The 278,762-nt window shown below is 46.4% G+C and overlaps 2 protein-coding genes across 10 annotated transcripts; both read right to left on the bottom strand.

The window, feature by feature from the left end:
• Positions 1-11,638: 11,638 nt before the first annotated feature.
• Positions 11,639-44,412, bottom strand: LOC119969981 (trypsin inhibitor ClTI-1-like). 3 transcript variants are annotated; one of them, XR_005461499.1, is made up of 4 exons: positions 44,163-44,412; positions 29,979-30,010; positions 29,773-29,884; positions 11,639-11,934 (listed from the first exon to the last, which is right to left on the bottom strand). XR_005461499.1 is itself a non-coding variant. In XM_038803950.1 (4 exons), the coding sequence occupies exons 1-4, from the start codon at positions 44,215-44,217 to the stop codon at positions 11,889-11,891; spliced, it is 246 nt and encodes an 81-aa protein (XP_038659878.1). In that variant the 5' UTR covers positions 44,218-44,407; the 3' UTR covers positions 11,639-11,888. The 3 variants fall into 3 exon arrangements, 2 of the variants coding, with proteins under 2 accessions (XP_038659878.1, XP_038659877.1); XM_038803950.1 differs by having other exon boundaries at positions 29,773-29,888; positions 29,979-30,007; positions 44,163-44,407; XM_038803949.1 differs by having other exon boundaries at positions 29,773-29,888; positions 44,163-44,397.
• A 17,341-nt stretch (positions 44,413-61,753) lies between these two features.
• cenpe (centromere protein E) lies at positions 61,754-249,046 on the bottom strand. Of its 7 annotated transcripts, none has more exons than XM_038804475.1 (51): positions 248,794-249,046; positions 237,768-237,871; positions 237,147-237,236; positions 236,215-236,333; positions 227,502-227,618; positions 227,056-227,137; positions 217,595-217,662; positions 212,544-212,594; positions 205,498-205,549; positions 202,918-203,005; positions 202,619-202,748; positions 196,712-196,831; positions 192,140-192,280; positions 183,381-183,489; positions 182,620-182,785; positions 180,245-180,356; positions 173,323-173,394; positions 173,001-173,237; positions 171,213-171,287; positions 162,367-162,495; positions 162,006-162,113; positions 160,403-160,580; positions 157,170-157,324; positions 153,438-153,641; positions 150,594-150,771; positions 143,785-143,918; positions 135,602-135,712; positions 131,334-131,459; positions 117,188-117,421; positions 116,752-117,006; positions 116,083-116,376; positions 105,897-106,142; positions 105,430-105,690; positions 104,254-104,511; positions 103,786-104,046; positions 102,647-102,907; positions 102,157-102,450; positions 100,865-101,125; positions 100,315-100,575; positions 92,999-93,232; positions 92,024-92,209; positions 88,920-89,141; positions 87,216-87,446; positions 79,018-79,233; positions 75,423-75,644; positions 74,308-74,475; positions 68,205-68,317; positions 68,027-68,124; positions 66,453-66,618; positions 65,537-65,913; positions 61,754-61,916 (listed from the first exon to the last, which is right to left on the bottom strand). In XM_038804475.1, exons 1-51 carry the CDS (start codon positions 248,847-248,849, stop codon positions 61,822-61,824), a joined length of 8,526 nt encoding a protein of 2,841 aa, XP_038660403.1. In that variant the 5' UTR covers positions 248,850-249,046; the 3' UTR covers positions 61,754-61,821. The 7 variants fall into 7 exon arrangements, with proteins under 7 accessions (XP_038660403.1, XP_038660404.1, XP_038660405.1 ...); XM_038804476.1 differs by having other exon boundaries at positions 61,781-61,916; positions 92,024-92,206; XM_038804477.1 differs by having other exon boundaries at positions 61,781-61,916; positions 143,785-143,915.
• Positions 249,047-278,762: the final 29,716 nt, after the last annotated feature.

The following is a 278,762-nucleotide window of genomic DNA, read 5'->3' as shown; positions in this document are numbered from 1 at the left end:
GAAATGGGCTATATTTTGGAGGTGGAACTAGACAGACTTATTGATGGAGAGGACATGAGATGAGAAATTCAAGCTCAATCACAAACTAATTGTATAATTAAAAGTCCTGAAACCAGAACACATGGTGTCATGCCTCATCTTTCATAGAATCGATAATGACTAGAAAATCAAAAGCATGTTGGGATAGCCAGAGCACATGAGAAGTCCCGCTAGGTTGGAAAGAAGCTAAAACTGGAATGATCTCTCAATCAAAAGAAATGGATGCAGAGCTAAAGATATTAGATGGGGTGACTAAAAGCCTGTCCATACAGATGGGTATTAGAGGGGAAGGGGGAGGTGAGGTGGGGTGTGTGGTGAGGGTATTTCAAATCATGGGACCTGGATGACTGAAGGCGCAGCTGCCAAAGGTGAAAGGAAGGAGGATGCAAAGTCAGAGAATTCAGGAATTGTAAGATCTCAAGGAGATGCCAGGATGAAGCTGATGGGTGAGTGGATTTGATGTGGATTGTGGCAGCACAGGTTTGGATGAGTTGAAGTTTATGAGGGATGGTGGATGGAGGATATGTGCAAACTGTGCAAATCTTCTCCCCATACATTGGTTCAATTCAGTATCCTACAATAACTGGCATCTATATAGCACCTTTAACTCAGAAAAACATCCCATGATGTTTTGAAGTAGCATTATCAAGCTATGCTTGGCACAACGCCACATAATTGGTCACACATTAGGACAGGTCACAAAAGGTTTGGTCATGGAGGTAGATGTGATTTGATGAATGGGCAGCTTTCTGAATAATCCGAGTGTGCTGAGAATTACACTAACATCCAATTTAAGATTATCAGATGGGCTTGCAATGTAATTTACTTATGCTTGCTACAAGGTAACTTTATTCATATGATCTCCGCAGGAACAAAGAACACGTCCAGCCATTGCGCCTTTTTTCAATAAACAAAATCATGGGGGGGGGAATAGCTTCCTGGTGCATATACCATGACAATGCGTTCAGCAATCAGAGCCAACTTGCCAACCAGTCAGCACACCTTTTCTCATGTGGCATAAATTGTTCTCTTTGAAATAAGAGCATACGAAATAGGAGCAGGAGTGCACCTCGGCTCAGGGCCCATTGAGCCTGCTCCACCATTCACTCTGATCATGGCGGATCTTGGGCTTCAACTCCGCTTTCCCACCCTTTCCCCATATCCCTCATGATCAAAAATCAGCCTCTCCCAGCCTGAAATGAATTCAATAATAGAGCAGTACAACCCTTTGGGGTAGAGAATTCTGAAGGTTCACACCCCTTTGAGTAAAGGGGACTGGATTCTCAGCCCCCCCCCCCCCCCAAGCCGCGTGTTCCTCGACGGCGCGCCGTTCGCTGGCGGTGGGATTCTATCCTCCTGCCACTTGTCAGTGGGATTTCCCATGGAAGCCGCCACACGCTGCCGGGAAACCCACAGGCAGGGGGTGGGCTGCTGACAGGAACAGAGCATCCCGACGACTGGAGAAGTCGGCCAAGAAATTTCTCCTCAACTCAGTCCTAAATATTTGGCCTCTTATCCAGACACTGTGTCCCGTGTTTTAAATTCTCCGGCCAATAGGAACAATCCTTTAACATCCACCCTATTAAGCCCCTTCAGAATTTTGTAGCTTTAAATGAGATCACCTGTCATTGCTCCAAACCCCAGAGAATATAAGCCCAGTTTACTCAGCCTCTCATCATCGGACAACCCCCTCATGCCAGGCACCTATTTGGTGACATTTCATAGAATTATAGAATTTACATAGAATTTACAGTGCAGAAGGAGGCCATTCGGCCCATAGAGTCTGCACCGGCTCTTGGAAAGAGCACCCTACCCAAGGTCAATGCCGCCGCCCTATCCCAGTAACCCCACCCAACACTAAGGGCAATTTTGGACACTAAGGGCACTTTATCATGGCCAATCCACCTAACCTGCACATCTTTGGACTGTGGGAGGAAACCGGAGAACCCGGAGGAAACCCACGCACACACGGGGAGGATGTGCAGACTCCGCAGAGACAGTGACCCAAGCCGGAATCGAACCTGGGACCCTGGCGCTGTGAAGCAATTGTGCTATCCACAATGCTACCATGCTACCCCCTAATTTGCTGCACTGCCTGCAATGCAAATATATCCTTTCTTAACTGTGCTGACCAAAGCTGCACACAGCTTCACAAAAATCCTTTACAATTCTACCAAAACTTTTTTATTTTAGTACTCCAATTTCCTTACAATAAATTCCAACATACCGGGTGGGATTCAACAGAATATTTCTGTGTCATTTTGAGCGGGTTTCATGCCATGTTTCCCAACGGCTTTTTGAATAAGATCCACGTTGGTATTCCCCCCACATTTCTTGGGGCCTTGAGAGTTTCTCTCTGGTCTAGCGCACACTTAGAAATGTTTTCAGCAGTGGGGAGCTGAACGTGCCGGCAAGACCAGCTCCTCAGAGATCGGGGCGTCATTTTGAAAGGTTGCCCCAATCTCTAAGTGAGCTTCAGGGCACCCCACACCTCTCACCCACAGACAATGTCACCCCCAGGCACACATGGGCATTACAAGTGAGGATACCTTGTTGTGGGGCCACTGAAGGCCTCCACTTTTCAGGCATCCCCACCCATCCTTTCGGGACCCCCTCCTTCAACCTCCCCAATCTTTATGAGGCCCCTTCATACCCACCCTTAACAGCATCACACCCTTCATATCCCCCTTACCCCCCCCTTTAATAGACAGGGCCCCCCTCAGACCCTGACCTTTGGCAGCGCCACACAGGCCCCCGGCAGTGCCAGCGTGGCAGTGTCAAGGTGCCAGACTGGTGGTGCCCAGGTGCCAGGAGTACCAGGGCACCATACTGCCCTGTCCCCAACCACCCAGGGGTCTCCAGAGTGCTGGGAGAGAGCACTACAGAGCGCTGTAGTTTACTGCTTTCTCGCTCCCTCTTTTCTTGAAAAGCAATGTAACATTTGACAACTGTCAATCTAGTGGGACCATTCCTGAATCGAAGGAATTTTGGAAAATTATTGTTCGCACATCCACCATCTATGCAGCAATCTCTTTGAAAATCCAGGGTGTAGGCCATCAGGTCATGGGATTTGTTAGATTTTAGTTCCTTAAGTGTCTCCAATACTTTATCTCTGCCAATACTAATTTGCATAATTTCTTCACTCATTTTAACCCTTAGGTTATCATTTGTTTCTTCTAGTATGGAAATTTGGCATTCTTGCATCTGGTCTGATGAGTGCAAAATGAAAAGCTTTCACAGCATGTCTCTTTTTTCAGCAATACTCAAGTTACTACCAAACGACTGCATTGGAATTGCGAAATCTAGAAGTAACAAAACTGCGAATGGGTTTAAATAGGGTGACGGTGAGAAATGTTACAGACGTGGAAACAGGTGGTCTTGGTGATGGTGCGATTAGACGATCAGAAACCCATCTCAGGTCCAATATGGCGCCAAGACTGGGAATAGACTGGACTGTCGAAAGGGAGAGGGATGAAACCGTGAAGTCAGTAGCTAGGGACCAAAAACAATCACTTCAGTCAGCCTGAGGTCATCTGACTCTAACATTCACTTATATACTAGTGAGACTCCTAGTGGTCAGTTGGTGAATTACAACACAACCATGTTATCACTACAGACAGAAGGTTGAAGTTCATATAAGGTCAATGTCTCATGATTTGTCAGCACCCATCCACCCCCAATCGTCTGAACGCCCGCAATCTGTCTGACCCTCCCCTCTCCCAATAAGCTTGCCAACCCTAGTTGCACACATTCCTGGAAGTACCACCGAATGCACTGTAATCGCCCAGACAGTCAAACAGCCCTTTTCTTTCCTCTCTCCAATATTGCTATTAATAAAGCTTCAAAGCATATGAGGAAAAAACATTGGGTGGGATTCTCCGGCGGTGGGATCCTCCGCTTTGTCGGCAGCGCGCCCATGCCCGTGGATTTCCCGAGGGCGTGGGGGTGGCCACAGTGGGAAACCCCATTGGCCAGCTGCCGAGACGGAAGGTCCCACTACCAGAGGAGGAACGCCCCACCAGAAAATGGGCCTGGTGGGACAGAGAACCCCGCCCAATATTTTAACCTCCACAGCTTTTCTCCAGCGTTTGCTTGCAGTAGTGATTAGGAGGCTAAAGTTTAATTCTTAGACACTCCAGGGTATTCCTGGGTGATTGGCAATCCTACAGTCTGTCTAAATTAATCTGCAGCAAATCTACTAATGGAGGCCGAGTTCTCCTTCTGGTCATCACCTTCCAAACGTAAAGCTTTCTCTTTTTGCTCATTCTTGGGAACGATATGGCTTAGTCACCAGAGCTGGACTGTCTCATATACTCGAGCATATACACAGCAGGGCCTTCTCCTTGTTTCTGCCAACATAATGGTGATGGAGCAGGAATGTGCGATCTGCTTAACGTTCATGACTTTGTGTAAACCCCAGGAGAGATAGTCCATCCATATTGGAGATGTATATATGGGTTTCAGCAATATTAACAATGGGAGGCGGTCTAGAAGCCGAGCAATAGTATTGGAGGAGCTGGGATTTGGTGCCATTGCAGGTTGTTCTGAGGTCTTGCATCCCAGGGGTGGGATTCTCTGAAAATGGGGCTATGTCCCCACGCCGGCGGGAAAACCGGCGGCAACCAGTCCGGCGTCAACGGCCCCCAAGGTGAGGAATTCTCACCTTTCTCACCTTTGTGGAATGCCCTGCCTGCAACAGTAGTGGACTCGCCAACACTAAGGGTGTTCAAATGGTCGTTGGATAGACACATGGATGATAAGGGAATATGGATGGGCTTTAGAGGGGTTTCACAGGTCGACGCAACATCGAGGGCCGAAGGGCCTGTGCTGCGCTGTAATGTTCTATGTTCTATGAGGGGGCTAGGTTGCTGCCGGAGTCGTCCCCGCTGCTCCACCCGGCGCAAAAGGGCCAGCACGAATTCGCACATGCGCAGACCGGCTGGTGTATTTCCGCGCATGCGCGGAGGTTCCCTTCTCCGTGCCGGCCTCCGGGCAATATGGCGGAGCCTTACAGGGGCCCGGCGCGGAGGAAAGAAGTCCCCCACAGGAACAGCCCGCCCGCAGGATCGGCAGACCCCGATCGCGGGCCAGGCTACCGTGGGGGCCTTGCCCCAGGGGTTGGATCCCCCCGTGCCCCCCCCCCCCCCAGGACCGTCCCCGCACACTTACCTGCCAGATCCCGCTGTGCGTGAGGTGAGTAATTCACGCTGGCGGGGCTAGCTAAAACTGGACAGCCACTGGGCCCATTGGGCCCCTGAGAATCGCCGGGGGAGTCACTGTCAACTGACCCCGACCGGCGTGGCAGCAATCCCATCAGCCTCCAAAAAACGGCACCGGACAATAGGGAAGCCGGCGGCGGGGCAGGATGCGGCCGGAGAATCGTGGCCCTGATGTTTGGCAGAATGGGTGTTGGCGGGTGGTGCCAGGATGGGGGAGAGGTTATATTTGTCAGCCTGAACTTGAGGTGAATCACTTCGGGGTTAGTGGATGGGAATGATAACTTGGTGGGAGCCCTGTAAAGGTGTTAATGCTTCAACATATTACCCATCATGCCTGTGAATAACTGTGGGCAGTGCCGAGAAAAGAAGTTCTGTCTTCAGCCTTTTTTAAATTAAAATTGCTGATTGTGGTAAAACAGATAGGAAGGAACAAAGAAAATTCCAATTAAAGGAGATTTCTGCCCAAAATAATGAGGGAATAGACCTTGACGTTCTGGTGGAGAGAGATAACACAGAACACAACGGCCTGTTCAGCTTTACTATCTCAGTAAGTTCTGTTATAACAATACAACCAGATGGGAAAATTGCAACAAAATGCAAAAGGGGAATTATTGAATCATAGAATCTACAGTGCAGAAGGAGGCCACTCAGCCCATCGAGTAAGCACCAGCCCTTTGAAAGAGCACTGTGCCTAAGCCCACCCCTCACCCTATCCCTGTAACTCCATCTAACCTTTTTGGACACCATGGGCAATTTAGCATGCCCAATCCGCCTAACCTGCACATCTTTGGACTGTGGGAAGAAACCGGAGCACCCGGAGGAAACCCACGCACACATGAGGAGAACATGCAGACTCCACGGGAAGCCACGTTAGCAAAGTGGTTAGCACAGTTGCCTCACAGCACCAGGGTCCCAGGTTCAATCCCTGGCTTGGGTCACTGTCTGTGTGGAGTCTGCACGTTCTCCTCATCTGTGCGTTCAGGACGCCCTCTCCATCCGTTTCCATGCTGCCCCCTCCCCCTCCATCACCCACTTACCCACCATCGACACGTTGGCTGCCCAGTAGTACCCCGAGAGGTTGGGCAACGCCAGCCCCCCCCCCCCCCCCCCCCCCCCCATCTCTACTCCGCTCCAAGAAGAGCCTCTTCACCCTCGGGGTGCCATGCGCCCAAACAAATCCCATGATGCTGCTGGTCACCCTTTTAAAAAAGGCCCTAGGGATAAAGATGGGCAAGCAATGGAAGCTGTCGGTGTGCCTTCTCCCCAGGCTGTCTCCCTGGTGTTGTGTGGGGTTTTAATACTCTGAACTATTTAGAACACTGCTGGGATGCTCTGCTCTTCCATAAATTGCATCAGAGAAACCAACCATCCCCTTGTCCCAAGGCCGGATGCAAAGGATTCGCTCTGTGTGGTGAATGTGATTCACACTATATATAGTTGCCAATATCACTCCATGTATATATGTTCGTTATCTACCCGTTGTAAGATCAATGCTGTATATAGTTGCCAATATAACTCCGTGTATATATGTTCACTATCCACCATTGTAAGTGCAGTTGCTCTATCCGACCACCAGGGGGAGTCGCTCTGGGAGTACGCGAGAGTTTGTACTGGGCTCCTCCCTTGGCTCTGCCCAGGACTCCTCCCCCCGGGACCGAGGTATAAAGATCAGTGCCTTAGAGCCAGCCTGCAGTTCATCTGAAGTTCAACGACGAATAGGCTGGCTCTGTTGTAAGTGTATTAAAGCCTCTGTTCAGATCCAACTACACGTGTTCGCTGAATTGATGGTTCTATCAATTTAATACACTTAATACACCCCCTCCCACCACGTGCAATCCATGGGGGCCGCCATCTTGGCAAACCACCACCATGCGGCTGGCCACGTGCGATTCATGGGGGCCGCCATCTTGGATGCCATCTTCATCACCACCCTCCACGTGCAATCCACGGGCCCTAGCTGCATCCCCAGACTCAAACAGCTCATCGGAGGAGTACGACCTCCTCGGGCAATCACCACATGGCCAGCAACTCAGCGTAGTGTTCCTGCATCAAGCTCGCCAGAACGCAGCGGCATCTACTTGACAGGACGCCCGATCGGAAGAATTTGACTCCCCCGGGCACCCACCACGCGGCCCGCAACTCAACGCGGTCACCCTCGACCAATCTCGCCCCAAGCATTTGAGAAATTCGATGACGGAGGTCCAGATCAACGGGTACAACATGTCGTGCCTCTTCGACTCAGAGAACACAGAGAGCTTCATACACCCAGAGCTGGTAAGACGCTGTTCCCTCCCTATTTATCCCGTCAACCAAACTATCGCCCTCGCTTCGGGCTCCCATTCCATCCAAATCCAAGGCTGCACTACAGCAACGCTAACGATTCGAGGCACTAGCTATTCCAAATTTAAACTGTATGTCTTGCCCGACCTCTGCGCGCCACTCCTCTTAGGCTTGGATTTCCAATGTAATCTCCAGAGTCTCACCCTCAGCTTCGGCGGACCCTTGCCCCCACTCACTATCTGCAGCCTCGCCACGCTGTGCATCGCCCCCCCCCCCTCCTCTCTTCGCCAACCTCACCCCGGATTGCAAACCGGTAGCCACCCGCAGCAGGCAGTACAGCCTGCAGGATAGGGTATTTATCAGAACGGAGGTCCGAAGGCTGCTCAGTGAGGGGATCATAGAGGCCAGTAACAGTCACTGGAGACCTCAGGTGGTGGTCGTCAAGACCGGGGAAAAATTCCGCATTGTCGTCGATTATAGCCAGACCATCAATCGCTTTACGCTCCTAGACGCGTATCCCCTCCCCAGAATTGCAGACATGGTAAACCAAATCGCCCAATATCGGGTATTTTCCACGGTGGATCTGAAGTCTGCATACCACCAGCTCCCAATCCGCCCGGAAGACCGCCACTACACGGCGTGCGAGGCCGATGGCCGCCTCTTCCATTTCTTCCGGGTTCCCTTCGGCGTCACTAACGGGGTTTCGGTGTTCCAACGAACAATGGACCGAATGGTAGACCAGTACGGGCTGCGGGCCACGTTCCCGTACTTGGATAATGTTACCATCTGTGGCTATGACCAGCAGGACCACGGCGCCAACCTCCACCGTTTTCTCCAGACGGCCCAAAAATTAAACCTTACATATAACAAGGAGAAATGCGTGTTCTGCACAACCAGACTAGCCATCCTCGGCTACGTCGTGGAGAACGGAGTCCTGGGCCCAGACCCGGACCTCATGCCCGGACCTCTTAGAACTCCCCCTTCCCCATGGCCCCAAGGCCCTCAAACGGTGCTTGGGGCTCTTTTCGTACTACGCCTAGTGGGTCCCCCAATATGCGGACAAAGCCTGCCCACTCTTCAAGGCCACACTATTTCCCCTGTGTGCTGAGGCGCGCCAAGCCGTCAGCTGCATCAGGGACGACATCGCCAAAGCAGCCATGCGGGCGGTGGATGAATCCACTCCCTTTCAGGTTGAGAGCAATGCCTCAGAGGTAGCTCTAGCAGCCACTTTAAACCAAGCAGGGCGGCCCGTTGCATTTTTCTCCCGTACCCTATCCGCTTCAGAACTCCGACACTCCTCAGTCGAGAAGGAAGCACAAGCCATCGTGGAGGCTATCCGACACTGGAGGCACTACCTCGCAGGTAGGAGGTTCACCCTCATTACCGACCAACGGTCAGTCGCCTTCATGTTCGACAACTCGCAAAGAGGCAAAATTAAAAATGACAAAATTCTTCGGTGGAGGATTGAACTCTCCACCTACAATTACGATATCAAATATCGACCGGGGAAGCTCAACGAGCCCTCGGATGCCCTATCCCGCGGGACATGCGCCAGCGCGCAAATCAGCCACCTAAAAGCCATCCACGATGACCTCTGCCACCCGGGGGTCACCCGGCTCGTCCACTACATCAGAGCCCGAAACCTGCCTTTCTCCAACGAGGAGGTAAAAGCGGTCACCAGGGACTGCCCGATCTGTGCGGACTGCAAACCGCACTTCTATAGACCAGACAGGGCCCACCTGGTCAAGGCTTCTAGGCCCTTTGAACGCCTTGCGATCGATTTCAAAGGGCCACTCCCCTCCTCTAACAAAAACATTTACTTCCTTAACATTATTGTCGAGTTCTCCCGATTCCCCTTCGCCATCCCATGCCCCGCTCTGACCTCTCACACAGTCATTAGGGCCCTGCATAGTGTCTTCACTCTGTTCGGTTTCCCCAGCTACGTGCACAGCGACCGGGGTGCGTCCTTTATGAGTGACGAGCTGCGTCAGTACCTGCTCGACAAGGGCATCTCCTCGAGCAGGACTACCAGCTACAACCCCAGGGGGAACGGACAGGTGGAGAGCGAGAACACGACGGTCTGGAAGACCGTCCTACTGACCCTCAGGTCCAGAAAGCTCCAAATCTCCCAATGGCAGGAAGTCCTCCCTGACGCGCTCCACGCAATTAGATCCCTCCTGTGTACAGCTACCAACCAAACCCCCCACGAGCGGCTCTTCATTTTTTCCAGGGGCACTACCACAGGGGTCTCACTTCCGACGTGGCTGAGGACGCCAGGCCCGGTTCTCCTAAGGAAGCACGTCAGGGCGCACAAGACCGACCCCATTGTTGAAAAGGTGCGCCTGCTTCATTCCAACCCACAGTACGTATTTGTTGAGTTCCCGGACGGTCGCCAGGACACAGTATCCCTCCAGGACCTAGCACCCGCTGGATCCACCCCCCATCTACCCCCACCGAGGAACTCCTTTCCCCGTTCCCTATGCGGTCGCCCCCTTGCGCCCCCAATTCTGCGAGCTCACTCCACCAGTCCCGAGCACCAGCACCAGCCCGCCCCCCGTGCCCCCAGTCTCCATTCGACCAGGTGTATGAGGCTCGGCGAAGACTCGCCCCGGAGCCGGCAACTGTACCCCAGACCTCGATGCCCGCCCAGGCACCGCAAGAGGCTGCAACCCCGGTGCTCCGCAAATCAAAATGGTCAATTCGTCCACCGGACAGACTGACACTTTGAGCCATCACCCCCGCCGGACTTGATTTTTTTAACAGGGGGTGAATGTGGTGAATGTGATTCACACTAAATAAAGTTGCCAATATCACTCCATGTATAAATGTTCGTTATCTACCGTTGTAAGATCAATGCTGTATATAGTTGCCAATATAACTCCGTGTATATATGTTCATTATCCACCATTGTAAGTGCAGTTGCACTATCCGGCCACCAGGGGGAGTCGCTCTGGGAGTACGCGAGAGTTTGTACTGGGCTCCTCCCTTGGCTCCGCCTAGGACTCCTCCCCCTGGGACCGATGTATAAAGATCAGTGCCTTAGAGCCAGCCTGCAGTTCATCTGAAGTTCAACGACGAATAGGCTGGCTCTGTTGTAAGTGTATTAAAGCCTCTGTTCAGATCCAACTACACGTGTTCGCTGAATTGATGGTTCCATCACTCTGTACAGGTCATCTTACTTAAGGAAAGTCATACTTGCATTGGTAGTAGTTCAGAGAAAGTTCACTGCGCTTTTTTCCTGGGATGATGGGTTTGTTTTATGAGGAAAGGTTGGGCCCATATGCATGGGACTTTAGGAGAATGAGAGGTGATCTCATTGAAACATATAAGATTCTGAGGGAACTTGACAGGAAACTGAGACGATGCTTCACCTAGTGGGGGAATCCAGAACTGCAGGGGCACAGTTTTAACAGCACCTCCCCCATTGGGTTATTCACGGCTGTGAGACAGATTTTGATTGACAAAGGGGCGAAGGGTTATGGAAGCGGACAGAAAAGTAGAGTTAAGGCCACAGTCAGATCATCCATACTGGTGGAGCAGGCTCGAGGATCCGAATGGCCGAGTCCTTCCCCTATTTGTTATGCACTTATGTAAGTGTGAAAGGATAGGGATGGACGTCGAAGGCTCATCTGCTAAAGCTCCACTGTGGGCGGCACAGTTGCACAGTAGTTAGCACAGTCGCTTCACAGCGCCAGGGACCCAGATTTAATTCCTGCTTGGGTCACTATCTATGCGGAGTCTGCACGTTCTCCCCGTGTCTGAATGGGTTTCCTCCGGGTGCTCCGGTTTCCTCTCACAAGTCCCGAAAGACGTGCTGTTTGGTAATTTGGACATTCCTCTGTGTACTAGGACAGGTGGCAGATTGTGGTGACTAGGGGCTTTATCACAGTAACTTCATTGCAGTGTTAATGTATGCTTATTTGTGACATTAATAAAGATTATTATCTATTATTATTATCCATTGTGGCTTTCCTTGTTAGAACAGGGGAAATTATGGGTTTATTTGATAGATAGGCCGCAATTTGTACACGTGTGGACCAATCAAAGCCAGTTTCCACACTGTAATTTATTGAGGCAGGCAGAAAATGAGCCACATGATCTGAAAGGTCACTCAGCAACTTTATTAGGTCTTTATCTCCATAAAGATAATTGCACATAATCAAACTTGATAAAAACAAACTTTTGGTGATTTTGGATCACAACAAAATTAGCCAAATTATTTTATTTAACAGTTCAAACTTTCAAAAGGTGAACCAGCTTTACATTGAAGACTAGATGGTTTTCCAAATGACCGACTGGGACGTTTAGTCAGTTTGCTTGACTGTAATGCCAACTCTCGTGATGTTCAATTCAACATTCGCCATTGTAACGAATCCTGACGTTTATCATGGACTTCCTGAAGGGCAAAAGAAATCAGTTACACTGGACACACAGTCACAAATCAAGAGCAGTGACCTTTGCAGAGGTTTGAGAAGCTGAATCAAATTAAAACACGCAATGGCCAGAGGAGATCTAAAATAAAATGGCCACCATGACCTCAGACATTGTTCGGCTTTTCAACCAATTTGCTGTCTGCTATCCAAAGGCAATAATAATCATTTCATTTATAACACTAAATAAAAGGAATAAGGAATAGCCAACTAGCTTATGTATGATATTGAGTAGAAGGCAACAATAGCTAAGGGATGGGGGTAGTGAAGTCTCTTAAGTATCAGGTTAGCGCAGTCACAGTGCATTTGAGCATAGAAGATTGTGAATCAAATCCAACTCTGCAAGGGAGCCATTCGGAGACAGCATCCTCCTCACACCTGATTATTTGCTGTTTGAGAGACATTGATGTTTCTGTTTACCTACCAATAAAGGCTTGATTAATAAGGGGACGGGGTTATGGGGAGAAGGCAGGAGAATGGGGATGAAAAAAATATCAGCCATGATTGAATGGGGAGCAGACTCGATGGGCCGAGTGGCCTAATTCTGCTTCTATGTCTTATGGTCTTGTGGTCTGTAAAACTCTTTGGGAGGTCCTGCAGCTGTGAAGGGTTCTATATAAATGCTCGTCTTCATTTGTATGAGTTTCAACTCAAGAACATTACTAGGGCCGAGTCCCATTGAGGACCCACATCGTTGGAGAGACTGTTGGCCATACCTACAATTACCTTTAAAGCAATTACCTTTAACTATCTATTAGAGTTAAACTTTGTGACAATATGTGATTAGTTATAATAGTACATTTCTTTATCTCTTTATTATTCAAGACTATGTACAAACTAAATGTATAAGGAGACTGGATTAGAATGTCACATTTAAAAAAAAAATTTATTCAGGATTTTCAACAAATTTTAACCGACAAGACAAAAGAAAAGAGAAAAACAGTACCCCCCTCAAATACAAAAGCAATAAATTAACAAAAATAATAATGAAACCATGAAACCAAATACCCATCCCCTATAGCGAACAAGTAGCACCCCCACCCCCCCACCCCCCCCACCCCCCCCCCACCCACCCCCCCACCCATCCCCCCCCAACCCCCCCCCCCCCGCCTGCCGCCTTACAAACGCCCTAAACTGCATAGACCTGAAGGTATTTCCTGGGGGGAAACCCCGCCTCCCCTCCAACTCCTCTAAGGTCGCAAACACCCCATCCGCCTGATACCTGCCCTGTGCCAGCTCAAAAACGCTCCGTCCGTCCTCCCTGGTACAAACCGGTGGTTCCCCCGTATCGGGGACCAAACTGAAGCCTTCACCTCCCCCCTCTGCCGCCTCCACTGCCCCCAAATTCTGAGGGCAGCCACCACCACCGGACTCGTAGAATACCTTGCTGGGGGGAGCGGCAACAGCGCTGTCACCAGCGCCTCTAGGCTCGTGCCCACACAGGACGCCGCCTCCATCCTCTTCCATGCAGCCCCCTCCCTCTCCATCACCCACCTACGTATCATTGCCACGTTCACAGCCCAGTAGTACCCACACAGGTTGGGCAGCGCCAACCCCCCACTTCCCTCCCCCGCTCCAGGAACACCCTCCTCACCCTCAGGCTCTTCTGCGCCCACACAGGCCCCGTAATACTCCTACTGACCCTCCTGAAAAAAGCCTTCGGGATCATGATGGGTAGACACTGGAAGAGGAACAGAAACCTCGGGAGCCACCGTCATTTTGACCGACTGGACCCTGCCCGCTAGGGAGAGTGGCAACACATCCCACCCCCTAAACTCCTCCTCCATCTGCTCCACCAGCTTTGTAAAGTTGAGCCTATGCAGGGCCCCCCAGCTCCTGGCTATCTGGACCCCCAGGTATCTGAAGCTCCTCTCCGCCCTTTTCAGCGGGAGCTCCCCTATCCCTCTCTCCTGATCCCCCGGATGCACCACGAACAGCTCACTCTCAGAATGTCACATTTTAAACAGTGACCATACAGTTATGTAATATACTCACACTGTGTAACATTAAGTACAACTTGCATTATAGCTTTCTGTATGTTTTTCAATTCATTTTTACAGGATTTGGGTTTCGTTGGCTAAGCCTACAGTTGTTGCCCATCTCTAATTGCCCTTGAGAAGGTGGCGATGAGCTCCCTTCTTGAACCGCTGCAGTCCACGTGGTATGGGTACACCTACTGCTATTAAGGAGGGAGTTCCAGGATTTTGACCCAGCAACAGGAAGGGGCAGCGATATATTTTCCATGTCAGGATGCTGAGTGAGCTGGAGGGGAACCTCTATGTGGTGGGGTTCTCATGTATCTACTGCCCTTGTCCTTCTAGATGCTAGTGCTCATGGGTTTGGAAGGTGCTGCCTAAGGGGCATTGGAGAATTCCTGCAGTGCATCTTGTAGATGGTACACACGGCTGCCACTGTGCGTCGGTGATGGAGGGAGTAAATGTTTATAGAAGGGGTGCCAACCAAGCACGTTGCTTCGTCCTGGATGATGTCGAGCTTCTTGAAGTGTTGTTGGAACTGCACTCATCCAGGCAAGTGGGGAGTATTCCATTACACTCCTGACTTGTGCCTTGTAGATGGTGGACAGGCTTTGGGGAGTCAGGAGGTGAGTTACTCACTGCAGGATTACTAGTCTCTGGCCTGTTCTAGTAGCCACAGTATTTATATGGCTAGTCCAGTTCACATTGTGGTCAATGGTAATCCCCAGGGTGTTGATAGTAGGGGATTCAGTGATGGTAATGCCATTGAAAGTCAAGGGGCAGCGCAGCCTGGTATGGCAACTGCTCAGCCCAAGATGGCAAGAAACTGCAGAGTGTGGTGAACTCGCCCAACGCATAACACAAGCTTGCCACCCCTCATTGATTCTGTCTACACCTCCCACTGCCTCAGGAAGGCAGACAGCATTGTCAGAGACCACTCCCACCAAGGCATTGCCTTCTTCCAGACCCTTCCAGCAGGCAGAAGGTACAGAAGTCTGAAGACCCGCACATCCAGACATAGGAACAGCTTCTTCCCCATAGCTACAAGACTCCTCAACGACTCTCCCTCGGACTGATCTGTTCCCTGTAAGAACATTATTCACGACGCCCTATGCTGCTCTTGCTCATGTATTTGCTTTGTTTGGCCCTTGTTCTGCACTGTAACCAATCACTATTTGTTGATGTACTTTGTCAATTATTATTTTTGTCTACTGTGTATATTCCCTTGACTACAGAAAAATACTTTTCACTGTACTTCAGGACATGTGACAATAAATCAATCAATCAAATTAATCAATCAATCTTATTGGAGATGGTCATTGCCTGGCACATGTGTTGCATGAATATAAGATGCCACTTGTCAGCCCAAACCTGGATATTGCTGCATTTGTATGTGCACTGTTTCAGTGTCTGAGGAACAAAGAACAAAGAACAAAGAAAAGTACAGCACAGGAACAGGCCCTTCAGCCCTCCAAGCCTGCGCCGACCATGCTGCCCGTCTAAATTAATATCTTCTACACTTCCAGGATCCGCACCCCTCTATTCCCATCCTATTCATGTCTTTGTCAAGATGCCCTTTAAATGTCACTATCGTCCCTGCTTCCACTACCTCCTCCGGCAGCGAGTTCCAGGCACCCACTACCCTCTGTGTAAAAAACATGGCTCGTGCATCTCCTCTAAACCTTGCCCCTCGCACCTTAAACCTATGCCCCCTTGTAATTTACCCCTCTACCCTGGGAAAAAGCCTCTGACTATCCACTCTGTCAATGCCCCTCATAATTTTGCAGACCTCTATCAGGTCGCCCCTCAACTTCCGTTGTTCCAGTGAGAACAAACCAAGTTTATTCAACCTCTCCTCATAGCTAATGCCCTCCATACCAGGCAACATCCAGGTAAATCTCTTCTGCATCCTCTCCAAAGCCTCCACATCCTTCTGGCAGTGTGGCGACCAGAATTGAACACTATGCTCCAAGTGTGGCCTAACTAAGGTTCTATAAAGCTGTAACATGACTTGCCAATTCTTATACTCAATGCTCTGGCCAATGAAGGCAAGCATGCCGTATGCCTTCTTGACTATCTTTTCCACCTGTGTTGCCCCTTTCAGTGGCCTGTGGACCTGCACACCTAGATCTCTCTGACTGTCAATACTCTTGAGGGTTCTACCATTCACTGTATATTCCCTACCTGCATTAGACCTTCCAAAATGCATTACCCCACATTTGTCCGGATTAAACTCCATCTGCCATCTCTCCGCCCAAGTCTCCAAACAATCTAAATCCTGCAGTATCCTCTGACAGTCCTCATCGCTATCCGCAATTCCACCAACCTTTGTGTCGTCTGCAAACTTACCAATCAGACCTGTTACATTTTCCTCCAAATCATTTATATATACTACAAACAGCAAAGGTCCCAGCACTGATCCCTGCGGAACACCACTAGTCACAGCCCTCCAATCAGAAAAGCACCCTTCAATTGCTACTCTCTGCCTTCTATGACCTAGCCAGTTCTGTATCCACCTTGCCAGCTCACCCCTGATTCTGTGTGACTTCACCTTTTGTACCAGTCTGCCATGAGGGACCTTGTCAAAGGCCTTACTGAAGTCCATATAGACAACATCCACTGCCCTACCTGCATCAATTATCTTTGTGACCTCCTCGAAAAACTCTATCAAGTTAGTGAGACACGACCTCCCCTTCATAAAACCATGCTGCCTCTCACTAATACGTCCATTTGCTTCCAAATGGAAGCAGATCCTGTCTCGAAGAATTCGCTCCAGTAATTTGCCTATCACTGACGTAAGGCTCACCGGCCCGTAGTTGTAGTGAATGATGCTGAACATTTTGCAATCATCAGCGAACTTCCCCGCATCTGACTTTATGTTGGAAGGAAGGTCATTGATGAAGCATCTGAAGATGAATAGGCCTAGGACATTACCCTAAGGAACTCCTGCAGTGATGTACTGGAGTTGAGATGATTGACCTCCAACCACCACAACCATCTTCCTTTGTGCCAGGTATGAAGCCAAAAAGTGTAGAGCTTTCCTCCTGATTCCTATTCACTCCAGTTTTGCCAGGGCTTCTTGACGCAATACTTGATCAAATACTTCCTTGAGTCAAGGGCAGTCCCTCTCACCTCACCTTTGGACTCCCAGTGCAGGAAGAGATTGGGGCACTATTTAAAAACTTACCAATGAGGGCATCCTCGAGTCCCTCGCACCCCACCTCATAAGGCAATTGACAGACTTTAACTGGACCAACCACATAAAAACTATGAGCACAAGGTCAGAGACTGGGTTTCTGCGGCGAGTCACTCACTTCCTGACTCCCCAAGCTTTCCCGGGTCTCTCAGCCTCCGTCCTGTCAAGCCCACTCAGACTCAGTAGGTTTCAATTAGACCTGCTTGCCCGATAACATGCACCCTCCACCAACCCGAGTGCCATTGGACTTGCATTAGTGAGATTGGGCAGCACGGTAGCACAGTGGTTAGCACAGTAGCTTCACAGCTCCAAGGTCCCAGGTTCGATTCCCGGCTTGGGTCACTGTCTGTGCGGAGTCTGTGCGGAGTCTGCATGTCCTCCCTGTGTGTGCGTGGGTTTCCTCCGGGTGCTCCGGTTTCCTCCCACAGTCCAAAGATGGGCAGGTTAGGTGGATTGGCCATGCTAAATTACCCTTAGTGACCAAAAAAGGTTAGGTGGGGTTATGGGGATAGGGTGGAGGTGTGGGTATAGGGTGGAGGTGTGGGCTTATGTGGGGTGCTCTTTCCAAGGGCCGGTGCACACTCAATGGGCCAAATGCCCTCCTTTTGCACTGTAAATTCTATGGCGCTTCCCATCATATAATTAGCTCTAAATTTGAACAGACTGATTGATTTCCATTCAATGAAATGATGGAAGGTTTTGACTACAAGAATTCTCATCTGAGTATAAATAGACAAAGGAATCAGTAATGCTTATTAACATAGGAACAGGGAGTTGGCCATTCAGCCCATCGAGTCTGCTCTACCATTTTTTATGATCATGGTTAGTTGGACAGTTCAATACGTTTTACACCCGCTATTTCCATAAATCCGTAGGTTATTGTTAATCAGAAATCTATCAATCCCTTCCGGTTTTGCGGTGATGCAGAGCTAAGCCGCACGTTCAGTAGCTCCCGCTTTTTTCGTTCTTTTGGGCTCTTTTAAGGGCCCGTAGCAGTGCTGGTTGGACTTTTCCCCGTGTGGGAACACTCTCTCTAAGATTCTCCGCCAGTGGATGGCCTGGACTAGGAGTGGAGCGGTCAAAAAATCAGCTTTGGAGCAGAGAAAGGTGCGAGGCAGAAGAAGCAAGATGGCGGCGGGCGGGGTGGCAGCAGCAGGAGCTGCTACACCGCTCCTTTAAGGAGCTGAAGGCAGTGATTCTAGAGCCGTTTAAGGCCTCCCTGGACAAGCTCATGGCGACTCAGACGGCTCAGGGTGCGGAGATCCGAGAGCTTCGGCAAAAGGCCTCGGAGAGCGAGGACAAACTCCTGGGCCTGGCAGTGAAGGTGGAGTCGCACGAGGAGCTCCATCAGAAGTGGTCAGGCTGGAGGAGATGGAGAACTGGGCCCGTCGGAAGAACCTGCGGATTCTGAGCCTCCCGGAGGGGCTGGAAGGTTCGGATTTGGGGGCCTATGTGGCTATGATGCTGAACACGCTAATGGGTGCGAGGTCGTTTCAGGGACCCTTAGAGCTGGAGGGTGCCCATCGGGTGCTGCTGGGGAAACCCAGGCCAAATGAGCCGCCTTGGGTGGTGCTGGTCTGTTTTCACCGCTTCGTCAACCGCGAGTGTGTGCTGCGTTGGGCGAAGAAGGAGAGGAGTACCAAGTGGGAGACTGCGGAGGTCAGGATATACCAGGACTGCAGTGCGGAGGTGGCGAAGAGAAGGGCTGGCTTTAACCGGGCGAAGGCAGTGCTCCACAAGAAGGGGGTCAAGTTTGGCTTGTTACAGCCGGCACGTCTGTGGGTCACTTATAAAGACCGCCAGCTATATTTCGAATCCCCGGAGGAGGCCTGGACTTTTGTTCAGGCAGAGAAGCTGGATTTGAACTGAGGACTGAGGGCTGGGGAATGCTGTATACAGGCCGGAGGCTTTGTCCTCCTTGGTATCCTTTCGCTTTATTCTATTGGATGACCTGTTTCTGCTGTTCTGCCTTTTATTTTGCTTGTTTGGGACTGTTATCTGTTTATTTGGGTGTTTTGTCATGTTTGGGGTCTGTATTTTGTTCACTGGTTGAGAGTTTGGGTGGGGTTCGTGGTCCTGTTGGGTCATGTGCCCGTCTTTTCCCACGTTTTGGGTCGGGGGGGCAGGGCTTGGGATGCTTTTCTCCTGCACTAGAGGAGCGGTGGGTGGGGCCGGCACTGGGGAGGTGGTTGTGTTGCACGGGGGGGGGGGGGGGGGGGGGGGGGGGGGGGTTGTCATTGGGGTGGCGGGAGCAGCCGGGGTCAGCAGGAGTCGGTTGACTTACGGAAGTACAATGGAAAGGGTTACGCAGCTCGGGGGAGGGGGGAAGGAGGGGGGGGGTACCGGGTTGCTGCTGGAATAGCCAAGACAGAGCTGGAGCATGTAGAGGGGGTCAGGATGGGGGTTTGCCGCTGTGGGGAATGGGCTGAGCGGGGGGCAGGGGGCGCAGGCACATGGCGGATTACGGAAGGGTGATGGCTGGTCGACGGGGAAGGGGGGTAGGCGGTCCCCTGATCCGGCTGATCACCTGGAATGTGAGGGGACTGAATGGGCCGGTCAAACGGGCCCGAGTGTTTGCGCACCTGAAGGGACTGAAGGGGGATGTGGCCATGCTTCAGGAGACGCACCTGAAGGTGGCGGATCAGGTTCGATTGAGGAAGGGGTGGGTGAGCCAAGTGTTTCATTCGGGGCTGGATGCAAAAATTCGGGGGGGTGGCGATCCTGGTGGGGAAGAGGGTGTTTGAGGCGTCGAATGTGGTGGCAGACAGTGGCAGGAGGTATGTGATAGTGAGCGGCAGGCTGCAAGGGGAGCGGGTGGTGCTGGTCAATGTATACGCCCCGAATTGGGACGATGCGGGTTTCATGCGGCGCATGTTGGGCCGGATTCCAGATTTGGAGGTGGGGGGTCTGATAATGGTGGGGAATTTCAACACGGTGCTGGATCCGCCACTGGATCAATCCAGTTCCAGGACGGGTAGGAGGCCTGCGGCAGCTAAGGTGTTGAGGGAGTTTATGGACCAGATGGGCGGGGTGGATCCATGGAGGTTTGCGAGGCCGAGGGCCAGGGAATTTTCATACTTCTCCCATGTGCATAAGGCCTATTCCCGGATCGACTTCTTCGTTATGAGTAGGGCACTGATTGCGAGGGTGGAGGATGCCGAGTATTCGGCGATAGCCATTTCTGACCATGCCCCGCACTGGGTGGACCTCGAGGTGGGGGAGGGGAGGGACCAGCGCCCGCTTTGGCGCTTGGAGGTGGGGCTGCTGGCGGACGAGGAGGTGGGGGGACGGGTTCGAGGATGTATCGAGGGGTACCTGGAGGCCAATGACAATGGGGAGGTCCGAGTGGGGATGGTCTGGGAGACGCTGAAGGTGGTGGTTGGGGGCAGTTGATCTCCATTCGAACCCACAGGGAGAGAAGGGAGCAGAGAGAGAGGGAGAGATTGGTAGGGTGTGGTGAATGTAACATGGTAATTCACACTGTATCTTTGTAAGCGCAGTAGCGTTATCCGACCACTAGGGGGAGTAGCTCTGGGAATGCGCAGGAGCTTGTACAGGGCACCACCCTTGGCTCCGCCCACGACTCATCCCCCTTGTGCTGCTGTATAAATACAATGGCCGCCTCTTCCATTTTCTCCGGGTCCCTTTCGGCGTCACTAATGGGGTCTCGGTGTTCCAACGAGCAATGGACCGAATGATGGACCAGTACGGGCTGCGGGCCACGTTTCCGTACTTGGACAATGTCACTATCTGCGGCTATAACCAGCAGGACCACGACGCCAACCTCCACCGTTTTCTCCAGACGGCACAGAAACTGAATCTCACGTATAACAAGGAGAAATGCATTTTCCGCACAAACAGACTGGCCATCCTCGGTTATGTCGTGGAAAACGGAGTCCTGGGCCCAGACCCAGACCGTATGCGCCCCCCTTTAGAACTCCCCCTCCCCCATTGCCCCAAGGCCCTCAAACGGTGCTTGGGCTTCTTCTCCTACTACGCCCAGTGGGTCCCTCAATATGCGGACAAAGCCCGCCCACTCTTTAAGGCCACACGATTTCCCCTGTCAGCTGAGGCATGTCAGGCCTTCAACTGCATCAAGGAGGACATCGCCAAAGCGGCCATGCGGGCGGTGGATGAATCCACTCCCTTTCAGGTTGAGAGCGACGCCTCAGGAGGTAGCTCTAGCAGCCACACTAAATCAGGCAGGGAGACCAGTCGCATTCTTCTCCCGAACCCTCTCCGCTTCGGAACTCCGACACTCCTCAGTCGAGAATGAAGCACAAGCCATTGTGGAGGCTATTCGTTACTGGAGGCACTACCTCGCAGGTAGGAGGTTCACCCTCATCACCGACCAAAGATCGGTTGCCTTCATGTTTGACAACTCGCAAAGGGGCAAAATTAAAAACGACAAAATTCTGAGGTGGAGGATCGAACTCTCCACCTTCAATTACGATATTAAGTATCGACCCGGGAAGGCCCAGCAGCACCCGATGAGCACCCAGTCCCCGGTCGAACCAGGGGAGTATGAAGCTCGGACACAACCCTCCCTGGAGTTCGCCATCGTACTCCAGCACACAACACCCATCCAGCCACCGCAAGAGGCTGCAACCCCGGTGCTCCGCAGATCACAGCGGACAGTTCGACCACCGGACAGACTTACTTTGTAGACCACCACCCCCGCCGGACTTGATTTTTTTTTGCAGGGGGTGAATGTGGTGAATGTAACTTAGTAATTCACACTGTATCTTTGTAAGCGCAGCAGCGTTATCCGACCACTGGGGGGACTAGCTCTGGGAATGCGCAGGAGCTTGTACAGGGCACCACCCTTGGCTCTGCCCACGACTCCTCCCCCTTGTGCTGCTGTATAAATACCCTTGTCGAGAGTCAGCCTGCAGTTCACCGAGAGTTCATCAACGGGTAACAGGCTGGCTCTGTAGTAAGTAGATTAAAGCCTATATTTATATCGGAAAACACGTGTCTGGTGAATTGATGGTTCCATCATAGGGGAGATGGTGAGGGTGGACAGGAGATACGCGGAGGCCCCAGAGGAGGGATTGCTGAGGGAGCGGCGCAGCCTCCAGGCTGAGTTCGACTTGCTGACCACCAGAAAGGCGGAAGCTCAGTGGAGGAAGGCACAGGGGGCGGTGTATGAATATGGGGAGAAGGCGAGCAGGATGCTGGCACACCAGCTCTGTAAGCGGGATGCGGCTAGGGAGATCGGTTGAGTTAAGGATCGGGGAGGAAATGTGGTGCGAAGAGGGGTAGACATCAATGGGGTCTTCAGGGAGTTTTATGAGAAACTGTATCGGTCCGAACCCCTGGCGGAGGAGAGGGGGATGGGCGCTTTTTGGACAGGTTGAGATTCCCGAGGGTGGAGGAGGGACAGGTGGAGGGACTGAGGGCGCCGGTTGAGCTGGAGGAGCTGGTCAAAGGGATAGGGAACATGCAGTCGGGGAAGGCGCCGGGGCCGGATGGGTTCCCGGCTGAATTTTACAAGAAATATGCAGACCTGCTGGGTCCCCTGTTGGTTAGGACCTTTAACGAGGCAAGGGAAGGGGGGTTTTGCCCCCGACGATGTCTCGGGCGCTGATCTCCTTGATTCTTAAGCGGGACAAGGACCCCTGCAGTGTGGGTCATACAGGCCGATCTCACTTTTAAATGTGGACGCCAAGCTGTTGGCAAAGATCTTAGCCGTGAGGATAGAGGACTGTGCGCCGCAGGTTATCCACGAGGATCAAACGGGATTTGTGAAGGGGAGGCAGCTGAACACCAACATAAGGAGGCTCTTGAATGTTATAATGATGCCGGCGGTAGAGGGAAGGCGGAGATTGTAGTGGCGCTAGACGGGGAGAAGGCCTTTGATAGGGTTGAGTGGGGGTACTTGTGGGAGGTGTTGTAAAGTTTCGGATTTGGGGAGGGGTTTGTTAGTTGGGTGAGGCTGTTATATGAGGCCCCGATAGCGAGCGTGGCCACAAATAGGAGGAGGTCGGAGTATTTTCGGCTATTCCGAGGGACGAGGCAGGAGTGTCCCTTGTCCCCTCTGCTCTTTGCGCTGGCAATTGAACCCCTGGCTATGGCGCTGAGGGAGTCGGGGAATTGGAGGGGGCTGGTCCGGGGTGGGGAGGAGCACCGAGTGTCGCTCTATGCGGATGACCTATTGTATGTGGCGGACCTGGTGGGGGGAATTCCGGAGGTGATGGGGATTCTCCGGGAAATTTGGGGATTTCTCAGGATACAAGCTCAACTTTGGGAAAAGCGAGCTGTTTGTGGTACACCCGGGGGACCAGGAGGGGGGGATTGGTAGGCTCCCACTGAAAAGGGCGGAGAGGAGCTTCAGGTACTTGGGGTTCAGGTGGCTAGGAGCTGGGGGGCCTTGCATAAGCTTAACCTTACAAGGCTGGTGGAGCAAATGGAGGAGGAGTTTAAGAGATGGGACATGTTGCCAATGTCTCTGGCGGGTAGGGTGCAGTCAGTCAAGATGACGGTGCTCCCGAGATTTCTGTTCCTGTTCCAGTGCCTCCCCATCCTTATCCCGAAGACCTTTTTCAGACGGGTTAACAAGAGCATTACGGGGTTTGTGTGGGCACATGGGACCCCGAGGGTGAGGAGGGTGTTCTTGGAGCGGGGCAGGGATGGGGGGGGGGGGGGGGGCTGGCGCTGCCCAACCTCTGTGGGTACAGTTGGGCTGCCAATGCAGCGATGGTGCGTAATTGGGTGATGGAGGGGGAGGGGGCAGCATGGAAGCGGATGGAGATGGCGTCCTGTGTGAGCACGAGCCTGGAGGCGCTGGTGACAGCGCCGCTGCCGTTCCCTCCAACAAGGTATACCACGAGCCCGGTGGTGGCGGCTACCCTCAAAATTTGGGGGCAATGGAGGCGGCACAGGGGGGAGGTGGGGGCCTCGATGGGATCCCCGATACGATCCCCGATACGGGGGAACCACCGGTTTGTTCCAGGGAGAATTGATGGTGGGTTCCTGAGTTGGCACGGGGCAGGTATCAGGAGGTTAAGGGACCTGTTTGTAGACGGGAAGTTTGCGAGCCTGGGTGAGCTGGAGTGGAAGTTCGGGCTCCCCCCGGGGAACGCCTTTCGGTACATGCAGGTGAGGGCGTTTGTCAGGTGGTGGGGTTCCCTCTGCTGCCGCCGCGTGGGCAGTGTACCAGGTGATGCAGGAGATGGATGAGGCCTCGGTCGAGGAGTTGAAGGGTAAATGGGAGGAGGAGCTGGGTGAGGAGATTGAGGAGGGGACGTGGGCGGATGCCCTAGGGAGGGTGAACTCCTCCTCTTCTTGTGCGAGGCTTAGCCTCATACAGTTCAAGGTGCTGCATAGGGCTCACATGACGGGACAAGGATGAGTCGGTTCTTCGGGAGTGAGGACAGGTATATCAGGTGCTCAGGGAGCCCAGCGAATTATGCCCATATGTTCTGGGCATGCCCAGCGCTGAGGGAATTTTGGAAGGGCATAGCGAGGACAGTGTCGAGGGTGGTAGGATCCAGGGTCAATCCGGGCTGGGGGCTCGCAATATTTGGGGTTGCAGAGGAGCCGGGAGTGCAGGAGGCGAAAGAGGCCGGTGTTCTGGCCTTTGCGTCCCTAGTAGCCCGGCGGAGAATCTTGCACCAATGGAAGGATGCGAGGCCCCCAAGCGTGGAGGCCTGGGTCAACGATATGGCGGGGTTCATTAAATTGGAGAGGCTGAAATTTGCCCTAAGGGGGTCAGTGCACGGGTTTTTCAGGAGGTGGCAACCATTCATGGATTTCCTGGCAGAGCGGTAGAAATAAGGCCAACAGCAGCAGCAGCCCGGGGAGGGAGGGGGGGGGGGGTTGGTTTGTTGTTTTGGACTTTGGACCGGAGGGACGGGCATAGTTGTTCTATGCTAATGGCGGACGTTGATTTCTTTCTTTCTCTATGTATACATGGGGGGGGGGGGGTTTGTCGAAGGGGCGGGCGTGTGTTTTGTGCGAATGGCGGGTGTTAATTTATCCTCTTCCTTTGTGTATGCGCGGGGGGGGGGGTGAGGGGGGGGGTTTCTTTTCTGTTCTGTGTAAAAAATTTTGTTACTTTTTGTTGTTGATATTTTATGAAAATGTTGAATGAAAATTATTTTTTTTTAAAAGAAATCTATCAATCTCTGCTTTAAACATGCACAATGGCTGAACTTCCACAGCCCTCTAACGTAGAGAATTCCAAAGATTCTTGAACATGGTACATTCTGGACACCATAGAATTCCTACAGGGCAGAAGGAAGCCACTCGACCCATCGTGTCTGCACCGACCCTCCGAACAAACACCCTACCTGGGCCCACTCCCCCCCCCCCCCCCGCCCTATCTCCGTAACCCCGCAACCGTCCCCCCCGCCCCCGCCCTATCCCCGTAACCCCGCAACCCCCCCCTCGCCCTATCCCCATAACCCCGCAGCCCCACCTAACCCGCACATCTTTGGACCGTGGGAGGAAATGGAGCACCCGGAGGAAACCCACGCACACGAGGAGAACGTGCAAACTGCAGACAGTGAACCTGAGTCCCTGGCGCTGTGAAGCAGAGTGCTACCTACTGTGCCACCATGCCGCCCTGGTTGAAATTAACTCACGTATGCATGCAGAATTACAGTGGACAGAAATTAATGTCATATATATTGGGCGCGATTCTCCAGAAAAGCTTCCAAGTGCCGTAGCGAGTGGGAATTGCCGCGAGTTTCCCGGCGCTTGGCCCTGCGAGTTCAGTAATGCTATTCAACGTCAATTGGTCCACTTATTGAGACTGCACGGGCTTACCGCTCCGAATGCCAGCTCGCCAGCTGTTTCGTCGGAACCGCGCTGGCCTGCCCCCCGCGAACACTTAAGCTGCGCTTGCTCAACAAACCCAACCAGCTCGCAACAATAGTGCTTAGGAGATCGGCCCCTAGTTTCAGGGATGCTAGATGCAGTGAAGGCCAGGAGGGATGCCCTGTTACCCTGAAGGTCCTGGAGGGTGAGCCACAAGGCAGCCAGTGTTGGGACGAGGTGGCGGCAACAATCAGCTCGGGCAATGTGACCAGGAGGACTGGCCTCCAGTCTCAGAAGAAGGTCAACGACCAGTCCTCCTGGTCACACTGCCCGAGCTGACTGCTGCTACCACCTCATCAACGACCTACAACGGGCAGCACGAGTGAGTAGGTACCAACATCTCATCCCTAACCCCCCAGGGAGCATCCCCCCAGGTGACCCCAATCCCCAACCCTCCCTCCATCCCCCCACCCCCTTCAGTACTCCCTCCACCCGCCCTTCAATCCTTTCTTCACACATACCCCCACCACCACTGTGAACTATGCGTGTGGCTAACGATGCCCTCTCTGTGTCCCCTCAGGAAAAACTCTCCCATACTCGGCGGGAAACTGGCGGTGGGATGCCAGTCTTGGCAAACTTCACCTCCTTCGAGGAACGGGCCCTGGAGGTGACCGGTGTGGCCGAGAACAGGGCAGTCACCCATTCAGAGGCTGGCGGACGACGCAGAGGTGAGGAACCACCGGGCTCCACCCAGGGACCTATCAAACATGAATTGTTATCGCCTTACTGACTGACCCATCCCTCCCACTGACCACATCTCCATTCTCTCACAGGTCCAGCAGCCAATGGCGCCAGCCCATCCCGGGCGACCCCCTCTCCTGACTCCAAGCAGAACACCTCGGAGGAGAGCTCCGAGGATGCAACTGTTATAATCACGGCACAGCTGTCATCCCCACCCTCCACCAGCGCAGATACACACCTCAGTGGGAAATGTTAGTGGTCAGGCTTCTGGGGCACAATCGGGTGAGCACCACATTGCGGCTGATGCACATCAGGTGGAGGCAGGAACCCCCAGGCGAGACGGCAGTCGGAGGGCTGCTGGATCCCAGGACCCAGCTGGGTCCCAGCCTGATGCTGAGCCTCTGGTACAGGGAGCGGCCGGGATGTTCAGAGGGAGATGTCGGCATCACTCCAGCAGATCCATAGCCAATTGGAGGAGTCCCAGAGGCTACAGACACAGGAGGTGGCGCCGGCAATGAGTGATACTGAGGCCAACGCTGCTAGGGTGGCGACTGATGTCTTCGCCATTAGGGGCAGCAGGGTAGCATGGTGGTTAGCATAAATGCTTCACAGCTCCAGGGTCCCAGGTTCGGTTCCCGGCTGGGTCACTGTCTGTGTGGAGTCTGCACGTCCTCCCCGTGTGTGCGTGGGTTTCCCCCGGGTGCTCCGGTTTCCTCCCACAGTCCAAAGATGTGCGGGTTAGGTGGATTGGCCATGCTAAATTGCCCATAGTGTCCTTAAAAGTAAGGTTAAGGGTGTGGGGGGTTGTTGGGTTACGGGTATAGGGTGGATACGTGGGTTTGAGTAGGGTGATCATTGCTCGGCACAACATCGAGCCTGTTCTGTGCTGTACTGTTCTATGTTCTATGTTCTATGATGTGTTATCTGTGTTGGATTAACACGGACTGCAACTCGATGCAGTATCAATTGAAAACAGGCTTCCAACGCTGTAGATGGTTCAACACTGTTTTATTGAACTTGCCGAGTAATGTACATAGTTCGCTGTGAATCGACACTCTATCAATCTAAGCTTGCTGACCTTGGTCTGGCTTGCCCAGACTTGCCCTGTGCCATGTGTAGTAGGTGCTGATTGTACATTGCACCCTGACTGCTGCTACAGCTATCACCAGCAAGAAGAGGCCGAGCCTTCCTGCCTCGTGTGTTTTATGTTGGTAATGTACCCTGTAGTGTCCTGCCTGGTGATTGGTTGTTCTGTATTCTGTGTGGTGATTAGTTCTGTGTGTGTCCCTCACTGCCTGTCTGTATCTCATTATGAACATGAGTGTATATTATGACAGCGACCACTGTGGAGAGCCTGGTGCACGACATCGGCACCATGAATGAAGGTGTCCTAGGCGTCGTGCAGTCTCACATACACCATGACTCTCACATAAAGCATAAAAAAGACAGCTTTTCGAGTATAAATGACCAGGGCCCAATGTTCTATCCTAATAATAATTATAATCTTTATTCGTGCCACAAGTCAGCTTACATTTAACACTGCAATGAAGTTACTGTGAAAATCCCCTAGTCTTCACACTCCAGCGCCTGTTCGGGTACACTGAGGGAGAATTCAGAATGTCCAATTCACCTTTTGGGACTTGTGGGAGGAAACTGGAGCACCCGGAGGAAACCCACGCAGACACGGGGAGAACGTACAGACTCCGCACAGACAGTGACCCAGCAGGGAATCGAGCCCGGGTCCCTGGCGCTGTGAAGCAACAGTGCTAACCACTGTGTTACCATGCCAGCATCTCTGACAGTGCAGCAATTGCCCTCAATACTGCACCAAAGTGTCAACCTGAATTAAATGCTGAAGTCTTTGGAGTGGGACTTGCACCTGGGATGATATGCATAAGCAACCATGTAAATAGTAATGTAAACGACCTCCAGCCAGTAGGTGGCAGTGTTAAACTACCATGTGACTGTACCTCGAGGAGTTTGGAGATAGTCGTGTTAGTGGATATTCATACTAGGATCGTTTATCATAATTAGTAGTTTGTAATACATTTCTCATAGTTATCTGAACCACGCATTTATTTTATAATAAATATTAACTGGTCAAGCACTAGATGTTCCATTGTGCATAATTCCTATGGGCCAAACACCTAGAAGTGAGAGTGCTACCAACTGAACCACAGTTAACACTTTCTTACTCCTTTAGAGTAATTTCTTTCAGCGTAAATATTAACTCCTTTCAGCATCATGAATGCTCATCAAACACAGCACATTTAACAACTTATTGACGAAGCTTTTCAAATTATAATGTGACTTATACCGATGCCATAAAAATACATTCAAAGGAAGAGAAAACGCAGTGTGCATAAGGTAGGTTTTCTTTATGCCCTGAGAGGATCAATACAAGGGTTCTATAAACGGTGGCAGCCTTTTCTGGACTTCCTGGCTCAAAGATAGGTATCTTGGTCAATAGCAGCAGCAAGGGGGGGGGGGGGGGGGGGGGGGGGAGAGGGAGAGAGGGGGGGGGGGCAGAGGGGGTGTTCCTTATTATAGTTTCTATTTTTTTCTCTACGGTTATGTAACTTAACATTGTGTTAATTTAAGTTGTTATTGTGTTGTTCATTGAGGAGGGGCGAAGGTTTATGATTGTTGTCATTATTGTTATTGTTGGTATTTTAGTATGGTTTGATGTTGTTGTATAAATTCAAAATTTTTCAATAAAAATTATTTTTTTTTTAAAAAGGTAGGTTTTCTTTAAAATATCACAATAAAACCCAGAAAAGGGGTCTTTGTTTTCCGTTGTGCCTGAAACTATGGTCGTAATTCGAAGAGACACTCTGAGCAAGCACAACGGCAGGAAACTCCTATATAACGTTCCTCAAATTGGGAGCCATTGTTATGAGCAGAGAGTGGTTCAGGATCAACAAGCAATCAAAAATCAAGGAGATATGGGCATTTGTATTTACTCTTAAAACTCTACCGCCTTTGAAGAGGCATATTTGCTTGGGGGACTGACTATAGGGACATTGACTGGTGATTCCAGACCATTGGCTACACTGTTATTAGTGAAAGTATTTCTTTTCCCACTATCATCATTCTGTGGAATGAGCGAAAGAGCATTTGATTCGTACCAGTTGGTGACGCAGAGCTGGCACTCATTCTTGTACGTTATCCCGTTTGTTCCACATACTGGCTTGCTTGGAAGTATACATTCAGGAAACATGGAAATGTATCTCATGCAGTCTGGCTGGAACAGAGAAGAGAATCACTGATGTCTGTTTAAAGTCAATGTACTCACACATGGCATGAAGTGGAAATTGAAACGCATGCCTCTTACCTTCCTCTCTTCTTGGTAAGAATAGCCTCCTGCTGATGAATGAATACAAAAGTCATTCCCAGTGCCAGTAATTTACATGATTTCCAGTCAAAGATTTTCAAAACTTTTAGTTGCACAATTTAAAGATCAACAACACGTCCAAGACACTTCAAAGCAGTATCCACTTCGAGAGGGCTCACTGCTAAAGGTTTGAAATAATTTGTATTCATTAAGCACATTTCAGGATCTCAGGTTGCCTAAAGCACTCGATACCAGCAAGATATTTTTAAAGTGTAGTCACTGTTGTGATGTCGGCAAAGTTGCAACCAAATTTGCACGCAGACGGGTCTCAAGAATAACATTGTGATAATGATGAGGTTTCTATCAGTGGCGGAGTGCCGCTGCTCTTAAAGTGGGGAGTCCAGACATATGGGGGGGGAGAGGGGGGAGGGGGTGGGGGGTCTGGGCATGTGGGTGGGGGTCAGGTCAGGTGGGAGGATGGGGAGTCCTGTGTGGATGGGGGTGTGGAATCCCGACACTGTCTACAGCATTTCCCAGCGGTGAATATCAGCCGATAAGTATAAAACTGGCGGGACATCAAACTTTAACGACTGAGATTGCTTTGTACATGGTTCCCGGCCCAGCGCACCTCTGGACAATTGCCCAGTAAACTCTTATGTGGAACGTCCAGGAGGGATTCCCCAGCATATCTACTCCCCCCCCCCCCCCCCCCCCGGGATTCCCCAGCATATCTACCCCCCCCCCCAACAAATCCTCCACTGTGAAGCCAGGAATTTATGGCCCAAGCTTTTTTAAAGTGACGTTTGGCTGATTGCCAAATATTGCCCTGAGGATAACTTCCCTCCTCATCGTAGAGGCATGGGATCTTACTATGTCCAACTGAGAGGGGAATTGGGAACTGATTTTCATATCAGCCCATCACCCAGACACGGTTACAAGCTGCCCAGAGTTACGCTATAGAGCATGCAGAACCCAATGGATGTTTCAGGCAACTTTCTACAATGACAGAAAGAAAAAACACATTTCCATGACGTGTATCAAGGTAGAAATCTCGTATAGTGATACAGCTTGGGGCCAAAATTTGATCTTCTAAGTTTTTTTCCCATTTAAACTACATGGGAAAGTTCAGTAAGTTGGAGAACTCTTGCTGCTGTCCTAATCTAGCATCAAGCCAGCATTTTGAGAAGCGTTTATAGGATGTTTCCAGGGTGCCCTGTAAATTCCAGCAAGATTCTAAATTGGCACTGCAGACTCAATGGGCCGAATGGCCTCCTTGAACACTGTAATTTCTATGATCTATGAACATTCTGAAAAGTCTGTGACTCCTGGGGGGAGGGGGGGGGGGGGGGGTTCGCCGAGCCGAAAATGAAATCGGCGCGTAGGCGGAGAATGGGCGTCAAACCCGAGATCAGGTCCGACGCCACTCCTGCGATTCTCTCATCCCCGGAGAATCGCCGTCAATCGCGCGCGCACGCGGTCTATGGCCCCCGCAGCGATACTCCGATGTCAATTGGCCGAGTTCCTGCCGGTGTGGTTCTCCCATGGTTCCACCCGGCAGGCACTCGGCATGGTGGCTGTGGACTCAGTCCGCGGCTGCCCTGGTGGGGGGGGGGCAGTGGGGAATCATCCGCGGGGGGTGGGGGCCTCCAGGACAGCCAGGCTACTGATCGGGGGGCCACCGAAGCACGGGCGGGCGCAATCTTGGGGTAGTCAATGGGCGCAATTCTCCGCACTCACGACGGTGCGGAGAATAGCGGGCGGCGTAAATTTTTACGGCCACACTGGTCCGACGCCCTCCCGCTATTCTCCCCCGCCCCCCACGCCCGCCTCCCGACACGAATCGCTGCCCGCCGTTTTTTTATGGCGAGCAGCGATTCTCAGCTGGCCGATGGGCCGGTTTCCAAGGCCTTTACGACCGTTTTTATGAACGTCAAACACACCTGGTCTGACCGTTCATAAAAACGGCCGTAAAGTCGCGATCTGGGGAACCATGGCACCGATTGGCACGGCAGTACCACGGCCGTGCCAAGGGTGCCATGGGCCCGCGATCGGTGGGCACCGATCACGGGCAGCGGGTACTTACCCCACGCACTCTTTATCCTTCCGCCGCCCCGCTGTATCCATTTGCGGGGCGGCTGAGGGACATACCGGCCCGCGCATGCGCGGGTTTCACGCAAATGCGTGATGACGTCATCCGCGCATACGCGGGTTGGAGTCGTCCATGTGCGGCTGACGTCATCTGACGCGTCAGCCGTCGCAAACTCTGGCTAGCGGGCTTAACGAAATTTGTTAAGCCCGCGATGCCGGAGTTCACGGCCGCAGGATGCTAGCCCCGACCGGGGAGCAGAATCGGTTCCCGGTCGGGGGGGCGGAGGCTGGCGTCAAACCCGCCCGTTTTTGACGCCAGCCTCACGATTTCTCCCGGGTGCGGAGAATCCCACCCTATGTTTTCGGTGGCGGCCCACAGTGTGGGTCGGCCATGTCGCGCAGGGCGGGCAACGCAGGCCGCGCCATGTACATGCGCGGACCCCCGACCGGAAGTGCAGGGCCCCGTTTCGGCAGCCGGAGCTGCGAGGATTACTCTGGGGCCCTGCTAACCCCCTGCAAATCGGAGAATCACCCTGGACTGTGAAAGCAGGTACAGGTTTTATAAAGTGACCAATAAAACGCATCAGTAAACAGAAATTGAATCTAGTCGGATTTATGATGGCAGCAGCTTGGCTGAGTTAGTCATGGGCCAGTAGTAGCAGGCACGCCTCCAGCTGAGAAAGTTAGGTGCTCTGGTTCCACCCCAAAGACTTGAATACAAAATACAGACTGACTGTCTCAATGACATCTTTCAGATGACATGATAAACCAAGGCCCCTTGTGCTCTCTCACAAAGTGGTAAAAGATCTTACATTATCGTTTTACTCAATGTGCCAGTCAATGTTTGCACTTCAACTAGCAGCATTAAAACAGTGTATCTGGTCACTAACTCATTACGGTTTGTGATCCTCTGTGTGCACAGATAGGCTGCTGCAATTCCAGATTGCTACAGTGGCTACTCACCGGGCACAATTAACGGAAATTAAACAGAGTCCCATGTCGGGGCCATTTAGCCGGGTGTTTCCCAGCGCTGGAAACTGGGACTCTACTTAATTTCTGGGCCTCAGCAAGGAAGGCCCAGCTGAGGCTACACTTCATCCCATATCCTGCACTAACAAACTATCGTCAGACCCCCCCCACCCCCCGCCCTCAACGCAGCCTCCAGACCCCCACAATGCACCAATTCAGCTGTCCTCCCGCATCACACCTTATAGGGCAAGGTCTGATCCCAGGTACAGGAAAGATGTCCAACCTGGGCACCTTGGTGATGCTGCCACAGTGCCCAGGTGGCATCACCTGGGTGGCAGGGTACTACCCTACATACAGCCCAACCACCCAAGGGCCCCCAATTGTCTGGAAGACCCCCAAGTGCCGATACGCCCGGTCCTCACTTGTGGAAACCAGAGCTAAATGGCTCTCAATCAGGGTCCCTAAGGCAAGGCTGGTTGATCCTAGGTGCTGGGTAGATTTGTCGTAGAGATATTTATGTGAGATTAACTAATCACTTGAATATGCTAATCTAGATCCCGACTTCAATAGGATCAAGCTCGCTGCGCCTTGCAAGTCGGGTGCGGCCAGACCAATAGATGACTCTAAGCAAAAATATTTTCCTGGATATAAAGCATGTAAACCAAGGCCATGAATGGTGCTGTATATAAATGCAAATTCTCTCTTTCATTCTTTGCTCATCAGGGGAAGTAAAGTAAAACAGTTAGCAGTTTCTTCATCTCAACCCAGCCGCTGCTCCTTCTGTCAGAGTGAGAGATGGACATTCTGAATTCCTGTCACCTTGAAGGTTGAGGATGCACTGTTATTTAGATAATGCCATCACTGAGATTTGGAGTAGAATCACCTGTCCAGCAGCAAACAGACGTTTCACTCTGCCTCAAAGTGTTGAATATTGAATGGTATTATTTTTAATAACCGTTATTATGTTTATGTAGGCAGAAGATGCCCATTTGTCCACAGCATGGTCCCACAAACAGCAAACGTATGAAAGCAGTGCTTAAACTCTGCCTGCAATGGACAACCTTGCCTCAATGCTTCATTTGAAATATAGCTCCTCCATCAATGCGGCACTCTTATCGTACTGCACTAGAATTTCAGCCCAAGTTATGAAATAGCTGATTGGCTAGATGTAAAATGAAGTGTCAGAAACTGTACTAACTGCTCTGATGAGCCATCAATTGCACGAGAGACAAGTTGCTTTACAAAAGTTAGGCTTTAATAAGCTAGAACTTAGCCCTGCGGTTGTCTACAATAAAATGAACGACCGCCGGGCGCTCCGACTATTTATACCTCGGTAAGGAGGCGTGGTTAACTCAGCCTCTCGACCAATCGGAGAGCCGTCACATGACTGGTCTCAACCAATCGGTCGAGAGGCACATGACCGACCAGGACCAATGGTAAGCCGGTGTTCTGCACCAATGGCAGACAGCTATGCAAATCATATCACCACATGCTCCAAAACAGAAATTTGTCTACAGCGGTAGCACAAATGGGCAATAGCAAATCAGTAGAAAATAAATTCAGGTAGGATTTAAAATCCCATTTCACTTCTGGCTTTCTGTATGGGAGTGGGGGTTGACTTTTGGAGGAACAAGGTGCCAATGTCGCAATTAGGAATCCGATTCAATATTTGCTATCCTTCCTCAGTCTACCCTCCACATGACTCCTATCCCAGGTTACTGTGGTTGACGCTTATCTGCTCAATGAAATAGCCTAGTAAGCCATTGAGTTCTACTCCACTTTATGGCGGTGGCTACATTTTGGAGATAAATGCCATCTTCACCCACAGCAGCCACATCCCAAGAAAGAATAATAAGAAAAACAGTCCGAGACACATAATTTGAAATGAGAACTAGTATCACAGTCTTCAACAAGACAACTGATTCAATTACACCAGCCCTAATGGCAGTGTACTCGCTGTGCCCCAGAGGACGTTTCTGCTCCTGCTGTGACAGCTGATCTCACTAGATCCATACATGTGATTAGAATATGATTCCTGCTGCACCTTTTCCATGACATGTTGACTGCTATAATTATTGGAAGCAGAGAGAGAGTGGTGCTGGTGGTGGTGATGGGGGGGGGGGGGGGGGGGGCAGATGCTTGGGAGGGGATGAGGGGATATCTGGTGTGAGCGGTTGTTTTTTTTAAAAATATTTTATTAGGGTATTTGCAAGTTTTTATAATAATAACAATAACAATGACAAAAACATGGCACAATAAACATTTCCACCCCCTTCCCAATCTTCACACATCCCAACCATAAAACAACAATCCAGCCCTCCCCACCCTTTGGAATACTGCATCTGCTGACATTTTAATTATCCCCGAGAAAGCCGATGAACGGCTGCCACTTCCGAGAGAACCCTACCATCGACCCTCTTAAGGCAAACTTTATTATCTCGAGACTGAGACACCCAGCTATGCCACTCACCCAGGTCTCTACACTCGGGGGGCTTCGATGGGGGGGCTCCATCTCCGGGCTACCAGGGAGGCAAAGGCCAAGACGTCGGCCTCTTTCGCCCCTTGAACTCCCGGCTCTTCCGACACTCCAAAGATTGCCACCTCCGGACTCGGCACCACCCGTGTTTTGAGTACCGTGGACATTGCCTTAAACTTTGGGCATGCCCAAAACATGGGGACATGATTTGCTGGGCTTCCCGCGCACCTTGCACACCTGTCCTCTACCCCGAAAAACTTGCTCATCCAAGTGAACAGTTGTTTTTTAATGAGTTTCATTTACTTGCAAAATGAAATTGGTAGTTCATCAGTGGAAGCTGAGCATTGAATCTGGCCACAGCTAACCCCTCTTGATGAAGACAACTTGGATTTTTTTTCTGGAAGAGATGGAGAAGGGGAGGCAAAAATTTTATATGAGGCTGAAAAGAAATAAAGATGGTGGGAGGTTGTTCATCGAGCCACCAGCAACTCCCTGCCTGTAAGCTGTGGGGGTCAACGTGGGAAAGATGCACCCTGGTCCAAGGAAGAGTATCAATTAAAATGAAGCCTCTGGCAATATCACACATTCTACAAAACATTGTGATCAATATTATATTACTACTTCTGATAGTAATGTTATATTGCTTTGTGCAATTTATGTTGCTTATTTGCTTCTTGCCAGGATGATCTTTAACTCGATGCTGATTGACACTCGTAGTCTTCCAAACAGAGCAAATACTTTAGTGAGTAACGCTGACAAACTAACTGTGAGTTTGTTCTCTCTCCAATGTTTAAACTAGATGTTACATGAACATGATTAAATAAGAAATAGTTATGATTGACTATACCTGCGCTGAGCTGTCTTTGTCCACCTGTGGTCACTATTCGCTGTACTTGCGAAGAGGCTGATCTTGGCTTCAGTCTGTCTCTTATACCCATCTCTAGTGCTGCCTTTTGTGATTACTTAGCTGTTATGTCTGTACATTAACACCTTGTGTACATGCAGATATGCAAATCACTACAATCCAGACATTATGTATCGATGAAGGAAGCATGAATGGTCTTTATCTTGGGCCTCTCATGAAGATTCCACAATCACAGACGCTAATTCAAGTTTTTTTTATTATTCATTTACGGAATGTGGGTGTCACTGGCTATGCCAGCATTTATCCCCATCCCTACTTGCCCTTCAGAAGGCAGTTGTAAGTTGCCTTCTTGAACCGCTGCAGTCCTTGAGCTGTAGGTACACCTGTTGTGCTGTTACGGAGGGAGATCCAGAATATTGCACCAGCGACAGTGAAGGAAGGCGATATATTTCCAAGTCAGGTTGGTGAGTGGCTTGGAGGAGAACCTCAAGGTGGTGGGATTCCCAGGTATCTGCTGCTCTTGTCCTTCTAGATGGTAACGGCCGTGCGTTTGGAAGGTGCTGCCTAAGGAACCTTGGTGAGTTCCTGCAGTGCATCTTGTAGATGGTACACACGGCTGCCACTGTTCGCCAGAGGGTTTGAATGATTGTAGAAGGTGGAGGGGGCAATCAAGCTGGCTGCTTTGCCCTGGATGGTGTTGAGCTTCTTGAGTGTTGTTGGAGCTGTACTCATCCAGGCAAGTGGAGAGTATTCCATTACACTCCTGACTTGTGCCTTGTCGATGGTGGACAGGCTTTGGGGGGTCAAGAGGTGAGTACTTGCCGTAGGATTCCTAGCCTTTGACCTGACCTGGTCAAATCACAGTATTAATCTGGCTAGTCCAGTTCAGTTTCTGATCAATGGTAACCCCAAAATGTAACTCCACAAGACATCAAGAACAGCTGAGTGCACTGACCATCGCAACGGTTATGGATCCTGATGATATTCTGGCTGCTGTACTAAAGACAAGTGTTTCAGAACTAACCACGCCTCCAGTTAAGATGTTCCAATACACCCAGTGGTGGAGAAGATTATCCTGATTTGTCCTGTCTAAGAAAAAAGCAGGTCAAATCAAATTTGGAGAATTACTGCCCTATCGGCCTACCATCAATCATCAGCACAGAGTTGGAAGGAATCTTAACAGTGCTATTAAACACGACTTATTCACCAATAACCTGCTCACAGATACTCAAAGTGGGTTCCACTAGATCAATTTGACTTCAAAATGGTTACAACCTTGGGTCAAACATGGGTCCAAGAATGGAATTCCCGAGTTGAGGGAAGAGTGAATTGCCCTCGGCTTCAAGGCAGCATTTGATCAATTATGGCACCATCAGTAAAACTGAAATTGGTTTGACTTCAGAAGGAAAACATTCTGGTTTCTGGAGCTGCAACCAACGTGAGGGAAGGTGTTTATGGTGACTGGGGACGATAGTCTCAAAACATTGCTGCAGAGATTCCTCAGGATAACATCTTAGACGCTAAAATGCTCCGCTACTTCATGCGTCCCTCCATCATAAGGTTCAGAGTGTTTGCTGATGATTGCGCAGAGTTCAGTTCCATTCATGATTCCCCAGATAATAAAGCAGTTCATGTCCATGTGCAGCAAGAATCTGGACAACAGCCCCGCTCAGGCTGGTAAGTGACAATTTTCACCAGAAAATGATCATTTCTAATAAGAGAGTGTCTAACCACCTCCTGTTGACTTTCAATGGCATTACCATTAATCAATCCCCCAGCAAGTCAAGTCATTTGGCAAGTCAACTGTTTAAGGGAATCTGGATGGACATGTGACGGAGAAAGGAATATGAGGTGAGAGAGCAGGGCAGCAGGTGCATGAGAATACCATCACATCCAAGTCATGCACCATCTTCACTTATATATTACCTTCTTTTGACTGAGCTAAAATCCTGGACATCCCGATCTGATAGCACCGTGAAAGCACCTTCACCATGTAGACTATTGCTGTTCATGAAGGCCCACCACTGCTTTCTCAGCTGGACTTGCCCAGATATGCAAACATCCCAAGAATGAATCATTGAACAGCAGGCTGAAAACAGGCTTATGACTGCTACAGTTACAGTTGTAAAGAGCATCGCCTGTTCCTTTTGCAGCTTCAACAACCTTGTAGATGAGCTGATATGTGGTAACATGATGGCCACAAGTGCAAATGAGTGAAGGTTATGGAACTCGCCCATTCATACCTGTGAGACAGCGAGTACGTGGGATGCTGAGCTGACCTAAGTTTACATAAACTGGCAGTAAAGGCAATGGAATGCTGGACAGTAGTGGCTGCGGAGGGTTAAAAACCCAGATTTGTAACATGAAGTTAGGGAAGACCAGGGCTCTGTGGTATTATCATACATGAATGCAATGCAAGGGTCAATGAAATGTATACAGACAGCCACTAGAGGGAGCCAGTCCTATCATTTGTTTATTTATTTAAGTATATAAGGAATGATGCTAAGCCTGGTGGGTCAGATGATAGAGAAGATGGTGACAGAAGCTTAGAGAAGATGATGAGGCATGAGAGAGAGAGCAGTTGTGTATTTGAGAGTTCTGCAGTTAGAGATAGCATAGTTTAATGTAGAAACCTTCTCCTTTAGGAATGTGGACAAATCTTAGTGAGTAGTGTAATAAATTTATAGTTTTGTTCATTAACAAAGCTTATTGTTCTTTATTCAACACTACGCATCCAAACCATCCAGGTAATGCAAAGCAGAGAACAACACAGGCTCATCACTGGAGCCTCTGCTGAGCTGAGCAACTGTAATGTGAGGTTTCCCACAATCCAGGTGTCTGTAATAATCATTTTCTGTAACAAATACGTGAGATAAAGACGCTGCATCCAAAATCCTCTTTCCTGGCAGTATAGAGGGCAGCAATTCCAAACTTATCACTTCAGCAGCATATCCAACAGAACATCTCACCGCATCTAATAAAGTCCCATAGAACAATGGGCGATCTGCTACGTTTGAAACAGCAGCGGGAGATAGAATGTGCCAGAGTCTTGAGTTCTGTTGCATAGGCAACATCCAGACCCATTCAAATTATTGGCAACGCAAGATTCACTATTGCTTTGAAAACGGATAAACAAATAAAACAGCCCAAGGTGTTTTCCACGAGCATTATTAAACAAAACGTTACGCTGAGCTACTTAGGGAGGTGTTCGGCTGAAAGTGTGAGGAAAGAGGTCCATTTTAAGAAGTATCTAAAAGGACGACATGTGTGAAGGCGGAGCTGAAGTTTAGTGAAGGAATTCCAGAGCTTAGGTCTTTGTGACCAGAAGGCATGGCTGCCCATGGGTGCAATGCTGACAATTCGGCCAAATGGCAGAATTGGAGCAGGGCAGAGATTTTAAGGGGTGCAATGATTGAATGAGATTGGAGATAAAGAAGAGTGATGCAATCAGCTTCCATTCAAATGTAAATTAATTCCAGGTCAGAGGGTATAATGTTAGGAATGGGTTAACAGACCTTGCAATTAAATACTAATTTTATGTCAAGTATCCAATCAAAGTCACCTGATATATAAAGGGCTAACAGGTGGCACTGTTTATTGGTGGAGATTTGTGTGTGAAGTTGGATCAAAGAAAGAAAAGTGTTTTGTGGAGAAGCAGAACTCTTGTCTCCTTTACTCTGCAGCAACCCAGAAAGTTAAATATATAAGATCATCAGAATCATAGAATCATATAAATCATAAATCATAGAATCATATAAGATCATCAGAATCATAGAATTTACAGTGCTGAAGGAGGCCATTTGGCCCATCGAGTCTGCACCGGCCATTGGAAAGAGAACCGTACTCAAACCCACGCCTCCACCTTGTCTTGTTATGCTCTTGGCGTAGCATAAGCGGCTTCCTTGATGGTCACTCTGACAAAGGAAGGTTCAGACGTGGAGATAACTTCAACACGTTTATTAAACTATTTACAATTCTCCTACTCGGGTTCGCCTCTGCTGTTAATCCTTTTATAGCTACTCAGACTGACAAACCAGTCTGCTACAATCCACGTGGTGGGTGTGATGTTGAATCAACCATGTCTGTACTCACTGAGTGTCTCCACTGGAAAGAGGAAGATCATATGTGCTGTGTCCTTTATATATGGGTTGGTGTAATGTCCTCCTGTGGTAGTGTCACCTCTGTGTGTATCGCGAATGCCCATTGGCCGTGTCCTATCTTACTGACCTATTGGTTGAGTGTCTGTGTGTCATGTCTCTGGTGCTCCCTCTAGTGTCTAGCTAGTTTACGTGTACTTACATTAACCCCTTGTGTATCTACAGTGATGCATATCACCACACACCCTATCCCTGAAACCCAGTAATCCCACTTAACCTTTTTGGACACTAAGGGCAATTTAGCATGGCCAATCCACCTTGAGTGGCTGTAGCTGCTCTCTCTATTGCTCTGTTTGCTGCTGTGTCCAGAGCTGCTGGTTGCTGAATTGCCTGGATGAAGGAGAGCGGGAGGATGACATTTGCTGCCTGGTTTATCTGAAGCTCACCGCATGTAACAGGGAGCTGCAAGAGCGGCAAAGCAGTCTTCACAGGTGAAGGTTTGGCCTGGCCTGGAGTGGATAGAGTTCCAGCCTGGGACTGGATTGGATATCCGTGGACTGTTTTGCTGGGCCCTTGCTGGGCTGAAGACCCTGTCCCCCACCCACCCGCTGCTGGATCATAGACCTTTGGGGGATCAGCCCGCAAGACTTTCCTTGGCACCAGCCTGTCCTTTTGTGCCTTAACTTCCTGCTTCATCCTCCCTTCCCTCCCTTGTACATGGGCACACCGCGGTCCGTCACCCTGTGCCCCATCCTCCTGTGCCTTCCCACCCCCCTCCAGTTACTCTCTCCCTCCCATTTCTCCCCTATCGTTCACCACTGACCGGGATGGCAACAACACCGCATACGCCGGTGATGGGGTCCTCTACAGCCACCTATGCGGGAGTGGTGGCCTCCACCCTCCCCACTGTTCCTGGGGTTAGGTCACCGTTTTGCCTCATGATCCAAAAACTACCACCATGTCAATCGAGGCCTGCGTCTGTGCTGTAGCCGAGGTTACATAGAACAGTACAGCACAGAACAGGCCCTTCGGCCCTCGATGTTGTGCCGAGCAATGATCACCCTACTCAAACCCACGTATCCACCCTATACCCGTAACCCAACACCCACCTTACTTTTTAGGACTCTACGGGCAATTTATCATGGCCAATCCACCTAACCCGCACATCTTTGGACTGTGGGAGGAAACCGGAGCACCCGGAGGAAACCCACGCACACACGGGGAGGACGTGCAGACTCCACACAGACAGTGACCCAGCCGGGAATCGAACCTGGGACCCTGGAGCTGTGAAGCATTTATGCTAACCACCATGCTACCGGGTTGTTGGCCCTTCGGTCATAGTTACAGCCTCGAAGGTGTATGGCAAAGCTCTTTTTGAGAGCTGAGCGGGCGGTCCACCTGGAAAAAGGGCTCACGGTGGGTGGGATCTACCTGGCGGTGGACCCGTTGGAGCCACTGCCGAGAGAGCTATCCTCTCTAATGTCCCGCCTTTTATTCCCACGGAGTTCCTCCTCGCCCACCTCCATCAACTGGGGGAGGTACAGTCAGGGGTGATGCCGCTCCCGCTCGGCCTCAAAGACCCCCACCCTCAAGCATATTTTCTCATTCCGGCGTCAGGTCTTTGTTTGTCTGGCCCGGGAGGACTTCTGAGATCCCTTTTGGGGACAAAACCTACCCCATCTTCTGGCCCGCGGGTGGCGTGCGTTGCCACGCCTGCAAGAAGGTGGGGAATATTAGAAAAAATTGCCCCATCTCTAACACTGCCGCTGATGGTGCCGCCGTCCCCTCTACTTCCACTGGTGTGGAGGTGATGGGACAGCCGCTTGGCCGGAAGGCTGAGAGGAAGACTAACAGGGCGATTCGCCAGCGGTCAGGTTTGGATCCTTCTGACCCTGACTGACCCAGTACCCTTGGCTACTGACCCGGGTGCAGCCGTTGCACCTCACCCCACCATCACCCAGCAACACCCTGAGCCCGGTGACATTTCACCACCGGATGCCGGGCCCCTCTGGGTGGCAGTAATGAGGTCCGTGACCTCGAGCCAGAGGGTGCTCTGTCCCAGCCACAAATTCGGGAGAGAAGCATTGAGGGACAAGGAGTCAGCCTGGAGGGGTCTTCAGAGATAGAGGTCTCCCCAGTGCGTGACCCTCTCCCCAGCAAAAAAAAAAGAGCTGGTTTAGCTCACTGGGCTAAATCGCTGGCTTTTAAAGCAGACCAAGCAGGCCAGCAGCACGGTTTGATTCCCATACCAGCCTCCCCGGACAGGCTCCGGAATGTGGCGACTAGGGGCTTTTCACAGTAACTACATTGAATCCTACTCGTGACAATAAGCAATTTTCATTTTTCATTTTTCAAATGGCGTCACTCCAGGTTCTTTTCCATCAATGTCACGCCCAGTCCCTGAAAGAAACGTGGCGGGGGGATAATGAGGAAATGCCAGCAGCTGCCGTTGCCCCCGAGCAGGGTGCTTCAGAGTCAGACGGGACCCGAGAGGGTCCGTTCCACCCAGCACAATTTAGCACCCCGGATTGTTCAATTTCTCCGGGGAGGGGGTCAGCGATAACCCCCCTGCTTCTTAGGTTCTCAGCGGGTTATGGTTTGGAAGACCCTCTGTCCCAACCGCTGTCTTCGGGCACCTCTGCCACCATCCTGGACCTGTTCACGGAGTTATTTTCGGGGCCTTCCAGTGACCAGGTAGCGGGGGTGGAGCAGGCATCTGCACCACCACCTCCCACTGGCCCGGGGCCCCGGGGGGGAGCCTGAGGAGATCCCAGCTGTCGATGATCCCGGTGGCAGGATCAAGGCAGCCCCTGGGTTGGTTGGTGGGTCCGTGTCGCCCGCCACACTCAGTGTGGTGGAGGATTCGGGCCCGGAGGGCGACTGTCCAAAGTCTATCAGCCGCCCAGTGTCAGGAAAGGTGCACGAGACGCTCTGTAGCAGGGTGCGGGGCTCACTCGTGCCTGATACGGTGTCGCCCCTCACCCCCTCTGGGGGACTCCCAGAATCTGGCACATCATAATTGAAGGTTCTTTTGTTATTCTGCCACTGTAGATAGTTCAGGCAGTGCCCTATTGGGCCCCCTCTTCACCAACACTCCGACTCCCTCCTCCCCACCACCCTCCCCCTCTCTCCCCTCCACCCCCCTTCCTTTAACTTCCGTTGGTACAGAAGCGAGGGTATCTGGTCTCCAGCTCAAAGTTTAGTGCTTGCTCCATTTGTTTTTTTGTAGAAAAGTGTTGTGAACTGTTTTAAAAATCAGAGTATCCAATGCACCCCTCCCCATACATTGGTACTGAGGGGAGGGTACCCTGTTTATCCAACACAAAATGTGTGTTTGTACCATTTGGCCTTGTACATATTTTTTACTGTTTTAATAAAAAGATATGGCCAATCCACCTAACCCACACATCTTTGGACTGTGGGCAGAAACCGGAGCACTCGGAGGAAACCCAGGCGCACACGGGGGAGGACGTGCAGACTCCACACAGACAATAACCGAAGCCAGGAATCGAATCTGGGACACTGAAGCTGTGAAGCAACTGTGCTATGCATTGTGCTACCGTGCTGCCCACTTTGACTCCAGCTTAATAATAGTGCAGCTATTCTTTAATCCAGAAAATAAAATGGTAACATATAGAAGGGATGAGTGAAATTGAAATCTATAACCAGCTCAATGAAAAAGAACTTACCCATGATGCAGAGTAAGAACAGGGAGAGCAGAGTTAAAGTGGACAATGGTTTCATTCCCCTGCAGCGGACGCGCTGGGTCAGTTGCAGGCAATCGTCTTCTTGTATCGACACTTGTCTCTCAGTGTTACACTGCACATGGTGGAGTTGCTTTATATAAAGGGGAGGTTGGTCACTGACTCATTCAGCAATGTGGGAAACATGGACTAAGTATATGTGTGAGGCAGACTAAGGCCAAGTGTATGTGTGAGGCAACGAAAAAGGTACTGGCACTAAACTGGGACAAGTGCTACAATGTTGAACAATGGACAAGTCCAGGACAGTGAGAACCTACAAGGATACAATCACTTGAAGGCCACCCAGAGTTGCCATCCTTTTACTGACGTACACAACAAGCCCTTTATCTCACTTCCCTCCTCCCTGAGGCTGAATGTAACAAATACTGGCAACTAGTCACATCCTTTTGTATAAAGGTTTGATGAAGTTCTCCTGCCTCCCCACAGCACACTGTGTACTGGGGGGAGAATGGCAACAACAGTCATGACACTCGAGCTGAAACTATCTTGGAGTTCATATGTACAAATGTGTATCTTTGTTTAACAGAATTGTAAGGGTAGATTCAGCAACTACAGACCGACCAGTTAACCTTGGTGGTGGGTAAGCTTAAAGAAACAATAATCTGTGTCAAAATTTAAACATTTGACAGTGTGGCTCAGTTGAGGAAAGTCAGCACAAATTTGTTCAGGCAAATTTTGTTTAACTAACTTGATTGAGTTTTTTTTTAATGAGGTTTACAGAGAGCTGATGAGGGTAATATGGTTTAAATGGAGCACATGGATGTGTGTTTAATGAAGTGCCACGGAACAGGCTTGCCAGCAAAGTTGAAGGCCCTGGAATAAACCGGGCAGTAGCAGCATGAATACAATGTTGACTAAGTGACAGCAAATAGTGATGGTTAACATGTTTTTTGGACTGGGGGGGAAATACAGAGGGGTTCCTTAGCGGTCAGTACCAGGACCACTTATATTCACGTCTTGGACTTGGATGAAAAGGACATAATTTCAAAATTTGCAGATGACAAAACTTAGAAATATTTTGAATTGTGAGGAAGTCGGTGATAGACCATACGGCCGTTAACCCTTCGTTCACCCAGCGCTCGGGATGGGTGGCCAAAAGGATGGCCGTCGTAATAGGGCTCCCCGACTGCACGGCCTGTCCCCCCCCCCCCCTTCCACCCCCCTCCGCCGACCCTGGCAGACCCGCACTACCCCCACCTCCGCACTCGACTGGCGACACCCATGGGGGGGGGGGGCACCCAGGACCACACCGACAGCAGTACCATCAAACGGCGGCCCTGGCAGCAGGGACGGGCGCCAGGAGCGGGGGCATCGACGGGGCGGGGTGGGGGGGGCATCCGTGGCTAGGGTGCGCGATGCCAACCGGGGCAACCATGTAGCCCATGGCAACTGGTTGTGCACAGGGGCATGGCCATGATAACTTTTTCTCCCCTCACCCCCTGCAGATTATCATGTTTGGGAACCAACCAGTAATGTTGGCTGCCGTGACGGGGACCGCTGCCCTGCATGCAGCCCTGTGGCAGCGGAGGCAGCGCAGAGAGGAGGCGGAGGCTGCAGCAGAGGCCCTGTCGAATCGCTGGGGACGGGGTGATGGGGACGGTTGGGGGGAGGGGGTGGGGCTGCATGGGAGAGGGAGTCCAGGTGCGGCGCTGTTCCGGAATCTCAACTGCAGGTGTCACCGGCAAGGGTGCCAGCTCCTCCTCCTCCTCCCTCGGGATGCCTGATGGCCCCCGGGCTACTCCATGGGGTGGGGGTGCGAGTGGAGCCAAACCCTGAGGCCCCCCAACACCTGGCACTTCCAATCCTGGAAGCCTGCTCTGGTATCGACCAGGGTCTGTATGTTTGCGGCCACGGAGCACAGGAAGTGGCCCATCCCTGTCTGGGACTGGCCACCTCCTTCTGGGTCTGTGCGACGACGTCCAGCACCTTGGCAATGGTGCCGATGCTCTCAGCCATGGCCTGCTGTGACTGGGCCACACTGAGGAACGCTGCTGCAATCTGCGGCTGGCTCTGGCACATGGTTGCCTGTGAGAGGGCAGCCCTGTCCTGGGCCATGGCCCCCGCCTGCACAGAATGCCCCAGGCTTTGCAAAACTTGACCCATGTCTGACACCGTTGCCCCCATTGCCTCCACCGCGAACTCCACCCGTGCGGTTTCGGCCTGGGTGGCACCCATGACCGGTAGCACTCCCTGCTCCTGGTTGGACCCCTCCACCTGCGTCTGCAGGTGCTGGTAGCCGGCCATCATCCCCTTCTCTGTTCCTGGGTCTGTGACTGTACCTGAACTATGGGTGGGAATGGATATTCCAGGAACCCGGGACCCATCTGGGCGGCAACTGGTTGCTGGGGCAGGGCTGCCCTCCGACCGTTCGGCCCCTCGGCTGCTCCTACCTCCACCTGCTGTACCGGAACGGCTGTGTTGTGCTCACCAGTGAGTGTCCTAGAAGCCTCATCACTACAGTGCCCAACCGAGGTGATAGTCTCTGAGATGGTGGATGGTGTTTGAGACAGCTGAGATGGAAAGTCCGTGTCCTCATCGGACCTGACATCCGAGGTCTCCTGTGTCGTGCTGTGCTGTGTGTCTGTCCCTATGTCGTGGTGTCCTGTGTGTCTGTCGCCTGTGTGAGGGGGGGGAGGGGTTGGGGTGAGGGGGGTACACATGTGTCGTGCAGAGCCCCAAACAAGCAAAGGGGTCTCAGTTTGTGGCGTGCCCCCAACCTCCGCTTCGGCAACCTCCCGCTCCTCCGGCCCGCCAACAATGTCCAGTGCTCTCTGCTCGGGCACGGTGAGGGGACGCAGTTCTGGTGGCCCCCTTTGGTCTTCTCCCACTCCTGGCAGTTATGTACTGACTATTCTTTGGGGGGGGGCAAACACAAACAGCAACAGTGTTAGACGGTCTGCCGCATGCAGCCCAGGGGGTTTGGTCTTTGGTCTCTGATGGCATTGGTGCACAGGGCACACGGCCATTGTGGCTGGCATGGGTGGGTGCGTCCCCTGGGGGGGGGGGGGAACTGCGGGTCACATGTGTATGGGGGATAGGGTGGTTTGTGCCAGGGGCACAGTGCTGGGTACTCACGCTGGCCGCCCTGAGGAGGTTGTGCAGCTTCTTTCAGCACTGGTCTGCGGTCCTAGCCACCGCCGCTGACAGCGTCTGCCACCTCCGCTCAGGCACGCCGACCTCCGTCCAGCGTGGGGTACAGTATCTGCCTCCTCCCCTCCACGGCATCCAGGAGGGTGTCCAACTCACTGTACCTAAATCGTGGGGCCACTCTTCTGGCGGCCATCTTGCCTGTGACGCTGAGTGTGTGTGTGTGTGTGTGGGGGGGGGGTTGGGGGGGGATGGTTATAAGCAGCCCTTGGCGTCGCATCAATGACGGACCCGGCAGATTGGCTGCTGCTCCCTCGGGCGCTTCACATCACCCCAGTGCTAGGCCCTTGTGGGCCGCTGAATAGCTCCACCTGGGGGCCCAATGATGCCGTCGTGAAACTCCGCAGTTTTCACGATGGTGTCAACACCTAGCCTCATTTTCGGAGAATCCAGCCCCAGATTTAACTTCAAATTGTGACTCCTTACAATGCCAGGATGCACTCAAGCTGTATCATTTATGTATCAACACATGCCTTTTTGTGTGTGACAATGTGTGGAAACAGATGGACATAGATAAGGAAGTGATACTACAGTGCACAGGAAAGGGGACCCTCGGAGTCGTGAAGATTCTTGCCCTGTTAGCAGTTTTCTGAGTGCACTACAATTATGGCCAAGCATCCCATCATGCCTCGGTTATAGTTAGCCAGAAATCTACATTTCTACACTAGTAAGTCACATATCCAAACTTGCCAATGGCACAGATACACAGCATTTCAAACAGTGTAAAGAGAAGAAAAGACTGACAGCCAAAATAAAGGGGAATCCCAAAGTCTTCTATAGGCATATAAATAATAAAAGGCGGTAAAAGGAAGATTAGGGCCGATTGTTAAGAAGCCAGCCTCTGTTTGGACAAGACAAACCCCCTGGATTCCACGGATCCCAGTTTAAGAACCCCTGGCTTATGGAATAAAAGGGGCAGTAGCAATGTGGATACAAAATTGGCTGGAAAATAGGAAACAGAGAGTAATGGTCAATGCATATTTTTCACGCTTAGGGGAAGTTTGTTGTGGTGTTCCCCAGGAGATGCAAAAGCCAACAGGTTTAGGACACAACCAGAACATACGGGTATAATTCGTCGGTTCCCTGAGGGCACTGTTCGCGCCCGTCTTCCATCCAAATAAAAAAAACACACATTCTAGTAAGGAAGGAAAACGGCAACAGCACCACCATTTGCAAGTTTCGCCCTAAGCCACATATAGTTCTGATTTAGAACTGTTTCTTTATTGTCGCTGGATCAACATCCTGGAACTCACTTCCTAACAGCACTGTGGGTGTACCTACACACGGGCTGCAGAAGTTCAAGAAGGTGGAAGGACAATAGATGTTGCCGTAGCCAGTGATGCCCACATCCTATGAATGAATAAGAAAGAAGATTGATATTATTGTTAAGATTACCCCCTCAATCTTCTATATTGAACAGTATAAATTCTCGGAACCATCCGCTGAACTGTGTTGCCATTGTTTGAGGGATTAAAAGGAAGATTTGTATTTTCTCATCAATTAAAATGTTGCAAACTTTTTTTCAAATCACTTGTGGCCAAATTTTCAGTCAATTTGTGTACAGAAAAGTCTCTCAAAGAGAATTATTTTTTGCAGTTGTTGATTGGAAAATGAGTAACTCTTGCTGACCTTCAAGTAGTTGTGTCCTTTTCAGTTCATTCTGTTCCTGGATCTACACTTAGTTCCAGTGATCTGTTCCTTCACATACCCTTGGCCAGTGTGTGATTCACATTGTCTATTGAGTCACCAGGCAGCCATCCCCTTGAATCCCAAGATGGCGCCGGAGTGTGGCAGCTTTCTCACACAGATCCTCTTCCTACATCTTTTCTAACTGTACCATCCTTTTAAAATTTTATTCTAATCTAATATTATGAAGTGCTTCGAGAGGTTGGTCATGAGGCACATCAACTCCATACTCCCAGACTGCCTCGATCCACTGCAATTCGCACACCGCCACAACTGGCCCACAGTAGATGCCATCCACACTCACCCCTGGAGCATCTCGACAACAAGCACTCCCACATCAGACTCCTACTCTTTGACTAAGCTCTGCCTTCAACACCATAATCCCAGCCAAGCTCATATCAGAACTCAGAAACCTACGACTTGGTTCCTCCCTCTGCAACTAGATCCTCGACTTTCTGACCCTAAGACCATAATCAGTAAGGATAAACAACAGCTCCTCCATGATAGCCCTCAATACCAGGGCCCCGCAAGGCTGTGTACTTACCCCCCCCCCCCCCCCCCCCCCGCTACTATACTCCCTACAGAAACACAACTGTGTGGCAAATCTTGGCTCCAACTCCATCTAAAAGTTTGCTGACGACACGACTGTAGTGGGTCGGACCTCGAACAATGATAAGTCAGAATGCAGGAAGGAGATAGAGAATCGAGTGGAGTGATGTAATGACAACAATCTCTCCCTCAATGTCAGCAAAACGAGGAGCTGGTCAGGAAGCAAACGGTCTTACACACCCCTGTTTGCATCAACAGGGACGAGGTGGAGATGGTTGACAGCTCCAAATTCCTAAGTGGGCACATCACCAACAATCTGTCCTGGTCCACCCATATGGACACTACGATCACGAAAGCACAACAGCGCCTACACTTCCTCAGGAAATTCGGCATGTCCACATTGACTCTTACCTATTTTTACAGATGCACCATAGAAAGCATCCTTTCTGGTGCATCACGAGCTGGTATGGCAAGACCGTAAGAGCCTACAAAGAGTTGTGAACACAGCCCAGTCCATCACGCAAACCCACCTCTCATCCATTGCGAGCAGTATAATCAAAGACCCCTCCCACCCAGGTTATTCTTTCTTCCAACCTCTTCCAGTTTGAATATACAAGCACTTTGCAAGCTGCTTGCTTTTTACAACATGTCCATTTTCCCTGCATTCCTTGCGATCTTCCATTTTGTGTTGGGCAGTGGTCACCCCAGGTGGCTACAGTGTGGAGTTTGTACGTTCTCCCTGTGTCTGCGTGTGTTTCCTCCGGGTTCCTCCCACAGTCCAAAGAAGTGTGGGTAAGGTAGATTGACTATGCTAAATCGCCCCTTAGTTCCAGAGATGTGCAGGGTTACAGGGATAGGGCAGGGTGGATAGAGGAGTGTAAATGGATAGCTCATTCAAAGGTCAGTGCAGACTTGATGGGCCTAATGGCCTACTTCTGCACTGTAGAAATTCTCTTCTATGATTACATGGTGACTATTACCTGATGCTTTATCATAGCGCAAGAGAGAATTGGGTGCAATTGTTCATTGTTCAGAATGCAGTTGCCCTAAATTTGTCAAGAAGTTGAAGCACTTGATCATGATGATGGCATAAAACCTGCATGGCAGAGCTCATTTAGGAGGCTATGTTTAGAATGCTTCCAAAGGTTTTCCTGCTGTTGCTGCTCCCATCTTGCAACTTATTTTTAATCACCCCATTTCACCTATTTATTATCCTATTGTCTCCCACATGCGGATTACAGTCCCTCTTGAAATAGTCACTGCCCCTGAAGCAACTTCAAACTGCAGGAAAGAGTTATATTTTTGGCCAAGTTCCTGACTCCCTAAATCTTTTCTTTATGTACAAGGCGCAAGTCAGGGCGGTAATGGGATATTTTTCACTTGCTTGAATAAGTGCAGCTCCCACAGCACAAAAATCTCAACAGCGTCCAGGATAAAGCAGCCTGCTGGACTTGCACCAAATTTCACCTTCAACATCCAGTCCTTCCATCACTGATGCACGTTGGCAGCAGAGTGTACCATCTACAAAATGCACTGCAGCAACTCATCAAGGCTGCTTCAAAGGAACATAGAAATTAGGAGCAGAAGTAGGCAATTCAGCCCTTCGAGCCTGCTCCGCCATTCAATCAGATCATGGATGATCTCTTCCTGGTCTCAAAGCCTCCCTACCTGTTCCACATATTCCTTTCACCTGTTTTTTAAAAAACAATCAAGATATATCTATATCCCTCTTGAAACCATTTAATGTTTCGAACTACACCACCCTCTGCGAGAGGTATTCCTCATCGTCTCAGTTTTAAATCCACAGCATCTCAACCAGGGGCTGGTTTAGCTCACTGAGCTAAATCACTGGCTTTTAAAGCAGACCAAGCAGGCCAGCAGCACGGTTCAATTCCCGTACCAGCCTCCCCGGACAGGCGCCGGAATGTGGCGACTAGGGCCTTTTCACAGTAACTTCATTGAAGCCTACTCGTGACAATAAGCGATTTTCATTTCATTTTCACATTTGGTGTATGTTTACGTTATTGTTATGTTATGCTTCTTCACATAGCATAAGCTGCTTCCTTGATGTGCACTCTGACAAAGGAAGGTTCAGACTTGGGGATAGATTTAAGACATTTATTTTTATTTAAAAATAATTTTTATTCAAATTTTCACAATATATCAATAACAAAATACAAAAAGAGGAGAACAACCCCCCCCCTCATATGTACAGAGATAAATAAATTAATACCCGCCACTGACATTGACCAAATATTCACGCCCCTTCAAAGCAAAACAAAAAGACGAACCCCCCGCTCTGGGTTGCTGCTGCTGTTGGCCTTTTTCTACCGTTCTGCCAGGAAATCTAGGAATCTTTGCCACCACCTGAAAAACCCCTACACCGATCCCTTTAGGGCAAACTTCACCCTCTCCAATTTAATAAACCCCGCCATGTCATTGATCCAGGCCTCCAAGCTTGGGGGTCTCGCATCCTTCCACTGAAGAAGAATCCTCTGCCAGGCTACCAGGGACGCAAAGGCCAGAATACCGGCCTCTTTCGCCTCCTGCACTCCCGGCTCCTCTGCAACCCCAAATATTGCAAGCCCCCAGCCCGGTCTGACTCTGGATTCCACCACCCTCGACATCGTCCTCACTACGCCCTTCCAAAAGTCCTCCAATGCTGGACATGCCTAAAACATATGGGTGTGATTCGCTGGGCTCCCTGAGCATCTAACACACCTGTCCTCACTCCCAAAGAACCGGCTCATCCCAGTCCCGGTCATGTGAGCCCTATGCAGCACCTTAAATTGTATGAGGCTGAGCCTCGCGCAAGAAGAGGAGTTCACCCTCCCTAGGACATCCACCCACGTCCCCTCCTCGATCTCCTCACCCAGCTCCTCCTCCCACTTACCCTTCAGCTCCTCCACCGAGGCCTCGTCCTCCTCCTGCATCACCTGATACGTTGCCGAGATCCTCCCCTCTCCAACCCACACCTCCGAGAGCACCCTGTCCTGGACCCCACACGGCGGCAATAGTGGAAACTCCACCACTTGCCGCCTGACAAATGCCCTTACCTGCCTATACCTGAAGGTGTTCCCGGGGGGAGCGTGAACTTCTCCTCCAGCTCACCCAGGCTCATGAACTTCCCATCCACAAACAGGTCCCCCATCCTCCAAATACCTGCCCTGTGCCAACTCAGGAACCCGCTATCAATTCTCCCTGGGACAAACCGGTGGTTCCCCCGAGGCCCCCACCTCCCCCCCCCGCCCCCACCTCCCTCCCCCCCCGCCCCCACCTCCCTCCCCTCCCTCCCCCCCCTCCCCCCCCCCACCTCCCACCCCGCCCCCACCTCCCCCCCCTCCCCCCCCCGCCCCCCACCTCCCCCCCCTCCCCCCCCCCGCCCCCACCTCCCCCCCCCCCCCCCCCGCCCCCACCTCCCCCCCCCCCCGCCCCCACCTCCCCCCCCCCCCCACCTCCCCCCCCCCCGCCCCCACCTCCCCCCCCCCGCCCCCACCTCCCCCCCCGCCCCCACCTCCCCCCCCCCGCCCCACCTCCACCTCCCCCCCCCCGCCCCCACCTCCACCTCCCCCCCCGCCCCACCTCCCCCCCCCCCCCCACCTCCACCTCCACCTCCCCCCCCCCTCCCCACCTCCACCTCCCCCCCCCCACCCCCACCTCCACCTCCACCTCCCCCCCCGCCCCCACCTCCACCTCCCCCCCGCCCCCACCTCCCCCCCCCCCCCCCCCACCTCCCCCCCCCGCCCCCACCTCCACCTCCCCCCCCCCCGTGCCATCTCCATTGCCCCAAAATTTTGAGGGTAGCCGCCACCACCGGACTCGTGGTATACCTCGTTGGAGGGAGTGGCAGTGGTGCCGTCACCTGCGTCTCCAGGCTCGTGCCTACACAGGACGCCACAGGCTGCCCCCTCCCCCTCCATCACCGACTTGCGCACCATCACCGCATTGGCAGCCCAGTAATAGCCACAGAGGTTGGGCAACGCTAGCCCAGTGTGCTAAACAGCTAAACATATTTTCTGTACAGTGTTAAAGAAAATTGAACAAAATAGGTAGATCAGTGATGACATGTACAAATCATGATGGGTGATTCCAAAGTTCATAAATTAATATGGTCGAGGGGCTTTCTGGTATTGTTGGTGAGGTTGTGATGTTAATGGTGCTCTTGTGAATGCCATCAATGACCCTGTGCTTAAGCGGCCAAGAAGTGGTCAAATCACTTTGTTGTCTGATTTGGACTCTTTTTTTCTTTCAATGCTTGCGGTAGCGATGTATGTAATCTGTGTCGTCCTGCCATGGTATGTCATTGTACTGAGCTGAGCAGTAACAGTGTCCCGCATTTGCAGGGTTATACCATGTCGTACCAGTCGTAGTTCCATTGTTGTTTTTTTTGTCATGCTTGTTGTCGACATTGCTGCCTCTGGTATGCTCCTTGATGTTGTCTTCGTTATTGGATATGTAGGTTTTGTTGTTCTGTTTGTTGCGCTCAACGACCACCCTCTGTGGATAATACAAGTCCTTCACACGGTTACTCGTGTCAGTGTCCTTTGTGGCATCTGCTGTTTCATTGCGCGTGCCGTCATCGAGTCTGCGGCGCTCCCCATCTGGAGTCATGTCCGGCTTACTTGCATCAGCTTTGGCTTGTCGACGCTCCCCGTCTGGAGCCCTTTCTGGCTCACCTGTGTCAGCTGAGGGTTTGTGATGCTCCCCGTCCAGAGTCATTTCAGGTTCACTTGAGTCAGCTCAGGTTTCGTGATGCCCCCCGTCTGGTTTCAAAACGTTCAGGAATGCATTTGCTTGTCGAGAGGCTCGAGCGGATGAGGTTTGTATTAACGTGGTGTCACCGGAGTCACCAGTAGTCTCACTGTGATTTTCGAGTGCCTCTGTACACACTAGCTGAGGTCTGTCACGTTGCACATCTGGTATGGGAAGTGGGATGCCGTCGTAACTTGTCGCACATACAGTGGGTAGAGCCTCAGTGACTTCTTGTCGTTCACTTGAGTTGGGTAGACTGTCAGAGTCTTCTTGCTGTGCACTTAAGCGTGGCAGACTTGCAACGTCTGCTGCTGGTTGCTCAGCCAAAGTTGCTAGATCTTCATGGTCTTGTTCATGCAAGGATTGCGCTCTGGAGTCTTGCGTTGCTTTCATCGTGGAGTCTGTCCACGAGCTCACTGTGGAAGCTTGTGTCACTCTGTGGAATCTTGCAGCGTTCTCTGTGTGAGATCGTGCATTGGTCTCGCTGTGAAGACTGTCATCACTTTCTGTGTGGAGGCTGGGACCCTTCGTGGTGCGTGGACCACACTCTGTGCGGCAGCAGGCCGCTCTCTATGGGCTTGTACCGCTCTCTGTCTCTTGGCGTCAGGCCGCAGCATAACCCTGCACTCACGAGTCGGGATGTCATATATATGCTGGGCTGAAGATCCTCAAACCCAAAGAACTCGTCCATATCTGTGTTGGGTTCTTCACAGTACAACACAGCGCGTTGCGGTTCGGATTTGGTACTGGGGTCGCCATTTCCAAAGATAAAATCTTTGTCTGAGTTGTAGTCTTCAAGGACCATATCATCATTTTTTGTGTCGGAGCTGTCATTGTGCTCGCGATGTCCAAAGAAGTAATCAACGTCTGAGTCGTTGTCGTCAACGACTAAATCATTACCTAGGGCGGTGCTAACTGCTTGTTGCAGGGTTCTGCGGAGGTTACTTTCAGCTACTGGTCGAACGTCAGGCATTGTGCTGTCATTCCAGGTGAAAGAATTGTGTTTTACAGCTTTAAAATGTTTTTTTTTCTTGTTTTGGGGCATATCCCCTTTAAGTGGGCGTGGTCCTGACATCATGATGCTTGTGATGTAGAGCGTAGGGATGGACTGGGCATGCGCAGATTGCTGTTCCTTTACTTGACGCCATTTTCGCAACTGTGCATGTGCAGTTCCTTTCCCAAGATGACTGCAAATCTAAACTGTCATTTTCTGCATTTGCATGCCTACAGTCGCCTCGTGGTGAGTGTTGGCGTCTCTTTTATTGTTTTTTCTTGTGTTTTCCTCACAGAATTCTTGAAACTTGTCCAGGACTGCCTGGAAGTCGCTCTTTCCTTGCCCTCTGGAGTACTTGAAGGACTTGAAGATTTCTGCTGCTCTTGCACCCACGCTGGTGAGTAGCAGCTTTACTTTCTCTGCATCCGCCACGCCATCTTGGTCGGACACTACTAGGTAGATCTCGAATCTCTGCCTTAACGCACGCCAGTTTGCACTGAGATTGCCGTGGTACCCGAGCTGCTGTGGAACCGGATTCTCAAACATCTTGCCTGGTTGCTGTTGCGGGTTGTCACAGATTTGTTGAGTTGAACTATAGGGATTCAACAGGTCACTCACTGGTACCATGTTGTGTTATGCTTCTTCAGATAGCATAAGCTGCTTCCTTGATGTATACTCTGACAAAGGATGGTTCAGACTTGGAGATAGATTTAACACATTTATTGAACAGTTAACAATTCTCCTACTTGGGTTTGACTCTCCTGCTAATCTATCTATAGTAACTCAATCTAACTAATCAGTCTGCTCTAATCCATGCGGTGGGTGTGATGCTTTCCCGATCTGCCCGTCTCAGTGTTGCATATGGAAAGAGAAAGAGCATGTGTGCCCTGTCCTTTTATATGGGTGGCCTCCTTGTGGTAGTGTCACCTCTGGGTGTGTCTTGACTGCCCATTGGTCGTGTCCTATCTTACTGACCTATTAGTTGAATGTCTGTGTGTCATGATGTCTCTGGTGCTCCCTCTAGTGTTTATTTAGTTTGTGTATTTACATTAACCCCTTGTGTATTTACAGTGCCCTATTGTATCTATATTAACCCCTTGTGTATTTACAGTGACGCATGCAACCAGTTATCAATCCCTTTTAGCATTTTGTATACCTCGATCAGATTCCCTCTCATCCTTCTCAACTCCAGCGAGTATAAGCCCAAACTGTTTAATCTCTCCTCACACGCCAACCCCTTCATTCCGGAATCAATCTGGTAACCATCCTCCGGCCTGCTCCTGTGCCACCACATGCTTCCTCAAATAAGGGGAAACAAAAACTGGACACGATACCCAAGATATGGTCTCACCAACACCCGATACAATTGTAACAACATTTCTCTTTTATGCTCTAGTCCTTTTGCAATAAATGCTAACATTTCATTTGCCTTTCTTAGTACAATTTGTGCCTACATACAGACGTTCTGCAAGACACCCAGATCCCTCTGCCCAGAATCTGCTTTCCATTTAGATAATAATTAGCCTATTTCTTTCAGCCAAAATGGATAACCTCACTCGCATCCACATTAAACTCCATCTGCCAAATTTTGGCCCAATCTCCTTGCCTATCCATGTCCACCTGTAAAATTTGTATCTCTTCTTCACTGCTTTCCCACTTATTTTAGTATCATCTGCTATATTACACTGTCCCTGCTTGCAGATTATTTATATAAATTGTAAACATTGAAGTCCGAGGACTGACCCCTGTGGCACCCTGCTAGCTACAGTTCGCCAGCCAGAGAAGGACCCATTTATCTCGACCCTCTGCTTTCGCTCAGTCAGCCACTCCTCAATCCAATCTCGTACTCTACCCCCAATCCCCTGCGATCCCATCTTCTGGATCAGTCTTTTATGCAGCACCTTATCAAAAGCCCTCTGGAAGTCTGGATATACCACATCCACAGATTCCCTATCATCCACCTTGCTTGCTACATCCTCAAAGAACTCAAGTTTGTCAAGCATGACTTGCCCTTCAAAAAACTGTGCTGACAATGGTGGATTGAGCTTCGTCTTTCCAAATGTTCAGTCAACTACTCCTTGATTCCAACAACTTCCAGAGGTCAAGCTAACCAGTCTAGTTTCCTACTTTTTGCCTCTCTCCTTTTTTGAATAGGGGGGTTACATTAAGTGATGGTTATTTGCACGAAGTTCTTCTGCGTTAACTGTAGTTCTTCGAAAACTTATTATCTTCTACTGTGAAAACAGAAGCAGAATATTGGTTCAGTACCTCCGCCATCTGTGTTCTCCATTACCTCACCAATATTGTCCTCTGAAGGCCAACATTTACTTTAGCTATTCTCTTCATCTTTATATACTTATAGAAGCTCTTGGGATCACTAGCTTTTGCAGTATGGTATGTCCAAGTTTTTGCCTTTATGCCCTCCTCGGCTTCCATGTTTAGCCATGTTTTTCTCCCTTTTACAATTCAGATTCCTCTCGAGAATAGACTTTGAGAGGTGTTTAATATCTCCCTGAACATCCACCAATGTTCATCAATTGTCCTCCCGTCAATTATTTGTGCCCAGTCTTTCTTCAGGTCTGTATAATTATCTCTGCTCAATGCTACAACTGGTTATGGCACTCTGTCCCCTCACTCAATCTGAATTTGAAATTCTAGCATGCTGTGATCACTTCTTCTGAGAGGATCCTCAATAACAAGACTATTTACCAATCTTTATTGAATGGCGGAGCAGGCTCGAGGGGCCAGATGGCCTACTCCTGCTCCTAATTCTTATGTTATTAAAATAGCCTACTCCCTGGTTGGCTCCATAACATATTGTTCTACAAAACAATCCCTCATGCACTCTATGAAATCTCCCTTTAGGCTCCCCATGCCAATTTGATTAATCTAGTCAATATGCATCACCCATGATGACAGTTGTGTGCCTTTCTCACCAGCCCTCATTATTTATTGGTTTATACTGTGCCTCACTTTGGAAGTATTGCTCGGGGGCCTGTAAATTACTCCCACCAAGGATTTTTTTTTTCCCTTGTTTTTTTATTTCCAGCCAGATCAATTCAACATCTTGGCCCTTCCTGCCAATATCATTTCTTAATACTGCCTTGATGCCATCTTTAACCAATAAAGCAACTCCACCTTCTGTCACATCCTTTCGGAATACTGAGTACCCTTGGACATTTAAGCCCCAGTGCAACCATGTTTCAATGTTCCCCACCAAATCATACCCAGTTGTCTCTATTTGTGCTGTCAGCTCATTGACCTTATTCCGAACACTGCATGCATTTTGGTACAAGGTTTTTAAATACGTCAGACTGATTGTTTCTTTCCCTTGCAGGATTTTCTTGTGCACTACACTTTTCACACATTCTGACCTCCTTCATTAATCTCTGATAAAACTCAGTCTCATCCCCAACTTGATGCTCCACCAGTAATTTTACGTTAACATTTTTTTGTTTTTTCTTACCTCTCTGTAATCATTAGACTGGCCCTGTCTGTTCATCTCATTAATCTCTACCTTCTCTTCACATGCTGACCTGCTGCACTGGTTCCCATTAACCATTATACTTCTTGTTGTTTTATCCTTCCCTCTTCCCCCCCCCCCCCCCCCCCCCTAATTTGCTAGTTTAAAGTATTTGTGACCACCCTATTTATCCTTTCCACTAGTTCAGCTGGAGACCATCCCAACGGTACAGATCTCTCCTGTGCCAATACTGGTGACCGTACCCCATGAAATGGAACCCCTCTTTCCTGCACCATTCCATTAGCCACACACTTACTTCCCTAATTTTCTCAATCCTATGCCAATTTGTGTGTGAATCAGGTAGTAATCCAGAGATGAAAACCCTTGAGGACATGTTCTTTAATTTTGTTCCTATTTCTTGATAATCCCCAAACAAATCCTCTTGCCTAGTTATTCGTCCCAACATGGACCCTCCCTCTCCCACTCCAATATCCTTTCAAGCCGGTTAGAGATGTCCCTCACCTTGGCACCGGGCAGGCAACATGCCAAGAGGGACTCTTGGTCCTGTTTACAAAGGATGCTATCTTACGAAGGGAGCTATCTGTCCCCCTAATTATAAAAACCCCTACAACTACCAATTGTCTTTTGCTCCCCCTGCTTGAGTGGCCTCCTGTACCACAGTGCAGTGGTCAGCCATCTCATCCTCCCTACAGTCCTTTTCCTCATCCACACAGGGAGCAAGTACTTCATACCTGTTGGATAAGGTCAAGAGCTGAGGCTCCTGCATGCTTGAATTTAGGATTAGTTTTTAAATTTGTTTTTTAAAAAACTTTCTACAACTTTTTTGATATGCCTCCATATTACCTCAATATAAACAGAATTTCTAACCAGTAATTTTAAATGGATTTTCAAATTTGTAGATTCCTTATTAGCCAATCAAATCACAACCTTCCTGTGATACCACTTTTCAGTACCCCCCCCCCCCCCCCCCCCCCCCCCGGCAAGTAAGTGAAACCAGTTCCCTTTCCAGGCTGCTGTTCACAATCTCCGGCTCAACTCTGCTCCCATCTTCACCTAACTCCTTGTTTCTCATGCAACTCTAAAGCACTCTCATTCAGCCAGGTAGCACTCAGTACCTTCAAAGCCCACAACCTCTACCACTCAGAAAGGCAAGGGTTGGAGTTGCATGGGAACGCCATCCCTTGCAAGTTCCCTTCCAAGCCACACTCCATCCTGACTTGAAACCACATCACTGTTCCTTTGCCATCTTTAGATGTCCAAAGATGTGCCGGTTAGGTGGATTGGCCATGATAAAATTGCCCTTAGTGTCCAAAAAGTTGGGGTTGCTGGGTTACAGGGATAGAGTGGAGGTGTGAGCTTAAGTGGGGTGCTCTTTCCAAGGGCTGCTGCAGACTCTATTGGCTGAATGGTCTTCTTCTGCCCTGTAAATTCGATACAAGGTAAAAATCCTGGAACTCCCTCTCCAACAGCATTGTGGATGTACCTACACCACATGGACTGCAGCAGTTCAAGGTGGCAGCTTACCATCACCTTATGGGCAATTAGGAATGGACAATAAATGCTGGCTTAGCCAGCATTGCCCGCATCACATGAAACAAAAAGATAACGTGCCACGGCTTCTTTTACAGCTTTTCCAAATCAGAAGCCTCTGCCACACAGAAGGACAGGGCAGCAGGTAAAGGGAACACTATCATCTCCAAGTTTCCTACCACCTTTCTTGGAAATATGTTGCCGTTCCTTCATCACTGGGTCAAAATCGTTGGATTGTCTCCCTAACAGCACTGTGGGTGCACCTTCAGCAGGGATTCATGAACATGGCTCACTAGCTCATTCTCAAGGACAATCAGGATGGGCAATAAATGCTACTCTTGCACATAGCACGCAATGAATAATAAACAGGGCAATTTACTTTCTCTTTAAATGACCATGTGCACTTGTAATCTATAACTTTAAATAATTATTTAATAGGCTGTGACTGATTGGTAGCAGCAATTTACTTGTGTATTAACAAATCAACAATGTTTTTATTGAATAGAAAAATGTCTTTATTTATTAAGAAAACTTCAATAGGAGAAATTTTTTAGTATACATTTTTAGTATAAAACAAGTGTACTCATTCATAACATAGAAATTTAATAAAGGTTGATGAAAAAGATGTTGAAACATTGCTGGACAGCATTTTCCAAGGCAACTTTTCATACAATTAAATACCAAAACGATTGCCTTAGTCCATTTGGCATGTATGTTGCTGCTACTTATTTATTTGCAGCCAATGATAGACAGATATGTTTTTCAGAAATGCAACATTTCCCAAATGTGGGCACGCAGCATTTCTTAGTCATATTTACCACAGTTGGATTCAGATCAAACTTTTTATACTCATTTGACAACACCCAGTGCATCATTATGACAATTTGAATCAGAGCCAGCTGTCCTGTGACCTCTGCAAGTGAGATTAGAGGAAAAGATTAACCAATAGAGCAGCCTGGTTTCAGCAAAAAAAAAAAGTGTACAGTTCATTTAATTATTCAATGGATCCGCACAATAATAATTCCAACGGTGCCTCAGCGAATACATTTAGTGGATTTTTTTTTTTTAATAAATGTTTTTTATTGAGTTTTCATGTTTTATATTGAACAAATTACAAATTATTAGAGAGAGAAAAAAAAACACAAAATTAACATATATATTTACAGGTAAGCACCTTCGTAATAACAACTGTGGCCGCCCCCTTTAACCAGCATACATATTTTACATTCCCCAATATGGCCGAGGCACATGTTTATAGGCATTTATTTACAGTTTGGTTTTGTGCCTTAGCTAGCCATCAAACCCCCATAACGAACCCGTGCCCGTGCCCCATGACCCCCCCCCCCCCCCCCCCCCCACCACCCACCTTCCCCCAATTCCCATACATTTTCCCCTGATTCATTTAGTGGATTTTAACTATTCCGTTTCCCAAAAATTAACTTTCATTGCATTTTACATTCAGAGTCAGCAGCATGTTTGGACCACCAACCATTGTGTTCATTCTCATCAGATTTAGGTTTCTTTTGAGGACTTTCGGCTAAAGATTTAAAAGAAAATTAAAATTAATGCAGATCTAAAGCATACCTACATTTTTCTTAATGTCTATCTCAACACTTCTATTTCCGAGTTGGTGACCTGAGCAAATTTACCAGGATGAGAAATATCAAAAGGTTTACTACTTTCTGTAACATTGAGATTAGAGCTCATTGCTTCCTTAATTTAAGCCTGACTTCTGATCTAATGTCATAAAATAGGAAAATTAAAAACAAAAGGTTGTTCTAAAGTAAGCTTGTCTGTATACGTACTTCATATCGCAAATAAGGGTACCTGGGTAAAACATTTGAATAATAAACTGGTCGAAGTGTCTGAATTTTACAGACACCATGGGCTTGAAAATATATCGCTGATCCTTCACTATCAGTGGGTCAAAATCCTGGAACTGCTTCCATAACAGCACAGTGGGTGTACCTACATCACATGGACTGCAGGCAGCTCACCGCCACCTTCTCAAGGGCAATTAGGAATGAGCTATATATGAGAGGCTAGACAGCAAAACCCACATCCCTTAAATTATTAAAAAATGAAGAATGAATAGATCTGGGCTAGATAAATTGTAATAAAAACGTTGGCAGGCAAAATGGTAATTGAACAACTAGCTGCCTTTCAAAGGGGAGATTTTTCAGGCAACAAGATATATTCTGACAAATGGGAAAAGATACAGGAAACAAATCCAGAACTCCCTATATATCAAAAGAGATGCAGACCAAGTTGAAGAAAAGCAGTTTAGGTGGCTGTCTTAGGTACCAGGAAAAGATGAAATGTAGCAAGGGACACGGATGGAATTGAAAGTGGAAATTGCAGAGGCATTGGTCATATTTTTCTCTTCTTTCTTAGACTCGGGGTTGCTGCCAGAGAACTGGAGAATTGCAAATGTTACAGCCTTGTTCAAGATGAGCCCAGGAATTTAAATTCAATGGTGGGCCAGCTTCTAGAGACAATAATTCAGGACAAAATGAATAGTCATTGGGGGAATGTGGGCTAATTAAGGAAAGCCAACATGGATTTATATAGGGCAAATAATGTTGAACTAACTGGCTGCAGTCTTTTGATGATACAACAGAGGGTCACTGAGGATAATGTTGTTGATGTGGTGGACATGGACTTCCAAAAAGGCATTTAATAAGGTGCTGCACAACAGACTTGTTTGCAAAGCTGTAGCTCATGGAATAAAAGGGACAGTAGTGACAGAGACAAAATTGGCTGAGTGACAGGAATGAACAGATTAATGGATGGATGGATTGCAGACTGGAGGACAGCTTGAAGTGGTGTTCCCCAGGTGGCATTGTTAGGACTTTTGCTCTTCCTGATGTATATTAATGACAAACTTTGGTGCACAGGGCAAGAGCTTTAGAATTTTCAGAAAAAACAAAACCTGGAAGCATTGTAACCAGTGAGAATAGTGTAGAAGTTGATGGAATAGACGACAGGTAGCAGATGAAATGTAATGTAGGGAAGTATGATTCATTTTGTTAGGAAGATTGCAGAGAGACAATATAACGGGTACAATTCTAAAGGGGGTATAGGAGCAGTGGGACCTGGGTGTATATGTGCGTAAGTCATTGAAGGCAGTAGAACACGTTGAGAGAGCAGTTATGAAGCATACAACATCCCAGATTTTAAACAATAGGAGCATATAGCACAAAACTAAGGAGGCAAAGTCAAACCTGTATAGAGCACTGGTTCAGCCTCAAGAGGAATACTGTGTCCAGTTCTGGGTGTCACACTTTCAGAAGGAGGTGAAGTATTAGAGTACAGAAAAGATCAATCAGAATGGTTTCAGGGAACAAGATCCTCCATTCTGTAAATAGGTTGGAGAAGTTGGGATTGTTTTCCTTGAATAGAAGGTTGGGAGGAGGCTGGATAGAAGTATAAAAAATCATGAGGGGTCTGGACACAGTAGATGGAGAAAAACTGTTCCTATTGGTGGAAGGATTGAGAACAGGAGGGCACAGAACTGAGTTAATTGGCAAAGGAAAGAATGGAGACTTGAAGGAAAACACTTTCACGCAGTGAGTGGTTGGAATCTGGGATGCACTATTGAGAATGTGGTGGAGAATCTACAGAACGACACAGAGAAGGTCGGGGATTGGCACTAGGTAAATTGCTCCTTCGGAGGGCCAGCACAAACATGACCTGCACAGGAGGCAATTGAGATTTTTAAATCTCAAATTTATTTTGAAAATAGTCATTCAGCAAGCACAGGCTTTCTTTCCTGCTCAGAAATGGTATTGAGGTGTTGTACAGTAAGGACACCTGTGTAGTTAATTCTTTTACAGACAATCTATTAATAGCCACAGAATCTCTACAAGCAGAAGGCGGCTATTCAGCCCATTCAGTCTGTACCGACCCTCCGGAAGAGCACTCTACCCAGGCCCATTTCTACCCGAGACCCGCAACACCACCTAACATACACATCTTTGGTCACATAGGGAATTTTTTAGCATGGCCAATACACTTAACTTGCACATCTTTGGACTATGGGAGGAAACCGGAGCAACCGGAGGAAACCTATGCAGAAAAGGAGCGGAACATGCAAACTCCACACCAAAGGAATTGAACACTGCTGCCTCACAGCTCCAGGTACACAGGTCCAATTCCAGCCTTGGGTGACTGTGTGGAGTTTTCATGTTTTCCCAAGGTCTACATGGGTTTTCTCTGGGTGCTCCAGTTTCCTTCCACAGTCTAAAGATGTTCAGGTTAGGTGCAGTTATGGGGCTAGGACTGGGGAGTGGGCATGGGTAGAGTGCTCTTTAAAGGATTGGTGCAGACTCAATGGGCCGAATGGCCACCTTCTGCACTGTAGGGATTCTATGGTTCTAAATTCCAATCTTCATAATCTCCTCCATTCCCACGTGCTTCGCTAATTCTAACCTCTCAGCCAGACCAAATTTAAATCACTCCACCTTTGTTGGCCAAGACTTCAGCTTCCCAGGCAATATACTCTGGAGTTCCCTCTCATTTTCCCCTTTAAAGACGTAACTTAAAATCAACCCCTTTAATCAAATGATTGCTCATCTACACAAATATCTCCTTATGTGGCTCAGTCTCATTTGTTTTATAACGCCTCTGTAAAGCACCTAGACATTTTATAACATTAGAGGCGTATCATAAATACAAATTGTTGTCAATTTCTTCCCCCACATTGGGAACAAGATTAATTTTATGCTACAACTTCAGGGATATAACCAATTCATCACAGTTAAGGTTACAAAATGTACACTTCAGACCACACCTTTGCTCATGTTATGAAGAAACCAACCACTGAATTTAAAGGAAAGCACTCAGAATTTTATATCCTTAAATCCTTGAGGAAAATCTGTTTACAATTCCATGTCGCTTGCAGCATGTTTTGCGTTCTATTCAAATTTAATCGACAGATCATGCTAAAGCTCGCCTTCTACCATTCAAATCGCAAAGCTTGTCTATTAATTTTGTTCGAGAAATAAGAATTTTCTGGTTTCTTATTTGCTCCCGTATATTGCATATTATTAATCACCTGCTGCAAAAATGGAAGCGGTCAGAATATTTTTCATAAATGTTTTAATTTAAACACCGAGAAGATCTACTTTAACCACACAAATGCAAATTGATTTTTACCTGCTAGGAAACCGAGTTGAGAGTTATCAAAAATCTTGGACTGAGGAAGTGGCCACGTTTGTGATTCCAAACCAAACAATGACATTTTAGAAGAATCAATGGGAAGCATTGCCTCCGAAGCCAGTGCAGTTTCATCTCGAGTGTCGGTAGCTTTACTTGCAGATGGAAATAATTCTGTCGATATCTCAACTTTTTGTGGCATTAGTGCACATTCTTTCTGTGACAGGGAAGTCAGACTTTCATCGGGACACAGAGTAAAAGTATTTTGAACATTTTCATGCTTCATTCGATGCTTTAATGGTGTTCGGTCCTTTTCTTGGTGTTCTTCAGCTCTTTCTTTCCATTTATTAATTTCATATTTTAGCTCAGACACCATTCTAAAATCAATTGAGATAACATTGCCCATCAGCAAATACAGCAGAATTTCCAGCTAATTTTCTCAGGATCTCAAAACACAACATTGATGTGCATATTTAAATAGCAAGGTGAAAAACAAAAGCATGCAATGTAGCACATCCAAGAGCAAAACTTCTAAAGCCCACCCACCTTTTACCGTAAATGAAAAATAGACAGCTGCATATGTTCAATTTATTTGATACTTGTGATGGAATAGCTTAATATCTTATTTTGATTTGTTCCAAAGTGACTAACATCCTTGACTGGGGATGTTGGGACAGCAAAACAAGTGTACTTGGGAGATGTGGGTGTGAAAGGACCACGAGATGCAATTGATGCTCCTGTGAGTATAGCTGCCCCGAGAAACATATTGTAGGATTTTTAAAACTTGGGCTTTGTACTTGCATTTGGCCTTTTTATGCCAAATACAACCAACCAAATGGTGTGCACTAACACTGTGAAACCAGTGTTTTATTTTAAATAAAGTGAATAAAGTCATATTTGAATATGTAAAAATAACCTTGCAAGATATGCATTTTCCTTCTTCAACTTATTTAGATCTTGAGTAAGTTTTGATTTCTCAGATTTTAAAATAGGTACTATTGCATTCTGAACAATACCGCTTCCAGCACTGTAAGTGAGGCATGTATCAGTAGAACGTCTCTCATCTTTACTTTCAATTGTAACTGAAATAAATTAGAAATTAAACATCAGTTGGATATTTTAAACTCAATTCTACTTAACTTTCACAAAATATCACATTGTCTTTTGAAGGCATGATGGAAATACATTAGAAAGCCACCAATACAAGCATGCAGAAGTTCAGCAAATGCACAGCTCATCAGTTCGTGACAACTTGAAATTCATGACATATGGCAGAGAACCTGGTCAATATACAGATAGTAAACTCCGGTATCCTTGGGGAACGGAAAGGGAGATTGGGTGAAAAAAGACTATGGAGAGAAGATCCTGCCCTCCAAAAGGCAACACATGGCACCAACCCATTCCATTTTTAACATTTATGTTGATATGTTGCCCAACAAGGTTTTGTATTCAAAGGAAGCAACCCGTTGTCTTGACATATCTAAAAGGTTAAGGCCTTAATTAACATAATTGCTGAAAAGCAAAGAATCCGATTAGCCAAGTTTCCTTGACGACTTTGAGAATGTTATTAAATATAAAGGAATTTTCAATGATGGATGCATATGTGAATCTCCTAAAAGCCTTCAAGGCTCTGCGTGAAACAAGGCCTTTAATAATCAACTTGTAAAACTGATCTCTACTGTTAAATTATCAAATTCTAAAAATATATTCATGAATTTGAGGAAGCTATAATGTATTCTGCCTAACAATGATCTGTACCTACCTTTGTTCTTCACTACTGATCTTAAATTTATGCCCTGGTGTCACCGACTCACTGGTATCTAACTCTCTCACCCATTCCCCCCACCCCCATCATGCATCATGCATCTCAAAATTCCTCCATTTTGAGCATCTTGATTAGCTTTTCCCTTAATCTTTATCTCAGTGAATAAAAGTAAACAATTTCCCTAGTTTTTCTTGCTAACCAAAGCCGAATAATAACATTAATAAGCCGCTTCTATATTCTTGTTTTGGCCTCATCATTCCATAGTAAGACAGCTAAACAGGCCAATATTTGAATTGTGGTGCAATGCTGTGTATAGTTTTAGCATGTAGACCCTATCTACAAAACATTCAAATCTATATACTTTTAAATCAAACATCATCAGCTTATTCTCCAAATTTTTTTACTTTTTTACTATACAAATAAAGTGCGATAATATCTATCACACATTAGATAGTCATTTACTCTTCCCTCCCGAATACTTCATATTTCTTAAAAGTTTGCTCGACATCAACTTCATTCGGGGCAGGGAAGACAAATCCTCTTAATGCTCACTTTTTTTTGTTATTTTCAAATTCAAACAATTCCAAACTTTAATGAAGTCAAATAAATTGGGATATATTTTCAAAACTAATTTCTGAATTTTGGTCAACGTTATCAAAGGCTCAAACTGTTTGATTGCACAATTGTGTGTTTAATTTCTTGCCAATGATATTAAAAATACTAACTTGTGGTATTCTGCTCTTGCTGGCTTCTTCGAAGTGTTTCCTTCATTTGTCTTAGTAGCTTTTCTTTATGTTCTAAGCTGCCTTTGAGAGAACTAATTCTGAAAATAAATGGTTTGCATTACTTCCAATACAATCTAAATAAAAACAGTTAATACTTTTAAAAAATAGCCATCCTTACTCATTTTCAAAATGTTTACTCTCTTTGAATTTTTGCATCTGTAGTGCAAGCAATTGATTCTTCAGCTCAATCAACTCCTCTTTGAAAGGTTGAGCTCCCATGTCCAACTTAGCCTGTGTACAACAAAAATAATATTTTAAAAAATCATGTTTAATAATTCAAACATTACATACTTACACAAAATTTTCATGCATCTGAACAAAATAGGAGATGGAGGCCATTCAGCCCCTCAAGCCTGCTCAGTCATTCAATAAGATGGTTGATCTGTTTGTGTTTTGAATTCCACATTCCAATCCAAGTCCAAAAACTTTTAATTCCCTTGCCTAATAAGGATTTATCTACCTTCACCTTAAAAGTATTCAATGACCCCAAGTCATTTGGAACCTTCGAAGGCAGAACATTCCAAATTCGCACAACCCTCAAGAAGAATTTTTCCTTATTTCGGTCCCAAAAAGGGTGATCCTTAAATTTAAAAGGTTGCCCTCTAGTTCTAGACTTGCCCACAAGAGGAAACATAATTTCCAGGTCCACCTTGTCAAGACTGTTCAGTATCTTATTATACATTCAATAACGTCACCCCTCACTCTTCTAAACTCCAGTGGAAACAAGCTGTCTGTCCAATCTTTCCTCACAGGATAAGCCGTTCATTCTAGGTCAATCTAATAATAGTTCCTCTAAACAGCCTCCAACGTAGTTGTTTTTAAAATCCTTTTTTCCCCTGATCAAACTATTTGCCTTTAGATTTCAGTGCAATGTGATTTTTGCATGAGAAGTGCTGCTAACATAATTCTTAAATTCAGGAGTACACAATTTGAAATTGCCACCAGTTGGGAACTGATTGGAAAGAACCTTCTAGCTGACTTTGCTGAGCTTAGAGGGAGCCTCGTGTATAAAACTAAAAATAACTGCCTTAAAAAAAAAATCCAGGTCCCTTAGAAGGTTTTGACTAACATCGAACTTTCTTATGCCATATCTGGTGATATAATTTTCCATGTCCCGTGAATCAGCATCAACTCTAAAGTGATACAATCAGATTTACCTCAGCAAACCAGTTACTCAACTGGGTAAAATTAACCATATCAAAGATAGGAACACAGGAAACGGGAATTTAAAGTGCACCATTGGAGTTAAATTGTGGACTTTTAGAACTTCCAAACCAAGCAAATGATAATCAGAGGTTAATTTAAAATACATTGGATAACCTTAATTGTGTTTGTGAAATATGTACATTTTGCACTTTTGCTTGAAACCCTTATTTTTTATTTTGGAAAGGAGTTATTTTAGAAAAAATTAAGAGAAAGAAAAATAATACAGCACCATCTCATGATCATGTTGTGTAACTGAAAGATGGCAAATTTCCATAGACGGAAGCCGTCATGGAAAGCGTTGGCAAACTTGTTAACCAAAACAAAATTCACGGTAAGGTTTTAAAAAAAAAAGATTTAAGATACAAATTTACTGGACACCAGAAAATACTCTTTAAATAGAGGAAAAATTATGCATTACATTTCTAAACTCCTAATTTTATACTCAATTCTACCTTTTAAAAATTTTTTGTTAAAAACTTTTCATCATCAACAAAATAATAAAACAATTAATTCAAGTTACAATGATAAAGAACACGACAAATCAAAAACACAAATCAATATTAATCCCCCCCCAACACTAAACTAAACTCCTTAACAACAGACAGTGACTAACTCTTTAAAAAAGGAAATGAATGGCTGCCATCTCAGTAAGAACTCTTGTACCGAACCCCTAATGGTGTACTTGACCTTCTCTAAATGCAAGGACAACATGAGGTCACCCAACCAAGCTGATGCACTGGGCGGAGTAGGAGATCTCCACCCAAGCAGAACTTGTTTCTGGGCTTTTAATGAGGCAAACGCGAGGACATCCACCTTCACCCCTGCCTGCAGCACCGGCGATTCGGATACCCCGGTGGCCACCAGCGGACATGGCTCCAGATTGACATTAAGTATCTCTTACATGGTGTCAAAGAAAGACACCCAAAAGCTTACTAACTTGGGACAGACCAGAACATACGAGTGTGGTTAGCCGATCCCCAAGAACACCACTCCTCCATCCCAGAGAAAATATCGCTCATCTTCACCTTCGTCGGATGAGCATTGTGCACCTTGAATTCGACCAGACAAAGCAGAGCACAAGAGGATGTGGAGTTGACCCTGTGAACAGTCTCGCTCCATATCACCCAGAATAGGACCCAATTCACCCTCCCATTTCAGCTTTGCCTCATTCAAAGGAGCCAACTACACGGATAGGATCTGGCTGTATATGCACAAAATAATCCTCCACCAGGCACGGCCAAAGACAAAATCCTCTTCAACAGGGCGAAGTGGGGTGCCAAGGGGAGAGAGGGAAAGGCCTTGTACAAAAAATCATGAATCTGAAAGTATCTGAACAGATTGGAACCAAGAGTTGAAATTTCTCTGCCAGCTCCTTAAAGCTGGCAAACCTTCCCTCCAGGAACCAAGTCCCCAAACCTCTCCAAACCTTCCCCTCCCATGACCCTGAACATCAAGTCCAAACCCGCTGGCAAAAAGAGATGATTATAAAAGATAGTTCCTGGAACTAAGTTTAAAATGCTGTCTGAACTGCTTCTAGATTCTCAGGGTGGACACCACTATCGGATTAGACAAAATCCTGCCTGAGAGAATGGCAGTGATGTGGTTACTAATACACCAAGGCTAGAACCTCAACAGGAACTCGCTGCCATTTGCCAGCATATGGACTCTGGATCACTAACCCACCCAAGTACCTTCTCCATATTGGCTGCCCAATAATAAAATGGGTAAAGCCAAACCTCCTGATAGCTCATCTCTCCAGAGGAACGCCCTACAGATTCTTGGGGTCTTACCCGCACAAAAAGAGGAGCAGCGTTAATAAAACCAGTATCATCTCAGTTTGGAGGCGAGATATTAAGCAGGACAACAGATGGCCGCCAAATACCCACAGACATAGGTCTACCATTGGGGTCAGCCAAGATCTTAACGGCAGAAAATGGAACCATTTTATTGATTAAAATTGCCACACCTAGGGCCCTACTGTCAAAGCCCGAATGGAAAACCTCTCCACCACACCTTCCTCAACCTTGTCTGGTCTCTGACCTGCAATGAGTCTCTTGTACAAACACCACATCGGCTTTTAAGGCGAGCAAATACTCTCTACCTTTTCACTAGGCCATTTAAGGCGACCAAAAGAAATGGGGGCCTCCCACCCACCCCTTGATCCGGAGTCAGCCATTTCCACCAAGTGAGATTATCTAACATTTACATAGAAATTACAACAACCAGGCCCACCCAAGATGCAGTCACCGTCAGCAAACTACCCCCGACTCCAGCCCCTTTCCCCTGTCTTCAGACACTGCTTCACCCAAGTAGTGGGCAGCACGGTAGCATAGTTGTTAGCACAATTGCTTCACAGCTCCAGGGTCCCAAGTTCGATTCCCGGCTTGGATCACTGTCTGTGCGGAGTCTGCACATTCTCCTGATGTGTGCGTGGGTTTCCTCCGGGAGCTCCGGTTTCCTCCCACAGTCCAAAGATGTGCAGGCTAGGTGGATTGACCATGCTAAATTGCCCTTAGTGTCCAAAATTGCCCTTACTGTTGGGTGGGGTTACTGGGTTATGGGGATAGGGTGGAGGTGTGGTCTTGGATAGGGTGCTCTTTCCAAGAGCCGATGCAGACTCGATGGACCGAATGGCCTCCTTCTGCACTGTAAATTCTATGAAATATGCATACAGAAAACAGTAATGCAAACATAAACCACTAAAACTTACTTCTAATAAACCTAACTCCAAACAGAACAAAAACACTAAGCTCATTATCTAAAATAGAAATAACATAATGAACTGCAGTCAACTCTTCAGCACCACTCCTGTTAGCTAACTTCGGCTAGCAGGGCAGCTCCCACCAAGAGTGAAGAAAAAATATTTACAGAAAAAAGACATTCCAAAAAGTTCGAATAGAGCAAAAACCTACATAAAAATTAAACACCCTGCCCAAGTCGAACTTGCAAAACATTCAACCAAACAAAAACATGAATCCAAACATGAACAAGGAACCCCAACAATTCCACACATCAACATGATCCTCTCCAATATCCAAAAGACTTCAATCAACCCACACCCAGCTCGTACTTCTTTACAAAGGAATATGGTTCCTCCGGTGCATCAAAAAAAAGTATTTCCCCTCAAAAGTCACTCTTAGCTGCTTCGGATACACCACCCCAATATGGACACCGCTTTTATACAGAGCAACTTTGGCCTTGTTGAACACCACCCGCTTCTTTGCCAGTCCCGCTCCCACATCCTGATCAAAGCTGATGGCATGGCCTTCCCATTTGTTGTTGCGATGCTCCTTTGCATCTCAGGACCCACTCTGTTACTGGAAGCTGTGGAACTTCACGATTACTGCTCGCGGTGATTCGTTGGGATGGGGCTTCTATCAGGGTGTTCAATGGGCACGGTTCAGTTTGGGAGAGGGGTGCAAGTCCACCCTCCCCCATCTTCCCAAAAACATTTGTAAAATACCAAGTTGGGCCTTCTACCCCCTCTGACAACCTCACGATTCAGATATCATGCCTCGTGGAACGATTCTCAAAGTCATTAACTTTGGCACTAAGTGCTTTATTCGCATCAGCCAGAGACATCTCTCCTCTCAGAGAAGCAAATGGCCACTATGACTCGAAAGAGCCACATCCATGTCTTGTATCATGTTGCCATGCACTTTTACGGTTTTGTTGGTTGTCTTCAACACCAAACAAATGGGAGCCAAGATACCGATTTGCAGAGGTCCCCCGACACACACCAGTGCTGGTCAATGGTAAGCATCTCGGCCGTTAGCAGAGTGGACAGAGTCACAGAGGCCACCTCCACCATTTTCTCCACCAACTCACCCCAAGAAGCCTTCGATTCAGTTGACGAGCCTCTACTCTCAAGCCTTTTCCCCCTGGGTTTTCTGGGCATTTCACCCAATGTAGGCACCTTATTCCATTAAGAAAGTGGGTTTTTAAAAAACTAAAATAGCCCCTGAAACTAAGCAAAAAAGACTAAAAAGAACAGCACCCTATTGGGAGCCACCTCGCACACGACTTCCCCCTACATAACACCACCGGAAGTTTATATTTAACTCCTACATATGCAAAGTTGATTTCCTACTACCCTACCAACTACAGGCACTAACTAAGCAGATACTGTGTTGCTGATTCTGGGCAGCACGGTGGCGCAGTGGGTTAGCCCTGCTCCCTCATGGGTGCCGAGGTCCCAGGTTCGATCCCGGCTCTGGGTCACTGTCCATGTGGAGTTTGCACATTCTCCCCGTGTTTGCGTGGGTTTCACCCCCACAACCCAAAGATGTGCAGGGTAGGTGGATTGGCCACTCTAAATTGCCCCTTAAATTGGAAAAAATGAATTGGGTACTCTAAATTTATATTTTTTAAAAATGTTGCTGATTCTGGAACAACTCCAGACAAATAAATGCCCTCAACACTTGTGGGCGTGGTAAATTTAAGTAACTGTCAGTTAAGTATGAACAATGCTGTCAAGTCAAACAGCACACTGGTTCTACTGCACCTTTGGCTCCTTACCCAAGAAAACTTTCCTGAAAGTGGAACAAAGGGGCTGTTTTAGCACATTGGGCTAAACAGCTGGCTTGTAATGCAGAACAAGGCAGCAGCGCAGGTTCAATTCTTGTACCGGCCTCCCTGAACAGGCGCCGGAATTTGGCGACTAGGGGTTTGTTTTTACAGTAACTTAATTGAAGCCTACTTGTGACAATGAGATTATTAAATATTTCAACAATATTAATTCAGACTGACTATGCAGCTGGTTTTAAAAATGTATTTTCTTAGTGACTAAATTAACCAATGCCAAAACCTCTCTTTTGATCTTGCAAAAATTATTCAAATGTTTAGTTTGCAGATTAGAAAAATGTTAACCTTTGTTGTCCTGAATCAACTGCCTACAAAATAAGGTTAAGGAAATACAATTCCTTTTATTTTCTCAAAATATTTAACCTACATATTTTCACTAGTACATGCATTTTTGAAATTCACATTCAGCAACTTTATTTCAAGCACCACACCTGTAGTTGTTTCAAACTTTCTTCAACGGTTTTTATCTGGCTGTCCTTTTTCAACAATTCTGTCTGAAGGTCTTGTTTTTTATCCCGGAGTTTATCTTCCTGCTGTTTGTAAGCTTCTTGACTTGCTGTCAGTGTCATTTGCAGATCATGTATTTTTATTCTCCTTTGCTGAAATTGTAAAATTAGGATTTAAATATACCGTACCCAGTCACTTAACAACTTTTCAAGATCAGTGTGCTTCTGTTCATGTCATGGGGGGGGTGGGTGGGAGGAGGAGGAGAAAGAGAGAAGAGAAGGTAAGGGGGGGGGGGGGGTAGAGAGAGAGAGAGAGAGAGAGAGAGAGAGAGAGAGAGAGAGAGAGAGAGAGAGAGAGAGAGAGAGAGAGAGAGAGAGAGAGAGAGAGAGAGAGAGAGAGAGAGAGGGGGGGGGGGGGGGGGGGGGGAAATGTTCATCCAAATTTTAAATGATGCCGAGTAAGCTTTAAGGGTCCCATTGCACGAGTGAAGAGGTAGCCCAATAACATTTAAAATGTGCTCTGATCTCATTAATGCTCAGCGGTCAGATCAGGATTGTGTATGGATAATCACGGTAGCACAGTGGTTAGTACCGTTGCTTCATATCACCAGAGTCCCAGGTTCAATTCCTGGCTTGGGTCACTGTATGTCTGGAATCTGCACGTTCGCCTCGTGTCTGTGTGGATTTCCTCAGTGCTCCAGTTTCCTCCCATAAGTCCCAAAAGAAGTGCTGGTTAGGTGAAGTGGACATTGAATTCCCCCTCAGTGTATCTGAACAGGCGCCGCAGTGTGGCGACTAGGGGATTTTCACAGTAACGTCATTGCAGTGTTATATGTATGTCTACCTGTGACACTAATAAAGATTATTATTGTTAAGTAACAATGCAACACTCAATATTTGTTGCGCATGCGTGTGCACTTTGCCTTCTCAAATTTACAAAATAGGAATTGGACAGAAGTGGTTAATTGTTTACATTTTAATTAGCAAATCATAACAGTATAGCAAATTGGGTTAATTTTTTCCCCCATTGCAATTTAATTTTGCGCCAGAGGATATTTCCTCTAACCTAGAAAGTTATTTTGAATAAGCATTTTAGTTACCTGCAGCAACTGTTCAGCTGCCTTCAACTTTTTGGACAGCTTCTGGTTCTCCATAGTTAACAATGGATCATAACTATTTTTGTTGAATGAATCCTGTTGGAGCGCTTTAATCTCTAACAGCAGTTCCTCATTCTTTCTCTTCTCGTTAATCATTTCATCACAAGAATTCCGGAGGTACGTTGAATATTCAGTTAGGATTGAATTACAGAGGTCACCTTCACTCTAAGGACACAGGAGGATGAAATGAACAATTTCTAGCACTGCAGTGTACTGCTCAGCAACACAATAGGAATTATTTCTCATGAACAAACTTAATATAGATCTATGGTTGAAATACTTAGACGGAGTGTAAGAGAAATTTGGTCTCTACAAAACTGACGAATATTCTGTGAACTCGAGAGCTGAGAAATTTGAGCTGCCCCACTGGCTTTTCAAAAGGTAACACAAATGAATAGAATTCTTCATCTGCTTTGCTTTATAGAATGGATATATTTTTCAGTATACCTCACCGGAGTAGAGGCAAATAAAATGGAACAAGGAGTATACTTGATGACTATGCACCTATGACATCAGGTAATGTTGTCAAGGTAGATCATGGCTGAACCATGATCACTGAAATATACTGGCTGATGCAGTGCAATAGTTGTTTAGGATGGAATCATGCAATTACCGGCATTAAACAAGAACAAGCTATTTATACTAAATCAGACGGAAGATTGGAGATGTGCAGTCGTATTTGGACATGCAACCTTCCAGATCCATGCCCTTCTCTCTTTTGTAGTCAGTTTTCTAGCACTAAAATAGACCTCACCAAAAGTCTCAGATCACATTCTCAGTGACTGCAATGCAAAATTACTGTCATCCTCAACAATGTTTCAGCATTTAACACCCTTCAAGTTCCAGCTCAGTGGTATTTCCAACACTGGGTTTCACTCTTATAAATCCAATGATGGAACACTTTCTCTTCCTGCCCTATACCATTACTTAGGACATCTCCCGAAGATTAATCTCAGACTTCCCCCTCCTCAATATGTTGCCATTTGATAACAATGGCCACAGATGTGGGTCAGCTTTCATCTATTAGCTGATGGCATCCTGTTCCATCTCTCTCTCCCCTTCGCAGGCTCAAAGTCGTCAGAAATTCAGTTTTGGGCGAGCTACACTTTTTTTATAATTAAATATTGGGAAGATTGAAGCTGGTCCACGTCACAAACTCTGCACCCACGCCAACAGCCATCCCCACTGTATCCTCGCCAATGGACTCCACCCCCAGTCCAACCAGACTGTATACAGTTTCAGTATTCTATTCAGCCTCGAGTTGTGCTCTTGGTATCACAAACTTTGTATCACAAGATCACCAACTTCCACCCCTCCCTCATTATATTTGCCATTGAAACCATCTTCCATACAGGTCTTAGTGCTTTCCTAGCTTCTCCCTTCTTCAATCTCTGCAACATTCAGCTCATTTAAAATTCTGTTGCCATATCCTATCCTACATTAAGCCCCGCATATTCATCCTCAGCCTCCAATTCTTCACCAACCTACGATACATTCATTCTCACAATGTTTTATTTAAAATATTCATCTCCTGTTTAAATCCCTTCATGGTGTCATGTCTTTCAATCACTAACCTGTAGCAATACAGCCCCCCCCCCCCCCCCTGAATTCCCTGCAACTCTGACTCAGGCATTCTAATGCACCACTCCCCATTATCAATGGCACTGGCCCTTCAGCTGTCTCAGCTCCACACTTTTGGAAGTCCATCCTTAAAACCTCCTGTCCTTAAAACCTTCCTCCAAGACTAAGCTTTTGGTCACCTCCAGTACTAAATGCTTTAGATTAGTCCTCATTATTCCCTATTTACCCGAGTGTCATGAGAAGTCACTTCAAAGTCATTTTTAGCTGTAACTTGTATTTGGTAATACAAGTGGAGTGTTGTTTGGAACAGGGCTCCAAAAGCAAGAAAAAACATTTCTGCACTAAAACATTTGAATATGAAGAAAGCATAACACGGTTCTCAACAGACCTATTGTCTTTTGTGACGTGAAATGGAGTAATGATTTCATGTTGGTGAAAAGTTGCTATTCCAATATATGTGGCATTTTATACATCAACTGTTGCCACAAATATCACCATAACAAAACTCTTTTGATTGGAAGTAATTCCATCAAGTCATACCTATTTGACTTGGAAGGAATTATTTCAATTATGATCATGCTCTGAAGTTAGATTCAATTTATCCAAATTAACTTCCAGACTTAAATAAGTGATCTAAAGAACGTTGATGAGAACGATGAAGTTGAATTCTAGGTTAAACAAATTTCAAAATTTGCCAATTACACAAGTTTAAGACAATGGAAAAGTCATGTCCCAGAGCAGCTAGTACCCTGAATACTCAAATAGTTTCAATTCACCTGGAGGAGTTGGGGTTGGGTAGGTCTGGGGTGTGGCAGAGTGTGCAATTTTCATTAGCACCCCCCTCCCTCAAAAGATGGTGGGCGTTCCTCATTCAAAGGCACAACTGGAACCGACAGCTCAACAGAGCAACTCTTGACAGAGCACAGGAAGTAGTCAAAAATGGTGATGCTTGCATGTTCCTTTTACAGTGAGTGAGCATACCATTTTGAAAAATATTAATTATTAAATAAAAGATGATCACAGTCTAACCAGTTCATTACCACCATTCTGTTAAACATGGTGCAAAGACAATTAAGTTACTGTCTAAACATGGCAATAAATCACTTCACTGACAATATATCCCTACACAATTTTTTTTTATTCGTTAATGAGATGTTGCAAAGCCAGCATTCATTGCCCATCCCTACTGGCCTGTGGTGGTGGTGAGCCTCATTCGCAAACCACGGCAAGCTGTTTTGTGGAGGTACACCCACTGCTGTTACAAAGGCAGTTCCAGGATTTGGAGCCAGAGATGGTGAAGAAATGGTGATATCGTTCCAAATAAGATGGTGATGGGGAACTTGCAGATGGTGATGTTCCCATGGATAACGGTTTGTGTTTACAAATTGGCTTGGCCTCAAATGCCTTTTATTCACCATTCCGGAAGCACAAGGCTGGATATTTCATTTATCTAGCTGTGGGACAGCAAAGGTACTCGCCACTGTATAGAAGCCCGCGGTTAAACCCAAGAGCATATTCACTGTAGATAGCAAATGAAGAATTGAAACTAGTTGCACATTTCTGTTAAGTGTTGCTGTGGTGCTTTTTCCTTCCAATTTTGACATAAATTCAGCACTGAACTCGCAACATGTGTGCATGTAAACTTTGATGCAAGATGAAGATCAAATATCTATACAAGTGTACATTTTAGACAGCATTCACAACTAATATTTTGGGGCATGGAAATTGGAACGTAATTACAATTCTCTTTTATCCACATGTCATTGTAGTATCTACCTGATACACATGCCGTCTTCTCGAAGGAATGTTGAACTTGAATCAAGGCAATAATAAGAGTTTGTCGCATTTTAAATTAGGGTCAGAAATGACTGGAATGAATCATTGGAAACATTACGGCTGATTCCAACATGGAAATTTCAAGTACATTAACGTACATTTCAAGTAGCAATAAACATACCTGAACTGCTTTCCTTTGAAGCTGACATTGTCGATCTAGCGTTTGATTTTCATTTTTAATTTCTTCAATTATCTTCAAAATATTTGTGCCAGACAGATTGGAAATTCTTTCCATAAGACACCTTCGGGCTTTTGCCCTGGAAAGTAATCCATTCTGTGAGCTGGTCAAGAAGTTTGGATATTTTGACTTCAATTTCAACAAATTCTGCTGGACATTCTAAATGAGAAAAATAACATTCAATAAGGATGAAAAATTCAATGAACTTTAGACTATCAAAATAGTTAGATTAGCTTCTGTTGGCGCTGAACTACTAGCGTCCGGGGGGGGGGGGGGGGGGGGGGGGGGGGGAAGATCGTCAGTTAGCTCAAATAGCTGGACAGCTGGCTTTTAATGGTGTAACACCGTGGGTTCAATTCCTGTAACTGGTTGAGGCTATCTATGACAGCACCACCTTCTCACCCTTGCCCCTTACACGAGGTGTGGTGAACCTCAAGTTTAACCACCAGGCAGCTCTCTCTATCTCTCCTTCAAAGAGAAGAGCAGCCCATGGTCCTCTGGAACTATTGCAACTTTCACTAGTGTCTGAATTGATTAGCTTTAATCCTAGTATCAACTTGCAGAGTCCTTTAAAATGGTTCAATTTTCAAAATTTCAGGATGGTGAATTTGTTTTAAAAACCTTCTCAAAACAAGGGAAAAAATACTTCTCATTATTAAATAAAAGTTGCAGATAAAAGTGAATGTCCTCTGTAGTTTAAAGATGCACACTGAAGTTACTTGATTGTTACTGTGATGTGATTAACAAAACTGAAACGCTGCATATAATAGCCCAAATCTTCTGGTATCAGATCATTGGAGACTCATTGGAGCACTTCTTTCAGGCGAAGCAACATTTTACTTCCGCCACCTTCAATTTGGTCAACTGTATCCACTACTCCCAATGCATTATATTGGGAAGAATAGGTGATCGTTTTTGTTCTTGTTGTGCGCCATTTCAACTCAGCATTTTGCTCTCATGTCTGTCCTTGGCCTGCTGCAATGCTCCAGTAAAATCCAACACAAACTGGAGGCGCAGCACCTCATTTTCCAATTAGGCATGTTACAACCTTGAAGTTCAATGCTGAGTTCAACATTAGACTGTGACTTTCCTCCTCCATATTTACTTTTAATATTCTAAACATTTTGTTTTGTTCCAATACAAAAATCCTCCTCCACGTTGCCACCTGTCACTTGTTTGTTGCAATCACCCACAGCTCCCACTAATCACTGTTCCAGCCCCTCTAATAATAATAATAATCTTTATTAGTGTCACAAGTAGGCTGACATTAACACTGCAATGAAGTTGTTGTGAAAATTCTCTCGTCGCCATACAGTGCCTGTTCGGGTACACAGAGGGAGAATTCAGAATGTTCAATTCACCTAACAAGCACGTCTTTCGTGACTTGTGGGAGAACGTGCAGACTTTGCACAGTCACTCAAGAGAGAATTGAACCCGGGTTCCCAGTGCTGTGAAACAAGCATTAACCACTTTGCTAAAGTGCCACCCTTATATATCACATTTTTAAATCTGTAGTTCTGAAAAAGGTTCATGCAGACTTGAAATGTTAAATCTTAAGTTAAAGGTCCTTCCCTTCACAGGTTAGGCAGATGTTAGGTGTCTAAGATGTTAGGTGTCTAAGGCCAGTGGCTAGGATTTGAGTGTGTGTGTTTGGTGGGGGGGGTCACACCTTGGTGGCTTTACAATATAGAATCACAGAATTTACAGTGCAGGTGGTCATTCGGCTCATCGAATGCGCACTGGCCCTTACAAAGAGCTACTAGAGCTCCATCTCTGTAACTCCCACTTAACATTTTTGTATACAAAGGGCAATTTAGCATGGCCAATCCACCCAACCCGCACATCCGTGCACCGTGGCAGGAAACCGGAGCACCCAGGAGGAAACCCACGCACACACCGGGAGAACGCACAGACAGCGACCCAGCCGGGAATCGATAGTTACCTAGAAGTTATAGGAGGTTTTAATTCTAACTTTTTCTAAGTAACTATTGGTGTAACCCTGTCAGAACCATTAAATCAGTTTATGATTTAAAATCGCATTTTTGGGGGTTCCCAGTAGCGCGCTCTGGGCAATACCTGCATAAACCCTTACTTGTGAAATTCCGAGGAGGATTCCTCAGCACATCTTTGGGATACTCCTACAATCTGGCACTGGGTCCTGTATATCCAAGGATAGTAATCAATTTTCCTGCCACAGGTGAGCCATTCAACCGTTCCATAGCCTTTCTTGTGACAAGTAGCATGCCAGTCATATTGAACTAAACCCGTGCTCTGAACCTTCATTAACCTGGGAAAGACCTGGGTTTCCACCAGCGTCATCCCTCTAAGGAAACAAATTCTGTTCCATATAGGCCACTATAGCCTTTTCCATGGCAAATTCTGCACTAGCCTGGCCCACTCTCTAACTTCATTCTTTTGCTGTAGACCTCTAGCACCAATTTTAAGTGTTGAATATAGCAATTTTGCTTCCTTGTAATCACGAATGCTCTGTTGAAAGATACAAGTACACCCACAAAGCCTTCCCCACCATAACGCTTTGTAAGAGCATAGCCACTGTTTTTTTTCAGCTGATTTAGATGTGACAATTTTCTCATAGGACATAAAGTGCATCTCCACTCTTTCTAGGTACGAAGTGAACATTCTTCACCAAATCAAAATAAAGAGCAGTTCTTTAGCCTACTTTGCCAGACCAACTTAAGTTCGCTCTCGTTTCATTGAGGTTTTTATTTCTTTCTCATTCCTCTGTTGAGAATTTCTTTTCAAGTTAATCTTGCATGATTCTATTTATTTGTCAATTCTGACCAGTTGTATTTGATCACTAGCGGAGCCAGCTGTGCCTTCCTGGAACCCAGGTGCCAAGCCAATTCTTAAAGGATTCCGTTCTCCTAGCTCCTGATCAAGCATTAACCTCCAAGTACCCTGTTCTGCTGTAGTCTGTAAATCGACTTTTCTCAACTCTTAAGTCAGAGTCCTCTCTTTCAACAAAGGCTGATTCCCCAATACAATATACAAAAAGCAAATATGACATTATGTTTATTTAAATGCTGGAAAGCTCCAGGATCCAGCCTCTGGGACCAATCCCAAAATGGAGCTCCCATTGTTATGATCCCGGTGGGGGAAATGGAAACCAAAAATAACCAAACCATGTAACCCCCAAATAAAGCAATTATGAACAGGATTTCATTTTTTGTCAGTTTTGCTACGAATCAGAGCTAGCTCAAATTTAAACATGAATAGGCAAATTATACAACACATGAAAGGTAAATTCCAGTTTAAATGGTTGATGCAATAAAGATGCATCTTACACAGCCAATTGCACAAATGTGATGCCACATGTCCTTCAATTCCATTGTTTCAGCCCTCAGGCTGCTTTCACCAGCAGGCATATTCAATCAGTGGTCCCTGGATATGGTTAGCACCACTGGGTGCAAACCAACACAAATTCTGCGTTCCTTCTTCTTTCTCGGCATGTGTGTACCGATTGCCTTCACTGTCCAACTCTCCAGCTCCTAGTTCTCCTTTCGTCTGGCCACAGAGCTGCTGTCCTAACTTCCTTCCTGCTGGCACTGATTTCAGGTCACTCGGTCATGACCAGTGTATATTATTCAAGAACATTTAAATCCATTCCTTTACAGTTGTTGCAAACTCAAAAGTTATTTTCAAACATTTTTTAAAAAAATCTGAAATGGGCATTTTATTTTTCAATTTGCACAAATATGGACATAAGCACGAAAAGATAGCTTCTTGCAGATATCAAATTAGGGAGATGAAAACCGAAGGATCAAATTTCAGAAATCAGACTCACATTTGACCCAGATAGGTGGTTGACAGTTCAATGCAGGGTAGTATTACTTTAGAAAATCTTGAATGGAAATATAGCAGGGATATTAAGTCAGACATTCAGGAGTGGAGAAGCAAAGAGATCTAGGGGATACGAAGATTAAACACAGAAGTGTTGCTGGAAAGGGCCAAAATTAAAATGACAAATTAGAAGTCAGGAAACGATGTGGAATACGTAGATGACATTGCTGAGGTCAGTTAGAATACCACATGCAAAGCCAGGCATTCCTTCGAGTACTGCAAGCATGGAAAGAGTATAGCAAGGATGTATTGCTATGTTCCCAGGAATTAGATGAAAGCTGGTTTGAAATATGCTGACACTTTTGTATTGGAACAAAGGAGGAACAAAAATTTTTAATTTTGAAAAGATTCTAAAAACAAATCAGTGAAAACATGCTTCCACTAGCTGACAAATCATAAGAGGACTTCAAGTCAATTATTAAAATGAATGCGGAAAGTTGGAAGAATTTGTTTCACAAAGCATAATTAAAGAATGGAATGAATTAGCAGAAGTACCCACTGAGACAGCTAATTATCTGCAAGGTAAATGATTAAGTGGCGGTGGCACAGTGGTAATCTCTGCTGCCTCACAGCGCCAGGGACATGAGTTTAATTCAAACCTGGGTGACTGTGGAGTTTGTACGTTCTCCCAGTGTCTGTGTGGGTTTTCTCTGGGTGCTCCGGTTTCCTCCACACAGTCCAAAGATGTGCCGGTTAGGTGGATTGGCTTTGCTAAATTGTCCCTTAGCGTCGAAAAGGTTAGGTGGAGTTCCAGGGATAGGGTGGGTGTGGGGGTATTGGTGGGGTATTCCTTTGGCTAGACAGCTGGTTTGTGATGCAGAACAAGGCCAGCAGCTTGCGTTCAATTCCCGTACCAGTTGAGGTTATTCATGAAGGTCCACCTTCTCAACCTTGCCGGAAGTGTGGTGATGCTCAGGTTAAACCACCACCAGTTAGTTTTCCCCCTCAAAGGGGAAAGCAGCCTATGGCCATTTGGGACTATGGCAACTTTAGCTTTCACACTGTTTAAGTAGCTAAATGGTGTTTTATGCTGTTTGAGCACAACGTCTGCAATTTTATTTTCTATGCCTCGGCCAATAACCAAAAGTATCCCAATATTCCGTCTTTGCTGCGTGATCCACTCCTTCAGGGATCTGTAGACGTGCCCATTGGAAATAGTCTTCCTATTATCAAAATTCTATTATCCGTTGCTTCTGCCAGAGCCAATTTTGGCTCAAACTTGCCAGTTTCCCTTGGATCCCATGGCTTTTTCTCTTGACCATTCTTGTCAAAAGCTTGCTCTTTCCATAGTTAACCTCTTGTTCTATATGTATTCATTTCAAAATTACATTTCTCAGCTTAATAAAATTTGCCTTCCCCAGCTTTTACTCTTGATCCACCTTTGTCCTCATGGAGGTAATGAATGCTGAATCTAAAGGAATTACTGTCACTACCACTAATTTTTCTGCCCCCCTCACCCATTCCAACCTCTCTCCTTCCGAACTTTCTGCTCTTCACTCAGTCAGGTCGATCCCGACTGTCATCAAACCTGCCAACAAAGTGGGTGCTGCTGCCGTCTGGCACACTGACCTTGACCTCGCAGAGGCCGAGCGCCAACTCTCAGATACTTCATCTTACCTCCCCCTGGACCATGACCAGACCATTGGCCGGATGTAATTAATAAATCAATGAATTTATTCTCCTGTAGTAACCAGACCACTGAACATCAAGCCATTATCTTCAACACCGTTAGCGACCTAATTTCCTCCGGATGCCTTCCAACCTCAGTCTCCCATCCCCAGACAGCCTGCTTTTACCCACTTCCCAAAATCCACAAAAAGGACTGTCCCGGCAGGCCCATTGTGTCAGCATGCTCTTGCCCCACCAAACTTATTTCCTCTTATCTCGACTCCATCCTCACTCCTCTGGTCCATTCCCACCTCACCTACATACGGGATTTCTCTGATGCACTGCGTCATATTGACAGCTTTCAGTTCGCAGGCCCTAACCGCATTCTATTCACCATGGATGCACAATCTTTCTGCACCTCCATCCCATACCAGGATGGTCTGAGAGCTCTGCATTTCTTTCCTGAAAAAAGGCCCAGACAATTCCCATCCACCCCCACTCTCCTCCACCTAGCTGAACTTGTTCCATCTCTCAACAACTTCCCCTTTAACTCATCCCATTTTCTCCAAATCAAAGGTGTAGCCATGGGTCCTAGCTCCGCTTGCCTTTTTATGAGGTATGTGGAACATTCCTTGTTCCAGGTCCCCTCCCACAACTCATTGACCAATACATTGATGAATATTTTGGCGCTTCATGCTCTCGTCTAGACCTGGAAAGATTAATCAACTTCACTTCCAGTTTCCACCCCTCCATCACTCATCTGGTCCATCTCAGACACTTCCTTTCCCGTCCTTGATCTTTCTGTCTCCATCTCCGGCAATAGACTATCTACTAATATCCACGACAATCGCATCAACTCCCACAGCTATCTGGACTACAGCTCTTCGCACCCTGTAAGGAGTCCATGCCTTTCTCTCAACTCCTTCGCTTCCGTTGCATTTGTTCCGATGGTGCCACTTTCTAAAATGGTGCTTAGAAAATGTGTTCCTTCTTCCTCAACCGTGATTTCCCAGCTACAGTTGTTGACAGGGCCCTCAACAATGTGTGGTTCTTTTCCCGCGCCATTACCCTCGCCCCCTCCCCTCCCCTCCCTCCCAGAACAAGGATAGAGTCCCCCTCATTCTCACATTTCATCCCACCAGCCTCCATATGCAAAGCATAAATCCTCTGCCATTTTCACCAACTCCAGCGTGATGCCACCACCAAACACATCTTCCCTTCACTCCCTCTGTCAGCATTCCGCAGACCATTCCCTCCGAGATAATCTAGTCCACTCCTCCAACATATCCAGTACCTCTCCCATCACCCATGGCACCTTCCCATGCAATCGCAGAAGGTGTAACACCTGCCCCTTTGCCTCTTCCATGCTTAACATCCCAGGTACAAAACATTCAATTCCAGGCGTTTCATTTGCAGCTCTGCCAATTTGGTCTACTGCATTCGCTCCTAATGTGGACTCCTCTATATTGGAGAGACCAAACGCAGACTGGGTGATCGCTTTGCTGAGCATCTCCGGTCTGTGCACATTCTGACCTTCCCGTTGCTTGCCATTTTAACAAAACACCCTGCTCCCATGTCCACTCCACATGTCAGTCCTTGGCCTGCTGCAATGTTCCAGTGAAGCTCAACGGAAACTAGAGGAACATCTCATGTTCCGGTTAGGCACGCTACAGCCTTCCAGTCTCAACATCAAATTCAACAACTTCAGATGATTAGCTCCACGCCACCTCGACCCATTTGTTTTCATCCTATTTCATTTTAACTGTCTTTTACCATTTTTTTTCTTAATATAGATGAACCCCCCCCCCCCATCTTATCCTTACCCTTTCTCCACTTTGCTTCCCCCTTCCTCTCCCCCGACATCTACATTTGTCAGAGTTTACCCCCCTGATGTCAGTTTCGCTGCTGTTTGGCGTTTCACATCTTTTGTTCTCGCTGGGGACTGCCATTACCTCTCTTTCCCCTTGGTTTCTGTGGCCATTAGCACCCGGTTTCCCTGGGTTTCTGTGGCTATGACTCATCTTTCATTCTCACTCCACAGTATAAATATTTCCCACTTTCTCTGTCAGCTTTGACAAAGGGTCATCTGGACTTGAAACGTTGGCTTTCTCTCTCCCTACAGATGCTGCCAGACCTGTTGAGATTTTCCAACATTTTCTTTTTAGGTCTCAATTGATAATGCTTCTGGGCTATCTTACCTCATCAAAGCGGTGATTATTTCCCCAACCAATACTGCCACCCTAACTTTTTATTCCCCCTTCTATCCGGTCTGCAAACCATTTCTTCAGCCATGGATTCATCTGCACTCCCCTCCTATTTCTATACTGACCAATAAGTAACAGTAATCTGGAAATGACCACCGTTGAGATCCTACTTTCCTAGCTTTTCTTATCCACCTCCCGAAGTCTCCCTGCAGAACCTCAACTGCTTTCCACCTAGATCTTTATTATGAACCATTCTTCCATATGATTCACATTCGTTCTCTCTCCCCCCCCACTTCCCACCTCAAGAATATTCTGGGAAGCAACATACCATTATAGGGTCAGGTTTGCAGCCACATGAATCATTTTTGAGTAAAATTCAGTTAAATAGTCAAAGCTGGAATTGGGATCTTGGGATTACAATGTTCTTGCCCCCTGATCATTAACTATTCGGAAGGAAACAATACAAACCTGCAAGTGGTGTTCTTTATTTGCAATTAAAGTTGAAATTCTTCTTATTTCAGCCTTCTTCGCTTCTGATATCAATTCCAGTTCAGCTGGATCTGATACTTGCTTCTTCAGAATCTGCAACTGCAAGCGCAATTCTTCGCTCCTCTTTTTCTCTTCGGCTAGTTTTTCGTCACATGCACGATTACGCTCTTGAAACTGCGCCTCACGACGAGGTACAGCGTTCAGCGTTCTCTGTCGCATAAACATGAAAAAAGGCATACCCGTGAAAATCAACAGGATGGAGCCAAAACCTAGCATTCAACTACTGAAATACTTTTGCGCCTTAGAATAAGTCAGATTAGACCCTTTTATTTCTTGCTTTTTTCAAGCTTTCCATTTTGATTAAGCTTTTGATTAAGCTACAATACAACTTTAAAAATCTGCTAACACCAATGAATACATTTCATACCACAGAATTGTTTTCTACGGCAATTATATATGGATTGAAGGTAGGATAATAAACTTCACCTTGCTGCAAATAGACAAGTGGTCAGGTCACCCAAACAAGCAACCAACTGCTAGGTTGCCAACTGCCCAAGCCATTGTGACTTTAGAGCAACGGTACTGTGCAAATCTTAATTCAAATGCAGTTTTTTTGTTGCAGGTGATCTCTGAAACCACTCTGCAATATTAATGATAAGAAGTTGGATTAAAGCAAAGGGCAGAGACAGCAGGATAACTGTATGCAAGGGATATTTTAAACAATAGAAGGAACATAATACCAGCCCCTCATTATATTTGATAGGATCTCCATTATTATTGAAGTAAATTCTACATGGAACATTGTTGTAAAATATGAAGACTTTGCAAAATTCTTTCTAACAAATTAACTACTCTGCTGTTCAACTTGAATGTCACAAATGATACTTTATCAGCTATGCAGAGTCCAAACATTTACCCAACTTAATACAGACGGATCAATTTAAAAATTCTTCACAATATATTTTAATCTATGGGATTACCCTTTACCAGTTCATCTTTATTTGAACAACCACTGCGGCAGCAAATGCCAATGAAGTTTCACCACATTTAAATTCAGAAACAACTAAAGTTAAAAATGTATAAAAGGAAATCACTTTCAACTAGATTACAAAAAAAATAAAATTTAGATCGCAATAGAAATTTACCGGAAACACTCAGCATCTGTGGGAGAGGAAGGTAGCGTTCACATTACAGATCCAGAAACACAAACTCTGACAAAAGTTGATAAAACTTGAAATATAAACCCGCCCTACCTCTCTCGACATTATGCTACATAATCTGCTGAGTGCTTCAGTCTTCCATCCGCAGTGTTATTTTCAAATTTAGACCATAATGCAGACAGTAGATCACAGAATTCCTACAGTGCAGAAGGAGCCATTCAGCTCATCAGGTCTGCACCGACCCTCTGAAAGAGCATCCTATCCAGGCCCACTCCCCCCACTATCCCTGTAATCTAACCTGTACATCCCTGGACACTAAGGGGCGATGTACCTGCAATCTTTGGACTGTGGGAGGAAACTGGAGGAAACCCACACAGACAAGGGGAGAAAGTATAAACTCCAGTCACCCAAGGCTGGAATTGAACCCGGATCCCTGGCGTTGATGTAGCAGTGCTAACCACTATGCCATTTATAAATTTACTAAGAAAAGTATTGTCATTACAAATTCTAATGCATGTTGTACCTTATAGTCACTTCTCCACAAAACAAGATTTTCATATAGTTGCTGATTCTCTTTCTGTAGCTTCCCAATGCCTGTTGATTCAGCTGATCCTTCAGGCACTTCAGAACAAAATCTGATCAGTAGTTCTTTCCATGCTTCCGCCTCTATTAACAACTCTTGGTCAGTTTTAGAAAGGTTGATCAGGTATTCATCTTTCAATTGAAATAAACTCTGAATTGCGTTCTGAATAATAAATACATGCAGTCAAAATGAGGGGTAATGAATCAAAAATTAGCCAGGTAAATAAGTAATTTCCCTAATTGGCACAAAATATAAATTACGCACCAACTCCAATACTGCTAGTAGTCAGCAGTCATCGCATAGCAAGGACAAACTTCAGCTGCAGCACATAGAATGTTGATATGTGACACTGCAATTCTGGAGCATTACTTTACTTAACTATTTACTAGGTTTGTGTAATTTTGTTTAGTCACTGTTGAGACAAGTTTAAATTTATGTAAGAGTCTGCAATTCAATTCTGGAAGCGACAATTCAAAACAGGACATATTTTCAAAGCTTGTGCTGGCCTTAAAGAGGCAGTAAATTTCCAAGCAAAGGCTATCTACTTCTGAAAGATTAACAATCTAATCCAACATTAATACAAGAAAAAAATATTTGCCCTCTGGTTTTTTTCCTCTATTCTGATGCTAATTTGGCTACCAAAGTCGATGGAGGACTTTGTCCAAATGGCCATGCTTCATATATAATCTCAGACTGGGTGTACTCAAGCTATTCACCGATGGACAGGAATGTGGCAGCTGAGTCGGACCCATCATAATGACTGCCTTTGCTCCCTATACATCAAGGATCACTAAATAGCAATCAGAGGCAGTAAACATATTCAGCCAATTGTTCATTTTAGCACCCTAATGGAAATTGCCCATCTTAACATGTTGGATTAAAATTGGTACGCTCCAGGTTTAGTTCTTTATTGACTATTTTTTTTAAAACTGGGAACCATCAAACTGCCATTTTCCATGATGCTCAAAAAATTTTAATATGCCAAATAAAGAGAGGTTTTGCTGCAATTTAATACCACTGTCTTAGTTCTGCAGTATCCCAGTACAAGAAAACAAATTTGCTGACTTGGCCTGTCCTATTAGTGATAACAAGGGGAGATCTTTAGCAAAACAAGCATATTGAAAATCTTACACAGGACAACACTGCATTTGCAAGTGCATTGTGGGCTAATGGGAAAAGAAACACATGGAGAAAGGTTTTATAGAAATTAGGATATATAAACATGCATTTGCAAGCTTTATTTTTCCGCTGATATTTAAACGGTGTTAATAGATCATATTTTGAAAGGTTGAGAATGTTGTAATTGGAACATACTGTACCGTAACTGAAATCATGGAGTACACTAGATGCTGTAACAAAGTACTACTGCTTTGAACTTTATTCTTTCATGGGATAGAACAAAGAAAAATTACAGCACAGGAACAGGCCCTTCGGCCCTCCAAGTCTGCGCCGATCCAGATCCTCTATCTAAAACTGTCGCCTATTTTCTAAGAATCTGTATCCCTCTGCTCCCTGCCCATTCATGTATCTGTCTAGATACATCTTAAATGACACTATCGTGCCCACCTCTACCACCTCCGCTGGCAATGCATTCCAACCTCTGTGCAAAGAACTTTCCACGCATATCTCCCTTAAACTTTTCCCCTCTCACCTTGAACTCGTGACCCCTAGTAATCGAGTCCCCCACTGGGAAAAAGCTTTGTGCTATCCACCCAGTCTATACCCCCCATGATTTTGTAGACCTCAATCAGGTCCCCCCTCAACCTCCGTCTTTCAAATGAAAATAATCCTAATCTACTCAACCTCTCTTCATAGCTAGCGCCCTCCATACCAGGCAACATCTTGGTGAACCTCCTCTGCACCTTCTCCAAAGCATCCACATCCTTTTGGTAATGTGGCGACCAGAACTGTACGCAGTATTCCAAATGTGGCTGAACCAAAGTCTTATACAACTTTAACATGACCTGCCAACTCTTGCACTCAATACCCCTTCCGATGAATGAAAGCATGCCGTATGCCTTCTTAACCATTCTATCGACCTGCGCAGCCACCTTCAGGGTACAATGGACCTGAACACCCAGATCTCTCTGTACATCAATTTTCCCCAGGGCTTTTTCATTTACTGTATAGTTCGCTCTTAAATTGGATCTTCCAAAATGCATCACCTCGCATTTGCCCGGATTTAACTCCATCTGCCATTTCTCTGCCCAGCTCTCCAATCTATCTACATTCTGCTGTATTCTCTGACAGTCCCCTTCACCATCTGCTACTCCACCGATCTTAGTGTCATCTGCAAACTTGCTAATCAGACCACCTATACCCTCCTCCAGATCATTTCACAAACAACAGTGGTCCCATCACGGATCCCTGTGGAACATTACTGGTCACAGTTCTCCATTTTGAGAAACTCCCTTCCATTACTACTCTGTTTCCTGTTGCCCAGCCAGTTCTTTATCCAGCTAGCTAGTACACCCTGGACCCCATGAGACTTCACTTTCTCCATCAGCCTACCATGGGGAACCTTATCTGGTTTTGTGGACATTGTGATGTGAACATTGCTGGCAATGCCAGCATTAGTTGCCCATCTTAAATCTTCCTGGATTTGAATGGCTTGGTCGGCCATTTCATGACTATATAATACCCTTCTATGGCATGTAACACATAGCACCTTCAGCCTCCACATTTGGAAGAGATCTCGAAGAGACTGTTGTGAAGGGAGACACTTAGTTAACATGCTGGATATTGATTTGAACTCAATGGGGAACGCTTCTTGCTTTTTATATGAACCAATTTGGTGATGTTGATGGATGACAAAGAGGAAATCTATTTCTTCAAGATTTGCAATAACAAGACAGTCTCTAGGATAAATTGCATCAAATCTTCCAGAAAGTGTCTAAACAAAAGAAAAGCTGGCAATTATCTTGATTCCACCAGATAGGATTCTAAATAATCTAACTTCCTTCCTCACTTCGTTAATCTTCAACACATCAATAACATGAGTTACAATTGAAATTGCTGGTAGAATAATACTGTATAAAACATACCTGCAACAGTAGATCTTTCTCCTGCAGCTGATTACAAAGCTTATTAATTTCAGCTTCAATAGGATCAGTTTCTGAATTAGTGGATACAATTTGAGCTCTCTCTTCATTCAAAGTAATAATTTGTTCCTCTAAGGCTGTGACAGATTCTTTAAGTTCTTTGTTCTTTCTTTCCTCCATCTTAAGCTGCTGATAATTATTCAAGAATAAAAACCTGATTAAAGAAAATCTTTTGCATATATACCTTGATTAATAAGGGGATCAGGGGAGAAGGCAGGAGAATGGGGATGAGAAACATATCAGTCATGATTGAATGGTGGAGCAGACTCAATGGGCCGAATGGCCTAATTCTGCTCCAATACTTATGGTCTTACACCTAAGGATTTCAGAAATAGTTTTAATAATATTCTTTATTAGTGTCAAAGTAAGCAATGAAGTTACGGTGAAAATCCCCTAGTCTCACAATATGGCACCAGTTAGGGTACACTGAGGGAGAATTCAGAATGTCCAATTCACCCAACAAGCACGTCTTTCGGGACTCGTGGGAGGAAACACACACAAACACGGAGAATGTATAGACTCCGCATAGACAGTGGCTCAAGCCTGGAATCAAACCCAGGTCCCTGGCGCTATGAAGCAACAGTGCTAACCACTGTGCTGCCGATTGTATTTGGTGCATCTGCTGTAAATTCCCAAATGGTGATTAAGAGCGATCAGACCACTTGCAGTAATACAATGACGAGTACATATTGTCCGAATATAGAGGGGGAAAACAATAAATAGAAGAATTGGGTAAGCAAAGAAGCAAATTAATATTTTTGTAAAAGTAATAATGGTTTCATTTCCAGCACTACAGTAATCACCCTCATCTCAAAACAAACTGTTTGTGGGTTACAGCAAATTAAATTTAAGAACATTTTCAAATTTAAACTTCTACAGAATTTAAAGTACCCAAGAGTTCAAAACGCCAATACTCACCATGTCAGCCTTTTCACAGAGAACTTTCTGGGTTTTTTCCATTTGCAATTTCAGCTGATCTTTCTCCATCAATAAAGATATTTTCTCTTTCTCCAGTTGATCACTAGATACTCTCTGCAAGAGTTCCATTTCCTGCATCTTGGACACATGAGTTTTCAGTTCCTCCCTCAATTGTTCGATCTCAGATAGCAACTGGTCACGGTGATTTCTAACGCTGTTAAACTCATCTGTCCACTTAAGCAACAATTGGAAAGGTTCCATGAGGTTACACACAAAATTTTGCAACATTATAAATGAGACTGAAATATTATTCCAATTTCTATGAGATTTGATTAACCTTCTCACTGTATGAAGTATGGCCCTATTTCAGGTTCCCACATGCTCCATTCTGAACTAGGACCAGGAAAAAGCTGCTAAACTTGACACCTAATGTTTTCAATATTCTAGTGAAATTAGTAAAGTTGTGACTGCATTCCTGACAATCGTGACTAAGTCAATCATAGGTTCCCACAGGAATCACTTCTAAAGCCAGTCAGGTTTCTTCAAAAATTTGCTGCCCGTAAAAAAACAATGTACAAGTTTGTACTTTGTAGCAGAGAACATGAAAAAAAAAGACATGTAAAAGCTTTTCCACTTGTACTCATGAGGACATCGCAAGAATACCAAATGTAAAGGGAACAACAATGAGCCAGAGAACGGCTGTCTCCTATTTTGTTTGCATACATGCTCTGTCTGCAAATAGAACTCTGTATTAATATATATTGCTCCTAGCACATGCAAGTGCTCATGGCCACAACTGATAATCTTAACATTGGGGTTGATCACTCGGCCCTTCAAGTCTGTTCTGCTATTCAAAGAGATTATGGTTGATCTGATTGCAACCTCAACTCACATTCTCACCCATCTCTGATAACCTTTCACCCTCTTGCTCATCAAGAATCTATTTACTGCTGCCTTACAAATATTCCAAGTCTATGCTTCCATTGCCTTTTGAGGAAGAGTTCCAAAGATTCACAACCCTTTAAAAAAAAAGATTTCTCTTCATCTGTCTTAAATGGGCAACCCCTTACTTTTTAAACAGCAACTCCTAGTTCTAGATTCTCCTACAAGAGGAAACATCTTGCCACATCCACCCGGTCAAGACCCCGCAGGACCTTGTATGTAGCAATCAAATAGCTTCTTACTTTTCTAAACTCCAGCGGATACAGGCCTAACCTGTCCCAACATTTTCTGAAAAGACCACTCCCTCATTCCAGATATCAGCGTGACTCTTAGAACATTCAGGATTGTTTGTTCAGAAAATATTGTCCAATTATAGAATCACATCTAATTTGGACATCACACTTTGAATTTTGCAAACATAAGCTGGTTAGTTCATTCCCCAGGGCAATGCTTTGACCAGTGAATCTGCTTGGTTTGAATTTAAACAAACAGTCATTAGTTAACTGGTGAATTTTCCATGCCAATATATGTACCAGAGTCCACTTGCCAAACAATCAACACTCTCTTCTCACGAGTATAAATTGTTGTTCCCTTTATATCTGGTATTCTTGCAAATGTCCTGATGAGCGCAAGATGAAAAGCGTCAACATGTCGCTTTCTCAGCGATATTTAAATATGCACCATACATGTACAGTACCACAGTTCGAGCTGAGAATAAAAGAAATACAGTCGATGACATTTAAAATTACAGCCACCTCTGTACAGTAATTTACAATTGAAGCGTACAAAATATCACTGAGCAGCACATCATGCTGAGACATCACAAGGTTCTTTTGTTTTCCTCAAAGTTTACACGACTTTACCATGAAATACAAATTAATTTGTTGGTGGGGATCAGCATCATTAGAACGATAGCAGAGAAGTAGTGTTACTTGATTAGTAATGCAGGAGCCTAGATTAATACTCCAGAGATACCAGTTCAAACTCCGTCATTGCAGCTGTTGAATTTAAATTCAATGCATTAATAAATCTGGAATAAAGTGCTAGTCTCAGTAGGAAAATTATCAAAGTACTGGCGTGTTGTTGAAAAAAAAAAACAATCTGGTTCATCATGTCCTTCAGGGAATGGAATCTGCTGTCCTCAGCAAGCCTGGTCTTCAAGTGACTCCAAACCCGATTACCGCATCGTGTTTGTGGAGATGAAGTCCTATCTTCACACTCAATGTCCTCCATTGTATTGTGCGGCACTACCACGGTATTAACTGGAACAGATTCAGAACATGTCTGGCAGCTTGAAACTAGGCATTCCTGAGCCACTGTGATCCATCAGCAGCAGCAAAATGATACTGAATCACAATCTGTAATCTTATGGCCCAGAAAATTCTCACTATCATTATGGTTGAGCCAAGGGACCAACTAGGACAGTACGCAGGGGCAGCACCAAGCATGCTAAAATTGAGGTGCAAACCCGGTGAAGCTACAATACTGGACTTCATGCACAACAGCATGCAATAAACAGAGCTAAGCAATCCCATAACCAATGGATCAGATCAAAGCTCTGTAGTTCTCTAAATCCAGTCATGAGTAGTTGTGGTCAATTAAACACCTAAGAGGAGACAGCAGTTCCAAGAACATAGTTATCCTTATCAATGGGAGAGCACAGCACGCCAGTTTTAAAAGACAAAGTTGAACATCTTCAACCATCTCCAGCCAGAATTGAAAGTGGATGATCCATCTTGGCCTCTTCCTGATGTCCCCATCATGATGGATACCAGTCTTCAGACAAGTTAATTCATTCCACAGTGTAGCCACCTGGGTTGGCCACTTCCCGAGTTAAAATGGAGATTCGCAAAGAACGCAGGGAAAAACGGACAGTATCAGAAAACAAGCAGTTTGCAGAGTTCTTAAGACCATAAGACATAGGAGCGGAAGTAAGGCCATTCGGCCCATCGAGTCCACTCCACCATTCAATCATGGTTGATTTCAACTCCATTTACCCGCTCTCTCCCCATAGCCCTTAATTCCTCGAGAAATCAAGAATTTATCAATTTCTGTCTTAAAGACACTCAACGTCCCGGCCTCCACCGCTCTCTGTGGCAATGAATTCCACAGACCTACCACTCTCTGGCTGAAGAAATTTCTCCTCATCTCTGTTCTAAAGTGACTCCCTTTTATTCTAAGGCTGTGCCCCCGCGTCCTAGTCTCCCCTGCTAATGGAAACAACTTCCCTACGTCCATCCTATCCAAGCCATTCATTATCTTGCAAGTTTCTATTAGATCTCCCCTCAACCTCCTAAACTCCAATGACTATAATCCCACGATCCTCAGACGTTCATCGTATGTTAGGCCTACCATTCCTGGGATCATCCGTGTGAATCTCCGCTGGACCCGCTCCAGTGCCAGTATGTCCTTCCTGAGGTGTGGGGCCCAAAATTGCTCACAGTATTCTAAATGGGGCCTAACTAGTGCTTTATAAAGCCTCAGAAGTACATCCCTGCTTTTATATTCCAAGCCTCTTGAGATAAATGACAACATTACATTTGCTTTCTTAATTACGGACTCAACCTACAAGTTTACCTTTAGAGAATCCTGGACTAGGACTCCCAAGTCCCTTTGCACTTTAGCATTATGAATTTTGTCACCGTTTAGAAAATAGTCCATGTCTCTATTCTTTTTTCCAAAGTGCAAGACCTCGCACTTGCCCACGTTGAATTTCATCAGCCACTTCTTGGACCATTCTCCTAAACTGTCTAAATCTTTCTGCAGCCTCCCCACCTCCTCAATACTACCTGCCCCTCCACCTATCTTTGTATCATCGGCAAACTTGGCCAGAATGCCCCCAGTCCCGTCATCTAGATCGTTAATATATAAAGAGAACAGCTGTGGCCCCAACACTGAACCCTGCGGGACACCACTTGTCACTGGTTGCCATTCCGAAAAAGAACCTTTGATCCCAACTCTCTGCCTTCTGTCTGACAGCCAATCGTCAATCCATGTTAGTACCTTGCCTCGAATACCATGGGCCCTTATTTTACTCAGCAGTCTCCCGTGAGGCACCTTGTCAAAGGCCTTTTGGAAGTCAAGATAGATAGCATCCATTGGCTCTCCTTGGTCTAACCTATTTGTTATCTCTTCAAAGAACTCTAACAGGTTTGTCAGGCACGACCTCCCCTTACTAAATCCATGCTGACTTGTCGTAATCCGACCCTGCACTTCCAAGAATTTAGAAATCTCATCCTTAACGATGGATTCTAGAATTTTGCCAACAACCGAGGTTAGGCTAATTGGCCTATAATTTTCCATCTTTTTTCTTGTTCCCTTCTTGAACAGGGGGGTTACAACAGCGATTTTCCAATCCTCTGGGACTTTCCCTGATTCCAGTGACTTTTGAAAGATCATAACTAACGCCTCCACTATTTCTTCAGCTATCTCCTTTAGAACTCTAGGATGTAGCCCATCTGGGCCCGGAGATTTATCAATTTTCAGACCTTTTAGTTTCTCTAGCACTTTCTCCTTTGTGATGGCAACTTGTGTGTATTCGGTCTGCAGAAAGCAGACAGCACTGAAACCAGCAGCCATACATATTAATGAGCAATTCCAGGGCACAATAGATACAATTAAGGAGACCAAGGTAAAGCCAGACTCTTCGGCACAGCAGGAGTCCAAGACAAAAGAAGCTAACGAGCACCCAAAGACCGCCCAGAGATCAGGAAACAGCCCCAGTATTGGGGAATTCAAACCGATCGATTGGTACGTGATCCAATCGATTGGAGTCAGGTACGGGGTCCACCCAAAAGGGCGCAAAGCCCCTGGGGCCTATAAATTAGAGGCCCCAAGTTCAACTCATCCTTCTTGGCAGGGTCTCTCAACAGCTCAAAACAACCCTTGACAGAGACCTGCCTAGCAGCTGAACCAACAAGCAAGTGCCCAGTCAACGCACACAACGAGATATGCGCTCCTAAACCTTAGTCCAGGGGTGGGCAAACTACGGCCCGTGGGCCACATGCGGCCCGCCAAAGGTCTTTATGCGGCCCACCAAGTCATTATAAAAAAAAAAATTTTTTTAATTTTTTAATTTGTTTTTTTAAATTTTTAATTATTTTTTTTTAAGGTTAATGGGGAGGGCTGTTGGGTTACTTACTGGTATATGGTGGATACGTTGACTTAAGTAGGGTGATCATTGCTCGGCACAACGTCGAGGGCCAAAGGGCCTGTTCTGTGCTGTTCTATGTTCTATATGAGGCGCCCAGAATCATAACCGGGTGAAGTAATTATTTTACTTAATATACCATGCGGCCCTTTAAAATTGTGAATTTCTGAATGTGGCCCTTGCACGGAAAAGTTTGCCCACCCCTGCCTTAGTCCATACCAGCTGGAAGCCTGCAGACTCAGGATCGAAAGAGAGGCCATTGTTCCCTGACCCAGTGGGTTCCTTTTCCAGAAGATACGTATTGGCCTTTAGTGGTAGAAGTAGTCTAGTTCTGTAGTATTTATGCATGAGTAGCGATTGACTGTGTATATAATAAATGTGTTTTGATTTGAACCTTACTAACTGGTGTATTGAGTTATTGATCAGCACTTGAACTTGAACCTCGTGGTGGTATCAGAAAGATACCTGGCGACCCTAGAGCAAGGTAATAAAACAGAGCCAATTGAGTGTAAAGCACACTCACCAAAATGAGCAACAACGCGAACAGCTGAACGCATTGGAAACAGCAAAAGCTATAGACCCTGACAAAATCCTGGCAACAAGATTTGTGCTTCAAAATGATCAACACACAGCCAAGTTGTTTCAGTGCAACTACAACACTGGTATCTCCAATACAATCAGCTGTGTTTGGACTGATGTGGCGAATAACTTTCGCAAAACACAAGCCTCAGGCAACGATTATCTCCGTAATAAGAAAGAAATTCTAAAAATGTCTTCATGACATTCACAGGATATTATCATCACAAAATCTCGATTAATACCACCCTGGAAGTTTCCATTGAGCAGAAACTTAAATGGTTAGTCATATAAGCACTGTGAATATAAGAAGCTATGAATTATGAGGCAAGTAACTCTCATTGTGTTGCCAGAATTTGTCCTCTTCAGTTCCAAAGTTCAAGTGATACTGCCCTAGATATCAAGCGTGTTGCATCAAAAAGCACTAGCAAAATTGAAGTCAATAAGAATCAGGAGGAAAACTCTGCACGGCTGGGAATAAACCTTAGCACAAAGAAAGATGGCTGTGCTGTTGGGAGGCCAAACATCTCAGCCCCAGCGCATTGTTGCAAGAGTCCTCAAGGGTAGTGCCCTCGGCCCAACCATCTTCAGCTGCTTCATCTGCGACATTCCCTGCATCACGAGGTTACAGCCGGAATGTATGCTGATAACTGCAGAGTTCAGTACTATTTGTGACTCCTCCGATAACCGAAGCAGTCCATGTCCCGTCTACATGCAGCAAAACCTGGACAACATTTAGGCTTGGGCAGAGTAAGTGACAAGTAATAATCATGCCACATAATTGTCAGGCAAAACCATCTCCAACCAGAGAGAATCTAACCATCACCCCATAACATTCAATGGCATTCCCATCACCAAATTCCCTGCCATCAATATCCTGTTTTTTTACCATTGACCAGAAATCCAACTGGACCAGCCATATAAATATTGTTGCTACAAGAGCAAGTCAGTGACAGGGAATTCTGTGGCAAGTTACTTACTTCCCGACTCCCCAACTACAAGGCGCCAGAAGTGTAATGGAATAGTCACCGCTTGCCTGGATGAGTGTGATTCGAATATTCAAAGCCGAGATTCCAACCAGGACAAAACATTTTAATTGATTGACACCACATTCACAATGTGCATCATATAAAAGATGCACTTTGGCAACACACCACTCCCTCCTTCAACAGTATCTTCAAAGCGTGCAACATATACCACCTAGATCTATACCACACAGAAGGACGAGGGCAGCAAACGCATGGAAATAGCTGGAAGTTCCTCTCCAAGCCAAACAACCTTGAAACTAAATCATCACCGGTTCCTTCACTGTCGCTGGGCCATAATCCTGTAACTCCCGAATAGCACTGTGGGTGTTCTCACACCTGATGGAATGTGGCCATTCAAAGTGGCACAGTAAGAAGTCTTACAACACCAGGTTAAAGTCCAACAGGTTTGTTTCAAACACGAGCTTTCGGAGCACGGCTCCTTCTTCAGGTGAATGGACTTTAAAATGGAATTCAAAGTGGCAGCTCAGCACCTCACAAGGGCAATTAGGAATGGACATCAAATGTTGGCCTAGCGAACAATGTTCTCATCCCATGAAAAGAATGTTCCAATTTTGTGCCTCTAACAAAAAAGTACAACAGTTATATGATCTGTTTCTCACCATTTTAGTATTTTCTTGCAGGGTGCTCTTCATTTTATCCCTCTGATCTTGAGCACTCTCCAGGATTGCCTGAAGATTTTCATTCTCCTTTAGTATGGTTGACTTGTCATCCTCCAGTTCCTGCAGCCTTTGGTTGCATTTGTTTGCCTGAATTTCTGCTTTCTGTTCATTGGAAACACGAACTCTCAACACTTCAATCTCATTGAGCAGCACATCACGCTGAGTCATCACAAGGTGTATTTCCTTAGCTTGCTCTTGCATCTAATAGAAACAGTAAAATTTACAAATGAAACCATACTGCTAATGTTTGCCACAGTAATAATGATAATAGTAATCACTTATAGTCACAAGTAGGCTTCAATAAAGTTATTGTGAAAAGCCCTTAGTCACCACATTCCTCCGCCTGTTCGGGAGGTAAGGTTTACCTCCATATTTTCAGATCATGTTCATAACATACAGCTGCAAAATTGGCTAATAGGTTTATTGAATGAACAAGGTCCCTTTATGATTAAAATTATTTTTCATTCATAGATCTAACTTTAGAACTCACTGCCTCAGTGTTTTCTTGTCGGGTATTCATCATTTCATTATTCTGAGATTTGACATTCTCCAGTTGCTTTTTTAGATTCTCCTTCTCCTTCACTATGGTTAATTTTTCATCCTCTAGTTGCTGGACTCTTTGGTGGAATTCCTCTTTTAGGAGCTCTGTGTTCAGCTTTTTGGAAGCACGACTCTTCAAGTCATCAACCTCACCGAGCAGCACATCACGCTGAGATACCACATGGTAGAGTTTCTCACTTCGTTCTTGCATCTAATAAAGACAAAAAAAAATCATAAACATAACCATTTTGTCGGATGCATGCCTTCATGACTTCCTCCACATTTTCGTGAAGCTACCCTGCACATGGAAGATACCGAGTGCAGCGAGCCTGGCTAATAAATTGAAGTGACAACATAGTAAATTTGCCAGAGTCCCAGATGAACCTTTGAGTGGGGGGGGACCCTAAATGGTGGTGATTTAACCTGAGGATCGCCACATCTCAGGCGAGGGCAAGGTTGAGAAGGTGGACCTTCATGATTAACCTCAGCCGGTATGGGAATTGAACCCACACCGTTGGCCTCACCCATGAACCAGCCACCCAGCCAACTGAGCTAAACTTGTCTTTGTGACAATATAAGGACTGTAACATGAAAAACTATTCGACCAGAGGTGCTCGTCAGTGAGACTTGCTTGTCCACATTTAGGATCGAAAATGCTTTTCCAACAAAGGGATCTAAAATGCTTTTCCAACAAAGAGGTTGGATTGTGCGCCAATAATGGCACAGCAAGGTCAATGGGGTTCTGACACATTAATGACAGGCCAAAGTCGTTATCTCCTTCCATCAACAGGATTCAGTGTTGAAAATCAGACATAGGACTGAAAAGGAGGGCGACTTGGGGCGGATTAATTTGCGTCAAATTAGGTGTGGTAGATGAACAAAAATCAATTAAAGCAAAAATAAGATTAAACAAACTTGGTCAACAACTATTATCAAGTCATGAAAAAGGATTTTGCACATCTAATTATTGAAAATCTGTTTGGCGCTTAACAAGGAACTAATACGCAAAAGCAGCAACTTCATTAAAGTCCTGACAAGGTTAAGTGCAAAATGCCATTTTTGCAAAGCTAAAGGTAAAACAGTATAAATGAGACAACATTGCAATTCATGGGATATCTCATCCTCACCAATAAAGCGTATTTCTGCATAACAGGCCACATACAACATTCAGATGACATCGTAATTCCAGCAAAAATTGGCCCACCATATTTATCCTTCCAGTTAACAGAAACATTTTCTCACCATCGCTGTGTTTTCTTGCAGGGTGCTCTTCATTTCAGCCCTCTGCACTTGAGCACTCTCCAGCATCGCCTGAAGATTTTCATTCTCCTTTATTATGGTTGACTTTTCCTCCTCCAGTTGCTGGAGCCGCTGGTTGAATTCCTCCTCCAGTTGCTGGAGCCTCTGGTTGAATTCCTTCACCTGAATTTCTGCTTTCTGCTCGTTGGAAACACGAGCTCTCAATTCTTCAATCTCACTGAGCAGCACATCACGCTGAGACCTCACAAGGTGCATTTCCTTAACTTGTTCTTCCTTCTAATAGAAACATTGACAATTACAAGTTAAACCCTATTGCTAGATTATAAAGTTATCCTGTATATTTTCTGTAGATTATCTTACACTTAACAGGAGACATACTGCTATGAACATTGCTAATACATTTATTGGAATCTACAAGGTCCCCTTCAGGGCAAAATTACATTTCCTTGATAGTTCTAAATCTACAACTCACTGCTTCAGTGTTTTCTTGTCGGACATTCATCAGTTCATTGTTCTGAGATTTGACATTCTCCAGTTGCTCTATTAGATTCTCCTTCTCCTTCACTATGGCTAATTTTTCATCCTCTAGTTGCTGGAGTCTTTGGTTGAATTTCTCTTCTGGAAGCTCTGTGTTCAGCTCTTCGGTAACACGAGTCTTCAGCTCATCAACCTCACCAAGCAGCACATCACGCTGAGATACCACATGTTGGAGTTTCTCACTTTGCTCTTGCATCTAATAAAACATTAAAAATTATAGATGTAACCACGTTGCCAGATGCAACCCTGGTTTGTTTTCCTCCACATTTTCGAGGCTAACCAGCATGCAAGATACACACAACAAATCTGGTTTATATAACCGCTCACAATACAAGAACTATAACATGACAAACTGTTGCACCAGATTTACTCGAAAGCTGGACTTGCTAGTACATATTTAGGTTTTAAAATGCTTTCCCACAGAAGTTGGATTATGAGCCAATAATGGCACAGCAAGGGCAACTGGGGTTCTTACACCTTGATGAACAACAGGTCAAACTCCTAATCTCTTTAACCAACAGTTTCCAAAGATGAGAAACAGACATAGGACTGAAAAAGAGGATGATGTAAGCGGTTAAATTCATGTCAAATCAGAGGCAGTGTGTGAACAAAAATCAGTTTTTAACAAGAGCAAAAAGACAAAAGAAAAATTTCAAAAGGTCAATAACAATTATCAAATCACAAAAAAGGATTATTTCTTGCACTGCTAATGACTGGAATAATCTGAAAACCCGCCATACAGGTTCAAAACGTTAACCAGGTTTCACTTTCCACAGTACTTGGAATAATCTGTTTGATTAGTTTAACAGGCAACTAAAATGCAAAAGCAGCAACTTCATTAAAGTCATGGCAAAGTTAAGTGCAAAATGCCATCTTTGCAAAGCTAAAGTTTAAACAGTATAAATGAGCCAACATCTGGTGATTTGCAATTCACAGGGATCTCATCCTCACCAAAATGATTGCCGAACAATTTCTGCATAACAGGCCACATACAACGTTCAGATGACATCACCATTCCAGCAAAAATTGGCCCACCATATTATTCCTTCTAGTTAATAGAAAACATTTTCTCACCACCAGAGTGTGTTCTTCCAAGGTGCTCTTCATTCCATCCCTCTGCACTTGAGCACTCTCTAGCATTGTCTGAAGATTTTCATTCTCCTTTATTATGGTTGACTTTTCATCCTCCAGTTGCTGGAGCCTTTGGTTGAATTCCTTCATCTGAATTTCTGCTTTCTGCTCATTGGAAACACGAGCTCTCAATTCTTCAATCTCACTGAACAGCACATCACGCTCAGACATCACAAGCTGCATTTCCTTAATTCGTTCTTCCTCCTAATAGAAACATTAAAATCTACAATTTACACCCTCTTTGCTAGATACATACCATTGTAAAGTTATCATGTATATTTTCTGTAGATTATCTTATACGTAACAGGAGACATACTGCTATGAAAGCTTGCTAATACATTTATTGGAATCTACAAGGTCCCCATCAGGGCAAAATTACATTTCCTCCCTAGTTCTAAATCTATAACTCACTGCCTCAGTGTTTTCTTGTCGGGTATTCATCAGTTCATTGTTCTGAGATTTAACATTCTCCAGTTGCTCTTTTAGATTCTCCTTCTCCTTCACTATGGTTAATTTTTCATCTTCTAGTTGCTGGAGTTGGTTGAATTTCTCTTCTAGAAGCTCTGTGTTCAGTTCTTTTGAAACACAAGTCTTCAAGTCATCAACCTCAATGGGTAGCACATCACGCTGAGATACCACATGGTGGAGTTTTGCATTTGACTCTTGCATCTAATAAAACATAAAAAATTATAGATGCACCCACGTTACCAGATGCAATTCTCATTTATATTTTCCTCCACATTTTCTCGAGGCTATTCTGCAGGCAAGATTCGTACAACAAATCTGGTTAATATAACCGCTGACAATACAAGTATTGTACAGTGACATACTGTTGCACCAGATTTGCTCGATAGCTAGACTTGGTCCTACATATTTAGGTTTTAAAATGCTTTGCACGCAAAAATGTTGGATTATGAGCCAATAATAGCACAGCAAGGGCAACTGGGGTTCTTACAGCTTGATGAACAACAGGTCAAACTCCTAATCTCTTTAACTAACAGTTTCCAAAGTTGAGGAATAGACATAGGAATGAAAAAGAGGATTATGTAGAGGGTTAAATTCATGTCAAATCACAGATGCACAGTATGAACAAAAAAAAAAAAAAAATTTTTTTTTTTAACAAAACAAAAAGAAAGAATTCAAAAAGTCAGTAACAATTAAATTACAAAAAAGGATTATTTCTTGCACTGCTAATGACTGGAATAATCTGAAGAAACTCCATACAGGCTCAAAACGTTAACCTCGTTTCTCTCTCCACAAATCTGCCAGACCTTTCTAGCTATTTTATGTTTGTATTTCAGCATCCAGTGTTTGGAATAATCTGTTTGGTTAGTTTAACAAGCAACTAATATGCAAATGCAGTAACTTCATTGAAGTCACGGCAAGGTTAAGTGTAAAGTGCCATTTTTGCAAAGCTAATGGTAAAACAGTATAAATAACCCAACATCTGGACATTCCAATTCACAGATTGCAGATCAATTTCTGCATTAAAAAGCATATTCAACATTCAGATGATTTTATTTTTCCATTCCAGCAAAAATTGCCCTGCCATATTTATCCTTCCAGTTAACAGAAACATTTTCTCACCACCACAGTATTTTCTTGCAGGGTGCTCGTCATTTCATCCCTCTGCTCTTGAGCCCTCGCCAGCATCGCCTGAAGGTTTTCATTCTCCTTTATTATGGTTGACTTTTCATCCTCCAGTTGCTGGAGCCTCTGGTTGAATTCCTTCACCTGAATCTCTGCTTTCTGCTCATTGGAAACACGAGCTCTCAATTCTTCAATCTCACTGAGCAGCACATCACGCTGAGACATCACAAGCTGCATTTCCTTAGTTTGTTCTTCCTTCTAATAGCAGCATCAAAAATTACAGGTTAAACCCCATTGCTAGATACATATCATTGTCAAGTTATCCTGCATATTTTCTGTGGATTATCTTATACATAATGGGAGACATTCTACTATGAAAGCTTGCTAATACATTTATTGTAATCTACAAGGTCCCCTTCAGGACAAAATTACATTTCCTCCATAGTTCTAAATTTATAACTCACTGCCTCGGTGTTTTCTTGTAGGGTATTCGTCAGCCCATGTTGCTGAGATTTGACATTCTCCAGTTGCTCTTTTAGATTCTCCTTCACTATTGTTAATTTTTCATTCTGAAGTCGTTGGTTGAATTTTTCTTCGAGGAGCTCTATGCTCAGCTCTTTGGAAACATGGGTCTTCAGCACATTAACCTCACCGAGTAGTACATCACGCTGGGATACCATATGGTGGAGTTTCTCACTTTGCTCTAACATCTAATAAAAACAAAAAATTATAGATGTAACAATGTTGCCAGATGCAACCCTCAGGTCTGTTTTCCTCCACATTGCCTTGAGGTTACCCTGTACGAATTTGGTTAATAAATCCAGTGACAATATAAGAACTGTAACATGACAAATGGTAGCACAGTGGTTTACACTGTTGCTTCAGAGACAGGGACCCCGGATTAGATTCCAGTTGGGTCACTGTCTGTACGGGAGTCTGCTCGTTCTCCCAGTGTCGGCGTGGGTTTCCTCCGATGCTCCAGTTTCCTCCCACAAGTACCAAAAGACATGCTTGTTAGGCGACTTGGACATTCTGAATTCTCCCTCAGTGTACCCGAACAAGCGCGGCGACCAGGGGGTTTTCACAGTAACTTCATTGCAGTGTTAATGCAAGCCTACTTGCGACACTAATAAAAATTATTATTGTTGCATCAGATTTGTTTGTTAGCTGGACTTGCTCGTACATGTGGGTTTTAAAATGCTTTGTCCACAAAAACGTATGATTATGAGCCAATAATGGCACAGCAAGGCCAACTGGGGTTCTTGCACCTAGATGATTGGATTGGTGTACTGTCACGTGCATGTTCTGCGAGCAACTCAAACAGATCATTTAGTACATGAAAATAAAATACATAATAGGGCAACACAAGATACACAATGTAAATACCTAGACACCGGCATCGGGTGAAGCATACAGGAGTATAGTATTAATCAGGTCAGTCCTTAAGAGGGTCGTTTAGGAGTCTGGTAACAGCGGGGATGAAGCTGATTTTGAATCTGTTCGTGCATGGAACAACAGGTCAAACTCCTAATCTCTAACTAATGATTTCCAGAGTTGCGAGACAGACATAGGACTGAAAAAGAGGATGACATAAGGAGTTAAATTTATGTCAAACCACTTACAGTGCCTGCCATGAGCTGAGCGGTCGCACAATAGGTGGCTTTCTCCTCAGAATGTCTGATTAGACCATCTCAACCTGCCAAACTGTCACCAAAAGTGTAAAGGGTCACCCGCTTAACCACCACCCCCATCCACCGCTTAAATCAACCAGGCTGCTGACGAGCCAGCAACCAGGCCGCATAAACAGTAAAAGCAGGGAGAGGAAAACCTTCACCCCTGAAAAAGGAGACTCGTGTGGCGGCCCGAAACGGAATATGGCAGACCCAATAGGATCGCCAACGCGATCCAGGCGATGATAGAGAAACTAATGAGTTCAGCACAACGGAACTCCAGAAACACTGAGGCAATGAAAGAAGACCTCATGGCAGCTGTGGGCTCAGCAACAAAGGTCACGTTGGAGGAGACAATGGACAGAGTGGAGACTGGGGCCCCTCAAGAGGCACTGGTGCAGGACCTAGAAAAGGCAGGCTGGGCCAGGAAGAGCGGATCCCATCGCTCAAAGCCGAGATGGCAAAGTTGGTTATGTCCCAGAAGGCACTGAAGGGGAAGGTCGATGACCAAGAAAATAGATCCTGGTGGCAGAACCTGCAGATCGTCGGGCTACCAGAGGGCACCAAGCAGAGGAACCTGACATAGCTTGTGGCATCGATGCTCGGGAAGCTGGTCGGGGAGGAGGGATTCACCAAGCCCCCGAGTTAGACCAGGCACCACAGCTCACTCCAGCAAAGACCCAAGTCGGGGAACCACCATGGGCAATGTTGGTGAGGCGCCACAGATTCCAGTATAAAGAGAACATGCTGAGGTGGGTGAAGGACAAGCGGTTGTGCAAGTGGGAGAGACACACCACCCGCTTGTACCAAGACATTGGAGCAGACTTGGCCAAGCGCCGGGCAGAATATAACGTAGCTTAAACCGTGCTGCACCGTTCAAGAGTAAGGAGTGGGACTTCCGGTGGCGGCTATGGTCTGACCGGGTGCACACAAGGTAGCTTCTGCTTGGAGGTTTGGGTTTTGGCCCTTTCTATCCACTTAGTGGTGACCTTTGTGGATAAAGTTTGAAGTGAGATGAGGGTGGTGGTTTCTTCCCCAGAGTGGAATGTCGGTGGTGTATCAGGCCAGCAAAAGTCGGTGAGAGCCCTAGCTTAGGAGTTGGAAAACGCTCCCGGCACTGCACCATTGGAAAAAAAAAAAATAGCCTGTGGAACAGTTGACTTCATTAAGGGGGAATTTTGGCAACAACGAAAGGAGATGCAAGGAGGTTGGTCTGGAGCGATTGAGGGAGCAGTAGCCCTGCTTCGTGGGACTTTTGGATTGTGTGCCGAAGCGCTTTGAATTGAAAGATGCGGCTAGCAAGAGGTGGAAAGGGCAGAGTTGGACCACAGTAACTGGATCGTTTGGTTGGAAGCGGAGATGGCGATGCTGGGGGAGGGCCGCAATGCAAGGATGGATGACCAGGAGAATCAGTTCAGGCGACGGAACGTGCAAATTGTGGGTTGGCCAGAGGGAGTAGAGGTAACGAGTGCCATGGGCTACGTCTCTAGGATATTTGAGAAGTTGGTGGGGAGAGGATCTTTGATAAGGCCCCAGAGGTGTATCGTGCCAATCGGTCCTTGAGACAAGCAGAGGGCTGGAGAGCCGCCTTGGGCTGTGATCTTCCACATACACAAATTCCAGGAAAAGGAAAAAAATTGAGGTGGGGTACGATAACGCGAGACTGTAGCTGGGAGGGGAATCGGAACCGGATCTCTCAAGACATTGGGGGCTGACCTGCTCAAGCGACGGGCAGGATTCAACAAGGCCAGGGCGGTGTTCTTTCGGAGCAAGGTTCAGTTGGGGTGAATTTTAAGGGTAGGAAACATTACTTTTTGACGCCAGGGCAAAAGAATGGCTTCATCAAGGGGCACGTGTTGGAGGAGAGCTATATGTCGGGACTGGTGTTCATGCCAGTTTTATTGTTTGTAATCGTTATGTGGTGTTTTCTTGTGGTCGGTTGTTTTTTTTGTACAGGGTGGTTGGGTATTGGGGTGGGTCAATTAGGTGAAGTGTGGAGTAAGCGGAATGGGGTCCTTTGTTTGCGAAGATAGTAAATTTATGAATGCTATGGACAGGATTCTCCAATACTCCACGCCGGAATTGTGCAGAGAATAGCCGTTCACGACGGAAATCTGGCGTGATGGCGCTTCTGCACGGACCCATCAGTCGCACGATCGCCAGCCGCTGAAAGAGGCCCCCGCGGCGATTCTCCGCGGTCGACCAGCCGAACTCCCGCCAGCATGGTTCCAACCTGGTATCACCCGGCGGGAGCTTGGGCTCGTAGCCGCAGTGGACGTTCGGGTGGGGGTGGGGGTGGAAATAATAAAATAAAAAAAATTTTAAAAATCGGACTCCAGGGGAAAGGGGGCTCCACAGCGTCCAGGCACCCAATCGGGCGGGCCCGCTGTAGGTCTCCGCCATGTTGCACGATGCCGGCGTGGACATGGAAACCATGCGCATGCGCCTGCACGGAGACGGCCGGTGCGCACATGCACGGACCCGCGCTGGCCCCCTGAAGATCGCTGAATTGCTGTGCCAGGAGGCCTGTTTACACCGGCGTCAACACTAGACCGGGATTTCGGAGAATCCCAGCTTCTGTTTAGATCATGTTTGCAGATGAATCCATCCATCGACCATTTCATCACGGATTTAAAATTAAAAGCTAAAATCTATAATTTTTCTGCGGTGGAATCTTCCATGATTTGGGACCAAATTGTGTTTGGTGTGAATGAAAACGAGCTGAGAGAACGGTTGCTGAGGGAATCGGAGCTGCCTTCGGAACAAACAGTAAGATTTGTCAGGCTCATGACTTAGCAGCACAGCATTCTAAAACGTGTCTCAGTAATGGCGGCGTCCTCTTGGAAGAAAGCACTTCGGTTGCCGCCCTTTTTCCAAAAAGACGGGAAACTTCCAAAAATCAAGGCAAGAAAGTTCCTGCAGCACGGTAGCAGTGGTTAGCATAGTTGCTTCACAGCTCCAAGATTCGATTCTCATTTGGGTCACTGTCTGTGCAGAGTCTGCACGTTCTCCCGGTGTGTGTGTGGGTTTCCTCCGGGTGCTCCGGCTTCCTCCTGCAGTCCAAAGATGTGCAGGCTAGGTGGATTGGCCATGATAAATTACCCCTTGGTGTCCAAAAAAAGATTAGGTGGAGTGTCTGGGTTACAGGGATGGGTTGGAGGTGTGGGCTTGGGTGGGGTGCTCTTTTCAAGAGTCTGTGCAGACTTGATGGGCCGAATGGCCTCCTTGTGCACTGCAAATTCTAAGAGCTCCTCCCACACCAAGAAACAGGTTAAAGATCAGGTGTAAAAGATGCGGTCAAAAGCACAAATTAAGGCAGTTTCCAGCATTTGGCAAGTTTTGTTCCAGATGCAAAGGGAAAAAAATCACTTTGCTTAGAACTGTTACTCTATGCTCAACCCAGATCAGTCAGCACAGTGGACGAGTCTCCAGTGATGAAACATCATTGTTGGTTGGAGCAATTATAGAGAAGAGTAATTTTTTTGGAGACACTTGTATGTGAACTGATACTCCATTTAAAATAAATGCAGTTGATGAGGACAAACGGCTGCTACCACTTGAAGTGAATGGTACAGTGGTCCAATTGATGTTAAAGACTGGTGCCAAAGCCAATTTGATTTGCATGACTGATTTTAAAAATCTAAAATTCAGCCGATTAGAAGAAATCACAAAATATCTCAGAGATTATAATGGTTCAAGCATTAACTGTTATGGTGCTTGTGACCCGAGTGTGGTGGTGAAGAACAGAGTTTATTTCGCCCTATTCTGTACTGTTTCCCAGGGCTTGGATTAATTATTAGGTGATCAGTCTTGTGAAGAATTAGGTCTAGTGCAGTTGACATATAGCATCCACAAAGGATTGGATCATTGATTCTGAGAACATTATCAGCAAAGTGTTCACTAATTTTAGTGCACTATTATTCACCAATGAGAAGAATTTGAAGACGATGCATTATTTAAAGCACCAATACAAAATATTAGTAGTGAAATTGCTGAAGATGTCGATCTGCATATTAATCTCATTTCTACCCTCTCACCTGTTATCAGATACGAAACCACAAGTTACCAAGAAGATAGAAGAACCTACTAATGGGGTAAATTCCATGGTATGAGTGAAACAAAAAAATGATGATGCTCATACAGGCATGGATCCCAAAAAGCATGAAGAAAAAGTGTACATATTGTAAAACAATTACAGAAAGCAACGGACAGCCGATCTGATCCCTTTCTCCCAAAATCACGTTACAAAGCATTACCATTGTCACATGGTCGATCAACAGCAGAGTTACTCATTAATAGAAGGCTGCACATCGCACTCCCATAATTGGAAAAGGAGAATGCAATGGTACTGCGGGAAATGGAAAACATTAAAGCAAAACAAAAGCAGTTCTATGATGGAGTGTCTAGAACTTTACCACCTCTGAGTAGTGATGACATTGAGAGATAGAAGATTCAGGCAAGTGGTCGAGAAAAGCCATTGTACTTGAAGCAGCAGCACCTCGTTCCTACAATATCCAGAGGAAGGGTTGTTTTTAGAATAATTCGTCGCGCACACTTGAAAACCAGAGAAGACTTTCACAGCAACGTGATGGATGAGAATCTACGTCAGAATCAACATCAGCTGTAGTTTTAGACAATTCAGCAGTTCCTGAGCATGAGATGTCATGGTGAACATTGAATCTACAGGTTCTGAGAAAGTCAAACTTTGAGAAGATCAACCAGTCAGAAAAAAACCTAATCCACTCAATTTATAGATTTGAACTATTTATACATACTATGCTTGCTTTTGTTAAGCCAGTTTTAAAAATTTTAAATAAAAAATACTGTTAGATTCACAGGCTAATGATATCACATGTAAATATATTGATGATAATGTATTAATTTATTCCTTCAAAGGAAAGGGAATGGAATGATAGCATGGCTGCGTTGTAATTCACTGACTGACCACTGGGAGTCTCATTAGTATATAAACCAGGGGTGGGCAAACTACGGCCCGCGGGCCGCATGCGGCCCGCCAAAGGTATTTCTGCGGCCCACCAAGTCATTAAAAAAAAAAAAATTTTTTTTTTTTAAAAAATTTTAAAAAAAAAATTTTTTTTTTAAAGGTTAATGGGTGGGGGGGCTGTTGGGTTACTTACTGGTATAGGGTGGATACGTTGACTTGAGTAGGGTGATCATTGCTTGGCACAACGTCGAGGGCCGAAGGGCCTGTTCTGTGCTGTACTGTTCTATGTTCTATATGAGGCGCCCACAATCATAACCGGGTGAAGTAATTATTTTACTTAATATACTATGCGGCCCTTTGTGAATTGTGAATTTCTGTATGCGGCCCTTGCACGGAAAAGTTTGCCCACCCCTGATATAAACGAATGTTAGTCAGGACCTCAGACTAACTAGGGAGAGAGGGGTTGTTTGTGCATGTTCATTCTGTTATTCATCTGTTGTTATATTTGACCCACAGTGTTGGCAAATTGTTTATAGCTTTAACTATAAGTGTTCTTGTAAAGGGATTAAGGGTTATGGTGTTCGGGCCAGAAAGTGGAGCTGTGTCCAAAAAAAATCAGCCATGATCTCATTGAATGGTGGAGCAGGCTTGAGGGGCCAGATGGCCTACTCCTGCTCCTAGTTCTTATGTTTTAATATAAAATCAGGCTATCCAACAAGAACATTACAGAGATCAGATCAGTCCATAAGAGGGTCATTCAGGAGCCTGGTAAAAGCAGGGAAGAAGCTGTTTTTTGAACCTGTTTATAATAATCTTTATTATTGTCACAAGTAGGCTTACATTAACACTGCAATGAAGTTACTATGAAAGTCCCCCAGTCGCCATATTCCGGCGCCTGTTCAGGTACACTGAGGGAGAATTCAGAATGTCCAAATTACCTAACAAGCAGGTCTTTCGGGACTTGTGGGAGGAAACCACAGCACCCGGAGGAAACCCACACAGACACGGGGAGCACGTGTAGACTCCACACAGACAGTGACCCATGCCGGGAATCGAACCCTGGTACTGTGAAGCAACAGTGCAAACCCTATGCTCAGTGCCGCATGTTAATGTGTGTTCTCAGACTTTTGCATCTCCTGACCGAAGGAAGAAGTTGGAAGAGAGAATAACCAGGGTGGGAGAGGTCTTTGATTATGCTGCCCACTTTCCCTTTCCCAAGTCAACAGGAGGTATAGACAGAGCCAATGGTCGGGAGGCAGGTTTGTGCAATGGGCTGGGCTGTGTTCACAACTACGCCGTTTTTTGCAGTCTTGGGACTAACAGTTGCCATACCAGGCTGCGATGCAGCCAGATAGGATGCTTTCTATACTGGATGCTTTCTACGGTGCATCGATAAAAATTGGTAAGAGTCAATATGGACATGCCGTAAACAAACACCCCATCAGAATGGTCACCGGGTGACGTGAGGGGACTCAACAGACCAGTGAAAAGATGCAGTCTTCGCCCATCTTGAAAGCCTATGGGGTTCATTTACTCTTCCTACAAGAGTCACATTTAAGTGAGAGGGCCAATTGAGGGTAAGGAAAAGCTGGGTGGGCCAGCCATATCAGGTGTGCTTCAACACAAGGGTGGCCATACTATTTAACAAAAAAAACATTTGCAGGGATGAACACTGTGACGGACCCCAGGGCAATGATACGTAACGATTAGCAGACTCCTGGAAGGGGCCCCAGTTGCACTCGTAACTACGTACACCCCAAACAGACACCATATAGACTGCCATCATTGAGGGGTCTTCAACTGTGCACAGGAAACAAAAAACGGACAGGTCCAACTCTAAAACAGGACCCAAATCAGGAACGGCACGAGAATTAAACACCTTTATGGAGCAGTTGGGGGTGTAGCCATCTGGGGTGGCCACTTCCAACTAGGTACAGAGAAACTCGCAAAGCCTGGCGGGTAAAATGGACAAACCAAGACTCAGGCAGGCTCAGAGCCTGAAATGCATATTTGTAAGCAAGAAGTCCAGACAGTATCGAAACTCCATCCAATTAGCATTTTAATGGGGCTGATTAGCATTTGATGGCCCATCTTCACCAAAAAAGGACTAGTACTCAAGCAACCGGGACAGTCTCAGACATTTCGGCGCCACTCCCTGTTCAAGGGAAACGCAAACAACGGGGTCAGTGACTGCTTGGGACGCGCCCAGCCATTCAGATCCCCGCCCAATTATTGGTTAAGGGATCGAACGTAGTGATCAAGGATTGCCCAATTAGTAAGGCCCAAATCGAAGGACCATCCAAAAGAGCGCAACCCCCCCCCCCCCCCCCCCCCCCGAGTATAAGAAGAGTTCGCCATATGTTTGCTCTCTTGGCCCTGGTACCCCGGTCACGGTCATCGCCAAATGCAACAACACCAGAAGCGAGTCCAAATTCAACGGCCGCTACCAGACGGATGAGCAGCAGTTACTCCTTCGAACCAGAGAGATCCAGAATTGAACAGCGACCACTGTTTTCTGACCTAAGCTGGGTGCCCGAAGTTAAGTACAGGTTGTCTTAGTCGATAGGTGTAGTTAACTAGTAGTGTTTATGTTGCATGACTAATTGTGTGTAAATAAAGTACCCTTGACCTTGAACTAACTAACTGGTGTTTGGCTCTTTGATCGATTGCTGGTTGAACCTTGTGGTGGTATCATTCGATACCTGGCAACTCTAAACATTCAGGCATAGATAACATCGAAAGAAGGGCAAATTCACCGATTGCCATATTGGAACAGAGGCACAGAAAAGACAAAGTAGAAAAAGAAAAGCACAACAGGGGGAGATTCAGCCAAGAGAGAGGAGTTCTCCTCCCATATACACAATGCCTATTCAGGCATGGACTTAGTGGGGAAATTAGTGCCTCCAGGGGTGGAGTACTCCGCAATAATCTCAGACCACGCTCCACAGTACATGGACTAACAAGGTAGAGCAGCACATAAACTGCTCTTGCAGAACCAACTCTACTCCGCTTGCAGCAATGGCACCAAGACAAGCGGCCCCAGGATTCGGGGATGCACATCTGGGAGGCACCTAGAAGCGGTCGGGGCCAGGAGGGATGTCCTTTCCCTTTCTCCTATCCCCCCCACCCCCTCGCTCGCCTCACCTCTCCCCCCCTCCCCTCACCTCTTCCCCCTCCCTCACCTCTCTTCCCCCCTCCCTCACCTCTCTTCCCCCCTCCCTCACCTCTCTTCCCCCCTCCCTCACCTCTCTTCCCCCCTCCCTCACCCCCCCATCCCCCCCTCCCTCACCTCTTCCTCCCCCCCCTCACCTCTCCCCCCATTACACCTGTTATCCCCATCCCTCCACCAGCACCGAGACAAGTGCATCGGTGGGCAAGGTTACTGGTCAGACTTCTAGACACATTTTGGCGACCACCAGTTGCAGATGCACATCAGGTGGAGGCAGGAACCCCCAGGCAAGACAGGAGTCGGAGGTCTGCTGGATCCCAGGATCCAGCTGGGTCCCAGTCAGACGCTGAGCCTCTGGAACAGGTTTACCCAGAGCTGATGCAGATGTCAGGGTACGGCTGCGACATTCAAAGAGGGATGTCAGGGACACTCCAGGACTTCCACAGCCGATTGGAGTAGTCCCAGAGGCTACGGGCGCCGGAGAGGGCGCTGGCAATGCATAGCGCCGAGGTCAACACTGCTAGAATGGCAAACGCAGTAAAGAGCCTGGTGCACAACATCAGCAGCATGAGAGGAGGCGTCCAAGACATGGCACAGTCGGTGATGGCCATAGCCTCGGTAGACTGTCTCGCTGAGGGGCATGACCAGTAACAGGCGGACCTTGATAAGGCCCTGTGGGACATGTCCCAGTCTCAGATGGGATTAGCCAAGGAGCTGTGGAGCTTGTCCCAATCACACACCCTGCTTGATCTCGTTTTTGGGCTCTCCCACTATTCACTAGCCTTGTCGCACTCTTGCTCGAGTACAACGAGGCTACTGAATCCCACCATATTTATCCTTTTAGTTCATGGAAAACATTTTCTCACCACCACAGTGTTTTCTTGCAGGGTGCTCTTCATTTCATCCCTCTGCACTTGAGCACTCTCCAGCATCGCCTGAAGATTTTCATTCTCCTTTATTATGGTTGACTTTTCCTCCTCCAGTTGCTGGAGCCGCTGGTTGAATTCCTCCTCCAGTTGCTGGAGCCTCTGGTTGAATTCCTTCACCTGAATTTCTGCTTTCTGCTCATCGGAAACACGAGCTCTCAATTCTTCAATCTCACTGAGCAACACATCACGCTGAGACATCACAAGCTGCATTTCCTTACTTTGTTCTTCCTCCTAATAGAAACGTTAAAAATTACAAGTTAAACCCTACTGCTGGATAATTACCATTGTAAAGTTTTCCTTCCTATTTTCTGGAGAATCTTGTACATAATAGGAGATACAAGACCATAAAATATAGGAGCAAAATTAGGCCATTCGATCCATTGAGTCTACTCCGCCATTGAGTCACGGCTGCTATCTTTCTAATCCCCAATTTCCTGCCTTTGTTCCCATAACCCCTGATCCCCATATCAATCAAGAACCTATCTATCTCTGTCTTAAAGACACTCACATACTGCTATGAAGTTTGCTAATACATTTATTGGAATCTACAGGGTCCCCTTCAGGACAAAATTACATTTCCTCCATAGATTCAAATCTATAACTCACTGCCTCAGTGTTTTGTTGTAGAGTATTTATCAGTTCATCATTCCGTGATTTGACATTCTCCAGTTGCTCCTGGAGATTCTCCTTCTCGATGGTTAATTTTTCATCCTCTTGTTGCTGGAGTTGTTGGTTGAATTTCTCTTCTCGGAACTCTGTGCTCAGCTCTTTGGAAACACGAGTTTTCATCTCATCAATTTCACCAATTGACACATCCCGCTGAGATTTCACATAGTGGAGTTCCTCAGATTGTTCCTGCATCTAATGGAAACATGACCAATTACAGATTAAACTACATTGCCAAATATCTCAAGGACTTCCACCACATTGTAATAGTTATCCTGTTCATGCGAGAAAACACTGTTATAAAAAGGAATAAACTGAGCATACACGAATCCTTCATGATAAACAATATATAATCCCTCAGAATTCATCAACTCACCTTCTTGGTACTTTCCTGTAGGATGTTCTTCATTTCATCCCTCTCTGTTTTGACATTTTCAAGTCTCACCTGGAGATCATCCTTCTCCTTTACTAGCAATGACTTTTCATTCTCTAGCTGCTGAATTTCAGACTTGTGCTCTTCAGAAATCTGAACTCCAAGTTCTTCAATCTCGGTGAGCAGCAAGTCACGCTGAGACACCACACGGTTCAGCTCCTCAGTTTGCTCATGCATCTAATAGGAAAGTTCAAATTACAAACGGAACTGTATTATGAAGATCATTTCTTTCTTGCTTCACATCTTCAGGACACTGGCTTGTACACAGCAAAAGGTTACACAGTATCGTTACAGCACAGAAGAAGGCCATTCAGCCTATCGTGGCTGCACCAGCTCTCCAATTGTGCCTTTCCCCTGTACTTCTGAACATTGAATCGAAACAACCACTGTTAGAAGTCTGATTGGATCACAAGAAAAGCTATTGGGCCAGGTTTTGATGGAGCAAGGCATTTCATGGCGTGCCCAATTGGTTAGATTTTTTTTGCACAAGTTTGGGTTTTTAAAAACATTTAACCCACAAACTTGTTGGGAGTGAAAGCTGATAATGGCATGCAAAGGACAACAAGGTGTCTGGTAACTGGGTGAACACAGGGGTAACTATCTTCCATCTGTTTAACCAATACATTTTAAAGATTTGAAAAATGAACAGAAGTAGGGCCAAGGAGGAGGGTGAATTTAAGGAGATGAATTCAGGTGGAGAAGAAAAAAACATTTGGCTCCCAGAATGAGAAAGGAAGAGTGAAAAAAATATACAAAATAAATCTCCTAAAACAGTTCATAAACTGATGGATTGAGACACCCAACATTTTCGGCAGTCATTAAGTGATCATGAGGAGACTGTAATTTCCAAGCTTTATACTATAGTGAGAAATGATCTTGGTTCAAAATTTCAAGATGTAAAATCAGTGTGGGTGGAGATGACAAATGGCAAAATAGCAAAGAACGATTACATAGTTTACAAAACCAATCATTCCTTCAAGATGCAACCCCCCCCCCCCCCAACAAAAAAACCAGTCAACTGTGGCAAAGGAAGTTATGGATTATACAAGATTAAAAGAAAAGGAAGGTGTAAAGTTGCCAGAAATAGTAGTAAATCTGAGGATTGGGAGGTTTTCAGAATACAATAAAAGGAACACTGAAATTTTGTGTCTATTTTCACCAAGGATGATACAGGAAATCTCCCAGATGTAGAGATTCCAAGGGACGAGGAAGAATGAGGAGTTCGGAGGACATCCGGTGGCATTCGTGAGCGGAGCTTCGCAGCAAAAAGGCTCCCGCAGGTCCACTAAGTCGGGGCTTTTCAGGGGGTCCCCGCAAAAAAGTGTAAAGTCCCGCGAAATCGGGAGCAGAACTGGGCTCCTGGGAGCGGAGCGATCCGCCACGCCACCTTCCCCCCCCACCCCACCTCTCACGGCAGCAAAGCGCAGGGCAGGGCAAGCAGCGGCCTGGACCGAAGCGGGGGCCAAATCTGCAGGCAGGAAGGAACGGAGGAGCGACCGATGAGACCCCCTCCTCAGCAGGAGAGCGCAGGGTGCAACGAGCGGCAGCCCGGACCAAGCAGTGGGGACGGACCGACCCCCCCCCCCCCCCACCCCGGGGAGGAGGGGGAAAAGAGAGGAGACATTTGAGGGCAAGAAGAGTGAGCAAGTAGAGTGTCTCAAACCTAATACGGGTATGAACACAGAGTTGGCAAAAGTGAACTGGGAAATAAATTAAAGAGTAGGACAGTAGAGGATCAGTGGCTGACATTTAAGGAGGTATGCCATGAAGGAAGAAACATTCTGAAGGATCTACCATCTGTGTCTATCTAAGGAAGTTAAGAAGGACACTATCTGATGGAACCATCAATTCACCAGACAGGTGTTTCTGATATGAATATAGGCTTTAATCGACTTACTACAGAGCCAGCCTGTTACCCGTTGATGAACTCTCAGTGAACTGCAGGCTGACTCTGGACAAGGGTATTTATACAGCAGCACTAGGGGGAGGAGTCATGGGCGGAGCCCTGTACAATCTCCTGAGCATTCCCAGAGCTACTCCCCCTAGTGGTCGGATAACGCTACTGCGCTTACAAAGACAGTGTGAATTATCATATTACATTCACCACACTATCAAATTGAAAGAAAAGGTGCACAATGCTACAACATTTAGTGGTAGGTCAAAAAAATTGCGTACTTTTTAGAAACCAGCACAATCGACTTAAAATAGAGGAAGAAATTGGACTATAAAAGAAAACAAACAAGAAACAGATAGCAAAATCTCCAACAAGTATATAAAAAGAAAAGAAAATAGCTAAAATAAGCGTTGGCCCCTTGGAGGATGAAGCTGAGAAATTAAAAACAGAAAATAAAGAAATGGCAGAAGTGTTGAGCAGGTATTTTGTGTGTTCAATGTGAAGTCAAAAAAAATTCCCACGGCAATCACTAAAGACTCAAGGCTGCCAGACAGTCGAAGAAAACCAAGCAAGTAGTGCCCCTCTCCATCCCAAGATAGGTAGAGGAGGAAAGGAGATGGGTAGCACTGTTGACAAAGGAAGAAATAAGTCTATTAGTGAGAGTGGATCTTAGCTTGTTGCATCAAGATGGAGAATCAATTTTAGTAGAGCTAAGAAATAGCTTGGGGTAACAAATTGATGGGAAGTTTATACGCTAACGAACTGTAGTGGCATTGCAGAGCATGGTATAAATCAAGAAATTAGAGCAGCATGTGACATGGGTAATACAGTAATAATCGGCTATTTCAATTTATTTGTAGACTACGTACATCTAATTAGCACTAATGTTTTAGAGAATGAGTTTCTGGAGTGCGTATGAGATGGGTTTCTGTAGCAGTCCGTTCAGGAACCAACAAAGAATGGAGTGATTTTAGATTTAGTATCATCCAATGAGCAAGTGTTAACTAGTAACCTTAGTTTACTAGTGACTGGTAATCTTGGTGGGATCTGCTCGTTTTTAGGACAGCACGGTAGCACAGTTGCTTCACGGCACCAGGGTCCCAGGTTTGATTCCCGGTTTGGGACAGTCTGTGCGGAGTCTGCACGTTCACCGTGTGTCTGTGTTTCCTCCGGGTGCTCTGGTTTCCTCCCACAAGTTCCAAAAGACGTGTTGTTAGGTGAATTGAACATTCTGAATCTCCCTCAGTGTATCCGAACAGGCGCCGGAATGTGGCAACTAGGGGCTTTTCACAGTACTTTCATTGCAGTGTTAATGTAAGCCTACTTGTGACAATAATAAAGCTTATTATTATTATTGTTGTAATGGAGCCCATTAGGAAACAGTGACCACAACCATAAAAGTTAGTGCAGAGAGAGGCTACTCAACCCATCATTTATGCGTCTGCCAGAAACAAAACGAGGCGCTCATTTTAATCAGACTTTCAAGCACCTGGGCCGTAGCCTTGCAGGTGATTACACTTTCAAGATGCAGATACAGGTACATTTTAAATGAGTTGAGCGTTTCAGCCACAACAATAGCTGGTGAATTCCAGATGTCCACCACCTTCTGGGTGACATACCCACCATGCCCCGGGAGACAAAGCTTTTCCTCATGTCCCCTCTAATCCTTCTACAAATCAGCTTCAATCTCTGCCCTCTGGTAATCGACCCCTCAGCTCAGGGAAACAATTATTTTCTGACTACCCTAACTAGACCCCTCAATTAGGTCACTCCTTTAATCTCCTCTGTACAAAGGAAAACAACCAGAGGATTGTTTCTACTCATACCTGGCAACATTTTTGTAAATCTCCTCTACACACTCCGTAGAGCAAACATATCCTTCCTGTAATGTGCTGACCAGAACTGCATACAAAATTCCAACTGTGGTCTAATGAGCATTTTATACAGTTCCGTTACATCCCTGCTTATGTATTCATTACCTCACCCAATAAAGGAAAACGATCCACATGTTTTCTTTACCGCCTTATCTACCTCTCCTGCCACCTTCAGGGACCCGTAGATATGCACTCCAAAGTCTCTCACTTTTTCAACCTCTCTCAATGTCATTCCTTTTATTCAGTATTCCATTACTTTGTTTGCCCTACATCACACCTTTCCAGATTGAATTCAATTTGCTCTGCTCACTCAATCAAAGCATTGGTATAATTCTGGAAGCAACAGTCATCCTCTTCTGGAAGCAACAGCCATCCTCTTCATGGATAAATTTTGCGTCATCAACAAATTTCCCACCTTAAGTCCAAACCATTAATATATACAACCAACAGCAAGAGCCCCCAAGACTGTGGAACACAATGGAAACCGTTTTCCATTTGCAAATACATCCATCGATCATTACCGTTGTTTTATCTTTGAACCAATTTTGGATCCAACCTGCTACTTTCCCTGTATCCCACAAGATTTCTTTTCAGACCAGTCTGCCATGCATGACGTCATCAAATGCCTTACTGAAATCATCATAATATTCACTGCACTTCCCTCATCAATCCTCCTGGTTTGGATTTGATTAATGGTCACGTGTACCGAAGTAGAGTGAAAAGTAAAGTATTGTTCTGTGCATAGTCCAGACAGATAATTCCATACATGAAAAAAAACACAGGACATACAGAAATACACATTGTAAATACTAGACACAGACATTGGGTGAAGCATATGGAGTATAGCACTACTCAGTATAGAAGGTTTGCGAAGAGATCAGTTTAGTCCATTAGAGGGTAAATCAGGAGTTTGGTAATAGCAGGAAAATGTGTTTTGAACTTGTTAGTGAGTGTTTTCAGGCTTTTGTATCTCCTGCCCGATGGAAGTTGGAAGAAGAATAACCTGGGTGGGAGGGGTTTTTGATTTTGCTGTGCGCTTTACCAAGGCAGCAGGAAGTGTAGACAGAGTAAATGGATGGGAAGCAGTTTTGCGTGATGGACTGAACTGTGTTCACGACTTTGCTTCTTACGGTCTTGGGCCAGGCAGTTGCCATACCAAGCAGCTAGATAGGACGCTTACTATGATGCATCTGTAAAAATTGGTAAGAGTCAATGTGGACATACTGAATTTCCTTAGTTTCCCGAGGAAGTATAGGCACTGTTGTGCTTTCTTGGTCGTAGCATCAACATTCGTGGTGCAGGACAGATTGTTGGTGATGTGCACATCTTGGAAATTGAAGCTGTCGACCATCTCCACCTCGGCATCATTGATGTGTACAATACTTCACTTATGAGGGGCATAGACAGAGTGGATAGTCAGAGACTTTTTCCCAGGGTAGAGGGGTCAATTACTAGGGGGCACAGGTTTAAGGTGCGAGGGGCAAGGTTTAGAGGAGATGTACGAAGCAAGTTTTTTTTTGACACAGAGGGTAGTGGGTGTCTGAACTTTCTGCCGGAGGTGGTGGTGGAAGCAGGGACGATAGGTGACGTTTAAGGGGCATCTTGACAAATACATGAATAGGATGGGAATAGAGGGATATGGACCCCGGAAGTGTAGACTATTTTAGTTTAGAGCGGCAGCATGGTCGGCGCAGGCTTGGAAGGCCGAAGGGCCTGTTCCTGTGCTCTCCTTTCCTTTGTTCTTTGTACTTAATTTTACTGACGTTGAGGGAGATTGTTATCATTTCTCCAAGCTACTAGGTTTACTATCTCCCTCCTGTACTCTGACTCATGGCCGTGTCATCAGCAAACTTGTTGGAGCCAAAATTTGCCGCACAGTTGTATGCGTATAGGAGTACAGTAGGGAGCTAAGTACGCAGCCTTGCGGAGCCCTGGTATTAAGGACTATCTTTGAGGTGGTGTTGTTGTTTAGTTGTTGTTTATCCTTACTGATCGTGGTCTATGGATCAAGAAGTCGAGGATCCAGTTGCACAGGGAGGAGCCAAGTCCTAGGTTTGGAGCTTCGATAGGAGCTTGGCTGGAATTATGGCGTTGAAGTCAAAGCTGTATTCAATGAATGAGTCTGACACAGGAGTCCTTGTTGTCGAGATGCTCCAGGGATGAGTGTAGGGCCAGGGAAATAGAGTCTGCTGTGGACCATTTGTGGCAGTATGCAAATTGCAATGGTCAAGATATTCTGGAGTTGATGTGTCTGCGTGGGTTTCCTCTGGGTGCTCCGGTTTCCTCCCACAGTCCAAAGATGTGCAGGTTAGGTGGATTGGCCATGATAAATTGCCCTAGGTGATCAAAAAGGTTAGGAGGGGTTATTGGGTTACAGGGATAGGGTGGAGGTGAGGGCTTAAGTGGGTCGATGCAGACTCAAGGGCCGAATGGCCTCCTTCTCCACTGTAAGTTCTATGTTCTACGATGGAACGGAGTAAGAAGTGGTTGAAGGTGTCCACGAACACATCACCAGTTGGTCCACGTAGAATCCGAGTGTGTGACCAGAGTATCCGTCAGCACCCATTGCTTTTAGAGGGTTCACTTTCAAGAAGGCCGATCTGACTTCGGAAGCTGTGATGATAGGTATGGGTGTGTCAGAGGCTGCTTGGCAGTTGACAACAGTTTGATGGTTTTCTGCTTGAAGCGAGCTTAGAATGCATCAAATTCATCGGGGAGGGGTGTGCTGCTGCTGGAAATTCTACTCGGCTTTGCTTTGTAGTCTATGTTATATAAGCCTTGCAACAGCCGACAAGAATCCTGGATAACGTGTCTTTCTAAATGGCAGCTTATTCTGTCTCTCAATAAATAGTTTCCAATAATTTTCCCACCACGGGAGTCAGATTGTACTTTTCTGGCTTATCCTGCGTACCCTTTCTAAATAATGGTACAAAGTTTGCAGACCTCCAATCCTTTAGGACCCCAAGTGTATCTAGAGGAATAGGGGCTGGTTTAGCACAGGGCTAAATCGCTGGCTTTGACAGCAGGACAAGGCAGGCCAGCAGCACGGTTCAATTCCCGTACCAGCTTCCCCGAACAGGCGCCGGAATGTGGCGACTGGGGACTTTTCACAGTAACCTCATTTGAAGCCTACTCGTGACAATAAGCAATTTTCATTTAATTTCATTTTCAGGATTGGAAAACAATCCATCTGGCCCTGGTGCCTTATCAACAATCATGAATGTCAGTCTCTCCAGCATTGCTCTCTTGTTATGCTTATTATACGTAATATTACACACACTCCTCTTTAGCTAGAATGTCTGCATCGCCCTTCTTATTGAATACAAGACAAAGTACGCTTGTGTCCCCTATTCACATCTCCTGAATCAACCAACAAGTTACCATGTACATCTCTAATAGGCCCTAATTTCCTTAGTTATTCTCTTGCTCTCACTATATTGGTAAAACGCCGTCCGAATTTCCCTGCCAGTATTTTTTCTAATCCTCTCTGGGCTCTTAATTTCTATTTTTACTTCACCCCTTTTTTACTTCACTTTCTATCCTCAGGGCATTCTACCGCATGAGGCTTCTTGTGACCGCCGTAAGCTTTCTTTTTTGCTTTATCTTGGTCTACGTGCATCAGGGTAACCATGGTTCTCGATTTGGCAGTACCATACTTTTTCTTGGGTGGGGTGGGTTGGGGGAAAGAGAACAACAGGACTATACCCATAGAGTTTTAATCTTTGAATGTCTTCTTCAGATTTGATAGTTTTTCCTAGTCAAAGCTGCATCCAGTTCACTCTTGGCAGCTCATCTCAGTTTTATCACATTTATCGTCACCCAACTTGAGGCAGCACGGTAGCACAATGGTTAGCACAATTGCTTCACAGCTCCAGGGTCCCAGGTTAGATTCCCGGCTTGGGTTACTGTTTGTGCGGAGTCTGCACATTCTCGCCCTGTCTGCGTGGGTTTCCTCCGGATGCTCCGGTTTCCTCCCACAATCCAAAGATGTGCAGGTTAGCTGGATTGGCCATGCTAAATTGCCCTTCGGTTAGGTGGGGTTACTGGTTTATGGGGATAGGGTGGAGGTGTGGGCTTAAGTGGGGTGCTCCTTCCAAGAGCCGGTGCAGACTTGATGGGCCGAATGGCCTCCTTCTGCATTGTAAATTCTATGATTCAATGATACGGTCTTAAATTGGAAGTGATATGGTTCATTCTTAACTAGGGTCCTAAATCTGAACAAAGGAAATTATGAATGTACGAGGAGCATACTGGCCCTTAGGAAACCTGCAATTATAGGGTGATATTAGGAACTTGACTCCAGAAATGGGGTGCAAGATGTAGCAGGCAATTTGGGGGTGAAACAGACAGAGGGAAGAGACTGCTAGCACCCGAGTCAGAGGGTGCCCACAGTCGGAGTTACCTTGTCCCATTCAGACTTAACCTTATTCGTGGGAATACACAGGATGCCCCGGTTCAGCCAGGAAGACAGGTCATGAAAATTGTCACCGAGGCAGGCTTTGGAAAAGGATTCTGAACAAATGTCCCCAAGAGAAGAAAAATTGCTGTAAACCCCAATGTATTTTCCCCTCCAGTCGAAAAACTATGTTCACCATTACTATTTATTGTCACTTAGTCAACTTTGTATTCATGCTGCTACTGCCCGGTTTATTCCAGGGCCTTCAACTTTGCTGGCAAGCACGTTATGCAGCACTTCATTAAACACACATGCATGTGCTCCATTTAAACCATATTACCCTCATCAACTCTCTGTAAACCTTATCAAAAAAACTCAATCAAATTAATTAAACAGTTTGCCTCAACAAATTTGATCTGACTTTTCGCAACTGAATTTTGTCACAGATTATTGTTTCTATAAGCTTACCCACCACCAAGGTTAAACTGGTCGGTCTGTAGTTGCTGAATTCATCCTTGCAATTCTGTAAACAAGGGTATACATTTGGAACCAGAAAGAAAATACTGGAAAATCTCAGGTCTGGCAGCATCTGTCAGGAGAGAAAAGAGCTAACGTTTCAAGTCCAGATGACCATATGTCAAAGCTAAAAGACAGAGAAAGTTGGAAATATTTATACTGTGGAGTGAGAATTAAAGATGAGTCATAGCCACATAAACCCAGGGAAACGGGGTGCTAATGGCCACAGAAACGTTAGCTGTTTTCTCTCCCTACAGATGCTGCCAGGCCTGCTGAGATTTTCCAGCATTTTCTCTTTGGTTACAGATTCCAGCATCTGCAGTAGTTTGCTATTATTTTGTATACATTTGTAATCCTGAATTATAGGTTATGGCAATTTGCTAACAACAGATGTCAGGATAAATGGCCCATAATTCCCTAGTTTCCCCTCTCACCTTTCTTTAATAGTGGCGTGCCAAACATCATTTTTTTATGTGAAGGAACAGTTCCTGAATCAAGTCAAACTTTGGAAGATTGCAGTTAGGACATTTGCAATATTCTCACTTATTTTTTTTATTTTATTTTAATTAAAAGGCTATGGTGGATTGAGAAAATACATGAAAAGATTTAATGGTAAATCAGCAATAGCTAGTATTTAAAGTAATATTACATGGTCTACAACAAATATATGTTCCTCCAAGTCATAAAAACAGGGAACATGAATTTTCTCGTGGCTAAAAAAAAGTAAAGATCGTGGTATGCTCAAGGATTGGGAGCAATTTAGAATCCAAAGAATGACTGAAAAACTGAAAAAGGGAAGAGAATATTGTGGGAGGAAACCAGAGCACCCGGAAGAGAACATGGGCAGCACGGTAGTTAGCACTGCTGCCTCGACTTCCGCTTGTGACCATGGAATGATTGGTCACAGAAAGGGCTGTTCCTGTTCAAAGTCACAGAAATGGGCTCTTTTTACACAGATCCTGACTCGGGTGCTAGCCGGGTGGAATTCTAATGAAAAGGCGAAAGTCAATGTTCTTCAAACTCGGGGGCACGACCCGCGGGTGGGTTGCGGAGGCCTCCTTCGCGGCGTTCCGATTGCGCAAATCCCCGCGCAGCAGCCGGCTTTTAATAACGCCGTCTGCAAGCGGCCTTTAAATAGCCGTGAACATGCAAAAAAAATTCAGCTGCATTGCGCATGCACGCATGATCGGTGCGCATGCGCAAAATCTACGCGCATGCGAGCTGACGATCGGACGCGCATGCGCAGTGCGGCCGCTATCTTTTTTAAACTGTCGCAGTTTTTTGTTTTATCTTCAAAGGGAGAACTGAGTGGACAATGCTTGGAAATCGGGGTGCTGGCACTATGTAATGGTCGGGAGCATGTTTGAAGTGGGTTTAGGGATTGGGGGATTTTCACCTTATTTTGGGGGGGGGGGGGGTCATTAGGATGTACCTTTGGGCAGGGGCAGCCGCGCTAGCAGGTTATGCTGGTGAACGGAAGTGAGGTGGTGGGGGAGAAGGCCAAGAAGGGGGGGGGTTTCTGCAACGCGGTAGGGGGCGAGAGATGCCATGGTCAAGGGCGAAGAAAGGGCCATCCGGGATGGGCTAGGTGCAGAGTGGAATTAAAGAGGCAGGAGTTAGGTGGGGAAGATGACGGATGGTAGAGGGGATTGGAGGTGCAAGCCTCCGGTAAGGTTGGTAACTTGGAACGTCCGGGGACTGAATGGGCCGGTTAAAAGGTTGCGGGTGTTCGCGCACCTCAGGAGCTCGAAAGCGGGGGTTGTCTTTTTGCAGGAGACACACCTCCGTGTGAAGGACCAGGTTAGGTTAAGGAAGGGATGGGTTGGACAGGTTTTTCACTCGGGGTTCGATTTGAAATAGAGGGGTGTGGCGATTTTAATGAGCAAAAAAATAGGATTAGTGAGTGCGAATGAGGTTAGGGATCCAGGTGGGAGATATGAGATTGTGAGTGGGGTATTGGAAGGGGCAAAGGTAGTGTTGGTAAAAGTGTATGCCCCAAATTGGGATGGTGTGGGTCTTCTGAGCGGGTTGCCGGCAGCAATCCCGGAATTGGCCACGTACCAGTCTGATCATGGCAGGAGATTTTAACTGTGTCCTGGAGCAGAGGGTGGATAGATCGAGCCCCAGGTCGAAGGGTAGGGTACGAATGGGAAGGGAACTGGGGGGGGGGGGGGAGGTTTATGGAGAGGATGGGTGTGGTGGATCCATGGCGCTTTCAGAACCCAGGGGGAAGGAAGTATTCCTTCTTTCACACGTCTATGAGGTCTATTCGGGGATTGATTACTTTGTACTGAGTCGGGAGATTTTGGTTGGGGTGGAGGGGGCAGAGTATGCGGGGATAGTTATCTCGGACCATGCACCCCACTGGCTGGATATTCGGTTCAGTACGGGACGAGAGCAGAGGCCGGGGTGGAGGTTTGACTCGGGGCTGTTGGCAGATGGAGGTTTTGTGATAAGGTGCGATTGGCGATTAGGGATTATATGGAGTTCAATCAGAATGGGGAGGTGTCGGCGGGCATTTTTTGGGCAGCACTGAAGGCAGTGGCCCGGGGAGAAATTCTCTCATTTACGGTTCGTGCGAATAAGGAAAGGAGGGCGGAACATGACGGTCTAGTGAGCGAGATAATGGACACGGAATATTAGAGGGTGCCCTCCGTGGAGGGATTGGCGAGGAGGAAAAGTTGCAGGGGCAATTTGACAGGCTGACAACGGGGAGGGCGGTAGGGCAACTGCGTAGGGCAAGAGGGGTGCAATGAGTGTATGGAGAGAAGGCGAGCCGCATGCTGGCGCACCAGCTGCAGAGGCAGGCTGCATCCAGGGAAATATTGGAGAACCAGACTGGGGCTGGGGATGTGGTGTCAGAGCCAGGGAAGATAAATGAGGCATTTAGAGAATATTACCAGGAACTTTATGAGACAGACCCAGGAGGAGAGGAGGGGGACATGGGGAGGTTTCTGGACAAGCTGGAATTTCGTCAGGTGGAGGAAGCAAAGAGGCAGGCGTTGGAGGAGCCCCTGGGGCTGAGTGAGGTGCTGGATAATATCAGGGGTATGAAGTCAGGGAAGGCCCCTGGGCTGGATGGGTAACCAGCAGAATTTTATAAGGAATTTGTGGCGGACCTGGCACCACATATGTTGGGGGCGTTTAATGAAGCACTGGAGAAGGGGGAGTTGCCAGAGACGATGAAGCAGGCAGTAATCACACTAATCCCAAAAAAAGGGAAGGATCCGGTGGAATGTGGGTCGAATAGACCCATATCACTATTAAACATGGATGTGAAAGTATTGGCTAAGTTGTTGGCGGGGAGGATGGAGGATTGTGTCCAGGGGTGGTTGCAGAAGATCAAACAGGCTTTGTGAAGGGCAGGCAGCTCACGAGTATTATAAGACGGCTGTTCAATGTGGTGATGAATCCATCGAGAGCTCTGGTACCGGAGGTGGTGGTGTCCATGGACGGGGAGAAAGCATTTGATCGGGTGGAGTGGCGGTACTTGCTCGAAGTTTTGGGATGTTTGGGTTTGGGCCAAGATTTGGGCATGGGTGCGGTTGCTGTATATGGCGTCAAGAGCAAGGGTGAGGACGAATGATATGAGCTCACGAAGCTTTGACTTACACAGGGGTACGAGGCAGGGGTGCCTGCTGTCACTGCTGCTATTTGCGCTGGCCATAGAGCCATTGGCGATGGCTCTGAGGGGGTGGGCAGAGTGGCAGGGGATAATGAGGGGACAGAGGGAGCATAGGGTGTCACCCTATGCCGATGACCTCTTACTGTATGTTGCGGATCCGATGGAGAATATGGGAACGATTAGGATAGTGTATACAGGAGGTGGAGGGAAATGAGGCTGGTCAAGGTGAGGGATTTTTATTTGGAGGAAGAGTTTGCCAGTCTGGAGGAGCTATGGGAGAGGGTAGAGCTGCCGAGGGATAGTGAGTTCAGGTTCTACAGGTTCGGGACTTTGCATGAAAGGTCTGGAAGGGGTTCCCTAGACAGCCGGGATACACCCTGCGACTGCTGCTTCCGGATGGTTGGGTGACCTGTATGACTTCCTGCGGTTAGAGAAGATAAAGTATGAGTTAAAGGGCTCAGCAGGAGAGTTTGAGAAAAGGTGGGGGATGTTTGTGACTATATTTGAGGAGTTGTTCACCGCAGGGGGGTGGGTGATTGGGAGGAGGGGACATGAAAAAGGAGAAAAATCTGTACAAACTGTATAGTTGATTGTTAGGAAGAATGTTTCCCGGGGTGTTTATTTACTGTAACTTACTTTGATACAAGTTTGAATAAAATGCGTTTTTAAAAAAGCACTCCTGCCTCACAGCTCCAGGGACCCAGATTTATTTCCAGCCTCGGGTGACTGTCTGTGTGGAGTTTGCACTTTTTCCGTGTTTGTGTGGGTTTTCTCAGAGTGCTCTGGTTTCCTCCCACTGCCCAAAGATGTGCAGGTTAAGTAGATTGGCCCCTAAGTGTCCAAAAGGTTAGATGGGGTTATTGGGTTACGGGGATAAGGTGGAGGCGTGGGCTTAAGTAGGGTGCTCTGTCCAAGGGTCGGTGCAGACTCAATGGGCTGAATGGCCTCCTTCTGCACTGTAAATTCTATGATTCTAATATGAATGCAAGCTTGCACGTAAAGTGGGACTGCAAGAGCTTCTTTAGGTGTGGGAAAAGGAAAAGATTAGCATGGAGAAAGGTGGGTCCATTACAGGCAGAGCCAGAATATATAATGGCAAATAAAGAAATGTGAAGGAACTAAATATTTACTTTGTCAGAGAAAGACGCAGAAAATCACCCAGAAATATATGAGGGGATCAGAACATAGAAAATACAGCACAGAACAGGCCCCTCGGCCCATGATGTTGTGCCAAACTTTTGTCCTAGATTAGGAACAAATTAATCTGCACCCCATCATTCTACCGTAATCCATGTACCTATCCAATAGCCGCTTGAAGGTCCCTAATGTTTCCGACTCAACTACTTCCACAAGCAAGATTTGTGAATATGAGGAACTGAAAGAAATTAGCATTAATAATAAGAGGTAGTATTAAAAAATTTAATTGGATTGAAGGTTGATAAATCCCCTGGACCCGAATCGGAACAGAATAGTTTTTTTTAAAATATACATTTAGAGTAGCCAATTTTTTTTCCCCCCAATTAAGGGGCAATTTCGCTTGGCCAATCCACCTAACCTGCACATCTTGTGTGTGAAACCCACGCAGACACGGGGAGAATGTGCAAACTCCACACGGACTGTGACCCAGAGCCGGGATTCAAACCCGGGTCCTCAGCGCCGTAGTCCCAGTGCTAACCACTGCGCCACATGCCGCCCTTAGGAACAGAATCATGACTGATTGGTCAATTTTCTCACTGTAATTTCTATCCTTACATAACTGTAGGAAGTATTCAAATCTTTCAAACCTTTTCCTTCTCTTCATTTAACAAGTGTTCCAATTCAGACAGACTTCCTTTTAGCTTCACCTCCACATTTTGATTCAATCTTAGCTTGTCCTGTAGACTTCTCAGTTCTGCCTGGTTCTCTATACACTATGCAAAAAAAAAAATCATATTTCATAATATAATTTCAATACATATTGCATAAATCAGTAAAGGATTATTTGACAACATCCATTTTCCTATTGCTGGAAGGTAAATTTAAATGTGCTTTTTGGGAAGTGTTAGGCTATGGTCATGATCTAAAAGATAAACCTTTCTCCTAAATTCCATTAAACTTTACATGCTTCCCAGCACTATGCATAAAAGTCGTATTTCAACATGTAGCAAAACAAATGGTAAAATTAAATATCACCCAGGCACCCCAATTCGGTTTAATAATAAAGGAGGGCGGCAGAAATGTCAAAATAAATCTGTAAGAAGTCTTACAACACCAGGTTAAAGTCCAACAGGTTTGTTTGGAATCACTAGCTTTTGGAGCACTGCTCCTTCCTCAGATGAATGGAGAGGTGGGTTCCAGAAACATTTATATAGACAAAGTCAAAGATGCAATACGATACTTTGAATGCAAGTCTTTGCAGGTAATTAAGTCTACAGGATAAATCTGAAACATGCTAATGTTCGAGTATTAATGTTTTTCAATGTACACAAGGTAGGTGAACATATTGTTCATTTATCTTCAATAATCTCAGAACAAGAATGTGCTAAATTCAATTAACTACTTGGGAGTCAATTTGTAAACCAATTCATTAGAATAAAACTTTTGATATATTATTGGAAAGTGAAAAATGGCTCCATATGGCAACTTTTTAAAAATTCTTCCAATTAAGGAGCAAATTAGCGTGGCCAATCCACATACCCTGCACACCTTTGGGTGTGACAATGAGACCCACACAGAGAATGTGCAAACTCCACACGGGCAGTGACCCGAGGCCGGGTTCGAACCCGGTCTTCAGGGCCTTGAGGCAGCAGTGCTAACCACTGCACCACAATGCTGTGGAATCCATAATAAACTGTTCCTTAGCAAAAGATGTGGGTCTGCAGAGACAGATGGATATAGCCGAAACAAAAATGGATTCTGTGTAAACTGCAGTAACCACCCAAGGACAGGTGGGGAGATAAGGTATGCAAACGAAGGATTGAAAATACTCGTTTTCTATTGGTCCACATACCCTGTTTTCTATTGGCTAGAAATGCTGCCCCTTCAATGGTTTAAAATGAAAATTTAACTATCATAATATCAGTGTGTTGACATGCAAATTGAGGGATTAGACTGCGTCTGAAAACCTATTGGTTGAAAATGTTACATGTCTTACTGCTTTGCTAGACTCAGGCAGAACATTGCACTGAATCCGACTGTGTTGTTCTCCTGGTGAATAAGCAAAAAAAAACTTTGATTAAAGAGTAATTGGCGTGCCTACTTGCTAATTTCCATAATGCCACCCCAATTTGGCGACTTTAGGGTATTTTACTTTGATTTGTTGAGTTGGGTTAATTTCAGAAGACAATGTTTCATGAACTTGGTTTAAAAGTAAACAGGAATTGCTCAAGAACCATTCAACATTTTGTCTGACAATTTATGCATTAAGTTGCTGCAGATTCCAAATCCTTATAATTCTGAATTTAAGCTTATTGCATTCAAGACAACATTACAGTTACTATCTCTTTGAAATGATAAACCACAGCACTAATTAGCTTCTGGTGTGGAATCATGGAACATGACAAACATAATAATAATTAATAATAAATAATAGCTTATTGTCACATGTAGGCTTCAATGAAGTTACTATGAAAAGCTCCTAGTCGCCACATTCCAGCGCCTGTTCGGGGAGGCCGGTACGGGCATTGAACCCGCGCTGCTGTCCCTGTTCTGCATTACAAGTCAGCTGTTTAGCCCACTGTGCTAAACCAGCCCCTAATATCAGAATTTGAGACGCTAGAAAGAGAACCTTCGGCCGATCGTGCCTGCCAGCCATCAAGCTGTATGCTGTGGTGTTTCTTTTTTTTTTTAAATAATTTTTATTGAAAAATTCTGTATTTATACAACAATAACGCACCATAGTAAAATACCAAAAATAACAATAATATTAACAATCATAAACATTCGCCCCACCTCCATGAACAACACAGCATTTTAACAACGCCGCAAATTAACACAATATAAAGTTATAGAATAGACACTACAAAAAGGAACACCCCCCTTCCAGTGCTGGGCATGCCCAGAACATATGGGCGTGGTTCGCTGGACTCCTCGAACATCTGGTGCACCTCTCCTCACCCCCAAAGAACCTACTCATCCTAGTCCCGGACATGTGGGCCCGGTGCAGCACCTTAAATTGGATGTCGCCTGAATCTCCGACAACCTTCTGTTTGTTTCCTGCAGAGAGCTCAGTACCTCAGCCTTGAAGTCTGTAAAGCAGCGCAGGAGAGCAGCTTGTTGCTCCTGGGCCCACACCCTCCACTCCTCTGGAGCTCCGCCGGCCGCCATCTTGGATTCCTTCCCCCGTTTTTTCTGGGAGCTGCTGCCGTTTTTTCCCCCTTTCCACTCAGAGTTCAAGTCATGGACTGCGGAGAAAGTCGTCCAGCACACACTTCCCCCACCGGGAGACGTTGAAAAATTTCCGTTTTGGGCTCTAAAAAGAGCCGGAAAGTCCGTTTAAAACGGGAGCTCCCAAATGTGTGGCTTCCTATGTCATCGCCACCACCGGAAGTCTATGCTGTGGTGTTTCAAGTGCACGTCTAAATGCTTCCTAAATGTTGAGGGTTCTTACTGTGACCCACCCTTTCAGGCAGTGATTTCCAGATTTGCACCACTTTTTTGATGAAAATATTTTACCTCAGAACTCCTCCCCATTACTTTAAATCTATGCCCCCTGGTTATTTATCCCACTACTAAGGGGAAAAAAGTTTATTCCGACCTACCCTATTTATGTCCCTCATAATTTTGTACACCTCAATCAGGTACCCCCTCAGCCTTCTCTACTCTAAGCAAACAAAACAAAGCCTAACAAACCTCTCTTCATAGCTGCAATTCTCCAGTCCAGTCAACATTCTGGTGAATCTCCTCTACATCCTCCCTAGTGCAATCTCTATTGTGGCGACTGGAACTGCACATAGTATTCTAACTGTGCCGTAATGAGCATTTTATACAGCTCCATAACAGACCAATAAATCCTTATGGAAATTTAACCTTTGTTGTGGGCATGAATGTTAAAATAAATGCAGATTCCAAACCTAAGCAAGCATTTCCCACAATGACTCCATGTGACCTTATGGAAATTTAACCTTTGTTGTGGGCATGAATGTTAAAATAAATGCAGATTCCAAACCTAAGCAAGCATTTCCCACAATGACTCCATGTGACCTGACAGGAGTTCATGAGAGAGTAAAATTTGACTAACCAGAATGTCAGTCTCAAGGCTGGCTTAAATACAAGCACATTGGAAAGTTGCAAATAGAAATCTTCTGGAAAACTTAAAATGGTTTTAGCACCTGTCGATACACTGCCAAAACCTTTCAATAAGAGATAAGAACTAAATACTGATCTGCTAAACTAAAGTCAGACTGGAACATGGTATTTGAAATACTGATGGAACTGTTGAAATTGCAATTAATACCAAGATAAAGCAGTTGCTTCAAAGAATACATGAAAGGCAAGTTGAGTTCTTTCCTGAAAGGGAAATTCAGTTGTTTGAATATCATGCAATTCTCGCAAATCAACTTTCGTTTTGGTAAGCAGTAATTTTTAAAAACCTATTGGGATCAACTCTGGAAGTTTAGATTAAATCGTTCACAGATTTCCACTTTACAAAAGACAATAGTCAGAAAGACAATGCAGCATATCCCAAGAAATATGGACTTTTTCTATATCTATATCAATCTCTCAAAAATGTTTGCAACCGGACAAATTGGCTAATTCACAAAGCTGTATGGTACACCCGAGAAAACCAGCTATATCATATGCTGTTGTCCATACCGGAGGACTGACAAATGATTACGTTATTATAAAAGACGGAATTGGAGTAAAACAATTTCTTGAAAGTACTATTCTATCGATGATGGATCATTGGGCTTACTTTAGATACCTGGGCAAGAGAAAAATAAAAATATGAAATATCCAAAATAGAGTCAAATAGCCAATTGTAACAGTAGAGACTATCAAACTACATCTTTCCACCTAACCAAAAGTTCATGGCAATTCATTTAATAGTAAAAACATGAAACACTTAAATTACCATGTCAATATTTTCTTGAAGGTCACTCTTCAACTGCTCCCTCTCAGTTCGAAGGTCCATCAATTCTTGATGCAGTGCCTCCTTCTCACTGCTGAGTGACTCACGGTTTTTCTGAAATAAGAGAAGCTGTTCAGTTAAATCCTCCTTCACCAAATATTGGTTGTGTGTTTCCGCCTTAATGCTCACATTCAAAGTTTGTGTCCTGGTCACAAAATGCATACCCAAATTCACATTCCGCATCCAAAATATTTAGCAACAGAAGTAGTTTATTGCTACAGTTAAACATTCAGCAATCCATCTATGAACATTAGTGTTGATAGGATCACATGAAAATCCTTTCGCATTTGTAATCAAAAAAGGAATTCCCTCGTGTCTTGGCAATAAATGTGCAATTTTTAAAATGGTGGTGTAGTATCTCAGTCCTGAAACACCCAACTCCCTAGTTTGAACTGTAGGGAACTACCTATGCAGCAACTAATCTTGTCCTAATTTATCTATTTAAAATGTGTAAAATCAAAGGGGCCAAAACGTGTGATTTAAGAATTTTATGAATGACGACACGGTGGGTAGCACTGCTGCTTCGCAGTGAGATAGATAGAGAAATACAGCACAGGGACTGTACAGCACAGTGCCAGGGACCCGGATTCGATTCTGGCCTTGGGTGATTGTGTGGCCTTTGAATGTTATCCTAGTGTCCCCATGGGTTTCCTCTGGTGCTCCAGTTTGCTTCCCAGTCCAAAGTTGTGCAGGCTAGGTTATGGGAATAAGGCAGGATAGACAGTGGCATAGACCTGGTTAGAGTGCTCTTTGAGGGTTGGTGCAGAGTCAATGGATCGAATGGCCTCCTTTTGCACTGAAGGGGATTTGATCATTCTATATCAGCTCACTTTAGTAATACCCTTTTGCTTTTTATCTTTCAGCTCACACTGTCAATTTTGGAAATGGATACAATTTTTCTTTTTATGGAGCTCTTATTCACTCAGTCAAAAGAGCCACAAATCTTTGGCATTATGCACATTGTGGTAACTTGACATCACAAAGCAGGTAGCCCAATGAGTTGTTTAACAGAAGAAACTTCAACAAAGTGTGATAAAGCAGTAATTCAGCAGACAAGTAATAATTATGAAAATAGGAGCATTAGTAATACAAATCTTGCTTATGGGTCATCCTGTTACAAACCAAAAAACCTGCAAAAGCCCGCACATGCTCAGAACCCTCAAGATTCCAGTAAAACAATTACATAGGAGCAATGCTTATAAGGACACTCTGCAACACAATCTGAAAAAAGAAATTCTACTGCTCCACAACATTTGTACTTCACCAGTATATTTCAAACCGTCACTAAACTGCGACACTGTTCATCTAACATCCAGTTATTGTGAACTGAAATTTCCTCCAAATAGTGCAAAGGCTTGGCAATGGTTTAGCACAGGGCTAAATCGCTGGCTTTGAAAGCAGACCAAGGCAAGCCAGCAGCACGGTTCAATTCCCGTACCTGCCTCCCCGAACAGGCGCCGGAATGTGGCGACTAGGGGCTTTTCACAGTAACTTCATTTGAAGCCTACTTGTGACAATAAGCGATTTTCAAAGGCTGAAATCATTGTCCTCTTTGCCCACTCCAACCTCCGTACCCTAGCTATCAACTACAACTGTCTTCCTGGTAACAACTAAACTGGATTGTTTGAAACCATGGCATCATATTTGACCCCAAGGTGAACTTCCAAACAGACAGCTATCCTATCCGAGGCATGATGATGGCTTGTGTAATGAACTGAAAAATCTTGGTGCATTAAGCAAATAAGCCTCAAATTATTATAAATAATTTTTAGGAGAGAATTTTGGGTGCTTTTGCTTGCATCAGGTTTCATAGTGCTTCTTGCAGCCACTGAGGGAAGGGAAGTGGTTGGCGATCTGGTCTACAGTCTACCTTTATCTTAATGTGGTAGTATGACTAGGGGTATTACGGTACCTGGGAGTGAGCGCTGCCATTGGTGCAGAGGGCTCGCTGCCCATTGGCCCAAGTATCATGTGCTTCTTATCCCTATTGGCTAAGAGGAAGGTAGCTACCCCTACGAGGCGGGGTACAAGAACATGTGTTCCCCTGCAGCCAGGCCATTTCCTGTACGTCTGATGCCGGGCTGGGGAGGAACTGCGGCCGGATTTTTACCGTGCCCTCCTCGGGTTGGGGAGGAACTGCGGCTGCCCACAGGTGTCTGCTGCTGAGCATACCGAACTCCTGATTCGAGACGCCTTTGTCGCAGGTATGCAGAACTCGCAGATCCGCCAAAGACTGTTGGAGAGAGAAACTTTAAGCCTCACGGAGGCACAGGCCCTCGCCTCCTCCCTAGACATCGCAAACCGCAACGCTTGCTCGTACGACCCCTTCAATCTCTTCAGGGGCACCGTGCGGCCTGCGGACCTCGCTGCCACCACCCCCCAACGCCACGTATGAACCCTGGGCGCCGCCATTTTACGCCCCCGACGCCATGTCCGACCCCCAGGTGCCGCCATTTTGGACCCCCGACTCCATGTGCGGCTGACAGGCGTCGCCATCTTGGACCAGCGCCGATGACCCTCCCTGACTACTCCCTGCCTGATGACGACTCCGAATATCTGCCACGACTGGTCTCAGTCACGCTGGCCCAGTCTCGGCCTCGTACCCACATGTGGGGTCTCCACAGCGACTACAAAGAGTCTGCTCAACGGCCACGAGACGAACTGCCTGCTGGACTCCAGGAGCACAGAGTTTCGTCCACCCCACCACGGTAGGACGCTGCGCTCTCCCTGTCTACCTGGTTAAGCAAACAATTGTCCTGGCCTCCGGTTCTCACTCAGTACAGATCACGGGGTGCTGCATAGCAGACCTCACGGTCCAAGGTAGGGAGTTTAAAAGCTACAAGCTATTCGTCCTCCCTCATCTCTGCGCGGCAGCACTCCTGGGGTTAGACTTCCAGTGTAACCTCTAGAGCCCAACATTCAAATTCGGCGACCCTCACTGTCTGCAGCCTCACGACCCTCAAAGTCGACCCCCCGTCCTTGTTTGCAAACCTCACCCCGGATTGCAAACATGTCACCACCAGGAATCGACGGTACAGTGCCCAGGACCGGACTTTCATCAGGTCAGAGGTCCAGCGGCTTCTGAAGGAAAGGATCATTGAGGCTAGCAACAGCCCTTGGCGAGCACAAGTGCTGGTGGTAAAGACCGGGGAGAAGAATAGAATGGTCATAGACTACAGTCAGACCATCAACAAGTTTTCTCAGCTGGACACGTACCCTCTCCCCTGTATATCCGACCTGGTCAACAGGATCGCACAGTACAAGGTCTTCTCCACGGTGGACCTCAAATCCGCCTACCATCAGCTCCCCATCCGCGCGAGTGACCGCAAGTACACTCCGTTCGAGGCGGACGGGCGGCTCTGCCACTTTTTAAGGGTTCCCTTCGGTGTCACAAATGGGGTCTCGGTCTTCCAAAGGGAGAAGGCCAACTTCCCGTATCTCGATAATGTCACCACCTGCGGCTACGATGAGCAGGACCACGACACCAACCTTCGCAAATTTCTCTGAACCACAAAACCCCTGAACCTGACCTACAACAAGGACAAATGCGTGTTTAGCACCGACCGTCTAGCCATCCTCGGCTACGTAGTGAGTAACAGAGTGATAGGCCCCGACCCGGAACGCATGCGCCCCCTGATGGAGCTCCCCCTCCCCCACAGCCCTCAAGTGCTGTCTGGGTTTCTATTCATATTACGCCCAGTGGGTCCCTAATTACGCCGACAAAGCCCGTCCCCTCATCCAATCAGCCACGTTCCCCCTGTCGATGGAGGCCCGCCAGGCCTTTAGCCACATCAAAGCAGACATTGCAAAGGCCACGATGCGAGCTATCGATGAGTCCCCCCCCTTCCAGGTCGAGAGCGACGTGTCCGAAGTAGCTCTGGTGGCCACCCTCAACCAAGCAGACCAGTGGCCTTCTCCTGTACCCTCCACGCTTCCGAAATCCGCCACTCCTCGGTTGAGAAGGAAGCACAGGCCATAGTGGAAGCTGTGCGACATTGGAGGCACTATCTGGCCGGCAGGAGATTCACCCTCCTCACAGACCAACGGTCAGTAGCCTTCATGTTCGACAACGCACAGAGGGGCAAGATAAAGAACGACAAGATCTTGCGGTGGAGGATCGAACTGTCCACCCACAACTACGACATCTTGTATCGTCCTGGGAAGCTGAACAAGCCTCCCGATGCCCTGTCCCGCGGCACCTGTGCCAATGCACAAGTGGACCGCCTTCGAACCCTCCATGCGGGCCTCTGCCACCCGTTTTTTCCATTTTATCAAGACCTGCAACCTGCCCTACTCCATCAAGGAGGTCAGGACAGTGACCAGGGACTGCCACATCTGCGCGGAGTGCAAGCTGCACTTCTACCTCCCCGAACAAGCGCATCTGATAAAGGTTTCCCGCCCCTTTGAACGCCTCAGCATGGACTTAAACGGTCCCCTCCCCTCCACCAGCCGCAACACTTACTTCCTCAACGTGATTGACGAGTACTCCCGCTTCCCATTCGCCATCCCCTGCCCCGACATGACCACACCCACCATCATTAAAGCCCTACACACCATTTTCTCCCTGTTCGGATTCCCCGCTTACATTCATAGCAATAGGGGGTCCTCCTTTATGAGTGACGAACTGCGTTAATTCCTGCTCAGCAGGGGCATCGCCTCCAGCAGGACGACCAGTTACAACCCCAGGGGTAACGGACAGGTCGAGAGGGAGAACGGTACGGTCTGGAAGACCGTCCTGCTGGCCCTACGGTCCAGAAATCTCCCAGTCTCCCGCTAGCAAGAGATCCTCCCAGACGCCCTCCATTCAATCCGGTCACTTCTTTGCACATCCACTAATCAAACGCCTCATGAACGCCTTCTTGTTTTTCTCAGGAAGTCTTCCTCAGGGACCCCGCTCCCAACCTGGCTGGCTGCCCCCGGGACCATCCTGCTCCGGAAACACGTGCGGGTGCACAAGTCGGACCCGTTGGTCGAGAGGGTCCAGCTGCTCCACGCGAACCCGCAGTACGCGTATGTGGAGAATCCCGACAGGACACAGTCTCCCTACGGGACCTGGCGCCCGCTGGATCCCCGCCATCGCCCCCGGCGCCAGCCCCCCCAACTGCAACTGCTTCCGGCAGGCGCTCTCCTCCCTGCCCCGCCGACACCCTTACACACGCTGCCTAACGGACAGGACGACCCTCCCCGGCCTGGCCCTTGCCAGCTCCGACTAGGGGTACGGACGAAGCCACAAGGACCGGATCATCGCTCCCGGAGTCACGGACGACCACCACTCCAACGTCTCCAGCGCAGCTCTGCAGGTCGCACAGGACGTCCAAGGCACCCGATCGGCTGATCGAGTCTATGTGAACTGTTGATGGACCCTTGTTCTTGCTTGTTCTCTCGTTTTTTTTGTTCTCAAACCGGTATATAGTTACTGTGTCCTGACTCGACTCTGTAAATAGTTGCGGGCCAGTGGCAGCCACCGTTGGAGGTACGATCCAACATCATTAGTCATACTACTAGTCTCGTACCCACTTGCGCGGGACACACCCCCCATTCTCCATGTCCTCATCCCCCGTTCACCACCCCCCGCCCCCCAGGTTCCTTTCTCAACAAGGGGTGAATGTGGTAGTAGAACTAGGGGTATTATGGTACCTGGGAATGTGAGCTGCCATTGGTGCAGAGATTCGCTGCCCATTGGCCCAAGTATCGTGTGCTTCTTATCCCTATTGGCTAAGAGGAAGGTAGCACCACCTACGAGGCGGGGTATAAGAACCCGTGTTCCCCTGCAGCTAGGCCATTTCCTGTACGCCTGCTGCCAGGCTCATTTCTTGCTAATTAAAGCCTTTCGTTTCAGACTTTACCTACCTTTCGTGTCCATTGATTGTGCATCACTTAAGTAAAAGCAAGTTTCCATTCATTTAAAGTGCACTTTAGATAGTCCAGTCAACAAACCCTACGACATTTCCTCTGGTGCATTTTAGAATCATACCTAGCACAAAGGAAGAGATGGTGATGATTGGAGACCAATCATCTCAGCTCCAAGACACTACTGCACGAGTTCCTCAAGATAGTGGCTTAGGCCCAACATCTTCAGCTGCTTCATCAATGACCTTCCTTCCAACAGGAAGTCAGAAACAAGGATGTTCGTTGATGACCTCGCATTCAGCATTATTCGTGACTCCTCAGATGCTGAAGCAGCCCATGTCCAAACGCAGCAAGACGTGGACAATATTCAGGCTTGGGCTAAGTGACATGGCAGAACTGTAGCATAGTGGTTAGCACAATTGCTTCACAGCTCCAGGGTCCCAGGTTCAATTCCCGGCTTGGGTCACTGTCTGTGCGGAGTCTGCACGTTCTCTCCGTGTGTGCGTGGGTTTCCTCCGGGTGCTCCTGTTTCCTCCGACAGTCCAAAGATATGCAGGTTAGGTGGATTGACCATGCTAAATTGCCCTTAGTGTTCAAAATTGCCCTTAGTGTTGGGTGGGGTTACTGGGTTATGGGGATAGGGTGGAGGTGTGGGCTTGGGTAGGCTGCTCTTTCAAAGAGCCGGTGCAGACTCGATGGGCTGAAGGGCCTCCTTCTGCACTGCAAATTCTATGATTCTATGATTCATGCCACATGAGTGCCAGGCAATGACCATCTCCAACAAGAGAGAATCTAACCATCGCCCATTGGCAGTATCACCACTGATTCCCCCATTATCAACACCCTGGTTGATAAGAAACTAAACTGATTAGCCATATAAATACATAGTTACTAAAGCAGGTAAGATAGGAATCCTCTGCCAATTAACTCACTTCCCGACTCTCCAAATCCTGCAAATCAGGAATGTGTACTTGCTTGAATGAGTACAGCTACAATACTCAAGAAGATCAATACTATCCAGGACAAAGCAGTTCACTTTGTGCTACCGTGGGCAGCATGGTAGCACAAGTGGATAGCACTGTGGCTTCACAGCTCCAGGGTCCCAGGTTCGATTCCCCACTGGGTCACTGTCTGTGCGGAGTCTGCACGTTCTCCCAGTGTCTGCGTGGGTTTCCTCCGGGTGCTCCGGTTTCCTCCCACAGTCCAAAGATGTGCAGGTCAGGTGGATTAGGCATGATAAATTGCCCTTAGGTGACCAAAAAGGTTAGATGGGGTTATTGGGTTACGAGGATGGGGTGGAAGTGAGGGCTTAAGTGGGTCGGTGCAGACTGGATGGGCCGATTGGCCTCCTTCTGCACTGTATGTTGTACATTACTTGATTGGCATCCACCCACAAACATTTATTCCTTCCACCATCAACACACAATGACAGAAGTGCATCTACAACATGCACTGCAAGAACTAACCAAAGTTCCTTAGGCCAGGCATTGACAAACTCAGGGGCGCGACCCGTGGGTGGGTCATGGGCGGGTGACGGGAGGGTTGCAAATCCGCGCGCAACAGCCGGCTTTTAATAATGCCGGCGTGGGCCCCGCAGGTCGGTCAGCATGGGTTGCGAAGGACGGCCAGGTGGCAAAAATGGGTCCCCGAAGAAAAAATTTGAAAAACACTGCCTTAGGTTACACCTTCCAAACCCATGACTGCTACCAGCTCAAAGGACAAGGGCAGCAGACTCATGGGAACACCATAAACTGGAAGTTCCGCTCCAAGCCATTCACCATGCTCACTTGGAAATATATTGCTGTTCCTTCACTGTCGCTGAATCAAAATCCTGGAACTCCTTCCCTACACCACATGGACTGCAGTGGTTCAAGGCAGCAGCGCACCACTAACTTCTCAAATGCAATTATTGATGGGCAATAAACACTGACCAAACTAGAAACCCCACAATCCAAGTGCACAATGTTACCCCAGCAGTCCCAGAGATTTGAGAATTTGAAAATCTTGGCAACCTACTTTTTTTCCTCAAGACAAAATAGCCTCTGCATTCTTGTTTTTGTTTAAAAATGCCTCTAAAAATATAATTCACTGATGTAAAACTTCAGTCACTGCCCAGAAGGGGAGATTGAAACTTTTAATACAACATAAATTACAATCTACAAGAAATTTCACGTCAGCCACGACTAACGTGATCACTAATTAGAACACAATTTTAGAGTATTTATATTATAAATGGAGAAAGTTACAGCAAATTAAAGTTGCTCATTGAAACTAACCTGTTGATGAGACATGGATTGTGACATTGCCAGTTCTTCTTTGGCTTTTGTTACTACTTGCAATTTAATCAGTAGCTCTTCTTTCTCTTCATTTAGTAGTTTAAGATTTTCTGAAGCTTCAGAATATCTATCTTCTAACAGGAGAAAAATTGGAATAAATTAATCAAATAAATTATTCAAAGATGTATCCTTTTATACCATGCACATTGCTCAACGTTTACAATTGTTTTAATAATTAATAAATGGCAGTTAATTTGGCTTTGCAGAGAACAAATGATTTTCATCAACAGCAGGGGCTGTTAGCACAGGGCTAAATCACTGGCTTTGAAAGCAGACTAAGGCAGGCCAGCAGCACGGTTCGATTCCCGTATCAGCCTCACCGAACAGGCGCCAGAATGTGGTCACTAGGGCCTTTTCACAGTAACTTCATTTGAAGCCTACTTGTGACAATAAGCAATTTTCATTTCATTTCATTCAAATCATGTTGCAAATAAAATACCCCAGACACAATATTAATCGGAATAAAACATAAAATTAAATAAAGTTAGTGCTTGGAAACGGAGTTATGACAATTCACAAACGTTTAAAAAAATATTTTAGAGGTATTTTTGGTTTTACAACAACAAAATAAACAATGAATCTATAAACAGTGCAAAAGCCGTCCTTCTCCCTTACAGGTCCCACCTTTATTAACCCCCTACTCTAAGCTAAACTAACCCCCCCCCCCCTTCTGCTGACGATTAATTTTCCACAAGGAGGTCGACGAACAGTTGCCACCTCCTGGCGAACCCAAACATTGACCCTCTCATGGCGAACTGGATTTTCTCCAAACAGAGAAAGCTCGCCATGTCAGTTAGCTAGGTCTCCGATTTCAGGGGCTGTGTCCCTCCATGCTAATAATATCCGTCTCCGGGCTACCAGGGAAGCAAAGGCCAGAATGTCTGCCTCTTTCTCCTCCTGGATTCCCGGGTCTTCCGACACCCCGAAAATCGCCACCTCTGGACTAGGTACCGCCCTTGTTTTTAACACTGTGGACATGACATCCGCAAACCCCTGCCAAAATTCCCTAAACTTTGGACATGTCCAGAACATGTGGACATGGTTCACTGGCCCACCCGCACACTTTGCACACCCATCTTCCACCTGAAGAATCTGCTCATTCAGGCTACTGTCATGTGAGCCCGGTGAACGACCTTGAATTGTATCAGGCAGAGCCTGGCACATGTTGTGGACGCGTTGACTCCACTCAACGTGTCCGCCCATAGACCATCCTCTATGTCTCCTCCCAACTCCTCTTCCCACTTGCGCTTCAGCTCGTCAGTCTGCAACTCCTTTGACCCCACAAGTTCCTTGTAACTGTCAATGACCCTCCCTTCACCCACCCACCCTCTGGAAACTACCCTGTCCTGTATCCCCCTTGGTGGTAGGAGCAGGGAGGTTGAAACCTGTCTACATACAAAGTCCCACACCTGCAGGTACTTGAATTAGTTTCCCCATGCCAATCCAACTTTATCCTCCAGCTGGTGGAGTACCGTGCCGGCGGGAACATCAAGAGGCGCCGTTATCAACGCCACTAAACTGGTGCCCTTACATGAAGCCGCCTTCATACGCTCCCATGCCGACCCTCCCCCCAGCACCCACTTCCTGATCATGGCTACATTCGCCATCCAATAGTAGTTACTGACGTTTGGCAGCACCAGCCCGCTCTCTCCCCTGCTCCGCTCAAGCATCACCTTCCTTACGCGTGGGGACTTGTCCACCCAGACAAAGCCTGCGATCACTTTGTTGACCCCTTTAAAAAAGGACCGCGGAACAAAGATGGGGACACACTGAAACACAAACAGAAATCTCGGGAGGACCGTCATCTTCACCCTCCCAGCTCGTGACAACGCGAGCACGTCCCACCTCCGAAAATAGTCCTTCATTTGGTCTACTAGTTGGGCCAGATTTAATTTGTGCAGCCGTTCCCATTTCCGTGCCACCTGCATTCCTAGGTACCAAAAGCAACCCCCTACCCCTCTAGAACGGCAGCTCCCCCAGTCGCCTCTCCTGTCCCTTTGCCTGGACCGCAAACATCTCACTTTTCCTCATATGTAGCTTATACCCCGAAAACTGACCAAATTCCCCCAGAATCCTCATGATTTCTTCCAACCCCTCTATTGGGTCCAATTCATACAGGAGCAGGTCATCTGCGTAAAGTGATACTCTGTGCTCTTCCCCCCCCCCCCCGGACCAGCCCTTTGAGGCTCCCAGTGCAATTGCAAGCGGCTCTATGGCCAACGCGAATAACAGTGGGGAGAGGGGGCATCCCTGTCTTGTCCCCCGATGCAGCCTAGTGACAATGGGAGCAAGTCCCACTTCCGATGCAGCCGCAGGGGATGAGGCACTTCCTAGGGCTTCAGGATCAGCGAAATCGTAGCCTGTGACATCGTCGGGGGAAGCAACCCACTCTCCCATGCCTCATTGAATGTCCTCATCAACAACAACCCCAATCTTTCAGAAAACTTTTTATAGAACTCCACTGGGTACCCGTCCGGCCCCGGGGCTTTACCCGACTGCATGGCCTTCAGACCCTCTGCTATCTCTTCCAACCCTATGCGGCCCACAGCCCTTCTACCAGCTCCCAGTCCACCCGAGGGAAATTCAGTCCAAGTAAGTACCTCATCCCCTCCGGCTGCATTCGTCCATTGTCACTAGATGGGAGGGTGAAGATGATGGTCCTCCCGAGATTCCGGTTTGTGTTTCAGATGTTCTATTCGTCCGTATGTTGGCCACAGGAGCCCGATACAGCAACCTGACCCAGTCAATAAACCCCGTCCAAATCCAAACCATCCCAATACCTCCCACAGATATTCCCATTCTACCCGATCAAAGGCCTTCTCTGCATCCATTGCGACCACTGCCTCCACATTCCTACCTTCCGGGGGCATCATGATCATGTTTAATAGCTTATATTGGCCACCAACTGCCTTCCCTGAACAAACCACGCCTGGTCCTCCTCAATAACATCCGGAACACAATCCTCAATCCTAGAGGACAAAATTTTGGCCAGCAGTTTGGCGTCCACATTCAATAAGGATATTGGCCTGGAGGACGCACACAGCTCTGGGTTCTTGTCCCGCTTCAGGATCAGCAAAATCGTGGCCTGAGACATCATCGGGGGGGGGGGGGGGAAGCATCCCACTCTCCCTAGCTTCATTGAATGTCCTCATCAACAGCGGCCCCAATATCCCAGAGAACTTTTTATAAAACTCCACTGGGTACCCGTCCAGCCCCGGGGCTTTACCCGACTGCATGGCCTTCAGACCCTCCGCTATCTCTTCCAACCCGATCGGGGCCCCCAGCCCTTCTACCAGCTCCGTACCCACCTTCGGGAAATGCAGCCCCCCTAGGAAGTGCCTCATCCCCTCCAGCCCCGGTGGGGGTTCCGACCTGTACAGCCTACTATAAAACTCCTAGAACATCTTATTCACCCCTGCTGAGTCTCCAACCAGGCTCCTATCCCATCCGTTACTTTCCCTATCTCACTGGCTGCCTCCCTCTAAGTTGCTGTGCAAGCATTCTGCTGGCTTTCTCTCCATGCTCATAGATCGTCCTCCTCGCCTTCCTCAGCTGCTCTACCGCTCTCCCTGTGGTTAACAAGCTAAATTCCACCTGTAGCGCTGCAGTTTCCTTAAAAGCCCTGCCTCTGGGGTCTCCGCATACCTCCTGTCGACCTGTAATAACTCCTTTACCAGTCGGACCGTCTCTGCCCTGTCTACCTTCTCCCTGTGGGCCCATATCGAGATCAGCTCCCTTGAAACCACTGCCTTCAATGCTTCCCAGACCACAGCTGCTGAAATTTCCCCCGTGTCATGGACTCCCAGGTAGTTCTGAATACATTTCCTCAGCCACATGCACACCTCTTAGTCAGCTAACAGATCCACGTCTAACCTCCAGTGCGGGCGCTGGTTACAGTCATTGTTAACCTGTAGGTCAACCCAGTGCAGGGCACGGTCTGAGATTGTGATCGCCGGGTACCCAGTGTCCGCCACCCCCGCCAGTAAAGCCCTGCTCAGAATAAAGAAATCAATCCGGGAGTACACTTTATGCACATGCGAGTAGAAGGAGAACTCCTTTTCTCTCTTCTCCTTCTCTTCCCCCTTCCCCCCCCCCCCCCCCCCCCCAGATCTACTCCATTAACCCCCCCCCCAAATCTACTCCATTAACCCTTTTAGTTCCTTTGCCATTGCTGGAACCCTGCCCGTTTGAGCTTGACTGATCTAAGCCAGAGGTCAAAACCAGGTGTTGAGGTCCCCTCCCATGACCAACCTTATGCAAGTCCAGGTCCGGTATCTTCCCCAGCAATCTCTTTATCAACTCCATCATCCCAATTTGTCACATACATATTTAATGTACCATAATGTACTGGCCTCCCACATCCGAAACTATTCTTCCCGCCTCAAATCCCACTCGCTTGTTGATCAGGATCGTGACCCCTCTGGTCTTTGAGTACAGTCCCGAGTGAAAGACCTGTCCAACCCAACCTTTCCTCAATCTAATCTGGTCGGCTGCACTAAGGTGCGTCTCCTGCAGCATTACCAAGTCTGCCTTCAGTTTTCTCAAATGCGCGAACATAATGCGTGTGCCTTCTTGACTGGCCTGTTGAGCCCTCACCCATTCGAGGTGATCAGTCTAGTTGGGGGTTCATTGCCTGCCTGCCTGCCCTCCCCCCACCGACCAGCCATCACCTTGGGCCAGTCTCCAGCCCGCGCTCTGCGCCTCCACCGGCCCGCCCCCGACCTCCTCTCTGTCCCTCAGCAGCAGTTCCTTCCTTGTCAGCAGAACCCCCCCCTTTCCCCCCCTAGTAACACAATGTTGACCCCTTTGATAAGCCTAACATCTGTTCACCCCCCCCCCCCACTTTGCTTCTGTGAGCTAGCCCGCCCAGCTAGCTTGGTGGCCCCCATCCCTAGCGCCAGACATTCGCCCACCTACTGTCTCCCTCTCTCTCCCCTCCCTCCCCCCCCCCCCCCCCACATACATATATATTCAAATGACAAACAATCCCAACACAATTGTCCAACGGAAAGAAAAAAAAACAACCCTCTAAACAAAAAAAAAAAATCAAGCAAGAGATCCAACATCTAAACAAACACCTCCATCCCCCAACAGTGCAAATGTAAACTTTAACTCTGTTTGAAACCCACTCTTCTCCAGGCCACCTCGGCACTCAGGTCCTGATAGATCCGCAGGATACTGTTCTCCCATTTGCAGCTCCATGTCTGCTTGACCCACTGTAAAATACACTTCTTATCCAAATACCTGTGGAATCTCACCACCATTGCCCTCAGGGGGCCCCCACTCGCAGCTTCCTCGCAAGTCCTCTGTGAGCCCTGTCCACCTCCAAGGGTCAGGAGAATGCCCCATCCCCCAACAGCTTCTCGAACATGCCCGCTATGTATGCCCCAGCGTCCGCTCCTTCGGACCCCTCCATGAGACAGACGATTCTCAAGTTCTGATGGTGGGACCTATTCTCTAGGTCCGCCACCTTCTCCAGGAGCCTTTTCTGTTGGTCTCTCAGCATCCCCACCTCCAACTCCACCGCAGTTTGATGATCCTCCTGGTTAGCCAGCACCTTCTCTACTTTCTGGATCGCCCGATCTTGGGTATCCAATCTAAGCTCCAGCCGCGCAAATGACTCTTTTAAATCGGGTCCAAGCAGTCCTGCTTCTGTTTGGCGAAGCCCTCCTGGGTAACTTGCATCAGCTGCTCCATTGACCACTGGGTCGACAAGCCAGAGATCCGGTCATCCGCCATGCTTCCTCCCGCTGCAGCTTCAGCCCAAGCCTTCTCTGTCCTTCTGTTTCTGCCTTTGCGAGCACTTCTAGTCCTCCTCTCCATGCACCGATGTGGGAATCCAGTACACAACTGCCTCCATCATCAATTTTCCAATTCAAGTCCGGTAAAACAAAAAATCGGGGGAAAAGGTCTGACCCGAGCGAGAGCCACCAAATATGCGACTTACTCCTTCATAGCCTCCACTGGAAGTCCCGACAATTCACAAACTTAACATAACTGCAATTAAGAGTTTCATTCCAGCTGCAGAAAGGCTATGTTCATTTAAGTTTGATTTAAAAATATTAAAATATGAAAATAATGGCATGCATTTATATGCATTATATCCTAAAAGAGTACGGTTTGTTCATGTACAATGAATTCTTCTCCAGAGTAGGTGGGTGGCAGTCATTATGCACACAGCAGAACCTCTTCAGCAATGAGTTGAATTTACAATTATATGCCTTTGGTGTTGTCAATTGGTGCAAGAATGAACATTGGGCAGCTTGCTACTTACTCTCGTCAATTCAACCGATCATACCCAGAAATTTTACTAAATCCTCAGATTTTGTTTAATGCCTACTGCAATCTTACACTGATGAAAGCTTTCTTGTAACAGGTGCAACACAGGTCTAGGGTCGATAGCTAAATTATCAGTTACTTGCATCTTGGAATAAAATAGGAAGTGAAGAATAGCCTTGCTTACTATTAGCTGTGATGTCAATTAACAGGCCAATGAGTGGGTTGATGTGCAATAATCAATGACTCAGCAACTACCACAATGCTTTCCATTGGCACCCAAACTGGCAAACTTCCTGGCTTTAGCCAGCTCCCTACTTATTATGGTCTAGTGGCGACAATTTCTGATATGCAATATGAAAAGAAGTTCAAATTATTAGCCTCAATATATTAAAATGACATAATAGGTGCAATTTTTAAAACAACATTCATAACTTAGCCTACAGCTCAGATGAACAATGTCTCAATCTCACCAATTTCCTTCTGCTTCTGAAGCTCCTGCTTCAGTTGCTGTTCTTGCTCTTTAACCTGCTTTTCCTTGTCTTCAATATCATACTGAAATTGCGCACATTTAGTCTTCTCTTCTTCAAGCTTTGTGGAGTACAGATCTAATTCCTTTTTAAGATTCGCCACCCTACACTGCATTTCATTCTATAGAAAGTACATGAAAACAGACAGATATTCATTTATGTCTAAATTAAGGATTTAAAATAAGGATTAAACAAGGATAATTAGCATGCCTTTGCTCCAGGTGATGTAGCCTACATGGACTTCAGCAAGGTATTTTGACAAGGTCCCTTATGGGAAACTGATCAAAGTGGTAAAAGCCCATGGGATCCACAGCAATTTGGCAAATTGCAGAGGGACTTATGATAATCTTCCAGTCTTCCTTAGACACCGGGTTTGCGCCAGAGGACTGGGGAATTGCAGATGTTACATTCTTGTTCTCGCTGGAGTTCAGAAGAATGGGGGGGGGGGGCATCTCATAAAATTCTAACAGGACTAGACAGGGTAGATGCAGGGAAGATGTTACCAATGATAGGTGTGTCCAAAACCAGGGGTCACAGCCGGAGGATTCTGGGCAAACCATTTCGGACAGAGATAAAGAGACACTTCTTCACGCAGAGTGGTGAGCCTGTGGAATCCATTACCACAGGAATTAGTTGATGCTAAAACTTTGAATATATTAAAGAGGCGGCTGGATATGGCACTTAGGGAGAATGGGATCGAAGGCTATGGGGAGAAAGCAGGATGAGACTATTGAGTTGGATGATCAGCCATGATCGTGATGAATGGCGGAGCTCCTATCTTCTATGTAAATCTATGTAAAAAGGGGTCCAGGGATAAAGCTGGCAACTACAGACGACTCAGCTTGCCTTCAGTGGTGGGGAAACTTCTGAAGTCTATAGTTTGGGACAAAAATCAATAGTCACTTAGACAAGAGCAGGTTAATGAAGGAAAGCCAGTATGGATTCACGAAGGGAAAATAATGTTTAACCTTCTCTAGATGTAAAGAGAAGGTTGGTGAGGACTATGCTTTTGAGGTGGCATATATGAATTTTCAAAGGCTTTTAAAAAAAATGTGTTCTCGGGATGTGGTCATCGCTGGCTGAACCAACTGTTGCCCATCCCTAATTGCCCTCGACTCGAGTGGTTTGCTAGGGCATTTCAGCAGAGGGATGAGTTAACTGCATCACATTAATACTGTGCCGCATAACAGACTTGAGCAAGATTCTAGCACATGCAATAAAAGAGAAAGTAGGCACTTTGATGTTAAAATGGCAGGGAACAAAGTAGCGATAAATGTTTGTTTTTCAGATTGGAGAAGATTTATAGTGGAGTTCCCCAGGGTCAGTTCGGACCCTTGTTTTTTCTTGCATAGATTAAGACCTAGACTGTGGTATTCAGGGAATGATTTAAAAATTTGTCAATGATGCAAAGATTGAAACGTGGTCAATTGTGATGAGGTAGGTCCTGAACTTCAGGAGGACATAGATATGTTGGGTGGCTAAGTGGCAGATGAAGTTCAATGTCGAAAAGTGTGAAGGGATATATTTTGGCAGGAAGAATATGGAGAGACAGTACAAAACAAAGGGTGAGTTAAGGTGCAGGAACAGACGGACCTTGATATCATTCAATATGGCTGGGGACGTTAGAGCAGTTAATAAAGCATGTAGCATCTTCAAGTTTTATTAACAGGAGCATTGAGTACAAGAGTAAGGAGGCCATGTTGAATTTGTATAAAACACTTAGGCCTCACCTGGATTACTGCATCCAGTTCTGTGCATCATACCAGAGGGAGGATGCAAAGGCACTGGAGAAATTTCAGAGGGGATTCGCAAGAATGAGTCCGGGCATAAAGAACTGTAGTTATTTTTTTTAAATAAATTTAGAGTGCCCAATCCACCTACTTGCACATTTTGGATTGTGGGGGCGAAACCCACGCAAACACGGGGAGAATGTGCAAACTCCACATGGACAGTGACCCAGAGCCGGGATCGAACCTGGGACCTCGGCGCTGTGAGGCAACAGGGCTAACCCACGGCGCCACCGTGCTGCCCAAAGAACTGTAGTTATGAAGATAGATTGAAGATGTTGGGATGGTTTACCTTGCTCCATGCAGAAAAAAACGGCTGCAAGGAGGGTCATGGTAAATGGGACAGTAAGAAACTGTTCCCACTCAAGAGAGCATCAAGAACGAAAGAGATCAGGACTAGAGGGTACAGATTCAAAATAATTAGTGAAAGGTGTTCGTGATGCGAGGAATAAATGTTTCAAAGGGTGTTTGGAGCATGGAACAAACTTCCTGGCAGGGTGGTGGAGGCAGGTTCAATCAAGGTATTCAAAAGGATTACTATCTGAAAAGTATGTGCAAGGTTACAGGGATAAGGTTTGGAGGGTGAGGTTAAGAGAGAGAGACTAGGTAGAATGCTCTTTCAGAGAGCCAGTGTAGACTCAGAGTGAAGAAAGGAAACTGCAACACTTAGACTCAATTTAAGAAAATTGTGCAACACTTTTGTCATAAAAGGAGCAACACCATTTGGCAATGGAGTTCTCAAAACAGAGAGGACAGGAGAAAACAGGGCAATAATGGTAATGCAGTGTGCATTTTAATTTTGTTTTCACTGAAGTCGTAAATGTATTGTCCAAAATCGGTTCGCTAAAACCATTTCTTTTAATTCTAGAAAGAATGCACGAGATTTCCTGATGAGAAAATATCACATTTTCCTTAATGAGCTTTAAAGCCCCTCAGGATTAACATTAATAGGTTAGTGGCCCAACCATCTAACAACTAGATCTAACATTTATTTTACTACCTGCTGTTCAGTTATCAAATTTTCTTGACGTTCCCTCTCAGATTGGAGACTGGCAAGCATTTCCTGGAGTTTGTTCCTATCCTGGGCAATAGCCGACATTTCTCCATACAAGTTCTCAAGATTTTCAACATTTTCTTCTTTATATGCCAACAAATTATCACGTTCGGAGGCGACACCAATTAGTTCTTCTGTCAGCTTTAGAACCTAGGTTCATATTCAAGGCAATAATCATTAGCTTTCACCAAATAAAAATGTACTGGCAGGTTGCTGCTCTACCTCCTCAAAAATTACCTTCAAAGCTATCCAGTTTCACCTGTAATTATCAAGACCCCCACACAAGATTTCACAGCCTCAACTTGCAAGAACTTGTCAACTATGCTATGCCCTTCCCTTTATTTACAGAGATTTTAGTCACCTTGCCTTTGCTTCAAGACTTCTCCTGAACTCTTTCACTCAACACGTCTGTAGCTTCAAGGGACTCCTCAGTTTACCTTTTCTTTGTGGATTTAGTCACCTACTCTGCTACTTAATTGACTGTTGCTCTCACAATGATATGCTAATTTGCTTTTCTAACACTAAGAAGCATTATCTAAATGGAAATAGCTGTTCCGCAACAAATGTGCCAAAGTTATAGAACATAGAGCAGTACAGCACAGAACAGGCCCTTCGGCCCTCGATGTTGTGCCGAGCCATGATCACCCCACTCAAACCCACGTATCCACCCTATACCCGTAACCCAACAACACCCCCCCCCCCCAACCTTACTTTTTACGACACTACGAGCAATTTAGCATGGCCAATCCACCTAACCCGCACATCTTTGGACTGTGGGAGGAAACCGGAGCACCCGGAGGAAATCCACGCACACACGGGGAGGACGTGCAGACTCCGCACAGACAGTGACCCAGACGGGAATCGAACCTGGGACCCTGGAGCTGTGAAGCATTTATGCTAACCACCATGCTACCATGCTGCCCCATGATAACCTAAACCTTAATTTTAAGTATAATTTATTATTTCATGATGCTCAATTTATATTGGCTAGAAGTCACGTAACACTTGCCCAGTTTTTCTGCCCGACGAGATTAAAAGGTTTGTAATCTGACATTGCAGATGAGTGCAATCTAGTTATTACATGCACCGCTAACAAATTTTCACCCATCCACCCATTGATTTGCACTCCATTTCAAAATCAGACTAGAGAGAAGGGCATGTTAAAAGAACTAATCACTGATATCTAAACAGGTTCAACTGTGCAGAAAACATTTTAGCTTTTATTAACAGATGCATACAAATGAACAGGTTCTGAAAATTGTCATAAAATAAGTGCATAAAGTGCATAAAATAATCAAAACCATAACCAACATAGGCATTAATTAAACCACAAGAGTATAAAAACAATGGCAAGCAAACTCGAAAAAGTAAACGGCACAAGAAAATTATTGCAAGCACCCTTTATTTGGTGGGCAACAATGCTAAACCGTGTCAGAATTTTATCAGTGCTCAAATTTTCACAAGAGGAAAAATTACATTGCTTGAAGGTTCCATAAAAAATTAAAGGGAACAAGGAGGGAATAAATATATGAATTGGCAATAAAGGCAAGAACATAATAAATAGGAACAGGAGCAGGCCACAGGCTTCAACTCCACTTTCCCATCTGTTCCCCATAACTCCCAACTCCCCAAAAAACTATCCATCTCAGCTTTCCGATGACTCAGCCTCCACTGCTCTCTGGAGTAAGGAATTCCATTCATAACGCTCCAAGAATGTAATCCTCTACTGCCTTAAGTGACAGACCCCTTTTCTGAAACTTTGTTTCTTAGCTCTGGATTCCCCCCCACAGAGAAAACATCCTCTCGGCAATTACCGGGTCTTTCTTCTGAACTCCAATAAATATAGTCCCAATGTACTCAGCTTTTCATCATAAGACAATCTCTTGATCCCAAGAATTAGTCTTGTGAATCTTCTGTGAAATGCCTCCAGTGCTAGCATATCCATCCTTAAATAAGGAGGCCAAAACTGTGTGGTCACACCAATGCCCTCCACAATTGCAGACTTTTGTTACTTTTATACTCAATCCCCTTTGCAATAAAAACAAATATTTAAATTTCCTTCCGAAGTACTTACTGTATATTCCTAACATTATGTTTCATTTATGGAGGTACCCAGGTTTCTCTGTACCACAGCATTTTGTAGGCTCCATTGAAATAATATTTTGCTTTCTTATTCTTCCTATCCAAGTAGACAACCTCCCATGTTCTCACATATTCCCATCTGCCTTTTTTCCTCCGCTTATCTATGTTCCTTTGACGTGATATGGAGATACTGGCGTTGGACTGGGGTGGGCACAGTAAGAAGTCTTACAACACCAGGTTAAAGTCCAACAGATTTGTTTCAAATCACTAGCTTTCGGAGCGCAGCTCCTTCCTCAGGTGAATGTCAGGAAGGAGCTGCGCTCCGAAAGTTAATGAATCGAAACAAACCTGTTGGGCTTTAACCTGGTGTTGCAAGACTTCTTATTATATTCCTTTGTAGATGCTTTATGTTCTCCTCACAACTTGCTTTTCCAGCTATCTTCGTATCAACAGTAAACTTGGCTATAATACACTCAGTCCAATCTTGATCATTATTAATAGTTTGTTATCCAACTATTTCCTCCAATTAAATATTAGCAAGACCAAAAGCCATGGTTCTGGATCTTCCAAATCCTGTTCCCTAGCTACCAACTCCACCACTGGCAAAATCTAAAACTAAACCATTCTACTTTCAATTTGTGTGCCATATTTGACCAAGAGATCTGTTTCCAGTCTCAATTATGCAATTACCAAGACCGCCCAATTCCAACTACCTAATGCTATTCAACTTTGTCCTCATCTCATCTGCTGCCAAGACCATCATTGACGCCTCCTTTACCTCGAGATCACTATTCCAATGCACTGCTGGCTAATCTTGTATATTTTCCCCTCTTTAAACTGGAGGTCACCCAAATCTCTGCCTCACAATCTTACAAAATTGTACTAAAACTCTATTTCCCCATAAACTCTGTGCTCGTTGACCTCCTTTGGCTCCCAGGCAAGTCTTGATTTTAAAAATTCAAATTATTTAAATCACTCAACGTTTCACCCCATCTCAAGCAACACCAACCCTCCCCATAATATGTTCTTGTGTATCATCTTGGAAGGTGATTTCAGTTGTTATCTTTTATCTGGCAATTTATCAAATGCCTTTTCGAAATCCAAATAAACTGCCACTCTGCTTTTTAGATTCTCAAAAAGATAATCTGAAATTTGTCACAATGCCCTTGTCATAAAACCATGTCAGCTCTACTTGATTGTATTATGATTTTCTAAATGTGTGTTGTTAATTCCTTAAGGGATTCCAGCATTTCCCCAATGACAGATATTGGGCTAAAATGCAGGAAAAACTCACTTCCAGAGGCCACCGTGGAGAGAGAAACAGAGTTAATGTTGAGTCCATATGACTTCAGTCATACTGACCTGAATTGTTAACTGTTTCTCCCTGCACAGCAATTAGGCGAATAAGTTCCTCCCTCCCTTTTGCCGCAATTTCCTACCATTAGTGGGACACAAATTTGCCTATAACAATAATTGAACTTTAGTTATTTGAACCTTCTGGGCATGTGGTAGGTAAGTGTATACAGCACAAGTTCTTAGTAACATAGAGGCATAAAAATCAAGCATTCTCTACAGTACTCATTGTACCATTATTACCTGTTTTGTTAATTCGTCGACTTTTTCAGGCAGTGATTTATATTGAGACAAAAGGGATGCCTCTTCCTGCAGGCTACTCTTTTCTTGCTGTGCTTTTTCCAACCGTTGTTTAAGATCAAAAATATCCTTTTCCAAATGAACACGTTCCAATAAATCTAAGATTATAAATTGAAGGTAGCATTAAAATGCTAATTGACAGTTTCAATGTACAAGGACAAAAACAGCTAAAATTCTCATCTGCTTGATTTTCAACATTAGCAATTGACTTTTTCCCCATCAAAATGGATAACATATCATCTATCAATAAGTATCACCCCCTCCCTGCCGAACCTCCTGAAAATTTTGATTATGGCTTAATCTAGTTGCAGATGGTTTTTATTTTTACTTTTGGTTTTAATATTTCACCTTTACTGAACAACTTAATATCCAGATAGTGCTAATGCTAATCCTGAATTGGGGGAAGACTGGTGGTGGAGGCAGGAAGGAAGCAAGTGAAGGGAATTTCTAGTGACGTTTTGATCACGAGAATCCAGTGAATCGGTGTTCAGAGTACAGTCTTTATAATTCCCATACTCTGTTTCTCCCGAGCTGTTCCATGCAATCGCAAAGGTTATCACTCAAGCTGTTCACAAGGTTCCTCCTTTAAAGATACCATTCAGGCATGGGTGCTGAAAAAACATTTAAAGTTACTCTGCATGGAAATAAACAGAAAATTTGGAAGCACCATTGTCCATTCCCCAAGACCTTTCAACTCCTCTGCCTATACTGTTAAGAGTTTGCAGATTCTCCAAAACTGGCATAACATTTTTTTTTAAATTTCAAGATTTGGTGACAGTCAATATTGGACTGCATCAACTCTCCAAATCAGCATTTGCAAACTTCAGAAATACTCTAGTAAATAATGGCTCATGCTTTACTTCTCTTGAATAATATGGATTATTATTGAGAAGAAGAGAAGCTCAAACATCGAGGAAGTACATAAAACTCTTTTTTTTTAAAAAACATTTTTTGATGAGTTGGTGGTTTAAGTGGAACAAAATGGTGTGGATTTCATTCTAATATTACAAGGGTGTGATTTTTGAAAAATTCATTGCCCCTTTTTTTGGTTTAATTATTTTTTCCAGTTTATCTTGCACTGCCCTGAAAGGCTTGACACGATTTTCCATGATGAAAATGTTTAGCCTACTTGTTCTTATCAACAGACATGAAAGACCTTTAGTGAATCCATTTTATAATAATTGTAAAGAATTTGAGTGCCAAAGCAAACAGACTCTTCCTTCTAATAGGTATAGTGCATTCATACACTTTATCAAAAGAATATTTTTAATTCCTTTCGAGTGGCAGCAATAAAGAGACGCTTGCCAGATTGGGGCTCTCCAAACCTCTAATGGAGAGGAACAGAGCTGAAGAGGGAGCATTCTTGCACGTTTAGCTCCCAAATTGCCCTTCCGTTGGGAAAATTGCAACATTCCAACTTATATTGAAGGAAGTTCATCAAAGACCGTGCAACATTAGTCAGAGCAAGGGCATGATATTTGCAAAAGATGATCAAGTTTGTTTTTTGCAATGATGGTTTCAAACTGATCAAGCAAATTACAAACAGCCAATTAGCAAAATGTTTCACGATCCATTTAATAACAGGTTCTTCAGTAATGAGACCACCATACTGATTCCTTTTAAATGAACTTCCCAAGTTTTAAGCTGCACAACTTACCTTTGGGGAAGTCCAACAGCGAAGGTAACAGAGTTTTCAGTTTTATTGTGCACCAGCTCAGTAATATTGGTATTGTGCAACAAGGGCTGTGAAATCTTATTTTTATAGCAACGCTAGTACAGCCAACAGGCCAGCACATCAAGCTTTTGGTTTCATATGTACCAAACCCAAATGTATTTCACACCTGCTTTGGGCAGTGCAATAGCTGTGCTCACTAGGACACATCACAGACTCAGCCAAGAATGCACACAAGAGAATAGAAAATAGACTACCTTGAATGACAAAAGAAAATTAAAATCCAGCTGACTACTTGAATAAAAAATATGGGTGGTCAGGGAGGAATATTCAGGCGACCAATGTCATCAGGCAGCACAAGCTCACTGCTCACTTTAAAGACCCAATTCAGGGCCAACCAATTTTCAGCACTCAAGAGGCAGTTATTTTGTCGGGCCAAGCCAGGATGGGAGTTTGTTGGGGAAGTGAGCAGGCCAACAGTGGGCCCATTTGTATTACTTTAGGAGTAATTAGTTCCAGTATCTTCGGCTCCCATAAATTTATATCTACACATTTGAAGGTCTTGCAACAACTCTTTTAAACCTAACTACACCAACTGCAAACCTAATGCCGAAGAGCATGAATGGGCTTGCCTGCCTTTTGGTACACAAACATGATGTGGGGTCTTAACAATGGCGTAGGATCCCAATTTAAATATTGAAAAAGGCCCATGTTTGCTTTGCACAGGACTGCTGGCCCACTGAAATCGACTTGATAACCGAGTCAAGCTGGCTTCACACAAGCAATATCAGGGAGGTCAAATCATCCTCCATTTTTTTGTTTGGCATTAATCCTATACAAGGGCTAACAAGCTATATTCATATGATTAATGGATCATATAGAAGCAGATTTGATGTGCAAATAGAATTTGACTTTTAGTCGTCTCATTCTCTGAAATACAAGCAAACTTGTTGATTATAAGAAAAATTGCCATAATTTCCGTAACACAAAGGGAACCAGATAGTACGTTTTCTCTTCCAGTTAGCTCTGAGGCAATGAGAGAAAGAAAAAAACTACCAGTACAAAGGTCGAACCATATTTTCGAGATAGGAATTTGGGAAGTGCAAAATGGAAAATGTGTAAAATTGCATTTTACTTTTTAAAAAAAAAAATTTGAAGTACCCAATTCTTTTTTTTCCCCAATTAAGGGGCAATTTAGCCAGGCCAATTCACCTACCCTGCACAACTTTGTGTGTTGTGGGGGGTGAGACCCACACAGACCCGGGGAAAATGTGCAAACTCCACATGGACAGTGACTGCCGTGAGGCAGCAGTGCTAACCACTGCTCCGTCCTACAATTCCACTTTTGACATTGCTTATTTTTTTCAATGAAACATAGAGCTATGAACTAAACCAAAAAAAAAATCTAGTTACCTAAACTGCATTCAAATATAGGCTAATGATAATCAATGACATTGCATAATGTGGTCCTTAAATGTGAAATAGCATATTACAGTAACAGTACCGTGAGGGACTTTTCCATCCATAAGTGACATTAGCTTGGTATTTTCATTGAAAGTAGAATTTAATTCTTTCTGCAAATCACACTGCATTTCTTTGTAGCGGGACCGCTCAGTATCTAGCTGGTTGCTGTACAATTGCACATCTTTCTCCATCCGTTGATAGCTCACCCTCATTTTTTCCTCCAGTTCACATAAGAAAGTTGAAAATAAACATCCTTAGAACAATATTTTCAACAGCTCAACGTTCTTCAAATAGCTTAGAAGTAAAACGGTCAGCAATTTAGATTTTCCAGCTCTTTGGCACACAACTGCAATGAATTCAGTCATCTTTTTGTCTATTTTGCCCAATGAAAAGCATTTCTCAAACCCTTTTAACCTAAAGGAATTTGCATTTATGATGGTAGTAAAAGTTGTGCACCAAGCATATGACAAATGGCCAATACAATTCTTTACAAAATTGCTTCACAGTTCTCCCACTTTTGGATCAGCATGAATACACACAAAGGCAACCAAAAGGCTTATTCTCTTTAGATCTGTAGCCAAGGGAGCTTCGTTTTTGTTGACTTGTTTTTCATAGCATCATATCTGGGATAGGTCCGAGATATTTTGATGTTGCTTGCCCCTTTGAAATGGGCATTCCACAAATGGAACACACAAGTATATTTAAAATTATTCAATCTGCATTTAGATTATTGACTCAAACCCAATGGATCAATAAGACTCTGAGGTCAATGTCCTCTAACAACGGCTTTGTGGGTTTATGGTACAGCCCGATGTTGAAAGTCCACTGAACTATTTATTTGTCTTTTCCCAAAATGAATCTGGTAATAACATCTATTTTAGATTTTCAGTGTGGTTTAGTCAGTAGTTTAGATAACCAATCAGCACCTTCCCAGCATTACAACATAATGCAACAATTACCTCTCACTCGATGGGAATCACATCCAATAATCTTCTGTGGTATTCAGTAACACCTAGAGTAACCACAATTTTGTGTACAAGAATTTTTCACACATTTATCACATGGTAATGTGACTTTTCAGGTACTGTTGGATTTTTGTTATTTTCACTTGCACTCATTGCCCAGACTCCTTTAATTTTCCTTTCCCCTCAATTTGTGCGAGCACCTTCTTCTTATTCATCCTTGCAGTTTCGTTTCACCACGTTCCTTGTTTCTCTGCTCCCAATATTTATCCTCTTATGCCCTTTCATTTCCTCATTCCTTTACACATTTAATCCTTACCCTTTACTTTTTTTTCCCTCCCTCCCACCCATTCTCCTTGCGTTTTCTATATGACAGAGTCCTTTTCTAACTCCCTGTCGCATTTTGCTTCCCTTAGGTCACTACGTACCATCTTGATATTGTGGCAGAGTTCAAATTGTTTGAGCCAGGCAGAAGATAACATCTAAGCAACATCTTATGTCCATCCGGACATCCCATAGGCATAGACTGTCTACTCGTTCTTGCTTTGTCCACTGATAAAATTTGGAACTCTCCCAAAAAGGTGCGATGTGGAGCAAGTCCAATGTAAATGAATAGCATTGATTACTCTAATGTGGATTGCTATACAAGCAATAAGTGAAGTTACACAGAGTTATTATTACCATTTCTTCCTTAAGCTCCAGATTTTCACTTCTGAAAATGGAAGATTCTTTCTTTGCATCGCGAGTTACAACTTCTGCATCATTCATTGATTGCTGCAACTGCTTGATCTAGAATAGAAGTCAGCAGAAACAAAAGTGAATAATAAATCTATTTTCTTTATAATCTAAAGAAATTACATACAAAAGAATCACTCCATGATCTTTGAAAAACAGTTATAAATTAAAAACTTTCATTTCATGATTCTTCACAAAGCTCAATGCAAGTAGCTAAAATTCTTCTATCTTCTTTGACCAAAGAATGTTGCAAAGACGCAACAGATCAAAAAATGTACATTTTGATACCACAAATCAATACTCTTACCTGTACTGTTAACATCTCAAGATTCACCTTGCCATCCGATACGTCTTTAAGTTGTTCCAACTGTTGTTGAAGATGGAGGAGATTCTGTTCCTGTTCTTTTAACCTCTGAGTTTTAGTCTTCAGTTCTGCCTGTTAAGAAATTAAAATTGCCATTCATGTCTCCTTGATATAATCTGGCACTTCTGAGATCTACAAACCTCTCGCTAAACTCTCTTTTCTTTACAAAGTAGTTGAATATTTTGTAGCCTCGCAAATTCACGTTCATCTTTTCCTGAATTCATTTAAATTACAATTGAGTTTTCGCTCTGCCACACTGTTGAAAATGCTTCGTCAAATTTACAAATTACCGTATATACTCGCGTATCATGCGATCCCTAAATTTTCGTCCCCAAAACATGATTCTATGCTATATCTCATGTATCATGCGAGTCACTTTTTTGGAAATTAATGCCCAAACTAAAACTTCCAAATGGTATCATTGTCTGTGGATTCGGCAGAGTGGATTCTGTTGTGAAAGCTGTTCGCGAATCGAACGGCTTTCCAGCTGTCTTTACTAGCGTCATTCTGCCACTTGACGTTTCCATTCATAAAAACGGCAAGTAAAACACCCGCGAATTCTGTATCGGAAAAAGACGGCCATGTATTGAATAAACTACCCATATGATCAGGAATACTACTCTTCAGGTTTTGACCACAGCATTCTGATGGGAAGATGTTCAGCCACTTGACGTTTCCATTCATGTTTTTATGAATGGAAACGTCAAGTGGCTGAACACCTTCCCATCAGAAAAAACAGCAAGTAAAACACCCGCGAATTCTGTATCGGAAAAAGACGGCCATGTATTGAATAATGTAACGAAGAATTATATACACCCTATGATGGTCAGTTGTACATTTTTTAAAATGTATTTATTATGGAAACGCGCAGATTTCAAAAACTGTGAAAGTATCATCTTTTCTCCAGGGTTGAAATTGCAAAGAGGAGGCACGAGTACGATGGGCCGAACGGTGTCTCGGAGAATTCTTATGATTCAGGGGGACATTTTCGTGTAAGCATGGACGCGGACCATTAACAATGACCACAAAGTAACAGATGTGCACGTTGCCCCCCATGGTCAGAGAGAGCGTGGGCATAGGCTTCAACCCTACAGTTCAAAAAAAATGCACAGGTCCAGGTTCGATAAGATGATATCGTATTATATAGTGAGCCTTGGGGAGGGGCAAGGGGCTGCAATTGGATGCACTCTAGTCAATGCAAAAAAAAAAACCGAAGTCAAAGCAAAAAACCATGTTCAGCAGATACTATTGGATTTAACATAACACATTATCAATGACAGCAGGACGCAGCCTTTGAATCTTTTAAACACAGCGAAACAGGCATCCGGTAGTAAACAGCATATATGTTCTTACTGTTAGAGTTACAGTCGCTAGCTAGCAATAATCAGACATTTTATTTGGATAACTTTAATAATAGTAGTCAGCACCTGAACAATGCCCCCTTAGATCATGATTGCCTTTTACTGCATCTGCTTAACTATGAGTTGCGTTATTTGCTTTATGAATCGAGTAAGCGGACTTACATATACATTACCAAACTGGAAGGATTAAATGAATGTCTTGATTTATCAGTAGTGCAATCCTTATTCTGTTTACTAAGCTGTATTTGTTTAACCAGCAGGTAGAGTGTCATTAACAATAAAAAGTGCAGGTTCCCACATGTTCTATAGATTTCCTTCCTCGTCGGAAAAAACAGCAAGTAAAACACCCGCGAATTTTGTATCTCTCGTATCATGCGACCCCCCAAATTTAGGTTACAATTTAGGTCTTCAAAAGTTGCATGATACGCGAGTATATACGGTACATCCTGGTGAGTGACAAAGGTAAACTATTCCTTATTGTCCTTCTCCACTTATTTGCAGCCTTGATATGGTTGACCACACCACCCTCCTCTAAAGCCTACCATTATCCAGCATGGTGGTGCACTCACCAGGTTGCATTCTTAACTAGCTAATCACTGTAAATCCTGATGCACTCCACAGGATTCTGAAATACAATGTCCTTGAAAATTCATTAAACAAGAAAGAGTGCAGAAGAGATTTACGAGGATGCTATCAGGATTTGATGGTCAGAGTAATAAGGAGAGGCTGGCTAGGCTGGGACTTTTTTCCCTGGAGTGTAGGCTTAGAGGTGATCTTACAGAGGTCTATACAATAATGAGGGGCATCAATAAGGTAGATAGTCGACATCTTTTCCCAAAGGTAGAGGAGTCTAGAACACGAGGGGCTTCAGGGGGGTATTGTTTATGTTAATTTAATTATTGTTAATTTATTTTGTTGTTTATTGGATTTGGGGGGGTTCGTTATATGCGTTGTTACGGGTGCCGGGGGGTGTTTATTATTGTTCTGTTGCTATACATTTTTCAAAAAATTTCAATAAAAAATGTTTTTTAAAAAGCAGTCAGACAGCTACATGGGCAGGGTGGGTATACATGATGTGGAGATGCCAGCATTGGACTGGGGTGAGCGCAGTAAGACGTCTTACAACACCAGGTTAAAGTCCAACAGGTTTGTTTCAAACACTAGCTTTCGGAGCACTGCTCCTTCCTCAGTTGAATGGTGCTATTCACCAGAGGAAGGAGCAGTGCTCCAAAAGCTAGTGTTTGAAACAAACCTGTTGGACTTTAACCTGGTGTTGTAGGACTTCTTACTAGAGTGGCTATAGAGAGATATGGGCCAAATGCAGGAAGTGGGACTAGATTAGTGATAGAAACTGGGCAGCATGGACCAGCTGGGCCTGTATCAATGCTGTAAACATCTATGACTCTATTACCATCCTTTGTCTGCTTCATTGTGCAACATGAGCGGAGATGGTATACAAGCAGTGGTCCTTAACGATAGATCCATTTTACACCCTTCTGGGGTTAAGACAGAAATTTTAAAAGTTGTGTCATCATTACAAATCTTCTTTCAATCCTCCTTTCTGCCATGCTCTGTCTGATTAGAGACAAGCTTCTCACTTGAGTGCAGCTTATTATCGAATGGATGATAAACTATTTAATCTCAGATGATTCCAATTCAAGACCAAGACCATCCATTGTCATTCATTGACCTCCAATGTGCTGATGGTGCTACAGTTAATCTCCAGAGAATCGTCAATGTATTTACTGAGGTACATAAGAAGATGGGACGTGCACTCCAACATGCAGAAGACCAGCCTCCTCCATCAGGAAGTTCCAAAGGCACATGCCCCAACCCCGCTGATTAGGATTCATGAGGAATGCCTGGAAAACATAGAACACTTCTACTACCTTGGAAGTCATCTTTCACAGAAGTCTGATGTTGATGATGTAATCCAACATCACCTGATATCCAGTGTAGCCTTTAGCCACCTGAGGAAGCAGGTATTTGAAAGTCGCAAAGTCAAAACTGAAACCAAGCTGAATTCTGCCATGGTTATCCTTGCCTTACTGTACCAGACTGAAACATGCACAATGAACTGGGGTACTTCAAAGCACTGGAGACATACAATCAATGCTGCTTGCGGGTGATCTGAATATTAAATGAGAGGCCAGATATCAACATCAGTGTCCTCTCAATGTTATGATCCCAGCACTGAGAATACTGGACAAGGTGTTATGTTATTTAGGATCTAGCTTGACAGACGATAATCATTTGATGAATGTAATGCATGGATGAACCAAGGGTCAGCAAATAAGTGGCAGGACTCCCAAGATTAATTTGAAACACCAACAACATTTACTGTAAAAACTTAAAATAATGACTAAATTGGTACACTGGGCAAACAAAATAAGCATTCAAAACAAAACAAGCTTCTACCTTTAACTCAATGCAACAGACTTAGCCCAGCTTAACCTTCTGACTGTATATTTTTTTTTACTGAAGACAGCTCTTTTTTTCTGATTCTGACTACACAAATTATAGATCAGGTGTATGATATATTCCTACCAATATGACCACCTGCTCAAAGTATAGGTGTTACTAATGGTCACACATCACAACCCACCAGACACCTCCTTGGCATTCTTTTGCTGAAGTTCTTTATAGAGCTACTTGGTCCTACCCAATTCACTAGAACACCTTTCCCTCTCTAAACATGCAGGGTGGAGTTCTGTGGTTAAACACACCAGGTTGAATGCCTTGCAGCCTCCACGTCAGCTTCTCTTGTACTTTTTCCTGAAAAGAAAACCAACACCTTTTTTTTTGACAGCTTGGCTCGAAGTTCATATGTTCATAAGATATAGGAGCAGAATTAGGCCATTTGGCCCATCAAGTCTACTCTGCCATTCAATCACAGCTGATCTCATCCTGGCCTAACTCCACTGTCCTACCCAAACCATTACCAATTAAAAATCTGTCTTCTCTCCTCAAATTTACTCGCTGTCCCAGTGTCCATCGCACTCTGAGGTAACGAATTCCACAGATTCACAACCCTTTGGGAGAAGTAGTTTCTCCTCCACTCTTTTAAATTTATTACCTCTTACCTGTTGTTCTAGAATACCCCCTCAAGAAGCATTTGCTCCATGTCTACTTTATCCATACCTTTCATCATCTTGTATACCTCAATTTGGTCTCCTCATTCTTCTAAATTCTACAAAGTATGAGCCTAAACTGTTCAATCTCTCTTCATAAGACAAACCCTTCCTCTCTGGAATCAACCTAGTTAACCTCCTCTCAACTGCCCCCAATGCCACGACATCTTTCCTCAAATAAGGGGACCAAAACCATGCCAATACCCAGGTGACTCTCACCAATACATTGTACAGTTGCAACAACACTACTTTACCTTTATACTCTATTCCTCTGGCTATAAATGCCAACATTCCATTCTCTTTCTTTATTACCTGCATGCTAATTTTCTGTGACTCATGAATGAGGACCCCCAGATCCCTCAGCTGCAGAGCACCCCAAATCCAGATTAGGTAACACGTTGCCTCTCCTTTTTTATGACCAAAATGCATGACCTCACACTTATCCACATTCATTGGCCACATTTTGGCCCACCCTCCTAACCTATCTATATCCATTTGTAAAATTTGTATTTCCTCATTGCAACTTACTGTCCCACCTACTTTTGTGGTGTGCAAATTTGGCTATAGAACCTTCCATCCCTGTATCCAAGGCATTTATATAGCTTGTAAATAGCTGGGGCCCCAAGGACCGAACCCCACTAGTCACATCTTGCCATCCAGAAAAAGATCCATTTATCTTACTCGGTCCTCTGTCCGTCAGCCAATCTTCTATCCTGAACACTTCACTGTGCAGAATTTTAATTCTCCTTGGGGAGGCGGCACCGTACTGGTATTGTCGCTGGGCCAGGAAACCAGAGATGAAGAGTAATGTTCCAGGAACCTAGGTTCAAACCCCACCACTGGAGATGGTGAAATTTAAATTCAGTAAAAATCTGGAATTATAGGTCTCATGATGACCATGAAACCATTGTCGATAAAAAACCATCTGGTTCACTAATGTCCTTGAGGGAAGGAAATCTGCGTCCTTACCTGGTCTGGCCTACATGTGACTCCAGACCCACAGCAATGTGGTTGCCTCTTAAATGCCAATGGGCTACAAATACTTGGGCAGCATGGTAGCATAGTGGTTAGTACTGTGGCTTCACAGCGTCAGGATCCCAGGTTCGATTCCCTGTTGGGTCACTGTCTGTGCTAGTCAGCACGTTCTCCCCCGTGTCTGCGTGGGTTCCTCCGGGTGCTCCGGTTTCCTCCCACACTCCAAAAATGTGCAGGTTAGGTGGATTGGCCATGATAAATTGCCCTTAGTGACCAAAAAGTTTAGGAGGGGTTATTGGGTTACGGGGATATGGTGGAGGTGAGGGATTAAGTGGGTCGGTGCAGACTCGATGGGCTGAATGGCCTCCTTCTGTACTGTATGTTCTATGTTCTTATAATGCCATCGGTCCTTGGCATACTGCATTATTCTGGTGAAGCTTGAGGATCAACACCTTGTCTTTCAACTAAGTATTTGCAGGCTTCAAGGCTCCACATGGAGTTCAATAATTTCAGATCACAGACTGCCCATTTGGTCCCCTTGCCTTTGCACGTTTTGCCTTCTCGTATTTTTGCTTGCCGTCAACAGCATACTTGCTTTCGGTACAGCTTTGGTTTCTTTTGTCCCATCACCATTTTCTTTGGACCAAACATCATGTGCTTGCCCCACCCACTCCTTCCTCAAAATCTACATCTCTAACTTCTCCCAGTTTTCATGAAAGATCAGAGACCTGAAATGTTAACCATTTCTCTCCACAGATGTGGCCTAATATGCTAAGTATTTCGAGCATTTTCTGTTTTTATTTCTATATAAAAGGCAAATTGCTGAGTCAATTAAATTAAAACAAATTGTGCAACATTTTGGGAGTGCCAATTACAGGCTTATGCCCTCTCTACTGCCACCAGTTTTTAATCTTAGAATGAAGTTTAGAAAGTAAGAAAAAAAATTGACCTACAGGCCGAAGTGTACTCCATGTGAATTCAAGAAACAGTTGAAGGCACTGGATACTGCAAAAGCTAGCTTCTGATAATATTCCAGCAATATGACTTGTGTTCAAGAACTTGCCGTGCCACTAACCAAGCTGTTCCAGTACAGTTACAACATTGGCATCCACACAGCAATGTGAAAAATCTACCAGCTATGTCCTGTACAAAAAAAGCAGGACAAATCAAACTCTGCCAATTACTGCCTCTATTCCCAATGATAAATCATTCCCAATGAAAGTGATGGAACAAGCTATCAACAGTGATATAAAGCTGCAGTTGCTTAGCAATAACTTGCTCACTGACGCTCAGCTTGCTTTTGTAGCCATCTAAGATGGACACTGGGCTACAAAATGGAGAACCACAAGGAACACAGGGAAAAACAGTCATAGTGAGGACACAGCTTGCAGAAGACTGTTTTGCATTTTGCACATACAGAAACCAGTTTCAAGCCAGGTGCAGCGTTCCAGCCAAAGGTGCAAATGGGAAACAGATCTGCATAGTAATGAGGTGATCCAGATCCAGACAATAGAAACATTTAAGTATCGATGGATACTTTTCCATAGACGCCCAGACAGAATGGCGCCAAAGCAACCAACACAAAGAGCCATAGGGACCGCCCCACCCATTGAGGAACGACCCTCGGATTGGGGAGTTCGAAAGATATCGATTGGGAAAGACCCAATCGATGAGGGAGCCGCCCCAAGGGGGCCTGAACCTCCTGGGACCTATAAGAGTAGGTCCCGCACATGGTTCGGTCTGTTTTGCTCCGGCCCAGATCTGCTGTTGCTCCCAGATCTGTTTGCTCCAACTGTTGCTTCCAGACTCCGGCCCAGATCTGTTGCATCGCATCCTGACTCCAGTTTCATCACCGGCCGTTGAGCATCAGCCATCAAACTGTAAGTGCCAACACAACGATCGCTACATGATCCAGACCTTGCTAGCCCTTGACAACTTTGCCCATCAGAAAGTTACAGACCAAGAACGGGACGAAGGCCTTGCTCCCTGACCTTGCCTGTTCCTGTCTAGATAAGTATTTAGTTGTTTAGTATTAGAAGTAAGTTAGTCTCTTTAGCGTATGTATGTGTATTTATTATATTTGTTATAATAAACACCAATCGTTTGGACTTACTAATCGGTGTATGGATTTATTACTTTGAACCTGACCTTGATATACTTGTGACGGTGTCTCAATACGGCACCTGGCGACTCCGAGCATAATTACACATACAGAGCCATAGTAGTGTTAAGCACACGGCCTTTAAACGGAGGCGTGTTAATCACACTCCAGTAAAACGAGCAACACTTTCCGCCCAAGACCTGTGAACTCCTGACCACATCACAGCCTTGGTTTAAACATAGACAAGAGAGCCGAACTCCAGAGGCGAGGGGAGAATGACGGTCCTTGACATCAAGGGCACATTTGGCCATGTGTGGCATCAAAGAACCCTAGAAAAACTAGCATCAATATGGGAATCAGGGGGGAAACTCTACACTGGTTGGAGTCAGACCTCGCACAAAGGAAGATGGTTAGTTGTTGAAGGTCAATCATCTCAGTTTCAGGGCATCATCGCAACAGTCCCCTAGGGTAGTGGCCTGGGTCCAACCATTTCCAGCTGCTCGATCAATTAACTTCCTCCCATTAAAAAGGTCAGAAGTGAGACATTCGCTGATAATTTCACAACATTCAGCTCCATTTGCAACTCTTCAAATATTGTAGTGATCCCTGTCCAAATGCAGCAAGACCCGGATAATATTCAGGTTTGGGCTGACAAGTGGTTACATTACATTCACGCCAAAGTGCCAGGCAATGACCATCTCCAACAAGAGATGGTGCGATCTAATGGGGGAAAACATGGTTTTGGGCACGTTTAACAGGGTGTTTCTCGGTGCCTGAAACCACCTTAACCGTTCACTCTCTCTGTTGAAGTGGCAGCTGTGAATGTTATCTGCAAGATGTACTACAGAAACTCAATGTTCCTTTAACAGCTCGTTCCAATCCTGTGACCTCTACCACCTAAAAGAACCAGGGCAGCAGATATATGGGAACACTACGACCTGCAAGTTCTTCAAGGACTAATTTCACTTTCCATGATTAAAGATTCACTTTTACTAAATAAAAATGCTATTTTTCGAAAAACAGATGGCATTGAGCCCTGGCAGAGAAATCTCAAGTGTTCCATGTTCCTATGCTCAAAAGAACTGTTTGTATTAAGATAATAATTTATTATTCTATGTGATCAGTAGAGAATGTCCTTTTCTTAACTAAATTATTGCAAATAAAATGTACCTCTCTTTAATGTTCACTTAAACCAGAACATTTAAATACAAAATCACTTACCTCAAGTTCCTGGTTGATTATCTCAGAATTGTGAATCAGCTCCCTTAACCTCGCATTTTCATGCTTTTGTTGTGCCTGCAAGCAACCCAGGAAATGAGATTATATTAGAATTGATCGTTGTATGGGCAGCACGGTGGCATAGTAGTTAGCACAGCTGCCTACAGCGCCGAGGACCTGGGTTCGATCCCGGCCTTGGGTCACTGTCTGCACATTCTCCCTGTGTCTGTGTGGTTTTCAACCCCAGAACCCAAAGATGTGCAGGTTAGGTGGATTGGCCACGCTAAATTGTCCCTTAATTGAAAAAATATGTAATTGGGTACTCTAAATTTAAAAAAAAAATTGATGGTTGTAAATCAATCTGTTATTTCTCATGCCTCTACAATTTCACTCTTACGTGACAGTCTGAAAACGTGGCAGGAGCTATATGCATTCAAATGGCATCCGGCACAACCTCACCACCATCTCTCTAATTGGACATTCTGAATTCTTCCTCAGTGTACTTGAACAGGTGCCGGAGTGTGGCGTCTAGTGGATTTGAAATGAAGATGAAATGAAAAGGAAATAAAATTGCTTATTGTCACAAATAGGCTTCAAATGAAGTTACTGTGAAAAGCCCCCAGTTGCCACATTCCGGCGCCTGTTCGGGAGGCTGGTACGGGAATTGAACCCGCGCTACTGGCCTGCCTCGGTCTGCTTTAAAAGCCAGCTATTTAGCCCTGTGCTAAACCAGGGATTTTCACAGTAACTTCATTGCAGTGTTAATGCAAGCCTACTTTGTGACACTAATGAGGATTATCATATCTCGGATACCTCAGCCTCGATTATTCTGATGCTCCTCTGGTCAGCATCCCATCTTCGGCCCTGCATAAATTTTAACCCAGCATAATCTCCGATGCCTACATTATAAATCACACCACATCCCATTCATTCATCCTCCATGTTTTGTAACTTATTTGGTACCAGTTTGACAATGCAACAGATCAAAAATTCAAATGCTTATTTTTAAATTCCTTCATGATCTTGCCGCTTTATCACTCTAATCTGCAACAGCCCAACAACATAACAGTATCCCAGCACTCCGCCAATTCTGGCATCTTGTGCATTCATTCCAATTTTAAATCACTACCATTTGGTGGCTGTCTCTCCTGCTGCCTCAGCCCAAAAGGCTGAATTCCATCCCTAAAGCTCACCATTTCCCTTTCCTGTTGAGGTAATTCCTCAAAACATACTTGTTGGACTAAGCCTTTGGTCACCCGCCCCAATATCACCTACTGTAGCTCAGCGTCACATTTTATTGAAAACTTCCTGGAATGTTTGACTAAGATAAAGGTGCTTTATACACAAAGCACTGTTGGTAGTCATCACTCCAAATTATGTTCCTTTTAAAGTTGAAAATTCAGGATCTAGGTTTAAAAAAGGCCAGAAATTAAACAGAAAACAGATTCTATTTTTCTCAGTTATAATAGGGATGTAAATAATCACCGAGGTGGAGCACACAGAAGTAAAGAAGGGAGCATTACACATTTCAACAGAACCTGCCTAATGGTTTGTCTATTTCAATTAAAGGATGGTGAATTAGGCAACCTGCACTGTGCACTCCAGCTGGGCAAAGCATAAGTGAGGAAAGTCTGCACAAAGTAGGTTAAAATGGATCAATTACCACCGTGCCATCCTTTCTTTTTTTTTAATTATGTAAAATTAACCTAGCCTTCGTTACTCGGCTTTACTGATCTGTTGCGGTGCTGCAGGCTAAATATTTTCAAAATTCAATCCAGATATTTTATGCACCTTTTCTTCTTTCTCGGCTTCTTTTTCCAAGAACTCAAACTCTTCAATTTCTCGTCTCTCTTTCAATTCTTCAATTCTTTCTCTCAGTTTTTCTAGTTCTTGGATTTCCTTTCTCTGTATCTCATTCTCCGTTTTGAAGTGTTTTGCATCCTCCACCTGTTCTTTCAGAAGATCTTTTAATTCTTCAATTTCTTCTTTCTGTTTATCATTCTCCAATTTTGAGCTTTCTGCATCAAACTGGAAAATAACATTTATTGATATTATTTCAGGAAAAGAGACATGCTGAGTTTTGCAATGGTTTGACAGAATAAACCTGACATACCCGTTTTGAGTAAAGAAGCTCACAAATCTCAATACTGTCCTGTAACTGTTTCACAATGTGGCTTGTATAATCCTGAAATATTAGGGCAAGTGATTAAAATAAAAACAGTAAAAGAAAAGCATGCATTTTCACAACTGAAACACCCGAAGAGCTTGTAGAGAGAGATCGGACCATCGAGCCTCACCTGTCTATCCCACTTCCTAATCAGATATAAATGGAGATTTTGTAATCTGCACCGGCCTTTCCCTGGGCGGCATGGTGGTACCGTGGTCAGCACTGCTGCCGCACAGTGCCGAAGATCCGGGTTCGATCCCAATCTCGGGTCACTGTCTGTGTGGATTTTGCACATTATCCCTGTGTCTGTGCGGATCTCACTCCCCACAATCCAAAAAGATATGATGGGGAGGTGGATTGGCCATGCTAAATTGCCCCTTAATTGGAAAAAAGAATTGGGTACCAAAAAAAAGCGCATCAGCCTTTCCCACATTGCATTTTTTGTTTTTAAGGACAGCACTGCAATTTTTTAAGAGTTTACGAGCATTCAAAAATACAAAATTACGAACTTCCGGTTGCAGCTATGCGGAGCTAAGCCGCACGTTCGGCAGCTCCCGCTTTAATAGGACTTGTGGGCTCTTTTAAGGGCCCCAAACGGCGCTGATTCGACGATTCCCGGTGGGTAAAGGGGTCTGGAGCAAAACCCCCCGGGATTTATGGCGCGGAGTCGGAGTGGGGTGAGGCGAAAAACGGCAGCAGCTCCCCTGGAAAAGCAGGGGAAGGTGGACAAAATGGAAGCCGGTGGAGCCCCTGAGGAGTGGAGGCAGTGGGCGGAGGAGCAGCAGGCGGCCCTTCTGCACTATTTTACAGAGCTGAAAGGGGAGTTGTTGGAATCCCTGAAGGTGACGACTAGTAAGCTGCTGGAGACCCAGGCAACTCAGGGTGCAGCGATACCCGAGTTGCAGTGGCAGGCCTCTGAGCGCGAGGATGAGGTTTCGGCCTTCGTGGGGAAGGTGGAGATGCACGAGGCGCTTCATAAAAAGTGGCAGGATCGTTTCGAGGAGATGGAGTTTCGATCAAGGAGGAAGAACTTGCGGATCCTGGGCCTCGAGGAGGGGCTGGAGGGGTCGGACCTGCCGGCCTATGTGGCCGTGATGCTGAACTCGCTGGTGGGGGCAGGATCCTTCCATCTGCCCCTGGAGCAGGAGGGGGCCCACAGAGTACTGGCGGCCTAAGGCGAATGAAACCCAGCGGGCGGTGCTGGTGCGGTTCCATCGGTTCAGTGACCGGGAGTGTGTGCTGCGATGGGCCAAGGTGAGGAGCAGCAAGTGGGAGAATTCGGTAGTGCGTGTCTACCAGGACTGGAATGCGGAGGTGGTTAAGAGGAGGGCTGGGTTCAACCGGACGAAGGCGGTGCTCCACGGAAAGCAGGTGAAGTTCGGCATGCTGCCGCCTGCGCGCCTGTGGGTCACCTACAAGGACCGGCATTGCTATTTTGAGTCCCCGGAGGAGGCGTGGGCCTTTGTGCAGGCTGAAAAGTTGGACTCGAACTAGAGATTGGGGGCTGTGGGAGGTTTTTTTTTCTGTATCACTGTTTATGCAGTTGCTGATTATTCTGTTTTTTTTTGTGTCTCTCTCGCTTTCGAATTATGTTGGTTATGGTTTTGTGTCTCAAGGGGGGTATTAGGGTTTGTGGTTGATCTGTTTTTGTTTGTACAGGGTTGGTGGATGGGTTGGGACTGCTGTTTGGGAGCTGCGTTGGGAGGGTGGGATGGGGTAGTGTGAAAGCGCGGGCTTTCCTCTGGTTTCCCGCGCTGCGGGACGAGGGGGGTGGAGCTGGTGGCAAGGGGCGTGGATATCAGATCAGTTTTCCCACGCTGAAGCGGTGCCAAGGAGCTGATGCGGGGGGGTGACCTCATAACGGGAGGGGTCGGAGTTAGGGCGGGGACTGCCGGGGCCAGCAGACTCACGGGAGTACTATGGAGGGAGCGTCGCGGCTAGGAGGGGTCCTAGCCTTGGGGGCGGGGGGAATACCGGGTTGCTGCTGGATTGGCCAGGGAGGAGCTGGTGTGGGTCGGGGTGAGGTTCTATCGCCGTGGGAAACTGGCCGAATGGGTGCTGGCCAGGAACGAGCAGTCGATGGGCCATGGCTAGTCGACGGGGGAGAGGGGGGGGGAGGGGGGGGGGGGGGTGCCCCCTGATCCGGCTGATCACGAGGAATGTGAGGGGGTTGAATGGGCCGGTTAAGCGGGCCCGGGTGTTTTCGCATCTGAAGGGGCTGAAGGCGGATGTGGCCATGCTCCAGGAGACCCACCTGAAGGTGGCGGACCATGTCCGTCTGAGGAAGGGGTGGGTGGGGCAGGTTTTCCATTCAGGGCTCGACTCGAAGAACCGGGGGGTGGTGATCCTGGTGGGGAAGAGGGTGGCGTTTGAGGCGTCTGAGGTTGTGGCTGATAGTGGCTGCAGATATGTGATGGTGAGCGGTAAGCTGCAGGGGGAGAGGGTGGTGTTGGTTAATGTGTACACCCCAAATTGGGATGATGCTGGTTTCATGAGGCGTATGTTGGGCCGCATCCCTGGCCTGGAGGTGGAGGGGCCTGATCATGGGCGGGGGGACTTCAATACGGTGCTGGATCCCCTACTGGATCGTTCTAGTTCAAGGACAGGCAGGAGGCCGGCGGCGGCCAAGGTGTTGAGGGGGTTTATGGACCAGATGGGAGGAGTGGACCCCTGGAGGTTTGGGAGGCCGAGGGCTCGGGAGTACTCTTTTTTTCTCCCATGTGCACAGGGTTTGTTCCCGTATTGATTTCTTTGTCCTGAGTAGGGGACTGGTCCCGAGGGTGGAGGAGGCCGAATATTCGGCTATTGCGATTTCGGACCATGCTCCGCATTGGGTGGATCTGGAGATGGGGGAGGTGCGGACCTGCTGGGCCCCCTGTTGGTTCGGACCTTTTACGAGGCATGGGAGGGGGAAGCTTTGCCCCCGACGATGTCACGGGCGCTGATTGCCCTGATCCTGAAGCGAGATAAGGACCCCTTGCAGTGTGGATCATATAGGCCATTCAGCAGTGTGCCGGGGGTGATACACGAAGATCAGACGGGTTTTGTGAAGGGGAGGCAGCTGAACACTAACGTGCGAAGGCTGCTAAATGTGATAGTGATGCCGGCGGCAGAAGGAGAGGCGGAGATTGTGGTGGCATTGGATGCGGAGAAGGCCTTTGATCGGGTTGAGTGGGGGTACTTGTGGGAGGTGTTAGAGAGGTTCGGGTTTGGGATGGGGTTTATTAAATGGGTGAGGTTGCTGTACGAGGCCCTGATGGCGAGTGTAGCGACAAATGGGAGGAGGTCCGAGTAGTTCAGGCTCCACCGTGGGACAAGGCAAGGGTGCCCCGTCCCCCTTGTTTTTTGCGTTGGCAATTGAGCCTCTTGCCATGGCTCTTAGGGAGTCGGGGAGGTGGAGGGGTCTGGTGCGGGGTGGGGAGGAGCACCAAGTGTCGCTGTATGCAAATGACTTGCTGCTGTACGTAGCAGACCCGGTGGGGGGAATGCCGGTGGTGATGGAGATTCTTGGTGAGTTTGGGAGTTTCTCGGGCTATAAATGGAATCTGGGCAAGAGTGAGCTGTTTGTGGTACACCCGGGAGGAGGGGATTTTTCGGCTCCCGCTAAGGAGGGCAGTGAGGAGTTTTAGGTACCTGGGGGTTCAGGTGGCTAGGAGTTGGGGGACTCTGCACAAGCTTAATCTTACTAGGTTGGTGGAGCAGATGGAGGAGGAGTTTAAAAGGTGGGACATGCTGCCGTTGTCGGGTAGAGTACAGTCCATTAAAATGACGGTGCTACAGAGGTTTTTGTTTTTGTTTCAGTTCCTCCCCATTTTCATTCCGAGGGCCTTTTTTAGGAGGGTGAACAGCAGCATTCTGGGATTTGTTTGGGCGCACAGGACTCCGAGGGTAAGGAGGATCTTTTTGGAGAGGGGCAGGGATAGAGGGGGGCTGGCGCTGCCCAACCTCTCTGGGTACTATTGGGCAGCTAATGTCTCGATGATACGCAAGTGGGTAATGGATGGGGAGGGGGCAGCATGGAAATGGCTGGAGATGACGTCCTGCAAAGGTAACGGCACCATTGCCGCTCCTTCCAACAAGGTACACTACGAGCCCGGTGGTGGCGGCTACCCTCAAAATTTGGGGGCAGTGGAGGCGACACGGGGGAAGTGGGGGCTCGGTGGAGGCCCCGCTGTGGGGGAACCACCGGTTTGTCCCAGGGCACACTGATGGCGGGTTCCTGGGGTGGCACAGGGCGGGCATTAGGAAATTGGGAGACCTGTTTATTGACGGGAGGTTTGCGAGCCTGGGTGCACTGGAGGAGAAGTTTGAACTCCCCCCGGGGAATATGTTCAGGTACCTTCAGGTCAAGGCGTTTGCTAGGCGGCAGGTGGAGGGGTTCTCTTCGCTGCCCCCGCGGGGAGTAAGGGATAGAATGCTTTCGGGGGTGTGGGCCGGGGATGGGAAGGTGTCTGACATCTACCAGGTGATGCGGGAGGTGGAGGAGGCATCGGTAGAGGAGCTGAAGGCTAAGTGGGAAGTGGAGCTGGGGAAGCAGATTGAGGAGGGGACTAGCCAATTTCTGATCCACATCTCTAAATCACCCTCAATCCCCAGCCTCCGTATTTTTTGCAATAGACGACCGTGGGGAACCTTATCAAACGCTTTACTGAAATCCATATACACCACATCAACTGCTCTACCCTCGTCTACCTGTTCAGTCACCTTCTCAAAGAACTCGATAAGGTTTGTGAGGCATGACCTACCCTTCACAAAACCATGCTGACTATCCCTAATCATATTATTCCTATCTAGATGATTATAAATCGTATCTTTTATAATCCTCTCCAAGACTTTACCCACCACAGACGTTAGGCTCACCGGCCTATAGTTACCGGGGTTATATCTACTCCCCTTCTTGAACAAAGGGACCACATTTGCTATCCTCCAGTCCTCTGGCACTATTCCTGTAGCCAATGATGACATAAAAATCAAAGCCAAAGGCTCAGCAATCTCTTCCCTGGCTTCCCAGAGAATCCTAGGATAAATCCCATCAGGCCCCGGGGACTTATCTATTTTCACCTTGTCCAGAATTGCCAACACTTCTTCCCTACGCACCTCAATGCCATCTATTCTAATAGCCTGGGTCTCAGCATTCTCCTCCACAACATTATCTTTTTCCTGAGTGAATACTGACGAAAAGTATTCATTTAGTATCTCGCTTATCTCCTCAGCCTCCACACACAACTTCCCACCACTGTCCTTGACTGGCCCTACTCTTACCCTAGTCATTCTTTTAATCCTGACATACCTACAGAAAGCTTTTGGGTTTTCCTTGATCCTACCTGCCAAAGACTTCTCGTGTCCCCTCCTTGCTCGTCTTAGCTCTCTCTTTAGATCCTTCCTCGCTTCCTTGCAACTATCAAGCTCCCCAACTGAAACTTCACGCCTTATCTTCACATAGGCCTCCTTCTTCCTCTTAACAAGAGATTCCACTTCTTTGGTAAACCACGGTTCCCTCGCTCGACCCCTTCCTCCCTGCCTGACTGGTACGTACGTATCAAGAACATGCAATAGCTGTTCCTTGAACAAGCTCCACATATCCAATGTGCCCAACCCTTGCAGCCTACTTCTCCAACCTACACATCCTAAGTCATGTCTAATGGCATCATAATTGCCCTTCCCCCAGCTACAACTCTTGCCCTGCGGGGTATACTTATCCCTTTCCATCACTAACGTAAAGGTCACCGAATTGTGGTCACTGTTTCCAAAGTGCTCACCTACCTCCAGATCTAACACCTGGCCTGGTTCATTACCCAAAACCAAATCCAATGTGGCCTCGCCTCTTGTTGGCCTGTCAACATATTGCGTCAGGAAACCCTCCTGCACACATTGTACAAAGAACGACCCATCTAATGTACTCGAACTATATCTTTTCCAGTCAGTATTTGGAAAGTTAAAGTCTCCCATAACAACTACCCTGTTACTTTCGCTCTTTTCCAGAATCATCTTCGCCATCCTTTCCTCTACATCCCTAGAACTATTAGGTGGCCTATAGAAAACTCCCAACAGGGTGACCTCTCCTTTCCTGTTTCTAACCTCAGCCCATACTACCTCGGAAGAAGAGTCCCCATCTAGCATCCTTTCCGCCACCGTAATACTGTCCTTGACTAGCAGCGTCACACCTCCCCCTCTTTGGCCCCCTTTTCTGAGCTTACTAAAACACCTAAACCCCGAATCTGCAACAACCATTCCTGTCCCTGCTCTATCCATGTCTCTGAAATGGCCACAACATCCAAGTCCCAGGTACCAACCCATGCTGCCAGTTCCCCTACCTTATTTCGTATACTCCTGGCATTGAAGTAGACACACTTCAAACCACCTATCTGAACACTGGCACCCTCCTGCGAAGTCAAATCTGTGCTCCTGACCACTATACTCTCAATCTCCCGTACCCCAAAACTACAATCCAGGTTCCCATGCCCCTGCTGAATTAGTTTAAACCCCCCCAAAGAGCACTAACAAATGTGCCATTAATGCCATCCATGAACAAACAACCATGACTGCAGTCTGAATGTTTCTATTTCCCCACAGAAAGACATCCTTATGGCGTCAGGTTTTATTCTAAATAGTGGAACAATACCTCCCTCAAAGATAAACTGATCATAACTGCAAGAAGTTGCACTGAATCTGTACAATCATTTCATACATGATATTCCTGGATTAACATTCAGCAGAATTTTATGGATTCAAAACAGACATTTGCATCTTTCCCCAGATAGCAAATTATGTAGCTTCCCTCATTTATTGGAGGAAGATTCACTTATTTTAAAATGCTGAAATTCAAGGGGATATGACTGAAGATGTAATTAGTTTCACAGGCACTGACCTTGTGATTCCTGCTTTCTTTTTCTTTTTCTTCTGTCAGAGTTTCAAGTTGTTTCTCCAGTTCAGAAACCCTTTGTTCCAATTCGTCCTTTGAAGGTACATCATACACCAAGCTGCACAATAAATTAATTGAAGGTATCTATAGTGGCATGCATTGACAAATAAAGCAATGAAGGGAGATGAAGAATTCATATGGTACACAAACCACATGGTCACACTTCATTTCTTTACTCCAAATTAAACACCTAAATAAATTTGTCATTCAGTTTTGAAGCCATTTCACACCCATATATGTCTCCAGTCGTAAACTTGGCCAAAATAGTCTATTTTTTGAAAAGGTTGACAGCAATAAAACTTGGCATCTTCTAATCAGCATGGGATCACAGAACCATGGGTCCATGGAGTCATTTTATGGGGCCCACAAAATAATATGAAGGTGACAACGGGTCAGGTACATGCTCTTGACTGCTATTTTGATTTCCTTTATCTATTCAAATGCACAGCTGAAGGCTCACACATCTGGGAGTTCAATGTCAGGTCTAAGATGTGCTGTGCTCATACAGCAAGACTGGGGCAGAAATATCTCTGGGGGGAAAAAAAAACAATAACCAGATTAGTAGGGCCTCCGACTGAGAATCCAGAGGAAGACCAAAGGCCCCAAACGGAAAGGGCTCACTGGGCTGGGTTCATTAAAGGGGAAGGAGCACCACTTCTTTAATCATTGACTATGGCAAGCAGATCAGTCATTGGACAATGATTAAAGCTGTGGTCCCATTTACTGGTGGTGTCATCACACCAGAAATGCTACACATCAGTTTGCCAATGGTATTCCTGTGTAAACAGGGTAACAAACAGCAGAGGCGGAGAAAAAAAGATCCAAAACACTTAACAGCTTTGCAGTGAATACATGGGCAGTCGAGGGTTAAACCTGAAAAGGTGCCATGCTCCTAATCGAAGCCATCCAGCCAAATACCACCCCACCAAGATTAGGAAGGTATTATGCAGTAAAGCATTTAACAGACATGTTGCTGAACTTTCAGCTGAAGAGAAGATAAACATTTTCACATCAATGCTGACCACATTGGATCAATCTCTCAAATTTCATGCAAGTACATTTGGGGGCAGGGATGAATCTTAAATTCAGAAATAAAAATGTGCAAGCAGTTTATAATATTTTACTTTACATGGTGGGGGTCCATGATAACTAATCCATTTAAAAAGAGGTCCTTCAACTAAACATGTTTAATAAACACTGACTACAGTAGTCCCCCGTTATACGCGCTCCGCAATACCGCGGTTCGCGATATACGGCGGGGGGGCTTATGGACCCCAACTGTCAGCTTCCCTCTCCGGATCAAAGTGAGCCGGCCGCTGAAATTGACACTGCCGGCTGCTCCTCTCTCACTGAGATTCAGTGAGAGAGGAGCAGCTCACACAGCGTCCGGAAGTGGATAGTGCAGAGCCTTTGAAACTGACATGCAGCGCAGGGTACAAGTGCGTGTGGCAGATGGGGTGCAGACAGCAAGACCTTCTAAGTTCCTGGTAAGTTTCTGTGGGTTGTTTTAATTAGATCCACGATGGGGGTTTTAAATTTATTTAAAAATCTATGCATGCGCTTCCCATTGTGAGTCTACGGGGGTCTGACCTCCCCCCCCCGCCCCCCGTAGACTCACAATGGGAAGCGCATGCATAGATTTTTAAATAAATTTAAAACCCCCATCGTGGATATCCGCGGCTCGGATGCAACGCAGGTAGCTGTCTTGGACCCCAACACCCGCGTTATAAAGGGAGACTACTGTAGTAAACATTTCCGCAGGGCACCTCAGTCGTGACGTCTGGTCATAAACAATCATATAATTTTCATCTTGCTGTCATGACATATACATGCAGGACAAACTCCCAGCTTCTGCTTGCAAGTCTGTTTTGTCGATGGTTAACAGAGGCCAGTGGGGGCAGCATGGTGGCCTAGTGGTTAGCGCAGCTGCTTCACGGCGCTGAGGTCCCAGGTTCGATCCCGGCTCTGGGTCACTGTCTGTGTGGAGTTTGCACATTCTCCCCGTGTCTGCGTGGGTTTCGCCTCCACAACCCAAAATGTGCAGACTAAGTGGATTGGCCACAATAAATTGCCCCTTAACTGGAAAAAATAATTGGGTAATCTAAAATTTAAAAAAACTAAAAAAAACATTTTTTTAAAAACAGAGGCCAGTGACTTGGTTTAAAATTCATGGCTACAACTCTTGTGCTTTAAACCTTGGTTTGTAATGTGTAAAACAGCCCTTATATAAAAAGGTGTTAACCATTAGAATCTTTTCAGAAAAAAAAACAGCAGATTGGATGACAATGGTCACCAACATTTACAACACAAAAATGCCTTACCTACTAGAGTTGAGGCTTCCTCGGCTTTGATCATTGAAGAACATAGAATCGTCAAATGGAGGTACCTGGCACCCACCGCTTCCACCTCTTTTTGTTGTGATTGTACTGCTGCACTCGGATATTGTTTTAGATGGCCAATCACTATCCACATCAAAATCATAATCATCTGTTTCCAAAATATTCAAGAGTCAAAAACAAATATTTTGTAGCAATATTCATTGCACCACCTGGGCCTGAATATTTTGGATGGCAGAGTGTTCAACACCAACTATGACTGCCTGCAGGCATTCCATGCTCAAAAGAGTGAGTTAATGGCTGCAGGCAGGACTTCCGTTCCTCATTTGGGAGGATGACCCACATTATAGAGTTGCTGCAGCAGGTCTTTAGTCTCTGTGGTGACAGGATCCGCAGTGGACACACGAGGAAGCACTTCAACATGCCAGAGTCCAGGTTGCAGGGCCAGATGACAAGCTAAGCTTTGGGAATCCCAGGACAGGGAGGGGAGGAATGGCCTGTGCATTTTTTGCCACCCGTGGCAGAAGATATGGTCCAAAATCATCATTAGAATAGTGATAGAAAAAAAATGTTAGCATTGGAAAGAAGGGTCTTCAGCATGTTTGAGTGATTAGATCAAACAGAAAATCAGAAATGTGAAAGCTGAAGGATGCAGATGAAGTCATACTTCAATTTGAAAGATCAGTCATAACGTGAGGCAAATTACTTTTAATTTATTGTCTCAAAAGTCAAATTGGTCGACTTGCCTTCATCTTGCTCTTGAAAGATTTTATCCAACTTTATAATTTTAGCAGGAGTGTCCAAGTTAGCATGCAGTTTTTCAGCAGCCCAGGTAACCCTCCTCTTTCTTCTGGCCTAAAAACAAATACGGGCAGGTATTATATTGCATGTTAAAATGTACAATGCCTCTCTCCATCCAGTCCTGAAAGCATATACAACTCATTTATTTCTTATTCTACACTCCTCAGTCGTAAGTTAGCTTCCAACAAGTATTTTGTAAGTTCTTCCCCACATCCATTACTTATTGGCTCCTTAAAACCTACCATGACAAAGTAAAGAAATTCTGTGTCACGGTACATATGGGGTAAAAGCAGGTTCAGTTGTTGAAAATTACTCAGCAAGTTCAGATAGTAGTCGGAGAACATGCATCAACCATTCAGCCTCTTGAGCCATATGTAACAAAAATCAATGAAGAGCGAAAGAAAAAGGTGAGTGTTCCACATTTACAATATCCTTCTGATTTCATTCCTTTTTTAAAAAAATGTTTTTATTCTCCATTTTCACATTTTCCTTCAAAATTTACACCCCAGGGCAGCACAGTGGCCTAGTGGTTAGCACAGCTGCCTCACGGCGCTGAGGTCCCAGGTTCGATCCTGGCTCTGGGTCACTGTCCGTGTGGTGTTTGCACATTCTCCACGTGTCTGCGTGGGTTTCGCCCCCACAACCCAAAAATGTGCAGAGTAGGAGGATTGACCACAATAAATTGCCCCTTAATTGGAAAAAATAATTGGGTAATCTAAATTTTTTTTTTTTTTAAATTTACACCCCCACCAACAAGCAGTAAAAGATAACAGATACAAAGTCAATACCCTTAACATCAACCCCATCATCCCACCACCCCAAACAAAGGCCCACCTGTCAATATATGCATCAAATAAAACAACGGCGAAAAAGAGGAGTCCGGAATCGCCCATGATCACCATTAACCTAGAGTGCGTGTCCCCCGTCACGACGACACTCAATGCCATCCAACCTCCAAAAGAGTACCGTAAATGACACCCAAGAGTTGTAAACATGCCCCTCCCCAACTCCTCCTCCCCAACTCCTCCTCTCCCCCCCCCCCCCCCCCCAACTCCTGTTCCTTCCCCCCAACTTCCCACCCCAGCTAGACCCCTCTGACCAGCGCCCCCCCCTGCCCGGGTCTCTTTCCCCCTTGCCCGGTCCCAGGAAAAACCCAAAGGTCCCCTTTAGCATACAAACCCTGGATACACACCCACACCCCAAAGAACTCTCATAACGACTGAAAGTCCCATTTCTTCCCTCGTCCAAATATATACAACGCTGGCTCATGTAGCCCATACACCAGCACGCAGTGAAACAAGAAAAGAAAAAATACAGTCATGAGGCTACATCAGTACATGACCATTTCTCAATTCTGGCAGTCCTTCTGCCTTTGCAAACTCCTCCGCTGCTTCCGCCGTCCCAAAATAAAGTCCTTGAACTTGTAGGTCCACAAGTTCACTGGATATACAATGCCACACTGCACCTTGCTAATGTACAGTGCCCTCTTCACCCGGTTGAAAGCAGCCTGCCTTCTCACCAGTGCCACGCGTATACCAGCTCCAGCCCACTGCACCACCCGCTTCTGCTTAGCCCAGCACAGGACCTTCTCCTTTACACTGTACCTGTACAAGCACAGTCACTATTCTTGGCGGCTCACTCACCTTTGGTACAGGCCTCCACGACCGATGAGCCCGATCCAGTTCATATCGGGAGGGATCCTCCCCCTCCCCCAATAGTTTCGCCAACATCGTGGCAAAATACTCAGTCGGCCTCGGTCCTTCCACTCCTTCTGGGCAGCCCCACAATCCTCAAATTGTGTCGCCTGGATCTGTTTTCCAGATCCACCATTTTGTCTCGCAGATCCTTGTTGATCTCGATCACCTTCCGCATCTCCTTCCCCATCGAGGTAAGTTGATCACTGTGCTGCAGTAATGTCTCTTCCACTTCCTTCAGCGCCTCGCCTTGCTCCCGCACCTCCGCCACTACCATCCTCGCCAGGGTAATTGCCTCCTCCACCAGTACTTTCAAAACCACCCCCATCTCCTTCCTCATTGCCTCCAAATGTTTTGTAAACTGCCTTTTGACTTCCACGGCCATCACCTTGGTTATTTCTTCAGCCGTAAGCAATGCGGCCTCCCCTGGTGCTCCAGCCTCCATTTTCTTTACTGGCCCGTGGTGACCTTTCCACTCCCAGACAGACTTTCAGCTGCTTTTTTCACGGCCGTTTTTTTGCTGATCTTTGACATTTCCCCTCCCTGTGCTGTCTCCCGACTTTTGCTGCCTCCACTGCCTTAGCACCGGGCGTTAAACCCCCCCCCCCCCGACAATGCTGTTCCCGAACGGGAGCCCTCTAACGCGTGGCTGCCTCCCGCCCACCGTCACCGGAAGTCCCTTCTGATTTCATTCCTGAGTGGCCTGGCTTGTACCCTCCCTTGCGCTTGGTTCTCCAGTTAGAGGAAATATTTAGTTGGCATCTGCCCTGTGAAATCAGTGTCATTTTAGATATCTCACTTAAAGTCACCCATCTACCGTTATAAATTCAATGGAATACAGGCCATGTTTATACAATTTACACCCATAATAACCTGTAAACCACAGCATCATTTTGGTGAAAATACTCTGCACCCCTCCCAAGATCAGTATATCCGCCCTACAAAGTAGTGTCCAGATCTGAACACAGTATTACCTGGTAGCACAGAAGCAGGCCATTTAGCCCTACTGGTACATGCTGGTGTTTATACTTGACGAGTTTCACTTTAAGTGGCTCTACACTATGCATTCCAACAACTCCTTGCGCTCGTGGAATTCCACATTTCACCATTCTCTGGATAAAGTAGTTTCTTCTAAATTGCCTACTGGATTTCTTAATTCCTACCACATCTTAATGGCCATTGGTTATGCTCTTACCCAGGAGGGAAAATATTCTTTCTGTATCCATTCTGTTAAAACCTTTCACAATTTTAAGGAACTCGCCACCCCTTAGTCTTTTCTCAAGTAAAGAGACCCACATCTGGCAATCATTTAATGATATGTATATTGTAAGAATCCTTCCTGTTTATTTACTTTGTTCCTATTACTTTTATTTTATTATTTTTGATCAGTGGACCAATAATCAAAATGTGCCTTTAAGCAGAAGACTCAGGTGAAGCAGCCTGCTTGTCAGGACATTGTGTTTCCAGGTTTGGAGGAGAGGCCAGATTCTGGCACTCAGTGAATCTTAGGAATCCATTTTGGAGGAAGTCAGTTCGATTGGCTAATTGGTGGGTTGGCCAGTGACAATCTTCTGCCTGACAATAGTTTTGATTCCTGCATGATACTTTGAGAGAACTTTGAATAAATGATTGGACTTTGGAAGGAGAAGGAACAGTCTTTCTCTCTCTCGCTTGCTGAAGGAAAGAACTGCTTTATTGTTCTAAAACCAACGAGTGTCTGACACATCTTTGCTGTAAACCCGAAATGATCCTGAATCTGCTGAGAAAGTAGACAACGTTACCAGAGAAAACCATTTCATGCCTAGAAGGAAGAGATACCAAAATAAAAGCCTGAACTTCTCAAAAACATTAACTGGAAGTCATCAATGGCAAAGATACTTTTATTTTATTAATATTTTCTTGGGGACAGTTAGGAAGGGGAAATTGCAAAAGGGGTAAGATATAATCAGTTACATTTTCTGTCAGTTTAATTATAATACTGTACATAATAAAAGGTTATTTTTTCCCCCAAGATTCACTGAGCGCCAGTGTCTGGCCTCTCCTCCAAACTTAAAACCTGGAAACACAATATTCTGACAAGCAGGCTGCTTCATCAAGTTAAAGTTGTGTTAAGTGACTGCAGTTTATTGAGCTCAGATATTTTAAATTAAATAAAATTTTACCTGTGTTGCGACTCTGGGTCAAGTGGGGCCGGAATTGATCGTGCACTAGCCAGGGTATTAGGACATAATTTGGGGCCTTGTCTGGGATCTTTGGAACGGTAGGCAGTGATGTTTTGGGGTACAGTTTATATTAGAGGCATCCGGTTTGTAATAACATAAAAGGATGGTTCTGGAAGCTGCTAAAACCTCTTGGGTGAAGGACTCGTCTTTGGTTTATTTACAAGGACTTCAAAAAGACAAGTTAATTGAATTGGCAAGTGAATTAAAAGTAGAAGGTGCCAGTTAAAGCTAGGAATGCAAAGATATATGATGTATTAGTTGAGTGCTTAGGCCTGTTCGAAATACAGAAAGCCCATGTTCTAACTCACCAGGTAGTGTAAAATCAGAAGCACTTCCTAGTGGGGAAACCCATCTGGAGAGGATTCGATGGTGGGTAGGGTATCAGGGGGAATTAAAAAAATGGACATGGAATTAGAGGAAAGAGCATTAGAATTTAGAGGAAAAAAAGAGAAAGCTTAAAAGTGCTGGAAATTAAAGATGAGCTGCCAAGAGCTGGAGGAGAGCCTAACACTAGAACATAACTCAGTGGGGATATGCACAGGTTTATACAGGCCCTTGAGAGAAAAAGGGTGTAGAGGCATTCATTATGGCATTTGAGAAATTAGCAACTAAATGTAGTGGCCAAATGAAAAGTGGACACTATCCATACAAAGTAAACTGACAAGAGGCAGACAAAGTTTATGCTTCCCTTTCAGAGGGAGTGTCTAAGGGTTGCGCAAGGTGAAGAAAGACTGGATGCATAAGAATTAGTTCCAGAGGCATACAGGCAAAAGTTTTGGAATTTAAGGGACAGACATATGTTGAATTTGAAAGGGTTAAGCAGAACAATTTCAATAGGTGGATAGAGGCATTGGAGTTGAAACTACCTAGGAGGCTGAGAGAGATCATTCTCTTGGAAGAATTTGAGAATTCACTACCTTGTGCTCAGAATCCACGTTGAAGACCAAAGGGTTATACTGTTACACAAGCAGCAAAAAGAATGGCTGATGATTATGAGCTGATCCATAACTTGAAACCTTTTTTCAGTCACCCCCATAATTTAATATAAAGGCTAGGAAGTGGAAGGCAGGTAGCCCAGGTCAGGAATGGATAATTGGGAATGCTCCAAGATCTCCTCCTCAGACCAGGAAGGAAAGTGCTGAGGGTGGAGTTGATACTGGAAGGCCTAGGTGGTCCCATAGCAACAAAGTGGTTCAGCATGTTGGAAGTTGCAAGGAAAGCCATGGCACTTGTTGGGGTTCATAAGGTGGATTCTGAAAAGGGAATGAAGGTGGAGAATATTGCAGGGCAGACTGTAGTTCTAGCTAGAACAAGGGGACCAAAGTTAAACACTGCTGTGGGAGCAGGAGTGGCGAATTGAAGTAGATGGGACATATGTAGGATTTAGATCCAAGGGGAGGGTAACCCCACTTTCATCAAATGATGGAGCCAAACTCAGCTATTTGAAGGGACACATGTGCTACGTAAACTCTTAAATGGAGGGGGATTTTGCTTTCCCTCTGGAGAGTTCAATAAAGCCATGGTGTTAGATAAGGAGATAAGTGGAGATTATATCCAGGTTCCATTCTTAGTGCGTGCGTTGGAGTGCAGTTTGTCATTGAGAGGCGAGAGTGGTGGAGTTCAGTAGACGGAGTAGTTTTACTTTGGGGGAATGATTTGGCAGGAATGAAGGTTCTAGCTTCACCCATGATTACAGTCAGAGGAAAAAAATTTTAAATTAATTTTCAGGATGTGAGCGTCACTAGTTAGGCCATCTCAAGTTGCCCATCAGAAGGTAATGGTGAGCTGCCTACTTGAACCGCAGCAGTCCTCGAGGTGCAGGTACACCCACAGTGCTGTTAGGGAGGGAGTTCCAGGATTTTGCCCCAGTGACAGTGAAAGAACGGCGATGTATCTCCAAGTCAAAGTGGCAAATAACTTGAAGGCGAACCTCCAGGAATCGCAGGTATCTGCTACTCTTGTCCTTCGAGATGGTAGTGGTCATGGGTTTGGAAGGTGTTGCCTAAGGAACCTTGGCAAGTTCCTGCAGTGCATCTTGTAGATCTTACACATGGCTGCCACGGCGGTGGAGGGTTTGTGGAAGGGGTAACCATCAAGTGCGCTGCTTTGTCCTGGATGATGTCAAGCTTCTTGTGTTATTGGAGCTGTACTCATCCAGGCAAGTGGAGAGTACACCATTACACTCCTGACTTTTAGATGGTGGACAGGCTTTTGGGGGGTTGGGGGAGCAGTTAGGTGGCGAGTTACTCGGCATAGAATTTTGCGAAGCCTTTGACCTCTCCTGGTAGCCACAGTATTAATACACCTAGTTCAGTTCAGTTTCTGATCAATGGTAACCCCCAAGGCGTTGATTGCAGGGAATTCAGTGATGGTAATGTCATTGAATGCCATGGGGCAATGGTTAGTCCTCTCTTGTCGGTAATGGTCATTGTCTGGCAATTGTATGGCGCAAATATAATTTGCCACTTGTCAGCCCAAGCCTGGATATTGTCCAGGTCTTGCTGCATTTGGACATGACGGCTTCATTATCCGAGGAGTCGTGAATGGTGCTGAACATTGTGCTCTTCTGACCTTATGATGGAAGGGAGGACATTGATGAAGCACTTGAAGATGGCTGGGCCTAGGACACTAACCTGAAGAACTCCTGCAGCGATGTCCTGAATCTGGGATGATTGACCTCCAGCCACCACAACCATCTTCCATGGCATAACTCCAACCAGTGGAGAGTTTTCCCCGATTCCCATTGACTCCAGTTTAGCCAGAGCTCCTTGATTACATACTCGGTCAAATGCTTCCTAGACATCAAGGGCAGTCACTCTCGCCTCAAGTTTGGCATTCAGTTTTTTTGTCCACGTTTGAAGAAAGGCTGTAATGAGGTCAGGAGCTGAGTGACCCTGGCGGACCCAAACTGAAAGTCCATGAGCAGGTTATTTCTGAGTAGGTGCCACTTGATAGCACTGTTGATGACTCCTTCCATCACTTTGCTGATGGAGAGTAGACTGACAGGGCAGTAATTGGCTGGTTGGATTTGTCCTGCTTTGTGTGTACAGGATGTATCTGGGCAATTTTCCACATTGCGGGGTAGATACCAGCATTGTAGCTGCGGTGGAACAGCTTGGCTAGGGTTTTCAGTACTATTTCCGGAATATTATCAGGGCTCATAGCCTTTGTAGTATCCAGTACCTTCAGCCATTTCTTGATGTCACATGGATTGATCGTATTGGCTGAAGACGGGCATCTGTGATGCTGGGGACTTCCGGTGGAGACCGAAATGGTCATCCACTTAGCACTTCTGGCTGAAGATTGTTGCGAATGCCCAAGCCTGGTCTTTTTGCACATATGTGCTGGGTTCCTCCACCATTAAGGATGGAGATATTTGTGGAGCCTCCACCTCCGTTGTTTAACAGTCCAACATCATTCATGGCTGGAAGTGGCAGGACTGAAGAGCTTGGATCTGATGCGTTTGTTGTGGAATCACTTAGCTCTGTCTATTACTTGTTGCTCATGCTGTTCGGCACACAAGTAGTCCTGTGTTAAGGAGTTGGAACAGTTTCCAGATATACTCAAGCCGGCTGGGACAACCGGCTCTATATAGACTACCAGAAGGTCAACACCAGAAGCAAAATGGATTTGATCTGATTCCCAGGTTGGAGGACTGTATAAAGTGCTGTACTGTACATTTATGGCAAAACACCGTGTAAGGAGTTACTGCATCCTGGAGATCACAGGAAACTCTGTATTTAGAGACGGCACACGTGAAGTACACACTTTCTACGGGGAGGGAGGAGGAAGGCGGGGAGAAGGACAATATGTTTTTTTATGGCTTTTTAATTCTGGCTTTTATTTATTTTGGGGCCAAAATATCTTTAGGAGAGTAGTTTTAAATTGTTAATCGGGGATGTGTGAAGACTCGGGGTTGCGAACCACACTTCTGCGCGGGCAGATTTTCAATGGAGGTGGCAGGACTTAACTGTATTTGCGATTAGTGACTCCATCCTTTTCTTCCTAATGGCAGGAGCTGACTGTCAAATTATTGTATGCAGTACAAATTTGAGCTGTACATTTTATCCCACATCATAGAATCCCGATATTTGCCCCATTGTATCTACACTGGCCCTCTGAAAGAGCACCCCACCGAGGCCCAATCTCCCACCCTATCCCGTAACCTCTCGAGGGGTAATTTAGCATGGCCAATCCACCTAACCTGCACAACTCCGACCTGCGGGAGGAAATGGATCATCCAAAGAAAACCCACGCAGACACGGGAAGAATGTGCTAACTCCACACAGTCACTCGAGGTCGGAATTGAACCCAGGTATCTGGCGCTCTGAGGCAACAATGCTACCACTGTGCCACCATTTCACTCAGGAATGTTAGACCCACCTATTGCTCCATATCTTCGCACTTTGGCTGAACAAATTTCTTTTGTAAAATTACCTTTTACAATTTCATTATATCCACTTCACTTTTCAATACAACAAGAGACAGAGTTAGTTTCCAAAATCATGGCAAGTTTAATATACGCAGAATTATTGATACTTAAATTATCCAGAAACTTGTGACGATGATACCCTATGAATAGAAATCGCCGAAAGTCACTAGACAACTTCCAATACTCCATTAGTTTCCAAAACAACTCCGCCTTGGCATAATTTTAAAGAAACTGCTTGATTTGCACATTAATTGCCAATTAATCTCACTGCATTATGTTCTGAAGTTTTATGCACAGAAAATTGATCACAATCAAGCTGTGCTAAACAAGAATTTTGGAAAAAATATTTCACGTGCCTTCATTTCTTCATCAGGTGAAACTCTGACGAGCATTTTTGTCAAGTTCTTAATTTTCTCCTCAAACTCCATTTGAAGCATATATTTTTCTGACAACAGTTGAGCTTTCTCCTCTGCGTGAACACGATTATCTGAAGTAAGCTGTGGAACAAAAAAAAAGTACTTTAAGGTACAAGGTTATAAGAAACAGGATTTTGCCATCCAACCCACTGAGTCTGCTCCTCTGTTTAATAAGATCATGTCTGATCTGATTGTGATCTTAGCTCATCTTTCTGCCTGCCACCAATAACCCCCCCCAATTGATAAGTCTAACTCCATTTTGAATATAATAATAATAATCTTTATTAGTGTCATAAGTAGGTTTACATTAACACTGCAATGATGTTACTGTGAAAAGCCCCTAGTCACCACACTACTGTGTCTGTTTGGGTACACAGAGGGAGAATTCAGAATGTCCAATTCACCTAACAAGCACGTCTTTTGGGATCTGGAGGAGGAAACCGGAGCACCTGGGGGAAACCCACGCAGACACGGAGAACATGCAGACTCCGCACAGATATTGACTAAGCCGAGAATTGAACCAGAGAATCTGCTCAACCTTTCCTTGAACTGCTTCCAATGCAAGTATATCCCTCCAAAGATGACAAAAATTGTACACAGCATTCCAGGTACCTTCTCAACAATGTCCTGTACAGTTGAAGCAAGACCTCCCTTTCATAATTCATCATGCGAGCAAAACATTTCATTTGTCTTGCCGTACCTACATGTAAACTTTGATTCTTGTACCCATATCCCTTTGTGCTACAGCATTCTAGAACATCGAACATAGAACACTACAGCGCAGTACGGGCCCTTCGGCCCTCGATGTTGCACCGACCTGTGAAACCATCTGAAGCCTATCTGACCTACACTATTCCATTTTCATCCATATGTCTATCCAGTGACCACTTAAATGCCCTTAAAGTTGGCGAGTCTACTACTGTTGCAGGCAGGGCGTTCCACACCCCTACTACTCTTGGAGTAAAGAAACTGCCTCTGACATCTGTCCTATATCTATCACCCCTCAATTTAAAGCTATGTCCCCTCGCGTTGGTCATCACGATCCGAGGAAAAAGACTCTCTGTCCACCCTATCTAACCCTCTGACTATCTTATATGTCTCTATTAAGTCAGACATTCTGCAGTATCCCTTCATTTAAATAATCTTGTTTTTCTATTGTTGTGGTCAAATCTCTCATTTTCCCCACATTATACTACATCTGCCAATTTTTTGTTGACTCGCAGAAAGCTAACTACCTTTTGCAGGCTCTTTGTACCCTCCTCACAACTTGCTCTATCTATTTTTGTGCCACAAGCAAACTTGGTTACAAAGCAGGTGGTCCCTTCATCCAAGTCATACATTCACTAATTCTATTCAGTATCAATGCATACAATCGACAGCGAGTGTCATCTTTTGTACATATCTGACATTTTCATAAAAAATAAAAGCTGTAAAATATCAAGTAGGCCAAACAGAGCTTTGAGGAATGTTTCCTTACTAAATGTCAGATGAAGGAGTACATTTAATGCTAGAAACATGATATCGCCAATATGATTCTTAACATGAATCAATAGCATCATTTCTTGGTTTGGATTCCTACCTCCAGGGTTATCAAAAACACATTAAATAGAATCCTTGATCTCTATTTCAACAAATCACAGAAAGAAAAAATAACATCAAGTAGAAAATTGCCACAAGCTGCAGATGGTTGCAATTTCACACCTCCTCACTTATGAATTGATAACAATTGGACCCATTAGGCCAATAAGACACTACCAACCAACTCGGGGAGCTCAGCGCAGAGCATCATTATGCTCCATCACTCCTACACAATATTAAAAATATACAAGCAACCAGCAAATGAAAACTAATTGTATACCCTACAAGTGAAAGGTAGACTTAGAGAAATAAACTAAATTTGTGGAAATAAAGTACAACCACACTATCCCTTAAGAGGCAACTAGGGGATTTTCACAGTAACTTCATTGCAGTGTTAATGTAAGCCTACTTGTTAGACAAGTAATAAAATTACACTGGGCATCAGGGAAATTGCTCCAATGCAAGAGCCCTTGGGCAAAATAAAACTACATTATAATGGCCAATTTTAAAACCAAAAACAGTACAGAAATAAAAAAAAAGATTTTTTGGAATGTATTTAATTTCTGGCGTCACTTGACAATTGAGGGACAAAAGGATGGGGAGTATTACAGGTGATTGAGGCCAACCATTCAATGAGGCCATCCATTTGAGCCTACTCCTGCATACCTTCTATTCCCTTCGGTCTCACATTCTGAACTAGCTTTGCTCTAAATGTATCAACGCCATTCACTTCAACCACTCGTCATCATTCTTTGGGTAAAGACATTTCTTCTGAATTCCTCATTGCATTTCTTGATAGCTACCTTATATTAATGACCCTGAATTATGTTCTGCCCACAAGAGGAAATATTATCTCTCTATCCAATCATCCAAAGCTTTCTACTTTTAAAGACCCATTAGCTCACTCCTCAATCTTGGATTTTTTTTAAATAAAAGGTGGCAAAGACCCACACAGCATTCCTGTCCTCATTTGTATATCGACATATGAAATAAAATGAAATTAAATGAAAATCGCTCGTCACAAATAGGCTTCAAATGAAGTTACTGTGAAAAGCCCCTAGTCGCCACATTCCGGCGCAGTAGTGACTCCACTTTGAAAACTATTTGCAGCTGTGAAGTACTTTGGAATACCTTGAGAACATAGAATGATTCTTTGAGTTGGAGGGTTATAATTCAATTTTATGACACCGTCCCGGGGCAGGTGGGTGGGGTAGTAAATTCAAAACAAGTGGATGGTAAATCTGTGGAATATGTTTCATAGAGAGTCAGTGGAAGTGGATAATTGATTCAAATGCAAACTAGATAGCTTCTTTCAAAAATAATAATTTGGAATACAGTACATGAGGTCAGATATATGGCACATATAGCATTTTGAGGAGAACAGATGATTTTAGACTTATAACAGCAGCTTTCCTCACCTCACCTGGGTCTGTGTAGACTAATATACAGATTGGCATTAGTGTAAGCCAATGAACCATTTAAATTGTATTAATTGTTTTTAAATTATATAACAATGCTTTTGCTTCTTTTATACTAATGAATACAAGCTGGCAGTGGAGGACTCCTGTGGGCAGAGATTTGTTTCATGGGGTGCGATACTGAAACGCACACACAATGTGCACGTCCAAGGTGATGGCTTGCCACAGACAATTCATCTACAGAAACTAAGATAATTGTCACTCAGGAATGCGTGAATAGCCTTCTTCCTGCCCCAAGGTAGAGTAAATACAACCATTCTTGGCATTCAACTGGAGACACCCACCCCAGTTAAAGGCAGGATATGATTACATAGGGATGGTCATGGATGGCCAGAGTGGGGCTAATAATCCAATTAGACAGTTGATTTAAGGTCAAACAAAAACAAAATGCTGGACAATCTCAGCGGGTCCAGCAGGATCTGTGGAGAGAACGGAGCCAAAATTGAGTTTGGATGACTCTTCGTCAAAGCTAGTCGATTTATTTGCCAAGGTAAGGATGGTATAAGAAACAATCCTACATAGCTTTGGTACAGCAATTGATAGAATGGTCTGGTTAGCCATTCTGAAGTCACACTAGGAGATCTATTACACTTAGTTCAACAGTATACCAAGTTATAGCGTAACATTGATATCAAGAGTAGATCTTCGAAACCAGAGAGGAATCTTACATTTAGTCTTGCGTTAGTCAACAGGTTATATTATTTTTGTATCATGCAGCTGCTAGGATAGGCTGCAAACTAGACACACTTCTGGTTTTTAATCTAGCAATTCACATGTGAAGGATAAAACTTGTATCAATACATTTTATGTTTCCAGAATGCCCCAAAGCACTTCAGCCAATTAAGCATTTTTCAAGTGTAGTCAAGTCAGTTAAAATGTAGATAATACTACAGCCAATTTACCCACTGCAAGATCCCACAAACAGCAATCAAATAAATAATATGTTTTAGCAATACGGACAGAAGGATATGTTGGCTAGGGTTGTTACATCCAGCTGAAGCCAGATTGAGCCTTGGCTTGATATCTCATCCAAAAGATGGAGTAACCCACAAGGTAGCACTTACTCAGTGCTGCCTAAAAACATCAGCCTTGATTGCGTGACATCTCAGAAATGGGGCTTGAAAATTTATCTTGAAAGTCAGCTGAGAGTACTGCAACTGAGTTAAGGCAGATACAAATGGAACAAATTAAAGTTTATGGAAACAAAGATACCAGTAAATAGTTTAATGTAAACAGTTATCACTTAAAGAAAACAAGGTAGGTAATTATGGGGTAACTATGCATTAAATACAGTTATTGTGCTGGATGTGGCCATTTACAACTCTTTGTTTTCATCTAACCTTCCCTTCTGTTTAATGACGAAGAAAACTGCCGATGGAATTCTGTTTTGCATTCTGGGAAGAGTCAAGTTGAGAAAACAATTCCAAATTATATCTCCCGAGTAGCATCAACTTACTTCTTCCAGCTGATTTTTAAGTACTGTTATTTCTTTGCTACATCGCTTCAACATTGCTTCGTCATCCAACACTTCATTCACATGAGGTGTATTCTTCATGAATTTGGCAGTGCTTGCAAACTAATGAGAAAAATGTTACATGTTTCAACTTGGTTAGCATCGTTAGTGGGGGAAACTTTCCTTTATGGAAGAACATTCCCTCCCTTTTCTCATGTTACATGGGTTCTGCACAATGCCGATTGGTCACACCTTCATAGAAACCATCATTTTTGGATTTAGGGTTTTTTTTTTTAAAAACAGTCAGATGTGCTTCCTGCTGCTAGCACTCACCATTCATCCAGTTGCGGACTGGCACCAATACATGCTGGCTTTCTTCATGCCCAACAAGTCTTCAAGTGGGATGTGAACCTGTGCCTTCCAGCTCAGAAGGAGAGTGACCCACTGAACTACTCCAGCACCTCAGAGGACATCTCCTTCCAACCAATATAAATCTATCACTTGAATTAATTGATGTTGGAGCGTTCACTTCCACAAGGAAACTTCAATTAACAAATTTCAGTTATACATTAATTGTTATTAGCTCTCATATTTAAAAATTGTAAACAACCCACTTAAACTCCAATCACACAATTCCAATTGAGGAGACTTTGCAGGAACAAGGACAGATATCACTTGGGATGACTTACTCTTTTTCAATATTTTTATACATAATGCGTCCTCAACTTCCTGTTTATAGCCAATCACATTCACGAACACGGCTAGCAAACACACAGGCCAGACAGTATCTGGACAGAACTACCAAGGCACCATTTCAGCTGTAACCCAAGAGTTTGGGGAAAAACTGGATCATTTTGAAGAATAAATCGACAGGAGATAAAGGAAAATAAATAAGGATTGTAGCGTGATTTTTTTTTTTGAAAAAAGGGCAAACAATAGATATTGTTACATGGCTGATGTGTATGAAAATGGAGGAGAAATTTTTTTTTTTTTTTTTAATAAAAAGGAACATTTAAAAGACATCTTTATTTGTCGCCATCCCCAAGGGTGTGTGAATAGGGATCCTATAATCTTCAACTGTAGAGATTAGAGGCAAGGACCCATGGGCAAATGGTGAATCGAAAAGAGTGGTAGCAGGGAACCAGCGCAGAGATCTGATTGATTATTAATTTATTGGGTGCCTTTAAGGATTGATTGAGTGCATAGCTAGAGAACAAAATTATTCAAAACACCCAGAATGCAGAAGGAGTTACTGTTTCAGAAAATGAATAAACTATTAAACTCTGGCGCCGTGTCTGCAGAAATTCATAAAAAGTTTCAGATAATTAATAGACCATTGTATTGAACAAATCAAGAGGTCTCAGCTGAGAATTAGAAACCAATGAGAGTGAACGAGGGATTAGACCATTGATAAGAATTTCCTTAAAAGTAAGACCTCATGGTTAAGGGGTTGTTCAGAATTTATGCTTTCATTAATTTTTGAACCATCTATCGATTTATTTTGTTTTGAAGTAATTTCTCTACACTTTTCTTATGCTTTATGTTTAATTCTTTTCGCTATGCATTATTTTTTGATCAACGTTTTTGATTCAGTCCTTATGCAAGTGTATTAAGGTGAATAATTAGCAATAAAGGTTGGATTTTGGACACATCCAATGAACCGGACATTTGATTCCTATTAGAAGACGAGATCCGATAGATCTGAAAAGATGAGGAACAGAGGGCCTGGATTTGGAACTTCACATTCAACCAAATCAAGGAGCGACAACAGAGAAGACCAGTATGTGATCGGTTGGGGAGTATCTTAATTTAGTTTGCCTCCAAGCTGGGAAAGGAACTTGCTACTACTTTACTAAATGAGCAACTTAAACAAGATAGACCAATTAATAGAATTGAAATAAACAATTGAACTAAAAATTAATTTATGAAGTTTATCAAACTAGCCGACATGTGGCACGCCATAACTGCAGTATCTAAGAGTTTGTGGAAATATTTCAATCACATAACCAAATCTACGATTAGGTTTCTGTAGTTCAAGGCACTTAAGCTCAAAATTGTTGTTTAAGCTGCAGACTTTACATGGCATCAGGGATGGGGAGTTACTTGGATACTTCGTTCTAGAAGGCAGTCACACCCCTCAGGTTAAAAAACAACTTTACACTGGATAAGTGGTCAAATAATCCAAAAGGCCAAATTAAAAAGGGTTGGAGTAATTATGGGAGACCTTAATCTTTTATCGACTGGGCAACCTACATTTAATAACCTTATAGCAGAAGGGCCTAAAGGGAAGAGACATGATGGAATTTTATAATGTGTTTGTTTGAAACTACAGTTTTTAAATCTAAATAAATGACATGGGTAGGGGGTGCAAATTGATGTAGGCAAATTGGAAAACATGATTAAAGATATAACAATAAACAAACAATGGCCACCATGTAAAGATTACATAATTCAAAACAAATATACATTCCTTTAAAGGCACAAAGTATCCACAGAAAAATATCGATCAATCCTTAGATAGCATCAGATCGATGAAAAGAAAAGGGGCTGGGTGCATTGGTAATGTCATTAGAAGAGTAATCCAGAGGCCTGGGCTAATGCCCTGTCACATGAGATTCCAATACCAGCATGACAGCTGATGGAACTTGAATTTATTTAATGAACCCAAACAATTAAATCAGGAATTGAAACCTAGTCTCATCATCGATTGTTCACCAATGCCCTTTTAGGGAAGGAAGTTTGCCATCCTGATCTCGTCTGGCCTACATATTACTCTAGACCCATTGCAATGTGGTTGACTCTTACCTGCCCTCTGAAATGGCACAGCAAGACGCTCAGTTGAACCAAACCACTACAGAAAAGCTTAAAAGGAATAAAACCATGGACCATCTGGCAATATCGTTTCATTCCTAGATCAATGGCTCACCCACCCAGCCCTGCCGACACTGCAAAGCCATCCTTGTTAAGGACGGGAGGACAGTGAATAACATTGTGACTTCACCGTGCCAGGGTCCCAGGTTTGATTCCCTGCTGGGTCACTGTCTGTGCGGAATCTGCATGCTCTCCCAGTGTCTGCGTGGGTTTCCTCCGTGTGCTCCCGTTTCCCCTCAGTCCAAACACGTGCAGGTTAGGTGGTTTGGCCATCCTAAATTTCCCTTAGTGTCCAAAACAAAAAAGATTAGGAGGGGTTATTGGGTGACGGTGATAGGGTGGAAGTGAGGGCTTAAGTGGGTCGATGCAGACTTGATGGGCTGAATGGCCTCCTTCTGCACTGCATGTTCGATGTTAACATCTGGGTAATTGTGCCAAAATTACAAGACCAGTCCCACGGGCTAATCAAGTAACAGCCTGACACTTATCCAAACCACATCATGCATTTCTGGTCTCAGCCCTCACCTGAGAAACCATCTACCATCCTCCCTCATCTGAGGAATTAGTATTCCTCCATGCTAACCACCCTCACCTAATGAATTAGTATTCCTCCATGCTAAATACCATTTGGAAGAAGCACAAGACACAGAATGTACTGTAGGTCGGGGGCTTCCGTATTGACTGAGCTGGCCGAATTCTGAAGGGACATATAATACCAGACAGGGCTTGTGGTAGGTGCAGAGGGAAGCAAGTGGAAAATTCCAACTTCACCACACCCTTACGAATCTACCGGCTATGGATACATTTGTCCACGACAGCATTGGTAGGAGGAACCACCATACAGTCCCAGTGGAGACAGAATCATGTCTTCTCACGGAGGACACCCTTAAAAATATCCAAGGGATAGATCAAGAACAGATCTAGCTTCTCAAATGCAGGCCATCAGCAAAAAACAGATTTTTATGCAATTCAACCTCTAACTTCATGGCCCTGGAAAATCACTCACTCTACAAACAAGCCAGTAGACCAACATGCCAGAAGCGGCAGCGCAAATATCCATAAAGTAATATGTCAACCTGATGAAGGGCTAATGCATACGAAACAGTGACAGCAACACACGAGAGACAGAGTATCCTATGACATTATGACAGCATTTGACTGAGTGGCCAAAAGCCCTAGCAAAATCAAAGTCAATGGGAACATGGAGGCAGGGGGCGAATCATCTCAGCACAAGACAGCACTATAGCTGTTCCTGCCTGAGCTGCAACCATCTTCAATTTTTTTAAAAATGTATTAGTAGAATTGGGCGTTGCTGGTTGGCCAGCATTTATTGCCCATCCCTAGTTGCCAGAGAAGATAGTGGAGAGCTTCCTTCTTAAACCACTGCAGTCAGAGGTGCAGGTGCAGCCACTGTGCTGTTAAGGAAGAAGTTCCAGGATTTTAACACAGCGACAGTGAAGGAAAAGCAAGAAATTTTCAAGTCAGTATGGGGAGTGACTTGGAGGGGAACTTCCAGGTGGTTGTGTTCCCAGGTATAATGCTGCTCTTGTCCTTCTAGATTATAGTGGTCATGGGTTTGGAATGTACTGCCAAAGGAGCCTTGGTGAATTCCTGCAGTGCACCTTGTAGATGGTACGCACAGCTGCCACTGTCCATTGGCATTGGGAGTAAATGTTTGTGGAAGGGGTGCCAAACAAGCGGGCTGTGTTGTCCTGGAGGGCAGTGGAGACCCTTCCATCACATTCCTGACTTGTGCCTTGTGGGTGCTGGACAGGCTTTGGGGAATTAGGTGGGAGGTGCGTTACCTTCCGCAGGATTCCCACCTTCCAACCTGCTCTTGTACCCACTGTATTTATATGGCTAGTCCAATTTAGTTTCTGATCAATAGTAACCACCAGGATGTTAATTGTTGAACGTTTCATGGTCCATCTTCCAATGAAAGGTCAGAAGTGGGGATGTTCCCGACTGATTGCAATATTCAGTACCGTTCGCAACTCCTCAGGTACTGAAGAAATCAATCCAAAACAATACCTGATCCACCCAAGTGTTGATAAGTGGCAAATAGCATTTGTGTCTAAGAAATGCTGAGCAATAATTTATCCAAAGTGAACCTAACCATCCCCTCTTCATACTCAAATGGTAGACGGAAATCAAAGTCAGTCTCGAAGGCTGATAATAGACAAGTTAAGGCACAGGGAGTAGTATGGCAAGGTTAGATGGCATGTGTGTACTTGCACAGAAGTCAATTACTGCAGTAAGGGATGATATCTGAGAAGGTCCACATAAATGGGACAGACATGACAGAGGTCTGTCTACTACAGTATCAGAGTCCTTAGAGGAGAGGATTTTAAAAATAGGTATGGATGGCGGCCGAGACAAAAATGAAAGAAAACAGGGTGACATTTAACTAATTTTCTGCCCATTTTTCATTGCTAAATAACAATGCCATAAGGACTAGCTTAAGGTTAGTATGCACAAGCTGCAACGGTGAACTAGAATGTGAGACCTCCAGTTTAAGTTTTGGCTTTCTGTATCTAAATTTAAAAAGACAGTTTATTGCCCACAATCAGCTGCAACAGAATGACTAGTTAATTGCAAACACATTTGGTGTTTGGTAAAAATAAAATGCTTCCTTCATGTAATCATGCCTCCACTGCTTGTATACACAACCTTACTCTCGTAGTTCACACAATATTGTTCGTGCAGTAACTGATTCCAGGGATTTTGCCCCTATCTCATCACATCAAATGAAATCAGAGATGGAGATGTTTGCACTTGTCACAGTGAAACCAGGAATCAACAGCATGTGCTTGCAAGCTTAAAGCTGAAACATTCACATTCTCCTCCCAAAAATTCCACTATGTGTTAAATGGCTATGTACAAAAACATAAACACATAGCATGAGGGCTATGTGGGAATTATATGCAATGCCCATTGGCTAGAAGCTGGTGAGGTACCTTCTTGAACCAGTGCAGATCATGTCATGTAGTTACGCCCACCAGTTCTCAAGTAAAGAATAGGAAAGAGGATAAGTCTTACCTGAAGAGTACTGAGAGTTTCCTCAAAACCAACTGGAGTAATTGTACAAATGATTAGAGTCCTTGCATTACCCCCAAGTGAGTTCTGTAGAATCCGAGTCAGTTTACTATCTCTATAATTTAAAAAAACACTGCAAAACAGGAAAACAAAAAATTAGATAAGAAAGGCAAAAAAAAGTTAAAACCCTCTTCTGAAATGTAAACATTAACTTTCAGTTGTGAATGACATACATTAAACATTTCACATTATTCTGAACAATCAATTATAGTCAAATTCTAAACAGTAAAGCAATTTCCTACCCAGCTTGTCCATCACTGAGTTTCTTAATAACTTGACCAAGTACAAACAAACTACGATTGATAAAACATCCTTCTTTTAGGCGGACACCTAAGATATAGAAAAATGAAAATGATCATCACCCTCACAAATAGGTATGACAGTGGAGCAAAACTAAATTGCTGTATCAGATTTAAGATGCTAAGTTAGTTAAAAGCATTTATTGTAACCTTTCTATATTAAATATCCCCAATTCATTGGAAGGCAGCCAGGGTTAATTTTTAACTAGCAAGAATCCAGAAACCGGAAAGTTTTAATCACAGAGGGCGCTAGCAATCAAATGTCAAGTAACACTTGGGAACCATGGCCAACATAAGATTATGGATAGGAGAAAAACTGTTATGCTCATTGCTGAACTCTTAATAAAGCTGCATAGAAATATCCAAATTAATTGTGGTCTGGATTTCTCTTTTCCCAGATGTTAATTTGCATCTGGCATTAAGTCCAAGATCGCCAAACAGCCCGCAAGAATATCACATCAAGCATGGTAATCAGCAAAAATACATTGAAGAATTGGGACAGTCGGCAAATCAGGAAGTTAAAAACACTGATTATTACAGAGAGAAAAATACATGTTGAGACATACAAGTTGGATGAAAGTAAAAGTTTAAATATCGCTGTTCAGATTTCACAGTGGTAACTCTGCATTCGCTGTCATTACCCCTCCTGAAAATAAACCCAACTTTGGGCATCTGCACATATGCAGAATAACACAAAGTTCATAAGTTGCTGTCAGTCATGTTGTGTTCCATCAGAGGTTGTGCTGCTGAGGTTCCCCAGGCTGCAATTAGAAACGACTGAACTGCACCGGTACATGCTGATCAGCTGCTTTGGACATTGCCAGAACAGCAGCAGGAAATTAAGTTTACATTTTTCTATCATTACTTTCACTGAAAACCCTTGAGAAAGTTGTACTTTGTTGAATAAGGTGCAACCCCCCCACCGCCCAAGATATGCTAAGCTCATAACTAATGCAGAACAATTTCATTGGCCCAGTAAAGCTCATTTGTGGAACGACAAATTTCTCATATATGATTAAAGAAACTTTTATAATAAGTTACGGGACTATACTTTATGGTCAACAAAGAAACAAGGGGGTTACTGACCGCAAATAAAGCTACTCTCATAAAATATAAAATCTAGCGATCTCTCTAGCACAGACTTCACCTTTTCTGATGGCAATTTAAATCTGGCACCATGCAAGATCTCCATATATACTGTTGCAACATCAGCAGTCAATCACAAAATATTCTCAGACAGTAAGCTTTCGCTTTTAATTTAACTTTAATTTAACTTTTCGATAGCAAAATAAATGACTGGATTCATATAAAAGCTAAAATACCATTATAAATAACTAAAGAAAATCTAAATGCGTGGAATCAATGGCAAAATTTGATAGATGCAGATGTAAAATAGATGCAGACAAGCTGTAATTACAAAGTTAAAAACCCAGCTATACCTTATTCAACAAGATGTAACTTTTTCAAAGCTTTTTCACTCAGTGAACATTTCTGCCAATTCATGAATTATTTACAGGTTGCACTCTGGTTTGGTTGGAGGTACCTCAATAGCAAACCCACGAGAGGAGTTTAGAATCACTACTAACATAACATTTGGACCATTAAGACAGAAAATGATTGATCACCTATGGCAATGCTCAAATTACGACTACATCATTTTACATAATAGTCTATGCTGAATTCACACTGCTTCCAATTCTATGTTCTCTCTATGTGGGCACTCTCACTGTCTGAGTTTCAGGCAATGCTATGGAGCTGCCAGCACAAGCAGAGATAATAAAAAGAAATGAGACTACTCTAGGCAAGGACTTGTACTGAACCGTGACTGGAAAGTGCAAAGCTGCAGGACTGGCCAATCATGTGTTATTGACAGTTCTGGAATTACAAATGAAGCTTTCTTCCAACAATTTGCTTCGGGGATGTCTAGACAGAGAAAGGTAAGACACAGCATGAACAAATGGTGCACTGTGTCACCTGTAGCTCAGTTATAGCACATGCACCTAGGAATCACAACATTCCAGGTTGAAGTTCCACTCTAAAGCTTGTGCACTGCAGTACTAAAGGAGCATTTCACTGTTTAGAGGTGCTATCTTTTTGATGAGACATTAAATCAAGACCCCATCGGCCTACTTGAATGCATGTAAAAGATCCCACAGCACCATTTTGAAGAGGAACTGGGGAGTTATCACAAAAAATGTTCTCGTATTATCACAATGCTGTTTCCGAGTGTGAGCACAAATTAGCAGATGCATTTTTCAACATCACAGCAGCGAGTACAAGTACTTCACTGGCTAGAAGGTGCTTTGAAATAAGGTTAACCTGCCAGTATTTTGCAATTGTACTTTCCCAGAGAACACCGATTGCACCCAATTGGGTTTTGCATAGCTAAACTAGATAGAACAGGTTAAAGCAGAGACACAAATTCAGTTTAACCATTGTCGGACATTAAATAAGGGAAGGAACCCATTTAATAGCAAAGTTAATTCTTGAACAAAACATTAAGTTTAAAAAAAAATAACTTGCCTTCAGTTCCTGTTTGGCTGGCTCGTTCACTGCCTGCCAGATCAATCAAATTCTGGAACAGAAAAGCAAGTTTCCTAAGAACCTAGTTCCAATGTTTTTCCAAATTCAAAGTCAGGTACATTAATTTACATTCATATCATCCAAGATAGTCTAAATAAATTACAAAACATCTTCCCCTCAGAACATAGTCTCTGACTTCATTCAACTGCAGTAGCTATCAAGAAAATCCCAATCTTTCCATTTCCTCAATCTCAGCAATATACATTAAATTTACTATCTAGGTGTTCAGCTCACCATTCACAAGGCAAGAGAGCTTTGGTTTTAAAAAAAACCTCTCTCATCCGGGCCCATAGGGAAAGGAGGGAGAGGAAGGAGAGGGAGAGACTGGTGGGGGAGCTCCTGGATGTGGACAGGAGATACGCGGAGGCACCGGAGGAGGGGTTGCTGGGGGAACGGCGCAGTTTGCAGGCCAAATTTGACTTGTTGACCACCAGAAAGGCGGAGACACAGTGGAGGAGGTCGCAGGGCACTGTATATGAGTGAGTATGGGGAGAAGGCGAGCAGGATGTTGGCGCATCAGCTCCGCAGGCGAGATGCGGCTAGGGAAATTGGTGGAGAGACGGATAGGGGTGGAATGTAGTGCAGAAGGGGACAGAAGTAAATGGGGTCTTTAGGGACTTCTACGAGGAACTGTACCGGTCAGAACCTCCGATGGGGAGAGGGGGGGATGGAGAGCTTCATGAACAGGCTACGGTTCCCAAGGGTTCAAGAGGAACTGGTAGAGGGGCTGGGGGCGCCGATAGAGTTGGAGGAGCTAGTCAGGGGGATTGGACAAATGCAGTCAGGTAAGGCGCCGGGGCCGGACGGGTTCCCGGTGGAATTTTATAAAAAAGTATGCGGATATGGTGGGCCCCCTGTTGTTGCGAGCTTTCAATGAGGCATGGGAGGGGGGGGGCTTTGCCCCCGACGATGTCGCAGGCACTGATCTCTCTGATCCTAAAGCGGGATAAGGACCCCTTGCAGTGTGGATCATACAGGCCTATCTCGCTCCTCAATGTTGACGCTAAGTTGCTGGCGAAGATCCTGGCTACCAGGATAGAGGACTGTGGGCCAGGGGTGATACACGAGGATCAGACAGGATTTGTCAAGGGACGGCAGCTCAACACGAATGTGCGGAGACTGCTAAATGTTATTATGATGCCGGCAGTGGAGGGGGAGGCGGAGATAGTGGTGGCGCTGGATGCGGAGAAAGCGTTTGATAGAGTTGACTGGGGGTTCCTGTGGGAGGTGCTGGAGCGGTTCGGATTCGGGGAGGGATTCATCAAATGGGTGAGGCTGCTCTACGCGGCTCCGATGGCGAGTGTAGTTACAAATGGAAGGAGATCGGAGTACTTTAGGCTCTACCGTTGGACCAGGCAGGGGTGCCCCCTGTCCCCCTTGCTCTTTGCACTGGCGATTGAACCTTTGGCTATGGCGTTGAGGGAGTCAGGGAGATGGAGGGGTCTGGTGCGGGGTGGGGAGGAACATCGTGTATCGCTGTATGCGGACGACCTGCTGTTGTATGTGGCGGATCCAGAAGGGGGAATGCCGGGGGTGATGGAGCTGTTAGCGGAATTTGGGGGCTTCTCGGGCTATAAGTTAAATTTAGGCAAGAGGGAGGTATTTGTAGTACACCCGGGTGATCAGGAGGAGGGAATTGGGAGACTCCCATTTAAGAGGGCAGTGAAGAGTTTCAGATACCTGGGGGTGCAGGTGGCCAGGAGTTGGGGGCCTGTCCATAAGCTTAATTTTACCAGGCTGGTGGAGCAGATGGAAGAGGAATTTAAAAGATGGGACATGGTGCCGCTATCGTTGGCGGGTAGAGTGCAGTCCGTCAAAATGACGGTTCTCCCGAGGTTCTTGTTCCTTTTTCAGTGTTTGCCCATCTTTATCCCTAGGGCCTTTTTTAGAAGGGTTACGAGCAGCATCATGAGCTTTGCTTGGGCGCATGGGACCCCGAGGGTGAAGAGGGTCTTCTTGGAGCGGGGTAGAGATGGGGGGGGGGGGCTGGCGTTACCCAATCTCTCGGGGTATTATTGGGCGGCCAATGTGTCGATGGTGCGCAAGTGGGTAATGGAGGGGGAGGGGGCAGCATGGAAACGGATGGAGAGGGCGTCCTGTGGAGATACAAGCCTGGGGGCCCTGGTAACGGCGCCGTGGCCGCTCCCTCCTACGAGGTATACCACGAGTCCGGTGGTGGCGGCTACCCTCAAGATTTGGGGGCAGTGGAGGCGACATAGGGGAGAAGTGGGGGGCTCGATGGAGGCTCCGTTGAGGGGGAACCATAGGTTCGTCCCCGGGAACATTGATGGGGGATTTCAGGGTTGGTACAGAGCGGGCATCAGACAGCTGAGGGACCTGTTTATTGATGGGAGGTTTGCGAGCCGGGGGAGTTGGAGGAGAAATTTGGGCTCCCCCGGGGAACATGTTCAGGTATCTGCAGGTAAAGGCGTTTGCTAGGCGGCAGGTGGAGGGATTCCCTTCGCTTCCCGCGAGGGGGGTGAGCGACAGGGTGCTTTCGGGGGTCTGGGTCGGAGAGGGGAAGATATCTGATATCTACAAGGTTATGCAGGAGGCGGAGGAGGCGTCAGTAGAGGAGCTGAAAGCTAAGTGGGAGGGGGAACTGGGGGAACAGATCGAAGACGGGACATGGGCTGATGCCCTGGAGAGGGTTAATTCTTCCTCCTCGTGTGCGCGGCTTAGCCTCATCCAATTCAAGGTGCTGCACCGGGCCCACATGACTGGGACAAGGATGAGTAGGTTCTTTGGGGGTGAAGACAGGTGTGTCAGGTGCTCGGGGAGTCCAGCGAACCATGCCCATATGTTCTGGGCATTCCCGGCGCTGGAGGAGTTCTGGAAGGGGGTGGCGAGGACAGTGTCGAGGGTGGTGGGATCCAGGGTTAAGCCAGGATGGGGACTCGTGATTTTTGGGGTTGGGGTGGAGCCAGGAGTGCAGGAGGCGAAAGAGGCCGGTGTGCTGGCCTTTGCGTCCCTAGTAGCCCGGCGAAGGATCTTGCGACAATGGAAGGATGAGAGGCCCCCAAGCGTGGAGACCTGGATCAATGACATGGCGGGTTTCATTACGCTAGAGAAGGTAAAATTCACCCTGAGAGGGTTGGTACAAGGGTTCTTTAGGCGGTGGCAACCTTTTCTCGACTTTCTGGCTCAACGATAGGGTACGGGGACAGTAGCAGCAGCAACCCGGAGGGGGGGGGGGGGGGGGGGGGGGGGGGTGGGGGGGGTTGGGGCGGACGATGACTATGTTTGTTTATTTAATTTAAATTTATTTTGAAGTTCTTTTGTTGTTCATTGGGGTTGGGGGGGTGGGGGATGGGATACATGCGTCGATACGGTCTGGGGGTGGTACGGTTATTATGGGTTATTTTGTTGCATTTCATTGTTTGTCGTTATGTTTTATATTTTCTGTAAAAAATTCCAATAAAAATTATATTTTAAAAAAAAACTCACAAACTATCCTAGGCAGAGAAACATTACATTGCCTTTTTTTTTAAAAAACATTTTATTACAAACATGTATCAAAACAGGTTACAACGATCAAACACCCCGGGAAACATGCTTCCCTACAATCAACTATACAGTCTGTACAGATTTTTCCTCTTTTTCACCCCCCCCCTCCCCCCCGCGACAGACAGCCCCTCAAACACGGTCACAAACATCTCCCACCTTTCCTCAAACCCCCCTGAAGAGCACCTTAACTCATGCTTTATCTTCTCCAATCGCAGGAAGTCGTACTGGTCACCCAACCAACCCGCTAGCCCTGGTGGCGATGCCAACCACCACTCCAGCAAAATTCGCCGCCATGCAATCAGAGGCAAAGGCCAAGGCATCGGCCTTCCGCCTCTCCATGAGCTTTGGCTTCTCCGAGACTCCAAATATCACCACCAAAGGGTCTGAGTCCACCTCCTCCTCCACTATCCTGGCTAAGAATACTCCCGCCCAGAATCTTCCCAATTTTTCACAACCCCAAAACATGTGCACGTGATTCAATGGCCCCGGCCCACACCTCTCACACTCATCTGCTACCCACTGAAAGAACCCACACATTCTCGCCTGAGTCATATGCACCCTGTACACCACCTTAAACTGTATCAGGCTCATCCTTGTACATGAGGAGACACATTGCATTGACAGCGAGTTTCTCAGTTTCTCACGGCAGTAAACAAGTTAGGGCAAAAGACACACAAGGAAACTTGAATTCTCTTTCAGATCAGAGTTGTGTGTTCTTTCATTATGTTTAAACAATGTATCTCATTCTTTAGTGCATGATGCAAGGATATAAGAATTAGGAGCCGGAGTAGGCCATTTGGACCCTCAAGCCTGCTCCACCGTTCAATAAGATCACAGCTGTTCAGATTGTGGCTCAACGTCACATTTTGCATATGCCCAATAATCTTTCACTCATATGCACACAAATATGGAGTACATTCAATTTTAAGTGAACAGCCAGATTGGTAGTTCACCGACTTAAAATGACGTTCGACATACGGTGAAGAATTAGGTGATAAAGAATTAGGTAGAATTTTAACATGAATAGTTAGTGTGAATGAATCATAGAATTTACAGTGCAGAAGGAGGCCATTCAGCCCATCAATTCTGCACCGGAGTTGGAAAGAGCATCCTACTTAGCCCACGCCTCCACCCTATCCCTGTAACCCCATCTAACCTTTTGGACGCTAAGGGACAATTTTGCATGGCCAATCCACCTAACCTGCACATCTTTGGACTGTGGGAGGAAACCGGAGCATATATCAGAATATGCACATGTCAGGGAACAGACAGCTGGATAGATAACTGGTTGCATGAAAGAAAGCAGAAAGGAGGATTAAAGGGTAGATAATCAGATTGGCAGAAAATGGGAAGTGGGATCCTACAAGGATCAGTGCTGGGAGCACTGTTCCCAATTTACATTAACGATTTAGACCTTGAAAACAAAAATAATTTCTACATTTGCAGGCTACATCAAATCAGATAGTCAATAATACTGCAACAAATTACAATGCAATATTAATCACTTGCAGAATGGGTATATGATTGGCAGATTAATTTTAACAGCAAAAATGTTCTACCTCATTTATCCAAGAGAAATAAAGGAAGCCACATATCCCGGTACTTGGAAAATAAAGTCTAAATGGGTTGGGGAGAAAGATCAATAAATTTACAATACAGGTGAACGAGGCCATAATAAAAGCAGACCAAGTGGTTGGATTTACTTCCAGAGGATAACATTGAAAAGGTGGGAAATTATGCTGAACTTGCATCGAGCTTTGGGTTACGCTTGAAGCACAGTTCTGGCCATCATAAAAAAAGATGGAGTGGAGAGGGTGCAAAAGATTTACAAGGATGACAAAAGAACTGAGGTAAAGTGTAGATACACCACAATACCACTGGACTCCAAGAGTTAAATTACAAGGACAGGTTACAAAGATTAGACTAAGAAGTTCCTTTGGCATAGATTAAGGAGTGATTTAACAGTTGCTGGAAATTAAAAATACTATTTCCACTGGTAGTATAAGGGTATCATTAACCTTTGAATTAGAGCTACGCAGTTCTGGGAGATGTCAGGAAGCACTTATTCACATAAATCTTAGCAGAAACTGGTCCTCTCTCCGACCACAACTCAAAAATAGTGGAGGCTAGGTCAATTCAAAATTTTAAAACTGAGATTCACAAATTGTTAGGCAAGTGTATTAAGGGATATGGAATTAAAGCAATTGCACAGGGCTATGGCGAAACCACACCTGGAATACTATGAGCAGTTTTGATCGCCATATTTAAATAAAGGATACACTTCCATTAGAGCACTACAGTGAAGGCGCACTAGATTGGTCCCTGGGATGAGAGAGCTGTCCAGTGATGCGAGGTTGAATAAAGTGAATCTAAGCTCTTCTGAATTTAGATGAAAGAAAGATGATCTCATTGACACAACATTCATCCGAGGAAGGAGCAGTGCTCCGAAAGCTAGTGTTTGAAACAAACCTGTTGGACTTTAACCTGGTGTTGCAAGATTTCTTACTGTGCTCACCCCAGTCCAACACCGGCATCTCCACACCACAATATTCTGAAGAGACGCAACTGAAAAATTGTTTCCCTGACTAGGGAATCTAGAACATGGGGGTAGTCTCAGAATGAGGGGTTGATCATTTGATAATGAGCTGAGAAGTAACTTCTTCACTCAATTGGTTGTGAATCTTCAGAATTACCCCACCCGTACCAGGAGTATCTTGCATGCAACTTGCATTACCATCACCATGTCATTCAAGCAGAGGCTGGCATTTACAGATGTTCCCAAGAGGATAATGCAGCATCCACTTACCATTATTCATAGAAGATGTCTACCTTGCCAGATGCATATCACTTATGTGCAGTCATAAAAGTGAGCGTTCTAATGTCCTTATGTCTCACTGGCTGTGAACTTAATGCCAGCAAGCTGGCCTTTCAATCAGCATGCATGACATGTCAATACATGCAAAAGGGCTTCCCATATTGATCGCCAGAAGTCCAATCACCTTTGAAGTCACAAGAACTGAATTGCTAAAGTTCATCCCACAGTTGGGGAAGTTAGTTTAGGCCTGATGCCAAATTATGTTCCTTCACACGCCAAGTTTCCCACTGCTGGCAGGACCAGAAGATTCCACCCACAGAACCAAGGCTTGCCAGATATTTTTCATCGTGATCCCAAGAAATGCAGCTTGAGTTAAATGTGCACCTTCTGAGCCCAAGCAATTCAGCTATATTTGCATTTATTTTTCTTGCTGTGTTGTCATTGGTGCTCAACTCAAACTTCAATATCAGTTAGTAACAACAAACTTACATATGCAAATCAAGGCAAAAAGTCATTCAAATTTTTATATATAGCCCACGGAGCACCTATTCGGCCCAGGCAACCAAAGAAATTCTCATTATGGTTAATCCACAACATTAAGATCAATTGAATTGGACAAAATATAGATCTTCCATTGACTTCAGGAAAAAGGAATATAACTCACCAAATGTGCAACCATAACTGCTTCATTAGTTTTATCCCTGCTTTCCACAATCTGAAATCAGAGCCCATAGATTTAAAATGGCTTTAAAAATGTATCTTAAAACTTGAATCACAAAAACGCTCCAAACATCTCTGATATTAGGTTAATCATGAACGACATCATTTCCAAATTATAGCACATCAGAAACAAATACGCATTTCAATCATTTCTCCTTTAAACTAAAAGCGATCATTGTCAGCACATCCAAGGGTTGGTTAGTGATGAGGAGCAACATCAACAGTGCCGGTTCAATTCCCATACTGGCTGAGGTGATCCATGAAAGCCCTCCCTTCTCAACCATGCCCAACCAGTGGTGACCCTCAGATTAAATCACCACCAATCAGCTCTCTCTCAAAAGCGGAGAGAAATCTATGGTCCTTGGGGATTACAGCAACTTTCATTTTTATACACAAGTGTGCTTTAACAAATGAGTCGGTCACAATTCAGGATGGTTGTCCTTTTTACAGTCAGTGGGTAAAGTACGAAAAGCTTTTATAAATGAGCATTCATATTTATGTCAAAACTCCACTTTATTCTATCATTTAAAGATATCACTAGTGCACAGATTCATAATGGGGTTAACTGCCAAGTACATTGCACAGTGGGTCAAAAGATAACGGTTGAGGTCTTTCACATTGTACCTTCTCACTGTATTGGGTATATATATTTTTTTAATATAAATTTAGAATGCCCAATTCATTTATTTCCCAATTAAGGGGCAATTTAGCATCGCCAATCCACCTACTCTGCACATCTTTGGGTTGTGGGGGCGAAACCCACGCAAACACGGAGAGAATGTGCAAACTCCACACGGACAGTGAACCAGAATCGGGATCAAATCTGGGACCTCGGTGCCATGGGGCAGCAGTCCTGTCCACTGCGCCACCATTCTGCCTGTATTGGGTATATATAAACAATTCTTTTATTTGAAGTACATAGAACATAGAACAGTACAGCACAGAACAGGCCCTTCGGCCCTCAATGTTGTGCCGAGCCATGATCACCCTACTCAAACCCACGTATCCACCCTATACCCGTAACCCAACAACCCCCCCTTAACCTTACTTTTATTAGGACACTACGGGCAATTTAGCATGGCCAATCCACCTAACCCGCACATCTTTGGACTGTGGGAGGAAACCGGAGCACCCGGAGGAAACCCACGCACACAGGGGGAGGACGTGCAGGCTCCACACAGACAGTGACCCAGCCGGGAATCGAACCTGGGACCCTGGAGCTGTGAAGCATTTATGCTAACCACCATGCTACCCTGCTGCCCCAAAAGTACTTTCAAGCCTTTCTGATTAATAAATTGTTATTTTTGTTTCAATGTAATTATTATGATTGTCAGATAAAACACCCCATTTCAGAGAATCAACGGGATGGAGACAGGCCCTTCGGCCCAAACTGGTCCATGGCAACCAAAAAGCCCATCTAAGCTAACCCCATTTACCTGCATTTGGCCTACACATAACATTTCCCTGTAGCAAGGCAACCAAATCTGAACTAATACTCCAGATGCAGCCTCACCAACATTCTGTACAATTGCAACACAACTTCCAACTTCTATATTCAACACTCTGACTGATGACGGCCAGCACGTCAAAAGCCTTCTTCACTGCCCTATCTACCTGTGGCTCCACCTTTAGATCCATGCACCTGAACTCCAAGGTCTCTCTGCTCCACAATTCTTCCTAAACGCCTACCATTCACTGTGCAAGTCCTACCTTGATTTGACTTTCCAAAATGCAACACCTTACACTTACCTGTATTGAACTACATTTGCCATTTCTCAGCCCACTTCCCCAGCTGATCAAAATCCTGCTGCCATTTTTGATAACCTTCACACTGTCTACAATTCCACCTATTTTAGTGTCATCTGCAAACTTCCTGATCATGCCTTGTATATTCTCATCCAGATCGTTTGATAGAGAACCAACAGCAATGGCCCAGCACTGACCCGAGGCACACCACTAATCACAGGCCTCCAGTCTGACAAGCATCCTTCCACCATTACCATCTGCTTCTGACCATCAAGCCAATTGTATATCCAATTTGCCAGTTTGCCCTGGATTCCATGTGATCTAACCTTCCAGAGCAGGTTCCATTTGGAACTTTATCAAAGACCTTACTGAAGTCCATATACACTACGTTTATCGCCCTGCCCTCAACAACCTTCCTGGTCACTTCATCAAAGAACTCTTAACAAATCTCCCAAGCACAAAGCAGTGCTAAGTAATCCTAATCACACTCTGTCTTTCCAAATGCCTGTATATCTTATCCACCACAGATGTTAGGCTTACCGATCTATAATTCCTTGATTTTTCTTAACTAAGGGCACAACATTTGCTACCATCCAGTCTTCTGGTACCTCACCCGTGGCTAACAATGATGCAAATATCTCAGTCAGGGCTCCTGCAATTTCTTCTCTGGCCTAACACACTGTTCTTGGATATACCTGGTAAGGGCCAGGAGATTTATCCACCTTCATACATTTTAATATGCCCATCACCTCCTCTACTGTAATGCGAATTGTCCACAATATGTTTGCCACTAATCTTCCCAGGTTCCCCAAATTCACTTCTTTCTCCACAGTAAACACAGAGGAGAAAAATGCATCAAGAACCTCGCCCATCTCCTGCAGTTCCACGCATATGTATCCACCTTGGCCCTTGAAGGGTCCTATTCTCTCTCTAGTTATTCTTTTTCCTTTAAATATACTTAAAGAATTCATTAATCCCCTCGGCCAAAACTACCTCACCCCCCCCCCCCCCCCCTTTTTGCCCTCCTAATTTCCTTCTCGAGTATACTCCTGTATCCCCTGTACACTTCCAGGGAATTCCTCGATTCCAGCTGCTTGCATCCAAGTCATGCCTCCTACTTTTTCTTGGCCAAAACCTCAATACGTTTTGTCATCCAGGGTTCCCTACTCCTGCCAGCCTTGCCCTCCATCCTAACAGCAATATACAGACCTTGAAGTCTAGCTATTTCACTTTTGAAAGCCTCCCACTTGAGGAGGTCCCTTTGCCCTCAAACAAGCTACTCCAATAACCCTTGCAGCTCCTCCTGACTAATTCCATCAAAATTCACCTTGCCCCAATTTAGAACTTGCACCTGTGAATCAGTTCTGTCCCTTTCCAAAACTATTTAAAAATTAATAGAACTATGGACACTTATCCCAAAGTGGTCCCCCACCATTAGCTCAGTCACTTGCCCTGCCCTATTTCCCAAGAGGTCAAGTTTTGCCCTTTCCTGAGTAGGACCCTCTACCTACTGCCTGAGTAAACTTTCCTAAACACACTTAACAAATTCCACCCCATCTAAGCCCTTAACACTATGGTAGCCCCAGTCTAGGTTAGGAAAATTAAAATCCCCTACCATGATAACCCTGTTAACTCCTGCAAGTCTCCCTAATCTCCCTACATATTTGTTCTTCTAATTCCCGTTGACTATTTAGGGCCTCTCGTACAACCCCAATAAGGTCACCATCCGCTTCTTATTTCTTAGTTCCACCCACAAAGCCTTGCTGGAAAATCCCTCAATTATTTCATCTGACTACTGCCATGATGTGACGCTCCCCTTAATCAAAAATGCAAAACCCCCCTCCTCCCTTTCCTCCACCTCTATCCTGCCTAAAAAACTGTACCCTGGAACATTAAGTGCCAGTCCTGTCCTTCCCTTAGCCATGGTTCAGTCATGGCTATGATATCCCAGCCCCACGTACCTATGCCCCGAATTAAGTGCCTTTCCCGTCAGCCCTCTTGCATCGAAGATAACAAGTATAGTTCTACTGTAACTTTCACAAGACAATTATGCATCAATGACTATTCTATACAATATAGTTTTAAAATATTGATGCACATTTGTAGAAATAAGACTCAGATCGACCACTACTAAAGCAGAACTAGATTATAGTGTCCTTCAATATTTAATGTTGGAAAACAGTTTTCAATGCAAGTAAAAATTATATAGCTGAACATCTATAGAAGTGGGATATGGGATAGTAAGCTCATTGCCAGAAAATAGTTAAATGGCAACGAGAAAATGCATGTCTGGTTGCAGGAATAAATGTAACTTTGAAAAGCAACTTTATCCATGATTTGCTCTTAAAATGACGAATTTTGAAATATTGCCGCACAGCACGTGTAGGAACATTGCACGGCCAAAAGATTGAAAAAGAACTATTTTGTTAAGAGACATTTTAATTAAAACAACTTCTGCTTTTGCCTCATGCTTTCAAAAAAGAGAACTTGGCAAATACAGGGTATTGTGACACAATGAAAGAATGACCATCAGATGCATACCAGAAGCTTAAACAGACCCGATATGTGTTATCCCTTCACATGACAGGACCTTAAAACCCCAAAATTTTGATTGGTATCGGCCAGCAGAATTTTTTTTTTTCCTTTTTGATGACTTAAGCAGCGTGGATAAGCTTACCAACGTATTATACTTTACAATTCAAATCAATACCACCAGTAAAGGTTGGTTAATATGCTTGCAGCCATCATTTGGTGTAGTTGTCCTTCAGAGTGTAATAGTGAGCCTTGTTCTTGAACTATTACAATCCATGTGACCAAACTACACCTACAGCACCGATCAGTAGCAAATTCCAGTATTTTTGCCCATCAAGGTAGTGTGTGATTTGGAGGCAATGGTAGTTTTATCTACCTGCGCTACTTGTGACCTCCATCACCTGGAAGGACAAGTTTAGGACTATCAGATGAGACTTTGAATCAAGGTAGTAGAGGAATGTTTTCCTCCATGTCCTGTCCAATAGGTTTCTCTCAACCTGCATAAAGTTTTTAAATTATCCTCATTGATTATCTCATTGATATTTGTGTGGCCTTACTGTGCCAAACAAGGTGCCCTGAATTATAATGACCATGTTTCTAAAGTATTTTACTAGTTGCAAAGAGTTTTAAGACATCCTGAGATCACAAACATAGCATGTAAATGCATGCATTCGGACTGCACAAAAATAATCTTTTCAGTGGACAACTGTATCTTACCACTCTAAAAATTGTATGCGACCTACTACTACGTTGATTCAATTTCGTTTCTCCATAATGCCGGTTTTCTGAAAAGAAAAAAAAAAGCCAGAATAACTTTAAATGAAGGCAATAGGTTTCCATGATGAATAACAAGGCAATGTAAAACATCACAGCAACCATTGCTGCTTTTTCTACATGCTAAGGAACATTAGTTACCTTATCTTATACTTAAAAGTGCTCATCTCAGTTAGAGATGTCAACGCTGGGAAACAAAAGCATTTATCCGGAGCACATGCACCTCTCCCAAATGAAATATGACAAGTTACATGCACAGAGATTCTTTACACAACCCCAAAAAAGCATTCTTAAAAAAAAGTGGGCACACGTTTATATGATGAGGACGAATGGAGTCATTAAAAGTTAGAGAGACTGAGACTGCATTTGGTAGCTCCCGCTTGGGTCGGACTTTTGGACCTTTCCCCCCGATTTTTTACCGGAATTGATTTGAAAAATCGATGCCAGAGGCAATGGTGTACTGGATTCCCACATCGGTGAATGGAGAGGAGGACTAGGCAGAAACAGAAGGACAGAGAAGGCTTGGGCTGAAGCGGCACCGGGAGTAAGCATGGCAGAGAACCGGACCTCTGGCTTGTCGACCCAGTGGTCAATGGAGCAGGTGATCCAGGAGGGCTTCGTCAAGCAGAAGCAGGACTGCTTGGACCCGATTAAACAGGCAATTGCAATGCTGTAGCTTAGATTGGATGCCCAAGATCGGGTGATCCAGAAAGTAGAGAAGGCGCTGGCTGATCAGGAGGAACATCAAACAGCAGTGAAGTTGGAGGTGGGGATGCTGAGGGACCAGCAGAAAAGGCTCCTGGAGAAGGTGGAAGACCTAGAGAACAGGTCCCGCTGGCAGAGCTCGAGAATCTTTGGGCTCCCAGATACATTATGGTCAGTGGGAAATTGGAGGGGGTGCAGGTGGTACTAGTAAATGTATATGCGCTAAATTGGAACGATGTGGAGTTTATAACGAGGATGTTGGGGAAGATGGACCTGGATTCACATAAGCCGGTTACGGGAGGGGACTTCAGTACAGTTATTGACCCTGGTTTAGACTGGTCAAGCTCAAAAACAGGCAGGGTACAGCAATGGCTAAGGAGCTAAAGGGGTTCATGGAGCAGATGAGGGGGGACCCATGGAGATTTGGGCAGCCAGGAGTGAAGGAGTTCTCCTTCTACTCACACGTGCATAAAGTGCACTAGCGGATTTATTTCTTTATTCTGAGCAGGGCTCTACTGATGGGGATGGTGGACATGGCGTACGCGGCGATCACAATCTCAGACCATGCCCTGCACTGGGTTGACCTACAGGTTAGCAATGACCGTAACCAGCGCCCGCACTGGTGGTTAGACGTGGATCTGTTAGCCGACTAAGCTTCCGGTTGCGGCTATGCGGAGCTAAGTCGCACATTCGGCAGCTCCCGCCAGAAACTGACTTTTGGGCTCTTTTTAGGGCCTCCAACGGCATTTGTTCAACGATTCCCAGTGTGGGAAGGTGACAGCTATATTTCCCCGGCACTGTATGGATTGGACCAGGAGTGGAGCGGTGAAGAAAGTAGATTTGGAGCAGCGAAAAGTGCGAGGGAGGAAAACCAAGATGGCGGCGGGTGGAGACCAGGCAGCATGGGCGCAGTGGTCGCAGGAGCAGCAGGAGTTTCTCCAGCGCTGCTTCATGGAGCTGAAGGCAGAGCTGTTGAAGGCTTCGATTGACAAGCTGCTCGAGACCCAGAAGGCCCAAGGGGCGGCGATCCGGGAGGTGCAGCAAAAGGCCTCGGAGAACGAGGACGAGATCTTGGGCCTGGTGGTGACGGTAGAGGCGCACGTACGCTGCATAAGAAATGGCAGGAGAAGTTAGAGGACATGGAGAATCGTTCGATGAGGAAGAACTTGTGGATCCTGGGTCTCCCGGAGGGGATGGATGTCGGAGCATACGTGGTCACGATGTTGAACACGCTGATGGGCGTGGGGGCCTTCCCGGGGCCCCTGGAGCAGGAGGGGGCCCATCGAGTCCTGGCGAGGAGTGTAGCCACCTGGGTTGGCCACTTCCTCACACAAAATGGAAGAACGCAAAGATCGCAGGGTAAAATGGACATTGACAAAAAAACAAGCAGAATCCCCTGTATTCTAGCTGCCACAGAAACCCGACAGAATTGTAACTAACAAGCTGCGCATATTAATGAAGCGATTTACGGTGATTCCCAGTTCACCAGTTAAACATTCTATGGAAGGCCAGACATTCCGGCGCCAGTAGAGTCCAAGACAAAGGACACCAATAAGGTGTAAGGAACCGCCCGGTGATCGAGGAACGGCCCCGTTATTGGGGAAATTCAAATCAATCGATTGGGAAGAGACCCAATCGATTGCAGGTTTATAGAGGGTCCGCCCAGAAGGATGCGAAGCCGCGGGACCTACAAACGTCAGGACCCAGGACTGATTCGCTCTTGACCAGCTCTCTTGACCAGCGCTCTTAGCCGGCCCTCCCAGCAGAACATCTTAGCAGCTCTCAAAGAACCTTGAGAAGGAGAGGCCTGGTCAGCAGCCGCCATTAAGTAAGTGTTATACAACGCACGGTACAAGTAGACACTCCTGACCCCTTTAGTCCACATCGACTGGAAGCCTGCGGATCCAGGACAAAGCAAGAGGCCATTGTTCCCTGATCCAGCAGTTCCCTTATTCCAGATAAGTATTTGGCCTGTTAGTGGTAGGATTAGCCTAGTCTTGTAGTTTTATATGCATAATTAGTAGATAACTGTATTATAATAAACGTGTCTTGTTTCGACTTACTAACTGGTGTATTGAGTTATTGGTCTGAGCTTGAACTTGAAACTTGTGGCGGTATCTTAACGATGGCAACTCTAGAGCTAAGGAATAAAACAGAGCCAAATTGAGTGTAAAGCACACTCACCCAGAGCGAGCAACAGGAGGCCCAAGCTCAACGAGCGGGCGGTGCTGGTGCAGTTCAACCGCTTCGTGGACAGGGAGTGTTCCCTTAGGTGGGCAAAGAAAGAGCGGAGCAGCAGCTGGGAGAATACAGAGGTCCGGATATACCAGGACTGGAGCGCGGAGGTGGCCAAGAAGAGGGCCGGGTACAAATCGGGCTAAGGTGGCGCTGCATCGGAAGGGGGTGAAATTTGGAATGTTGCAGCCGGCACGACTGTGGGTCACCTTCAAGGACTGCCATCACTACTTCGAGACGCCGGAGGAGGCGTGGACCTTTATCCAGGCCGAAAAGCTGGACTTGGATTGAGGGTCGGTGGCGAGGGGATGTCGAGAGGGGATTGATGTGATTGTTGTGTTTTGGGGGGGGGGGGGGGATGTTCTGTTCTGTTTGGTACTGCTTTTCTTCTTTGTTCTTTTCTGGTTGGTAGTGGGGGTTTGGTGAGAGTGTGGGCGGTGGTTGGAAGAAGGGGCCCCGTTTGGGGGAGGGAGGGGGTCGAGGTGGGGGAGCTGGGATTAGGCCGTGAAAGGCAGCTGCGCCAGAGGGGGCGGGGCTGGCTTGGTGGAAAGCGCATCAGGGAAGGAAGGGGGCGGGGTGCCGGAGAGGAGCGTCCGCTGATGGACAGGAGGGGGGAGGGGAGATTCTCACACTGGGGGGGGGGGGGTCGAGGGAGTGGCGGGAACAGCCGGGGTCAGCAGGAGTCAGCTAACTTACGGGAGTGCTATGGGGGGAGCAACGCAGTCAGCCGCTGGGGGGGGGGGGGGGGGGGGGGGGGGACTGCGTTGCTGCTGCAATGGCCAAGGGGGAGCTGGAGTCTGTAGAGAGAGTCAGGGCAGGGGTCAGCCGCTGGGGGGAACGGAGAGTGCGGGAGGCGCGGGCACTTGGTTGTCCTAGAAAGTGTGATGGCTAAATCGGCTGGGGGGAGTGGAAAGAGGCCTAAACGGGCCGTGTGTTCGCGCACCTGAAGGCAGATGTGGTCATGCTCCAGGAGACGCACTCGAGGGTGGCAGACCAGGTTAGGCTGAGAAAGGGGTGGGTAGGGCAGGTTTTCCATTCGGGGTTGGACACTAAGAATCGAGGGGTGGCGATTTTAGTAGGGAAGAGAGTTTGAGGCGCTGAGCATTGTGGCAGACAATGGAGGTAGGTACGTGATGGTGAGTGGTAAGCTGCAGGGGGTGTAGGTGGTCTTGGCGAATGTGTATGCCCCGGACTGGGACGATGCCGGATTTATGCGCCGCGTGTTGAGCCGGATCCCGGACCTGGAGGCAGGGAGCTTGATAATGGGGGGGGGGGGGGGGGGATGGTGGTATTGGATCCAGCATTGTACTGCTCTCGGTCCAGGACGGGTAGGAGGCCGGCAGCGGCCAAGGTGTTGAGGGGGGTTTATGGACCAGATGGGAGGAGTGGACCCATGGAGGTTTGTTAGGCCGGGGGCCAGGGAATTCTCATTCTTTTCCCATGTCCATAGAGCCTAATCCCGGATTGACTTTTTTGTGATGAACAGGGCGCTAATTCCGAGGGCAAGGTCTAGGCGATTTACCAGGAGATGCAGGAGGAGGAGGAGGCCTCGGTGGAGGAGCTAAAAAGGTAAATGGGAAGAGGAGCTTGGGGAGGAGATAGACGAGGGTACGTGGGCGGACGCCCTGGGTAGTGTAAATTCTTCCTCCTCTTGCGCCAAGCTTAGCCTGATACAATTTAAGGTTCTGCACAGGGCACACATGACTGGGGCAAGGCTGAGTCAGTTTTTTGGGGTAGAGGATAGATGTGCGAGGCGTTCGGGGAGCCCGGCAAACCATGCCCACATGTTCTGGGAATGCCATGCCCTGGACGAGTTCTGGAGGGGCATTGCGAAGACGGTGTCGAAGGTGGTGAACACCCGGGTTAAGCCAAGCTGGGGGCTCACAATTTTGGGGGTATCGGACGAGCCGGGAGTGCAGGAGGTGAAAGAGGCCGGTATTCTGGCCTTTGCGTCCCTGGCAGCCCAGCGGAGGATTCTGTTGCAGTGGAAGGATGCGAGGCCCCCAAGTGTGGAAGCCTGGATTAGCGACTTGGCAGGGTTTATTAAATTAGAGGGGGTCAAATTTGCCATAAGAGGATCTGTGCAAGGGGTTCTTCAGGCCGTGGCAACCGTTCCTAGACTTTGTTTAATGGTGGCATGTGAGATATAGCTATACTCTGTTTATTTATGCATTTTTTGCTGTTTCTCTTATTTTTGTAAGGGGGGGTTTGTTTGTTGTTGAAAATATGTGAAAAATTTTGAATAAAAATTATTCATAAAAAAAGACTAAGATGTGTCCAGGTGGCTGAAGAAATGTATTCAGAACTACCTGGAAGTCAACGATACTGGGGAAATTTCGGCAGCGGTGGTCTGGGAGGCATTGAAGGCAGTGATTTCAAGGGAGCTGATCTTGATACGGGCCCACAGGGAGAGGCTAGACAGGGCAGAGACGGACCGACTTGTAAAGGAGATACTACAGGTCAATAGGAGGTATGCGGAGACCCCAGAAGCAGGACTTTTAAGGGAATGGCAGAGGCTACAGGCGGAGTTTGGAGTTTACAGTTAGAGCAGCTGAGAAAGGCGAGGGGGCGATTTATGAGCATGGAGAGAAGGCCAGCAGAATGTTTGCACAGCAGCTTAGAAAGAGGGAGGCAGCCAGGGAGATAAGGAAGGTAAAGGATGGAGACGGGAACCTGGTGGGAGACTCAGCAGGGGTGAATAAGGAGTTTTATAGTAGGCTGTACAGGTCGGAACCCAAACCGGGGCCGGAGGGTATGAGCCACTTCCTAAGGGGGCTGCATTTCCCGAAAGTGGACAGGGAGCTGGTAGAAGGGCTGGGGGCCCCAATCAGGAACAAAGAGATAGCCATGGGGCTGAAGGCCATGCAGTCAGGTAAAGCCCCAGGGCTGGATGGGTACCCAGTGAAGTTCTATAAAAAAGTTCTCTGGGTTATTGGGCCCGCTGTTAATGAGGACATTCAATGAAGCTAGGGAGAGAGGGGTGCTTCCCCCCCGATGATGTCACAGGCACAATCTCACTGATCCTGAAGTGGGACAAGGATCTGGAGCTCTGTGGGTCCTACAGGCCTCTATCCCTATTGAATGTAGACGCCAAACTGCTGGCCAAAATGTGTTCCGGACTTCATTGGGGAGGACCAGACGGGGTTCCTTAAGGGAAGGCAGTTGGCAGCCAATGTAAGAAGGTTTCTAAATGCGATCATGATGCCCCCGGAAGGTAGGGAGGTGGAGGTAGTGGTCGCAATGAGCGCAGAGAAGGCTTGATAGAGTAGAATGGGAATATCTGTGGGAGGTACTGGGACGATTTTTATTTGGGCAGGGGTTTATTGACTGGGTCAGGCTGCTGTATCAAGCTCCTGTGGTGAGCGTACGGACGAACAGGACATCGGACTATTTTAGGCTACATCCGGGGACAAGTCACCTCTCCCCACTGTTGTTCGCATTAGCTATTGAGCCGTTGGCAATTGCACTGAGAGCCTGAGGGGGGGGCAGTGGGTCAGTATGGGAGCATATGGATGCGGCCTCATGCAAGGGCACCAGATTGGGGGCGTTGATAACAGCACCTCTGCCGTTCCTGTCAGCACAGAAGTCCACCGGCCCTGTTGCTATGGTGGCCCGAAGAGTCTGGGGGCAATGGAGGAAGCATGTGGGAGCGGAAGGAGCATCGGTCTGGTCTCCAATTTGTAATAATCACTGGTTTTCCCTGGGAAGGATGGACGGGGGGGGGGGGGGGGGGCGGGGGGGGGGGGGGGGGGGGGGGGGCGGGGTTTGGAGATGGCAGAGGTCAGGAATTGAGAGGATGAGGAGTATGCTCATAGAGGGGAACTTTCCTAGCTTGAGGGAGCTGGAGGAATAATTTGGATTGGCGAGGGGAAATGAATTCAGGTACCTGCGTAGGAAGGGACTTCCTACGTAGACAGGTCTCAACCTTCCCGCTCCTACCACTAAGGGGGATGCAGGATAGGGTAGCTTCCAGAGTGTGGGTGGGAGAAGGGAAGGTCTCTGACATCTATAAAGGAACTCATGGGGTTAGAGGACACGCAGACTGAGGAGCTGAAGCGCAAATGGGAAGAGGAGTTAGGAGGACAGAGAGGACCGTCTCTGGGCGGATATGTTGAGTAGAGTCAACGCGTCCACAACATGCACCAGGATCAGCCTGATACAGTTTAAGGTTGTGCACCGGACTCACATGACAGTGGCCCAAATGAGCAGGTTCTTTGGGTAGAAAATAGATGCGCAAGGTGTGCAGGGGGGACAGCAAACCATGTCCACGTGCAGGGGATTCTGGCAGGGCTTTGCAGATGTCATGTCCACGGTGTTAAAAACAAGGATTGCACCGAGTCCAGAGGTGGCAATTTTCAGGGTGTAGGAAGATCCAGGAATCCAGAAGGAGAGAGGCAGATGTTCTGGCCTTTGCTTCCCTGGTAGCCTGGAGACGGATATTAGTAGCTTGGAGGGACTTTAAAGTCTCCGAATTCGGAGGCCTGGCTATCGGACATGGCCAGCTTTCGAAGTTCGTCTTGAGTGAGTCACTGTTAGGGTTCGCCCATAGGTGGCAACCGTTCATCGACTTTGCAGAAAATTAACCGTCAGCAGGGGGGTGGGGGAGCAGGCTTTTTGCACTATGTTTATAGACTCATGTACATTGTTTATTTTGTTGTAAAACCAAAAATATCTCAATAAAATTGTTTTGTTTTTTTTTTAAAGTTAGAGACTGACAACTCACTGGCCAACTGAGATCAGTTCAATTTTATAGACCAAAGCCCATTTGAAGCTTTATATAAACTAACAAAACTCATTGGGTTACAAGTTGTTGCACGTACTGGGATAAACTGCATATGAAGACACAATCCAGGAGTGAAAATAGTGACCCTCGTTAGTTTTTATTTCACAAGGTTCCAAGACATGCTTGATGATGATGACGACAACAGGTAGACTGAAGATACAGCATATAAAGTAAATTATGAAATGTTGGAACAAACATACTCAGGGACCTCTCAGATTTTGCCCCTAAACAAATTTTGGAATGCGTTCAAAATCTGGTGCACAGAAAACAAAAAGGAGTGAGTTTGGAAAGTATCAATCCACAAGATGGAAAATTATTTGTTATACATGCAATTCCCAACACGAACTGCTCTGACTGCATGGCAAGTTTTGCAAACACTCTTGACAGGAGTTAAAGCTATGCTGTTACATGAATAATGACTGAAATCCTAACCAGAGTTGTTTCATTGCAGAAATTCTGGCACCACAATATATGACTTCATAAAACTGATATAGACAGATACGGACTAGATATCAAAGTTACAGATACTGGGGCGGCACATGGCACAGTGGTTAGCATTGCTGCCTACGACGCCAAGGACCCAGGTTGGAATCCCGGCCCTGGGTCACTGTCCGTGTGGAGTTTGCACATTCTCCTTGTGTCTGCGTGGGTTTCATCCCCACAACCCAAAGATATGCAGGTTAGGCAGATTGGCCACGCTAAATTGCCCCTTTAATTGGCAAAGAAATAATTGGGTACTCTTTTAAAAAAAAAAAAAAAAATTTTTTTTTTTTAAAGTTACAAATACTGCTTTCTTTCCTACCAAACTTGATGCCAGTTGACATTCATTCCACTCGAGAGACATGAACACAAAATCCAGACTGACAATATCAGTGCAGCACTGGGGCAGCACTGCACTCAAGAAGTGCTACCTTTCAGATAGGATATTAGAATGAGACCCTATCTAATCAGGTAATGCAAAATAACCCATGGCATTATTCAGTCTCAAAAATATTTGAAGGGAAACTGAGAAATTCACCTGTGACCTAGCCAATGTTTATCTTACAAACACCTAAAAATATAGCTACCATTATCACTGGTTTGTGCAAATTAGCTGCTATCTTTCCTAAATAAAAAATAACTTCAGTGCAGTGTTAATGTAAGCCTACTTGTGACACTAATATTATTAAAAAGTGACTGCACTTCAGAACAGCATTTAATTTATTGCAAATCCCCTTTGCGATGCCATGAAGGGAGCAAAATATTCCCATTTCCACAAAATAAACTGAAAATTTATGTCATATTAAATTCTCAAAACTTCCCAAACGCTTTGTATTAAAAGGTATTATTTTTGAAGTACAGTCACTTGTTATATTGAGAAATAGCAGTTAACTTGAAAGACACCAACAGTAAATAAAACAACATGTTTTTTGATGGCAGTGATCAACCGGGATATTGATTAGGAAGAGAGACGAGCTCATAGGAATCTTTTGACTTCACCTAAATAGACATGGTTGCATTTTATCCTTTGAAAGACAGCAATGTAGTACTCCTGCAGTCCTGAACTGCGGTGCAAAATGGAACAGTGTGCTTACTTCCTGAATGATGTTTTAACTTGGATGAAAGTACAACCAACTAACCCAAGCAGATCACACAATTGAAATGTAATGTTGCAAAAGAGTAATCAGGGCTTTGATCTTACTTTCTCCTTTCCGGACTAACTTCATTACGTCCTCATAGGTTACAGCCAACTCTTCAGTCAGACCGGCGACATAAACTGTTCGCTGGAAAATAAGTGAAAATAAAATTTTTAAAGATGTTAACAAAGTAAATGATTTTATTGCTGGCATTTCTCTTGGGATGCTGTGTGAGAATAAATTTCAGGACTGTAAAATGATCAAATCTGTTCTCAGAATCAAACTAAATGGAGGAGTTTCACTCTCAAACTGTTGGGTCGCAAGCACCCCCAAAGACCTATCATCGGCCAGAGAATGCAATCTACAAACAACCTACAGAGAAGAAAAAGAAATGAAACCAGAAAGTATTTGCTAATTACTTTACAAAGCCTTCATAGGAGGAGGAATTCCCACTGGATTAAAAACAAGATATATCTATAATTTAGAAGGATTTACAAACTCACGCACTTACGTTCACATCTTCTCTAACTTCCAACGGTCTTCTTTTTGAGTCAGCAAGCAAATCAGATACAGACTCATTATAAATTTCCACGTAAGAAGCCCGCAATAAAAATTCTCTGTTTAGTGTCTGGGTAGAAAAAAAAAAATTAAGACAGCAGAAAAAGAAAATTGCAATCCTTCAATTACATGAGAGCCAAAACAAAATAGAGAAGCAAATTAATATTTATAAAGCAACTTATTATCAAGTTGTTCAAGGTACCCCAGACTACCAAATCAAATATATTCCTTCAGAAACATCATGTTGCATATTTCCTCTGCAGATGTTGAGCGACATGCTGGGCGTTTTGGCATCGTGGAATTTTTACAGCACCGTAAATGGTGCCTCACGGTAGCATGGCGGTTAGCATCAATGCTTCACAGCTCCAGGGTCCCAGGTTCGATTCCCGGCTGGGTCACTGTCTGTGTGGAGTCTGCACGTCCTCCCCCTGTGTGCGTGGGTTTCCTCCGGGTGCTCCAGTTTCCTCCCACAGTCCAAAGATGTGCGGGTTAGGTGGATTGGCCATGCTAAATTGCCCGTAGTGTAAGGTTAATGGGGGGGATTGTTGGGTTACGGGTATACGGGTTACGTGGGTTTAAGTGGGGTGATCATTTAAGTGGGGTGATCGAGGGCCGAAGGGCCTGTTCTGTGCTGTACTGTTCTATGTTCTATGTAATTATTCAGCCTGTTGACTCAGTATCAGCTCTTTGCAAGAGTGGTTTAGCTAGTCCCACTATCCAAAAGAGTATTGTTGTATCCAGCTGGCAGCTCCAGATGTGTTTCGTCTGTGCGGATACTATACTGGCTACGAGGGTTAAGTGGAGCTGCCATTGGCATAGCTTGCGGTGTACCTTGACCACTTACTTTAGGCCTCAGGTGCCCTCCAACCTGCCGGTGGAAAATGTCACATTGGCAAGCCGGAGCCAATTGAGTCAGGTACGGATGATTGGGGCCAGTACTCTAGCACTTTGCAATTTTTTTGGGGGATAAATGCAATCATTGGAGGTGAACAGCAAACGGTAGTCTGCTCTTGGCTTGTGGTGGACGAACCGACAGCATTATAAAGAGGTTTGACCCTCCCGGACACACCGGATACTGTGTCTTTTGCTGCTCTTAGTGGCTCTTGTGGGGAACCACTTTCACCTCAAACCCCCAATAATTGTTCGCTGGGTTGCTTCTCGACCTTTTGGCTAAGATTGAGCGCGAGGTAATGTGTAATGCCTGGATCTTGTGGGTCTCTTATGGGGACCATGGGTTAGACTTAATTAGGGCTGATTTTTGAAGCAGGCAGGGAGCTGGATTGGGGGTTTGCCCCCGTCCACTCTGAACTTTGGCTTTGTATTTCTTTTACATTAAAATACAAAATTATTTTTTCCAATTAAGGGGCAATTTAGCACGGTCAATCCACCTAACCTGCACATCTTTTGGTCGTGGGGGTGAGGCCCACGCAGATTCGGGGAGAATGTGCAAACTCCACACAGTTACCGTGGGCCGGGATCGAACCTGGGTCCTCAGCGACACTGTGCCACCGTGCTGCCCTGCTGGTAGGTAAACTGAAAGCTCCTCTGAACAATGTTTGCATTCTGGCTATTTACTCTAACATATTCTCTCTCAAAGTGGTATCATAACATCCCCAAGATAACATTGCATACGATAAACGTGAAAATATATATATATACACACAACACACACATTTGGATAGTTGTGAAAATTTACACAACGGGTAAATCAAGAGCTTGATTTAAGAACATAAGAGTTCATATAAAGAATAGGTGGTTTAACAAACTTTCCAGATTTCATGGTATAACCTTCCTGAAATCTAAACTCATCACTTAGGTGTTCTGGATCATCGCAGGTACTGATTCAAATTGTGGAAAACCACTATGAAAACACCCAGGTGCATTTTTGGATACGTTCTAGACAGTTTGACTGCTAGATAGTTGTACAATTCCCTTCACTGGCTTCTGTTCCTTCTTAGTATCTCTGTTCAGTGTTGTTACCTCAAAAGGATCTAGGCTCATTGCACACTGAATGGGTGACCCATTGCACGCAGTTAGTGGGTCTATTGTAGGTTGGATCATTTGACTTCCACTGATCCAGATTCTTGTGCTTCAAGATTCTGACTAGCAGGATCATTATGCTTGCTCCCACATTGATTGTGAGGGAGTGGTTTGTCACTTTTCTCAGAACATGTGGTGTCCTGAGCAATAAAAGTTTCCAACCGATAAAAATTTCTGACATGCTCTGTTGTTTCTGCCAGTCGCTGCACTTACTTGTTTGGTTGTATCTTACTGTGCTCTCAGCTCCCGAAACAGATTTCCTACATACAGAAACCCAATGTCCTTCTACACTGCATAATTTACAAAGATCTTTGCAGTTGCTTGCTGTGTCCTGGCTACTGCATCAGTACTGGTACTTGTGCCTTAAAGTTTGCAGTGTTGCTGTCCAGCTACAACGGCTTCATATTTTCTGCTATCTAGTAACAGGCTATCAATATAGGACCTTTCTTTTCCTTCAAGAGATCGGTTTGAAATGCTTCAATTAGCATTGACGTCATAACCAGCTCCATTATTTGTTCAGGCAGCTCTTATCACAGTCCTACTTCTTGTCCTTAATACAACACCTGCTGCCGAACTGATTAACTAATTCTTGTTCCTGTGGTCTGCAAGTCATCAGCTCTAAACAATGTATTCTAACGTTCACCTTTACACAAAGCTGATCTTCCAGCATGTTCCACGGCTTATCAGGATCCTTCTGGGCTTCCTCACAGGTGTAAAGTGATGAATGTGTAATCCCTCATTTGCAGTGGTTATCTTTATTTTCACCACTTGTTTACCCAGTTCGGTGATGGATAAATGTAAAAGGCCTAGCTCCATCCTTCAGTTAGGACAGGACATCTGCAGCCTTCCAATTCATGCTGGGGAAATTATTGGTCACCTTCTTGAAGTTCCCTGTCTATTACGAATACTGTTTGTGTAGGCAATTTGTAGTTTCTCTACTCCATGGGGAGATTTAGCATTGCAGGTGCTTGGTATATTTGTTTTGCTTTTGCATTGCAATGGCACCCAAGGATGTGACAATGGCCCTGGAGCTTGCACTGTCCGATTCAAAATTGACTGCCAGATTCATCAATGATCCACTACCCCACAAATCAGGTCATTGATGGAACCATGTAGAACACTGCATGTAGAAGGGCTCTACCTCCCCGTGTCTTCGATGCATACACAGCCTTTATACAGCACAAAATCTTGTCTATAGCTTTTCCTGTAATCCTCAAATCTTGATTTTGTTTAAGAGGAACCACTGCTGCTCACCAGTTTGTATTTCTATGTTTGCGTTACGCAAACTTACCAATCTCACACAGGACTGATAAACTAAACACAGGTTTGGTTATTTGAAAGATAGTTACAGGCCTGCACAGCAGACAGATTTAGTATAAAGATTCAACAGCTACTGTTAAAAAAGGGATATACAGTTGCAAGTCCTTCACACCGCATGTTTCTTGCGCAACTAAAAAGGTCCTCTGAACAAGTCTGGTTACATCGTTTAATAATAATCTTTATTCGTCACAAGTAGGCTTACATTAACACTGCAATGAAGTTACTGTGAAAATCCTCTAGTCGCCACACTACAGCACCTGTTAGGGTACACAGCAGGAGAATTCAGAATGTCTAATTCACCGAACAAGCACATCTTTCAGGACTGGCGAGAGGAAACTGGAGCACCCCAGAGGAAACCCATGCAGACACAAGGAGAACGTGCAGACTCCGCAGTGACCCAAGCCGGGAATCGAACCTGGGTCCCTGCCGCTGTGAAGCAACAGTGCTAACCACCATGTTATTGTGTTTACATCCTGCTTACTTACTCATTGGCATATTATTTCATAGTGATATCACAATGGTTAGCATTGACTCACACTAGATTCAAAGCATGCTTGTTTTTGTTCTGATTGCCTTCAAAACAGTTTGCTTTAAAGACAAGTTTCCCATAATAATCCAAGGATGTTTCTATCAATGACCTACACAAGATGATCGCTTCATTTATTGATATACATGAGCGTGGTGAACATTTTTACCGACACAAGTAATTTCCATGTAACCTAATGGATGGATAGGGTTGATAATGTTGATCAAAGATGGTTCAGAATGAAAAAGATGGAGAAACAAGATGAAATCTAAACATTTGAGAATTAGGAAGTAATTATTTCAGGCAAACCAATTTCCCAGGTATAATACATAACGTATAATGAAATACAAAATATAAAAGGTTTCTGATGAATGGTCAACACAAGAGACTAGCGGGGGAGGGTGGACTGGTTGATGGGCACTATGGAGGAGGGGCAGTCCCACGTTGGGAGGAGCCGAAAGTAGGGCGGGAGCCACCGGGGTCAGCAGAAGATAGCTGGCTCACGGGAGTGCTGTAGAGGGGGGGGCGCGGCTAGGAGGGGTCCTAGCCTTTGGGGGGGGGGGGGGGGGTTACCGGGTTGCTGCTGAAACGGTCAGGAAGGAGCTGGAGGACGCAGGGGGTGCTGGAAGGGGGGAGGTGCCGCCGTGGGAAATTGGCAGAGCGTGGGACGCTGGCCGGGGGTGGGCAAGGGGTGGGGTATGGCTAATCGGCAGGGAGCCCTCGGATCCGGCTGATAACCTGGAATGTGAGGGGGCTGAATGGGCCGGTCAAAAGGGCCAGAGTAGTTGCGCACCTGAAGGGACTGAAGGCGGATGTGGCCATGCTCCAGGAGACACACCCGAGAGTGGTGGACCAGGTCCGGCTGAGAAAGGGGTGGGTGGGCCAGGTATTCCACTCAGGGCTGGACGAGAAGAGTAAGGGGGTGGCGATCCTGGTGGGGAAGAAGGTGTCGTTTGAGGCGTTGAAGGTGGTGGCTGACAGTGGCGGGAGGTACGCGATGGTGAGTGGCAAGCTGCAGGGGGAGCGGGTAGTGTTGGTGAATGTTTATGCCCCAAATTGGGACGATGCGGGGTTCATGCGGCGTATGCTGGGCCGCATTCCGGACCTGGAGGTGGGGGGGGCCTGATCATGGGGGGGGGGGGGGGGGGGAGACTTTAACACAGTACTGGATCCCCCATTGGATCGATCCAAGTCCCGGACGGGTAGGAGGTCGGCGGCGGCGAAGGTGTTGCGGTGATTTATGGACCAGATGGGGGGGTGTGGACCCTTGGAGGTTTGCGAGGCCAAGGGCCAGGGAATACTCGTTTTTCTCCCACGTACATAAGGCCTACTCGAGGATTGACTTTTTTGTCCTGAGCAGGGGGCTGGTGTCGAGGGTGGAGGAAGTGGAATACTCCGCCATTGCCATTTCGGATCATGCCCCGCACTGGATGGACCTCGGGCTGGGGGAAGAGAGGGACCAACGTCCGCTCTGGCGCATGGAGGTGGGGCTGCTGGCAGAGGAGGAGGTGGCCAGGAGGGTCCGGGGGTGTACTGAGAGTTACCTCGAGGCCATTGATAACGGGGAGGTTCGGGTGGGGACGGTCTGGGAGGCATTGAAGGCGGTGATATGGGGGGAATTGATCTCCATCCGAACCCATAGGGAGAGGGGGGAGCAGAGGGAAAGGGAAAGACTGATAGGGGAGATGGTGCAGGTGGATAGGAGATATGCGGAGGCCCCGGAGGACGGATTGCTGGGGGAGAGGCGTAGCCTACAGGCCAGATTTGACCTACTGACGGCCAGAAAGGCGGCAGCCCAGTGGAGGAAAGCACAGGGGGCGGTGTATGAACACGGGGAGAAGGCGAGCAGGATGCTGGCGCACCAGCTCCGGAAGCGAGACGCGGCCAGGGAGATTGGGGGAGTGAGGGATAGCGCAGGGAAGGTGGTGCGGAGGGGGGTTGAGGTGGGGTCTTCAGGGACTTTTATGGGGAACTGTACCAGTCTGAGCCCCCGGTGGAGGAGGGTGGAATGGGGCGCTTCCTGGACAGGTTGCGATTCCCAAGGGTGGAAGAGGAGCGGGTGGAGGGACTAGGGGCGCCGATCGAGCTGGAGGTGGTGGTCAAAGGGATAGGGAGCATGCAGTCGGGGAAGGCGCCAAGGCCGGACGGGTTTCCGGCGGAATTCTATAAAAAGTATTTTTACCCCTGTTGGTCCGGACCTTTAACGAGGCATGGGAAGGGGGGGCTTTGCCCCCAACTATGTCACGGGCGCTGATTTCCTTGATCCTGAAGCGGGACAAGGACCCTCTGCAGTGTGGGTCATATAGGCCTACTTCGTTGCTGAACGCCGATGCTAAGCTGCTGTCAAAGATCCTGGCCACTAGAATAGAGGATTGTGTGCCGGGGGTCATACATGAGGACCAGACGGGGTTTGTGAAGGGAAGGCAGCTGAATACAAATGTGCAAAGACTCCTCAATGTCATTATGATGCCGGCGGTGGAAGGGGAGGCGGAGATAGTGGTGGCGTTGGACGCGGAGAAGGCCTTCGATAGGGTGGAGTGGGAGTACTTGTGGGAGGTGTTGGAGAGGTTTGGGGAGGGGTTTATTCGGTGGGTGAGGCTGCTCTACGAGGCCCCGATGGCAAGTGTAGCCACGAATATGAGGAGGTCGGAGTACTTTCGGCTGCATCGGGGGACGAGACAGGGGTGCCCCCTGTCCCCCTTGCTCTTCGCGTTGGCAATTGAGCCCCTGGCCATGGCATTGAGGGAGTCAGGGAACTGGAGGGGCATGGTGCGGGGTGGGGAGGAGCATCGAGTGTCACTGTACGCGGACGACCTGCTGCTGTATGTGGTGGACCCGGTGGGGGGGGGGGGATGCCGGAGGTGATGAGGATCCTTGGGGAATTCGGGGGCTTCTCGGCGTATAAGCTGAACCTGGGCAAGAGCGAGGTGTTTGTGGTGCATCCGGGGGATCAAGAGGAGGGGATTGGTAGGCTCCCATTGAAGCAGGCAGGGAAGAGCTTCAGGTACCTAGGGGTCCAGGTGGCTGGGAGTTGGGGGGCCCTGCACAAGCTCAACCTCAAGGTTGGTGGAGCAGATGGAGGAGGAGTTTAAGAGGTGGGATATGTTACCGCGGTCACTGGCGGGGAGGGTGCAGTCCGTCAAGGTGACGGTGCTCCCGAGGTTTTTGTTCTTGTTCCAGTGCCTCCCCATCTTTATCCCAAAGGCCTTTTTCAGGAGGGTCAACAGCAGTATCACGGGATTTGTGTGGGCGCATGGGACTCCAAGGGTTCGAAGAGTGTTCCTGGAACGAGGCAGGGATATTGGGGGGGCTGGCGTTGCCCAACCTCTGTGGGTACTACTGGGCGGCCAACGCAGCGATGGTGCGTAAGTGGGTAATGGGCGAGGAGGGGGCAGCGTAGAAGAGGATGGAGGCGGCGTCTTGTGTGGGCACGAGCCTGGAAGCACTAGTAACGGCGCCGTTGCCGCTCCCTTCAACGAGGTATACCACAAGCCCGGTGGTGGCGGCTACCTTCAAAATCTGGGGGCAATGGAGACGGCACAGAGGAGAAATGGGGGGCTCAATGGAGGCCCCGATACGGGGGTTCGTCCCAGGGAGCATTGATGGCGGATTCCGGGGCTGGCACAGGGCAGGGGATAGGAGGTTGAGGGACCTGTTTGTGGAGGGGAGGTTCGCGAGCTTGGGGGAGTTAGAGGGGAAGTTTGGGCTCCCCCGGGGAACATGTTTCGGTACATGCAGGTTAGGGCGTTTGCCAGGCGGCAGGTGGAGGGGTTCCCCTTGCTGCCCCCAAGTGGGGTACGGGACAGGGTGCTCTCAGGGGTGTGGGTCGGAGGAGGGAGGATTTCAAACACATACCGGGTAATGCAGGAGGTAGACGAGGCCTCAGTGGAGGAACTGAAGGGGAAATGGGAAGAGGAGCTGGGTGAGGAGATTGAGGAGGAGACGTGGGCGGATGCCCTGGAAAGGGTGAATTCCTCCTCTTCCTGTGCGAGGCTTAGCCTCATACAGTTCAAGGTGCTGCATAGGGCCCACATGACTGGGACAAGGATGAGTAGGTTTTTCGGTGGCGAGGACAGGTGTGCTAGGTGCTCGGGGAGCCCAGCGAACCACGCCCATATGTTTTGGGTGTGCCCAGCGTTGGGGGAGTTTTGGAAGGGGGTAGCAAAGACGGTGTCGAGGGTGGTGGGATCCAGGGTCGAGCCAGGCTGGGGACTCGCAATTTTTGGGGTGGCAGTGGAGCCGGGAGTGCAGGAGGCGATAGAGGCCGGGGTCCTGGCCTTTGCGTCCCTAGTAGCCCGGCGGAGGATCTTGCTCCAGTGGAAGGATGCGAGGCCCCCAAGCGTGGAGGCCTGAATCTCGGATATGGCAGCCCTTTCTGGACTTCCTGGCAGAACGGTGTGGGGGGTGGGGGGGGGGGGGGGGGGGGGGGGGGGGTAAGGGAGGGAGAACTGTACACATGGGTTTGTGGAGGGTGCTAGCTCTCTCCTTTGTTTTCTTTTCTCTGTCTATTGGTTTATGTTTTTCTTTTTTTTTTCCCTTTTGTTTGAAGTTGCTTTTGCAGCTGGGGGGCATTGTTTATGGGGGGTTACCGCGGGTGTACGTTAATAGAGTTATGATGTTTATATTTTGTAAAAACTTCAATAAAAATTATTTATTAAAAAAAACACAAGAGACTCCTGACAAGCAGAAAAGGCTCTATTTCCACAGTTCCAAGCTACAAACAATAATTCCAGGTTGCAACATCCTCACAGATAGTTAATGTTACTGAAATGTTACTTACATCATTAATAACACTAAACAAATTGCGGATTGCCAGAGGAATAAGACCAGGAGCAACTGCATTTCCCATCATTGTGTAAGTCTTTCCAGATGAGGTTTGTCCATATGCAAATATGGTGCCTGTTAAACAAAAAAATTCAATTTAACACCCAACACTGAAGAGCATCAAAACTGCCCTCTGCATGACAGGTTGCTCTCAGTAGAAATGCTAATGTTCATCATTTACCCCACTTACTGAAAGTTTTACCAATTGTAAAAGCCCTGTTGGCAAATATATGGCCTATAATACAAATATAATAACATCCTAATATAAATGCAATAACATCCCTTTAACTGGACTCCATCACATGGCTGTGGGCCAATTTAGCTCAATGGGTTGGACAGCTGGTTTATGGTGCGGAGCCAGGCCAGCAGCGGGGGTTCAATTCCTGAACCGGCTGAGTTTATTCATGAAGGCCTTGGTTTCTCAGCCTTGCCCCACACCAGAGTGATCCTCAGGTTAAACCACCTCAGCTCTCCCCCTCAAAAGAGGAAAGCAGCCTATGGTCATTTGGGACTATGCCAACTTTCATTTTATTTTCATCAAGCTCATGGCTATCTTTGTGGTCAAATTTATAATACCAGAAGATATTTAATCCAGAACCTTAAATCAAGTGAAATGGTTATATTTCAGTAGCTCCCGTTAGTTAGACAAAAATGGAGTTAGAGATGGAGCTAGATTCTCTGCCCCGCCGCGCCACATTTCAGGTTCACCCCGCCAGCGGGATGCTTCGTTACGCCAACTGGTCAATGGGGTTTCCCATTGTGGGGCAGCCCCACGCCGTCGGGAAATCCCAAGGCTCCCGGCAAAACAGAGCATCCCACTGGCAGAGAATCCAGCTGAATGTCAACTTTTTTTCCCCCTTGACTTATTATAAAATTGAGCATACTCACCATTATAGCCTTGGGTAATAGAGCGCACAATAGAGTGTGCGACTTCATTGTAAAGTGTTGCTGTTGTCTCTTTCGCATGGAATACACGATCTAAAACAAAATAATTCAGTACAGAAGATAGTCAACTAAGCACCAATTAAGTCTGCTTGCTCTGTAGCGTGTTTCAAGTGAAATCAACCAACTGGGGAATCAAACAATGTAGCTGTCACTCTCAATCGCACTACAAAAGTTTCATCAATGGATGTCAGCTTAGTCTGGCCTCATTGATAGCAGGCCTAATCGATGTAACAAATAGCAAGTAGGCAGGGATGCAAGAGGTACTGTTGTGCACAGTAGTGTCCAAGATTTGGTGAGATAGCAATCACAGGTACAGAGATACCAACATTCCTTGGTTCATCCATTTAGTGCCCGTTTCGGTTAATTGCCCCAACTTGTCCTATTATTCTCTTTTCCAAAATAGAACCACAGTTAATCGTTAACAAACACACACTCTGAAAAACCTGTCAGGAACAACTACTGGCTCAGTGTTTAGATTCACTGATGACACAATCAAAAAAAGATAGAACTGCTACCAATTAAACCTATTAAAAAAGGAGTCGAACTAAAATTCTCAGAACTTACCAAAGTTGAATGACCTAGTTCCAGAAATCTGGGAAATAGTTTGGCTGTCCGCTTTCCAATGAATCGGAGGGTCATCAGCAGATCCTCCTTGCAAAGATTTCTCTCTGGTAGAAACAATTTCTTCAGTCATTTTTTACATTTTAAGATACATAAATTTAATCTGTATTTCTCACTAATACTTTATCCATAGAGTTTATTGTAATAAATAGCAAGAACATATTTTAACCAGTAATGATTGGCCTTCAATTTTGTTGTTCTGTACATCTGTTTTCTAGTTCTCTCTCCATTTTCACTTCAAACATTTTCTATCTGCTTCCCATTCTCTGGTACAAACACTTAAGTTCTACACCTCCTAATTGTCAAATTTGTCAAAGTAGACACTCAACTAAAATCTGTTGAGTCTGAGACAAAGACTGGGAAGGAAAAGGCCACCAACGATTGACATAAATATAGCTTTTTCCCGTCACTAAAATCCTGAACTTGACATTCATAACAAGAACAAAGGAAAATCATGTCTCTCCTGTTCCAAAAGCACCATATCAGGTAGGCCTGCTTCTTGCTGTAGAGTGTTCTGGTTTATGTCTCAGGCTTCTGATTCCCAGGCTTCCACGTTATTCTGAAGTATCACAGCAGAACATGGGCTGGAAAGTAGATGAACATTTTCTGCACACAGTGGCAATTAAATGTATTTTCATCCATAAAACGTAAGTGAAGAGGCAAGTGCAATTAGGGAGGCAAATGATATGTTGTCCTTCATTGAAAGAGGATTTGAGCTCAGGAGTAAGGGTGTCTTAATGCAGTTATACAGGGCCTTGGTAAGACCACACCTGGAGTATTGCGTGCAGTTTGGTCTCCCTACCCAAGAGAGGCTATATTTGCCATCAAGGGAGTGTAGCAGAGGTTCCATGGGCTGATACCAGAGTTGGCAGGACTGTCCTACGAGGAGCGATTGGTTCGACTGAGCCGGTATTCATTATTAAAGATTATTATTAGAGTTTTGAAGGACAAGAGGAGATCTGATTGAAACGGAGAAAATTCTAACAGGGCTGGACAGACTAGATGCAGGGAGGATATTTCCCTGGTTGGGAAATTTAGAATCGGGGATACAGTCTCAGGACAAAGGCTAGACAGTTTAGATCCGAGATTAGGAAAGATTCCTTCACTTTAGTGGGTGGTGAACCTGCGGAATGGTCTACCACAGAAGGCTGTGGAGGCCAAGTCACTGAATATATTCAAGAAAAAGAGAAGAGATTTCTTTTAGATTTTAATGTCATCAAGGGGTATGGGCAGAAAGTGGGAATATGTCGTGATCTTATTGAATGACTGGGCAGGTTCAAAGGGGCAAATGGCCTGTTCCTGTTTTCAACGTAAAATAGTTTCCGCTAATTTAATGATTGTATCTAACTCATGGTTAAACACAGTTAGGTTCTGAATCGGGGAGTCTGCAAACCTTCTCAGAGCCTGCGGAAAAGTTTTGAAAGGATCCACCAAAAATAGCAAGAGGATGTGTACCAATCTACAAAAATAGCAAGAGGATGACATGCCAATCAGAATCAGCTTTGGGAAAGCAGGGGCCAAGATGCCTTTTTACTTAAGGGATACCATCCAATGAACTGATTTGGAGTGTGCCAGTGTTTGCATGTATTTTAACTGAAGTACAAAGATATAGATAAAAAGCCAGCCAGTTTGTGTATGAAGCAGTGATGGCAGTTGTTGTTTGGTTACAGCAAACCCCATCACACGCGAGGAAGGAGATTAAACCACTGAAGCTTTGCCAGACTATAATAATAATCTTTATTAATGTCACAAGTAGGCTTACAGTAACACTGCAATGAAGTTACTGTGAAAATTCTCTAGCCGCCACACTCCGGCACCTGTTCGGGTACACCGAGGGAGAATACAGAATGTTCAATTCACCGAACAAGCCTGTCTGTTGGGACCAGAGCACCCAGAGGAAACCCACACAGGCACGGGCAAACGTGCAGACTTTGCACAGAGTGACCCAAGCCAGGAATCAAATCCGGGTCCTTGGAGCTGTGAAGCAACTGTACTAACCACTGTGCTACTAACAGCAGAGAATTGGAATGAGAGGCTGTGACATAAAGCTTCATCTCCTTTCACTAGTAGTATGATGACATACGATGAGAAAGGTGTCCATTTTCTTCACGTTTAATTTCTCCTTAGTTCCACCCATGTGTCTGGTTTCTCTATATTTTAGCACATACAAAATAAAAATCAGAAATAACTTGCAAAAAGATCGTCTGGTCAGTCAGAATGTGAGAAAATAAAGAAATGCAACCAAGACAGGGAAAGAGTGGAGGATAGTAATAGAGCTGCAAATAAAACAAAAATATATTTTTATACACAAGAAAATACTTGCAGGAACAGGGATACATGGAAACTAGGAGAAGTAGGCCATTCAGCTCTTCGAACCTGATCCGCCAATCAATATGATCATGGCCATATTGGGGGAGTGGGGGGACTGACATTTTAATATGACAGGATAGTTCAGAAGCAAAAGGATTTGGAAACCTTGGTCTATGAAAAAAAATAATGTATGCACAGTAAGTTTAAAATAGTTTTGTTATCTTGGGGTGAAAATGTTGTATAAAATTGTTCCACATGACATTCCAGTGACTTACTGCCTCTAACCACGTCCCAAATCATCTATTTCCCAATTATTTACATATTCTTACACAAACTCAACAGCACGTCCGTCAGCCCATCTTTATATTTACTCCTTTTCTGTAACTGACAGGTCAAAAAATGTTTTTATTTTTAAAAAACGAATGCAGCACATTTCTGCCAGGGCTACTCAACACTAGATGTCATTACAGCCTTAATCTAAACATGGATGAAAGAGCTGAATTCCAGAGATGCAAGTGACAAAATTATATCAAAGAGCCTGGAACGTTGAACTCACTGGGAATTAGGGGAAACTCTCCAGTGGCATGAGTCACATCGAGTGTAAAAGAAGATGGTCATGGTGGTTGGATATCAATCCAGGACACTGATGCAGAATCCTTTAGCACAATGTCATAGGTCCAGCCATGTTTGGGCTGCTTCATCAATGACCGCCCCAGCAGATGTTCACTTAACGGCAGAGATTTCAGTCCCATTTGCAGCTCTTCTGCTAATGAATCAGTCCATGCACACATCAGGATCTAGACAACATTTAGGCTTGGGCTGATAATTGAAAAGCAATATTCACTCCACACAAGTACCAGGCAAGACAATCTCCAAGACAGCCCAACTGTTTCCTCTTGACTTGCAAAGGATCAGCATCACCAAATTCCCCAACATCATCCTAAGGATGACGACAGACCAGAACCTTAAATGGAACTTCGGGTGGAAACCAACATAGATCACCCGCTTGGCACTTCCAGCTGAAGATAGTTGCAAATGCTTCAGTCTTTTTTTCCCACCGGAGCGCTGGGCTTCTCATCATTCAGAATTTAAACATATACAAAGTTAATTATTTCAGTTAGTTGTTTATTTATTCACCAGCAGAACTGTGATGTTGGAGGCCTGCACAGCTTTGATCCGATCGATTGTTTGCAAGATCACCTTCTCTGCCTATCACAAGCTGCTTGGCATGCAAAGTCCAATGTTGGGTTGACACCTCATTTTTAGATATGCCTGGTGCATCGCCAGGTATGCTCTCCTGTCTTTTTCATTGAACCAGGATTGATCCAGCAGTTTAATGGCAGTGGCAGAGTTTGAGATATGCTGAACCAAGAGGTTACAGATCTTGATGAATTTAATTCTACTGTTGCTGATGCCACAGCACCTCTGATCACCTAGTTTTGAGTTGATAGTTCTATCCCATTTTGCACAGTGAGAATGCCTCACCTGAGGATATCCTCAATGCGAACACAAGACTTTGTTTCCACAAGGACTGTGCAGTGGTCACTCCTACTAACACCCTAATGGACAGTGACCAGATTAGCACGGTTGAGGTAATAATAATAATCTTTATTGTCACAAGTAAGCTTACATTAACACTGCAATGAAGTTAGTGAAAAGCTCGTAGTTGCCACATTCCGGCGCCTATTCCGTTACACAGAGGGAGAATTCAGAATTTTCAGCTGCTACGGGAATTGAACCAGCGCTGTTGGCTTTGTTCTGCATCACAAACCAGCTGTCTAGCCCACTGAGCTAAACCAGAGGTCAAGTTGCTTTTCCACCTTATTGGAGGGGAAGGGTTCAAATGAGAAAAAGCACAAGGCAATAGTTCAGGGTAGAGATACAGGTAATGGTAACCAGAGTGCAAAAGGACAGAGCACAAACATAAAAGTGCGCCAGCAAATATGGTCAGAGTAAGGAACAATGGCTGTAGACTAACGGAAGGATTTGATTATAAGGAGGTTTAGAAATACAAAAAATAAAAGTTGAAGCAAATGGAATGTATATATGGATAAAGGCAAGCAGAGTGGAATGGGAAGGAACAGAGTTTAACAGGGAATAGTTTCAAATTTGAAGGCACTCTGTATGCATGGAACCTAAGATAGTCAAACTAGGGACATGAATAGAGATAAATGGTTTTGATCCAACTGTCATTATAAAGACATAGTTTCAAGGTGACCAATGTTGAGAAATAGATAATCCAGGGTGCACAATATTTCAAAACGACATACAGAGTGGAAAAACAAGGGCAGTAGCCTTGGGGATAAAGGATGGCATAGGACATTGGTGAAAAAGGATCTTGGCTCAGAAAAAGTCACAAAGTAGAATCAGTATAGGTGGAGATTAGCAAGAGTCAGAAAACATTGGTGGGCGAAGCTTACAGGCTTGCTAAATAGGTATACCATTGGACAGAAAAAAAAAAAGATTGTTTTATGGGGGACTTGAATTTTCACATACACCAATCAAATTGCCAATGATAGCCTGGAAGAAGAACTTGTAGAACATTTTGGAGTTTCCTAGACGACAACAGTGCATTGTGACAAAATGGGAATAATCTAGATTAGATTTAATAATGTGCAGTGAGGCAGGGTTAAATTTGTAATATCATAGTAAAAGATCCACTGGGAGATAGGTATATTACAATTGAATTGCACATTAAGTTTGAAAACAACATCCCGCACTGGAGGCTAGATGTGGGACTTTTAGCTGACGAAGGAGTGTGCGAGCGGCTGAGGAAATGTATTCAGAACTACCTGCAGGTCAACGACACGGGGTAAATTTCAGCAGCGGTGGTCTGGGAAGCATTGAAGGTGGTGGTTAGAGGGGAGCTGATCTCGATACGGGCCCACAGGGAGAAGGTAGACAGGGCAGAGACAGACCGACTGGTAAAGGAGATACTAAAGATCAACAGGAGGTATGCGGATACCCAGGAGGCAGGGTTTTTAAGGGAGCGGCGGAGGCTACAGGCGGAGTTTGGCTTGTTAACCACAGAGCAGCTGAGAAATGCGAGGGGAGCGATCTATGAGCATGGAGAGAAGGCCAGCAGAATGCTTGCACAGCAACTTAGAAAGAGGGAGGCAGCCAGGGAGATAGGAAAGTAAAGGATGGAGATGGGAACCTGGTTGGGGATTCAACAGGGGTGAATAAGGCGTTTTACAGGAGGCTGTGTGGGTCGGAACCCCCACCTGGGCCAGAGGAGATGAGGAACTTCTTAGGGGGACTGAGTTTCACAAAGGTTGACGGGGAGCTGGTAGAAGGGCTGGAAGAGATAGTGGAGAGTCTGAAGACCATGCAGTCGGGTAAAGCCCCAGAGCCAGACGGGTACCCAGTGGAGTTCAATAAAAAGTTCTCTGGGATATTGGGACCATTGTTGATGAGGATGTTCAATGAGGCAAGGGAGAGAAAGAGGTGCCCCCGACGATGTCACAGGCCACGATTTTGCTGATCCTGAAGCGGACAAGAACCTGGAGCTGTGTGGGTCCTACAGGCCGATATCCTTGTTGAATGTGGACGCCAAACTGCTGGCCAAAATTTTGTCCTCCAGGATTGAGGATTGTGTTCCAGACGTTATTGGGGAGGACCAGACGTTATTGGGGAGGACCAGACGGGGTTTGTTAAGGGTAGGCAGTTGGTGGCCAATACAAGGCGGCTATTAAACGTGATCATGATGCCTCTGGAAGGTAGGGAGGTGGAGGTAGTGGTCGCAATGGACGCAGAGAAGGCTTTTGATTGGGTAGAATGGGAATATCTGTGGGAGGTACTGGGACAGTTCTGATTTGGGCGGGGCTTTATTGACTGGGTCAGGTTGCTGTATCAGACTCCTGTGGCAAGCATACGGACAAATAGGACAACATCGGACTACTTTAGACTGCACCGGGGGACGAGACAGGGATGCCCCCTCTCTTCACTGCTGTTTGCGCTGGCTATAGAGCCGCTGGCAATTGCTCGGAGAGCCTCAAAGGGCTGGTCCGGGGAAGTTGGGGGGGTGGAGCCCAAAGACTCGCTTTATGCAGTCGACCTGCTTCTGTATGTATCGGACCCAATAGAGGGGATGGAAGAAATCATGAGGATTCTAGGGGAATTTGGCCGGTTTTCAGAGTAAAAGCTAAATATGGGGAAAAGTGAGATGTTTGCTGTCCAGGCGAGGGGTCAGGAGAGGTGATTGGGGGAGCTGCCATTTAGATTTGTTGGGGGAAGCTTTAGGTATCTAGGCATATATGTGGCGCGGGAATGGGACCGGCTGCATAAATCAAATCTGGCCCAACTAGTAGCCCAAATGAAGGATGATTAGCTGGGAGGGTGCAGATGGTGAAGATGACAGTCCTCCCGAGATTCCTGTTTGTATTTCAGTGTCTCCCCATTTTTATTCCGCGGTCCTTTTTTAAACGGGTCAACAAAGTGATCACTGGCTTTGTTTGGGCGGGCAAGACCCCGAGAGTAAGTGGGTTGGGGTTGGGGGGGGTCAGCATGGGAGCGTATGGAGGCGGCTTCATGCAAGGGCACCAGTCTCGGGGCGTTGGTAACAGCGCCTCTGCCGTTCCCGTCGGCATGGAACGCCACCAGCCCCATGATGGTCGCGGCCCTGAGAGTCTGGGGGCAATGGAGGAGACATGTGGAAGCAGATGGAACATCGGTCTGGTCCCCAATCTCTAATAATCACCGGTTTGCCCCGGGAAGTAAGGATGGGGGGGGTTCCAGATATGGCGGAGAGCAGGGATTGAGAAAATGGGGATATGTTTATAGAGGGGAGCTTTTTGAGTATGAGGGAGCTGGAGGAGTAGTTTGGATTGGCATGGGGAATCAAATTCAGGTATCTGCAGGTGCGGGACTTCCAACGGAGACAGGTGTCAAATTTCCCGCTCTTGCCACCAAGGGGGAATTCAGGACAGGGTAGTTTCTAGAGGGTGGGTAGGAGAGGAGAGCATTTCTGACATTTACAAGGAACTTATGGAGTCAGAGGAGACGCAGACCGAGGAGCTGAAGCACAAATGGGAGGAGAGATAGAGGATGGTCTATGGGCAGACGCGTTGAGTAGAGTCAATGTGTCCACAACATGTGCCAGACTCAGCCTGATACAATTCAAGGTCATTCACTGGGCTCACATGACAGCGGCCCAGATGAGCAAATGCTTTGGGGTGGAAGACAGCTATGCAAAGTGTGCGGGAGGACCAGCGAACCATGTCCATATGTTCTGGACATGTCCTTGCTTAGGGGATTTTGGCAGGGGTTTGCAGATGTCATGTGCATGGTGTTAAAAACAAGGGTGGCACCGAGTCCAGAGGTGGTGATTTTCAGGGTGTTGCAGGATCCGGGAATCCAGGAGGAGAAAGAGGCAGACGTTCTGGCCTTTGCTTCCCTGATCGCTCGGCGACCAATACTCTTAGCTTGGAGGGACTTAAAGCCCCCGAAGTCGGAGACCTGGCTATCGGAATTGGCTAGTTTTCTCTGTTTGGAGAAAATTAAGTTCGACATGAGAGGGTCAATGTTAGGGCTCGCCCGGAGGTGGCAACCGTTCGTCGACTTCTTTGCGGAAAATTAATCGTCAGCAGAAAAGGGGGGGGGGGGGGGGGGGGGGGGGGGCGGTGGTAGTTTACCTTAGGGTACGGTGTTAATAAAAGGTTGGGACCTGTAAGGGAGGGAGACGGATTTTGCACTATGTTTATAGATTAATGAACGTGGTTTATTTTGTTGCTGTTGTAATACCAAAAATACCTCAATAAAATGTTTATTTAAAAAAAAGTTTGAAAACAACATACTCCAATCACAAAGCCAAGTACATAGACACAAGAGGAGAGCTGGCTAATGCTGCTTGGGTAACTAAAGTAAGTGTATGATGGCAATTTAAAAAAACATGTTTTGATTGGAACGAGTTAACATGGTTTTACAAAAAGGGAAATCCTGTTTGACAGTTTGTTTTTGAGAATACTACTAGCAAGGTATATAATTGGGAACTAGCTGATATACGATACTTGGATTTCAAAAAGTCATTCAATACATGTCCCACAATATTAATATCGATTAATATCAGGGGCTGCTTTAGCTCACTGGGCTAAATCGCTGGCTTTTAAAGCAGACCAAGGCAGGCCAGCAGCACGGTTCGATTCCCGTACCAGCCTCCCCGGACAGGCACCGGAATGTGGCGACTAGGGGCTTTTCACAGTAACTTCATTGAAGCCTACTCGTGACAATAAGCGATTTTCATTTCATTTTCATAAGGACTATGGAGTTGGGGATAATACATTAGCATAGCTACAGGATTGGTTGATGGAAGGTAACACGGTTGGAGATAAATGACGTTTGTTCCAAAATGACAGGCAGTAAATAGCGGTGTGTTGCAATCAGTGCTGGAGCATCAGCTATTTATAATCCACATTGGTGACGGAGACAAAACGCATTCACAAAGCCAGATGGGAATGAAAACTGTGAGGATGACACTGACAGGTTAAGTGAAAAGAACAAGTATGCTGTGGGGTCAGTGACTTTGCTCACAAAAATAGAAAAGCAGAAGTTTTTTTAGGAAAACAAGAAACTAAGTTGATGCTTGGGCTCAGGTAACATAAAAAGTTAGCATGCCGCGGTACAGCAAGCAATTAGGAAAGCAAATGTCATGTTGGCTTTTATTGCAAGGGAATTGAAGGCACGGTAGCAGTGGTTAGCACTGTTGCTTCACAGAGCATGGGTCCCAGGCTAGATTCCCAGCTTGGGTCACTGTCTGTGCAGAATCTGCACATTCTCCCAGTATTTGCGTGGGTTTCCTCCCACAAGTCCCGAAAGACGTGCCGTTAGGTGAATTGGACATTTGTGAATTCACCCTCGGTGCACCCGAACAGGCACCAGAATGTGGCGACCAGGGGCTTTTCACAGTAACTTCATTGCAGTGTTTATGTAAGCCTACTTGTGACAATAAAGATTATAATAGAGAAAAGTTGTTTGCCCTTGGTGGAGAATCTAAAACGCAGGAGGACAAACTCAGGGTAAGTGGCCAATCATTTAGAATGGAGATGAAGAGAACTTTCTCCACTCAAAGGGTTCTGTATCTTTGGAATTGTCAGCTTGGGGGGGTTATGGTGATGTGCCATTACATAGAACAGAACAGAACCGGCCCTTCGGCCCTCAATGTTGTGCTGAGCCTTGTCCAAAACCAAGATCAAGCTATCCCACTCCCTGTCATTCTGGTGTGCTCAATGTGCCTATCCAACAACCGTTTGAAAGTTCCTAAAGTGTCCGACTCCACTATCACAGCAGGCAGTCCATTCCACACCCTAACCACTCTCTGAGTAAAGAACCTACCTCGGACATCCCTCCTATAACTCCCACCCTGAATCTTATAGTTATGCCCCCTTGTAACAGCTACATCGACCTGAGGAGATAGTCTCTGAACGTCCACTCTATCTATCCCCCTCATCATCTTATAAACCTCCATTAAGTCGCCTCTCACCCTCCTCCGCTCCAAAGAGAAAAGCCCTAGCTCCCTCAATCTTTCCTCACAAGACCTATCCTGCAAACCAGGCAGCATCCTGGTAAATCTCCTTTGCACCCTTTCCAAGGGGCTGGTTTAGCACACTGGGCTAAATCACTGGCTTTTAAAGCAGACCAAGCAGGCCAGCAGCACAGTTCGATTCCCGTACCAGCCTCCCACCCTGAACGTCCACAGGGTGGATGTGGCGACTAGGGGCTCTTCACAGTAACTTCATTGAAGCCTACTCGTGACAATAAGCGATTTTCATTTTTCATTTCAATGCTTCCACATCCTTCCTATAGTGACTGAACATATTTGAAGCTGAGACAGACAGATCTTTGGACTCTTAGGGAGTCAATGGATATGGAGAGCAGGCAGGAAAGAGTTGAAGCCCAAAATCAGCCATGATCATAGTGAATAGCAAAACAAGCTCTCTAGTCTTTTTCTGTTCTTATTTCTGATTCTCTTATCCCCATTACCAACTCAAATACAGAGGTCATAGAATTCCTACATTGCAGGAGGTCATTCAGCCCATCATGTCTGCACTGACCCAGCAAAAGGGCACTTTATCCATGTCATCTACACCCTGTTCCCATAACCTAACCTGCAAATCCCTGGACACTAAGGGGCAATTTGCCACAGCCAATCCACCTAACCTACACATCGTTGGACTGTGGGAGGAAACCAGAGCAGGTAGAGGAAACCCACACAGACCTGGGGAAAGTGCAAACTTCACACAGTCACCCGAGGCCAGAATTGAACCTGGGTCCCTGGCACCGTGAGGCAGCAATGCTACCACTGTGCCCCCATGCCATCCAAATTATAGCAATACACACTACTCCCCAAGTAATATTCTGCCTTGACCACCTTGATGCAAAATTCCAGCCGTTGCTCGATATCAGACATACGAACGAATATCCTCCCCAACGTCTTGACATTCTTCACAAAAGAAAAATCGTTGTTCTCTCGGTGAGGTACACCAGTAATTTGTAACGGTTACCATAACCTCCTGGTCTTTACACTCAAGACCTCTAGTAACAAAGCCGAGGATCCCATTTGCATTTAATGCATTTGTTTTAACGATCTCCTCGGCTGTCCCCCACCTTCAAATATTCATTTGAGTTACTTATAAGCAACACGGATCGACCAAGCGTTCCCTACCTGTCGTTGAGTGGCCTCACCCGGACACACACTTGCACCGCGCCCTCCTCCGACATCCTCGCCCAAGACTGCAGCCGGCTGCCGTCAAACACTCTCACACCAGGGCGGCGGAGGCTCGGACTCCCGGTACCTCGGCTGCTGCGGGCCCCGCCAGTGTCTCTGCCGCTGCCCGAGTCTGTCCCTGTCCCGCTCTCTCCCCCCGCAGTCTTTCCGCCGCTCTCACGCGCTCTCCTGCCCGTCTCCTCCCCGCTGTTCAAATTCCGCCGCTTTCATCTCATTGGTCGATGCGCCGAACGTCTGTTAGTCCGGACTCTTCCACTGATGCGGGAGCGGAGGGGGGAATATTCATCAGCCGCCCCGCGGCTGCTCACAGTCCGACAGCGGGACCCAGTGACAAGCTACCAGCTAACTCCCCTTCCAGCTCTGAAATGAGCCATCCTCCAACTGAGGCGAGGAATTCACAAAATCCCAACAGTGCAGAAGGAGGCCATTCGGTCCATCGCGCGTCTGCGCCCTAAACCCACCTAACTGTCAACCTTTGGACACTAAGGGGCAATTTTAGCTTGGCCAATCCATTTAATCCACATGTCTGGGCTGTGGCAAGAAACCACAGCATCCGAAGGAAACCCATGGAGACAAGGGGAGAACATACAAACCAAACACAGTCATCCAAGGTGGGAATCGAACCTGGGTCCCTGGCCCGAACAGGCGCCGGGATGTGGTGACTAGGGGCTTTTCACAGTAACTTCATTTGAAGCCTACGCATGACAATAAGCGATTTTCATTTCATTTCATTCATTGTCAGGCAACAGCGCCAACCACTGTGCCACCGTGACGCTCCATACAACCAGTACGGGACTGAAGGAAGTTATTCGGCCCAATATCCGAAGTCTTTGGTCCCTGGCTGCCCAATAATTAGTCACCAGGTTTGTAAATTTAAACACAATTACTTGTTATTAGTAATAATTATAATGTAATATGCAGAAAACACAACTGGTTAACTGGTATCTTATTCCTAATCCCCCACTTTAACTTGCCCCCACCCTCTGCACACACACTCACACACACAAAGGACAGACACACATGGGAGGAGAGGGGCGAAAATAATAAGTAAAAGGAAAAAGAGTCTTTGTTTCAGATGGCTGTTTTTAAGCCGACCTTCCCTCAAAGTAAGCTTTCAGATCCAGATCTCTGTTTGGAGTCTGTAATGGTTTTCACTGCAGACTTATTCAGGTCTCTGCAGTTTCAGAAATACAGTAACTCACAGTGTTTCTGCAGAGAGGAAGAAAAGACGAGTAGGTCCTTCCCCGAGTGTCCAGGATTCAAACGCAACTTCCCCAGGCTCTCTGAAAATCAATCCACTCAGGCAGGAATTAATCACCACCTGTTATCAGGCAGAATATGGCTTTTTGGCCAATTTATGGGCCACCAGCCAACCAATCAAACTGAGTCCCACCTATCTCTTGGATGCTGAAAAGTCTGCATTTTTCTGTCCACGTCTAGCAGAGTGTTACCTGTTGTAACTTTTGAATTCCTCGTTCTCTCTGCTGCTTGACTTAAAGATACATGTCCATGAAGCTTCCATGGATCAAAAATGATAACTGCTAAAATAAAGAAATGGAAAATAAGAGAATCATCAAGCTGGACCCTTGCATACCTCCCTTCCTAAAGGAATGAAACATCAGAGCACGGGCATTACATTGCGAGATATGCAAGACATAAATCGCAAACACATATCCATCCATTCATCCCCATTAAGTTCCTTTCCCACTGTCTACATGGTAACTGGTCAGTGCTTAAACCTGTGACAAAGCATCCACAATCATATTATCCTTTCCAGGAATATGTACAATTTTAACATTGAACTGTTTAATAATAAACTCCAATGGAATAATCCTGCAATCGGGTTTTTAAAAAAATAATCTTTATTGTCACAAGTAGGCTTACATTAACACTGCAATGAAGTTACTGTGAAAATCCCCTTGTCGCCACATTCCAGCGCCAGTTCAGGTACACAGAGGGAGAATTCAGAATGTCCAAATTACCTAAAGGCACGTCTTTCGGGACTTGTGGGAGGAAACTGGAGCACCTGGAGTAAACCCACGCAGACACAGAGCGAACGTGCAGACTCTGCACAGACAGTGATCCAAGCCGGGAATTGAACCTGAGACCCTGACGCTGAGAAGCAACAGTGCTAACCACTGTGTTTTAAATGTTTCTATAAATGCAAGCGGATTATGGTCTGTATAAACTATGCTTTGTTGATTGTCACGTTGGACATATGCTTCGAAGAGCTGAAGGGCTAGTAGCGCTGTCCCTACCCCCAGGTCACTGGCATCTGTGGCCATTTTAAATGGACTGAAAAGACCAGGGCGGTGAGCACAGGTTTGCCCACTAATCTTCCAAACTCTACTTCGTGTTCGGTGGACCACAGAGTTCTTACTTGTTTCAACAACATACCCAACATGGATTATGTTTCAGTCTCTACCTGAGCCAGTCTCCATGGTTTTAGTCAAGGCAGACCTGACTTTATTGTTTCAGAGTTTCTTATGTCTACAATGGGATTAGTTAACGGACTGCACCCTAATATGTCTCTACAAATCTATCTATATTCTTTCAGTATCTTTGTTAGATCTTGTCCTTGTTCTTCTGTTGATAGGTTTGCATCTTTAGTTTTAGAACCCCCTCTGATACCTTCAAACAGTTCCTTGTTTTCGTTCTTTTCTTCAAGGTCAAAGACAATGTGCTTCCCTTCATCAGGTTTTTGACTGTCAAATTGGAGAGGGCCCCCAGTTTCTTCTGCACTTCTGTCTCTTTCAGTCTCTTGTGTAATGCAGCCAGTCTTTTCTGATTGTCCGATAAATGATTATCCAAATTTCAAGGATCTTCTACAGAAAAACTATAAGCAGTATTGTCAATGCTGAGGGAAATATTTGTTTCATTTTTAATCAATGAACACTTTTCAACCCCTGAAGCTTTACATTCTTTCTTTTCCATCACATGGTTAGTTTCAGAGACAAATTAGGTAAGGGTTCAATCTTTGCAGAGTTGGTTGGCTTTACATGCACCATTCTATGTTTGACAGCTTTTAGCTCTTTATCGGAGTCTTTGTAATCACATCTCTTATCTTAATTTAGTAATACGACTTATATAATTTGTGCTTTCCAGATTTCAACTTTTTTTTACTTTCAGAATCAGAGAATAGCACGTTACTGGTTCCATGAACTTCCTGTTTTTTCTTAACAGATGTGGTTGCAGAATCACGGCATGGTTCTTCATCCACCTTCCTCCTCATTTTAAAAAGGAATTGATCACTAATTATTTCATCTCCTTTGCTATTTGCTTCCTTTACCTTGAAGAAGCACTGTGGGCCTTTAAAATTATGGGGGTTTATCAGCCGTTTATGTAGTGTCACTTCACAATCATTGCTGTCCTCAACCTGAATAGCTGATGCCATACTATTATGTATATTTTCCTTCAAAACAGGCATGCTTTGGGAAATATTTGCACTTCAAGTGGATGGCAATGGGCATACTGCAAGAGGCAGTAACAAATTACTTTTAGAAATTCACTTTCTTCTTCCAATTTAGCACTGCTGCCTCCTAGCGCCAGGATTCAATTCCGACCTTGGGTGACTGTGAAGAGATTGCAACCCAAAAAGCTGTGCAGGATAGGTGAATTGGCAACGCTAAAATGCCCCTTAATTGGAAAAAAGAATTGGGTGCTCTAAATTTTGTTTTAAAAAGGACAAAATCAACCTATTTACCCTCCCAAAGGAAGATTTAGGGAGGAAGATAGGAAGACATTGAAACAAAAACAAACGCCTTGGAAGAATATTCATTCTGATAGACTGGACTCTGCCCACCAAGGGCAGAGGACAGTTGTCCCACTTTTGTAGATCAGACTTAACCTAGTCCACCAGACCTGCAAGTTTAATTTATGCAACCAGGCCCAATCATGGGTCACCCGGTCGCCCAGATATCTGAAGCTAGAGCTGGCCAACAAAACGCAATACCCCAACGTTGACTCCCCTCCTCGGTGGGGGGGGTTAACCAGAAAACATTCACTCTTTTTCAAATTCAGCCTGAGCCCGAAAGTGAATCACTGGCTCCATTATATCACTCACAAGTGAGGACCGGATCCGTAACATAAAGCAGAAAATCGTCTGCATATAGAGACATCCTATGCTCCACCCCAACCCTCTTCATTCCCTTCCACTTACCCGAAGCCCTCAATGCTAAGGGCCAATTGCTAACTCAAATAAGAGGGCAGACATCGGACACCCCTGTCTAGTCCCCCTTATCAAAGGGAAATACCCCAAACGCAAAGTTTGGTACATACACTAGCCTAGGGGGCTCGATACAACAACTGTACTCAATGAAATCAATTTTGGCCCTTTGCCAAACCTCTCCAAAACTTCAAACAGGTACCTCCACTCCACCAGATCGAATGCCTTCTCGGCATCTAAAGACACAATCACCTCTGGGGCGGGCTCCTCAGACGGAGAGAGAACCATATTCAACAGCCTCCGGATGTCGACGGACAAATGACGGCCCTTGACAAAGCCTGTCTGAACCTCCACAATCACCTCAAGGAGCCCTTACTACCAATACAATAGCCAATATCTTGGTATCCACATTTAGCAGCGAGATAAACCGGTATGACCCACCGTTGGGTCTTTATCCTTTTTCAACAGCAGCGAAATGAGGCCTGCAAAATTGTAGCCGGCAGGGATTTCCTGGACAGAGAGTCGTTAAACATGTCTATCAACAACGGGAATAACTGATCTGCAAACTTCTTACAAAATTCCATTGGGAGCCCTGTTTGCATCAGCCCAATACAAGCCAAAATCTCCACCTGACCTAACATGGCCTCCAATTCTTCATATCTCTCAGCTCCCACCTCCAGAAACTCCAACCTATCTAAAAGCAACAACATGTCGGCCCCCTGCACCGATGGTACTGACCTATAAAGATTCTTGTAAAAAGACTCAAATGCCACAATGACTTTTTATGGGGTGACAACTAAGCCACCACCCAAATCCCTAACCTGGATAAACTCCCAGGAAGCTGCCTAGCACCTCAGTTGATGAGCTAACATCCGACTGGTCTTCTCCCCATAAAAGATCCCCCTCTTGATCACCGTGATTGTCTCACCTCCTTTCCCATGGACAACAGTTCAAACTCTATCTGCAGCTTTTCCTGCTCGTCAAGAGCTCTGCAGTAGGGTCAAACATGTACCTGTGGTCCACCCCCAAGATCTCATCTACCAACCTCTGCCATACCGCTCTTACCTCTGTTATAACCTGCCTGCTTACCACTGGTTGGGGACTAATGACAATCCCACAATCCTATGGGAGTATGAGCTTCCCCAATGAGGGGGGCGGAGAAATCGTTAGCAGACTCCCTGCATAAATAGAGCTGGCCAGTGTGGAACCAGCAGAGAGAGAGGAGTGAGCAGCAAGGGAAGTTGCTGCTGCTGTTGTATATATATGTTATTGTAAATAAATATTATTTCTTTGTATCCTTAAGACTCGTGCTGGATTCTTCATGGCCCTCACAAAACTGGCGATGAGGATGGAGAACCACCAGTTTCCACCAGTACGTGTATGGCCGCCACTTCACTTTCGTGACTGATCATAAGCCTCTGCTTGGACTTTTCAGAGAGGATAAGCCAATACCGCCCATTGCTTCCGCACGGATCCATCGTTGGGCTTTGTTGCTCGCTGCATATGAGTATTCTCTGGAACACAAACCAGGAACCCAGAAAGGGAATGCCGACGCACTGAGCCGATTGCCTTTATCGATCGGCCCCATGTCGACCCCCACGACCGGTGAGGTGGTTGCAACCCTAAATTTTATGGACACCTTGCCTGTCACGGCATCACAGATCCGTGAGTGGACCCAGATGGAGCCAGTCCTGTCAAAGGTTCGGCACATAGTCCTGTATGGTTGGCAGCATAGACAGCTCCCAGGTGAGTTGCGGGCATTTTCCTCCTGACCCTGCCAGCAGCAACCCGGTATTCCCCTTCTCCCCCCCCCCCCCACCCCCCCCCCCCCCCCCCCCGGCTAGGAACCCTCCTAACCGCGAACCGTCCTTGATTGTACTTCCGTGGGTCAGCTAACTTCTGCTGACCCGGAAACTCCCGCCAAAAACCCGACCCCTCCCAAAGTGGGATCGTCCCCCATCCTGTCCCTCCTCCAGGCACCGCTCAAGCGTGGGGAATGTTGCACGTTTTACTATGGGCGTAAAACGCGTTTATTGGAGTGTATTAACACGCCTCCGAGTTCGACGTGTGCTTAACACTACTAGGCTCTGTTCTATGTAATTATTTAGCTCTGGAGTCGCCAGTTGCCGTATAGGCAACGTCACAAGTATTCCAAGGTCAAGTTCAAAGTAATAAAGACGATACACCGATTAGTAAAGTTCAAACGATCAATATTTATTATACAGTTATAATAAATACTCATGCACACTAAGAGACTAAGCTATAACTAAACTTAAGCAAACAGAATACTTATCTAACAGGAACAGGCAAGGTCAGAGAACGAGGCCTTCGTCCTGGTCTGGTACTGCAGCCTTCAGCAAGCGTTCTGGTACTTGGGAGTCTAGTGGGCTTGGATCGCGTAGCGAGCGTTGAACTTACGGTTTCGGCGGCTGGTGCTCAACGGCTGGAGTCAGGATGCAAGATGTCAGTCAGAGCCGGAGCACGAGTTTAACAGACCGGGCTCTGTGGGGAATTTGCTTTTATACCCCTCTCTAATGTCCTTGCCCCCTTCTAGGCGGGCTCTACCTTTCGGTACCGATTGGAACGTTTCCAAACGGCTACCTTCGAAATCCTCCAATGCGGGGCTTCCCTCGATGTTGGGGGGTGGTTTCGATATTCGTTACTCTGGTGCCATCCTGTCTGCTCCACCAATTAAGTGCTACATTGAGATGGAAATGTTGCCATTGTGTGTGCCTGGATCTGGGCCGCCTCATCAGAATGTTAAGCGCTTTGCCATTAACACCTTTGGCTTGGAGATCTGCACCTGGCCAGAAAACTGGTTTGCTGCTTGCAAAATGCTAATTAGTTGAGAGCAGGCTGTCTGTTCTCACTAAACAGGCTTTCCCTGCTGTCCTCCATTTTAGTTTGGCTCAGTGTCCATTTTGCGTGGCCAGCATGGCTACAGGAAGAACCAGTTAAGCCCCCCCCCCCGGTCATCATCTCCACCCCCCAGCCCCGCAACGCGGGAAACCAGAGGAAAGCACGCGCTTTCGCACTGCCCCACCACACCCTTCTGACGCAGCTCCCAAATACCAGCCCCACTCCATACCCCCAACCCGATATAGAATACAACAAACCCCCCCAACCCTCCCCGCAAGATACAGAACTCAAACAATGCCCCCCAACAAAAAACAGAACAACACCCCAATAAATAACCATATCAAAATTACAAAAGTACAGAAAAAGAGAACACAGCAACAGCAGAAACCAACAATAAAGCATTACAACCGACGCCGCAACCCCAACCCCTAGTTTCTCCATCCGTACGAAGGCCCACGCCTCCTCCGGGGAATCAAAGTACTAATGCCGATCCATATAAGTTACCCACAGGCGCGCAGGCTGCAACATTCCAAACTTTATCTTCTTCTTGTAAAGCACCTCTTTCGTCCGATTAAACCCGGACCGCCGCTTAGCTACCTCCGCACTCCAATCCTGGTAGATCCGTACTACCCCATTCTCCCAATTGCTGCTTGGCCCAGCGCAGCACACACTCCCGATCACTGAACCGGTGGAACCTCACCAGCACCGCACGCGGGGGTTCGTTCTCCTTAGGCCTCCTGGCCAGTACCCTGTGGGCTCCCTCCAGCTCCAGGGGCAGATGGAAAGATCCTGCCCCCACCAGCGAGTTCAGCGTCGTGGCTATGTAGGTTGTCAGATCCGACCCCTCCAGCCCCTCCGCAAGGCCCAAGATCCTCAGATTTTTCCACCTCATGCGGTGATCAAGCTCCTCGAAGCGGTCTTGCCACTTCTTGTGGAGTGCCTGGTGCCCCTCCACCTTACTCACGAGGACCACGGCCTCCTCCTCTCGTTCAGTGGCCTGCGCCTGCAACGCCTGGATGGCAGCACCCTGGGTCGTCTGAATCTCCGAGAGCTTTTTATTCGTTTCCTGCAGAGAGCTCAGCACCTCAGCCTTAAAATCTGCAAAACAGCGCAGGAGAGCAGCTTGCTGCTCCTGGGCCCACTGCTTCCACTCCTCTGGTGCTCCGCCGGCCGCCATCTTGGAATCCTTCCCCGTTTTTTCTGGGGAGCTGCTGCCGTTTTTTCCCCCTTTCTACTCCGAGTTCGAGTCATGAAATGCGGAGAAAGTCGATCAGCACACCTTCTCCCACCAGGAGACGTCGAAAAAATTCCGTTTTGGGCTCTAAAAAGAGCCGAAAAATCCGTTTGAATCGGGAGCTCCCAAATGTGCGGCTTTCTACGTCATCGCCGCCACCGCAACGGAATCCTTTTGTAGGGGACGCGTGTGATTGTCCCGGAAAAAGGACAGGAGTTGATACGGAGAGACTTGCACAATGGGCATCCAGGTGTGACCAAAATGAAAATGTTGGCCCGGAGTTATGTCTGGTGGCCAGGCCTCGACACCGACATTGAGAAGGTGGCCCAAAACTGCTCCATTTGCGAGGAGCATCAGAAGCTTCCGCCGGCCGTGCCCCTCCATCACTGGGAATGGCCAGGGTGGCCTTGGCGCGCTTGCATGTGGATTTCGCCGGCCCTTTTCAAGGATCCATGTTCCTTCTATTAATCGATGCCCAGTCTAAATGGCTAGAGGTGCATAAGATGGTAGGCACAAAGTCCTGCGCAACAATCAAGAAGATGCGTTTGTCTTTCAGTCCTCATGGCCTCCCCGAGGTGCTGGTACCGGACAACGGCACTCCGTTCACAAGTGAGGAGATTGCGAAGTTCATGAAGATGAACGGCATACGCCATACCCGCACTGCCCCTTACCACCCAGCTTTAAATGGGTTGGTAGAGCACGCAGTGCAGACATTCAAACGAGGCCTAAAGAAGCAGTCTTCCGGGTCGATGGACACGAGACTGGCTCGTTTTTTGTTTTCATATAGGACCACCCCCCATGTGGTGATTGGGGTAGCTCCCGCTGAACTCCTAATGGGCCGGAGACTTTGCACCCGCCTTAGCATTGTTTTCCCGGTCATTGGCGCAAAAGTACGCCGCACACAAGAACGGCAGGGACATGGTTTTTCTTGGCATCGGCCGATTTGGCAGTTTGCGCCCGGTGACCCAGTGTTCGTTCGGAATTTTGCTCGTGGGGCCCAGTGGGTCCCTGGCGTAATCTTTCGCCAAACGGGCCCTATCTCTTACCAGGTGCAAGCCCAGGGCCGTCTCCAGCGCAAACATGTAGACCACGTTCGGTCCAGAAGACTATCCCTTTCAAGTCGAGAGCGACGCGTCTGATATTGCTCTGGCGGCCACCCTCAATCAAGCGGGCAGACCTGTGGCCTTCTTCTCCCGTACCCTCCACGCTTCCGAAATCCGCCATTCCTCGGTCGAGAAGGAAGCACATGCCATAGTTGCAGCTGTGCGACATTGGAGGCACTATCTGGCCGGCAGGAGGTTTACCCTCCTCACAGACCAACAGTCAGTGGCTTTCATGTTTGATAATGCACAGAGGGGCAAGATAAAGAACGATAAGATCTTGCGGTGGAGGATTGAGTTGTCCACGTACAACTACGAACCTTGTATCGTCCTGGGAAGCTAAACGAGCCTCTCGATGCCCTGTCCCGCGGCACCTGTGCCAACGCACAAGGGGACCGCCTCCGAACCCTCCACGCGGACCTCTGCCACCCGGGGGTCACCCGCTTTTTCCATTTCATAAAGACCCGCAACCTGCCCTACTCCATCGAGGAGGTCAGGACAGTGACCAGGGACTACCACATCTGCGCGGAGTGCAATTCGCACTTCTACCGCCCTGAACGAGCGCATCTGATAAAGGCTTCCCGCCCCTTTGAACGTCTCAGCATGGACTTCAAAGGTCCCCTCCCCTTCAACAACCGCAACACGTACTTCCTCAACATGATTGACGAGTACTCCCGCTTCCCCTTCGCCATCCCCTGCCCCGACATGACCACAACCACCATTATCAATGCCCTGCACACCATCTTCTCCCTGTTCGGTTACCACACATACATTCATAGCGATCGGGGGTCCTCATTTATGAGTGACGAGCTGTGTCAATTCCTGCTCAGCAGGGGCATCGCCTCCAGCAGCACGGCCAGTTACAATCCCCGGGGTAACGGACAGGTCGAGAGGGAGAATGGTACGGTCTGGAAGACTGTCCTGCTGGCCCTACGGTCCAGAAATCTCCCAGTCTCCCTCTGGCAAGAGGTCCTCCCAGACGCCCTCCACTCAATCCGGTCACTTCTCTGTACCGCCACTAACCAGGAAGTCTTCCTCAGAGACCCCGCTCCCGACCTGGCTGGCTACCCCCGGGCCCTTTCTGCTCCGGAAGCACGTGCGGGTGCACAAGTTGGACCCGTTGGTCGAAAGAGTCCAGCTACTCCACGTGAACCTGCAATACACGTATGTGGAGTATCCCGACGGCCGACAGGACACGGTCTCCCTTCGGGACCTGGCACCCGCCGGATCTCGGCCACACCCCCCAACACCAGCCCCCCCCCGACCCCCACTGCCCCCAGCACCGACGCACCCACAGCTCAGCGGACAGGGACCCCCTACCCCGACCTGGCCCCCACTACCTCCGACCAGGGGTACGGACACAGAAACAAGATTGTCGCTCCCGGAGTCACGGATGACCACCGCTCTGACGTCGCCGGCACCGCTGTGCAGGTCAAGCAGGACATCGAAGGCGCCCACTCGACTGATTGAATCGATGTGACCTACTGGTGGACTTCTGCCTGCGGATGGACTCTTGTGATTTTCTTTTGTTCTTTACCTGTTCACCCGTTCCACCCCCCCCCCCCCCCCCTAATTGTGCACACTGTACATAGTTGTTCAAGAAGGGGAGTAGAGTAGAGACAACCCTGGTAATTTGTTATAAGAGATAGGGTTTATAATCATCTTGAAAAGAACAAGTTGATTAGCGATAGTCAACACGGTTTTGTGAAGGGTAGGTCATGCCTCACAAACATTATTGAGTTTTTTGAGAAGGTGACCAAACAGGTGGATCAGGGTAAAGCTGTTGATGTGGTGTATATGGATTTCAGTAAGGCGTTTGATAAGGTTCCCCACGGTAGGCTATTGCAGAAAATAAGGAAGTATGGAATTGAAGGTGATTTAGCGGTTTGGATCAGTAATTGGCTAGCTGAAAGAAGACAGAGGGTGGTGGTTGATGGCAAATGTTCATCCTGGAGTTCAGTTACTAGTGGTGTACCGCAAGGATCTGTTTTGGGGCCACTGCTGTTTATCATTTTTATAAATGACCTGGAAGAGGGTGTAGAAGGATGGGTTAGTAAATTTGCAGATGACACGAAGGTCGGTGGAGTTGTGGATAGTGCTGAAGGATGTTATAGGATACAGAGCGACATAGATAAGCTGCAGAGCTGGGCTGAGAGGTGGCAGATGGAGTTTAATGCGGAAAAGTGTGAGGTGGTTCACTTTGGAAGGAGTAACAGGAATGCAGAGTACTGGGCTAATGGCAAGATTCTTGGTAGTGTAGATGAACAGAGAGATCTCGGCATCCAGGTACATAAATCCCTGAAAGTTGCCACCCAGGTTAATAGGGCTGTTAAGAAGGCATATGGTGTGCTAGCCTTTATAAGCAGGGGGATTGAGTTTCGGAACCACAAGGTCATGCTGCAGCTGTACATAACTCTGGTGCGGCCGCACCTGGAGTACTGCGTGCAGTTCTGGTCACCACATTATAGGAAGGATGTGGAAGCTTTGGAAAGGGTTCAGAGGAGATTTACTAGGATGTTGCCTGGTATGGAGGGAAGGTCTTACGAGGAAAGGCTCAGGGAATTGAGGTTGTTTTCGTTAGAGAGGAGAAGGCTGAGAGGTGACTTAATAGAGACATATAAGATAGTCTGAGGGTTAGATAGGGTGGACAGTGAGAGTCTTTTTCCTCGGATGGTGATGACCAACACGAGGGGACATAGCTTTAAATTGAGGGGTGATAGATATAGGACAGATATCAGAGGCAGTTTCTTTACTCAGAGAGTAGTAAGGGTGTGGAACGCCCTGCCTGCAACAGTAGTAGACTCGCCAACTTTAAGGGCATTTAAGTGGTCACTGGATAGACATATGGATGAAAATGGAATAGTGTAGGTCAGATAGGCTTCAGATGGTTTCACAGGTCGGCGCAACATCGAGGGCCGAAGGGCCCGTACTGCGCTGTAGTGTTCTATGTTCTATTGTTGTTTTTCCTTTTGCACATAAGTTATGGGTCGGTGGGCAGCCATTGTCGATGCGACGGTACGACCTAAACATCTCGTCATACTACCAGTCTCACGTACTCACAGGACACTACCCCTCCCTCATGCCCGCGTTTCCCCCCCCCGCTTCTTTTTCAACAAGGGGTGAATGTGGTAGTATGACTAGAGGTATTACGGTACCTTAGAAGTGAGCTGCTATTGGTGCAGAGGACTCGCTGCCCATTGGCCCGGGTAAGTCATGTGCCTCTCAGCCGATTGGCTGAGAAGTAGGTAGCTCCGCCTACAAGGCGGGATATAAGAACCCATGCTTCCCGGCAGTCGGCCATTCTTCTGTACGTCTGCTGCCGGGCACACATCTTGTGCATTAAAGCTTATTGTTTGAATCTCATCTTCGTCTCATGTCCAATTGATGGTGCACCACCCTGTAACCACCACATACCTACCGTATGGGTCCGCCACTGTCTTGTCTGCCATAAAATGAATTCGCTTGTTAATTAAATTTGCCAACTGCAGGCTCTGTCGTCGTAACCCAATCAAAAAACCTTGCTCACTCACCCCTTCTGCAGCCTGGTCTGGTCACTCACCTGCAAATGAGTCACCTGAAAAAATGCCACATCAGCCGTCAAATTCTTTAGGTAGGAGAAAACTCTCAACCTTTTTACTGGCCCCCTCCCAATCCCCTTATGTTTCAGGTGACAAACCAAATCACAGGTCTCCCATCTCCCCTTAACTTGGAGTTAGCCATTTCCACCGTAATGGATTAACAAGCACCTACCCAGGGATGTAGGTCCAAGGCCCACCCAAGATGGCCACCAAACCAGCCCACAAAATGAAACAAAGAAATTCCCATGATCATCGTCAGAAAACTAACCCACCCTCCTTCAGCCACCCTCCACTGAACCAAACATCCATGTTGATCACATTCCAAAGAACAATACCTCCCTCCTAACCAACCCCATCCAAACAAAAACGCGAGGCTCATTGAACCACAAAAGCAGATCCAACAAGCTGCAGCCCCTCCCCGCAGATCCCTCCCGTTCGCTAGCTAGCTTTCATGCTAGTGAGGTAGCCCCTCACTAAGGCCAAAAAAGAGAAAGAAATATCCCTAGCCATCCGGCTACAAAAATGCAACAAAATTCAACACCTCGAATAAGAGTACAATCTTACCGGGAGCCATATATTTCCAAGACAAGGAAAATCCTGTCTGAAACAATATCTCACAAAATAGTTAGCCTCCCATCCCCCACCATCCAACTTAAGCAAATCAACCCCATCCCAACCCAAAAACATAGGAATAACAACGGATATGTACAAAGTACAAAATACCCCCAAACCCTTTCCCATAAACAACTATAACAAGTCCAATCAGAGCCCGCTTAACTCGACCCCAGTACAAAAGCTTCTGCCTTCTCTACTCGCTTTGGCCTTATTAAAGGACACCAGCTTCTTCGCCAGCTTTGCACAAACGTACTGATATATTCTAACATGATTTCCTTTCCATCTCAGGTCGCGATTCTCCTTGGCCCGCTTCAGGGCCCACTCCTTCTCCTGGAATCTGTGGAATCTGGCTCTCATCGCTTGTGGTGGCTCATTCACCCGACGCTTCTGCCTGAGTGTTCACTGGGCCCTATCTAACTCAGGATTGGACGCCAGTACACCCTCCTGCACCATCTTACCAAACATCTGTAAAAAGTACACAGTTGAATTCAGGCCTTCCACACCTTCTGGTAACCCCACTATCCTGAGGTTTTGTCTTCTTGACCAATTCTCCAGGTCATCCACTTTCACCCTCAGATTCTTCTTTTTCTCCACCACCATCGAGATCTCAGCCTCCTCCACACCTTTCAACACCTCGCCATATTTCTTTACAGCTTCCAAAGTCCTCTCCAAAGTCTTCCAAAGAAACCAGCGCCACCTCAATCAACCTATGGAGAGTATTGACCATTATTCTCTGTTGGCCCTCAAAATGTTTTTCAAACTGCTTTTCAACTCAGTAGTCAGTACCCCAGTTAACATAACTGTCGTGAGTGGGGTGCCTGCAACTGTCAGAGCCCCTGCCGCCATCTTCCCTGCTGAGGCAGCTTAAAGCGTCCAAGTCAGCTGAGGAACTTACACCTGCAGACTTCTCAGTTTTGTTCTTTTTTGACATATTTTCACTCTGGGGCTCTCTACTTTCCCAGAGGAGTAGATTAACCACCACAAAACCCAGGAACCAGGCAAAAAGGGCCAAAAAACAAGTACCCTGGCTGCAGGTCCTCCTCCTATATGCCCCCACTGGAAGTCTCGAATTAACCAATAATTCTTAGAAAAATAATCAAAGTTTTTGGTCTATGGCTGCCCAATAATTACAGTAACCAGATTTGTAAATTTGAACACAATTACTCATTCGTCAGCTACAGTGAAATATGCAGCAAATATAACTGGTTAACTGTCATCTAATTCCCTATGGGTGATTCCTGATTCCTTTTTGTTATTTGTTTATATTAACATGCGGGCTGCTGTTTGGGGGTTTGGTGGGAGGATGGGATTGTTGTTGTTTATATGGGGATTGACATTACATTCGTTACTGATTATTGTTTATTGTTGGTGGGTGTAAATTTGGGAGAAAATGTGAAAAAGGAGAATAAAAATATATTTTTAAAAACTATCATCTAATTCCAATCCCCCACTTTAACCTGTCCACCACCCTTAACACACACACACACACACACACAAGAAAAATAAACACGTGGGGGGGGGGGGGGGGGGGGGGGGGAGAGGGGTGAAAATAATAATTAGAAGGAAAAAGAGCACACCTTCCTTCAAAGTAAGGTCTGTGTTTGCAGACTGGGCAACACGGTAGCATTGTGGATAGCACAATCGCTTCACAGCTCCAGGGTCCCAGGTTCGTTTCCGGCTTGGGTCACTGTCTGTGCGGAGTCTGCACATCCTCCCTGTGTTTGCGTGGGTTTCCTCCGGGTGCTCCGGTTTCCTCCCACAGTCCAAAGATGTGCAGGTTAGGTGGATTGGCCATGATAAATTGCCCTTAGAGTCCAAAATCGCCCTTAGTGTTGGGTGGGGTTACTGGGTTATGGGTTATGGGGATAGGGTGGAGTTGTTGACCTTGGGTAGGGTGCTCTTTCCAAGAGCTGGTGCAGACTCGATGGGCTGAATGGCCTCCTTCTGCACTGTAAATTCTATGATGATTCTATGACTGTAATAGTTTTCACTTACATTCATTTATTCAGGTTCTCTGCAGGTTCAGAAATACATCAACTCATAACCTTTCTGGAGAGAGAGAGGATGTCCTTGTCTAATGTATCCAGGACTCAACTCTGTTTTCCTTAGGTCTCTGGAAATATTCCACTCAGGCAGGATCCAATCACTGCCTGTTACCAGGCAGAATACGGCCTTTTGGCTAATTCATTGGCCACCAGCCAACCAATCGAACTGAGTCCCATCCATCTCTCGGGAGCCACAAATTCTGGGTTCTGCTGTTCAAAGTTAGCAGCACCATGTACTATGGTGCAACTTCTTAAATTCCTCATTCTCTCTGCTGCTTGACTTGAAAATACATGTCTATTAAGCATCCAGGGATCAAGAAAGGGGAAATAAGGGAATCAACATCTCCAACAAAAATAAATGCATATTCCACCTTCATCTTTTCTTCAGAAAATCATAGCAACACGGTTAGCTCTTCTATTCTTCTTACTTTCAAAGTAAGATTAGAAATATCGACAAAGGAACATTTATTGGAGAAAACTGCATCCCATCTGGAGACCTTGGTGTCTGTTAAAATGTACTGAAACTGGATTATATGTTTTCTTTTTTTTTAAATGTATTTATTCAAAGTTTTTCAAAAAGTTTTACAGAACACTCCAAAAAGGAAAATAATACAAAAGGAAAAGGGCAACATGCCGACCAAACAGAACAACTTAACCCTCTAAACGATAAACAGTTTAACAAATTAAACAAATTAAACAAATTAACATTTAGTAACCGCTGAACTTCTGACTTGATAAAAGTCATGTCTTGGGCACTGTACCGCCGACTCCTAGTGGCGACGGGCTTACAGTTGGGAGTGAGGTTCACGAAGAGGGGAGGTGGCGCAACTTTGAGTGTCGCCAGGCTGCATACCGTGAGTGGGGGCAGGGGTCCGCCGAACTTCAGTGTCAGGCTCCGGTGGCTGCAATAAAAGTCCAGACTGAGCAGCAGGGGGGCGCAGAGGTGAGGGAGGATGTAGAGTTTAAAACGGGTGTATTCAGCACCTTGAATCGCGAGGTCCGCGACACAATACCCCGTGATTTGTACCGAATGGGACCCTGAAGCGAGGGCGATAGTTTGGGAGGTGGGGTGGGTGTGCAGGGAGCAGCGCCTTACCGTGTCTGGATGAATAAAGCTCTCCGTGCTCCCGGAGTCGAATAGGCAGGGAGTGTCGTGGCCGTTGATTTGTACCCGCATCATTGAGTTCCGCAGGTGCTTTGATCGAGTGTGATCGCTCCTAGTTGCGGGTAGTCAGAGTCCTCGGTTAAGTCGGACTCACAAAATGGCCGCCTCGAGTCACAAAATGGCCTCCGCTGTCGGTCGCACGTGTCGGGATTCGAAGATGGCCGCCGCCAAGATAGCCGCCCCATGACTCGCACGTGGTTGATGACGTGTCGGAAGTAGGCGTGTCCGGCTGCCGTGCGGCCACGTTGTGGGGCCTGTGTGGCCGGGAGCTTGATTTCTGGGCCTGGTGAGGCTTTTGTTTGAGGCCTTTGGGCCCAGCCAGGCAGACTTTAGCGAAGTGCCCCTTCTTCCCGCAGTTGTTACAGATCGTGGAGTGGGCCGGGCAACGCTGACATGGGTGCTGGCCTTGCCCACAGAAATAGCATGGGGAACCGCCAGAGTGAGCGGATTGCTGCGCGGCGCAGGCCTGTAGCGTGGCTGAGTCTGGAGGGGATCGAGAGGAGTTCGTAAGGTCCGCGGAGTATGTACGGAGGTTACGGTGGCCCGTTTCTAGAGAAGAGGCGAGCGTTACCGTGCCCTGCAGATCCTTTGCCCCGTCTTCTAGGAGCCGCTGCCGGATGTACGAGGACCTGATACCGGACACGAAGGCATCACGAATATGTAAGTTCATGTGGACTTCTGCCGTCACTTCTTTATGATCGCAGTTCCTCACGAGCGCAGTGAGTCTCTCCACGTATTCGTCTTGAGTTTCCCCGGAGCACTGGCTGCAGGTCGAGAGCAAATGTCTGGCGTGTACCTCGTTAATCGGTTTTACGAAGCGTTTCTTTAGTATATCGACCGCAGTTTCGTATGTCGTAGCGTTCTCGATCACGGAGGAGAGTCAGTGGCCCACCCGGGCATGTAGTAAGCTCAGCTTGCGAGCGCCGTCGACTTCAGTCTCTGAGGAGTTTAGATAGGCCTCAAAACACCGGAGCCAATATTGAAAAATTTCTGGGGCCTCCGGCAACCGAGCGTCTAGGTTGAGTTTCTCCGGCTTTAGAGCGCTGTCCATCTTGATGTGTCTGGTAACGACACAGGAGAGAAGATTGGTAATTCAAAGGCTTTAATTACCAGAGAACCGGACAGCTGCCGAGAAGTGTGGTCACAGCATGCTGCCCGGTGAGCATCACCTTATATACCATTTCCTGGGGGCGGAGCCAGAGGCGGAGTCCCCCAGGGTTCCAAGCCCGGTCTTAAAGGGCCAATGTATTAAAGGCAAGGTACAGTTACAGCAGTTACCGATACCATTCATCACACTCACACATCCGTCCTCCACCCCAAAAAACGTACTCATCCTCGCCCCTGTCATATGCGTCCTGTGTAACACTTTAAACTGGATCAGGCTGAGCCTGGCGCAAGATGAGGAGGAATTGACCCTGCCTAGGGCGTCAGCCCACAAGGCCTCATCCAGCTCCTCACCCAGCTCCTCCTCCCATTTGCCCTCCAACTCCTCCACCGAGGCTTCCTCCACCTCCTGCAGCTCCTGGTATATCTCCGAGATCTCCAACCCACACACCCGAAATCACCCTGTCCTGTATCCTACGGGCAGGCAGCAATGGAAATTCTCCTAACTGCTTCCTGACAAACGCCCAAACCTGCATGTACCTGAATGCATTTCCCGGGGGTCACCCAAATTTCTCCTCCACTACCTTTAAGCTGGCAAAAGTCCCATCAATGAATAGATCCCCCAGCCTTCTAATTCCCGCCCGGTGCCAGCTTTGAAACCCACCATCTCCCCTGCCCGAGGCAAACCTATGATTATTCCGTATCGGGGACCAAACTGAGGCCCCCGTCTCCCCCCTGTGCCACCTCCATTGCCCCCAAATCTTCAGCGTCGCCGTCACCACCGGGCTCGTGGTATACCGCGTCGGCGGAAGCAGCAATGGTGCCATCACCAGTGCCCCCAGGCTAGTACCGACACAAGACGCCGCCTCAAGCCTTTTCCATGCTGCCCCCTCTCCCTCCATTATCCACTTCCGAATCATCGACACGTTTGCTGCAGATTCGGCAGCGCCAACCCCCCCCCCCCCCCCTCTCCGACTGCGCTCCAAGATCAGTCTTTTAACCCTCGGGGTCTTATTGGCCCACACAAATCCCATGCTACTCTTGCTCACTCGCTTGAAAAAGGCCTCAGGGATGAGGATGGGCAGGCACTAAAACACGAACCAAAACCTAGGGAGGACCGTCATCTTTTTTTTTTCTTTTTTTGTATAAATTTAGATTACCCAATTATTTTTTCCAATTAAGGGGCAATTTAGTGTGGCCAATCCACCTATTCTGCACATTTTTGGGTTGTGGGGGCGAAACCCACGCAGACACGGGGAGAATGTGCAAACTCCACACGGACAGTGACCCAGAGCCAGGATCGAACCTGGGACCTCAGCACCGTGAGGCGGTTGTGCTAACCACTAGGCCACCTGGGAGGACCGTCATCTTGACAGACTGCATCCTACCCGCCAGGGAGAGCGGAAGCATGTCCCACCTCTTAAGTCCTCCTCCATCTGGTCCACCAGCCACGCCAGATTGAGCCTATGCAAGACCCCCAACTCTTGGCCACCTGAATACCCAAATACCGAAAACCCCTCTCCACCATCTTGAGTGGCAGCTCCTCCAACCTCTTTTCCTAGCCCCGCGCATGCACCACAAAGAGCTCGCTCCTCCCAACATTAAGCTCATACCCCGAGAAGTCACCAAACTCCCTGAGGGTCTGCATAACCTCCCCCATCCCCTCTACCGGGTCCGTAATATACAAAAGCAAATCATCCGCATATACTGAAACACGGTGCTCCTCTCTCCTCCTCCCCCCCCCCACCCCCCCCCAGACCAGACCGCTCCAGCCTCTAGATTCCCTCAGCGCCATGGCCAATGGCTCAATTGCCAAAGCAAACAACAGGGGGGACAGAGGGCACCCCTGCCTCATTCCACAATATAGTCTAATATACCCTGACCTCAACCGGTTCGTCGATACACTCACCACCAGGGCCTGGTATAACAATTTAACCCACCCTATGAACCCCTCTCCAAACCCAAACCTACCCAGCACCTCCCACAGGTGCTCCCACTCCACCCAGTCAAAAGCCTTCTCCGCGTCCATAGCCACTACCACCTCTGCATTCCCCCCCCCCCCGAGGGCATCATAATCACATTCAGGAGCCTCCGCACATTTGCGTTCAACTGCCTGCCCATCACAAATCCCGTCTAATCCTCATGTATCACTCCCGGGACATAATCCTCAATCCTAGTGGCCAGGACCTTCCCCAACAACTTGGCATCCACATAAGGAGTGAAATCGGCCTATACGAGCCACACTGCACACTGCAGCGGGTCTTTGTCCCGCTTAAGAATAAGCGAGATCAGAGCTCTTGACATCGTCGGGGGAAGACTTCCTTTTTCTCTTGCCTCGTTAAAAGTCCTCAACAGCAACGGGCTTAACAGTTCCGAAAACGTCCTATAAATTCAATCGGGAACCCATCCGGTCCTGCATACTCCCCAACCCCTTAACCAGCTCCTCCATCCCAATCGGTGCCCCAAGCTCTCTACCTGCTCCTCCTCCACCCTCAGAAACCTCAATTGGTCCAGGAACCGCCGCACTGCCCCCCCCCCCCCCCCCCCCCCCCACCCCGACCCCCTCCGGGGGCTCTGATTTGTCCAAGTTCTCATAAAAGTCCCCAATGACCTCGTTTATTCTGACTGGACTCCGCGCCGTATTCCCTCCCTTGTCCCTGATTCCCCCAATTTCCCTAGCCGCTTTCTTCCTTCGCAGCTGATGCATCAACATCCGACTCGCCTTCTCCCCATACTCATACGCTGTTCCTTGTACCTTCCTCCACTGGGCCTCAGCTTTCCCCGTCGTCCAGAAGTCAAACTCCGTTTGTAGGCTATGGCGCTCCTTCAACAGCCCCTCCTCGGGGAATTCCGCATATCTCCTATCCACCCTAAGTATATCTCCTACCAATCTATCCCTCTCCCTCCTCTCCCTCTTCTCTCTGTGAGCCCTGATGGAGATCAGCTCCCCTCTGACCACCGCCATCAGCGCCTCCCAGACCACACTCACCGAGACCTCCCCATTGTCATTGGCCTCCATATACCTCTGTATACACCCCCAGATCCGCCACAGACCTCCTCATCCGCCAATATTCCCACGTCCAAGTGCAGTGGCGTGCAGAAGTCTGGTGATGCCCGGGGCAAATCTTGATTGTATGCCCCAAAGACTCAAGTATAAGGCCTAATATACTGAGAAATATTATGAGAAAGGAAAACATTTTGAATATATAAACACAGATGAAACATGAAATAAACGCTTTATTCAATTTTAATATAAATTAATCAAATTTACATAGATTTACATAGAATTTACAGTGCAGAAGGAGGCCATTCAGCCCATCGAGTCTGCACCGGCTCCTGGCAAGAGCACCCTACCCAAGGTTAACACCTCCACCCTATCCCCATAACCCAGTAACCCCACCCAACACTAAGGGCAATTTTGGACACTAAGGGCAATTTATCATGGCCAATCCACCTATCCTGCACATCTTTGGACTGTGGGAGGAAACCGGAGCACCCGGAGGAAACCCACGCAAACACGGGGAGGATGTGCAGACTCCGCACAGACAGTGACCCAAGCCGGAATCGAACCTGGGACCCTGGAGCTGTGAAGCGATTGTGCTATCCACAATGCTACCGTGCTGCCCCATTTACTAAGTTCTTTTCCCCAAATGATACCTCCTGTCACAAAACACCTGAATTACTTCACTTTTTACATCAGCTGTGAGAAATTCTTTTTCAATGCTTATTAAAGCCAGGTTGGTCAGTCGCTCCTGTGACATAGAAGACCTCAGATATGTTTTTATTAATTTCAGTTTTGAAAATGACCTTTCACAGCTTGCGACTGAAAATGCAATTGTAAGCAGTAATCTGTATGAAACACACAGCGTCGGAAAGACATCCCTCCCATACTGCAGTAAAGACTCCAGAGCATCTTTAGGATCAGGGGGAACTCTATTCCCTCCAGCTCGAAGGAGCATCACAAAATCAATAATTTTGTCATATAACTGAATTGCAACCACATCATTGTCATAATAATTTGCAAAGTCTGAACATTCTGAGCAGCAACGTCATGGAAATACTGTTATGACCCTTGTGGAAACAAACTACAAACAACCCAACTAAGACCAATATACAAGACTTCACTTTTATATTAGCAATCACACCAAAATCAACGTAAATTAAACATGAATTAACAGGAAAATTGCAATAATATGACCGATAAATTACACATAGCAGATACAAAGACATATCTCACACATTTCTCAGTCAGCCCATTCAGCACGTATCGCATTCATTTCAGCCACAATATCCTTCAAAACGTTGAACTTCTTCAAATCAAATTCCATCTTCATTTCTCTAAAACCTTAGCACCAAGTCTCATCAAACACCGGCATTACTTCACCCAATTTCCACAAATATAATTTTCACAGTTGACACATTTCCAGATCCCTTCTTCTTCACAAAACCCTGGTCATGTGGAGCCTGTTTTTGCACTATGCCAGTGCATAAAGGGTCCCCAAATCCAGATATAAAAGCTCTGTTCAAGATCCGAGCTCCAGCAGCTTGCAGTCAAGTAGAACATAGAACATAGAACAGTACAGCACAGAACAGGCCCTTCAGCCCTCAATGTTGTGCCGAGCAATGATCACCCTACTCAAACCCACGTATGCACCCTATACCCGTAACCCAACAACCCCCCCCCCAACCTTACTTTTTTAGGACACTACGGGCAATTTAGCATGGCCAATCCACCTAACCCGCACATCTTTGGACTGTGGGAGGAAACCGGAGCACCCGGAGGAAACCCACGCACACACGGGGAGGACGTGCAGACTCCGCACAGACAGTGACCCAGCCGGGAACCGAACCTGGGACCCTGGAGCTGTGAAGTATTTATGCTAACCACCATGCTACCGTGCTGCCCCTGTCTCTGAGAATCTCCCATTTATAGGACCCTGGGCTTTAAGTATAAAGGGTAAGAGGGCAAAAGTTAAGAGGCTATGATGAATCTTTATAAAATACTGGTTCTGTCCCAAATGGGTGTCCCTGGCCCAAATGTCAAATTCTGGGCACGACAGTTTAGTAAGTTGACAACTATAGAGAGGGTGCAGAGAAGAGTTTAAAAATGGATCAAAAGATAAAGATAAAGAATAAATAAAACTCACCCATGGTGGCATTGATTGCCGTCGATTCGGGAGAATTCACGCCCTTTTTGTTCACGCTCCAGCCGGCGAGTGCAAAGCCGCCTCTTCACCAGCGGCGACCGCGGTGCGCAGGCGCGCTCCGGCCGACCGCGGTGCGCAGGCGCGCTCTGGCCGACCGCGGTGCGCAGGCGCGCTCCGGCCGACCGCGGTGTGCAGGCGCGCTCAGGCCGACCGCGGTGCGCAGGCGTGCTCCGTTCTCTTCACGCTGCTGCCCCCATCCAATGGATGCCCGGGGCCAGCGCACCGTCGGCCCCCCCCCTCTGCACGCCACTGTCCAAGTGCCACAACGGGCGCTGGCCCTTCTCTTCTCCCAACTTCAGCTCCACCCAATGCGGGGTGTGTTCCGAAATCGCGATGGCCGAGTACTCCGTCCCTTCTACTCTCGGGATCAGTGCCCTGCTCACCACGAAAAAGTCTATCCGTGAATAGGCCTTGTGCACGTATGAAAAGAAGGAGAACTCCCTCGCCCTTGGCCGAGCAAACCTCCACGGATCCACTCCCTGGACCTAGACCGATCCATTGCCGGGTCCAGTACCGTGTTGAAATCCCCCCCCATAATTAAGTTCCCCACCTCCAAACCTGGGATCCGACTTAGCATCCACTTCATGAACCCTGCATCATCCCACTTTGGGGCATATTACATTCACCAGGACCACCTGGGCCCCCTGCAGCCTACCACTCACCATCACATACCGGCCCCCTTCATCTGCCACAATGCCCACCGCCTCGAAAGTCACCCACTTGCTCACCAAAATTGCTACCCCCCTGTTCTTCGCATCCAACCCGGAGTGAAAGACCTGCCCTACCCATCCCTTCCTCAGCCTGGTCTTATCCGCAACTTTCAGGTGCGTCTCCTGTAGCATGGCTACGTCTGCCTTCAGTCTCTAAGTGTGCAAATACCCGGGCCCTCTTGACCAGCTCATTTAGGCCTCTCACATTCAACGTGATCAGCCGGATCAGGGGACTAAACCCCCCCCCCCCCCCCCGCCACCCGCCGACTAGCCATCTCCTTTTTTGGGCCAGCCACGTGCACACGTCTCCCGCTCCTTCTAGCCCCCCAGGCGGAGGCTCCCTGCCCCGACTCTCCCTATTATCTCCAGCTCCCCCTCGGTCAATACAGCAGCAACCCAGGCATAGCCGCAACCGGAAGTCCTTGGATTATATGTTTTCAATTTGCTGGTATTTCCTGTATTACAGTAAACTTCCTATCACATCAAAAAGAGCTAGGAGAGGTGTCGAATTGCTGTGGTGCTGCCCCAGGAGAGTGGAGGTGGCACAATGGAGCATAAACCTACTCTCCTCTTTTAGGATGACAGAATTTGTTCTCCCACCCCTGGCACTTCAGCAATGCCTTTGCTGTTGCTTGTCACTCAGTCAGCCCAGACTGCTGCAGTGCAGGCCACGAGGGTGCAGTCCAAAGCTGGGCCCTCTATGCCCAGTGCTGCCCGAGGTTATCCTCCCAGGTCTTCTGCAGTCTCCTCAATTGGACCTCAGCAGCATTCCATGACCCTTGCAGTTACTATCAGGGAAGCACTTCATAGGAATATAAGGAGAGGCAAAGGCATGTGGAAACCAGGTTCTAAAGGAATGCAAAAGGATGATAAATTAATTTTTGTTTGCATTCTGTCATGAGTGAATTTGTAAAATTGGATTAAAATGTCCATTTGTTGGTCGTTTTTATTTTAATGTTATCGACAGAAGGGCACTATGATAGTCCGTATAGAGGAAAGGTGAGGAGTGCGATATTTTTGGTAACTGGGGAGATGTGTTTGAGATTACTGGTATCACTCATTACTATTTCACTATGTAGAGCCCAAGCACAAAACATAAAACATAGAACATACAGTGCAGAAGGAGGCCATTCGGCCCATCGTGTCTGCACCAACCCACTTAAGCCCTCACTTCCACCCTATCCCCGTAACCCAATAACCCCTCCTAACCTTTTTGGTCACTAAGGACAATTTATCATGGCCAATCCACCTAACCTGCACGTCTTTGGACTGTGGGAGGAAACCAGGGGCGGCATTCTCCCCTACCCGGCGTGACGGAGGGTGCCGGAGTAGGGTAGTGGCGCCAACCACTCAGGGGTCGCACCTCCCCAAAGGTGGGGAATTCTCCCCACCTTTGGGGGCCAGCCCCGCGCCGGAGCTTTCGCCGGTCGGTGCATGCGCCGGCAGTGACGTCAGCGGCAGCTGGCCGCTGACGTCACTGTCGGCGCATGCGCGATGTGGTGTTCCCTTCCGCCTCTGCCATGGTGGAGGCCGTGGTGGTCGCGGAGGAACATAGTGCACTCAGGGCACTGGCCCGGCCCCTGATCGGGGGGCCCTGATCGCGGGCCAGGCCACCGTGGGGGCACCCCCCGGGGTCCGATCGCCCCCAGCCCCCCCAGGATCCCGGGGGCCTGCTCGCGCCGCTGAGCCCGCCGTTCCAGAGGTGGTTTAAACCTCGGCGGCGGGAGAGGCCTCCCAGCGGCGGGACCTCAGCCCATCCGGGCCGGAGAATCGCCGCAGGGGCCTCTCCGATCGGCGGGGCGAGATTCCTGCCCCCGCCACTTCCCGGGTGGCAGAGAATCTCTGCCACGGCGGGGGCGGGATTTTAGGCGCCCCCAGGCAATTCTCCGACCCTGCTGGGGGTCGGAGAATTTCACCCCAGAGCACCCGGAGGAAACCCACACAGACACAGGAGAATGTGCAGACTCCGCACAGACATGGCCCAGCGGTGAATCGAACCTGGGACCCTGGTGCTGTGAAGCCACAGTGCTATCCAGTTGTGCTACTGTGCTGCCCAAAAGGAATGCTTATTTTGTAACCTCCTTTCCCCTTTCAGTTACATTACTCCTCCGCATGTCACTGTTCCTCAGCTTCTTCATTGATAGATAGTGATAAAGGATATTGCCTTATAATAGCAAGGTTGTGCAGCATTCTACCACAGGTCTTCATACCTGGTTAGGTGAGTGTTCTCCGACCTGTTCCAGAGTAATCCAACTAGCTAAAACGTTGCTCAAGAACTTAAACATTTAATAATAATCTTTATTGTCACAAATAGGCTTACATGAACACTGCAATGAAGTTAGTGAAAAGCCCCTAGTCGTCACATTCCGGTGCCTGTTCGGGTACATGGAGGAAGAATTAAGAATGTCCAAATTACCGAACAGCACGTCTTTTGGAACTCATGGAAGGAAACCGGGACACGCGGAGGAAACCCAGACAGACATAGGGAGAACGTGCAGACTCTGCACAGACAGTGACCCAGGCCGGCAATTGAACCTGGAACCCTGGTGCTGTGAAGCAACAATGCTAACCACTGTGCTACCATTATGTGCTCCAATGTTGTTTATCGCAGCATGGCTCTCACTGCAATGCACATGTATGTGGATTCATTAGCCATGCCATCGGTAAATAAACGTTGTCGCTTAGTAGACAGCCTTTCATTGTCTGGGTTAAATGTGGGCAGCACAATGGATGGCTGCAGAATGAAGAAATCATAACTGTTGGCAGGATAATGGGTATACACTTGATGTCCTGTCCATGACCATAAACCAGCTGCACATTGGAGGAATGGAATGCCTTTTGGTTGATGAAATGGCAGGTTTTCCAGAGAAGCTGCAAGCTATGCCCTGCATCTGCTGTTAATGGATTGAGCACCATGGGGAAGTCGGCAATTTTTGCAAACCCTCTGTTTGCTATGCCTGTTTGTCTCAGGCAAGAGAAAATAAGATTAAATTGTCTCCTTGTGTATGGAAAGCCTCAGTGACATTCATTTTATATGGGGTTGCATGTCCTATTAAAGGAGATGAAGGTGAGTGGGGGGGGGGGGGGGGGGGGGGGGGGGGGTGGTCGGTGATCATTGGGAGGGGGTTGGTGGTGATGAACTCTACTCAGAGCTACAATGTCCTGTTTTAAGGAGGTTGGGTAAAGGGATAGGGGTGCATACCTATTCCTTGCCCCAGAACTGCTCTGTCCTGTTTAAAGGGACAGCTAGTGGTATGTATATCAAAGCGATGCATCCTGGAGAGGGACGGGGTGAGGGGAAACAATGTAAATGGTCCTGAATCCAGAGCTGCACTGTTCTGTTTGAGAGGTGTGGTGATCCCTATACCCAGAGCTACAAAATTAAATCCAAATTAAAATGCATCAAAATAAATCTCAATCGCGTCTGATGACCATCTCTGGTTTGTTAGCTGAGCCATGTGGCATTTGGCATAGGGTCAAGCAGAGAATTAAACATGTAACTCAAAGAGTAGCAAGCTGGAACCAGTGTGCTGAACATAATGAGGGCTGTGGACAATGCTTTAAACTAACAGGCGTGGGTGGGGTAAGATTTCAGGTTAAGGGAGATTTTGAAATCCAAAGAGAAAGGTCAAGGCAACAGAATAGTGTACTGATATGGGTCAAAATAACAGAATGTGATAGGAAGGGACAGAGCATTCAACAATAATTGTGCATTATCAAATAAAGTCCATGCAGGAAGTAGTAGTAAAAATGTGAAATTAAAGGTTCTTTATCAGAATACACAAAGCATTCACAATAAGATGAACTCATGGTGCAAATAAAGGTAAATGCTTTAGATTCAATCACCATTACAGAGAAGTGGTGAGCAGCTTGAGAAATATATATTCCGGCATACACAACGTTTCAGGGTGTGGGGAGAGGGGTGGATCTGTATTCCTGGAGTTGCATTGCCCTGTTTAAGAGGATGAGGGGCTGATCCTTACAGCTGGACTGCTTTTAAGCAAACGGGAGGATGGTCATGTTTACGTCGATGGGGGGCTATTCCTGTTTATTGGATGGGGGGGGGGGGGTCTTTGCTGTTTGAGCAGATGGGGTAGGGGTCTGTGCTTTTTAAGTGGATGGGGGGGGGCTGTGTTGTTTAAGCGGATGGGGGGGCTGTGCTGTTTAAGCGGATGGGAGGTGGGGGGCTGTGCTGTTTAAGCGGATGGGGGGGCTGTGCTGTTTAAGCAAATGGGGGTGGGGGCTGTGCTGTTTAAGCAGATGGGGGGGCTGTGCTGTTTAAGTGAATGGGGGGTGGGGGGCTGTGCTGTTTAAGTGAATGGGGGGTGGGGGGGCTGTGCTGTTTAAGCGGATGGGGGGTGGGGAGCTGTGCTGTTTAAGCGGATGGGGGGTGAGGGCTGTGCTGTTTAAGCGGATGGGGGGCTGTGCTGTTTAAGTGAATGGGGGGTGGGGGGCTGTGCTGTTTAAGCGGATGGGGGGTGGAGGGCTGTGCTGTTTAAGCGGATGGGGGGCTGTGCTGTTTAAGCAGATGGGGTTTGTGCTGTTTAAGGGGGGTCTGTGCTGTTTAAGCAGCTGGGGGGCTGTGCTGTTTAAGGGGGGGGGTCTATGCTGTTTAAGGAGGGGTCTGTGCTGTTTAAGCGGATGGGGGGGCTGTGCTGTTTAAGCGGATGGGGGGCTGTGCTATTGAAGCAGATGGGGGTTTGTGCTGTTTAAGGAGGGGTCTGTGCTGTTTAAGCGGATGGGGGTGGCGGTCTGTGCTGTTTAAGCGGATGGGGATGGCGGGCTGTGCTGATTAAGCGGATGGGGGGCTGTGCTGTTTAAGCGGATGGGGAGCTGTGCTATTGAAGCAGATGGGGGTTTGTGCTGTTTAAGGAGGGGTCTGTGCTGTTTAAGCGGATGGGGGTGGCGGTCTGTGCTGTTTAAGCGGATGGGGGTGGCGGGCTGTGCTGATTAAGCGGATGGGGGGCTGTGCTGTTTAAGCGGATAGGGGTGGGGGGCTGTGCTGTTTAAGCGGATGGGGGGGCTGTGCTGTTTAAGTGAATGGGGGGTGGGGGGGCTGTGCAGTTTAAGTGGATGGGGGGTGCTGTGCTGTTTAAGTGAATGGGGGTGGGGGGCTGTGCTGTTTAAGCAGATGGGGTTTGTGCTGTTTAAGTGGATGGGGGGGGGGCTGTGCTGTTTAAGCAGATGTGGGGGCTGTGCTGTTTAAGCGAGTGGGGGGCTGTGCTGTTTAAGCGGAAGGGTGGTGGGGGTCTGTGCTGTTTAAGCGGGTGGGGGGTTGTGCTGTTTAAGCTGATTGGGGGGTGGGGGGGCTGTGCTGTTTAAGCGGATGGGGGGTGGGGGGCTGTGCTGTTTAAGCGGATGGGGGGGCTGTGCTGTTTAAGCGAGTGGGGGGCTGTGCTGTTTAAGCGGATGTGGGGTGGGGGGATGTGCTGTTTAAGCGGGTGGGGTCTGTGCTGTTTAAGCGGGTGGGGGGCTGTGCTGTTTAAGCGGGTGGGGGTGGGGGGCTGTGCTTTTTAAGCGGATGGGGGTTGGGGGCTGTGCTGTTTCAGCGGATGGGGTGTGGGGGGGGCTGTGCTGTTTCAGCGGATGGGGGGGTGGGGGGCTGTGCTGTTTAAGCAGATGGGGTGGGGGGCTCTGCTGTTTAAGCGGATTGGGAGGTGGGGCGGCTATGCTGATTAAGCGGGTGGGGGGGTGTTCTGTTTAAGCGGATTGGGGTTGAGAGCGGTGCTGTTTAAGGAGATGGGGGGTGGGGGGCTGTGCTGTTTAAGCAGATGGTGGGTGGGGGGCTGTGCTGTTTAAGCAGATGGGGGCTGTGCTGTTTAAGCAGATGAGGTTTGTGCAGTTTAAGCGGATGGGGGGGCTGTGCTGTTTAAGCGGATTGGGGGGGGTTGAGCTGTTTGAGCGGGTGGGGGTGGGGCGCAGTGCTGTTTAAGCGGATGTGTGGTGGGCGGCTGTGCTGTTTAAGTGGATGGGGGTGGGGGGCTGTGCTTTTTAAGCGGATGGGGGGGTAGGAGGCTGTGCTGTTCAAGCAGATGGGGGTGGGAGCTTGTGCTGTTTTAGCAGATGGGGAGTGGGGGGCTGTGCTGTTTAAGTGAATGGGGGGTGGGAGGCTGTGCTGTTTAAG

This window comes from Scyliorhinus canicula, chromosome 8, assembly GCF_902713615.1.
Source record: "Scyliorhinus canicula chromosome 8, sScyCan1.1, whole genome shotgun sequence".
Lineage (NCBI taxonomy): Eukaryota > Metazoa > Chordata > Chondrichthyes > Carcharhiniformes > Scyliorhinidae > Scyliorhinus > Scyliorhinus canicula.
The sequence above is the reverse complement of the archived record's forward strand: the minus strand, read 5'-3'. Positions and strand labels throughout refer to the sequence as shown.

Bases quoted from the DNA above. Each gene is read 5' to 3' on its own strand.
- LOC119969981 (XM_038803949.1), bottom strand. From the start codon at position 44,217: ATGAAACCATTGTCCACTTTAACTCTGCTCTCCCTGTTCTTACTCTGC. The intron at 29,889-29,978 runs GTAAGAGGCATG...TCTCTGTTCCAG, and splicing joins CTTACCAAGAAGAGAGGAAG to CCAGACTGCATGAGATACAT. The intron at 11,935-29,772 runs GTACGAATCAAA...TTTGCCCTTCAG, and splicing joins CAGCTCTGCGTCACCAACTG to GAAGTCCATGATAAACGTCA.
- cenpe (XM_038804475.1), bottom strand. From the start codon at position 248,849: ATGTCGGAGGAGGGCGCGGTGCAAGTGTGTGTCCGGGTGAGGCCACTC. The intron at 182,786-183,380 runs GCAAGTCGACCA...TTTTGGAAACAG, and splicing joins CTTTCAAGAGCAAGATGAAG to ATGATTATGATTTTGATGTG. The intron at 180,357-182,619 runs GTAAGGCATTTT...TTTATTGTGCAG, and splicing joins GGAAGCCTCAACTCTAGTAG to CTTGGTGTATGATGTACCTT.